This window comes from Tenrec ecaudatus, chromosome 3 (assembly GCF_050624435.1).
Source record: "Tenrec ecaudatus isolate mTenEca1 chromosome 3, mTenEca1.hap1, whole genome shotgun sequence".
NCBI lineage: Eukaryota > Metazoa > Chordata > Mammalia > Afrosoricida > Tenrecidae > Tenrec > Tenrec ecaudatus.
This window is the reverse complement of record NC_134532.1, coordinates 173392292-173680649: the sequence shown is the minus strand read 5'-3', so window position 1 is coordinate 173680649 and position 288358 is coordinate 173392292. Positions and strand designations below refer to the sequence as shown.

Genomic DNA, 288358 nt, shown 5'->3' with positions numbered 1-288358 from the left:
AGTTTATGTAACACATGTATTATCTCCATAACACATATGAATATCATTCTTGAGCTTGGGGAAAATGGACAATATTTTAGTACTGGGTTTGGGGCAGTGGTGGGATTCAAATAATTTAACAACTGGTCTGCTGCCCTCATGACCTTTGTAAGTATTAAAAAAAGAGAGAGAAATATACCAAAAGGTAGTTTATTATTTCATAGTTAAAACTAATATCAATGAAAGAAATACATAAACCTGATTATGTTATGAGTTTTAGAATATTAAGGAAAAATATTAAATAATACCTGACAAAAACAATAAAACTATTATTTAAGATATTTCCATATTGCTTCTTGATTAATGTATACCCTTGCATATTCATCCTTTTTATCTGAGCAGCATCAGCTGTGTGACTTACCCTTTATCCTTAAAGGGATAAAATCCTATTCCTTTAGAGTAATGTAAATATTCATTTCATGTAAATATCTGATATGCAGGGTGTATTTTCATTGTTACAAATTGAACATAATTAAAGCATAGCAATTAATCATAAAACAATATGTAATTATATATTGTGCAATATTTATTTCTAATTACAAATAAATGAAATTTTGTCTTGAAGCATGATGTAGCATGGGTAACAGTCTTCACACTGGGTACTCATAGGTGGGGGTATCTGCATGTGGGAGGACCCACTTGGAGATAGATAAAGGAGCAGTGTCTCAGTTCCTGAGACCATTGGAAATAAGTGTTTTCCCATGGCCTTAGGCGACCCCTATGAAAGGGTCATTCGACCCCAAAGGGGTCACAACCCACAGTTGAGAACCACTGTCCTAGTGGGTCACCAACATGGGCCAGTGTGTTGTGTGTGTGTGTGTGTGTGTGTGTTTCTCAGAATCCTCTTTATGAGCAGGCCACACCCACAAAGAGGTACTATGAGACTGGGAGCTGACAGGCTAGACTCCACCCCTGCACTTCTATGTCTTCAAGTTGACATGAAATTATATAACTACCACAGAAGCAGGCAACTTATCTCTCTGAATGTATTATGTTCATCTTTAAGAATACCTTTTCTGTTTCTGCTGAACTTACATCAATTGTATGAGACTAGTTTTAGCTCTAAGAACACTTCCAGGAATTGTACAATTCACACAGAATGTCTTGTGGGAATTTGGGGTGTAACAGAAAGCTGAAACAAATGACAGTTTGTCACCCTCTGGTTGTTTGGCACATTTTCTCGTAATGTTATCATTGTTTACCAGAGTAATAAACACAAGGGAATAAAAATATAGTATTCCATTAAAGGCATAATGAGTTTTATGCAATTAATAAATAAACATTACAAGCACAATGTATTTCTGCAAGGACTGATCTCTCCTAAGAACATGGCCCAAGTACATGATACAAAATCTCACCATCCTATGAGGGCAATGAAGCATCCCGGCTGTCAAGGTTTCAGGACAGGTCTGTTTGTTTGGGTCAGTCCGTCACCCTCTTCGCACTCTTTGCTAGTCTCATAATTCAAATGCACTGATTCTTTTTCAGTCTTCCTTACAACTTGCGTCAGGCGTGCCTTAGTCCTCAAAGGAACATCCTTGTTTTGCAACACTTCAAAGAGGTCTTGTGGAACAAACTTACCAACTGCCATGTCTCCTTTAAATTCTTGACTGGTGCTTCCATGAACATTGATTGTGCATCTAAGAAAGATGAAATCCTTCACAACCTTAGTCTTTCCTGTATTGGTCCAGTTGTGAGGATTTTAGTCTTCTTTACATGAAAATTTTTTAACATTGAATTTTAATCCATACTCAAGGCTGCCATCTTTGATCCTTATCAGCAAGAGCTTCAACTTCATGTTCAGCAAGCAAAATTGTGTCATCTGCATATCAAAGGTTGTTAAGAAGCTTTCCATTCCTGAAACCAAATTCTTCTTCATATAATCCAACTTTTCTGATGATTTGCTCATCATTCAGATTGAATAAATATGATAAGAGGATACAACCCTAACACACACCTCTCCTGATTTCAAACCATATAGTATTCCCTTGTTCTCTTGGCACAACTGCCCCTTGATCCATGTATAGGTTTCAATTACAAGAGAGCAAATACTTCTTAAAAATCGTTCAAATAACAACTTAATACCCCTCTTGATCCTTCATCCAAAAGCCATCTGATGCTTCTTCAGTCAGTAGTATAATGTAGTTGAAACCAAATGTATATCTTCTGTACATTTGAAATAACAAGAAACTGTTATTATAATTTTAAATAACAGGAAGTGGGGTGTGGGCTTATTTTTGTTAACCCAGAAACTAACTGCAGCTTCTGAAAGGAAGTCTAGGACATTTAACCATAAGAATAACCATAAAAAATTAAATAACTGCCTGGTTATCAAAAGATATAGTGTCTGGGGTCTTAAAGACTTGAAGGAAAACAAATGGTCATCTAGCTCAGAAACAACAAAGCCCACATGGAAGAAGCACACTAGCCTGTGTGATCATGAGGTATCGATGGGATCAGGTATCAGGCATCAAAGAACAAAAAAATCATATCACTGTCAATGAGAGGGAATGTAGAGTAGGGACCCAAAGCCCATGTGTAGGCAACTGGACATCCCCTGACAGAAGGTTCGAGAGGAGAGTACGAGGCAGTCAGGGTGCAGTGTAGCAATGATGAAACATACAATTTTCCTCTAGTTCCTAAATGCTTCCTACACACACAGACACACACACCTACTATAATGATCCCAATTCTACCTTACAAATCTTGCTAGACCAGAAGATGTACACTGGTACAGATAGGAACTGGAAACACAGGGAATCCAGGATGAATGATCCCTTCAGGACCAGAGGTGAGCATGGCGATACTAGGAGGGTTGAGGGAAAATGGAGTAGAAAGGGGGAACCAATCACAAGGATCTGCATGTGACCCCCCTCCCTGGGGGATGAACAACAGAAAAGTGGGTGATGGGAGACATTGGACAGTGTAAGACATGACAAAATAATAATAATTTATAAATTATCAAGTGTTCATGAGAGAGGTGGGTGCGGGAAGGGGGGGAATAAGGAGCTGATACCAAGGGCTCAAGTAGAAAGCGAATATTTTGAGAATGATGAGGGCAACAAATGTACAAATGTGCTTAACATACAATGGATGGATATATGGATTGTGATGATAGTTGTATGAGCTCCTAATAAAATGATTTTTAAAAGAAAAAAGAAATTAAATAACCATAAGTCGCCATAAGAAATTAAATAAATTTCATCTTTTAAAAAGGAAAATTGACATACTTATTTCTTTTAATAAATATCATTCTTTCTCCACTGGGGGATGAAACAAAATGAATACAGAATTCTGATTCATCTACAAGGGGGCTTCACAATGTTCATGGGTGTGGCAGTTACATAATCTCCTGTCAACTTGCAAGGGGGTGGAGTCTAGCCTGTCAATCAGGTCATAGCCAATGAGGCCTCCATGTGGGCATGGACTCCTCCTGAGGATTGTGAGAAATCCTGTATTCCTCCCTGGAAGCGGGAGACTCTCTCTGCTTCCTCTTCTTGCTGACAAGCCAGAAGAGGCCTGGGAATCGAGGAGCCATGTGAAGACCCATGCCAGCACTGAGATGCTTCCATTGCCACTGGATCCACAAGGCTTTCCACCCACTGACCTGTGATCTTTCTTCCTGCACTCAGTGTCATTGCATGTGCTGCATGAGTCTGGAGCAGAATTTAGACTGGTAACTAACGGACATATGGGATAATATCGGATTTATGTATTTGACTTGGACTGGGCTGTGATGTTTTCTTAAAGTACAATTGCTCTTTAATATAAAGGTCTCTCTTACACACATATGAGGGTCTCTGGATTTGTTTCTCTAGTCTACTGGACTAATGCAATGGGAAAATTCTCATTTCCAGGGACGTTTTTTTGAATTGCCTTGTATTTAGAATTTTAACACATGCAAGATCTCACAATATTAAAGTAAATTGGAACAGACAAATGGGAGACAGCAACACAGTAGAATTCCAATATTGATTCATGATCAAAATTTTAGAAACAGAACTCACAAAATTAAGTGTGAGAAGCAGGGTGGAATGGAGCAAATCTTTCCTTGTGGATTAAGAGTTTCAATTTCTTGCCAAAAACTTTAACTCTGAGCAAGATCCAAAGCACCTCAGGACACACAGGTGTCCCCAGCAACACCCCTCCCCCACCAACTCAGTGCTTTACTCCATAAAATATTTGTTCACCATCTATTAAGTTGAGAACCCAAGAGATGCACTAAGGATAGCAATGGACACACTTAGCAAAATAAAGCTCTGCAATCAGTTAAGCTCACCTGTTCTGCAGACAGTTAAGGGACAGGCTGTCGTCACTGGATATGCTTCATGCATGTCAGTATGACCCCCAGAAAACTCCCAATTGAGGTCTCTACTTATCCCTCCCAGAGCAAACATAACATTGTCTTTGAGAGAAATTGTAGTAAATTTAGTTTTCTTCATCTTATTTCATGACTTCTCAGAATTCCTTACTCAAGGGTGGTGAGAGTCACTATCAACTTGACCTTAGTGTAGGCCACTGGAAAACCAATTGACTGTAATGTAATAGATTCCTTGCCGTAGTGTGTCAAAAAAGCTTTTGTCTGTCAGTTTAAAGACCACCAGTGCTTGGGAATTCATCATTTTTTATTACAACTTGGATGCCTGAAAGCCCTTCCTTTCATTGAGTTAGAAATTAGTTCTCTAGTCTAGGACTTTTAACTACTGGCTCTATCCTTGTCCTTAGACACAAAAAAGTGAGGTTTCTTTTTTATGCCAGGATCCTAAAATGTTTGGGGATGCTCTCTCAGGATTTCACATTCCACGTTCTTATAACTATTCTTGACATGACCAGACTCAGACTCACCGTCCTGAAATCACCATCATGGTAGTTCTTCTCAGGCCCATTTCACATTGCGGTACTTCTACTCTTTATATAAATCTTAAGTTTTAGATTTTAAACTGAAGCTGCCCCCAATGTCTTTTAACTGAGATTATATGACTCCATTAAGCAAATAAAAATATTGAATTAATAAGACAATTCTCACTCACAGTCTAATCATTCTTTCTCTACTGGTTCTTGAATTCAATATTTTGACAGCAATGGAGAAGCGCAAGTTAATATATCTTAGCTGGTGGCTGTGACAAGTAAAGCTCGTTGGGACTACAGTGTTCTCTGAAAATATCATCAAAGTCACCGTAATATTGCAATTCATCTACTATGAATAAAAAATTTGATTTATGTATAAGTTCTCAGGAACTTATTCATTTGACAAAACAAAGTACAATTATAATATTGGTTTCTGGGGAAAGAGTATCAACTGAAAACACAACTCCAGGACAACCCCCATCCAGAATTAATTAACTGAAGAGAACTCAAAACAACACAGTAGTAGAGGAAGAACAAAGAAATAAAAAAAACCACAAAAAAGTACATAGCAAATGGCAGCACATATCAATCATTGTCTCACGATCACCTCAATTTAATAGATAATGTTCAAGGAATTTCAATGGAAATTCATGACCAGAGGAGAAGAGGAATATGTATGTCTTGGAGAAGGTGATTTCACATCTGTTGTTAGGTAAACTAGGGAGTCCTCTCTTGGGGAAAACACTTAATATTATTTGTATAGACCCCCTAAGTTGGAAAATCAACCCTGTATTCTGGGACTAATCATGCATTTTTGACCAAATGTCTTTTTTGCCTTGGCAATCCAGGCCTCATGCTATAGGCTACCTGGATTTTAGATTTTGGCTTTTCGGGGTACATTCTGTTGTTGTTACTAGGTGTCATCAAGTCATTTGCATCTCCTAAGGACAATATGTACAACAAACTGAAACACAGCCTGGATTTTCATAATGCTGACCATTCTTTTTATGATTGAACCCATCATTGCAGCCACCGTGTCAATCCACCTTGTCATGGTTCTTCCTCTGTTTTCACTGCTCATCTGCTTTACAAAGCATGATGTCCTTTTCCAGGGACTCGTCTCTCATAACATAGCCAAAGACCATATAAGACAAAGTTTCACCGCCTATGCTTTAAAAAGCAAAACAAAACAAAACACCCTGGCTGTACTTATTACGATACAGATCTGCTTATTCTTTTGGCAGTCTGTGGTACTTTCAATATTTGTCACCAGCACCATATTTGAAGTGCACCAATTCTTCTTTGGTCTTCCTTCCTCAATCTCCAATGTTCATATGCATAGAAGGTGATTGAGAATACCATGGTTTGAGTCAAGCACCTCTTAGTCCTCAAGGTAACATCTTTGCTTTTCAACACTTCAAAAAGATCTTGTGCGGCAGAATTACCCAGTACAGTTTCAATTTTTGATTTATTGACTGTTACTTCCATGAGGACTAACTGTGGATCCAAGAAAGATGAAATCCTTGACAACTTCAATCTTTTTTTCCATTTATTATGTTACCCATGGTCCAGTTGTGAGAAATTTGATCTTCTTTACATTGAGTTGCAATCCATACTGAAGGATACAATCCTTGATTTTTAGCATCAAGTGCTTCAAGTCCTCCTCACTTTCAGCAAACAAAATTGTCTTAACTACATACTACGGGTTGTTGATAAGCCTTCTTCCGATCTTGATATTGTGTTAGAAAAGGTGCATGTTAGAGCTGTACCTTTTCATAACACTTACTGAATCTCCATGCTGTGCAAATAATTGGAGCAGGTGGATTATATGAAACATCAGGACTGGAAGAAGACTCAATAGTTATCTGTGATATACATATGTCACAACCTGCTTGCTGAAAGCAAAGAGGAATTGAAGTATGTAGAGGTGAAGATCAACAGCTACAATCTTCTGTATGGGCTACACCTCAGTGTAAAAGAAAAACAAAGCCCCTCCCAACTGGTCTAGTAAACAATATCATGATAAAAATACATAAGGTTGAAGTTCTCAAGAATTTCATATTACTTAGATCCACAATCAATGCCCATAGAAGCAGCAGGCAAGAAATCAACTAATGCAGTGTATTGAGCAATTCTTATGTAACATATCACTTTAAAGTGTTAAAAAGCACACCTGATATGAATACCACTTGGTTATAATGTAATATTTATCATTGAATTATATTAGCTAGTATTTTATTGATAATGTTTGCATCTATGTTCATGAAGGATATTGTTCTATAATTTTATCCTCATTTTGTATAATGAAATGTGGAGCTTTCCATTCATTTTATCCTCTGAAATGAATAAAATTGGTGTCATCTCTTCATCACATGTTTGATGGAATTCACCAATGAAGCCATCAGAGCTTAGACTTTTTATTAGTTGAAAGTTTTTTTAATGGCCTCATCAATTTATTCAGTTGTGAAGGTTTGTTCAGATTTTCTACTGCAATCTCTATGGACTTAGCGAAGTAGTGCATTTCTAGAAAATTTCCCATTTCGAATTGTGTTCTATTATCCTTTTTTCTTTCGATTGTCTCTGGTGTGGCGTTACATCCATTTCCTTCCTTATTCATGTTTTTTGCATCTTCTGCTTCTTTCCCTTTGTTGAATTTTCAAGTAGTTTGTTGATCTTATTCATCTTTCCAAAGATTCTATTTTTTTTGTTTTGTTTCAACTTTTTCTGCTTTTACACCAGTTATAAGGATAGTTCGACAATATAAAAAAATCAGTATAACCCACCACATAAATAAAACTAAGGAAAATAGATAATCATATTGATTTATGAAAATGTGATTTTTTAACACTATTCCTATTACATATTATCCTGGAAATCTTAGCCAGATTGATAAGGCAAAAGAGAACAGGGAAATTGGAAGTGTCTGAATTAGTGAAAAGGTAAAACTCTTTGTTTTCACATATGATCCTATATGTAGAAAATATATGCATGAATGTGGTGGAACTTACAAAGGTCAAAGTTAGGAAGACTTCTTAGACATGATCAAACACCTTGGGAGAACGAGTCTCTGGGTATGGGGATGCAAGGTCATAGTCTTGGGGAACACCAAGGTTGATGGCATAACATTGTCCACAGAGACAATGCTCTACATCCTACTTTGGGGAGTATCAACTGGGAACTTAAAAGTTTGTGCATGGTCATCTAATATTCAACAATTGTTCTCTCGCTCTTCAAAGGGGAAAAAGTGATGAAAATAAACAAATATGGAAACATAAGTTCAATGAGCTAATGGGCCACAAGGACACCAACCAGAAGAATTGCACGGTACATGGCCACCTCTACCAACTGCTCCGAAAGAGATCACATTTGAAGTTCAGAATAGAGTCTAGGAAAAAGAGGAAACAAAACTCAAAATCATCAAAAACAGTAGGCAACTGGTCAGAAAATACTGGCAGAACCCCTGACACGCTTCAAGCCTGGAAGCTAACTTGTCCCGTAGTGCAATGTTCAGCCAGACAACGAACAGGTCTCTGAAGGGATGGTGAACACACATCTTGCAATAAACAACCATTTATGATCAAGAAGGCAGCACTTGCCCAAGGACCAGGTCAGAAGCACTAGGAGCGAAGGGGAAGTGAGGGTGAGAAACACAGGAAAGAGGTGGGATGAGTACTTTTTAGTTGAGAGGATTGTAAGGAATGAGACCAAGCAAAATGTCTGTGAATTGTTGAATGTAAAATTGATATCTTCTCTGTACACCTCCACTCCATTAACAATAGAAAGTGTTTTTTCTTTTCTTTATTTTTTTTAAGTGTCAAAGAATAAGGAAGTCATTTTGAGGACTAAGGTACACTTGACTCCAGCCACAGTCTTTTCGGTTGCTTCATGCTCATGTGAGAGCTAGATAAAGAATGATACTGGTGACAACTCAAAACCATACACAGGGAGGGACTCGGGGGACAAATAATAAATGTGAGAGGAGGAGGGTGTGGAGGATATCAAGTGAGTGCACTGATGTGTATACAACTCTTTTTAATATGACTGAACTATGGAATGTATGATAAGTGAAGTATATCTCCATAAAACTCGTGGGAAAACAAAACAAACAAACAAACACACTGCCATCAAGTCAATTCTGACTCATAGCAACCCTAGAGGGCAGAGTAGAAATTCCCCCCTGTGGGTTTTTGAAACTGTAAATCTTAACAGGATTTCTCCCACAGAGAAGCTGATGGTTTTGAACCCCTGACCTTGCAGTTAGCAGCCAAACACCACATCACAAGGGTTCTGATGTTGGAGAAAAATATTAAATATAGCATGGACTACAGAGAATAAGAATAAACAAAGAAGTAAAATAAGCCCTAAGAATAAACAAACCTGTCTTGGAAGAGGTACAGTCAGAAGGTTCTTTAAAAACCATACTGAAGTGAACTAGTTTGGAGTTGTTATCGGGAAGGACCTGTCCCTGGAGAAGGATAGCACACTTGCAAATAGCTGGTCAGCAACAAAGAAGAATATCTTGAAGGAGTTGGATTGACTCCAAGGCTGCAGTCATGAGCTCATGTCATAGCAATGGTTCTGAGAACAGCGCAGGGCTAGCGTGTGTGTTGTTCAGTTGTACAAAGAGTAGCTATGGGTTGGAACCCACTGGACATATCTAGAAACAGGAAGGCTAAGATTAAAAAAAAACTAAATAGGACTTAACTTGTTGGTGAGGATGTGAGGAAATTGGAAGTCATACCCATTGTTGGAGGGGATGCAAAACTGTACAGCTGTTATGGAAAACAGTGAGGCAGGTCCTCGAAAAATTTAAAGTAAACCCATAAGACCAGCAATTCCACTCTTGCAATAATAATAACAAAAAACTCCCAACTCGCTGCCATCAAGTCGTTTTCAAGACTGTAACCCTTTATGGGAATAGAAAGTGGCTGCTGGTTTCAAACTGCTGACCTTGCAGTTAGGTATATGATTAGGTATACCAACAAGACTTCAAAGCAGAGGCATACACAAAAAGACTTGCATATATCAATTTTCTTTACAGCACTATTCACAATAGCCCAAAGGAGGAAACAACATACATGCCCATCAACAGATGACTGGAAAACAAAAAATGGACAAAACAAAACAGACACCAAAAGAATACTACACAGTCTGTGGGAGAAGTGGAAACAGATTGTGAATGGCCACCCAAGGCCCATCAATCGTCTTTATTTGCCTGTACCCACAGAGGACATAGAGTCAGAAATAGGATGGGAGTCAGGAAAAACTTGTTTAGTTACTTTATTGGGGGCTCATACAGCTCTTATCACAATCCAGCCCGCCAGCCATTGTGTCAAGCAAATTTGTACATATGTTGCCATCATCATTTTCAAAATATTTTCTTTCTACTTGAGCCCTCAGTATCTTCTCATTTCCCCCTCCCTCATGAATGTTTGATAATTTCTAAATTATTTTTTCATATCTTACACTGACTGCTGTCTCCCTTCACCCACTTGTCTGCTGTCTGTCTCCCTGGAAGGGGGTTATATATAGATCATTGTTATTGGTTCCCCTTTTCTCCCCCCACCCACCCCACCATCCCTTTACCCTCCTGGTATCACTCTTTCCATTATTGGTCCTGGGGGGGTTATCTGTCCTGGATTTCCTGTGTTGGAACCTCTTATCTGTACCCGTGTACATGCTCTGGTTTAGTAGGATTTGTAAAGTAGAATTGGGGTCATGATAGTGGAGGGGGAGGTGTGTGGAAACGAAGCATAAAAGAACTAAAGTTGTATGTTTCATTGGTGCTATACTGCATCCTGAGAAAATTTTGTGGCAACTTCTGCCAAGGTCAATCACTTTCTTTGCCATGAGACTCCAAGAATAAGATGGTTTCATTTCTGAACATTTTAATCAAATAGTCTACAGAAGAATCTTGATCAAAGGGGAAAATTCAGAACAGAATTCTAAATGTTCATAGTCTCTAGATTCTCTAACACCAGGAAGGTTAGATTAAAGTCTGAAACAATTGGTCTTAAGTTAACCTTTGAATCTTCCCTCACCAAAAACAAAACAAACTCACTGCCCTCAAGTCAATTCCAACTCACAGTGCATCTTCCCTGAAGTCCTAAACTCAAACAGTAGTTTAGCTTAAGTAGTAAAGAATGTCTGCCTTGAGCATTATACTTGGCAAGATCTATCTATATGGGGAGTTTGTTTTTTTTTATGGGGAGTTTTATATGACGTGTAAGGGTTACAGTGAATTCTTTATCTCCAGGAAACACACACATTACCCTTTTAAAGGTGTTTATTTAAGGAAACTTATTTGACCCACATCACCACCCTCTGTGGATTAAATATAGTACATGACATGAAAACTGTCTTATAGTTCACAATTTGACATATAAGCATTAATCATCTAATTAGATAAAATATGTTTATTTTATTAGCCTATACATTAAGAATGTCTGCTAAGGGACTTAGTGACAAATCAATATTTCAAGGAAAATGTCAATGGCCAACATGTCAAGTCCTTGATACTTCACATCTTGGGCACACGGTTTCTCTGTCACATACTGGAAGAGAATGAAAGATATTAGAATAGTGGAATACAGAAAAGTCTACTCTTCTCTGGTTGCCTTTGAGCACAAAGCAAGGCTGGGTCTTCCAGGCTGAGCTAGCCCATGACAGCACTGATAAAGACGGGTTTTAAAGAGAGATCGCTACACATCAATAGAATATGCCTGCAATACTTACTTCCTCTGGCTACTTGCTGAGAGAATTTTTCAAAGATATTTTAAGCTATCTGTTATGGATTGAATTGTTGCTAGGTGCCCTTGAGTCTGTTCCATCCCATAGCAACCCTAGGCCCAAAAGAATGAAACACTGTCAAGTCCGGCGCCATCCTCACAATGTTCCTATGTTTGAGCCCATTGCTGCAGCCGTGGCGTCAGTCTATCTCATTGAGGGCCTTACTTTTTTTTTTCTTGCTGTCCTACTTTAACAAGCATGATGTCTAGGGTTTGGTATCTCATGACATCCTGTCCAAAGTACGGGAGAGAGTGTTGCCATCCTTGCCTCTCAGGAGCGCTCTGGCCGTCATTCTTGCAAGACAGATTTGTTTGTTCTTTTTAACAGTCGTGGTCCTTACAATATTCTTTGCCAACATGATATCCCTTAAGAGATATGTTGAAGGCCTGACCCCCAGTACCTGTAAATGTAACCTGGGGGGATAAGAGTGTTATAGATGCTGTCAGTTACACTAGCATGAGATCCTCCTGGAGCAAGGTCATCCTGATCCAATGTGAGCAGTGTCCTTATAAGAATGCAGAAGAGACACAGAAATACAGAAGCAAGATTGCTGTATGAGGCAGAGACTGGCATCACCACATCTGAGAAAGCCAAGCATGGCCATCACCAGAAGATAAGAGAGAATCATGAAACAGGGCCTCTCTCTGAGAGCCCTCCAAAGGAAATCCGCGGGGAATTCCTAGCCTCCAAAACTGTGAGACAATACACTTCAGTTCTTAGAAATCATCCCATTGGGTGTGCTTAATTATATTAACCCTAGGAAACTAATATGCAATAGCTTCTAACTTACATATCGCTAGACTGTCCAGATGGTTTATCCGTTAAATGTCTGTACACTGGAATATAGTTCACTGGATCCATGTAGACTATCCTTTAGTCGAATTAACCAATTTTACTGCGCATGATATACATACTTATTTACAGCCATCACAATCTAAGGTAGAAATGATGAAGGCTCAGATTTTCTGAGATCACAACTCAGATTAAAAACTATGCCATCTCAACAGGCAGCCATCTAGCTAAAAAACAACAAAGCCCATATGGAAAAAGCACACCAGCCTACCCCAACACAATCACTGAAGACATAGTGGGTGCATGAGCAAATGCAGTGAAGAAATCTGATGATGCCCAGCTGTCAAAAGATATAAAATCTGGGGTCCTACAGGCTGGAAGATAAACAAGGGACCATCTAACTGAGAAACAACAAAGCCCACATGGAAGAAGCACACCAGCCTGTCAGATCACGAGGCATTGAAGGTATCAGGTATCAAAGACAAAAAAAAATCATAGCATTGTGAATGAGGGGGAGTGTGGAGTGGGGACCCCGGGTCCATCTGTGGGTAATGGGACATCCCCTTGCAGAAGGGCTGCGAGGAGATGCAACCAGTCAGGGTGCAGTGTAGCAATGATGAAATATATAATTTTCCTCTAGTTCTTGAATGCTTCATCCCCTCCACTATCATGATCCCAATTCTACCTTACAAATTTGGCTGGACTGGAGGCTGTACACTGGTACAGATAGGAATTGGAAATACAGGGAATCCAGGACAGATGAACCCCTCAGGACCAGTGGTGAGAGTAGGGATACTGGGAGGGTGGAGGGAAAGTGAGGGAGAAAGGGGGAACAGATTACAGGGATCTACATATAACCACCTCCCTGGGCTTGACAGTGGAGAAATGGGTGAAGGGAGACATTGGACAGTGTAAGATATGATATTATAATAATTTATAAATTATCAAGGGAGGGGGAAAATGAGCTGATACCAAGGACTCAAGTAGAAAGCAAATGTTTTGAGAATGATGATGGCAACAGATGTACAAATGTGCTTGACACAATGGATGTATGGATGGATTGTGTTAAGAGTTGTATGAGCCCCTAATAAAATGATTTTTAAAAAACTATGCCATCTCTACATTCCATTATAATCTTTTAAAATGAGATTTCAAGGGTTATTCTGTAGCTGTTTTCCCCAATGATGCAATATTAGCAATTCTGCATTATCTGAGTAATCAGGGAAATTATTAGCGTAGATGATGCAAGACAATGAAAAACAAGAAAAATGTGTTTGATTTTAGAATAGTTTTCTCAACCCATCTTACCTTTCTGAATGTATTTTTTGTGTTAAACTTAGCTCGCAGGTCTTGTGCACATGCTCAATGAAGCAGAAAGTGCAATTATAAAATTAAGTGGGATAATAAAAAATAGAATAAGTCTCTAAAGAATACCTGCAAAATGACTATAAATTACTAGGAGAAAAAAAGATTTTAAAACTCTCATAGTGGAGGACTTCTTATAATGAACCAGAAGAGAAAAACAAAGTTTAACCAAAAAATGTTCTGAAACTATACACCTATGCTAGACTTTCACAGCTGATTTAACTGAGTGTAGAAATTGAATTATAATAAGATGAGCAAAACGAGTCTAGAGTCTCCTGGATGCTGAACGTGCTCTCTTTCATTGTCTTATTTAGTACATGCAGGAGCCTATGAAGAAATTAAAGCAAGTAGATGTATGTGAAACTATTTGAAAATGTGCAACACGTCAGAGACAGAAACAACCAGTATACAGTGGCCTTAAATATGTCACCTACGTTTCTTTAGATCCATATAAAATTCTACACTTTGCACAATCACGGAATACTTAGCTTATATTGATTAATAAATGCTTTTGTGACCCTAATTTCATTAGCACTAGTCCTCATGTTCAAATCATTGTTTTATAACTGTTGCTAACACTTTCTGAGGTCTTTGTAAGAACAAGCCATTGTTGCGAGCTTAACGCCATTTAATCCTCCATTAACTTGTTAAGGTACAAACAACTATTATTTCATTTTACGGAAGGAGAGACTGATACACGTGGACCTTTAGCATACTCTGTCTTGGAATGGTGACCCCCAGGATGATTTGCCCAAGTCCTGAACCCTGGAACTGATACATGTGATCTTAATTGAAAATAGATCTTTTCATGTGAAATTAAGGATTCTGAGATCATGAAATCAACCTAGATTATCCATTCACTGTCATCAATTCAGTTCCGACTCATAGTGACCGTTTTAGTGTTTGTGAGGCTGTACGTATTCATGGGAGCAGATAGCCTCATCTTTCTCTTGAGGACCAATGAGTGGGTTTGAACTGCAGTCCAGTGCTTGCCCAATGACCCAAAAGGTGGGCTTTCAATCAAATTAGTGTCCTTATATTATGAGACAGAACAGAAGACACAGGCAACCAGAGAAGAAGGCATGTACGCCTAACGCAGATATTGGAAAGATGTAGCCACGAGAAATGCCGGGAGCCACCAGTAGCAGGAATAGGACATAAATTGCCCCCTATAGCTACTGGGACTTCTAGCCTCCAGAAACTGAGAGAGAGAGAGAGAGAGAGAGAGAGAGAGAGAGAGAGAGAGAGAGAGAGAGAGAGAGAGAAAACAACTCCGACTTGACTGACCCTGTAGGCCAGATTAGACATGCTCCTGTGGGTGTCTCTATACCAGAGCAGTTGCTCTTATTTTTGTCCCACTGGACTGGTGACTTCAAACCACTGACCTTGCAGTTAGCAGCCCATACGTAACCCACAGCACTGCCAGGGTTACCTGGACCACCCTAAGAGCCCTACTGTTTTCCAGTCCATTCTGACTCACAACAACCCGGTGTCGGGTTTCCTTGGAGGCTGGAACCCTGTAGGGGAGCTTCCTCTTTCGAGTGGTTTTCAACTACTGACATTGTGATTAGCCACACAATGCCTCATCGACTAGGGCTTCTCTTAAGCTATGCAGTTCCTAGTCACTGTGATAGCAATTGTAGACATTATTAGAAGCGCGACACCATAGTGCCACACTTCTGGGTGCTTAAAGGAGGCTGTTGCTTCCATCTGCAGTGAACAGAATGTCTCCTTTTCTTCTCTGAAAACATCCTCTAGCATTCAAGTGTTTTCCTGACTGCTGTGTCACCTGATACTTCTTGACCTTGCTCTACAATTTAGATCCCGGTGTGTCTGTACTGGGAGCCCTGGGGGTACTGGTTATGCATTGGGTTTTCCACCGCAAGGTCATTTTAAAACCACCACATGCTCTGAGGGCTTTCTACGCCAATAAAGAGTTATAGTCTTGGAAATCCACGGGGTTGAAACTAACTCAATGGCAGTTAGTTTGCTTCTTCCACCTGAAAGCAGTGGCAATGAGGCAGTCTCCAGTGAAAATAATAAGTGCCCTATGTAAAGCATAAGGGGCCCTGGTGGTGTAGTGGTTCCTCGCTGCGCTCAGACCCGCATGGTTGGCAGTTCAAGCCCACCAGTGGCCTATAGGAGAAAGATTGGGCTTTCTACTCCTTTCAACAGTTATGGTCTCAGAAAAACATGAGGGCTGCTGCTATGAGTCAGCATTGACTCTACGGCAGAAATTTTTTAAAAATTATTTAAAGTCTATTTTACACACCAATGAAATCAGTACATATGACAGGTAACCTAAATGCAATTTATTCAGAACATAACTATTCCAGAAATTATTTGAATCCAGAAAATCATGAGTAGGTGTCCCTGGGCAGTACAGAGAAGCACTTGGCTGCTCACTAAAAGGTTAACACGGCAGTCCAGTCAGAGACCTCACAAGCAAGGCCTGGCCATCTCTGCTGGAAGGCAGCCCTTGGAAACCCTGCAGAGCACAGGGCGACTCTCACACACGTAGGTCACCAGGAGTCAATGGCAACTGGATGGCCAATGGTTTGGGGGAATTTGTTGTTGTTGCCTTTTTGCACATGTGAATATGTTTAAATATAGTCGTTAAAATGACTGAGAAAAAAGGGGTCTGGCTATCTCAGAGATCCCAAGACACAGCTTTCACGGATGACTCTTATTGAGAATCAGCTTTGATCCTACTTGACGTTGTACTGGATTGGCCGTATGTACTCTTATCCGTCTTGCCTGCTCTGGGTCCCAGGATGGACCAGGAAGGATTACTTCTATTGTGCTCCCTTGTCTGCTGGCTGTGGGCCATTCCGTTGAAGAGCGGCACTAAGAGGGTAAGAGGACTGTGAGAGCCGCCTGGTTATTTATTCCTTATCTCCCGGAGGGCAGCTGGGTTGACAGTAGGCGCAGGACCTGCTGGAAGACCCCCTCCAAAACTACAACTCTCTCCGGATGCCGTTCTCCCTCGGCCCCCTCAAGCCTTGAGTGGAATTGCGCCCCCTACTGTTGCTCCCTGGTGCCTCCATGGAGCTGATTGCTCTTAACCTCTCCCACGTCTCCCAAAATAGGCTCTTCTTGGAACGCTTCGCAATCAACCCTGTGAGTGTGCTGTCTTCTTCTGCCAGGTTCTTGCCAAGACAGCTATGGAGGAGGCCAGCTGACCACATCAATCTCACTCACTGAATCATGTTTTCCCACAAAATAAACCGCTCAGGGGTTTCCAAAAAATCTCCAATTTTTTTTAATAATCTCTAATTGAAAAGACTCGAGTAGCTGTGAAGGATGCGGGGTGTTTACCTCAGTTAGGAGCACAAGTAAAGAAAGATAATATAGCTGGGGCCGGTCTGTTCCTCTCCTGTCTGCTACCACTGACTCTTATCACTGACTGATTTGGGCTCCAAAATACCTGTCATCACCATCACCGAGGCACTCCGGGAACACAAGGCTGCAGCCAAAAAGCATGATATGTTGATAGCAACTGAGGCGGTGCAGGTAGGTGACAAACTTGAGGAACTTCTCCACTTCCGCGTTTCCAGTGGCTGGGAAGAAAGGTGTCAGTGCGGTGTGGTAGGGCAGCATCTGACACTGGCTGTGGGTGATATTCAAGCAGGCACCTGAGAAGCCAAGACAAGGACAATCAGGAGCATATACCTCTCTTAGTTATGGTTCAAGACACATTTACATGACAGTTTCATAAGAAAATTACTCTAAGTAATAATGTTTGTGCGTATACAGACCATCATTCACATATATACAGACATGTATGTGTACATGTGTGTATGTGTGTTATCATGAAAGCAAGCTACTGATATTTACAGAAAGGGAATTTGTGGCCTGGCCAAATGTGCGGGGAGAGAGGCACTCCCACACAAAGCTGGTGAGATGATAAATAGGCAGTAGCCTTTTGGAATTATAGCCAGTTCGGGTAAAATGTATCCAAAATATATGTGTATGTCTCTCTATGTATTCATCATGTGATTCCATGCCTAATAATTTATCCTAGAGAGATAATCATTATTATGAGTAGTGATTTATTTACAGGATTTTTTTCACCTGTGCATTGCTTATGATTTTCAAAAAGTATAAATCACTTAAATAAATTGATTTTTTAAAACCTTGTCACTTGATACCCCATAAGATGCAATATTGGGCCTGATCTGGTTTTCTATATTTTCTGTTGTCTGTTCATATTCGAATTTATCTCCGATATATTTTATCATTGGGGGTGACCCTCTTGAACTTTTGCTCTGTTTTTCTGTTTTTCAGTATATGAAACCCAGGACTGATGAACATACAGGGACAGCAAATAGAAGACAGTGTGGGTGGGGGTTGAGGTAAGGGGGAGCTGGTTGTCAAAAAGTTCACGAAGAAAGAGAATATTTTGAGACTGACTGTACAACACTGTAGCTATTGTACAATACTGCTCGATGTGACTTGAACGATGGAATAATATATTACCCATATCAACTCTTCTTAAAATGGTTTGAGAAAAATAACTAAATGAATAAATGATAACAAAACAATTAGCAGAATACTTAGCTCAGCTACTTTAGGGGAGGCTTGTAATTACGTGGAATGATGCCCACAATATAGAAAATTAAAAAATCACACTCACTTACTCACTACCGTTTAGTCTATTAAGACCTATGGAGATCCTACAGAACAGGAAAGAACTGCCCCTTGGGATTTCTGAGACTAATTCTTTACAAGAATAGAAAGCCTCATCTTTCTCCTGCAGATCAGCTGGTAGTTTTGAACTGCCAACATTTCAGTTAGTGTCCAGCGAATAGCCATGAGCCACTAGGGCTCCATAGCAAGTCACAAGGCAATTCATAGGCAATGATCCTGTTTTCACACACACACAGCTTGACAAACTTCCCTGCTCCTTCCGAGGTCTGCATTTTGGGATCAGCTTCGAGCGCCTGACTGCGCTTGCTTCCATGGCCAGCTCTGCTCTAGGACACCCCAGCATCCGCAGTCTTTCCTCCACACATTCCAGAGCTCGCGTGATTGGCGTGGGCTAAATCAAAAGGTGAGCTCCAATTTGGATGATTGGATTTAAGGTGACTGTTGTATTTCTCGATTCTCAGTCCTCTGTTTCCTTACTGTTTTACATAGAGATCTATTACGCTGCGAAAAGAAGATCTTAAATTTATATGGCTATTGTCATTGCTCCCAATTCACAGAAGCATCTTCAGGCTTTGGAAATACAGTGGATGCATGGGTGTGATTTTTGTTTTCTGTTTTGTTTTTAGGAAAAATAAATTTTCAAAAGAAAGAACTTCCACAAAAGTGGGTGCACCTCTTCTGATTAAATTGTAATGCCTAGTCAAAGAAATAAAGGGGAAACCTCTTCAAGCATAAGACTAATTATAAAATAATAATAATTTATAAATAAATTATCAAGGGTTCATAAGGGAGGGGGGAGCAGGGAGGGAGGGGGGAAAATGAGGAGCTGATACCAAGGACTCAAGTAGAAAGCAAATGTTTTGAGCATGATGATGGCAACAAATGTATAAATGTGCTGGACACAATGGATGTATGTATGAATTGTGATAGGAGTTGCAGAAGCCCCCAATAAATGACTAAAAAATTTTAAAAGTAAAGCTGTGTTTCTATTAACATGACAAAATGAACTTTTCAATCTGTAACCCAGAGTAAGAAGGTTGAAGAATCTTTATCCCCGGAGGATGTCTTAGCAGAAGGCTTTATTCTTGCAGCTAGTATCACTTTGATCTTTGCCTCTTGTGGTCTTTTCTATGTCTCTGCATACATAGACTTCCCAACCTAAGTTCTTCCCAGCTCCTCTGCAATCCCCCACGCCTGATAGGACGTCCAACACCAGAGGATCAAGTGGCACCCACTGTTCGTTCAAAGACCTGTGCTTCCTGGAAAGACACCCCAAACACAAACCCACTGCTCCCAAGTTGATCCCAACTCCAAGCAACCCTACGTGGGGTTTCCAAGACAGCAGATCTTTACTGGAGCAGACAGCTTCCTCTTTTTCCCATGGAGAAACTTGTGGGTTTAAACCAAAGCCCAATGCCTCCAATGCCCCCCGCCACAGTGCCGCCAGGCTCCTTATGGGAAGACTCAGCTCCCCGTTATGAAATAATATCTGCGAATCATCCAAAGATCCCTGAGCTCAGAAGGGCATGATCAAAAGACAGTTTTTTTTTTCCAAAGGCATTTTGAATTTTTCAAAATACAAAGTAGCAAATGGGGGGTGGCTATTAAGAAAAACATCTGAATAAAAACATGCAGAGAGATCACAAATAAACACATGTGTACACCCATTTGGCTGCTAACTGAAAGGTCAGTGGTTGGAACTCATTCAGCAGCTCCAAAGAAGAGGCCTGGCAAACTGCTTCTGTGGAGTGCAGCCCAGCAAGCCGGCCTACAGGGTGTTCGACTCTGTCCTAGGGGCTTTCCGCAAGTCTAACCCACTCAGTTCACCAGAGCAACATCCACACAGTCAGCTCATCACCGAGCTGGGGCTGGGAATGCAAAACTCTGAGAGACGAAATGGAATTCTTCCACAAACTTTGTAAACTTCATTTAAGCCACAAGCCAAGGATCCGGCTTATTAGAGCTGAAAGTAGATTTTTCTCTGTGAAAAATATGAATCATTTGCATGCAACAGAGTCTCAAGAAAACATGTATCAAGAGTCAGTCTTTACTGGGCACCAAAAGAAGGGACGAGATACCATATCGATTTCAAGCATAAGAAATCTCAAATTTCAGGGGGAAAAATTTTTAATTAAAAAACACCCTATCAAGGCTTGCTTAGCTATTCTGGGGAAATTCCAGACCTGACGAACCCTTTGCCTTAGAGTCGTTTCCACTTAGAGCCCTGCGAGGCTACCGGGCACCAAACCAACAAAACCCCACAGTCACGGAGTGGATTCCAACTCAAATGCCCTATATAATGTTTCCAAGGCAATTCATCTTTACCAGAAGACACAGATTCAACTTGCTTCCAGGGAGCAGCCTGTGGATTTGAACTGGCCACCCTGCAGTTAGCATTCCAATGCCTAACACTCAGCACTATGGGAGCTCTTTAGGCTGTGAGTGGGGGGATTATTGTGCTAAAGACAGTGCTTGAAAGACAATTCCCAAAAGCCCATGACAAAGGAGACTAAGAAGTACATAGTGGCATATCACAAGGTCTATATTAATATAAATGCATGGTATACCCGCACGCACTGACCATGCTTCCTAAGTACACTTCTCTTCCACTGTTTCCTTTCATGGTTATCATCAGCCTTGGGGTTCACACACTTAAGAGTAGACCAGGTGTAGGATCATGAAGAAAGCAGGAACTATGGAGAGCGCATTTGAAAACGCAAGGCAGACGGTAGCACTTGGATAGGCTACACTGTGCTCGTGGCAGTGCGTGCACACTGCACCCGAGAAAAGAAGAGCGCGCCCTCTTTAATCCTTAATGCCCTTGGGAAGAAAGCCTCTGCTCAGAAAACAATAGTCACCCGAAGCCTTAAAAATATGCATGGCTCGAAACATGGTATAAATATACATAATCATGTCTTGTATATTAATGCAGTGTTTTCCAAAGCATTGTCATATATCATAAAATTCAATATACCCCTCTTTTCTCATGTTAAGCTTTTGTGGCGGGTGTGTGCGAGTTGTCTAGTGCTGCTGTAACAGAGATATCACAATGAATGGCTTTAACAAACACATTTATTCTCTCTCAGTGTAGCATGCCACAAGTTTGAGTGTTAGAGTACAGGCTCTAGGGGCAGGCCTTTTCCGACGTGTTGGTTCTTCAGCCTGTTTCTTGCTTCCTTTGAGCTCTCCATGTGGCTCGGCATCAATCTTCCCCCTTCTCTGCTCTGCCCAGTCATGGAATTTCATGGATAGGTCAAAGGAGGTTGTCATACACACACAGCCAACACTAAGCCTGCCTCATTAGCATCACCAAGGCACCCATTCCTAAATGGAATTACGACACACACATCGAGGTTAGGATTCACAAGACCTGTTTGAGGGAGACATAAGAGTGGATGGATGGACAGGCAGGTAGATGAAAAGTAATTTGCAGAAGGACGCACAGTCAGTAACAGAATGAGGACTGATACTCAGGTCCTTAACCTCATTGGACAACAGCCTCGCACAATTCCACAGCACTCAACAGCACTTCAAAGGCCAGCAGGACTCAGAAGAGCAAAAAGTTAGTGTAGGGTGAATGACTGGGAAAGAGTCAATGAAGAAGATGACTCATCTTGACAGTGGAAATATAGATAAGGTCTGGGTTGATGGGTATCGGGGCTAGGGAAGAGTACTACTGGTAGAGAAAAACACACCCCAAAGGCCTAGTTATTGCATGATTCAACAAAAGACAGAAAAATAGACTCTGGGTAGCGTTAACTAAATTTAGCTGATAATTTGCTAATAGCCAACAAACATGTCAATAAATTATCGTTTAAGACCCTTGATTTCATAACTTTTTATATTCAAATAACTGGGTCCTATTATCCCTCCTGTCTCAACATGTGTGTTAAATAATATTTTCCCTAGGAATCTCATTGTCTTTGAAACATGAAATTCAAGTATTGTATTCTTGCACATTCTCACCAGGGGCGAGGGTTTTCATAAGCAAGTTACATGGTGTGCATCACGTGAAATCATTTCTCTGTGGGGAAGGGTTCTTTTGGAAATAGACTCATTTATTGTTGCTGCTCTATCTAACTCGGTTGTCATATGATGGAGAAAGGGGCCGGGGAGGTGGGGGAGGGACGTACTATTTTTGGTTTGGTTTTAGTTTTTTTCCTGAGAACTTACTGCTGAGTCTAATAGAAAATAGAAGGCAGGATTTATTAGGATGTGTGAAAAATACAATGGATGTTATTATGTTGTTGTTTCTATAGATATTATTATTTAATTGATGTGCTTTTTCTTATTTAGCCATAGATCTGAAAAAGAGCACGCTAAACTCTGGAAGTTCTGGTGAAGCAACACCTATTACATGCACCTTAATTCTACAAGCCCATTGCTAGTAAGACACTCACTTATTTAATAACAAATTTCCTGGTTGATTAATTGCAAGACAGGTTGTAATTTGAAACAAAATTAAAATATGAAAAACAAAAAACTGCTTTGAATCAAAGAGACAGGCTTTTCATTATTGTTTAGTGTTACCCAGAATAAATAGTGTTCTATATTGATCTCAGTCTTTCTATACTCATATCACATTGTCAATATTTCTAGAGACTAAAATTAAGGAAGGAAGATGAAGTGTCTTTTAAATAGTTTCCTCCTGGTCATTTGGAAATTATGATCAATTCTATTTAGTTATTTCTGGGATTAAACAATGTGGTTAAGAATACTTATATAATAATTTTAGTGCAAAACTCAGTATGTTTATTTTCTCCAATAAGGTCTCTCAGATTCACAGTAAAAAATGTAAAAGAAGAAAAATAAACACCTACATTCAGAATAATGCTTGCAAAAGGATCACAAGGAAGAGATGGGCCAGTCAGGGTGCAGTATAGCACCAATGAAACACACAACTTTCCTCTAGTTCTTTAATGCTTCCTTCCCACTTACTATCATGACCTCAGTTCTACCTTACAAATCTGGCTAGACCAGAAGATGCATACTGGCACAGGTAAGAGCTCAAAACACAGGGAATCCAGGACAGATAAACCCCTCAGGACTAAGAATGAAAATATAGATAGCAAGATGGTAAGGGAAAGGTGGGGGGAGGAAAGGGGAACCGATCACAGTGATCTACTTATAACCCTTTCTAGGAGGATGGACAACAGAAGGGCGGGTGAAGGGAGATAGTGGTCAGTGTAAGACATGGGGGAAATAAATGTATAAATTATCAAGGGTCCATGAAGGAGGGAGGGGGCGAAATGTAGAGCTGATACCAAGGGCTCAAGGAGAAAGAAAATGTTTTGAAAACGATGATGGCAACATACGTACAAATGTGACTGACACAATGGATGGATGTGTGGATTGTGATAAGAGCCCCCGATAAAATGATCAAAAAATAAATAACAAATGCTTAACTTCTCTAAATAAGTGTAAACTCCATCAAAGGAGTCCTGAGCAGCTCATATGAAAGTGAGAGTGGGCCTAGCTTATCTTCATGGTCATGGTTAAGAAAAGGAGAAAAAAGGAACTGATTCTGCTGAGCTCGCAGTTGAGGGGTTTCCACAACACTCACATTCACTACCGTCCTTGACTGGGAAACGGCTGGCACTCAAGCCGTGCGGTGTCGTAAACATCTGATATTGACTCGCATATCACTTAATTCCACAGCAAATTCTTTCGTGAAAATACAAATCCTTACAATCAAATAGAAAAACCACTTTTTACAGCAAATGAACCACATGGATAGTGTCACATCATAACTATGATGTTTGAGAGAAAGGAACGTCTCCAATTAAAAAAAATCTGCCTTTGAAATATTCCAACAAGAAACACCTGAGTGATTTTTCCCCTTCCGAGACACAGTCAGGCTTGTGGCCGAAGGGCTCCTGGTAAGGGGCTCCTGGGATCTGGAGGTAATGTGCGTTAAGAAAGGACCTGGGCTTATCCTGAAGTACCCACCGACTCCCTGCCACGCAATGCTTCTGCACGGGTCGTACTTCCAGATGAGGGAATTCTAGGGGACTGTTAGGAAGAATTCTGTGTCCACAGCCCTTTCCAGACATTCGGGGAGAAAGTTTATGGCAGGTTCATTCCTTACTATTTTCCTTGTTTATCCCCATCATCTGATGTGTCACTCATTTGGCTTCTGCTTCTCGGCCTGTATGGTTTCTCACCGCCTCCTCGGTTTTAATCCTAGCCCTTTGCCTCGCTCAGACGTGTTTGAACTCCCTCCCATTCCCCACTTTCATCTGCCACTTCTGCCCGCACTGTTTGCTGAGCAGCTGTGCCAGTCTCGGCATTGTTCTCAGCTCTTTCACAGATGTTGGCTCAGGAAGGCCTTCCCGGGAGTTAATAGCTCTTTCGCAGCTGACGAAACCAGGGTCAGCGACTCCCCCAAGGTTCACACAGCTCGGCAATGGTAAAGCAGAATGCCATGTCAATCACTGCGCCCCACATCCACGTATCCTGCCCTCAATAGCTGCCCCAGCATCTCTGTTAGAAAACTTCTCTGCGAACCGGCGCACAAGCAAATAGATCAGTGTTTGACACTGATATACAGAGTCCTAAGCCTGTTGTTGTAGTTGGGTGCCACCAAGTCAATTCCAACTCAGATCACCCCCATGGGACGGAGTATAGTTGTCCCATACGGTATCCTTGGCTGTAGTCTTTATGGACACAGAGAGCCAGGCCTTTGTCCCACTGTGCTATGTATGTGCCCTTGAACCCCCAACCTTTGGGTTAGCAATCAAGCTCTTAACTGTTAGCATCACCAGGAATCCTTGGAATAATACTAATGCTCAGCAAAAACCAGAATAGTCGCTATGTCTCTTTAAGGAGAAATGACTCACAGTAGGAGTCGCAGAGTGGCACGTGAGGGCCCAGAGGCACTTCTGAAGAAGCTTAGCAGGCTGCTTGCTAGATCACCGCCCTGGAAGCCCTGTGGAGCCAGTGCTCTCTGCACTCCCTGGACCACTGGGAGTTGGAATAAACTAACTCATCAGCAGCTCCGGTTTTGATACTCTTAACAACACACCCCCCTCGTTTGTTATGGAACAACATGGAGGCAGGAATGAGAGGGGCTGGAGGGCAGTAAGGCTGACTGTTAAGTGCGCCTGTGTCGGCTAGGACAGCAGTTGAAAGTAAAGACCGGGGGCCACTCTCCCAATATTACCAGAAAGCTTATCGTTTCTGTGCAATTGCTTCTAGCACCATTAAGAGCAGCAACAACAATTGTGAGAGTGTCAGTGCTGACTCACGGGTGTCAGAGTAGAAATGTGCTACAGGGTGTTTGACACGGCGACATTTCAGAAGCATGTCAGCAGGCCTTTCTTCTGCGGGAATTCAAACTACCAACCTTTTGGTTACTTGTTCTTGTTAGGGGTCGGTGAGCTGGTTCTAGCCTCACAATTGTTTGAGCCCATGGACGCAGCCACTGGGCCAGGCCATCTCATTGAGGACCTTCCTCTCTTTTGCCACCACTCCACGTTTCCAGGCATGATGTCTTTCCCCAGGGACTGGACTCTCCTGGCGACATGTCAAAGCATTCAAGATGAAGTCTCGCCATCCTTGCCTCCAAGGAGCACTCTGGCCTTCTTCCAGTGCAGATTGGTCTGTCCGTTTAGCAGTCCATGGTACTTTCGATATTCTTCTCCAGCATTATTCAAATGCATTGATTCCTCTTCAGTCTTCCTTATTTAAAAATAATCCGACTTTCACATGTGTATGAGTGATGGAAAATACCATCGATTGGGTCAGGTACATCTTAGTCCTCACAGTAACCTCCTTTCTTTTCAACACTTATAAGAGGTCTGTGCTGCCTCTCTACATAACGCAATGCTTTGCTTGATCTCTTGACTGCTGCTTCCACGAGTTAAAAAAAAAAGAGAGAGAGATTGAATTCCCTACAGGGCTCAAGCTTAGGAGAAATTCTGAGAATGGCATAGGACCAGGAAGTGTTTTGTTCTGTTGTACATAAGGTCAGTATGAGTGGACAGCAGACTGGGTGACACCTAACAATAACAACAACAACATAGACCACATGCTATGAGTCCCTTTCTTACATAGCTGCTCATTTAATCCATCACACAATGTGATAAAACAAAAGAGCAAAACACCAATCTCACAGCCATGGGGTGAATCATGACCCTTACTGACCCTATAGAACAAAGTTGGACTACTTTGGGTTTCCATGGCTGTAAATCTTCATGGGAGCAGAAGGCCTCCTCTTTCTCTGTTGGAGCCACTAACTGATGGCCTAGAACTGCTGACCCTGTGGTTACAGTCCAACACGCAACACACTCTGCCACCAGAAACAAAAGCTCTCTGTATTATCTTTTACAGACAACAAGATACACATGGTAGGGGAAAAGCAACACACTCATTGCCGTTGAGTCCGTTGTGACTCACAGTGATCCAGTAGGGCAAAGGAGAATATAACTCTTTGCTGGAGCAGAAAGCCTCATCTTTCTCCCACAGAGCTGCTGGTGGGTTCCAACTACCGACCACTGACTTTGTGGCTGGCGGCCCAACATGTATCCCGTGACGCCCCAGGGCTACTCAAGTATAAAAGTTAACGTGCGAGTGGGAATGGAAGGCCAGTCTCCCTGTCTCATCACCCACTTCCCTTCCCTGGTGTTAGGCTGTCCAACGCACCGTTCCGTTTAACACGATAAATGCACTTTCTTCCTTGTAAAATACTTTGAAGCACACCTTTGAAATCTAGCAATAGAGCTATTTTGCTAGAAAAGGTGAAGGAAAATGGCCTTTATCAAACAAAATAATGGCTGCGCTATTAAACATTGGTTTCGAATGACTAGGCTTAGAATGTCAAATGGCTGTTCCTGGCTGAACCACGGAGGCAATCCGGCTTGGGAGGTCTTCAGCAGAGTGGGGCCATGAAGGTCCTCTCACTTCTAGATAACTCACTGTGTTAGTCCAAGTTGACTGGAGAAACAAATCCAGGGACACTCATAAGTGGAAGAGAGAGCTTTATATCTAAGAGCAATTGTACATTGAGGAAACATGCCAGCTCGGTACAGATCAAGTCCCTCAGTCTGATATTAGTCCATATGTCCGATATTAGTCTGTAATTTCCTCTTTAGACTCATGGAGCACATGCAATGATCTGGAATGCAGGAAGATCCCAGGCCGGTGGGTGAAAAGTCTTGTGGATCCAGTGGCAGTGGAAACACTCCTGTGCTGGTGAGGGTCTCCATGTAGCTCCTCAACAGGAAGGTGAAGCAGAGTGTGGCCCTTCTCCAGGGGGAAAGAGGATATTCCCAGAATCTTCATGAGAAAGCCACGCCCACAAGGAGGCATCATCAGGCTGTTCCCTGATTGACAGGCTTGACTCCATCCCTTCACTCTTTTTTTTTTTCTCTTCACTCTTAATATCCTCAAGTTGACACAGGATAATGTAACTACCACACTCATACACAAAGAGACAGTTTCCGGAATCGTTTCTGGTAGAGACCATTTGAAAGGATAGCACATACTGAGAAAGGCCAGTGAGAGTTACAGTGAGGTAAGTGGGAACAGGAAGCTGAAGACGGCTTCCCTATAAAGAGTCCAGCTTCTTAACTCTGTTTTTCAAACCAAAACAAGTCAACTCTTTTATTTCTGGTCAGAGAAAACCAAGGAGACAAAAGTAGACTCTTTTCTTTAATGAGTCCACTGAGACTTTTGTAAAAGGTCTTTAAAGACATCTGTAGGTAAACTAACATCTTGATCATTTCTGGGGGGCGGAGGAGATTAAGTATCTAGTGTAATGCATGTAAAGTATCAGAAGTTTAGTCGAAATTAGTCACTCTTGCCAGGAGAAGCATGAGGTTTGTTTGGGCCTTAGTAGTTTCTATATGGAAAATATTCTAGATTTAACATTTTTGCGCAATTCTAAATCTCTTGGTGAAGTCTTTTGTCAAGCTTCAAGTTTTCACATCCTACGTATCTAGGTCCTCCTACACACACACACACACACACACACACACACAGTAGTTGGTTCCAAAACATTTGATCACTGTGAACTAGGTAGAGATACACCTGAGTCTGTCTTGTAAGAAAATTGAGGCAGGCACATTCAGTGTTTTGCTTTTGCTTCCAAATTTCACAATGCATCCATTTGTAAATACAGAAACAGCCCAAACTGACAGATGAGTGGTCGACATCTTGTTTGGTAGCATGTCAGCAAGAAGAGGAAGGCCGTCCACCAGATATACTGACACAGAGGCTACAGCAATGGGTTGAAAACAGTAGCAATTGTGAATATGGTGCAGGACTGGGCAGAGTTTTGTTCTGCTCTAAATAGCGTTGCGATTAGTTGGAATTGATTCGATAGCACCTAATAACAATTTATATCTAAATTCAAATGTTCACCTATCAGGTTTTCTATGTGTCCAATAAAGTAATAAAAAGTTATATTTCCCTTTACAGAAGGGTCACAAGGAAGACAAACCATTCAGGGCACAGTATAGCAATGTTGGAACATACAACTTTCTTCTAATTCTTTAATACTTCCTCCGCCACCACTATCATGACCTCAATTCTACCTTACAAATCTGACTAGACCAGAATATGCACACTGCTACAGTAAGAGCCACAGCACAAGGAATCCAGGACAGATAAACCCCTCGGGATCAATAATAACAGTAGTGATACCAAGAGGGTAAGGGACAGGTGGGGGGCTGAAAGGGAGAATCGATCACAGGATTGACATATAACCCCCTCCCAAGGGGATGAACAACAGAAAAGTGGGTGAAGGGAGACATCAGATGATGTAAGATATGAAAATAATAATTTATCAAGGGTTCATGAGGTAGGGAGGGTGAGGGATGGAGGGGGGAAATGAGGAACTGAAACCAAGGACTCAAGTAGAAAGAAAATGCTTTGAAAATGATGATGGCAACATATGTACAAATGTGCTTGACACAATGGATGGATGGATAAATTGTAATAAGAGCTGTAAGAAACCCCAATAAAAGTATTTCATAAAAATTTATATTAAACAAACAAGCACTAAGAGCTTTTAAAAATTATTTACCAATTAAGAAAACATTTATCAAATCACTACTTATTCAATAAAGACACTGGGCTTGGTACTGTGGAATTTTAAAGCAGGAATTAAAAATTAGACCACATTTTATTTAGTTAGCAAGATGTGCCTTGATACATATGAAAAACATTTGCTTTTTATTCCACCAATGGTGAAAAAAAAAGTCTGTAATGCTGGGACAAAAAGAAAGCACTTACTGGAACAATCATTGAGAGCGGGGTTTAGTGTAAAAGCATCCCTCAGCCTGTTCGTTTTTGAACTTAACTGCTCAAGGAAGGCACTGAGATTTCAGCGACTTTTTCAGCTTTGTGGTGTATTATTGGAAATTCAATTTTAGTTCTCATAACAAAGTCTGAGTACTTACGGAGCACCAGCTACAGCTGGCTATGGGCTAACACACTAAGAACTGGATTGCACCCCTCGTAAACATTGTAATTGCAAATGCTTATACAGATGCTATGATACCTGCTACTTAGTTCATCTCTAAAGTCTTGGGAATTGAAGCATGTCAAGACAGTCTTTTATATTATTAAATGAAGACAAATGGGTGCCTTTACAGATTTCTTAGGATTAAGCAACAAAAAGAAGTCAAATGGAGCTAAATCAGGACTACAAGGTAGATGCTGAATGGTTCCAAAAACTCTTGAAAAACTGCCTTATTTGATGAGAAGAGTGAGCATTGTGGTGAAGAAGGGCTCTCTGGGAAAGCTTTCCTGGGTATTTTTCCTTTAAAGCCGTGGCTCATTTTCTCAAAACACTCCCATAATAAGCAGATGTTATCATTTCTTAAAGTCTATAAGCGAAATGAAATCCTTTTCATAATAGTTATAAGAAAAAACTTGAATGATGGGAGTAATCAATGAAGAGGTTGTTTGTTTTTAATGTGAAAACACTTTCTTCATTTTTTACATAGTGGTCCTTTTGTGATTGACTAATTTAACTCAATATAATATAACCCCAAAAAACTATGGCCGTGACTTTTGGTCTTACCCAGGCTGCTTTTGCCTAAAATCTCTGAAGCATCTCTACTCCCGGCCTTTTCCTATTCAGATCTGTTGCTCAGTGGATGCTACTGAAGTAACTTGAAGAAAATATTCTGGTATAATAAAGCGAATGAAGGAGCACTTTGGAAACTAAAATGTGGGCATATACAGAGATGGCGAAGAAGCAGAATCAAAGTTAGCAAGATGGCCCCAGGTCATGGAGACTGCATGGTGGTCAAAGGGGAAGATAGAATGCTTTGGAAAGCATTACATATTCCATTGGACATATGTTTTATATAATACATGTATAAAACTTTGCACGCATTATAGATGATATATAGATAGATAGCAAATAGAAGAGCTGGATAGGTGAACTGATTTAACTTTATGCATACTATTTGGTAGCCTGGTTCTTCACTCAATAGCAGGTCTTGAACTTTTTTACACACCACAATGTGCTCTTTTTAACAACCGCACTCCCATCTCGCGTATGATAGGTTAAGATGTAGAGGAGCCAGTATATCTCGGGAAGCTAACGCTGAGGGAAATGTGATGAGGACTATGTTCCCTAACTTAGAGGAAGCCTGAAAGACTGGTATTGCACGGTAGGAAAGCATCCACTTTGGTAAGCTAGAGGTAAAGACCAAGTACATTTTCCGCTTTAAATATTCCCACAGATCCCCTCCCTTCACAGCTGTGCTGCCTTAAAGTGAGCGCATGGTTGGTTACATCTCCCGTAGAAGTAGAAATTTTCCTTTTGCTCCGCCCCCGCTGTGACACCCCCTCTCCACCTTCCCCCAATACAGGTATTAGGCCTCCTCACCTGTGAGCTCAGGAATCGTAATGTAGACACCACTCAGCTTGTGACACATGTAACAACCGAATATGCATGTCTTGAGGCTACCTAGAAATGTTCCAAGATAGTAAAGGTTCTCTCTCACTTCTCCCAGTTCCACGTGGACCATCAAGAGGAGTTGAAGTGAGCATGCTACCAGACAATGTGTCTGACTCCTTTAAAGTATTCTCGGTCCGGTTTTTCCTATCCTCTACGGATTTACTATAGTCTTGATTTATTATCACCGTGCATGTGTGCCTTCTGGCCCTTCATTCGTTGGAGGCTGGTTTCCTCTCACAAAGACTAGTTTAAAAGAGGGGGGAAATCCACAAGTGCTATGCATTATGGGAAAACAATAACATGACTTTAAGAAAAGAAGTACTAGAGGACAAAACATTGAAATACAAGATCAGTGGAGATGATAAACATTCATATAAGAATTGAACACTAAAATAGAAAAGCTAAGGATCGTCTTTATGATCGCACAGTATGACGCACATGCCAGAAGATGACGTGCTCAGAGAAGAGTGGCGTCTGACTCCAATGGAAAGTAAAGTCCTGAAAGATGGAAGGAAGAAACTCTTTCCTGAAATAAAAGAGTAAGTGAATCTGCTCGTGAAAAGACCAGAATACTGGAGTAGCGTAACATTTCCATTATGTTAAAATGACAGACATCAAAAACATACTGTCAGATGTTGAGTTTAATGAATGAATCCTTCGAGAATTTAAGCACGAATCGGGTGCTACGTGTGCTCATGGTTTCTGGGCTGTTGCTTCTTTCTTTCCAGTGGACAGAGACCACCATAACATTATTTTTAAAGGAGGAAAAAATACTGAGCCTACGCCCCAAATTAAGATGAGGTTTTAATTTTATTTGCTTTTATACTTGTTCTTCTTTTATGCTGAAATTCTTAGTTTCTAACAACATAAATATGAATACTTATTTCCTTTCTACTAAGATAAACAAAAAGTGGTTTCAAAAAAGCAACTCCAATATTATAACTAATAGGAAGTTTACTTATGAAGCATCACACTTTCTTTGTACTATTCTGATGCTTAGGATACATCCCATTGAGGATGGATGGACGGGTGTTCTCAAAACATCCTAGTCTACCTTCGATTGGGATAACTGTTTTACTGATGGTGGGCGTGCGAACTGAGGAGACCTGGTAGCGCAGCTGCTTAGTGCTCAGACGGTTAACGGTTTGATCTGGTTATAAATATATGCTCCAGGATAGGCCTTTAAACTGAGATCTAGTTTTAGAATTTTGCACAGCCTTTTGTGATTTTTAGGGAGAAATATGCACTTATTATAGCAGAAAAATGGTCTAAATTGTCATTTTAAAGACATTTAAATTGTCTTTTAAAGACATACATAGAATTTAAGTGGGTTATGTGTGACTATATGGATGCACGTGTTACAAAAAAAAAAAAAAGACAAATGGGCGTGTGACTTTCAGCCAATGTTCTCCCTGATCCTTCCCTCTCTGCTTCCCTCTCTGAACTGCTTAGAGGCCCTCCTATGGGCGGAGTGCAGGTAGGGCGACCGTGCATCCCAGTTTACCTGGGAGAGGACCAGCGTGCGCCTGTTGTCCTGGCATCACTGGCAGAACACTGCCTTATTCTCACTGTGGATTTGGATGATGCTTCCGTCACAGTAGGGATAGCACTGTTCCCTTCTCCAATGCTTATAATCTAGTGCTCCCACAAATAATTTTCAATCCGTTGGTTCTCCTGAAGCCCTGGTGGTGTTGTGGTTATGTGTTGGGTTGCTCACCATAAGGTCAGCAGTTTGAAATCACCAGCCCCCTCCATGGGAAAAAGACCGGGCTTTCAATCCCCAGAAAGAGTTACCATCTCTGAAACTCATGGAGGCAGTTCAATGCTGTTCTATAGGGTCCCTAAGAATCAGAATGGGCTCAGTGGCAGTGAGTTTGATTCTCATAGACCACCATGTCAGAACTGCCAGCTCATCAGACCATGAAATATTTCATGGGATGCTCTATTTGACTTCCTTAAGATCAACCTCCGGGAACTCTGGGGGTGCAGTGGGCGGCACCTGGACCTGCTCGCCACACGATCAACAGCTGGAACTCGACTGCTCATCAGAAGAAAGCTGAGGCTGTCTACCCCTGGAAAGGTTTAATGTCTCAGAACCCCAAAGGGGAAGTTCTGTCCTGTCCTATAGGGTCACTGTGAATTGGACGGACTTTCTGCAGAAATCAGTTAGAAGTTCTTTCCAAAGGTACTCCTGGGAACAGGGGGAGAAATCACATGGATTATGTTTTCTTCCTCCTCTTAACCTCTCCTGGAATCCCCCTTGTTCTCAAGTCGTAAATAATCACTTTGTGTCTTGAGGCTGTCACTGGACAGCTGGCTTCCTGACGGCATGATTTGCAAATGGCCCACTCTTAGAGCCCCACATAGCCAAAGACCAAGCCTTGGCACCCAATAAATAGGTACTGATTCACTTTAACACATGTACTGAATATTTGGTACAAATCAAGTAGGATAGGTTAAACTTAAATTGCATTTTAGTAACCATTATGAGCGTATTTCCGCAAGCATAGTTATGTTGAAGTAAAGTTTAAAATAAAACAAAAGATAGGGTTTTTGATGAACGTATGGTGCTTCACACATTCGTAGAACATTAGCATATTAACCTAGACTCAGAAATTGAGATGTCTCATAAAGCTGGGAAAAGGCCATCGGCGGCAGAGTGAGTTTACACAGCTTAAAATAATTATAAACAAGCCCTGCGTCTTATCAATTCCAACACCACATGTGAGGATTAGGCTAATGATGCAGAGCGGCAAAAGAGAAGAATCAATCATGTTCGCACTAACACGCAAGGAGTGGTTGGCACTGAATGTAAACTGGTGCATAGTTTGTGGTTTGGAAACTCAGTACCATACTCCTTTCAGCTACGAGTGACTGAAAAGGCATATTCTCCAAAGACCCACCTAACAGCAAACAGATTCCCACTGATGTGTTTCTTTGCTCTCAACACAAGATTGTACAAAACCCCCAAAGCCTGAGCCGGTCAGAAAATGGAATGATTCAGGCAAAAAGAAGACAGGGTGCCAATTTTCTTTCAGGACAAAAGAGCAAAGCAAATCACACAGTCCTTTGATTTTATCTGAGTCTTTGACATTTATGAACTTGTTTTTGTCTTTGAATTTGACCAGGACTGTTTTTGCAATACTGTTATCAGCATGCTACTGTTTTCAGGCGGGCGGGTATCTGTTGTGCGGGGGGGGGGGGGGGGGGTTGTTTTTTCTCTATGTGAAGTAAAGGGTTGTTGTCCTGGGCTGTTCTTCCTGAAGGGAAAACTGTGATCATGAATCTGGAGCGGAAACTGTGAGCCACAAGCCTTTTTCACAGAACTGCTCAACTCTGACTCTCAGTTATTTACTGCATTAACAGGCTGTAGGAGTACCCGTTTGAGGGCACAAATCACTTGGGGGTATTGTGGGGTTCAACTAGGAGAGGTGGCCACAAGGCAAGTCCAGAAACCTTCGAGGAGAGAAAGATGGGATTGTAGCCAAGAATGAAACAGGCATGGCTCTGCTATCCTTTTCAATAAGCCTGTGCCGCAGTTGATTGGCTTTGCTCTCTCTGGGAGGAACCGAATACTTCCCAAGGACGGAGTCCTCTAAGATGGGAGTGCAAGCGAGCGAGGGGGGAGGAGTACGGAAAGAAAAAGAGAAAAGTCCATTTCTGCATTCCAGGGTTCTTTCTCCCTAAGAACTGTACAAGACTTTACTAGAAGGCTAACAATCAGACAAGCATGCCCTGAGTATTTAAATGTTTTGTTTGATTTTGCTTAGCTATTGTTATCGGACCAAAGTCTATGTCTGAATCTCATAGTTCCTTAAGCTGGAAGAGTGTGATCTAATATACAGGAGAGACAACCAGATGGATGTAAACATTATTTAGGGCCTAACAGTGGTGCCTAGCAGGGGGTATAAAGAACAATCATGTCCAGGGGTTTCAACTGTGGTAAATTTTGGAGTACTAAGACCTACTCAGACAGCTTGTGAAGACCTCACTTCCTTACAGGTGCAACAAAAGAGCCTCTCATCTCAATGGCAGATGGCCTTAACTAGAGTCCAAAGACCCCAGTGTAGGCTGTCTGTGAACTCAGAGAGGAAAGAAGATGCACTGTTACGTCCCCTGGCCTCCAATTGAAATGTAGCACAAATGAAATATCAACATAGGCAACACCCTACAAAAATAAATAAATCTTGGATATTTTCATATCAATGTAAGAGCTGTTGCAGATATTTCTAAACTAGCCCCTACCATAGAAAATATAGTTGTTAGACTCACCATCAGCTCTTATCACTTAGCATGTTAACAAAGAAGCATAAACAAGAAAACTCACTCTGATCAAGTGGGTTCTGACTCATAGCAGCCCTCCAGGACAGCGTAGAAACGCCTCTCGCAGGTCCCACACTTTGCAGCTTTACAGAAACAGACTGCTTTCTCGCAGGGAGCAACGGGCGGTTTCTAACGACTGATCTTGCAGTGTGCAGCTCGCTCGGTGTGTCGCTCATTCCACTACCATGGATTTATATTCTTATAACTGCATCTCATTAAATTTATTTCCTTCAAAAGACTATGCAATTTATTTTAATAATCTCAAATGTCGTTCTGATAAGGAGTCCAAAGGAGCCTTTGTTGCAGAAATGAAAAAGTTAAGAAGCACTGCTGCAAAGGAGCGTGGCTTTTTCTCAGGTGTATGTGCAGGAAGCTAGACCTCAGGCTTCCCCCAGCATTCTGGAGGATTGTACAGGTTTCCTTGAAGGAAGAAAGTGTATACAGACACACATAAATTAAATTCCTTTATGCGCTTTGGCCTAACACAAACCATAAAACTAAACTTACATGCTATAAATTAAATAGAAACAAAATTACAAAACTAACACAATTTAAGCATATTTGTTCATTAATGAGCTTTGTTAATGAATTAATATGCATTTTTCCTGCCAAAACATCACGAATGCAATGTTGATGGCTTTAGAAAACATTTCTGTATTTAGGAGCCCTGGTGGTAGAGTGGTTATGCGTTGGGCCGTGATCCACATGGTTGGCAATTAGAAACCACTAGCAGCTCCATGGGCGAAAGACTAGGCTTTCTACTCCCATCAATGGTTACAGTCTCAGAAACCCCCAGGGGTCACTGTGCATCAGCATTGACTTGATCACAAGAGTTTGGTTTGGTTTTATACAACCAAGCAACGTAGGAGCGCCGACGTCACTACCACTTTCGTGTTTTGAACTACATTCTGCAAAAGTGATCTTTGTATAACATGCCAGAACATGCTTACTATGAATCTCTTTTCCTGACACCCAGCAATTACCTAAGCAGTACAACTTTTTAAAAACCCCTATCCTTCTCAACTTGATTCTGACCCACAATGCCACTATAGGGCAGAGTAGAATGGGTCTGTAGGGTCCCAAGGCTGTAAATGTGGAAACAGATTGTCTCGTCTTTCTCTCACAGAGAAGCTGGTGGCTTTGAATCAACCCCTTTTGGTTACTGGCTGAACACTTAACCACTGAGCCATTAGGATTCCATGCAGTGCAGCTTGCGAGAAACAACCACGCATAGAAGCTCAATGGAAACACCCAAAATGCCACAGTATTACTTTGCTATAAATAGGTTATTCAGTGTCCAGATTAGCTTTATATATTTTTAATAAGTATTTTTATTGGGGCTCATACAACTCTTATCACAATCCATACATACATCAATTGAGTAAAGCACCCTTATACATTCGTTGCCCTCGTCATTCTCAAAATTCGCCTTCCACTTGGGTTCCTGGAATCAGCTCAGTTTCCTTTTTTTCCCTCCCCCTCCCTCCCTGCTCCCCTCTTCCCCCTACACCCTTAATAGTTTATAAATAATTATTTTATCTTATCTTACACTGCCCGGCGTTTCCCCTCACCCACCTTCCCATTGCCCATCTCCCAGAGAGGAGGTTACACGTAGATCCCCAAGATCGGTTCTCCCTTTCTACACCCCCTTCCCTCCTGGTGTCGCCACTCTCACCGCTGGTCCTGAGGGGTTCATCCGTCCTAGCTTCCCTGTGTTTCCAGATCCCTACTGCACCGCTGTACCGCTTTATATTATTTTAATGATCAACAAAATGAAAGCACCCAATTTTTAAAATTCTTGTAGAGAACTCTTAAACTCTTCAAAAATTATCTGAGGTCACTCGGATCCCAAACGGAGAAACCCTATCCAAGAATATTGCCGAGAAGTGAATGGATAGAATTCCTAGACACCCCTGAACCGCTCACCAAGCACAGACATACACGCAGAGAGACTGCCTCTCCAAACATCACTGCAACCTGCAGGCAGGAATTGATATCAGTGGGTATACGGTGCTGACGGAAGCAGGCCTGACTTTTGAAATATATAGTGACGGCAGCCCAGGTTTAATTCTGAGTAGGATTAGAACATGCCAAGAAAAGGGAAGACTGTACTTTAGCCAATCTCAGATCCCGAGGACACTGCCTCTCACGAGTGCCCGCTTGGGCAGCGACCTGATGGGTGGTAATCCAAGGAAAACGTCAAGATCGCCTCTGAGCCTTTCAGCTGGGTCTTCTGTTTTTGTCTTGGCATGGAATTCGCGTATCATGTAATTCAGTTGTTCAGCAACAGTAAGAAGGGCTGCACAATCGTCACCGCAGTGGTTCCAGCTCATGGTCTTCTTCCTTGAACTCACTGCTGGGGCTGCCCAGCTCCTCCCACACCCCAACTTCCCCGGCCATGCCCCTAGGTCATTGTTATGATTATCATTTTATTAATAGATCATTTTATTGGGGGCTCTTGCAGCTCTTATAACAATCCATACATCAAGTGTTTCAGTCTCATTTGTAGATAGGTTGTCATTGTCATTTTCAAAACTTGTTCTTTTACTTGAGCCCTTGGTATCAGCTCCTCAGTTTCCCCTCCCTCCCACCCATAGGTTTTAATTATTAATCCACTTACTGTCTCTATAGATTTACCTATCTTGGATTTCATATATAGAAAAACATACTAAACAAAACCCAGAGACAAAGAACAACCAACAAAAATAGAACATAGAAAAGGGTCAATCAAAAACAAAAAAAGGAATTGCTAAAAGTGCGACTAAGTTTAAGATGGATCAAGAAGTAGATCAAGTGATAGGGTGTTACACTGAACCCACTGCATCCGCCACAAATGACGTTACACCGCTCTCTGCCTGACAGCGAGGCTCATCACAGCCCTAGACCATAGCCAGAGGGTGTTCACCAGTGGCTTACTCCAGGTGGGGGCACTGCAAACAGACTTAGAACTTCCACAGTCATCCATAGCCGTCTGCAAACTGGGTGTTCCAAATTTAAGCTCTGATACTGTTTCCTCCTCCAACACATCCTTTGATCTCTTGACTGCTGCTTCCATGAGCATTAATTGCAGATCCAAGCAAGAAAAACTCCCTGAAAACTTCTATGTTTTCCCCATTTTTCGTGATGTTGCCTATTGGTCCCATTGTGAGTATTTGGGTCTTCTTTGCATTGAGTCTTAATCCACCCTGAAGGCTGAAAGCCTTGATCTTCACCAGCAAGTGCTTCAAGTGCAACCAAGATTGTGTCACCTGCATCTTGCAGGTTAAGAAGCCTTCCTCCAATCCTGGTGCCACATTATTTTTCATATAATCCAAATGATTATTTGCTATGCATATATTTTGAATAAGTATGGTGAGTGGATACAACATTGTGATGCAAATGAGCATAGTGAAATGTTCTGGAATTCCCATTTTTCTCAACACTGTCCATAATTTGTTAAATACACACAATCAAATGTCATTACATAGAAAATAAAACATAAGTAAGCATCTTTCTGGTACTCTCTGGTTTCAATCAGGATCTATGTGGTACCAGCAATGATATCCCTTTTTCCACATCCTCATCAGAATCCAGTCTTAACCTCTGGGCAGATCCTTGTCAATGGACTGCTACAACCTTTATTGGATGGTTTTCAGTAAAATTTCCCTTGCAGGCGATATCAATGGTATTGTTCTATAATTTGAGCATTCTTTGGGGTCACTTTTCTTCGGAGCGGGTAGAAATGTGGATCTCTTCTAGTCAGTTTGCTGTCTTTCAAGTCCTGGCACAGACGAGTGAGTGCTTCCTGTGCTTCATCAGTTTGTTGAAACATTTGAGTTGATATTATATCAATTCCTGGAGGCCTGCTTTGGACTAGTAGCTTCAGTGCAGCTGTACTCCTTCCTTCAAACCACTGATAGGTCAGAGCTATGCCCCCAAAGCCCTCTACCCCCAGTCCTGGCCCCGACACTTTCCACTATGTTACACTGTGTTGTAGCACAGTGGCTGCACAATGGGCTCAAACATGGAACACCTGTGAGGGGGGCACAGCACCGAGCAGCATTTCATCCTGTTGTCTAGGGGGTTGCTATGGGTTAGAACTGACTCGATGGCACATAACAATAGTCCACCAAAACAGTGTTGTAAACCTACCTTGGCAAGTATAGATTGTGATCTTAAAAGCTCGTGAGCAGCCATCTAGGTTATTTCTCTCTGTCCAACAATAAAAAGAATCACAAAAATCTAAGACACATAGAAACAAAACATCAGTCGCCAAAATCCTGAGACTGGAAGCACTAGACGGTGCCACCATCACCACTACCAGCTGAGTGCAAAGGATCGAGTTAGACGGTTCTGGATTGAGTTAGAAGGTCCTGGACCGTTAGAAGGTCCTGGATAGAATGGGAGGAAATATGTAGAACAAAATTCAAAGTAATATGTGTGTGAGAGTGTGTGTGTGTGTGTGTGTGTGTGTGTGTGTGTGTGTGTGTGTGTGTGTCTTACAAGTCTGATAGGAACTGATAGAACCTTCAAACTTGGCCCTTAGACACTTCAGATTTGGAAATGAACTCACTCCGTGGGTTAATTTTCAGTTAAGCAATAGATATATAAAGGAAATGATCACACCAGGAGGCACCTAGAATAAGCAACCATTTGAGAAAGGGTAGCACCAAGTTCAGAAGTGTTAGGAAATGTAGAGGAACAGAAACAAGAAAAATAGGGAGATGGTGGGATATGTGACATTACATTGTGGGAAGGGTATTCAATGACACAAAACAGAATGTGTATGAATTGCTGAATGGAAAACTGATCTGCTCAGTAAATCTTCACCCTATTCATAAAATGTTAAATAAATCCAAATGTAAGACCTAAAACTATAAAACTCTTAGAAGAAAGCATAGCTATAAATCTCTGTGACCGTGGATTAGGCAAGTTTCTTAGACATGATCCTTCAAGAAGTCAAAATGACAAAAGAAACTGGACTATGTCAGAATTAAAAACGTATGTGCTTCAAAGTACACAAAAAGAAGAAAGTGAAAAGACAGTGCATAGAAGGTTAAAGCAATGAACGTATGAATAATTTATACCACTCAACAATAGTCAATAGCTCAAATTATAAAATTTGAACAAAGAATTTCAATAGGCCTATCTTCATAGAGGATATACAAATATTATATTATATAATTGTATATTATAATTATATTTTATATTATAGTATATATTATATAATGCATATTATATAATGCATATTATATAATTGTATATTATAACCCAAGATAATATACAAAACATTCTCGATATCATTACTCCAAAATTGGTAGATCCATAGAGACAGAAAGACTACTTGTACTCGGCAGACACTGGGGGCATAGGAAGGAGGGAATAAAAGCATTGATGAAAAGGCTCTAACATGCTGTACAGGTGACGTCTGTACAACGCTCTCCATCTCCCACAAACCCCTGGAGCGTGCACATGATAAAGGCTGATGTCATCATATGCAAATTATATCTCCATAAAACAGTTAGTTTGAAAGTGAGTGAAAGGGATAATACATTTGGGGTTGATCTAGAAGACCTTGGAGCTGATTATCCACCAGCACGATGAAAAAAGCAGGACATTTTAAGCTTGCAGTGCATTCTCCAACTAAAGTGGCTTTGTGTTACCTTAGTTCCTTGTCTGAATTTGGGGTCAGGCATGTGTCATACTATCATTAATCCCAAAAGCTTCTGGTTGGCCAGAGAGCTTCTCCCTTTCCTAAGCCCAACATATGTTTAAATATTTATAAATGCTTTAAGGAGAAAACCGTGAAACTGAAAATCCAGCTACAGGATGCAAGGGAGACAACTTCTTTGCTGCACTACAGAGTAAAATCTAACCGCAGCCCTTCGCCCTTCCACATTACAACCGGTTCTCAGAATGAAGCTACTAAAACTACACTCTTCGGAGAGGTCACCTGTAGGGTAGTTCCCATCCACAAAGCCCAGCTCGCCCCTGGGCCCTTCGAAGATCAGTCCATCATGTGCATAGGATAGTAGGGGAGGTATGGGGGGGGGGGGTGTTTACAAATTGCAGCATGTTATGCTTTGGTGTGAAAATAAAGACTGCCTCTGGGCGATGCCTTAGGGAAGGGCTGTTTTCTGGTCCCTTTGACCAAAAGTTCTCCACCTTGGTGTCCTACCCACGATTTCTGGGTGAGAATGAATGCCTGGCCACTGTCGTTTGGGACTAGTGGGGACTTACATCATCTTTACATGTGCCAAGAATTAAAGGTAACATATTAACTAAATTATTTTAAAGGGCAAAAGCAAATTCTCTTCAAGGTGTGAGCAAAAGAAGAGAAAAAGGGGGAAACAAGTAGTGGTCATGAAGTCAATACAAAGCCACCGTGATCCATTGTGCGTCAGAGTAGAACTGTGCTCTGAAAAGTTTTCTACAACTGACTTTCAGAACTAGATCGCCAAGCCTTACCTCTGAGGCATCTCTGAGTGAACTCAAACTACCCACTTTTCAGCTATCAGTCGATCTCATTAGCCATTTGTATCACCCAGAGACTAATAGGTCTAAATACAAGCATTAAAGGAATACCAAGTGACAGAGCTTGATTAGATATCACTCCCTGGAGTACATTTATTTGCCCATTGAGCAAACATTTTGCTGAGCAATCTCTAGATAGCAATAAATAGAATCTCTAGTCTCCAAGAGTTTAAAAATGTTTACTGTAATTGAAGTAATACAATTAAATGAGGAAGAATACTTAAAAGAGCACTGCTTCCAATATCTGATTCCCATTTCTGGCTCTAATAAATGCTAGGCAACTAGTATTGAACATGTCCATTTATCTAAGCCTCAATAGCAAGCCTTAACAAATGATATGCAATAGTACCTGTCCTACATACCTCCTCAGATATTCATGAGGATTGAAAAGAGGAAGTATTCAAGCCTGCCTTGAAAAGTGCCCAAAGCTCTGTAATTAGAGGCTGGCATGATTACTGAGATGTATGAAAAAGCTATCAAGTATCCTGTGATAAATCATTTTGGTCGACGTGGGCGGTTATTGGAGGTCTATGTAGTTAGACAGTAAAGGTCAATACAATGTCAAATATCAAATGATATGTATTGAATGGTTCCAGCCTGTCTCTATTTACCAAATATACTCGAGTATAAGCTGAGTTTTTCAGCACATATTTTTATGCTGAAACCCCCTCCTCAGTGTTTTATGGTAAAATCAGGTGCCTTGCCTTATACTTGAGTATATACGGTAATCATTCTAATTTCACCTGGGTTTCCTCTAACGTGTCAAATTACACTCATAATTGCAAATAAGGCTACAGCCACAGAAAGCGAAAATGAATCAAACAGACTCCCATCAAATTTCCAAACAGAGCAACATATGGTTCATGACTCTTTACTGTATACATTTGTCACTGTGGTGAATCTTAACAAATGACAGAACGTTTCCAAAGAGAGAGACACCCACTTAGGAAAAGAGAACAACAAGTGTTGTAATTGAAATCACATTAGCTCGGCCAAGTTTTTCTTCCAATTATTTTTGCACTCCTGATGGAAAACACTGCCCTTTCAAAGAATAAAGTACTTAAGATATGAACAAAATAGCAAACCACAATATTAAACCCAGGAGGAAAGTCAGTGTGAGTTGGCACCATCTTGGTTTGCAGTATTTCGGTCGGCAGCGAACATGAGTCTCTAGGCACCCCTGGCGAACACCGAGTGAGCACAAGAAAGAGGTTGTATCTGCAGGGGCTCCGTCACACAAAGACATCCAAGCACTCTGTCTGTTGACGTGGGGAAATAGAACACTCCTGCTTTGCGTCAAATGACTGACAACACATACTGTGATAGCTGAAAGTCAACTTAATCCTTCCTTTCCTGGCTCTCAGTAAAAATAAATACTCTGTCCTGGATCTGAGATGTAATTTCCCATCTGAGAAGTGATTTTCTTTTCTTTCTCCCCCACCCTACCCCCACCTCTATTGTGGATTTTCATGAACGGGAGGGACACAGAAGAAAATGATCATGAATGGATGGGCATTGCATACTTTTTTAGTCACATCTGCTTGCTTTAGGAAGCAGAAAGGAAAAACCCACACAATGCAGAGAGAGTTCTTTCCGGGGCTGTGCTCTCATCCTTTTTTATCAGCATTGATTAGATTGCAGTTTGTCCCATAAATCCACTCCCACCAAGCATTCTGGGAGTTTAGTAACTTTACTAAAGATCGGAGAGGTAATGAAGGATGAAGTCATATCCCAGGTCAAGTAATCTGCCTATATCACATTGACCCCACTTCTGTTAAATTGGACAGATCCTTCCACTTGTCTTCATGTTGAAGAGTTTCTGACATACAAGTTACGTCAAGATCTGATTACTTGCCAGTAACTAAGTACCCAAAATCCCAAACTCATTGCCATTGAGTCAATTCCGACTCATGGAGCCCCTATAGGACAGGGTAGAACTGCCTCTATGAGTTTCTGAGACTAACTCTTAATGGGAGTAGAAAGCCTCGTCTTTCTCCCTCGGAGTGGCTGTTGGATTTGAACTGCTGACCTTCTGGACCATAACCCAAAGTATACCCATTTAGCTACCACAGCTCCTCAGCAACTGAGTAAATAAAGAGAAATCTGTGAGAGCCCTAGCTCAACGAGACTGCCTGGTTTTCTCCAAAGTTTTCCACCTTCGGCAACGTGAAGTCACCACTTCTCTATTGCTGTTGTAGTGGAAACCATTTCTATTTTCCTTCTCTGGAAGGAAGGTTTCTGCCTTACGCAGGTTCTAGATTTTACTGTAAGATGCACTGCACAGAGAAAAATAAAAGACCAAGAAGAAGGAGGGAAAGGACTCAAGTTTCTAAATGTAAACAAAACAAACAAAAAATCAATGCTACTACAGTGGGACAAGCAGTTTAAACCTTCAGACCTCAGAAATGTTCCATAACACTGATGCACTTTCATTTATTTTCTTATTTCTGCTTCTGGAACTCTGAGCTGGAGACATGCCACGTGTAAGAATAAGGCACTCCACTATGATAGGATCGCTCGACGGTGTTTTTGCCCTGGTGAACAGTGAGTGATTGTGAATGAAAAGCATCAGTTGCCATACGGACAAGGCTGTCTGGTTCACAGACATGAAAGGCCATGCGCATTCATCACCTTCAGACTCACTTGTGCCTCTGTGCTTTTGGTCCCCTGGGAGAGAAGCATTTGTGGCCCCATCTGGATGTACAGTGCTCTTCTCCACGGAATGTTCAAGCCGAACATCAGACACTTGGACTTCACCATCAGTGACCAAAGGCTCACTCCCATTTGATTTCAAATAGGGATTTCTTAATGTTCCTGAAAGACCAAAAACAAACCCCCAAAAAAGGTTTTAAAATAAAAGTAGGACCAACACAAGCTTGAAGATCTGTAGATACTATTGATAAATGGCACCTCATACTAGGGAAGTGCTTATATACATCAAAGTGCTCATTTTTTAAGCTTTTAATATATACATATAAAGATAAAGGAACGTGTGGAGTTGCTTTGCCATGTCTCTTTCTATCAGGCAAAGGCAATGACAGAGACTCAATGTCACGTCCTCCTGTGGACATCCCCTAGGCTTGCTCTGCTCTTTTCCCAGCACTATATCAGCCTATGAGAAACGATGGCTCGCTCCAGACTTTGGGTTTGATATTGAGTCCCCAGTCGTAGTTTCCTAGTACCTAAGGTATGTAGGGGAAGTTCAGCTTAAACTGGTGACCTACCTGGGAATTACTGCAACTCAATAAAACATAATGAATCTCACAGTGTTTCTTTCCGCTTCTGTTTCCCTCGTCATGTTATGTTACTCAGCACTCATTCAACTCACACTCCATATATCTGCCACCAAAGGACATAAAAGTGGTGTTTAAAAAAACACAACTCACTGCCACTGAGTCAATATGGACTCATAGCTCCCTTCTAGACATGGTACGACTGCCACTCTCAGTTCCCGAGACCGTAACCCTTAACTGGAATAGAAAGCCCTGTTCGTTTCCCAGGCAGTGGCCAGTGGTTGGAACTGCTGACCTGGTGACTAGCAGCCCAACTCATAACCGCTACGTCACCAGGGCCCCATCGTGCTGCTTAATTTCATCCATAAATTTCTGTGTTTTGCGCTGAATTTCAGTATACACAACATATCAATAAAAACCACAGGGCTCTTACACTTACTATGACTTATATCATAGAAGCCAAAAGAGCAAAGCTAAGCGCAATGCAAACTAAATGCAGAAACTAAATTATCTCCACCTTTGACCAGAAACTATCAAATATCATTATAAGAACTAGTCATTACATTTAGATCTCCACCTGGTCACTTTCTCACGATACCCATGCACTGACAAGATGCAGGGCCGATCCTAAAATGACCGGGAGTTACCTGGCTTTCTCTTTTGGCATAAACTTTTGAAAACATTGAGGGAGATGATATATTTTTAACTCGGCCAAAACAGACAGCAGGCTGTGTTTCCAGCACATGGCCCTGTAGCTGAGCATATCATGGAAATAAATGAATGTGATATCGATCCATCTGTGGAAATACCCAAGGGAGATTTTTCCCCCTAAGGAAACTTGCAGTGAGCTCTCAAATAGGCTATCCATTTTCTAAACAGTCCCAGGGACCATTAAAAATAAAAGAAATATAAATAAAATGTTTAATATCAGTCTATGGAAAAAATTTCTCTGCATGTGCTTGACACTTGGAAAACACTAACTTCATATCAAAATAGAAAAGCAGCTGCTTCCTAGCTAACGAAGGTCAACACTTTCATGTGCCAGTGATTTCTAAATAAAACACTGGAGAGTCGAAGCTGAACTGTGGCCATGTGACGAAGGCAGCGCATTCCCCACACTCTGCGTATGAGTGGATGCCAAATGCCAACTAGTACAGTGTGGCACTTTGTGGAACTATTTTTGACTAATATAACAATGTAGAATGTATTCGAGATCAAAATAAACATGATTTTCTTGACCCCAAGAGGAAATATATTTGATTCATAAAGAAGACGGCACTAACCCACTGAATATAATTTTACTTTTATCCAGATATTTTAGTTAATCTCTTTTCTCCTATCTCTGAATGAAGAGATTCACCACATAACAGGGGCATTCCACGAACATAGATGTAAACGTTGCAAAGACCCATAAGGTTGATTTACACATTGGGCCTGAATTTCTGGCAGCTCCCTGACGGTGTGCTGCTACAGCTACTGGTGAGTGATCTTCAGCAAAATGCTCCTTGCATCTGCTGTTAATGATATTGAATGATAAGTTCTGCATTCTGTTAGGTCACCTTTCTTTGGAATGGGCACAAATATGGATCTCTTTGAGTTGATTGGGCAGGCAGCTGTCTTCCAATTTCCTGGCAGAGACAAGTGTTTCATCAGCTTGTTGAAACATTTTCATTAGTTATTGGAATAATTCTTGGAGCTCTTTGCTTTATCAATGCCATCAGTGCAACTTAGACTTTTCCGTCAGTACCATTTGGTTCTTGATCATACGCCATCTCTTGAAATTGTTGAACTAATTAGTTTTGATACTGTGACTCGGTGTGTCCCTTCAATCTTCACGACATGGTTCCTGCCTCACAGTAACACAAACTCACAGGGAAGTGGTAGGGTAAGTGATGTGACGCATGGCTCCTCATTGTTGTTGTTGTTTTGTTAGATAGTATCCAGTCAGAACAGAACAAAACCTTGCCCACTCCTGTAGCATCCTCACAAAGGTTCCTGTGCCTGAACCCATGGTTGCAGCCACTGTGTCAATTGACCTCCTTGAGGCCTTCCTCTTTTCTGTTGCCTCTCCACTTTACCAAGCATGATGTCCTGCTCCAGTGTCTGGTATCTCCCGATAACATGTTCAAAGTATGTAAGACAAAGCTTTGGCAGCCCATGGTACTTTAAATATACTTCTCCAGCACCATAATTCAAATGCATGGATTCTTCTTTAGTCTTCCGTATCTAATGTCCAACTTTCACATGCATATGAGGAAATTGAAATTATGATGGCTTGGTTCAGGCAAACCTTAGTACTCAAAGCAATATCCTTGTACTAAAAGTAACATCCTTGCTTTTCAGTACCTTGAAGAGGTCTTGTGTGGCAGATTTTCTTAATGTAACTTATCTTTTGATCTCTTGACAACTGCTTCCCTGAGCATTGTTTATGGATTCAAGCAAGACAAAATTCTTGACAACTTCAAACTTTTCTCCACTTACCATGATATTCCCTATTGAACCAAGGAGCCTGGTGGTGTAGTTATTACAAGTTGGGCTGCAATCCACGTGGTTGGCAGTTTGAAACCACCTGCAGCTCAACGGAAGAAAGAGTGGGCTTTCTACTTCTATAAACAGTTGCAGTCTCAGAAACCAAAAAGGGGTTGCTATGGGTCAGCATTGACTGGACACCAGTGAGTCTGTTATTTGACCTATTGGTCAAAATCCATTGTGAGGGTGTGGGTCTTCGTTACTTTGAGCCATATTCATCCTGAAGACGGCAATCCTTAATCTTCATCAGCAAGTGCTTGAGTCTTCCTCACTGTCAGCAAGCAAGGTGGTGCCATCTACACATCACAGGTTGTTAGTATGCCTTCCTCCAAGCCTGACGCCACATTCTCCTTCATATAAACCAGCTCCTTTGATAACTTGTTCAGCACACAGATTGTACAAGTACGGTGAGTGGATACAACCCTGATGCACACCTTCCTGGTTTTAAACCATGCGGGATCCCCTTGTTCTGTTCGTCCAACCGCCTTTTGATCCAGGTACAAGTGCCACATGAGCACAATGCAGTGTTCTGGGACTTTCCTTTTTCTCAGGGCTATCCATAGTTTATTATGATCCACACGGTCTAATGTATTTGCAGAGTCAATAAAACACCGTAAACATCTTTCTGGTATTCTCTGCAATGAGCCAAGATCCATCTGGCATCAGCAAAGACATCCCTTGTTCCACATTGTCCTTCTAGTGAATCATACCTGAACTTCAGGCAGTTCCCTGTAATGTACAGCTATAATCGTTATTGGATGATCTTACCAAAATTTTACTTGCGTGCAATATCAATGATATTGTTCTGTAGTTTGAGCATTCTGGTGGGACAACTTTCTTTGAAATGAGCATAAATATGGATCTCTTTCAGTCAATTGGCCAAATAACTGTCTTCCAAATTTCTCAGCATAAACAAGTGAGGGCTTCCAGTGCTTCATCCGGTTGTTGAAACATTTCAGCTGGTATTTCATCAATTCCTCATTATTAGATGACAGCAAAAAACTTCAGCCTTCAAAATGGATTATAACTCAACCTAAAGAGGACCAAAATCCTCACAATTGTACCAATACATAACATCAAGATCATGGAAGAAAAAGTTGAAGCTTCCAAGGATTTGGTCTTGCTTGGATCCACAATCAGTGTTCAGGGAAGCAGCAGACAAGGGATCCGAAGGTGTGTTGCATTAGGTCAATCTTCACAAGACCTCTTCAAGGTACTGAAAAGTGAAGATGTTACTCTGAGGACTAAGGTGTGCCTGACCCAAACCATGGCATTTTCTATTGCCCCAAATGCATGTGAAAGTTGGACATAGAAAGATTGAAGAAGAAGCGATGCACTGTATTGCGGTGCTGGAGAGGAATATTGAAAGTAACATGGACTGCTAACACTTGTCTTGGAAGAAGTAGTCCTATCTTAGAGGCAAGGGTGGAGAGACTTTTTCTTATATACTTTGGACATGATGTCAGGAGAGACTGGTCCCTGGAGAAGGACGTCAGATAAGGTAGGACAGAAGGGCAGCGAAGGAGAAGAAGGCCCTCAAGGAGACGGAATGACACAGTGGCTGGAACAGTGGACTCAGGCCTGGAAACAATTGTGAAGATGGTGCAGCAGTGGACAGTGACTTGTTCTTGTGTATCCGGTCACTGTGGGCTGGAACAGACTCACTGGCACCTAACGACAACAAAGAAGGCTGTCCCTTTCTCACGTTTGAATCATCCTTCATTTCTTCTTTTTTTCCCCCTAAAACTTGAATCCTTTCTTTACAGCTTAAATCTTTGGGACCATTTGGAAAGCTCAAACTATCTGGCCAGTTTAGAAACACAAAACGAAAGGATACCAGCTTCAGTTTGGGGGAGGGGAAAAGCGATTTGCTACTGCATTCTTCTCTAGCTAAATCTTTAGTCAGGAAATCCAGCTCTCTTATCTACAGAAATATTTTCACCATCTTGACTTCATGCATGAAAGAAACCAGAACGGACCAAATTGGAGACACATAATACATCTGTGTTTGTTAACATAAGGCTTGCACTATCTTTTCCTAATCAGTAATCCTCTCAGTATTAACTCTTTGCCTTTTGAAGCTAAAGCTCCTGTTATTTATACACAATTGGCAGCCAGCATCCCTTGGTAACACTCCTGCGCCTGGGAGTAAAGGCAAAACTTTGGAAGAGAATAGAGTTATAAACTCAAGCCAAGGAAAATACTCTTGAGAAGTAAGCAGAATGTAATGAGGCCATTAAGCAAAAATGTAAAATGCTTTTATTGTTCATTAAAATAATAATCTGCATGGTTTCAAAAAGGAAATGTCTCTTTGGGCCAATATTGCTTCAATATGTCTATATCAAATCATCTGCTGCAGAACCTACCAAAAATAATGTGTTTGAAGAAGCTGTGTTGGGGAATGCCATTTCAAAGGTTGCTTACATATAAGGCAAAGACCACGACAAGTAGTCTCACAAATTGGTCACCTCCCACTTCTCATTTATGATTCATAAAATAAACCCACTTGAAACACTGTTCAATAACATCCCTCCTTTGCTCAAAGCTCCTAAATACCAAGGAGTTTAAAAGCTTATTATAGACTTATACTAACATTAGATTCTGACAATGGGATGAAGTACTACTGAATGTGCACGAACCCTGGGCCCCAGTATAATGAGAATTAAACTTTGAAGTTTTTCACTTACTGGCAGGCCTGGGTTAGCATCTAACAGGTAGATAACAACCATAAACTCTGGACAAAATACAGCTACTGGAAAGCACTGGGAAGCGAAAAATAAACAAATCAGGAAGGCTCTTGAGAGGAATAAACTTGGAAGAAATGAACGGAGAGATGAGTCTCAGGGGAAGCACTAGCAGTGCAGTGACCAAATGCTCACCTTCCACCCGGAAGGCCAGGCCAGTGTACCTCAAGCACAGCCACCGCCCAGCTGCTCATGGAAGCATGTGTGCGCAGTGTGTTTCAGAAGAGCTTCCAGATTAGGAAGAACTAGGAAGAAAGGCCTAGATGTTTACTTCTGAAAGTCAGCCGAGGAAAACTCCGTGGATCATAAAATGGTCCAATCCACGACCAATCAGGGAGCTGGCAGTGGAGCAGACAGGGTTTGTTACATTGCACGTGTTATCATCAGGAGTCAGGGAATGACTCGGTGGCAGCTAGCAATAATCTGATAGAGTGGGTACCACAGTGCGCAGAAACTAAGGCTCCAGTGGAAAACCTTCATTGTTCAATGTGGATAGTCTCTGCTTTTGTTATTGAAAAGAGGCATTTGTTATGAGCAAGTCGCTGGTCTTGCAAAATTCTGTCATACCCTCTCCAACTTGCTTTTTATCACAAGGCCATATTTCCCAAGTGCTTCCCTTTTTGTTTCCACTTTCCAATCACCACCAGTAGTATCGATGTATGCCCGTGGTTTCGTTAATCAATTGAAGATGGAAGTTGTAGGGTGCTTTAGTTTCTTCATTACTGGCTATAGGGTGGTGAATAGATTTAAGAAATAGCCCTGCTAGCTGGTCTTCTTTGTAGGTAGAGAGGCATTACCTATCACGAGACAGCATTGTACTTCAATATAGATCTTGGAATGTCCTTTTTGACAATGAATGCGATGCCATTCCTCTGGCACTTGACATTCCCAGCACAGTAGATCATATGATTATTTTATCAGAATGCCCAATACCAGTTCACTTCAGCTCAATACTGCCCAGGGTATAGATCTTTATGCATTCCTTTTCATGCTTGATGATTTATAACTTTCTAGACTCCTCTTTTGTGTATTATAATTCAGTTATTAATGGATATTTGTGGCTTTTCTTCTCGTTTTGAGAACAAATTAAGTTCCTAAAAGCTTTACTCCATCCCCACCATTAAGATCAAATTTGGTCTTCTTTCACAGTCATATTTTGAGCGCCTTCAAATCTGAAGGTCTCCTCTTCTAGCAGAAAATTCCACTGCTCTCCATAGGAATGTTGGTGACTAACCCCCAGGTGGAGGCTGTCTGTTCTTTCTTGCTAGTCTGTCTGAATCTGAAAGTTCCACTGAAGCCTGTCCACCATAGGTCACCCTGCTGGATTTTAAGTACCCAGTGGCAAAGCTCACCGCGCCATAGCAACACTCAAGCTATCACAGTACAGCAAACACTCAGACAAATAATGGGATTTCTATCATTGTTCTCCCACTGGTCGATAAGTTTGTGAGTTAGCTAAAGTTTGTTGTGCCAACTTGGCTGAAAAACACATGTGCCAAAAACACATGGCTGTTAATTGAAGGGCGGAGAGATAAATGACTCCGTGAGCCTCGCCTTTTGAGTTCTCGGGTCTCTTGCTTTGTGATGGTTGAACCAGGGTGCAGTTGCCTTACCCAGTTCCCTGTTTCAGCTGGCAAGGCCCACTTCCTGTAAGACATCCCTGAGGAGAAGCCACATGGACCTACCCTGATGCAGCCCTGGGTGCTGGAGCAGCCGTGTGGAGACCCCTGCCAGCACTGAAATGCTGACATGCTCACTGACTTGGCTTTCCTTCTGCAGTTGGCATCATAGTGTGTGTTTTTTTACATGAAGGACAACATTGTGAATTGGTGTCGGACATATGGGTTAATGTTGGACTTGTGGGCTTGGGCAGCACTGGGCCGGGATGATTTCTTGATGCACATAACCTTTGTAAAATATTCTCTCTTATACATGAGTTTCTGTGGATTTGTTTCTCTAAAGTATCCAGACTAATGCAGTTTGCCATATGGTGATGGCCTGTGTATTGACAGGATGAGCTGGAAATTATGCCACAAGTATTCCTAATACCAGGAGGGTGACCTATGGTTCCAGTTGAGCTTCCAGACCTGCCTTAGAGTAGGAAGAAGCAATAGACGTGTTAGGCTGCTAACCTCCAGGTCAGCAGTTTGAATTCTTCAATAGTGTCGTGGGAGAAGGATGAAGATATCTGCTCCTGTACAGATTTACAGCCTCAGAATCGAAAGGGGCAGGTCTACTCTGTGCTAAATCATTATGAATCAGAATTGACGCAAAGGCAGTGAAAATGCTTACTTAGTTGGAATGTGTGTTTAAGTTCTCTTTTGTAAAATAAAAATCAAAGCAACTGTGTAAGCCATCTTTGAGCCTTCTGTTCAGAACCTGGGGTTCCACAGAATAGCATTTGAAAAATAGTGATTGAGATGCTGGCACCTGAGCACTTTAGTGTGGCTTGATAAGTCTTGCAACATGTGGGTGTGACATACCAGGCCAATTGAAGTTTCACCTCTGACAAACATTGAATTGGTTTCCAAAATCCATCCCCATCTTTTATTAGGTTACACATTTGCACTTGCTATTTTCTCTGCCAATGGGACCTCCATGGTATTGTCTTGAACCCTACATTTTTATTAACTATATTCCAAGGGTAAAAATGTTAATTTCTCTGTGCCTCTTCCTTTGACTGCTTCCAAAGATGCCTGTCTACACTGCTATCATCAGCATGCATTTCTTTGTGTGATCATTACCTCCTTCTCTCACCTGCAAGCACCAAAAAAGAACCAATTTAGCCATCTTAGAGCCTCAAGAACCTTCAAAATGCCTGCTCTAGTAATCACTCAATAATTTCTTAATATGTTCATTCATTAGTATTGATAATACTAATCAGTAAAGTAATTACAGAGACTGGGACTGCATGTTTTCAGCCAGTATACTCCTTAGAGGTAAGGAAGGTGAGACTGCCTCATTTGTTTGTACATGTTATTTATGGAGAGACCAGTTCCTGCAGGACATGCTTGGAAGGGCAGCAAAAATGAGGGAGGCACTCAACAGGATGGATTGAAATAGTAGCTGCAACAATGGCTTCAACAATTGGGAGGATGGTACACAATGCTCTGTTGTGCATGGGGTTGCAATGAGTCCGAATTGACTCAATGGCTCCTACCAACAACAGCAATAAGTCAACACATAACCCTCTCCTTCACTTAACACTTCAGGTTAAAGAGGTGGAAATCACTCCTACAAGTCATGCTAATTTTAATGTTAACCTCATTCTTGCTTCTTAAGGGCATTACCCACCAAGAAAGGAAAGTACGATGACCAGCAGGACAGTGAGAGCACAGATGCATGGAATCAGGACCAGCAGTAGAAAACGGAGATACTTAGCAATTGCCAGCTTCTGAGAGCATCCATCACTCATGTTATCATCACCAGCTCCCAGGACCTAATGTGAAAAAGGAAAATGAAACATGGCTTTAATATTACACAGCAACTCACTACGTGGCATGAAATTTTAGATTACAGTTAATCCAGTTAGAACAGTAGCATTCCTAAAAGATTTGACTGTGTGTATACATTAGGACATGAAATGAAGTTAGTCACCAAATCACACTAATAAATGAACAGATAGCCATTGCAGCTATAAGCAGAACAAATCAAATAGTCCATTTCTGAAATATTTCTCAAGAAGACATAAGTTTTCTTGAAAATTGGTATTCTTTTTAACATATTTACTAGTTGGATGTTATTCACAGGGTTTTTGTTTGTTTGTTTGTTTGTTTTTACTGTAGCAAGAACCCATCTTGGCCCAGAGCTGGAAGCAAAGATTACCTAGTACAGTGAAAGGATATTGATGAGGAGCTGAGGCAGGATATGATCTTAGACTCCATTCTCATTTGTCTCATTAGCCTTGAATCTTCATGAATCTAGATTGATTCAATTTTTTAGATTTATTCTACTAATAATTCATCAGGTTGACTTACACTGAACATGTATGCAATGACAAGTTAAACAGTGAGAGAGACACGGTCCAGATGATCAGTTAAAACACTAGTCAGCTCTTAAGACACCTCCCATTGCATGCAAGTCCATCCATTTGTTAGAGGATGGTGAGATGCAACAGTGCTGACTCACATAAAGTTCTTGTCTTTCCCTGCTTAGTTCAATCTCTTGCCATAAATGATGTCTGCAGATTCATGTATGCATTGACACCTGTAGAGCTGGAACTCAACAGGACAGCCTTGTTTTTTGGGTCTCAGCAGTTTTCTGCCTTTGACATGGTGCAGTCTTATCACTTTTAAATCACTCTCTGTGAAGCATCCTATCTCATAAACACCATGGAATAGTTTTGTGCTAAAGAACTGGGGGGGGGGGAATTAAACAATTTGTTATGGTTTGCATGTTTGGATTTTTTACAAAGTTTTAAAAATAGTTTTATTGTCGTATAATTCATATATCATTTAATAGTTCAATCATATTAAGAAGATTTTCTTTGTTGATATCAATATAAGATGCAACCTTATTTTGTGAAAAACCACTACAAATGTCATTTATTGGACCCTAAATATACATGACATTACCAGGCTCTGTAACTGTTTCATGTTATATAGTATTGTCACATAAGAAATTGAAGTCCCTAAAGAATCTTCTTATGTTTTTCCTTCACCATTGTGACTGATCACTTAAGAAATGAAATCACATTAAAGACATTGATACCCAGCCCAAGGAGAAAGCAATTGGACCTCAAAGGGACTTAGGGGGAGGAAAAGGCAGGAGAAGGGAGCAGTGAGCAAACAATACTATAGACAAGGGAACAACTAGGGAATTAAAAGGTCTCTCTAAATAAGAGAGGCGGGATAAACAATCTGGAGGAGCAAACAACGGGACTGACAGTTCCAGGGGACATGGGAGCAGGGGTGACAGGGGAACGGAAGTGAATGTTAACAAACCCAGGGACAAGGGAACACCAAGTAATCCAAAAGCGATGGTGAGGAGGGCGTAAGAGGCCTGGTAGGGCTTGATCAAGGGCAATGTAACCAAGAGGAATTACTGAAACCCAAATGAAGGCTGAGCATGAGAATGGTACAGGAGGAAAGTAAAAGGAAATAGAGGAAAGAGCCAGAAGACAAAGAGCATTTATAGAGGTCTAAACACAGCATGTGCATATTTAAAAATATCTATCTATGATGATGGGGAAATAGATCTATGTGCATATATTTATAGGTTTAGTATTAAGGTAACAGATGGACATTGGGCCTCCACTCAAGTACTCTTTCAATGCAATAACATTGTTCTATTAAACTGGCATCCCATGATGCTCACCTTCCCAACACGAATGCTGAAGACAAAATGAGTGCATAAGCAAATGTGGTGAAGAAAGCTGATGTTGCACGGCTATCAAAAGATATAGCATCTGGGGTCTTAAAAGCATGAAGATAAACAAGCGGCCAGCTATCTGAGAAGCAACAAAGCCCACATGGAAGAACACACCAGCCTGTGTGATCACGGTGCCAAAGGGATCAGTTATCAGGCATCAAAGAGCAAAAAAATCATATCATTGTGAATGAGGGGGAGTGCGGAGTGGAGACCCAAAGCCCATTTGTAGGCAACTGGACATCCACTTACAGAAGGGTGTAAGGGAAAGAGATGAGCCAGTCAGGGTGCAATATAGCACCAAAGAAACATACAACTTTCCTCTAGTTCTTTAATGCTTCTCCCCACCCACTATCATGATCCCAATTCTACCTTACATATCCAGCTAGACCACAGGAAGTACACTGGTACAGATAAGAGCTGGAAACACAGGGAATCCAGGACAGATAAACCACTCAGGACCAATAATGAGAGTAGCAATACCAGGAGGGGTAGGTGAAAGTGGGGGAGAAAGGGGTAAATGATCACAATGATCTACATATAACACCCTCCCTAGGGGATGGCCAACAGAAAAGTGAGTGAAGGGAGACATCGGACAGTGTAAGACATGAAAAAATAATAATTTATAAACTATCAAGGGTTCCTTAGGAAGAGGGGGCAGGGAGAGAGGGGGGAAATGTGGAGCTGATACCAAGGGCTCAAGTAGAAAGCAAATGTTTTGAGAATGATTATGGCAACAAATGTACAACTGTGCTTAACACAATGGATGGATGTATGGATTGTGAGGAGTTGTATGAGCCCCCAATAAAATGATTTTTTTTAAAGCAACAGGAGGATATAGAGAGACTGGATGGAAGTGTTGGAGCAACAGCAATCTAGCTGAGAGGAATTACTGAGAGGCAGAAGAAGGTTGAGTGTGATGGTGGGGCAGGAAGAAGGTAAAAGGAAACAGATGAAAGATCTAGGAAGCAAAGCTATGAATAGAGGTATAAACATAGGTGTGTACATATGCAAATATATTAATTCATAATAGAGGTGGTGGTAATTGGTTTATTGTGCCAACCTGGTCGATAAACACATGTGGGGTTGATTGAAAGGCAGAGGGATAAATGGCTCAGTGAGCCTCGCCTTTCTAGTTCTCGGGTCTCTTGCTTTCTGAATGTACGACCAGGGTGCAGCTGCCTTAGCCAGTTCCCTGCTTCAGCTGGCAAGGATCACTTCCTGCAAGACATCCCCTTCTGGCAAGAAGCCGCATGGACCTACCCTGATACAGCCCTGGGTGCTGGAGCAGCTGTGTGGAGAGCCCTGCCAGTGCTGAGATGCTCACATGCTCAGACTCGGCTTTCCTTCTGCACTCAGCGTCATAGTGTGTGTGTTGTGAGATGGAGGAGGACTTTGTGGATTGGTGTCAGACATAAGGGTTAATGTTGGACTTGTGGGTTTGGGCAGCACTGGGTTGGGATGTTTTCTTAATGTGCACTTAACCTTTGTATAAAACTCTCTCTTATGAATGAGTTTCTGTGGGTTTGTTTCTCTAAAGTACCCAGACTATCACAGAGGTAATGGCCTATGTACATATATTTATATGGCAATACACTGAGATAGTGGACAGACCTCTGTTCCTCTGGTCCAGTTCTCTCTCAGCACAAGAACACCTCTTCCTAACAACCTGGCATTCTGTGATGCTCACCCTCCCAGCACAATCACTGAAGACAAAATGGGTGCACAAGCAAATGTAGTGAAGAAAGCTGATGGTGCCCACCTATCAAAAGATATAGCATCTGGGATCTGAAAGGCTTGAAGTTAAACAAGTGACAATGTAGCAGCCTGTGCAATCATGAGGTGTTGACAGGTTAAGGTAACAGGAATCAGAAGGCCCAAAACAAATAAACAAACAAATTAAAAACATCTTGTTGAGAATGAGGTGGGTCAGAGGAGAGACCCAAAACCCACATGTAGACAATAGGACACCCCCTCACAGAAGGGTCACAAGGAAGGGATGAGTCAACCAGGGTGCAGTACAGCACCAATAAAACACACAGTATTCCCCCCAACTATCATGACCCAGTACTGCCTTTCATTGTGGGCTAGACCAGAGCACGTACACAGGTACAGATAAGAGCTCGTGACACATGAAATCCAGGTCACATAGACCTGTCAGGAATAGAAATGGAAACAGCAATACCAGGAGGTTAGGGGAAGGTGGGGGGATGAGGGGAGAATAGGGGAAAAGAAACTGTGGGGGAAGGAAGAAAGTGGCCAATGTAAAATATGAAAATAATAATAATTTATAAGTTTTCAAGGGGTCATGCGGGGAGTGGAGGGGAGAGAGCGAAAAGAGAAGAGCTGATACCAAGGGCTCAAATAGAAATAAATGTTTAGAAAGTAATGATGGCAACATATGTACAAATATGCTTGAAATAACTGATGTATAGATTGTTATAAGAGCTGTAAGAACCCCCAATAAAATGGTCTTTTAATAAAATAAATGAAGACATGATTCCCATCCAAATCTCAGATGCCTTCTTATGCATATCAATGTTGCTAACCACTTGTTAAAGCAATAATATCCTGTAGCTTACTTTAATATTTGGGAATAATATCATTCATCATCCTGAGGTTGTAGGAAAGTTGTTGTGCATGGTGGTTAAAATTAATATAAAATTGGACAGGGGCAATGACTGATATAAGTAGCATTGTGAAATGAATAAAAGAATCCTTCAATTTTGTTTTTCTTGCTATTATTGAGTCTATTTAAAATATCCTCTTCACTAGGAGCCAACATTAGTCTCAATGGAGAGAAACTAATAGCACAGCCCTTGCAAACAAGAGAAGGAAGAAAGGATGTCCTTTATCATCACGCCTATGTGATATGAGTGGGAATTTCTCAGTGACACCTAACAACCACAACGTATCACACTATGCTGGAAGTTTCTGCCAGAACTATAAGGAAAGAAAGGGAAATTAAAGGCACCCAAGTTGGCCAAGAAGAAACAGAACTTTCCCTATTGGAGAATGAATGATATGATAGTATACATAGAAAATCCCAAAGACTCAGCAAGAAAACTGTTGGAACGAATTAAAAATTCAACTAAGTGGTAGGGTACAAGATCAACATACAAAAATCAGTTGCATTCCTTTATATTAACAAAGAGAGTTCACAAAAGTAAATGAAAAAAAATATATCATTTACAATAGCCGCCCCAAAAATGAAATCATTAGAATAAATCTAAACAGAGAAACAAAAGAAAATTCATCCACTTATGCACAGCTGTTACTTGTTGGGATGCAATACAAAAAAGGCAACAGTTCAAAACCAGCAGCCATTCCATGGGAGAGAGGGGGCTTTCTACTCCCTTTAATAGGTATGTCTCAGAAACTGACAAGGCAGTTCTCTCCTGTCCTATAGGGTCACTATGAGTTGATAGTGACTTGATGCCAATGAGTTTGAGTATGGTCCTCGAGAGATGATAAAAATGGCATAACCTTTCCCTTTTAAAAATGAAAATATAAATACCATAGGACCCAGCGAGCCCTCTACTGAGCATAGATCCTAGAGAAATAAGGATATATATTTGCCATAAAACAAATATGATACATGCACATTTATGTCCCTCACAGCATGATTCAAATAGCAAGATGGGAATAAAGTAGCTGGCCATCTCTGGAAGAATAGATAAAAATCCTGTACAACACTAAGGAAAAACATGAATCTGTAAAACACCTTCTACCAAGGATGAACTTGAAGGATATTAAGGTGAGTTAAGTTAGTCAGTTACAAAAGGACATATATTATAAGAGATCACTATTGTAAAAAATGAAGAAAATACTTTCACATTAAAAAAAATCTTAGTTGATGACTCCCATCATCCAAGTTTTTCTTATAACGTTATTACGAAAAGGATTTCCTTTTGCTTGAAAGTAAACAAGCGGCCATCTAGCTCAGAAGCAACAAAGTCCAAGTGGAAGAAGCACACCAACCAGCCTGTGTGATCACGAGGTGTCGAAGAGATGAGATATCAGGCATCAAAGAACAAAAAAATCATATCATTGTAAATGGGGGTGCGGAGTAGGGACCCAAAGCCCATCTGTAGGCAACTGGACACCCCCTTACTGAAGGGTTGCGGGGAAGAGATGAGCCAGTCAGGGTGCAGGATAGCAACAATGAAACATACAAATTTTCTCTAGTTCCTAAATGCTTCCTCCCCCCACAGTATCATGATCCCAATTCTACCTTACAAATCTGGCTAGACCAGAGGATATACACTGATACAGATAGAAACTGGAAACACAGGGAATCCAGGACAGATGATCCCTCCGGGTCCAATGGTGTGAGTGAGATACTGGGAGGGTGAATGGAGGGTAGGGTAGAGAGAGGGAACTGATTACAAGGATCTCCATATAACCTCCTCCCTGGGGGACGGACAACAGAAAAGTGGGTGAAGGGAAACGTTGCACAGTGTAAGTTATGACAAAATAATAATTTCTAAATTATCCAGGGTTCATAAAGGGGGGGGCAGAGAGAGGATGGAAAATGAGGAGCTGATGCCATGGGCTCGGGTGGAGAGCAAATATTTTGAGAATAATGAGGGTAACGAATGTACCCATGTGCTTTATACAATTGATATATGTATGGATTGTGATAAGAGTTATATGAGCCCCCAATAAAATGATTTTTTTTGCCATCTTGTCTCCCCCCTCCCGCCTCTCTAAAATGATTTTTTAAAGGATTTCCTTTTACCTGGATCCACACTCAATACTAAGGTAAGTGACAAACAACAAATCCAATGATGTCTTGCATAAGCAACTCTGCTGCACAAAACCTCTTTAAACGTTGAGAGCAAAGTTGTCGTCTTGAGAAGTAAGACGCGCCTGGCCAGAGCTGTGACATTTTCAGTCCCTTCAGATCAGGGGAAACTTCATCAGTGAATACAGGAGTCCGAGCAAGCATCAATGAGGAGCTCATTGACGATATGGGTGCTCTAGCAAAGTGTACTGAAGAAGTCGGATGGTGCCAGGTTATCAGAAAAAATAACATCTGGATCTTAAAGACTTCTCTAAAAACAAACAGCATCTACATGAGGAGTCAACTAAATCCACATGGAAGAAGCACACAAACCTGTATGATACAAGGATTGTAAGTAATAAAACACAAACTCAGAGGAGAGAATGTTACCAGAACCTAAATTCTAAACACCTAGTTTGCAAAATGGTATGGATGATAGGGGAAGCCCCAATCCACTGCAGGCCCCTGCATGGATTGAGTCTCCAGTGAATTCCCCTGATCATAGACTAGGGATGTGAATAAGCCTTCATATCAGACAAAGAGCCTTCTGACGTGGGTTTTTGCCGCTGTAATTAAACTGTCGTGTAGCATCTTGTGATTGGTGTTGTTGTTAGGTGCCGTATAGTTGGTTCAAACTCAAAGTGACCCTACGTACAATAAAACAACACTGTTCTCTCCGGCACCACTCACAGTTGTTGTGATTTAGTCCATTGGTGCTTATCTTTTGCTAGTCTGTGATACTTTTGACTCATTTTAAATTTACTCTGCATTTTTCTGCTTTCTTTTCTATTGCATGTTTTCTTTATTTTGTTTGGTCATTTTTGCTTTGTTTTCTTTGTTTTGTACATTTTTATATACAGGGACGTCAGGGTGGGTGGATCTACGAAGACAGCCATTGGATTAATCTTACTTGGGGGAAGAGAAGGGCTGATGGGGAAATGGAGAGACCACAGCAGTGGGTACATGATGGAAGAACATGTAGCAAAGTTGATCGCGGCAATGTTGCACAGCCCTTCTTAATACCATTGAACTGTTGAATTGGATGATATGTTAATTATAGCTCAATAACATTTTTTAAGAAGAATGTTGATGCTTTTGCACATACATTGACTATACTGAGGAAACGGTTCTCTATTTGGGGAGGTAAAACAGGAAATCTTGAAGGAAAGAATGTCACAGAAGTGATGGAGCAGACTTTGAAAAGTGTGTATCGAAAGTACAGAGAGCTGGAGCAAAAACTGAGAACTGAAAATGAAGGAGAGAAGAAAAGGGCCAAGACAAAGGAAACACTATGCCCTGCTGGATTCCAGTGAAAACCAATGATGTTGTAGTTATCGCTTTCCTTCTTCCAAACATAACAACATTGTTGTTTGCTGGAAATAAATTTAAGGAGAAAAAAAAAAGTAAAAATCCAAACAATGGATGTTGGAGAACAGTAGAAGTGCGCGGTACACACTTATCCACAGCAGCGGTGCAAAAGGAAGCGGAAGACAGTCTTCGCGTCTGCATCTTGGGTGCCATGGATTTATCTTCATCTTGCACATCCGGGCTTCCTCCTGATTCCATCTGCATCTCACACTCCAGCTTTCAGAGAATATTTATGAGGCTGAAATAATAAATTCAGTGGGAAATACTTGCATTGTCCCTCTCTGATGTGTTTCTGCCTCGCACGGCTTCCTGCTTTTGTAGGTTTCACTGTAGCCCACTTAAAGGCTAAGACCTTTTTTAAAGATGTTTGAGATGTTACTAAAATTACTTTGTCAATATGAGCAACTCTCTGGTTCCCTAATAACCACTCAGTAACTATTTCCTAAATCTCTCTCCAGCCCTGAACTCCATTCCAATTATAACCTACAATCCCAAAGCCTGGTACTTAGCAGCACATCTGTTGCTATGTCCACTAATGACCTGAATCTCCTCCGCTGTCCTTACCTCCAAATCAGTCCTCCTTACTTCCTTACTGGTTTCACTACACGTTTCCAATAATTCAAATTCCTCACCTTTCCATCCTCCCTAGGACAGTCATTCATTACCAAGTTTTGTTAGCTCTATTTCTTCTTCTTCTTTTTAAAATAAAACCAACAATTTTATTGTGATTTAGTTAAAGATTTACAGAGAGGATCATAAGTTTTACATTCAACAATGTATACTCATGTTGCTTCAACTCATCCATTTCTCTCTTCCTAAAAATTGTATTGGGGGCTCTTTCAGCTCTTCTCACAATCCATACATATATGCATTATGTCAAACACATCTGTACGTATGTTGTCATTGTCCTTTTCAAAACATCGTCTTTGCACTTGAGTCCTTAGTGTCAGCTCTTTTTTTCCTCCTATGAACCCTTGATAATTTATAAATTATTCCTTTTTTTTTTTCATGTCTTACACCGACCACTGACTCTCTTCACCCACTTCTCTGTTTTCCATCCCCCTGGGAGGGAGGCCATACATCTATTATTGTGATCTGTTAACCCCATCCCCTTATCTTACCCTCCTAGTATCGCTATTCCCCTTATAGATCCTGAGAGATTTATCTGTCCAATTTATTTGTCCAATTGACTACTGATGGGCTTTGGGTCTCCACTCTTACCTCCCCTTCATTCACATCAATATGATTTTGTTTTGTTTTGTTTTGGGTCGTTGATGTGTTGGCTCTTTGTCTGTAAATGTCTGATCAAGGAAAAGAACAGAGGACTTCTGATATAGAGCCTTAATAATCAAAAAGCCGTTCTACTAGAATGGCCCTGTAATATAATGAGGACATCCTGACTGGTATTTCTTAATCATGTCCAATTTATGCAAAGACAATTTAGATAGTTTCTTCTGAATGGCGAGGCACATGAAAGAGGACACTTTGTGTTTTGGGTCCCCAACAACAGAATCGATGCCTGCTCATTAGCACATATTGCAAGCAGTGTTCACTACATAATAGAATGACAATTCTCCATGAGAGTCTATTTGAATAACATCTATTAGCTCATGAATGGCTTAATTTTATAATTTAATATCTTTCCTCAAGCCTGGCAACCTGCTTCTTAAGGCCCTGAAAGCCTTGCAGATCACAGCTCTAGTCCGCACCCAGGGCGTCGTCATTAGTTGGAAACATACCAAATATACTCGAATATAAGCCAACCCAAGTATAAGCTGAGGTACCTAATTATCACCTGGGAAACCAGAAAAACAGATTGACTTGAGTATAAGCTTAGGGTGGGAAATGCAGGATGTGAATTCACACAGAAACCAGAGGGGAGGACGGAGCGCGGCCACAGACACATCCTTACCAGTTCAGCTGCCCGCGTAAGTGAATCACTACTGTGCTTCTGCGAATTGGAGCCGTCCACATCATAGGACGGCTGTGATTAGTTAGATGTGAGTAAACAAACATTCAAAGCCCTGCAGTGTCAGCGGGACTTTGAATGAATAGGGAGGAATGGCAATCACCCGTGAGATGTTACACCTCGCTGGGGTACCACTGACCTGTGTATAAGCCGAATCCCACAAAAAATGTGTTGAAAAACTCGGCTTATACACGAGTATATACAGTAGGTCCCAAACTTACTTGGTCTACCTGCTTCTTTTCAGACAAAAATTTACTCAGCACATCTTTGTCAATTAGAAACACTTGTACTATAGTCCATAATCCAAGATGAAATGTAAGTATCACTTTTGCAACCCACCTGGATCATTCCAGAGTCACCTCCTCCTCTCCCAAAATACCCTCCACCCCCAACCCCGACCCATGGGGCAGTATCGTCCACTTTGGGAAACACTGTTTGAAATCAATTTGCTAGCACTTAAAATCAGTCTCTTCATTAACCTCTGTACCTGCTGCAAAATAGGAGGATGAGGTCACTCGGAGATAATTTACAACTTGATCTGATGCAATATATAAGATCAGATAAGCAATCGTGTGGATTGCAACACCAGAATTGATCTTTACGGCGTGTAATAATATTTTCTGGTAAAAACCAATTGTGAGACGGCTGGCCAGCAGAGATAGTGGCATAAACTTAACAATTAGCGATTGAAAGCCTACTACAGACAAAGTGGTTTCAAAAAGCTTGTGGGAAAGTTCCATTATATTTAAATTCCATTTCCCCACAAATGTTTTTGAGTCTCCCCTCCTATCAGTAATTATAATACATTACTAAAAACTCCCTATTGTTGAGTCCACTCCGACTCCTGGTAACCTTAGAAGTCGGGATAAAACTGTCCCTGGGTTTCTGGGAGTATAGCTTCATATGGGAGTATCGAGTGCTATTCTTAACAATGATTCCAGAAATCGCACAAAGTTCACAGCCTCATGGGAGAGATATGTATATAAGTGAGCTATGAGTATAATAAAAATGTTATTATAAAATCATAGAAACATGTATTAAACAAAATATCAAATGTGAAGCTATTGTTTCACGCCATGTCTTCCATCTAGGTCTGTATACTTCTGATGGCAGTATCCCCCCTTTCGAAGTCATCCCTGGAGAAATCTGCACGCTCCAATTTAGGCCCCATCAGAATGATCATGCTGGCATCCTCAAAGGGCTCGTGTGTGTTTTTTTCCCTTTTAAATGTTCTTTAAGTTTAGGGATCAAGAAGAAGTCTGAAGCAGCACAGACAGAGATGTATGGTAAATAGGTAACATTTGCCAATAAAATTCTCAGGGGACAATCCTTGTGACCTCGAGAAATGAACAGGTGCATTGTTGTGATGAAAACAAAATACCTCAGTACAAATTTTTTGGCCTTATTTTCTCTCCGATGCAGGGTTTTTCTGGGGTTTTTTTGTTTTGTTTTGTTTTTAAATGTGTAATACTATGATCATTCTATGTCCTTTGAGAAAATGTATCAATATTATCCTATGGGAATCCAAAACAAAAATAAGTTCCCCTTAACCTTCTAAGGTGACCCCTAGCCTTGAATGTAATTGGCCCAACAGATCTCTTTAGAAGCCATGTTTTTTATTGGACATTTTCTCTTAAATTACTCTAAGATTGAGGTAAGTGTCCTGCTGAATGAACTTGTCTGTAAGCACCCACTGATCACAGAAGCATGTTTAAGCTGTTCTGTCCGGAATACAGTCGTGCATATATGAACTAGAACCCTGGTAAGCAATCCCTTTGGACTGTGATAATCATTTTTCAAAGCCCTACAAGACTTAGTAGCTGAAGCGTCAAGGAACTCCAAAAACTAGGGCCCTTATTTCTCCTTGGGGAATCAGGTGAAACATTGTAAAGTGATTGGCCTTATGGGGTTGGTGATAATTTTGAAAGAAAAAATGGATATACCAGAGAGACTCCACAGAATCCAGGCCAGGAGAGGTGCTTAGAGGGAAATTCAACACTGCTGGAACACAGGAGAGGAGCGTCATAAAGGTAAGTAGGCACAGACCCATGGGGTTTTGAGGGGTTGAAAGCTGTTGGCTTACTTCAGTGGAAGCCGGCTGGGGCTTTACCCTGGCCCAGCCACTGTCTCTGCCAGAGCCGGGATCATTTGGAGCCTGTAGGGGGGCTTGGTCTCAACACAGCCACAGTTTGCCCCCACCTGCCTTGGAAGAAGAAAATGGGTCCATATGGCTCTCTTGAACGCGTAACTTCCTTCTTGGACTCCCAGCTTCGCATGATGATGGCTGCAAAGGCTACATTATTCTGGAGTTCTTGGAAATTCCTCTGAACCAAAGGCGACGCTGCGCGTTTACTTCAGAGTGAAGAATGGCAGACCAAAAGAACTGCTAAGGCTATCCCTAAATTTCTGCGGACTTCAAACAGACCCCTTTCCCCATGGGGACTCTCTGCCAGCATCTACCATCCACAACGTTAAGACCATCAGGAAAGCACAGACAGCGATCCGGCCTCAGTGAGTTCACACATCCTTCACCGCATGCCATTCTCATACTGCGTAAATCCTGTTGGTAAGAACTCCCTTCTTGTATCTTAAGAAGCATTGGTTTATACTTTATGTGGTGGTACAATCCCCAAAGCTAGGGTATTTTCTGGAGACAATTGGAATGTTGAATTTGGTTCCACTGGGAAGCTATCTCATCTACATGTTCATTTTATTAGACTTGACTCTATGCTTGCTGATTTCATTGTGTTTGCGACAGCCATCCCAGACACTTCGAAGGCTCACTGTCCGTTGGTCCTTCTCTCTGTCAACCCTCTCCCTTTGCTCATTTTTCGTGTATCTGCCTTATAGTCTTGGAACCAGCATCTGACTCAGACACATACTAATGTCTTGGCTCCCTTGATCCCTCTAGGTTTTCTTCTCTGGTAAAACCCACCCTAGCGGAAACCAACAATTTGTTCTCTCTGGATCTGCACCTGGGAAGTTAGGTATGACTGTACGAAATCATTAAAAGGACTACTTAAGTTCCTAATTTAATGGCTTCAAACGACCTCCTCCAACTCTTCTGCCTTCCCTTTCAGAAGAGGCCCTACCTCAATTCTCACCTCATGGAGGGAATGAACACCGCCATATGCCAATTCCCTTACGTATCTTACGTATCTAAATCTACAAATGTACCCATTTGTGCACCCAATCTGTCTTCCTCCCCACCTTTTACAACAGAGACACTGTCCCTCCATCTATGGAAGGTTCTTTTTAAATCATTTTAATAGGGGCTCATACAACTCCTATCACAATCCATACATACATCCATTGTGTCAAGCACATTTGTACATATGTTGCCATCATCATTCTCAAAACATTTGCTTTCTACTTGAGCCCTTAGTATCAGCTTCTCGTTTTCTCCCTCCCACCACCCCTCCCCCCATGAACCCTTGATAATTTATAAATTATTATTATTTGTCATATGAAGATTAATTCTTGTTACAGACTGCATCTTCTTCCTTCTCAGAAAGCTAACACAACACGCTCCTTTTTTTTTTCATTTATCCAGTATCTCTCTCCAACCCTCCATTTTCTTCTCTCTCTTAAGTATATTTTTGTCAAAAAAAAGTATATTTTTGTCAGCATGTTTACCATGTGGTATACATTCCATTGTGTCCCCAGAAAGCCATATTGAACTCTTAAACCCCAGTGTCGGTTAGTATAACTTTGTTTGAAAATAGGATCTTTGCTCTTGTTGATATGATTGAACTATTGAATTGTATGATATGTGGATGAATTGCCAGTAAAACTATTTAAAAACAGAAATAATAAGAACATTGAAGATGTGATCTGTGAAGTTAACATGAGGCCATAGCAGAGTAGGGTGGATTCTGATCCAATCTGAAGATTAGCCTTCTAAAAGAGAAGAGACACGGAAAACAGACTGCCTGATGGTGAGGGAGTTAGGCTATTTATTATAAGCCAAGGAATGCCTGGAGCCAGAAGAAGCCAGTAAAGAAAGGAATCTTCCCCAAGAGACTTAAGAGAGAATGTGGCCAGACTGACACCCTAAATTTGGATAACAAACTGTGAGGGGAAAAAAATTCTATTCTTATAAGCCACCCAGTTTGTGGTGTTTGTTTTGGCCTTTGGAAACTGTTGAGCCATGTTTCTTCCAGTCATTTTTCTCTCCACACTCAAGTCCACATTCCACTTCAGCCTTCTGCCCCATCCAGAAGGCTCTGAGGGTTGTTGATGTTTATTGCTGAATTGCCTCACTTGCTGCGAGTTGCTGTGGCCTTTGAAATTTGGCACCCACTTCTAACACGCAACGGCGGTGGGTTTGATATTTAGGGTTTCTCTATCACTCCATCAGAAGAGCTTTTGCTATGGCCGCCAATGACCCAACAGTGCATATTTTTCGATATAGCAATGAGAGGTCTTCATTTTAAGACCTCTCAGTAGAATTAAGTTCAAATGTTCAGTTTGGCACTCCCTCCTTCTTAAAACACTTTGGTCTTTTGACTTCTCTTTCTCCAACCTCTCTGATCATTCCTTCTCAGCCTTTGTTGATTTCTTTCTCTCATTCACTCTCTCCATGTAAGACCATCTACATTTACAACATCAATTTATAGCCTTACTTATAGCCTTATGTAGGCCCCTGACATCTACTCAGTGAATGTTATGAAAGTACCTCAAATTCATCTAAAACCCCTATAGGACAGGGTAGAACTGACCTGTGGGTTCCTGAGACTGTCATGCTCTACGGGAGTAGAAAGTCTGGTCTTTCTCCTGAGGAGTTGCTGGCGGTTTCTGAACTGCTGACCTTGAGGACTACAGCTCAACATGTAATCACTATGCCACCAGGGATCCACAGGTGAAGTCAAATCTAACAGGTGAAGCCAAACACATAGTCTTCACGCTCATAGCTGATGTGTTTCTAAGTGAGAAACTATCATGTGCCCAGCACTGTTGGGACACTTGTCATTTATCAATGCACAAAGCAAAAATATCCAAAGCCTCATAGATTCTTCCTATCTCACCTGGTTGACTGCCAGGTCTTTGTCTGGACTAATTTACCTAGATCACTCTTGCATCCACTAACCCAGTGGTTCTCAACCTTCCTAATGCCAAGACCCTTTAATATAGTCCCTCATGTTTTGGCGACCATAAAATTATTTTCCTTGCTACTTTATAACTGTAATTTTGCTACTGTTATGAATCAGGTGACCCCTGTGAAAAGATCATTTGACCCCCAAAGTGGTAGAGACCCACAGGTTGAGAACCACTGTACTAATCCATTCACTACACCATAATCAGAGTGAAAACGAGGCTGTGAATCATGGGAGGAGACAAAGACACAATAGGCAAAAAGATCCAAAAGGTGAGCTCATTCAGGACCTGAAAGCAGAGCTGAACATGAGATGCATGTATGTGGTAGATTCCTAGATATTTAAAGAGGACTTTGGACTTCCGGGGGGCTGCAATGGGCTTTTCAGCACATTTTACTGAGATTTCAAAGGTCAAGGAGATCACAGTTGATGTTTGCAGGGACCTTAATCTTTATCATGTTCTATCTTCTACAGCATTTCATTTTATCAACAAAGGGTCTATTTGGGAAGATATTCATAAAGCTGCAAACACTAGAAACTCCTTGCAACCAAGAAGACATATATTCATCAGTCTGCAAAGGGATGAATCATTTGTGAGAGCAGGGATGCTTTGTTTTTCCTGTTAGGTACTGTCTAGTCAATTCTGACTCATAGCAACCCGATGTGCAACAGAAGGAAACATGCCTGATCCTGTGACCTCTTCTCAATTGTTCTTATGTTTGAGCCCACCAACGCAGCCACTGGGTAAATCCACTTCTCCTCTTGGTAAAGTTGGTAGAACTTTACCAAGCTTGATGTCTTTCTCCAGGAACTTGTTTCTCCTGACAACAGGCCCAACATGCTTGAGACGAAATCTCTCCATCTTTGTGTCTATGGAATATTCTGGCTGTACTTCTTCCAAGACAGATTTGACGGCTCTTTTGGCATCTGTGGTACTTTCAATATTCTCCAGCACCATAATTCAAATGCATCCATTCTTCTTTGAGCTTCTTTATTCAATGTCCAACTTCCCTACATATGAGGTGATTGAAAATACCATGGACTGAGTTGGGCTCACCTTAGTTTTTGAAGTGACATCCTTGCTTGTCAACGCTTTAAAGAGGTCTGTGCGGCAGATTTACCCGATGTGATGCATCTTGACTGCTGCTTCCATAAGCACTGATTATGGATCTGAGCAAAGCAAAGTCCTTGGCAACTGCAATCTTGTCTCCATTTGCCAGTATGTTACCAGTGGTGAGGATTTTGGTTTTCTTTACATTGAATTGTAACCTATACCGAAGTCTACAATCCTTGATCTTCATCAGCATGTGCTTCATGCCCTCCTCCCTTTCAGTAAGCAAGGTTGTGCCATCTGCATATATCAGATTGCTAGTCAACTTTCCTTCCATCCTGATTCCACATTTTTCTTCTTATAAGCCATTTTCCCTGATGATTGGCTCAGAATAAAGATTGAACAAGTATGGTGAGAGGATACAACCCCGAGGCACACCTTTCCTGATTTTAAACCATGCGGCATCCCCTTGTTCTGTTCCCACCACTGCCATTTGATCTGTGTATAAATTCTGCGTGAGCACAATGTATTGTTCCAAGACTCCCATTCTTCTCAAGGTCATCCATAGTCTGTTATGATCCCTAGAGTTGAATGCCATAGCATGTTTTCTGTGGATTCGAGCTGGAGTTTCTCCAACCCACCCTCCCTTCTTTGGCCACTGAACCGAAACACTGTGACACACACCTCCCCCCCCCCTTAATAAGGAGGAAAACTCCCCAGTGCTGGATGCCTTCCTCTCTGTTCTCAATGAGCTGTGAAAGTGCACATAACATGAGTCAAATGTCAACTTGCTGCATGTGAGACCAATAATTTAGATACTTCTTAACCCAGGCATCTGTCCATTCTCCATAATATTAGCTCTCAGTCTGCCAATAAGCAAAAGGCCTCCTAAATCATCATCTGTGGATTATACCAAACCCAAATGGCTTTTGTTGTGATGTTTGTTTTTAATGTCCCAAGAACAGAAAGAACAGGCATCTGGTTTTCAGTAAGTCCTTTCATCCCATTTTCTGACATTTAATTAAAGCATTCAAAGTTCAAATAAGTCATGCACTCTCACAAAATGATATTACTCAGTTCACACCAGAACATATGGTTCTACAAGCCAACCCTACCCACAGTTTTTCCTTTGAAAACTGACATACTAATAACAGCATCCCATGACGCTCCCCCAAGTTTCCTATTCCTACATGCCAAAATGGAAGTTCAACACAGAAACACTGAGTGTTATTGTTAGCTGTTGTTGAATCTGCCTGACTTGCAGTGATCTAATGTACAACAGAATAAAACACTGTCTTCTCCCACACCATTTCCAGGATTGATTGCAAGGGACCATTACATTTGGCCAACACACATTTTGGTGCCTCAAAAGTTAGGCTTGTTTCTGGCTATATTAGGCTTGTTCAAAAAATGTCCCCAGATTTTCCCTATCAGCTCTAGTTCTTGAGATATAGAAACATATGCCACATCTCATTCTTCTCTCCCATCAACAAAAAAATACCAGGATATTTTAAGGTAGTGTTAGCTAGCCTGAGATAGAGGAAATGCAGGTTAGATTCATTTAAAGTAGTTTGTGTTGTATTAAATATTTAGATCAAGTTATAGGTCACCTGGTGTCCTTTGATCCAAAGATATATTTGAACAGTGAAAAGTATATGAAATTGGAATTTTCCCCAAGTATCACTTCACTGTTGTTGCTGGTGTTGTTAGGTGGCCTCCAGTTGGCTGCAACCTTATGCACAATCAAACAAAACTGCTCAGTCCTGCGCCATTCTCACCATGGTTCCTGTGCCTGAGCTCATGGATGCAGTCACTGTCCCAATCCGCCACCCCTCCACTTTACTGAACACGATGTCCTTCTCCAGGGGCCAGTCTCTCGTGATAATATGTCCTAAGAATTTAAGATGAAGTCTTGCCATCCTTATATCTAAGGAGCACTCTGGCCTTACTTCTTCCAACACAGATCAGTTTGTCCTTTTAACAGTCCATGACACTTTCAAGATTCTTCTCTAGCACCACAATTCAAATACATCCATTCTTCTACGATCTTCCTTATTCAATGCCCAACTAAATAACAGGCAGTTCCAATTAGTTCTCGTTAAAAGGGGCCAGAAATAAGAGTTCTTATGCAATAAGTAAAGAGCGCTGGTGACGTAGTAGGTGATATGCCTCACTGCCAACCCCAAGGTCAGCTCCTAGAGTCCATCAGCCACTCTGCAAGAGAAAGATGAGACGTTCTGCTCCCATAAGGACTGACAGCCTCAGAAACTCACAGGAGAAGTTCTGTTCTGAACTGTAGGGTCACAATGAGATAATCATATAGAGAATGAAATGTTCTGAAACCCAAAATGGGTCTACCAGAGTTGAAACTTTTAAAATTAAAATGTTCCAATCTTGTCACAAGATGCCACAACTTTTCCAGCTGTGCACAGCAACTCTTAAAATTTGGAATTTTTTCTTACAAAGAAGCTTGGAGTCAGTCTCACCCCTGAATCCCTTTATATGAATTATCCATTGACTCCTATATATTAAATTAAAATGTGTTCTGAAATGTTTAGTTCATATTTGGAAGGAAAAATAGGTCTTCAAAATATTTATGAAAATTTCTATAAAGTGTCACATTTTGGAAACTAAATTGTCCTCACGCCTTCCATATGTGTGTCATTTCAATTTTCTTTTTTATTTTCCACTCTTCAAAAGCTGCGTGCCAACTGCAGTATCCACCTTGTTGTCTCAGTACAGATCAGAGTGTCCTTTACCAAAAAGAAACACCCACTGCCCTCTAATAGAATCTAACTCAGCGTAATCCTACAGGGCAGAATACTTTCAATATTTCAAAAGCTGCAGAATGACTGGTGGATTCAAACCACTGTTCTTCTGATTGGCAGCTCAGTCAACTAGCCACCATGGGCCTTAGACAGCTTCCCTTGGAAGACCCATAATTCCTCATTCTTTTTCAAATATTTCTTACCTTTTCTGTCTTATCCTCTAATTTGTGGTTCTGAATTCTTCTCGTATTTAAAACTAGGATGATAAATTAATAAAACAATACAACTTATAGATGAAAATATAGTGGGATACCATATCTAAGAAACTAGGGATAATGTGGTCCAGTCAATGCAATTTTCTAAATCAGTGCCCCAAATAACCCCAGGATCAGGCCAAAAAGCCAAGACACCAATAAAACGTATTTTTTTTGGGGGGGGGGGAGTGGGGGTTGGGCTGTGTTATGATTTATAGGGTTTTCAAAGGCTGATTTCAGAAATAGCTCACCTGGCCAGTCTGCCTATTTCCTCTTAGTCTGGAAGCTCTGTTGAAGTCTGTTCTACACCATAGCAGTACATAAGCCTCCAGTGACTGATAACTGGTGGTTGAGACTGAGGCTTTTTATCCTGTACTTGAACAGAGGTCTCTTACATGGAAGATGAGAGTCATTGAACCACCAATGCCTGATAAAGACTCCATGCTGGCAAGGTATTTTTGTCAACTCTCTCAATGACATTAATCCGGTACCCAAACTTTGCCCCGCTTCGATGTTTCTGTTTTGAGGGTGGCATTGTCTAGCAGAAACCTGACCTATGAGAGAGAAGATTGGAATGTCTGAGAAGCAACTTTTAGAATATTGTCTCCACCACTGAACACTTGGGTGATCTTTTAAAGACACACCCCTCTCACCCACAGGTTCTAACCATATTTCTCTATTGGCAAACAAGTGTGTGTGTGTGTGGGGGGGGTGTTAGTAAATGTCTTACTCCAACCACAAATATTGGTGAAATCAAAGAAAAATGGACAACATTGTTTCTTGAACGTAAAGCACAATGTTTCTTTAAAGACCTGATTCCTCTCAAATGCACAGCCCAGAGTTGGCTTGTTTGGAGGAAAGTTAGAAGCTGTGTTCAAGTAAGGAGCTATCTTCAGAGGCAAGAAGGAGAATTTTTTTTTAGCTCTAAGGTAAACCCGTTTCTTTCAGAGCATTGTGGGAGGGTCACATTTCTGCAATACTTATGGAATATGATCTTGAAAAGAAACGACAGGCCCCTCCCATCCTGGGCAGCATCGATAAATGGGACCCTGCATCCTTTTTGGAGATGGTTCTGCCCTCAATCCCAAGAATGTCAATGTTATCATTTTGTGGCAGACACCAATCTGAACTAAAAGATGCCTCTTCCAGTAGGTAAACCAGCAGGACACTTTCTGCATATATCTTCGTCTTAAAGGTATATTTTTCAATAGAGGACATAGAGGGAAATGAAAGAGGGTTATTCATTCCTCAGGAAATTAAATATTTGAAATGTATTTGCAAGAATGTTTTGAATTTCAAATCCCAATTAAAAGGTACTACCTTTCTATAGCAAAACCCAGGAGTTTCTGTCCTCTTGCAAAATGAAGCCAAGCCTATTTTTCACCTAGCATTACAGAGGCTGTTGAATTTATTAGGATCTTTGATCCCATAACAATGAAATTGTTGTGACTTTTAAAAACTGAAACAGATAGGCAAAGTGAGTAGGGAATGAAAATATGGACTTTCTACAGCTGGAAATAATCAAGAAAAGTCTACAAGACAAAATGGGTTTTTGGCTCTACAACCACCCACTTCAGGCATTTCAATACAAAGTCAAACATAAGCAGATGTTTAGAACAGTTAACCTCCTGAACCTACCTGCAAAGAATTCCACAGCCAAAGGGGAGAAAAAGGACAAGCAAGAATTGTATGTGTGAAATGAAACTGTAATTGCTTTCTGAATAACTAGAGCAAAAGGATGCATTTCAAACTGGACATTCATCATACATTTTAGAATATTTCATGAATATTCCAGTTGGAAAATACAGAAAAAATTTGTTTGGGAGGCTTTAAAATCTCACTCGTTTTGGTTGATTCCACTCTGTGCCAGAAGTAGGATTACGTAGTAAGATGAGGAAGACGCAGTTCCTCCCCTCACAGAGTTAACCGCTGACCTCCAGGGACCTGGACAAATTCACAGATGACTATGATACTGCATGAGGGGACAGTAAGGTGGACCTGTCGCAAGGACTACATGCAAAGTCCAGTCACAGAGTGAGTTGGGACATAGTCAGTCCACAGAGTTGTGTTTTAAAGAAAACACAATGATTCCACCATCGATCTGTAAGTCAATTGTACTGCAGCGGTTTATTGTGATGCTGGAAGCGATGTCACTGGTGTTTGAAGTATCAGCAGAGCCACACATGGTGGCCAGGCTTCAGTGGAACCCCAAGTCTGACAGAGTAGGAAGGAAGTATTGGTGATTTATTTCTCAAAAGTAGCCTCTGGATTACAACAGAATTGAATTCGATAGAGTGCTGGCAGACGGGAACCACGGCTCCAGCCTGATGCGATCAAGAAGATGGTGAGAGATCTGGCAGCAATTCATTCTCCCGTGCACAGAGACACCATGAGTCACAGCCAAGCCCAAGGCAACTACCAACCGCAACAGCTATCGCTCCAAGATGAAACAGTCTTGATAGAACATGCAGTACAACATGTAGTACAGTGGAATTGCCTAAACATGACTCTTGTATCCATCTCTCTTTAATTCCCACCAAATGGCAGGGTGTTGTTGTAAGGTGCCATTGGGGTGGTTCTGATTCATGGTCACCTTGCGGACAACTGAAGGAAACAGGGCCCAGTCCAGGGCCATCCTCACAATCATTGCTATGTTTGAAGCCAGTGTCGCAGTCACTGTGTTATTCCACCGTGTTGAGGGTCTTTTTCACTGCCTCTCCACGTTGCCAATTATGTCCTTCTCCACAGACTGGTCTTACTTGAGACTATGTGTCACCATCCTTTCCTCCAAGGAGCAGTCTGGCTGGACTTCTTGCAGGACAGATCTGTTGGTTCTCTTGGCAGTTCATAGTGTTTGCAGAGCTGTTTGTTAACACCACAGCTCAAACGAACCGATTTTTCTTCGGTCTTCCTTATTCCATGTCCAACTTTTCCATGTATATGAGGCAATTGAAAATACTACAGTTTGAGTGAAGTATACTTTAGTCCTCAAAATGACATCTTTCTTGTCAACGCTTAAAGAGGGCTTGTACAGATTTACCTACTGCAATTCACCGTTTGATTTCTTGACTGCTGCTTCCATGAGCATTGATTGTGGATCCAAGCAAGATGAAATCCTTGACAAATTCATGATTTTCCTATTTATCATGATGTTACCAATAGGTCCAGTTGTGAGAATTCTGGTTTCTTTACATTGAGTTGTAATCCATATTGAAGGTTGTAATCCTAGATCTTCATCACCAAGTCTTTCAGGTCCCCTTCACTTTCAGTAAGCAAGTTTGTGTAATCTGCACATTGAAGGTTGTTAATAAACCTTCCTCCAGTCATGATGCCACATTCTTCTTTGTATAATCTAACTTCTCTGATTATTTGCTCAGCATACAAATTGAATAAGTATGGTGAGAGAATACATTCCTGACACATACCTTTCCTGAATCTAAATCATGCAATAGTCCCCTGTTCTGTTCCCAGAGCTTCCTATTGACCTACACACAGGTTCTGCTTGAGCACATGGAGTGTTCTGGAATTCCTATTCTTCCCATTGCTATCCATGGCTTTTTATGACCCACACAGTCAATAAAACTCAAGTAAACACCTTTCTGGTATCCTCTACTGGTATTGAAGATCCACCTGACATCAATAACGATATTCCTTGTTCCATGTGCTCTTCTGAATCTAGCCTGAACCTCTGGCAGCTCCCTCTCAATGTGTTGTTGCAACTGTTGTTGGATTACTTTCAGCAAAATTTTACTTGCCTGTGATATCATATTTTTCTATAATTTGTGCACTCTATGGGGCCACTTTTCCTTGTAATGGATACAAATATGGATTTCTTCCAGTCAGTTGGCCAAGTAACTGTCTTACAAATTTCTTGGCATAGACAAAGGAGTGCTTTCAGTGTTTCATCGTCTTATTAAAACATTTCAGTTGATATTTCATCTATTCCTAGAGTCTTTTTGGCTAATGCTTTCAATTCAGCTTGGACTTCTTTTCGTTTCATTCTTGATTCATGCAGCTTAGACTTCTTCCTTTAGTAACATTGGTTCTGCACCCCTTGAAATGGTTAAATGTGGACTAGGTGTGTCCGTCTGGGTAGAGTAGAAAAACAAATCCAGAAACACTCATATGTGTATAAGAAAGAGATTTTTATACAAAAGCAATGGGATATTGAGAAAACATCAAGGCCTAGTCCAGATCAAATCCATAAGTCTGATATTAGCCCATATGTCTGATACCAATCTATAAAATTCTCTTCAGACTCATGAAACACATGCAATGACCCTGAATGTGGGAAGATCACAGGCCACTGGTGGGAGTTCTTGTGGATCCGGTGGTATTGTAAGCATCTTGGCGCTGGCAGGGGTCTCCACCTGGCTCCTTCAGGGTAGCTTCATGTGACTTCTCATCAGAAATGTCTTGCAGGAAGTGAGTGAATGTCTCACCTCCAGTGACCTATTTATCTCCTTAGCACCTCCAAATGAGGTCATCAAACTGTGACCTGATTAACAGGCTAGATTCCAGCCCTTCACTCTTAATCCTCTCAAATTGACAACAGATTATGTAACTACCACACTAGGTATTGTTGGCACAGTGGCTGCACATTCTTTCCAACTTCTTTTGATGCTTTCTGCATCATTCAATATGTTGTCCAAAGAATCCTTCGATATTTCACCTCGAAGCTTGAATCTCTGCTTGAGTTCTTTCAGTTTAAGGTATGTTGCACATGTTCTTCTCTTTGGTTTTCTAACTCTAGAACTTTGTGCATTTCATTATAATCTTTGACTGCCTTCTAGAGTTGCCATTTGAAAGTTTCAGTTAAGCTCTTTGATTTAATCTCTTCTTCCATTTGCCCGAGCTCCTCTATGATTAAGAGCCAGTTTCAGAGTCTCTTCTGACATCCGCTTGGATCTTTTCTTTGTTTCCTGTCTTTTCAATGACATTGTTCTGTCTTCCTGAATGATGGTCTTGATGTCCTCCACAAATCATCAGGTCTTCTCTCATTAGTGTTCCAGGCAGCAAATCTGTTTTGAGACGTTCTTGAAATACAGGTAGGAAATAGTCAATGTCGTATTTTGGCTCTTGTGGATTTGTTTTCCTTTCATTCACCTTCAACCTGAGCTTACGTATGAGAAATGAATCATACATTTGACAGTCAGCCGCTGGCCTGGTTTTAGCTCCCAATATTGTGCTTCTCCAGCGTCTCTTCCCACAGATGATATCTGCGGCTTCAATCTGGAGAAGGGCATTCATGTTATTGAAAAGAGGCATTTATCTGGGCAAGTCATTGGTCTTGCAAAATTCTATCTTTTGATCTCCAGCTTCATTGCCACCACCAAGACCATATGTTCCAACTACTGTTCCTTCCTTTTTGTTTCCAAATTTTGCATTTCAATTGTCTATATTTATCAATGCATTCTGATTGCATGCTTGATCACTTTCCAAATGAAGACATTGGTATAATTCTTCAATTTCTTCATCACTAGCTTTGGTAGTTGATGCATAAATTTGAATAACAGTTGTACAAATTGGATTTCCTTGTATGCAGATAGACATTATACTATCATGGAGAGCATTATACTTTAAGACACATCTTGAAATGTCCTTTTTGATGATGAATGTAACGTCATTCCTCTTGATCGAGTCATTCCAGGCACAGAAAACCATATGATTTTCTGATTCAAAATGGGCAATACAAGTGCATTTCAGCTCAGCAATGCCTGGAATATTGATCTCTATGCATTCCATTCCATTTTTGACAACTTCCAATTTTCCTGGCGCCCTGGTGGAATAGTGGTTACATCATGGGCCACTATCACAAGGTCCACAGTTGGAAAGCAGCTTCTCCATAGAAGAAAGGGGAGGCTTTCTATTTATGTGAATAGTTAGTCTCAGAAACTCACAGGGGCAATTCCATCCTCTCCTATAGATTTGTAATGAGTCGGCATCAACTCGATGGACGCAAGTTAGTTTTTTGTTTGCTTGTTTCCCACCCCAAGTTTCCTAGATTCATACTGAGTACACTCTAACTTCCAATGACTAATTGATGTTTGTAGCTGTTTCTTCTCATATTGCGTCATGCCCATCAGCAAATGAAGTCCCTGCAGGCTTTGTTCCATTTGTGTCCTATGTTGACTTCGCTTTGACACACGGCTTGTCTTCAGTTGGATTTTGAGTGCCTTCCCACCTGAGGGGCCCATCTTCTGGCACTTTCTCTGTCAGCGTTCTGCCTATAATTATGGGGCTTTTAGTAACTGACAATGTTTTGATGCTATCCCTGGGGTTTACGTGGGCTACTTCCTCCAAAGTGGACAGATGATTCCTTCTTCATAGTCTGTTCTTCGTTTGGAAGCTCTGCTGAAACCTGATAACTAATCTCTTTGCATGACCTTGCTGTGATGTGAGATGCTTTCAGCAGCACACAAGCCACCACAGTGGGACAAAGTGACAGACAAGTGCTAGAATGCTGGGATGGGACCATAAATAAGGTGCAGAGGACTCTGGCTTGGAATGGATACATTTTACCATCCCTCTGGCTATAAGTGGGTCATCTCAGAAGCAAGAACAGAGAGATTTCCCAAGGACCATGCAGGGAGAAGAGCAACCAGCAGAATACATGTGAGATCCCAGCCTGATGTGGTGGCGGTGACCCACGCCCTACTGAAAGCAGAGGGGTTGTGCAAACTGCAGTGAGGCTGAGCAGCAGGTTGGCATCCTTGCTCATGAAGTCAGAGGACAGAGGGGCTCATCTGGCTGAGAGCTGGACGATACTTGGTTGCTGGCTGAAGAGATGCACTGTTGTATCCTTGAACTAATAATTATATCCTTGATGTTTCCCGATTCTGGATTCTGGTAACCTGTGGGTTTCCCTAATAAACCCCCGTGATCATGAATACTGTCTGTGAATTCCGTGTGGCCCGAGGAACAAATTATCACACAGCTAGAGAAGTACAGTGTCATGGGAGGAATGGCTGGCATCCGAATAAAGTAAAAGAAGGATGGAGGGTAGAGGCATGTCTGACTTCTGCCTTGTAGAAATGGGCATTGGGTTGGTGTGGAGTCAAATTTCCCTTTGCATAGCTGGAGGAGGTCAGATGTGACCCCCCTCACACACCGTTTCTATTTATTGAGGGAGGATGGAAGCCAAGAAGAAGCAACTTAATTGGCATTTTGAGAAGAACCATTTTTCACAGCTGAAGTTGCCTCATACATTTCAAGATGCCTGGCATTCCTGGTCCCCAGTTAATAAATGCTAACCATACCCCTCCCTTTCCAGGAGTCATGACCAATAAGCAAGTCCCCACATTATTTCCCAATGTCCCAACAAGCTTCCCTAGTTCAAAACCTCTTAGGCCAGACATCTGGCATCCATTAAGCACATACTGTGTGCGCCACTTTACATTCTGAACTCCAGGCACAATCCTAAGTGAGCAAACTCTTCCTGCTTCTATACAACCAACCTCATTGCGATAGGCTTGTGTCCAATCATAGCAGCCCTCGAGGCCAGAGTCAAACTGCTTCCCCGAGTTTTTAGGGCTGTATGTCCTTACAGAAGCAGACTGCCACATGTGTCTCCCGTGACATGACTGAGGGGTTGGAACCACTGATCTTTCCATTGACAGCCATGCTTTCACCCCTGTGCCACCATCCACACATGCCCCTGCTTTCCATAGGCCTTAGTAAAGTTACATCTTCAGATGGGCACTGAGGCTTTTTGTGCATGGAGGGATGATCCATTTTTCAAAGCAAACACGCCATCTTTTAATTGTGACCATCGCCGTGCTGGGCACGTCACTAAATAGAATTTTAATGGCAACATCAATCAAGGAGGTCATTTAAGAAAGAAGGCATAAATTGTTAAGTCCTTAAAGTCCTAGCCTCTGCTACATTGACCAAGAACCTTGAGAAAGAATAAGGAGTGGTATTGGGGGAGGGGTGTGAAAATACAGGGGAAGCGAGTCATTTCTTGGGCAGACAGGGCGTGAGGCCTCAGGCCTTGAAGAAGCTATAGCAAGTTAGGCCCATGTGGAAAGTCAGACTTCAGTCAGTCCAAACAGCCCGGACTGATTTTCCCACGGAGAGAAATTGTGTGTTTGGGGTCTTCTGAGGCCTGATAACAAGGCTGTAAATCAACGATTCTCAACCTTCCTAATGCCATGACCTTTCATACAGATCCTCATGTTGTGGTGACCCCCACCATAAAATTATTTTAATTGCTGCTTAATAATTGTCATTTTGCTACTGTGATTAATTGTAATATAAATATCTGATATGCAGGATGCATTTTCATTGTTACAAATTGAACATAATGAAAGCATAGTGATTCATTACAAAACAATATGTAATTATATATTGTGAAATACTGATTTCTAATGACAAATAAATGAGATTTTGTCTTGAAGCATGGCGTAGCTTGGGTAGGAGTCTTCATCCCGGATACTCATATATGGGCATATCTGCATGTGGGCGGACCCACCTGGAGACAGATAGAGGAGCGGTGTCTCGATTCCTAAGACCATCGGAAATACGTGTTTTCTGATGGTCTTAGGTGACCCCTGAGAACCACTGCTGTAAATCTTGATGGAAGTAGACAGTCAGACCTTTCTCCTGAAGAACAGGTGGTGGTTTCAAGTCTCGGACCTTCTGGCTAGCAGTTGAGCACTTTGGTTGTGGTGGCACCAGGGCTCCTGGTGATCATGGAAGAGAGTTAGCTCTTCAAACAAGGGCTTTAACTGGCCCACTCTGGCGTGATTCCCTGCCTAGAGTTTGCACTTCTACCCTGGATGAACCGAATCAGAGCCTACATTTGGACACAACCTCCAGGTGCTTTTTATAGATGCCTTATACATCATTGAATGTATGTGATACCATCTGATCTCATTGCAGAATCGCTGATGGGGTGCACTGAACTATGTGGTTGGGCATGCTTTGGTTGGACACTAGAATACAGAGGACAGTTTTCAACCTTGGGTTCAGCATGGCCTTGAGTGACTGTTCTGCTTTATTTCTGAGCCATCCAGTTGACAAAATCCAAACCCCACACCTGAGTGCCAGGGGCCCAAAAAAGAGGCAAGGGTATACTGGCCAAATAAAGATGGACTAATGATGCCCCTCCTCCAAAGGGATGAGCCCCCTTCTGTTGGACCACAGCTGCAGGCTTACAGGGTCCACAGGAGAACCAGTTGAGGATTTTCATGATTTCAGGGAATGCTGGCTGTCAATCCTCTCAGGGTTGGGGGAGTGTTATGAGGAAGAATTTTATACTCCTCCTTTCATGTCCCACACCCCCTGCTCTCTAGGGAAGGATTAGTGATGATCAGAAAATTAGAAAGCAAGAACCTGACTGGCATAGCTGGGCTCTGTCCAGGCCACAAGTGGGCTGAGAGGCAGCAGGGGTGGCACATGGAGAGCTGAGAAAACAGTAACATCGAGACACTGAGGGGATGGTTTCCCAGAGAAATGAGCAGGTCACGGCAAAAATTAAAGTACTGTGATCTGAAAGAAAGCTCTGGACAACTGGGGAGGAAATACTGCTAAAGCAAATGCAATGTATATGTAAGAATCTCAACTTAGAACCCTAGTTAATTGTAGAAACTTTGCAGAATAAGTGACGATCTTAACACGAAGAGATAGATATTCTTTCTGTGTAAAAGAGTAGGGAATGAAAATGATAAGTGGCACTGAAAATCTGAGTCCCCACCAAGTGAGAGAGGAGAAATGAGCTCATTTCTCCTGTGACAAACGCTGCGCAGGATTCTGGTCGAGAAGCGAAGAGGACAGGCACCCGGTGCGCTATCTGTGGACACTGCAAAGTCAGGGTTGAGCTTGTTTTCTCTTGTCAGATTCTCAACACCCTATCTCCAAATTTCAGGCCTTACTGACCACCTCTCTCCCTGTCCTTGACAACCATGAGACACCAAGTAAACCTAAGATGGACAGCCCCCTCTTGTTGAATGAGTTCTAAGTCTCATAAACCAATAGAGTGCCTTCAAGCACAGAATCCCCATTATGTTATGGGTGATACAGTAGGGTTTCCATTGAAACTGATTTTGAGACCCTGAAGTCAGGTACGAGTCTATCGGGACACTTCCTGGGTTTTTACAAGGAACAAAAGGGTTACCCCTCTCTCCTCTAACCTAACCTTCCCATTTCTTCCATCTCGTTCATGCCAGTTTAAATACATAGCAGCACTCACTAACACGAAAGAGGAAAATCCTTAGGAGCTAGAAAGGAAAGGGAAAGGAAAAGTCCAAGCGGGTAATGTGAGGGTTCTATGCGGTGATCCTGAGCGTGGAGGAAGGACAGAGAATTTGAATGTCGAGGGAAGAAGCTGAGAAAAGGCCTAGATTGGAAGTGGGATCTGAGATCCATATAACTCACGTGTGCTCTACTCTCAGAGAAGGTGGAACTCAAAAGCTCTACCCAATGGCCTCAGGAAAGCGTTAAGAGACTTAACTTTGTAAACGTGAAAACACAAAATGAAAATATCTATGAGAGACAAAATTTCCAAGCCCATAACATTTATACTAGGTTAAGGAATAGAGGTATGAAATTAATATTAAAACTAACCCCAAACTGGAAATTCCACTTGGAGCCTGTCAGAAGGTAACCAAATCCATCTGGAGGACATGAACACTTCACCAAAGAAGGCATTCAGGTGGCCAATTGAGATAGCAAAAATGTATTGTGGCCGATAAACACTGTGGGGTTAATTGAAGTGTGGAGAGATAAATGGCTCGGAGAGCCGTGCCTTTCTGGTCTCTTGCTCTTTGATGATCAGACCAGTGTGCGGCTGCCTTAGCTTGTTCTATACCTCCATTTGCAAGCTACACTACCTGTGGGACACCTAACCCATGGACTGTATCACTGTAGTTTGAGGTTCCTTCGAGACCTGCTTTGCCACACTACTGGAGTATATATACATCACTTGAGCTGGGGACTGGTGGACCCTGTCATCTGGCTGACTGCTGGTGACCTACCTTGCTGTTTGCTGCCTGTGGTCGGATAGCATTAATTGCTCTTCAGAGGACGACCCGGTGGCCCTCGAGATTTAAAGGACTGCCAGTGTCTCACAACTGTCCATTGGGAATGAGTTGCACTGAGCCATTTGTACTGCTTTATAGATTAATTAACTGTTTCCTACATTCTATATTTAGCTATCTATATGAATATACATAGATCACTAGTGTCCTGGTTTTGCTTCTCTAGAAAACCCTGTCTAACGTAACGGCATTGACTTGACGGCCGTGAGTATGGTTTTATGGATAATGACATCCCAAGAGAGGCTTGCAAAGCTGCTTCTGAAAAGTCACAGCTTTGAAAACCCGGTGGATCCCCATTCTCCCTGCAGACATCGCACGTCAGGATCAACTCAACGAGAACTGAAGATTTTTTAATGCATTTATAAATTAAATGCTGAAATTACAACATCGGCCATGATCAGATACCTTATTTTCCCAGCTTCCTTGCACAGATTAATTTTTTAGGTTTCTAATATGGTAGCAAATACTTTGAATGTTTAATATTTATGATCAGAAAAATCCAATCTTTTAAGAATTATATATTACCTTTATGAAATAGATATAGCTTTTAAGAATTATTTGTTATATTTCCTGAAATTCTGAGAAGTCAATTGTGTAAATAAAAGAAACCTTTTGAGAGTATAGATCCCATTGGTCTATCTACTGCGTTCTTCAATTTTGTTTTGACATCTTTTCACAGTATTCCCAAAGAAAAAAACATTTTAAAATGATGACAACATATTTTGAAAAGAGTAACATCTACCAATTCTCGTCGGTTCCTTTCCAGCTATAAAGCTGTCTTCACATTGAGACACAGCCAAACATATACATGATAAACAGTTTTGAACATACACAGTATTATGAATGTATCTAATTTTCTTTTGGAAAAGCAAACTTATGGATCCAAATTAAACCAGATGGCACTAATGGAAAAGATTTCCTGAAATATTTAATAGTTACCTAACCTTGATGTATTGGCTGTTATCCTTTCCAATGATAATGCAAATAAGAATTATGGTTATGAAACAAGTGATAATATATAGCCTTTGTTTTAAATTTAAAAGCTTAGAAAAAATTTTCCTGAAATTTGTCTTAAAAAAAATAATAATAACAACCCAGCCACTCATTGCCATCAAGTGAATTCTAACTCATAAAAATAAAAAATCTCTGCTTAAATAATGAAACTACATTTGTTTACCTTTATCTCTCTCTCTTTTAAGTTTGGAACTCAGCCTCCTGAGATACAACTACTGATCTCCCTTTGTCCGGAGATAAAAAGTGTGAAGGAAACCCAAGGCCTATAGAAACCAAGAGCCCAGGAATCGAAGCACAGGGAGTCTCGGTCTCCATGACGGAGACCAGAAGAACTAGAATCTAGTTACGAGAGGGTGTCTGGGTACCACTCTCACGTTGGAAGGTCCTGGATAGAGTGGGAGAAAGATGTGGAATAAAATTCGAAATCATTTTTCAAAAAGTCCAGGTTTCGTTGTCAGATGGAGACTGGTGGGCCCCTGAAGACTATGGACCACGGCCACCCTTTCGGCCTGGGACTGAAATCGACTCTATGGATCTGTTTTCAGCTAAATAAGGGGAACATTAAACACCGGGAGAGGGTGCCCTTCAGAATCATCAACCATTGGAGACCAAATGGGTAGCATGTGGTCAAAGTTCTGAAGGTGAGAAGGGTTGCGAAAGGCACAGGCAGCATCAGGAGAAACGATGTCAGTGGTGCTGAGTTGTGAGGACTGCAGTCAATGCCGTGGACCAAGAGGAGGGTATGGGATGCTGACTGGAAAACCGATTGGCTCTGTACACTTTTTACTCACTTCACCATTCCAGTTTCAGTTTGTTTTCTTAATTCTAAAATGTTATTTCTTTATCATTTGATATGAAATTGCCCACCCGCCCCTCTAGAATGCCAGTATTCCTTCCAAACTAAAAAATTCTCCAACGGAACCACAATAACATTTTTTTAAGATATAACTTTAAAAAATAACACTGCTGCCAAGTTGATCCAGAAAAGGACTAAGGAAACTAGGCCACGTCCCCGCGGCATTGCTGTTGGGCATCACTGTGCCCATTTCTGCCCCATGGGTTTCCCAGGCTGTATGCTTCACGGCGGTGAGTGACAGGTAAATTTAAAACAAGACACAACACCTTGCTGCTATAAGGAGGCAAACTGAAGTAGTCCTCAGACAGCGCAGGCCCCCAAGCATGACTAACGAGCTGGCAGGGTCCCTGGGCTTCAGTTTCTCACAGAGGGCAGTTTGAGACCGTGTCATTTCCATTTTAGACTCAATAAAGTTGGGAACTTCCATTTTATTGCTATCCAGAAGCAGCTAGACTAAAAATCACCGCAGGGCAGGTGTAGGACTGTAGTTTCCGAGCCCGGCAATTAAATAAAAAGACACAATGGCCTGGAGTAAAGGAAGGACCTAATCTCTAAACACGAGGTCTGTCCCTTCTAAGGAATAAAACTGAACCTAGCCAGGCAGCCATTCAGCTATTTTGGGCTTAAAAAGAGATTCCCACCCCCTCCCCAGGAATTGGTTTCCCCAAGTGGGCAGCTGGGTGCAGAGCTGTGAGGGGCCTCCCCAGGGCTGTTTTTAACATGGTATTTTCTGTTTGCAGATTTTCCACTGGGGCAGCCCCAGGTCTGGGGGACTCTCTCCCACTGGGAAACCTGAGAACTCAGCTGGCCTCTGGCAAATGAGGTATTTTTAGCTGAGACTTGGGGAGCTCAGGATTGTCATCTACTCTAGACCTCAGGGTGGGAGACACAAAACAGGGTCAAGCAAGGGGACCAGAGCTGATTCAGGTTCCCTAGCAACCAATGGCTGAGCTTACTGTTGGAGGAAGAGATGTATGTGTGTGTGTGTGTGTGTGTGTGAGGGGTGTAGGTCCTTCCCAACAGAATACTGCTACTTCTCCCAGGTGGTAAAGTCCAGGAGTCCAGTAGGCCAGGTATTCTGGGCGGCAGAGAGCCGACTATCTTCTAGCTGCTGCCTTAACATCCCCTGGGACTAGCTGGATATGCGAACTTGGGTTCCATTTCAAACCTATTAAATCAAACATCGTAGCAACCTGGGTAGCACTTACATGCAGGTTCCGGACCACATGCATTTGTTTCGGGTTTCCAGTGCAATATCAACCTTATGTGTAAATACTGTGGTCTCTTAAGGGAGAACGATGAGGCTCCCTGCTCTAAATGAGGATTTACAGCCTTGCAATCCCCACATAGGATCAATATGAGCCAGAACGGACTGGATGGGACTGGATGGATGGTCAATTAAAGGAGGCATGGAGCGCTGGGCGATGCATGTTGAGCTGCTAACCTGAAGCTCAGCGGTTCAAACCCACCAGCTGCTCTGAGGGAGAAAGATGAGGGTGTCTGCTCTCACGAAGTTGTGCAGGCTATCAATGCATCGGGAGCAGTTCCACTGTGTCCTCCAGGCTCCCGGGAGCCGGGGTGAACCCCGTGGCAGTGGGTTGGGTTTGGTGGTTGATGAGGCGTGCAGCGGCATTATGGGAATGTCTTGAGCCTTGTGAGGACCGACATGTGGCGCAGGGGCACAAAGCGAGCACACACCGCATGATGGGAAGACGACGCTAAGAGACTTGCTCGAGGCAGAATTTCCACAAACCCGTTAATTCGTCAAAGGAGCCTTTATCTGCGAATCTCAATAAAACAGGGTGTCAGCTCCTCCGGTGACTCGGATGCGAGCTAAAGTCTGAGGAACCCCAGGCCTAGTCTCACATCCACTCACACCTGCAGATAGAGGCAATCAGAATAAAATGTTGGCCCTATAAAAAGCACGTCAGGCAGTCAGGTGGTGCAATGTGACTGCTGACCCTAAGCAGCACAGTGCTGCGACCAAGAGGCGGTGAGCTGCCCTGGCCCACGGAGGCAGAGGCCCAGGGATCACAAGGCTGAGAGCATGAGGACCAAAGAGACAGTTGGGTGCTAGTGACTACATCCTTACTGTTTACTATCCTGACTCCTGGTAACGTTAACTTCCCTTAAAAAAATAATTCTATTTCCTGTGAGTTGTGTGTGTCCAATGAATTACAGAAAAGCAGAAAAATAAAGTCTTGTGGGAGGAACAGTTGGTGTCAGAACAGGTCAAAACAGATGAAGGACAGGGTCAGGTCTGACCGCTGCCTGTGGCACCCAGCATTGGGCAGATGTGGAGACGGATGCTCCTTCTCTTGGTTGGCCAGAGAGGTCAGATATATGCACCCACACCCCACCACCAGCCCATGTCTTTTACTCAGATGTATTTTTTGATAAGTCTGGAAGTCAGAAGTACGGAACCTTTTTTGCGGGGCTACCAGCTGAAGCATCTGAGAAGAGGATTCTTTCCTCAGTCTTCAAAGCACCTCCTTCCAGTCTCCGTCGCCCTCTCCCCTGGCTCGGAGCCTCCTGGTGCTCCTTAGCTGCCTTCACATGGGTCCCCGATGCCTGTTACAGGGCACAACTGCTCCATGGGCTTTTCCTGGCTCTGATGCTTAGGGGAGCCATTCATCAGGCCTTTCTTGCACTTAGTTGCCCGTGGGGTTGGGCAATCAAACTTTAGGTTAGTAACCAATTGCAAACCGCGCTTGCCACCCAGACTCCCTCGCCCTGCTGCCTCCCTTTTTAAAAAAGGGCACTGTAATGACAACAAGCCCCCCCAGAGAGTGCAGCGTACTGCCCCCCTCAAAATCTTCACTCTCATCGTGTCTGCAAAGACCCGATTGCCCTGTAAAGTACCGTTCAAGGGTCACGTGCATGGACATGGATGGAGGGCCATTTAGTCTGCCACCAGGAGACGGATGAGGCTTTCTACTCCCCCCCAAAGAGTTGCCGTCTTGGAAACCCAGAGGGGCAGTTGTGCCCTCTCCTATAGGTCACCAGGAGTCAGAATCCCATCCGATGGCAAAGTGTGGTCTGGAGTTCCTCTACTGCCTGCGCAGAGCCCTCTGCTGTCCGCGGAGAGAAGAGCTGCATTCAGTGGTTGAGCATGCGCAAAGTGATTCATTTGAGTTGAGATGTGCTGCAGGGGCACCAAATGTTGAAGAGCTTGTGAAAAAAGACAAAGTCAAACATCTCAGGTTTTTCTGTTCATTGACATGATCAACGGATGAAGGTTTGGAGCTATTGACCTAAATAAAAGATATGATTAAAGAGTGCTTTGCTCAATTGATGTATGTATGGATTGTGAGAAGAGTTGTATGAACCCCAATAAAAAGATTTATTAATTTAAAAAAGGATATGATTAAAATTAATCTTATGTTTCTCTTTTCTCTTCCACATGAAGCTACTAGAGCCTTGAAAATTGTGTATTGAACTGTGCCACCGCAGGCCAAAAACAAAACAGGGTGACTTTAATTTTGTCTTGTGGGTACCCATCAAGGAGTCTAAGTTTGGAAAGCAGCACATCTTACTTTGGCTCTCCTCAGGAGAGCAACCAACAAAGCAGAATTCAGATCTCCAGCCAAAAGGGTCATTGAATGGGGTACGTGCCCAACTCAACGCTCTCCCAGATAGTGGTAGCAAGAAGATACATTTATCGAGCAACTCGTTGCTCCTAAGAGCACCGTTTCCTCCGGTTCTCATCAGGACCCTGAGAGAGAGGTGTTGTTTCCCACTCCCCTGGGAGAGAACAGAGTGTGCAGGAGGTTAATTGGCCCGAGGATCACCAGGGCGAACAAGAGCTCTAAGTGATGAGCTCAGCTGGAACTCTGAATGTAGCTCTGTGTGCCTCTGCACCCAGAGTTCCCTGGGTGTTTTCTGTAGTGGCTGGACTGACTTGATCAGACTCATTCTGCCTTTTAAGTTCCTTTACATCCATCCTCTCTACATTCTATTCCAAATATCCACTGCCACCGAATTGATTCCAACTCATAGTGACCCTCTATAGAGTCTCTGAGACTGTAAATATCAATGGAAGCTGGGTAGCATCATCTTTCTCCTGCCGAGGACTGGCGGGTTTGAACCAGCAGCCATGAGTGTAACAGTCCATCGCTTGCTTACCCAGTAGCATCACCTCAACGCTGCGGAGTTGATGCTGGTTCATAGCGAATCTAAAGGGCAGAGTAGAACTGCTTTCTGTGTATTTCCGAGACTGGAACTCTTTGTGGGAATAGAAAGCCTCCTCTTTCTTGTCAAGAATGGCTGGTTTCAAACTGCCGACCTTTCAGTTAGCAGCCCAAGTCATAACCGACTGTGTCACTGGCATCCTAAGATTCCCCAAATTTCCTCTGCAGTTAAAAATTCTACGTCTTTGCTACCCTGAGCACATTTTATATTTACTTGCTTTTCCCCCCTTAACTTTGAAGAAGATATGCCCCACATAGTTATAGAAGAATGGGGCATTGGGATTGAAGGAAGATTCCTTAAACACTAGCAATAATGCTGGCGTCACGACTTTTCTTGGCAAAAATAAAGATGATTTGAAGCACTTGTTGATGAAAGTCAAAGATTATGAATGGTCTTTAGCATGGACTATGTCTGAATATGGAGGGGGAAAATGTTCACAATTTGACCAGTAAACATCACGACAAATGGAGAAAAGAAATGAAACTGCCAACCATTTCATTGACCAACAATCAACGCCCAATGAAGCACCAGTTAAGAAAACAAATCACACATTTTTCCACTGAGCATATAATCTGCAAAAGATCTTTTGAGTTTAAAAGAAAAACAAAAAAACACCTAAACTAAATGTCACTTTGATGAATAAGGTGCACCTGAGCCGAACCCTGGTCTTTTCGATTGAGTCCTATACGTATGAACAGTAGACAGAAGAATCGATGAATTTGACCTGTGCTGTTGACAAGAGTATGGAAAATACCATGGACAGCTATAAGAAAAAATAAATCTGTTTTTGAAGAAATAGAACCAGAATACTCCTCAGAAGTGAGGATGGTGAGGCCTTGGCTTGCTTACTGTATATACATCATCTGGAAAGACCAGATTGAAAAGGAGTATATTGATATTGTGTTTGGTAAAACAAAACAACACACACACACAAAAAAAAAAACTCACTGCCATAGAGCTGGTTCTTATTCCTAAAAACCCGATGGGACAGAACAGAACTTCTACAATGGGTTTCCAAAGCTGTAAATATTTAAGGGAGTTAGAAAGCCTCAGCTTTCTTCTGGAAGTGGTTGGTGATTTTGAACTGCTGACCTTGTGGTTAGTAGCCCAAGACATAATCATTCCCCAGACAGCCCACCTCAATTGCTGGAAAGGGAGGAGAGAGAGCAAAAGATAATGGTGCAATAGGCAATTCCATTTCTGCTGCAACATTAAAATTACAGCTTCTCAAACTCTACAGGTCCTTGAAGGGTGTCTAGCCCAACCACCTCATTTTACGCAAGAGGAAACCGGGTTTATAAAGGTTAACTGACTTCTGTAAAATTCCATAGCAACTGTCAGACAAAGACCAGAGCTACATATTTCCGATTTTGTGTGACTTGGACATGATTGCTTTCAAGGAAATATAAAGCCAAAAAATTCCACTCCACACTACAGGAGAATGGCATCTTGCTATTAGGGATTGGGCTCTGAAATAAACACCCAAAGGTGAAAATCACATACAGTCAAAATAATCCTGGAAAATTCCTTAAGAAGGTGCCACACTGGACACCAATATAGGTTTTGTCACTACACCCCACACAACCAGATAATCTAGAAGCAGAATGCAGTCAGTCATTAAGTACCAGATTAATTAATTGAATTGAAATTAAAGGTTATGTTCTACAAAAAAAAACCAATAGCACAGGATTGCATGCAGTGCTGCAAGATGGGCACACACAAAGACACCGTGATAGTCTGGAAATGACCGCTCTGTTAGTTCAGGTGACTGGAGAAACAAAGCCATAGACACTCATATGTGTATAAGAAAGAGCTTTATATAATAGAGCAATTGTATATTGAGAAAACACCCCAGTTATGTCCAGATCAAGTCCGTAAGTCCAATATTAGCCCATATATCTATACCAGTCTATAAATTCTTCTTCAGACTCATACAACACATGCAATGACAATGTGTTAGTCCGGGTAAACTAGGGAAACAAATTCACAGAAACTCAAATGTATAAGAGAGAGTTTATATAAAGGGTAAGTGTACAGTAAGAAAGCATCCCAACCCAGTGCTGTCTAAGCCCACAAGTCCAACATTAGCCCATATGTACGACACCAATCTACAAAGTCCTCCTCAATCTCACTAAACACACACAATGATGCCAACTGCAGGAGGAAAGCTGAATCAGTGACTGTGTAAGCATCTCAGTGCTGGCAGGGGTCTCCACACTGCTGCTCCAGCACCCAGGGCTGCATCATGTGGCTTCTCCTTGGAGATGTCTTGCAGGAAGTGAGCCTTACCAGCTGAAGCAGGGAACTGGTTAAAGCAGCTGAACCCTGGTCCGACCATCAGAAAACAACAGACCCGCGAACTAGAAAGGCGAGGCTCACTGAGCTATTTATCCCACACGTAAATCCCACATGTGTTTATCGGCCAGGTTGGCACAATTAACCTTAAATATTTCAGACAGTGAATGCATGAAGATCACAGGCCAGAGGTGGAAAGTCTTGTGAATCCAGTGGCAGTGGAAGCATCTCAGCTTTGGCAGGGATCTCTGCGTGGCTCCTCCAGCTCCAGGGATCTAGCTCCATCAGCATAGCTCCATGTGTCTTGTCAGCAGGAAGACAAAGCAGAGAGAAAGAGAGAGACTGGCCTCCAGTGAACTATTTATCTCCGTTGCACCTCCAAATGAGGTCATCAAGCTGTGACCTGATTGACAGGCTAGACTCCACCGCTTCACAAGTTGACAAGAGATTCTGTAACTGCCCCAACAGCAAATCCCTCCTCCCATGTAGGGCTTTCACTTCAGGGCACTGAATAGAATGGCAGGGTGACGGACTCATGCTATGTAAATGATCGCTTCTCTTCCTTGCACTCCTGATTGGCATTTACTCTGTTCTACTGTTTTCCATTGTACTTATCAATCCCTCAACCTGTCTGTCCCTTAGTCGTCCTGCTGTGGCTTGTCTGTTGGTGTGATGCCCTTGCTCCGTTTGTGGCGAGAGAAAGGATAAACTCTGAAACAGTGCTGGGGACTGGGACATGGTCCTCAATGGGCAGCAAACTAAGCAATCCCGTGTACTCCACACACGTGCAGAAAGCACACATTAGCAGAATGTGCACAGTCATTTCTGTCTGTAAGGACAGGAAACAGCACGGTCTCTACTTGCTCCAAAACAGAGTTAGCAGAGTCCCAGGAGGTAAAGAATAGCAGAACTGGATTGCCTACTAATACATCTGAGTCCGTTCTGATTCATGAGCATCCCTGCGGACATAGTAGATCTGCCCTTAGTGTTTCCAAGACTGTAATCTTCATGGAAGCGGATGGACAGATCTTTCTCCTGGGGAGCTTCTGGGAGGTGGGAACTGTTGGCCTTCTGCTAGCACGCCAGCCTGTAAGAACCGCGCCCCCGGGGCTCTTTGCTCTTGGTTTTAGCTGGTTTCAGAGACATCACTCTCTGGTCATTCACGGTGAGTAAGCACCATTTGTATGCCAGGTGCACTTGTGATGTGGTGCCATCCAGTTGGTTCCAACTCATATCAAGCCCAGGTACAACAGAGCGACACACCACTCAGTCCCGTGCCGTCCTCACAATTGTTCGCATGTCTGAGCCCATTGTTGCAGTCCCTGTGTCAGTCCATCTGGTTGATGCCCTTCCTCTTCTTTCTGGTCCCTCTACTTTGCCCAGCATGATGTTCTTCTCCAGGGACTGGTCTCTCCGGACAACTTATCCAAAGTACGTGGACAAAGTCTCTCCACCCTTGCCTCTGAGGAGCACTTGGCTGTACTTGTTACAAGACAGGTTTGTTTGTTCTTATGGTGTCGATTTTTCTTTGGTCTTCCTTATTCAATGTCCAACTTTCACATGCATTTAAAGCCACTGAAAATACCATGGCTTGGGTCAGGCCACCACAGTCCTCACGGTAATCTCCTTGCTTTTCAACACTCTACAGACGTCTTGTGCACCAGAGTTACCCAATGCAGTGTGTTGTTTGATCTCTTGACTGCTGTTTCCATGAGCTTTGATTGTGGTATACCAAATGCTATTCTAGAAACCAGCAAGAGCAATGGAAATTGACATCTTAAAGTGGGGGAGGGAGAGGGGTAGATAGAAAATAAACCAAATAAAGAGGTGTGGTATTGGAGTGTCAGATGATGAGCCGTCCAGGAGAAGGGCCAAGAGAGTGAGAGGGGGTGTCAGTTCTCAAACCAGAATGAATGGGACACTCTCGATTGGATCATGCTTTGTACATTGGAACAAGAGAACCGCCAGAACTCATCATGAAGGGAAAAGAACACAAAGGCAGAAATCCATCAAAGGGGAAGGAGAGAGTGTCCAAGGATTCTGTGATTAATACACACTGGCTGGCTGATGTATAAATGAATCTAATCATTACAAGTGCCTCAGCAACATAAAAGACCTCACAGAACAGAAGTTACTTAACTATTCAGAACAAACTTTTATGAAAAAAGAAGAAGTAAAGGCAGTGTGAATATGTGCTGGGCAGGGAAAATGACATAATCCTTAAAAACCAGCTGCCCTCTATTTATAGAGGTCTAAGTAAAGGCATGTACATATGTAAATATGTTTATATATGAGGATGTGAAAATAGACCTATGTGCATATATGTATAGGTTTATTATTAAGGTAGCAGATGGACTTGAACCTCCACTCAAGTACTCCCTCAATGCAAGAATACTTCGTTCTATTAAACTGGCATTTCATGATGCTCACCTTCCCAATACAATTGCTGAAGACAAAGCAGGTGAATGAGCAAATACGGTGAAAAAAGTTGTTGGTGCCTGGCTATCAAAAGATATGGCATCTGGGATCTTAAAGGCTTGAAGGTAAACAAGCGGCCATCGGCTGAGAAGCAGCAAAGCCCACATGTAAGAAGTGCACCAGCCTGTGAAATCACGAGGCATCGAAGGGATCAGGGATCAGGCATCATCAGAACAAAAGATGATATCATTGTGAATGAGGGTGTGTGTGGAGTGGAGACTCAAAGCCCATCTGTAGTCAACTGGACATCCACTTACGGAAGGGTCGCATGGAGGAGATGAGCCAGTCATGGCTCAGTGTAGCAACGATGAAACATACAACTTTCCTCTCATTCGAATTGCTTCCTCTCCCTCCCACCCCCACCCCTACTATCATGATCCCAATTCTATCTTACAAATGACCTCCTCCCTGGGGGACAGACAACAGAAAAGTGGGTGAAGGGAGACATTGGACAGTGTAAGATATGACAAAATAATAATTTATAAATTATTAAGGGTTCATGAGGGAGTGGGGAGCGGGGAGGGGGTTGAAAATGATGCCAGGGTCTTAAGTGGAGAGTAAATATTTTGAGAATGATGAGGGCAATGAATGTATGGATGTGCTTTACACAATTGATGTATGTATGGATTATGATAAAAGCTGTAAGAGCCCTCAATAAAATGATCTTTAAATAAAAAAAAAAAACAGCTGCCCTCAAACCGACTCTGAATCATGGCAATCCCATGAGAGTCAGGGTAGAACTGTGCTCCAAAGGCTGAATCTTTTTTCAGAAGTGCATCACAGAGACCTTTCTTGTGAGGCATCTGTTGATGGACTTGAACCTCTGACCTTTTAGAGAGCAACTGACAATGTTTATTTGTACCACCCAGGCTCTCACTTATCTTCCTCTCATGGCCAGCCAGTCAAAGCAAACTCTTAACACATCTACAGGGAGGGTAGACTTGCCCCCCGTGAATTTCTGAGACTGTAACTCTTTGCCGAAGTAGAAAGCACCGTTTTTCTCCTGGGGAGAGGCTGGTGGTTTCGAACTGCCGACCTTTTGGATTATAGGCCAACTTGTCACTACCACACCACCAGGGCTCCTTTTTTATCTTCCTGGAGAGAGTCAACATTTCTACTCTAAAACTGTCACTCAAGCAGAATGAACTTCGAGAACCATGCTGAGAGAACTGCCTGCCAAGAAGAAAACATTCCAACTACACTCAGCACCTGAAAGCTTGGTTGCTAATGAGACTGAATACAAGAGTTTTAAAATTTGATTTCATTTTGATTCAGGTACAATTTAAGCATAAGTAGTCAAATCCTGAGAGTGGCTACCCTAACACAGCTGTGCGATGGGACAGGTTACGCTACACTTGGTGGCCTTCATAGAATGCACGGCTACTGAGCATCACGAGCTCAGACGGTCACTCCCATTGACTCACGGTGCCATTGAAGGTGGTCAGGAGCATCAGCCCCTCTTCCTGAGCGAGAAGGCCGTGGCTCATCCACATTGTTTGGCAGACCTTAGACTTCGTATCTTACAAAGGTCCGAGTAGGACGTTTGGCTTTTGGTCTGACTCCAAGGCCCAAACATTTTCTGCCACGGCATCCCTTCTACAGCATCTTTCTCTCTTATGTTTTCTTCCTCTTCCACCTCTTCCACCAGTCTTAAAATAGACAAGTAAGTGCATGCAAGTATGTCTGGTTAGGTTTCTGAGGGGCAGGTAAACTGAGGGACAACACATTTGGTGTGGATGCAGTGTTCTACAAAGTCAGCATCCTTCAGTCAACCGGCCCCATTTCCCATGGTATCCTAAAAAGTGGAACATCAAGAACAGTGATGGGGTAAATAGGATACACGCATGCTTACTTATTGAAAACTTTACTAAAACAGAAGTGGCATATTAACTAAAGCTTGGACACACTCAGCAAATTTCAGTATGATAGTTTTCTTGGTCCCCTGGGACCCAAAATTCCCCAGCAGCAACGTGACAGAGCAACCCTCCGACTAAAGGCCTTTGTGTCCAAAGAGGCTGGGGCATGAGGGAAAGAGGGGAAAACGAGCAGTAACTCCTTTTTTCACAGGTTGTAGGAGGGGATTGCTAACTTGCTGCAGATTCTTGGTTGCTCAGCTGTCCCCTCGACCTGCAAACTGCCGCTCACAATGGAGGAGGTCAATTAAATGACTTGTAGGACAATAGGTTCAGCAACTGCTAAAATCCAGAGGATGCTATAGGCCCAAAGCATGGCCTTCTCAGGACTAAACTACAGCCAGCTTAGTGAAAGGGGGTGGCGGAGTGGTTACATGATAAGAAACTGTGTAATGAACATTCCTAGAGGGAGCTGGCATACCATCTGATGTAATTAATCTTATATCTTTTTTTAAGTGTCACTATACTTGGAAATTTATTTGATGAGAGCAATAAAACACTTTTGTGTTGAATTGATCGGCTTAGCCTACTGGAAGGTTAGCTGAGACTCTCATTGGTATTCCAAGTCTATCCTGCAAGGTCTTTCTGGGGAAAGCCTAAAAGAAACGTGCTTCATGGGCACAGCACAGAGAGGTTTTGAGATTTGTGTGAATCCCCACCCAAATACCTCTAAAAAGAGTTCATCTTGTTAGAATTACTGGTGTCCTGGGAAGCTTCTCTGGAAACGGACTGCTGGACACAGCATTCACACACGTCCATGCAGACTGATTGGTATACCATTCTCACACAGTAATACTGTGGGGCACTTAATCATAAGCCCTGGTGATGTGGCAGTTATGAGTTAGGCTGTAAACCACCAGGTCAGCAGTTCTAAACCACCAGTAGCTTCGCAGGAGAAAGGCAGGCTTTCTACTCCCATATTGAGTTCCAGTCTCAGAAATCCACAAGCAGTTCTGTTCTAAACCACCAGTAGCTTCGCAGGAGAAAGTCGAGACTTTCTACTCCCTTAACCTTAAAGATTTCCAGTCTCAGAACTCCCCAAGCAGTTCTACCCTGTCAGCTGTAGGGTCACTATGGGTTCGAATCCATTTGATGGCATGAGTGAGAGGTCATAAACTGAGGACGCCTGGTGGCATCGGGGTTACAAGTTAAGCTGCTAACCACCAGGTCAACTCCTAGAAACCACCGGCACCTCCTTGGGAGAAAGATGAGTCTCGGAAACCCACAGGGACAGTTGTGCTCTGTCCTATAGGGTCACTATGAGTCGGAATTGACCGAATGGCAGTGAGTTTGAGCTATTCGGTGCATCATGCACATACCAAAGCAGGGCATCTCCTCAATCCCGATTTATAGCCACTCTATAAGACACGGGGGAACTGCCCCTATGGAACTCATCACGGGAGAAGGAGGCCTCCATCTTTCCCTCAGAGAGCAGGCTGGTGGTTTCAAACTGCTGAACTTGAAGTTAGCCCGTGTGTAAGCACTTTGCCACCAGCGCTCCTAGACACCTAATCATTATAATGAATTAATCATGCTGGTGGATTTTGCATTTGGGCCGTAATAAGAATTGAATTTATAACCGTCAAAACAACCAATGCACTGTTTCTTCTTCTCTCAGAGGCATGCCAGCATCGAGGTGTGCTGTATCTTTAACTTCCAAGCCCTCCGCTAAAAATGTGTGCTCCTGGACAATTGTCAGTTCGAATTCCCGACTCACTCCCTTTCCGATTGCTTCTGAGTTCCCACGTCGATGTTGTTCCTATCGGTAAATTACTTTGGGGACAGAAAAAGACTACAAACTACAAATGTGCAGAGAGAAGACGGCAGAGTTTTGTATGGAGCTAGCCTTTGGAAGTGCGCTGTTATCAGAGGTTTCCCGCGTGGAGAAAGTTTTACTTTGCGAATTGCTGGGACCCCTCGGCCGGACGCCCCAGCGGGGCGCGACCCCCACGCGCTCTTACTGCCCCCGGCCGAGTCCCGGCCACAGCGAGACGCGCTAAGAGTGCCCACAGCGCCCCCATCGGCGCTGCGCGGGTGGTGGCCCGTGGGGCGCGCCCTGGGGCGCAGCCCGGGAACGCGGTGACGGCGGGGGCCGCGCTCAGCCCTCGCGGGTGGGGGTCTCGAGCCTGCGCCGCCGGAACCTCTGCGGCAGCCCGCGGGCTCAGACGCCAGTCTGCCGCGGGGAGAGAAGGACCGCGGCGAAGCCAACGTGGGCTCCGCGGGCCCCGAGCCCCAGGAGCCGTCCGGTGCGCCAAGGTCCTTCTCCTGGCGCTTCCAGCACTGGTTCCCGAACTCCCCCTTCCGGGCCCTGGATCGGAGCCCGCTCAGCCCCGAGCGGCTCGGAAGCCAGGGGTGCGGGGCCGGGGCCGTCCGGAGGGAAAGTTTGCGCGGGGGCCGCGGGACTTCCCAGCACAGGCCAGCGGATCGGTTCCCAGGCTGCCAGCGCTCAGAGCCCGCCAGCGTTGCTGGGGAAACACCGCCGGTCGCGGCGGGGACAGGGGCGCGCCTGGGAAAGGGGGCTTACGTCTGGGGCCGGCCGCGCAGCGGAGCCTTCCCTCCCGCGGCGGGGCGGCGGGGCCGCGGGCGCCCAGGGGAAGCCGCGGGTCCCAGGGGAGCTGCGTCCCGAGGCTCCACCTGCTCCCTCCCCGCGCGCCAGCGCCCGCATCCACCTGGAGCGCGAAGGGAGCGGAGCGAAGGAGGGCCTCCGCGGGAGAGTTGACAGTGTCCCTCGCAGGGCAAGCTGGGTCTCCGGGCCAATTGGACTCGAGCGCTGAAACAACCCCTGCCCATGCCCCCGGGAGGGTTGCTGACGCTGGGCAGCCGGGGCGAGGGACAATGCGCCCCGGGACTGGCTGCCGGGCGCTGCGCTTGGCGCTGAGCTAGCGTGCGCTCTCCGACGGCCAGGGAAGGCTGCGCACCCGAGCGGAGAAGGAGGCTGAGCTGGAGGGGTGGACCCCGAATTTGTCTGGACTAAGATGCCATCAGACCTATTTGCCCGCGGAGGGCAAACCCAGGATCTTACCGGGTCTGGAGCCCCGGAGGGAGGGTGGTGGCGCTCTTCCGGAGCGAGCTCCCGGGACTGCTTCGTGGAGAACATGCCTCGCTATTCCTCAGGCCACTCAGGTCTGGGTCACCTCTGCCCTGGCAGCGGCAATAGGGATGCACTGCTTCCCACTCCGTCAAGAAGCAAGTTGAACTTCAAGGGGCAGCGGCCTCACATTTTGTCTACTCGACAAATCCCACCCGCGGACCACCCCACCCCTCCACACACCCTCCCCCTCGGCTCCGGGTTCCACCCATAGTAACAGACCATCCATATCGCCACCTCTTCACACTCCAGGCAATGACTCTCCAAGGACAGATCGAAAGGCAAGCGCACAGCCGGCCTCCGGCTAAACAAACGTACACTTGGATACGGCGGTGCGGACTGGATGGGACCTGTACACGGGCGGCCAGGAGATGGAGCGGCTGGGAGCCAAGGAGTTACTTTTAGCCTCTCCTCTGTTCCGCTTATCACAACCAAGATCAGACCGGTTTCTTTTAGCGCCAGCGAGACCAAAGTGACTGCAGGTTCTGGCACTTACAGGCCAGGCTTGTATGAAAAACAAAAACAACACTATGTAACTGTAACAGTTCAAGGGTGAGCGCTATTGGTCTTAGGCAAATGGAAATGTGCTTTCTGCTTTATGTTTAGTGAAGAAACTGCTTTTTTTTTTTTTGGAAACGTGCTAGGATCTTTGCCCATTCTGGAAGGACCGCAGGGAGAACCTGGAGGCACTTTCCACCATCCATCCATCCACAGATTGAATTTAAGGGGGGACAAATCTCTGCCCTCTGTCATCCACTAACAGCCCTCTGCCTACGGCAGCATCAACCGGCCAATGGAGACACACCTACAAGGGTGGCATGCGCCGTTGGAAGCCCACGACATTTGTCCCCAAAATGTATATAATAGAGGCTTTTTCTTAGGACTTTTCACCTGCCTTCAATCAAAATCCTAATGGAACCTTCCATAATTACGCATGAGGTAATCAAATAAACACACCTCCAGGATTCTGGAGGAAGCCACACATAGTCAAACCCATTGCCATTCCACGAATCTCACTGCTGGGTGAGGAAGGGGAAATGGTACCCCTTCCTAAAAACAGAAGGAAAATGGGTGTTTAAAGTTGTTTCTGAAAGGAGATGTGTAAGAATACACACTAGAGTAGAATGGCTGAAAGACTGATTGTTATTTAACATTGGATTTCTCAAAACTCAATTAATTCACTGCCATCAACTCATAGGGAGCCTATTGGACCATGTCGAACTGTTCCTGTGGATTTGTGAGACTGTAACTATGGAGGGTGAAAGAAACCCAGTCTTTCCCAGCAGGGGCTGCCAGTGTTTCCATCTGCCTACCATGCTGCCCACAGCCCAACTTGTAATGACTACACCACCAGGGTTCCTTCTAGCTCTTTATAGGAGTCGAAACCCGAGCTTTCACCCTTGGATCAGCTCGTGGCTTTGAACTACTCACCTTGCAATTGGCAGCCCAATTCATAACACTACATCACTGCCTGAGCCCAAACCTCCAAACCAACGTGGTTTCCCACCCCTTCATCCCTACACAGGGTTTCCAAAGTTGACAGCCTTTAAGAGAGCAGATAGCTTCATCTTCCTCCCGAGACGGGGGTTTGTAAGCCAATGCTTACCTGACTTGCACAGCCAGGGCAACGTGCACAACCAAGCCCAGTATCTTAACAGTCAATGGAAAGTTAAGCTCTTAGTATGGAGCAGTTTTTATGCAAAGCCCTTTGCTTGCATTGATGCCACCATGTAGTCAGGTGGGCACGATCATCATCTTTATTCTCGAGATGCCATCAGTCTGAGGATACACAGCCAAGCAAGGCCTGAGTTTCTGGAAGGATTTCCTGAAGGTAGTGTTTTCGCAGGGCTGTGCTCGCTCCATTAAGATCCTGCCTCATCACACATCACCAGGGCAGGTACACTCGGCCCGTCATGAAGTACACAGGTTGCTCTGCCAGCTCTGCTTTGAGCAACTCCCATTGGCTTTCACACCAAGGTTCATTCAATCTCGAAAATGGGTTAGATTCCACTGCTAAGATTTCTTCTGTGGGCATTCTGAAGCCAAGTCAGGGCTCTCTCTCAGGGCCTTTTGCTTTCCCTTTCTGCCCTCTGGTGGAGGTGTTTCATGAGCTAGGAAAATTTAAGTCGCTAAATCAACTGGCTTGAGAGAATCAGAGTGTATCGTCCCCCTCAGCACTATACTCTGCTCCCTTGAGAAATACAGCAGGTTGCACTGATTTTATAAACTGCTTCCTTAAAGTTTCTCCTGGCAAGAAAATCCAACCAGTTCTACTTACTTGCTAACACACCAGAGGAAAATACCAGAGTTACTTCTTGGTGTGCCTTTTCACAGACTCCACACTACCACAGACTACCATATAGAATAACGGTATGTAAAAATGAGGCTAGGCATCTTTATTCTCCTGGTATCTAACATTTATAAGGAGTCATAAAAATATTAGAATTCTCACAATATATTCCATTGAATCTTAATGAGAGGACCCAGTGTTCTCCAACGCCCTGGGGCAACATTTGGATTGTTACACTTAAAATAAAACTTATCAAATTAATGGCAAACATCATCTAAACTGACTGCTGAGTCCATTGCAATCCTCTAGGGCATAGTAGAGCACTGCCCCATGCTTGCCCAGACATGACTCTTTATGGGAGTAGAAAACGCTTGCTTTCTCCATCAGAGAGGCTGGTGGTTTCAAACTGTTGGGTCTTATCATTAGCAGCCCCATGTGTAAACACTCTGCCACCAGGGCTCCAACCATGACCTAGTTTTGTAAAATACCTTCATTTTTCAAAAAGAAGCATTGGCTGGCTTTTTGAAATTTTTATTGTCTAGCATTTGAAGCATAGAGCCAACTAGGTAGTTTGAAAAACAAACCAAACACACTGCAAATACTGAAGAGCTCTCTGGGAAAATTGACTTAAAGGTAGCACATATGCTTCTAGAAAGGTAGAAAGTGTGGTCTTACAGATTAAATGTTGATCATAGATAACTTTACATATTGTGTATTACAAATTTAGTATGACGAATGAAGGCAATTTAAGAGCACAAAAACTGATCTTAGTTAGAGCAACTGCCAGTATCCCAGAGTAATGGCAATGACTGAGAGACCCCTTTGATTTGGAGGCTTTGGCTGGTGGTCCAATGATAAAATTCCATGTGGAGAGCTCCAAGATGAGTTACACATTACAGAGGGCGTACCTCTCCCCAAAATCAGAAAAGGCAATTTTTCCCACTAGGTGAGCATCCATTAACTCAATCTTGAGTTAGTGTACCTAGTGGCATCACCTGGGAAGGTTCTCTCTGGTCAATGAATTTTTTTGTAAAAGCAGTTTTGCTCAAAACTCATTTTTTTGTGACGGCTGATTTAAGAGAACAGAGTGTGGCTGTGAAATTTTGTCACCTGCTTGGAAAAAATGCTGTAAAACTGTTGTGATGTTGAACACAGCTTACAAGGCAGCACTATGGGAAAAACTCAAGTGAGATGTCAATTGATGACAATCCTTGTTCTGGATGTCCGTCAACTTCCTGGACAAAAAATGTTGACTTGTGGTGGGTACATTTGGAGTTCATTCCACCGTCAGGCTGTTAATCAAGATTTCTATTCAGAGGTTCTGAAGGTAGTATAACAGTGTGACAAAAAGGCCTCAGTTGTGGCAGACAGGGGACTGGTTTTGCCCTAATAACACACCTGCTCATGCAGCTATTGCAGTGCGCCAGCTTATGGCAAAAACCAGCATGCTTCTCGTTTTTGCCAAAACCTGGCGCACTGAGATGGCTGCCCCAAACTGGCACACCTGGTCTTGCTCTATGTGACTTCTTTTTGTTTCACAAATGAAGAGGGACAGGAAAGGACAGTGATTTGACAACATAGAAAAGGTGAAGAAAACAAGGGAGGTGCTGTCAGTGATCCAAACAGGTATGCTTTAAAAATACTTCCAATGGATTCACAGACTTGACAAATGCCTTCAGTGGAACGGAGAGTACTTTGTAGGTGCTAAGTTTGTTTTGTAAAAAAATTTAAATACATAAGCTTTGAAAAAAAATCCTGTTTTTTTAGGGGGGGTGTTGGGGGGAGGGGTGGGTACCCTTTCTTAAATGAAGTCTTGCCATTCTAGCTTTTAAGGAGCACTCTGGCCAAACTGCTTCCAAGGCAGACAGGTTTGTCCTTCAGCAGTCCATGGCGCTTTCCATTTTCTTCTCCAGCCCCACAATTCAATCTCTCTCCTGTCTCAGTCAATGTCCAACTTTCACATGCAGAAAGCCATGGAAAATATCACAGCCTGGGGCAACACACTAGGTGCTCAATAAAAACAATTGGCTATATTATTTTAGGCTATAAACTTTCGCTTTGTTTTTCATTGTGGCTTGGGTGAAAAATTTACAGAGCAAATAAGCTTCTCCTTCCACAATTTATACACCCTGTGTTTTCTGACCTTACTGTATCTGTCTCCTCAATAATGAAGCACTCTTTCTACTTCTCCCGGTCCCCCAATCCTTCTGACTTTTGGTCTCCTCTGGTAATTGTTCTCAAGGTATTACTGGTGATCCCAGACATGAAGGCCAGTTACGCAAACAGGATGTCCTTGTTTGTTGTAATCCCGCTCTCATAAACCTTAGGAGCCATTCTCCAGGGATTGATGTCCCAGAAAGATGTACAACAAACAAGGGCATCCTGTTTGCTTATTTGACCCAGATTCTGAAATACATGATAATGGCTTTCCAAGTAGGAAAATGGTCACTCATCTTCCTCAAGACTCAATTTAGCAAGAGCACAATAAGGCTCTGGCTCCCATGTCAAATATCTGATTTGGAGCTGAATACAATTAGGAAAAGTAGATATCTAAAATCAAAACAAAAAGCCCATTGAAAAAAGCAGTGATCCTCATGAGTTTGGACACCAGTTAATACTGGACGAACGTGCATGACATTAAAATAGAAGTTAAATCCAACGATATTGAGAAATTCTTTGTACTTGTTTAAAAACATAGTTCTACCACTTCCAACTATCAATAACTATGGTTCTGTGTCAGTTCTTAGTTACCTTCATTTATATTCAAAAACCTAACCTAAAATTTAAGGCTCTGGAATACATCAAATAATGATAGTGTCGATTACAAATGCGGTATGAAGGGAGCAGGGCTCCAGGCGAGCACCTCTGCCGCCTTGGGGACTGAGCAGCTCCCTGGAGCGATTGGTCCCACCCCACCGGGGGAGGGGCTGGGAGGAGCAAGGGACGGAGCCAGTGGGGGTGGGGTGGGGTGGGGTGGAGGGGGTGGAAAAAAAGAAAAAAAAAAACAAAAACAAATGCGGTATGAAATAATGTAATGAAATTAGACATAAACCTATTTAAAATTAAAATGACTTTTAATTCAAACTTATTTGGTTACTGATATTTTGTTGTCAGCTGCTTTTTGTGAGAATATGCCTGGCTGAACTCTGCTTCCCTCACAGGAGGGCGGCAAGGAGAAATAAAGTAACAGTCACAGTTATCTGTGTTCAGAATATCTTGTTCATAAATATCAGTTAACTTTTATTATTATTTTGAAAAGACACAAGTTGTACAAAACAGGCCAACTTCAGTTCAAAACTTCTTACACAAGAACTAGCCACATGAGGAATCCAGTCTAGCATTTATTAAAAACAACTATATTTTCCTCTGAGGAACATGTTAAATGAAAATTTGTATCAACAACTGATAAAAATTCCTTAGCAGTAACTTCTGGAATCTAATTACTTTACAGTTTATGAGGTCTTTTAAAGAATCACTTGTTTAAAAAAGTACAAAGTTACATGATCAAGAAAAGTACCTTTTAATAAGTACGTAAAACAGTGAGAAATATTCCTCTTTCTGTATGTATGGCTCAGTTTCGTTTTAATTGTACCAAAGGGTGGAAAAATTAAAGGTCTCTTGAAAATATTAAATAAAAGAACTTTGCTTATGTAATTCTACCCCTTACTAATCATTCTTTAAGTTGAAGTCATGCTTGTTATGGTAACCACTGTTTTTGTACTTTCCAGTATGCTAATGAAGATATTGCTTAACATTCTGCCCTTCTACCAGCAGCTGAAAGAGAATCCAGGCTGAATGTGAATTGTGTCATATTTTATAATATATACTTCATAACATTCTAAATTTAACAATCCAGCTAATCTAATCTGAGGTATAGTAGTACAAGTCCAACACATTTTAATCTGCACCGTGAGCAATGTACCACGCCAATACTACAACCACAACTCCACACAGTGGAAGGAGAGAGTATTTATATTTTTGCCACAGTGACAGTTCAACTGCTATTTCATCTCTCTTCCTGTTCTTCTTTCGACGGCCTTTCAGTCTGTTTTCAAAAGCCTCCAGTTCAGCCTAAAGCAAAACAGCATTATTTTAACTAAATTTAAAAATTTCAAATTTCATTTAAATAAAGCAATTTAGAAAAATTTAGTAGCACAATACAATTATGTTAATCTGACTTATAAAAATGTAGTCCACTGCTGATTGTATTAAATAAATCCAAAAGAAGAAAGTATAATGAGAATTTAAGCCCATAGGTCTGATTTGATTCTAAATTGAAACATCTCATTAAATCAAGTTTCCCTAAAATGTAGGCAATGGTCTTCGTTTTCATTAATTTACTGGGGGCTTACTATGTGAAGCTTTCATCAAGTGCTAAATGATGCCCAGTCAAAATAAAATTCCTATAGTTCTATCATTATTGGTGGAAATAAACATTAGTGGCTTATTAGGAAGAAATTCGGGTGAATACAAAGGAAAGACTTGCCAGATCTTGGGTCTTCTCTTATCAATTAATATTTTAAGACATTATAAAAATTCTTCAGGGGAGCTGTAAGTGCTTAAGCCAAGTGTTGGTGAAGAAAGCAGATAGTGCTTTAAACAAGGAGCCATCTAAAAGCCAGGGTCAGCTACCATTCTGACTTTGTGGTAAAGCACACTAACCTGTGTGATTCAAGGATCATAAAAAATAAAATCCAAAATCAGAGGAGGAATTGTATTAGAGCTTAAATTCTGAACACCCTACTTGTAGAAGGCTATGATGACAGTGAAAGCCCAAAATCCATCTGCAGAGTCCCCAGGGGGAATTAAGCATTTGCTCATTGACCAGGAATGTGAATCGTCTTGCCCTCAGAGCGCATCAGAACGTGAATTATTGTAGTTAAGTTTTAGTATCTTATCATTTGCTTTCCCTTTGGATGCACTTTTAACTTATTCTAGTTTTATTAATTTCTGCTCCTTTAAAGTTTTTCTGTTTTTTTCCTTTTTTTGGGGGGGGGGATGATTTTCTTTATATCAAATCTAGGATAGGTAAATCTACAGAGACAGTAACTAGATTTAATCTTTCTTGGGGTTATGGCGGGGGAGATTAGGAAGAATAGGGAACTAATAATGTGTAGAAACAGTGAGTAAAGACTGTCATCTCCTGCCTCTTCAAAGTTGAAGTTGATCTAGCACAAGTAAATACTTGGCTTTTGCACTTGATCTTAGCCAAAAGGCCGAGAAGCGATAATACTTGGCTTTTGTATATATGTCAATAACCAAACTCACAGACATTGAGACAATTCTGGCTCACAGCAACCCTACAGGACAGGAAACTCTTTACAGGAGTAGAAAACCCTTTCTCTCTCGAAGCATCTAGTGGTTTCAAACTGCTACCCTCGAGGTTAACAGCCCAATGTGTAATCACTATGCCACCAATGAACCAAGGCTGCCAATACATTTATGTTCTTTCAGTTCAAATTAGAGTTGACTAGCCTCTCGTGTACTACAATTGTACTTTGCTTGCACAAAAGCCAACAAAGATGGCTAAGAGATGCAAATCCAAATAGGCAGTTTAGTTACCTGCTGTCTTCGTTTTTCCTCTTCAAGAGCAGCTTTGGTTTCTGCTTCTTTTATCTGTTTAGATACATTTAAAAGTAAATTAACCTTGTAATCATCAAATTTCACACAATTGTTTTTAACATCTTCCCACCCCGGCTCCCCTACCTAACCATAACAACTTTGGGAAACATGAGAAAGCTATCCTGGGAAACGTTACCATGGCATCGTCATTTTGCAGGAAGAATATATGTAACCTATCAGGTTAGCCCTATGATACGTTAAGTGTGAGATGCCAATTCAGAAACTCAAAACCCAGTAAAATAAAGTTCTTCTTAAGACTAGACTTACTTTTCCTGAGCTATAAAACTAAGAATCTATAAACATTATTGAGAAGCACTGTTTTTGCAGAGTAGAGACTGATCATTTTCCTTTAATGTCCTTGCAGGGAGAGTTTGCCCCAAATCGAGAATTTATTCATTGGCTGGGTTGATGGAAGGAAACAGTGGGACTAAAGATAATCTGAACAGTATAGAAGTGCCCAAACTTACTTTTGTATTATGTTAACCTCAACTTTCCAGAAGACTTAGCTTTCATTGCAAAAGCCGAAAGATGACATTTCAAGCTATCTTTTCAGTTAAGTGCATAAAACAAACATTAATTCCCATGTAATGGAACTGCCATTAACACATGAAGAATAATATTTAACAAGGCATTACCTCAGAGGCTTTCCGCTTCATTTCCTTGCATGTTGCATCACATTCTATTGAAATCTGATTTTCACGTACTTTATTACACTGCAAATCCTACAAATAATCCAAATTTTAGAATCATCATCAAATAAATAAATAATCACTCCTTCAAAGTCCTTATATCCACTGCTATCAAGTCAATTCTGACTCATACCAACCTTACATAGGTCTTGGGAGACTGAAATCTTTATGGAAGTCAATTTATACCTCATCTTTCTCCCTCAGAGCAGCTGGTGGGTTTGAACTACCAGCCTTGTGATTCACAGCCCACTGCTTATTCCACAGTGCCACAACGGCTCCATAATTATATGCAAAAATTCCCAATATCATGCTGCTGCTGCTGTTAGGTACTGTCAACACTGCGTGGTCCGGTGTCATCCTCCTTAGCTTGTTCTTTTGTTTGGGCCCTTTGTTGTAGCCACTGTCTCCATCCCTCTTGTTAAAGCTCTTCCTCTTTTTTCAATGGCCCTCAAAGTTACAAGCACATGTCCTTTTCCAGCATCTGGACCCTCCTGACAACATGCCCAAAGTATATGCAACATATTATATCATGTGCAGTTATATAACATGTCTGTTAATGACAAAATTCATGAGGAAGAAGTCTTGCTGGCACAGTGGTTGTTAAGTGGCTAACCACAGGCCAGAGGTTCATGCCTACTAGCCACTTTGAGGAAGAACTCTGAAGCTTTCTCCTCCCATAAAGATTTACAGCCTCTTCGTGAGTCAGAATTGACTTGATGGCAGTTGGTTGGGTTGGGGTTATGAATTGGGCAACCCCTGTGAAAGGGTCGTTCGACCCCAAAGGAGTCACGACCCACAGGTTGAGAACCGCTGCTTTAAGGGAAAGTACTTGATGGTATTGCATGTAATTAATTAGAATGGCTTTCCCACCAGAGTTCTTAATTTTGTAACTAAAAATGGGAAAAACATAATCTTGTCCTCCAAAAACAGTCGGGGATGTGGTGGGGGGGGCCATGGGGCAAGAACATTAGAGGCAAAAAAACCCTAAGTATTGTGTATTTGCTGATATTATAACTACCAGCCTGAATATTTTCTCTCAGCCAAAAAGTACTTAAAGAGTATCACAGAATATGGCTGCAGCACCTAACAATAATACTCTTCTATTATCAATATTAATTGTGTCTTAAAAGTGTGTTGTAAGGCTATGTAAATGAGGTCTTTTGAAGACAACATTTTCAAAATATAGTACTGATGGCAAAGCTTCACATTAGCAACAACAAAGGTCAATCCCATGCCACATAATTTCTTAATCTATTTTATCACTCTTATTGGGTTTTATGTAAGACCACTGTGTAGGAGGAAGCTGTCTGCTCCCATAGAGAGCTGCACCCTTGGAAACACACCGGGGCAGTTCTGCTCTGTCCGACAGGGTCACAAGGAGTTGGAATTGACTCGAAGGAAGTGAATGAATTTGGTTTCGAGGTTTTTTATTGGGTTCTACTTTAAAGAACTAAAATCCATACAATACTGATTCTATACACAAAAGGACAAATGAACTTAATCCTAACATGAAGCAATTGTTCTTTTACTACTACACAAAACTAAATTGCCAAAGCTGGAATTTAAAATAAGCAAAGAAACAGATAAGCTAAATTTATATTGATAAAAAGATTGCAAGAAATAAGACTATAAAAATAAAAAGGTAAAGAATATTGTCAAGAACTACCAAAAGTTAAAAACAAAAAAAACTCATACTGAAAACTATTTCCAATAAATAACATGACATTTACCTTTTTGATTCTTTTGCATGGACATCTCAGCTTTACCTTCTGGTTACAATTAAAGGCACAGTCACCAGGATGGCACATCTCTTTGCATCTATGACCACAAGGAAGCTAAAACAAAACCCCAAAAGAGCATTTACAAATTTCCATATTAGCCATACTCTCCTCCTCCCCCAACAACTATCTCATGTCAGAGTACATACAACAGAGTCAATTAAGGCAACTTCTCTGTCAACTTAAAAAAAAATTACACATAAATTATTTTAATTACACAAAAATATTAAATACCCACCCTGTTCTAATCAGATTAAAAATGATACATTTTCAAGTACAAATTATTTGGAATTTGAATTTAGACAGATTCATTTTAACAAGGGAAAATTCAAGGTTTCAACAATTTAAAAAGCTAAATGTGAAATATAGTATTTTCTTGCAGCAAAGTAGAATTATAAAAACTAACTTATTGCTACAAATGGCGATTTTGATACAAAGTTCGATTTTCAACAGTTATTAAACAGAAATTCATAAAATGGTCAAAACTATAGTTAAAAGGAAACATTTTTTTAAAGTATCATGCTTTGATTTTTAGCTAATTAAGTCACTGTATTTAAGATTTCAATGTCACCTCTTCCTACCTCCTTCTAAACAGGTTTTAGTTATCTAATGCTTCTATAGCTGGGGGGGGGGGGGGGTCAGATGCTTACAGACATCCTCCTAGAAGAGAGTCAGTCACCAGACTATGGTAGGCCCTGCTCCCAGCTTTTAAGGACAATGGACAGGCCTGCAGTCATTGATTTGGTTTGTTTACACCCTATTGATATGGAAATCCTATGGAGATCCAGGGAACAGATCAAACCAGCTTGTGACATCCAAAGTTAAAGACTGTCATCCTGTATCTAGATCCGCCCATCTGGTCACATGCAAACCCCCAATCCCTCCTCTTCCTATTCCGTGTATCCCCTAGACCACCCCCTTCCATTACTGTATAACCTATCGTGCAACCCCTTCCTGTGACGTATGTCTTTACCTGTAATTAATGGGCTTGCACACCCCTCAAAGGTATATAGGCCTGGCCTAGCAATAGAGATCCCTCCCCCTCTCTCAGCTCTTCCCTTAACCTCCCATGCACTCCCCTTCTCCTGTCCTCGCTCCCCTGTTCCCTTTCCCCTTGTCCTCCTTCCCTTCCCCCTCTCTCCACGTCGACCACCAAGCGGGGTTGAGGTGGGAATGCTACCATGAAATGTGTCTGACTCCATTATTTCAATATCTTCTATTGCTCATGTTCTCAATGACTTTAATATATTTATATATCTCAACCGTACAATTGTGCCCATCGAACTTGTGATTAGTGGTGGGGGACCGGCAGCCCCTCCAACCACATATAGCAAAAAAAAAAAAAAAAAACCCAAACATTTTCTCAGTTTAGAAAACTGAAGCTGAATTCCAGGTGCCAGCTCAGGAGCAAACTCTGCTTCTGTGTTGGCTCTGGAGGAAGGTCTACTTTGGGCTTTGTGCTCCAAGGCAGTCTTCCGGTGACTGGGCTTCTATCTCTTATCCCACTCGTAGCTTGCTACTGGGTTCATTCTGGTTCAGTCACACACTGAGAAAGTGCACGCCCACCTTGGATATACTGAATCATCTAAAAATTATTTAAAGGATTTTAAAAGCCTTATTCACACATAAGCGCCTTCGGTATAAAGGGTCTTCAAAAAAGTTCGTGTCAAAATTCCATGAACTTTTCTTTCCATTTTTCTATGAATTGTATGAAGTCTTCTCATTTACATAAGAATTTCTGAGGATATCTAAGAATCATTTGGGAGTTTGGTTAAAATAGATTCTAACTCAGTATATCTGGGGTGGAAAGGCAAATTCTCACAAGGTGTCAAACTAGAATCAACCAGTTTGATACCATGTTTTAATGTCCTTTCTATCTCAAAGGACTCAAGATTCAACCCACATTAATCCTGTCTCATTAACACATGGAAGACAATTCACTCAAACTCACTGCCATTGAGTCAACTGCGACTCACAGCAACCCCACAGGGCAGACCAGAACTGCACCTGGGTTCCCCAGTCGCAGTCCTACAGGAGCAGTATGCCTCATCTTTCTCCTGCAGAGTGGCTGGTGGTTTTAAACTGTGTAGCCACTACCCCACCATGGCTCCCTAATGAAGAGCCTCTTCCCAAATGGGATCAAAAACAAAGGAAGAGACATTTCCAACACATATTTTGGGGGACATAGCATTCAATCCATGACAGTGCCCAGGGGCAAACTTGAAAATAGTACTACTGAACACCAGTAATTCAGAAAACAGTCCCTTTTTGAATACTCACCCAAATCAAATTAATTCTCACTCTCCCGACCACCAAGAACAAAAGAGTGACCCCACTTCTAGACTGGCCAACCACAGACCACCTTAGTTTCTTAAAGTATTGATATGATAAATCACTAGGTAGTTTTGCCTTTTCAATGTGAACAACTTCTTTTTCCATTACTTTTGGGCACATTTTACATTTACAATATTTAAAAAATTATTATCCAACTATTTCATGCATGAATGACGTAGGTCTGGCAGTAACAAAGGCTGAGGTAGGAGGTGAGAGCCACACTGGCTGTGATGGCCAGGGTTAGGTGTCAGCGGAGCCAGACTGTGACTCTCAGTGCTTTGGGCAGCTAGATAATGATGTAGTCATCCTCAATAGCGTGACCTGATGGGGTCATTCTTCACTTTTGAAGGTTTCCTCATTAACAAACTGTGTTGATAAGTGAGGGGTGGGTGTACAAACAGCAGCATCTATAAATATACAACTTGAATTCTTATGCTAAGTAAAGGTTCATGATCTGGATGGTATGAGCAACACAAGCTTAATAATAATCCTCTGTCATCTTTAAGACCACATGGATGTCTCCCATCCACCCTACATCTTAAAGGTGTGCACGTACGCGTGCATGCACACACACATGGAAATTTTTTTAACCTACTATAATTCACTAACTGCTTGCTTATATTTTACTGCTTATATTTTAAAGCAGTATCATATTTGAGGACCAAATAAGTATCTTTAAAACTCTTTTTCTTAGGCTTCTAAAAGGTGGTTCCTAGTTCTAATACCCCAATTTCAAAAACAGACGTGCATCACATTTTTACAGACATCAATCACATTTCCTCTCTCAACTCACTTCTTAGTGTGAAAACAAGCAAAGCAAACTCAGTTGCCAAAGAAGTAAGGAGGAAATCCACGAGGGCAGCAATGCCCGCGGAAGGCATATCAAGGGTCCTTTGCAGCTCACCTCTTTAGGGCACTGATTTTTGCAACAACTTAGGAGATTCTTCTCACTTACATCAGCTGTGGTGATTTTTCTGAAAACAGAAATAGGTTTGATGACAGTCACACAAAAGTTCACATTATGGCATACGCTTTCTCAAAATGTCACACAATTTCAAATTAGCCATAAATTTATTTTACTTAGTTTTTCCTAATGAAATATTTGCATCTCATATCTGTAAGTTATCTTCAAATTACTTAAATGTTGCATTAACTCACACCACCTGTACCTTCATCTTCTACCAACAAATCGAAATAAGAATATGCAACACACAAAACATCACCTGTGGCCCGAGTTCCCATTAATATTTCTGTAAGAGTCACTAACCACTGAATATCAAACTCCCCTCCCCCCTTGTCATGTCCGACTTTTCTCATCTTCGTTACCTTTCTTCTCTTTCCTTTAACTCTTGCTTTTCCTGTTTCCCTGAGCAGGATGTATTTGCCAGAAATATCCTGGAAGTCTATTCTCTTGTTAGGTGCCATTGGGCTGATTGACTGAGAGGCCCAATGGGACAGAGCAGAACTGTCCCACAGGGGTTTCTGGGTTGTAATCTTTATGGACACAGGTCGCCAGCTCTTTCTCAAGCAGCAAAGCTGCTAGGTAGGTTTGGATCATCAACTTTTTGGCCAACAATTCAGCATTTAACCTTTGTACTGCCAGTACTTTTTGTCAACAAAAACATCTTAAATGTGCATATTAAATTAGCTATAAATATACACTAAGATACTACTGTTGGAATTTTTTTTGCAAAAGTTCTCTCAGTGATACCACACGTTCTATGTTGACTCTATTAAAAACAGTTGACTATTTTTCATTCTCAGAGCGAACCACTACTCTGTGTGAGGAACAAATTAACTTTTCAAGGCTACATCTTCTATGCCTCACTTCTAGGGGATAAGAATACACAAAGCAGAAAACAACTAAAAGGAAAAGATGACGGTGTAATACAATGCTGAATTTTTATAAAAATTTCAAATGCTAAAAGTACCTTATTTTACTTTTTTGTTGAAAAATTATTATTTAAAAAGAACTGTTTTTTCCAATTTAACAGAGCATGAGCCAACCGTGTGAAAAAAACACTATTAGTGGACATTTTTCCATCTGTAGTTATACTAAAAGAATGCTGAAGTAAAGTCTTTTTCCAACTTTAACTAAAGAAGACTATAGTGTGAAAGTTCACTCTAGGCACTAAATAGAGCTCAGAAAGTTGAACAGTTAATTCTGTTAGAAACATGATTAAGTAGAAACATGAGATAATTTTTCTCCACAGAATTTCACAAGCAATAATTTACACATTTTTAAAAGAAAAAAGGGTCGGGTCCTAGTACGGTAAATGCTATTCCTGCAAAATTTATAATAAACAGTGACTTTACTTTCAAAATCTATCATTAAAAAATTACGTCCCAGTAACTATGAGCATGGCAAATTCTGATCTAGCAAAATTCTAGCATGAGTTATTTAATCAATCTTTTATAGTAATATTTTTCTAATAGTTAAAGCAATCCAAGGCAGTGAATGATTTAATGTAGCTCGTCTAGTCAGTCTCTGTAACCCCCACCAAAAAGACCTTCTCCTAAGGCAGCAGTTCTCAGCCTTCCTCATGCCACAACCCTTTCATTCAGTTCCTCAGGTGGTGGTGACTCCCCCAGCCATCAAATTATTTTTGTTGCTATTTCCTGTCACTTTGCTACTGTTATGAATTGAGTGACCCCTGCGAAAGGGTAATTCGACCTAATGGGTTTGGGTAAGAAAAGTTGGGGGAAGATACTGACAGGATTCAACTGTTAGTGCTTGCTAACAAGATTCATCGTGACTGCCATCCGGCTGTGTACACACTGTATAATGGGCCATCCAGGAAGCAGGAGTAGGGAATCTCACCACCAGCAAGAACTGGAGTGGAGCTTGTCCTCTGGACCATAAGATCCCTGCACAGTAGATAGCTGTGATGTCAGAAGAACAGCGGCAGCAGAACAGGAGCCACAGCGTGGAGCGGAAAGTGATGGATTCCCAGCCCCCGGGACAAGTAAAGCTGAGCACTTTGGGCTAGAGGTTGACTTGTAGAGTGGGGAACCTCTGGAACCTTAATTGGGGAGCTGAGTTCCATGTCCCCCAGAGTTGGAGCTGAATGCCCTAAGACTAAGCCGTGTAGAAGAACAGCCATGGCCTTTGCAATTTTGTAGCATGTCCTGACTGAACACTGTATCTGAATCATTTCTACCTGAATTTGAACCTGTGAGCTTATATAGCCACTGAAATGAATTATACAACCTAGATGAAAAGTAGAAAGTACTTCGAGAGAGATGCTAAGTAGAGAGGGATGGAGAGACAAAGAAGCAATAATATAACTTTTCCCTCAATATACCCTTATATAGAACCCACAAATGCAAAACCCTGGTTGACCTAAAGATGGTGTATTTAGGAGGTGAAAGTATTCAGGGGGCTTCAGAAACAGTTATATACACTTTGTCCTGGATTATGGGCTATAATACAAGGTTTCCATTGCCAAGAGAGCACTATGTACTTCTTTTTTTCTGCAAAGGGGCAGTAGGTCAAGTAAGTTGGGAACCGATATTCTAGAATCTAAGGAGAAAACTGGAAAACATTCCTTTGAAAGTATGCTGAAAAGGATCCTGAATTATAAAGAGATACTAATTGGAATCCTTTTAGTAAAACAAGAATAGCTTCAGACCACTTACCTACATTCCACATAAAGGACTGAGATCTTGCAGTGACATTTTACTCTAAGCATCTGCACACAAGGAGGGCATTCTCCAGGGTGACAGGGGAGGACGCATGGGTGAGGACAGCCCACTGGCCGTGGTTTAGAGCACCCTTCTTCACAATGAAAGCATTCCAGGCCAGCCTGATAAATTTCAAGGAAATAAATCAGTTGATTACTACGGCTAATATTTCCATATGTTAAAGTTTAAACTTAGAGAGCCACTATGCCTGTAACCTTCTAGTCTCTGAAATGCCGTGAATATAGCAGTGCATGCTCTCATCATCTTAACATCGCAATGAGAATACCAAAATATTGGACACAAGTTTGCAAAAATGTTATAGACACAGGTTTTCTCTATTAACCTCATTAATATAATTGCCTCATCTTTAAAAACTCATACATAAAATGTCCCTAATGAATATGTGAACTACTTCCTAAAGAATAGTCACTGGCAGAAAAATATAAAGAGCAAGATGCTATTATCAATCCAGTTACATACAGGAGGCAAAATCATCATACTAAAGAAATAGGTACACTCTTAGTATATAAAAAAAGTTATCAACACATTAACCTATTAAAATATCTTCCATCTTCTTGAAGAGAAATACAATTAAGAGAAAGGAAGCATGACTAGCAATTTAATTTCTTTAATAGCCCTCAATCTAACTAAAATTAAGCTACATTTAAAATTAAATGCATTTAATGTAATTAGTTGAAGCATGTCTGCTCCAGTAATTTCATACCCTAATCAGTATCAGAATTTACTAATGGAGGTTAGAGTTTAACTGCAGGATATTAAATATTCTCATGTCATAGATGAGATAATATAAGCCAAAGGGCTGCAGACATTGAAAACTAAGTTAATGGTTACATATTTTTTCCAACTGTTACAAATTTAATTGTGTCCCTGAAACATGTGCAGTAAATGCTAGCCTCTATACCTGTGGGTATAATGCCATTTGGAAATGGGTTTTGTTATTTAATGAGGCAGTATTAGGGTAGTGTGTGACTTAATTTCTTTTGAGATATACAAAAGAAATTAAACCAGTGATCAGGCAGAGATGAGGGAAGAATAATGTCAAATCATATATAAAACCCACCCAAAAGAAGCAGTTAGAGAGCGTCAAGAGCCTTCCTCAAGGGGCAGCACCTTGGATTTGGACGGCTAGCCCCCTGGGGGGTCCTGGTATTTTAGTGGGTTACAAGGTGGACTGCTAATGCGAGGTCAGCGAGTAGAACCCAGCAACTGCTCTGTGGGACAAAGAGGAGGCTTTCTACTCCCATAAAGACTTGTAACCTCAGAAACCCAAAGGGGAAGTTTTACTCTGTTCTACATGGTCATTATGAGTTGGAATCAACTCAATGGCAGTGAGTTTAAGCTTGAGTTTGAGTCTCCTAAAATTTGAGAATAAATTTGTCTGTCAAATCGGCCCATATGTAGTAATGTTAGTAATACCAGCACGAGAACACTAAGACACTCTCAGTCCTGAAGACAGCTGTTACAACCATTATAATAATAAAATGCTGTGCTGTCGTTTGAAATTTGCAAGTGTTTTAAATTATGAAGAAACTCTTCTATAACTTTACATTTTATTTCTAAAGGTATATCAACTTATTCCAGAAACACATATTTAACATTTGTGCACCAGGCAAGCTCTGGTGATGCAATGGTTAAGTACTTGGCTGCTAACTGCAAAGTTGATGGTACAGACCCTGTGGGACGAAAGCTGTGGCACTCTATTCCCATAGAGTGTTACAAACTCCGCAACCCTATGGGGGCAATTCTACCCCATCATGCAAGGTTGCTAAGAGTTGGAGTTGACTCCAGGCAATGGATTTGGTTTGGGATATACCAGGCATTGTTTAAGCACTAAGCATATACAAGACAAGACAGATCTCTGGCCTCATGGGACTTAACATGTAAGTGGGGAAGGTAAAGGACGTAACACGATGTCTTGATGTCTCCGTATATGCTATGAGGAAAGATCCAGCAGGAGCAGAGATAATGACAGTAAAATGAGAAGGCCTGTAAGGTAAACTCCTTACCTGAACAGAAGCTGATTTAAGCAAAGGAGAGAGTCCTAAATATGTAGAGTTCCACAGAGAAGGTTAATAAGAGCAAGGCCCTAAGGTGAGAACGAATATGGAATATTCAGAAATCACAAAAAAACAAAGCAGAAGTGAGCAAGGAAGAGGGTGATGAAGAGAAGAGATAGGGAAGGCATCCAGGAGCTAAGTGAAGTTACGGAGCTCCTTGTAGAACCTTACAGAGCAACGTAATACGGTCTTTGATTGCAGCCCAAAGATGATCAACAGCTCTGCAAGGGCTTTAAGGACAGTGATGACGTCTGTCTCATATTTCTAAAAAAGGTCAATCTGGTTTAGAGACTAAATAGATACAAGGACTGGTTAGGAAAATATTGCAGAAGCCTAGGAGGTGATGGTTTGGATGAAGATGCATGTCAATGATAGAAGCTAGGAGCAAAGATTGGATTCAAGATTGACTTTGAAAATTAAATTTCATAGGAACTGTTGTAGGGTGAGGAAAAGAACATCAGAATGAGATAAAATGAAGCTCAATGGTTTTAACTCATCATGCACACTTGTTAATATTATGATCCCCTGTAGAATGGATACCTACGGAAAACTACTTTATTGTTTAATATTAAATAAAATTTCACTAGCCATATATTTTTTCCCTTTTAAATCCTGAGATTTTTTGGGGCCCAAAAGACTTTAATGCAGCTGGTCCGTCACTAGCTCCACAAAAAAGCAGGTCAACATGGCTATAGACCAGCGCCACAGGGGGCGCCGGCCTAGCTCTACAGCATGTGCAGCTCAGTCCCTGCGCAGGGGTAGTTTCCTCGTGCAGTGCATCCACAGTGTACATGTCTCATTGAGCAGCAGAGATGACGAAGCTCCACACCAGACCAGCACCCTGTCCAGGGACAATGAGCATGTTCCACATTCTGCACGTTCTTAAATCAAACCTGGTTGTCAAGCAGTAACTGAAGCACGGTGCTGGCTGAGCACCTCGCCTTGAAGGACTCTGGGAAGACCCCAGTGGGTCAGAGCTGTACGTGCCCCCTTCCCTTCCTTGTCTAGCCCTCCGGTAACATTGTCGACGTGGTAAGGGGAAGAAGCGCCAAAGTACAGCGAATGGTGTAGAGCACAGTGGCAATGGGCCTGCTCGTCATGACCATGTTGTTGCAGTACTTGAACATCTTCAGTTTTTCTCAATGATCTTAGCAAGACAATCACCATGGAAACCGCTGTACCCAATGACTGGTTTGTCTGTTGGTCTGTGTGGCAGTTACATAATCCCCTGTCAACTTGAGCAAAGGGGTGGAGTTTAGCCTGTCAATTAGGTCAAAGCTTGTTGATCTCATTTCGGAGGGCAGAACGGAGATAAATACCTCACTGGAGCTCACCCTTTCTCCCTCCCCTTTTCTAACGTTTACACACTCATCGAAAGGTGGAGGAGACACATGGGAGACCCTTGGCAGCATTGAGATGCTTCCACAACTACTGGATCCACAAGACTTTCCACCCACAGGCCTGTGATCTTCCTGCATTTGCCATTGCTGCATGAGTCTAAACAGGAATTTTTGGACTAGTATTGGACTAGATATGGACTTGAACTGGACTGGGCTGAGATGTTTTCTCAATATAAAATTGCTCTTTTATATAAAGCTTTCTTGTACACATGAGTGTTATGAATTTGTTACTCTAGTCAACCTGGAATAACAGTTTGTAACACTTGGGTGTGAGTTGAGACTCCTTCACTCAACCAACTGTCAGAACAGCAACTGAAAAGTCTTCACCAATACAGTGTAGGGCGAAAGCCTGCTCCAAGGGCCCAAGAGCACAAAAGGCTCCACCTGCAGATGTTGACCAGGCACCCGGGAGCATAGCTGCAAAGGCCATCATTGAAAGCCATCATCTTTAGATTCTTGGCTGGTTGGTTCTCATATGCTTTTAGAACGCCTTTAATGAACGTCACAGACACTATACCTATCTTATCTGTGACTCGATCTTCTGTATTTTCCAACGTGGGGGGGGGGATATTTTAAAAATGTGAACACCCTCAACTCCTTAATAGTCAGGTTTGAAGCTAGCCGAGTGAATGGTCTAGACAAGGTATCTGAATGGAGAGACGTGGGGTAGTACTGCAAACTACTGTCTAAGGAAGGCAGCCAAAAAGATGAGGCCCTGGACAGGATGGATGGACAGTCGTGACTACAATGGGCTCAAGCCCAGGAAGGATTGTGAGGATGGCGCCGCAGGGCTGGGTGTTGTTTTGTTTTTGTGTCCATAGCGTTACTGTAAGTCAGAGCTGCATCATAGATAGCGCCTCACAACAGCATTTAAGAAGATACACGATTTCTGAATCTTTATCATAAAATAAAATCACATGTGTTAATGCAGTTGCAGTGTGTGACAAGCTCCATGTTAGGAAGAATTTTCTTATAAGTAATCAGAAAGATATGGCAAAATATACAAGCTGTTAAAATCGGCCTGTCTTAAAGTAAGGAAGAAGAATAGGTTTAGGTACAAAAGAAAAGAAGCAACAGCAAAATGGAAAAATACTTAAGGTAAAATTGGTTTCAAACATAGTATAAGTAAGATGAGACTAAAGACCTTACCTTATTTTTGCCTGTCTGGCCATCTATTTCAGTTACTTTATGGCATTCTTTCTTACACGTGTGATTCTGACAAGCTAATGTTCGTCCACAAACTCTCTTACAAGAGTAAGGTCCGACAGCATGGCATGGTAGTGGACTGATCTGAAATTAAATAGGGAAATCAGCATAAAACACACACGTTTTTAAAATGACTCTATCATTTCAGAATAAGCGACACAAGGGTCTAACAACCTTTCACAAATACAAAATAAAGTCAATTGTAGCAGTGAACTAAAATCTGCAAACCCAAAGCTATAATCAACAATAACGAAGGCGGTTTGGGCTCTCAGTACTGCCCATAACAATGAGAACCCCAAAACAAGCCCTGGGATGCTGCAGGGCTGCGTTAGTACAAGCTAGCGAGTGGCCGTAAGAGGCAAATGTTTTCTTCCTAAGTTGCCACGCGATAATACAGGTAAAGTGCTTGCCTACCTCGTAGCTAAGAATCAATGAAAACTGTCAGTGGTGATAAATATTGTTATGTACTTAATGCCATTTGTTGCTATCTCACACAAAAGTAGAACTTTTATCTTTAAAAAAACAAGAAGTCAAAAACTTTTCCAAAAAATGCATGCAAAGAGGTAAAACATTGAATTCTTGACAGAGAAACTCAAAATAAACCCACCAACACCAAGTCAATACTGACGTATAGCTGTTAAGGGTTTCCAAGGTTGGTAGTCTTATAGTAGCAGATAGCCGCCTCTCTCTTGTTCTCTCACTTCCTCTCTCGACCCCAACCCCCCCTCCCCCTAGCAGCTGGCAGAACTGCTGGCCTTGCAGTTAGCAGCTGAATGCTTGACACCACCAGCACCACAGCTCCTTGGTGAACGTATAGACGCAAGCTAATTTTCAAGTAAAAGTGGAGTGTGTTTTTAAAATTAGTACACTCTTGTGTTCTTTTAAGGAGCCGTGGTGACTTAGTAGTTGTGCGTTGGGTTGTTAACCATAAAGTTAACACTTCAAAACCATCAGCCAGCTCCACAGGAGAAAGAAGAGGCTTTCTACTCCTGTAAAACTGCAGCAGTAGTCCTATATAGCATCGCTATGAGTTAGAACTGAATGGCACATAGAAAATGCATGAAAATAAGTTTTATCTAATAGCTACTAATTGACTCACCTCATGTTTCCCAAGACATTCCCTGAAAATAAAAAAATAAATAAATGAAAACACTATACAAATTCTTCAAAGATAATTTTTTAAGAAGAAAAAACCCAACTATATTTTATTAATAAAACTCAAGCACTCCCTCAATGCAAGAACACTTTGTTCTAAAAACCTGGCATTTTGTGATGCTCTCCTTCCCAAAACGATCGCTGAAGTTAAAATGGGTGCATAAGCAAATGTGGTGAAGAAGGCTGATGGTGCCCTAGTATTAAAAGATATAGCAGATGGGGTTGTAAAGGCTTTAAGTTAAACAAGGAACAAAGCCCACTGGACAAAGCCTGTGTGATCACGAGATGTTGATGGGATCAGGTATCAGACATCAAAAGACCCAAACAAATATATCAATGCAAAGGATGGGGGTTGGAGTGGAACCCCAAAGCCCAACAGTAGACAACCGGACATGTCCTCACAGAATGGTCACAGTCATAACCGACTTCCTCTATCACACAACCATCACCCCCATTCTACCATACAAATCGGCTAAACCAGAGCATGTACACTGGCACAGATTAAGAGCTTTCAACACACAGAATCCAGGACAGATAAACCCCTCATGAACAGTAAATGCATAGCGATACCATGAGGATAGCGGGAAGGTGGGAGAAGAAGGAGAAAAGGGGGAACCAATCACAATGATCGAAGTGTAAGCCCGCCACCCAAAGAGGGATGAACAGAAACGTGGGCGAAGGGAGACAGTGGACAGTGAAAGAGATGAAAATAATAATTTATCAGGGGTCCATGAGGGTGGGAGTGGGGGAGTGAGGGGGAAAAAAGGAGCCAATACCAAGGGCTCAAGCAGAAAGAAAATGTCTTTAAAATAATGATGGTGGCAACATATGTACAAATGTGTTTGATACAATTGATGTATGGATTGTTACAAGAGCTGTAAAAGTCCCCAATAAAGTAATTTATTTTTTAAAAAGAATAAAAAAATAAACATCTATGTAGCACACTTTATTAAAAAAACATGTCACTTAAAAATAATACATGCAAACTCTCTGCCACTGGATTAGTTTAATCTTTCTTTCCTTAACTTGACCAAGCGAGCAACTTCACAGAAAACAGAGTTGGACTACAGTGCTACTGATGCAATGTACTTTGAAAGATAACACGATGAAACATGTGAGAGCTGGAACTGGGTGGGGACTGCACTGCTTTCTGGGTCTCAAAAGCTTTTCCACCTTTGACAGGGTGAAGGTGAACTGTAAGGTAGCAGAATTTTCAGGAAATGTCTGAACTCTCCTTATATTTAAATTTCCCTTCTCTGGCTTTCAAACAGGGAAAGACAGGTTATCCTTTCCATACACACAAATAAAAACTTTCAGTTGGGACAAAATACAATGAGAAACGAACTGAAATATTTAAATGTCCTAATTCATTATAAATTGAACAAACTGCTTTATAAGACACTTAGTTGCGGAGCGGGGTGGGGGGTGGGGGGCAGAGTGGGAGTGTTATAAAGCACCAGTGTTTCAAATCAAGGCTTTAGATACTCACTGTTGAGATACAGTCAATTCATATGGCCCTTCTAGCCATAATCTGTTATTAAGCTATTACAAGTTTGAGCTTACATGCCTATTATGATCTCATTCTGGAGGGAGATCTCTGTGCTGCTAATGGGCAGGGTTAAAATGAGGTTGTCTTCATCTTAGCAGTGGTATGAACCAGTCACCACCCTGTTTCCTTGGAGGCCTGCTGAAAGACAAACCCACAACTCCACAAAGTTACTCCTTTGTATGTTTAAGAGCCATCTCAAAAAACCAGGAAATCCCGGGCCATCTAAAGCATCACCAGCAGTGGAGCACCAGAGGCTTCAGCACAGAGACCATGGGGCAGAGCAGGCTGAGGCCAAGCAGAGGCCTCAACCAGAAGCCAAGGCAACAAAACTATGGAACAGAAGAGAAGAGCAGTGCTGAGACCATGAGACTGTGAAACAGCAGCAGATTAGCTTCCTGACCCAAAGACAAAGGCCTAGAGCTCAGAGGCTGCGGACCAGAGAGACTTGGCTGCTGGCTGAAGAGAGGTAGTGTGATAGATTAATGACTGTATCCTTATTGTTTCCTAATCCTGACTTGTAGAAACCTGTTGACTTCCCTAATGTTCTTGCTGTTGCTGTAGTTAGTTACTATGGTAGTTACATAATATTGTCAGCATGAGGATATTAAGAGTAAAGGGGTGGAGTCTAGCCTCCTCATGAGGATTCTGGGACCTTCCTCTCTCTCTCTCTCTCTCTCTCTCTCTCTCTGCCTTGGTCTTCCAAGTCAAGCCAGGCAGAGACTTGCTGAGCACTGTCAGAGCCTCCATCTCTTTGCTTCACTTCCTGCTAAAGAACCAAAGCTGGAGAAACCATGTGGAGACCCACACCAGCAGTGACATACTCACACTGCCCATGGATCCACAAGACTTTTCACCCACTGGCCCGTGATATTCCTGCATTTAGCATCATTATGAGTGGCTACGTGAGACTGAAGAGGAATTTATGAACTAGTATTGGATATATGGGCTAATATTAGACTTATTGATTTGATCTGAACTGGGCTGTTTTTGCAATATACAATTGCTCTTTAAGATCAAGCTCTCTCTTACACTTCAGTGTCTCTGGATTTCTCTAGTCAACCCAGTCTAAAACAGTTACCATGGAATCATAGCAAAGAATGAAACACTGCCCAGCCCTGCGCCATCTTCAAAATTGTTCTTAAGCTTGAGCCCATCATCACAGCTGCTGTGCCAATCCATCTGATTGGGGCCTTCCTCTTTGTCACTGCCGCTCTACTTTACCAAGTATGATGCCCTTCTCCAGGGACTGGTCTCTCCTGACAACACATCCAAAGTATCAAAATGAAGTCTTGCCATCCTGGCCTTTAAGAACACTCTAACTGTACTTCTTCCAAGACAGAATTGTCTTTTTAATTTTGAGTATTGTCTGTGACTTCTGTGTGGTTATTGCAACAAATGATGAAGCCCGGACGAAAAGTGGAATGCCTCGGCTAAGAATGGCGAGTATCAGCATACGCAGAGATGGATGGAGGCCCAGGGCTAACCTCTGCCTCGTGGGACAGGGGAGCCAGAGAAGGTCAGATATGGCCTCCTTTCACCTTTCTTACACTGCTCAAGCATTTCTTAATTTGTAAATAAGTCTCCTCCTCTCTCCCCAAAAGTCATTTTTCTGATTCCCCAACTGACTTAATCAGTGCTCCAATCAGCCTGACAGTCAACTGAAGAGTCTTCTTTTGGCAGCCCGATAATAGTCAATAGACCAAGAGCAGTGGTTCTCAAATTACTGCCCAACAGAGTCAGCATGCTGTCCTTGACCCTCTGGGTTTATTTCAGGAGATCTAGAACAGTTCTACTAAATGTACACTTCTAACAGGTTTCCAGGAGCTGTTGATACCTCCAGACTACTGTGCTACAGAATCAAATCTACTGGATGGAGCTCTCCATTGAGGCAGTCAAGAGGCACTAGGCTGAGTGTGGTCCTCTTTGGTTCTTGTCGATATTGCTATAAATGAGCAAATTCTTCAGCTGGATTTGGGGCTACACTGAGAACTCAGCTGAGTTAGCTGCAGGTAAGTCTAGGATGAGGCATAAAATGAAGAAAAGGGGTTGCAAAATAGAATGCTACCCAGTGATCCAGAATAACTTGAGAAAATAAGGAAAGGGAGAGAACACCATGCTTTCCTTTACATACTCAATATCTTTCCCTCGAGGCAGCACAGTTGTATTTGAGGGACACAGAAGACATAAAACAAAACACCCTATTTGGGCAGCAGAATATGTATGTTTGAATCTTAGGAGAAAGGGCTGGGCTAAATATTCAGATTTGAAAATTCACAGCAAGTAATAGGTAACCACAGTCAAGGAAGGAGATGGGAGCATTCGTGAAGGTTTGTAGAAGGAAAAGAAGCCCAAATAAAACCCCAGCCTTTAATCTGTGTGGAAATGGAGAGGCCGCAATGAGGTCCTTCAAGTCACAATCAGAAGTGAGATTCACAAAAGCGCAGCTCTTATCTTTTGAGCATTTAGAAGCACGTGTCAAGCACTATGCTAAGTAGCTTACAAGTATTTCCCATTTCAGCTTAAGCAGAACTCCATGAGGGCAGGGCTGCTATGGCTCCTACCGCAAAAAGAAGGAAAAGGAAATGGAGCAGACACAGCTTGCTCAGAGAAGCAGACAGATGATGTGAACCAAAAGTGTATCATCACACTTCTGTGTAATGAGCTGTTCCTGCACTGCTGTCCTCTTAAATAAGGACAAAGAACTGCGCAGTACTAGATTCAGCAGTAAGATCTTATCTGACCATCATAAACACAATTTCCACAGGGGAGTGGGTAAAAGCCAAAAATCTATATGGGAGGAAAAGGGCAGAAAATATTCAATTATAAACTTGCAATTATTGTGTGAAGAGTAAACAATCAAATTGCAGTACTTTAGGGAACAACCCATCTCAAACTGGCAGACACCAGTTAAAACAGGTTACACAGACTTACATAACAACGCACTACTCACAATAACTAAAAGGTGGAAACAACCTAAAGCCCCATCAACAATTGCATGAATAAGCAAAATGAAGCAGTGTGTACAATAAAATATGACTCAGTCAGTAGAGGACATGAAGAGATAAAGTCTTAATACATGCTACAATAGGAATGGAACTAGAAGCCATAATACGGAGGAAAATCCATCAACTACAAAATAACAAATAACTTATTACCTCATTTGCATAAAGACAATATGGAGAACAAAGTTACCAGGGGTGAAGGGGAAGAGAGAAAAAAGAATAGTGATGCTGTAAACCAGAAAACATTGAATTGGACAAAGCTGCAACGTACTTACAAGGACAACATAAAACATGACATGTTGAGTGACTTATGTACAACCAAGTATCACAATGGTGTTTGGTTTCTTGGCCTAGAGGTTTAAAGTCATGGTTTCATGGGACATCTCTTAATTGGCCTAATCATAACGTTTAGTGTCTCTGTTCTACCTCCTACTTCAATGCAGTGCCTGGGGTCTTAAAAGCATCCAAATAGATACCCTACCCAAAGTATAGCAATTGGTCCCTATTTGCCTGGACCAACAGAGGAAGTGTCTGAATAGAGGAGAAGTATATTGAATATGCCTTCATCAACAACTCTCTGTGCCTAGATATCATTACTGAACATTTTGATAAAAGATTCCATTGAAGAATCCTGATCAAAGGAGGAAGAATGCAATATTAAATTTCAGATTCTCATGCACTCTAGAGTGCCTGGAGCTATGAAGGCTAGGTAAACCCTTGAAACTACTGCCCCTGAAGACTGACGAAAAAGAAACAACAATTTGGTGTACCTAGTTAAAAAAATATCCCATTTGGAACCTTAGGTATAGACAATAACCCCTTTCCTAATTTTATACCAATTCCCAGCATTCTGTGCTTCCTCCCACCCAAGATGAGCCCCTTGCATTCCCTGGCTCATCTATGAAACATTTCACTTTTCAACATTTCCCTCAAACATTCTCTTCCAGCTTTGGCTTATCTAAACTTTGATTCTCCTCTGTCCTCAAGGAGCTTATCGACCAACATGAAGACCAGTCAGGAAAAACAAGCAAAAGATAAACTCCTGGAGGCACTGGCATCATAAGCACCAGTTGCTTTGGGAGCTACAAAGGGCATCAAACTACAGCTGGAAGAAAAGACTAAAAAATCCTAGGGGCGGGCTTTTCAGAAGTTGCAAATATACCATAAAGTCTGTAAACGCCGGAATCTGCATAAGGTGGAAACCTGTCAGAAGAAAAAGAGAAATTTTCTACTAAAACTAACAGCAGAAAAGTATAAGTCTGTAGCCTGTCAAAGACTGAACGCTTTCGAGACTTGGAAAAACGAGGCAGCCCCATCAAGTTCTGGTTCTCACAATATTTCACCACATTTGGAACAGAAAGAAGGAGAAGGCATAGAGATAAGTTGGCCCTACAGTAATGATAACTTGTACTAAGAGGGAAACCGGTGGTGAGATACACTTCAGATGACATTAAAAAAATAAGTACCTACAAGTGCTGATACTTACATAGGAATAGGGACTTGACACGGAGGACAAGGCAATGCAGTCGGTATAAACGTGGGCTCAGAAGGCTGTTCCCAGGGCACTGTGGGCTGGCACTACAACCAAAGTACACACCCATCTTACATCACATGGGTAAGTCACACTGGACATTATAAGAATTTACAGTTCCAAATACCCTCCATTCAAGCAGGCTGAGTTTTTCAAGTAAGCGAAGGGATTTAGAAAGTTTGTGGGGAAATTCTATTTTCTTTTAATTCCATTTTCAGTGCTTACTGAGTATTTTATTCCAATTTATTCTAACAAAGTATTTCCCTCTACGTATATTTTGAGATTAAAAACTGAAGCTCCGGTTTTTAAACTGTTGAAAAAAGGCAGCACAGCACCCTGTATTGCTTATAAGCTTATAAGCTAATGGGAGAATGAGAATGAGAACTGTAAATTCTAACCCCACTGTTGTTTCCCAAAGAGCTGGAAGGTGACTGGCACATAGTAAGGGTTCAACAAATCTTTAAAGAAACCAGGAGAGATTTATAACCTTACACTACAATGTACTGGGGGGGGAGGGGGAGAGAACGACCCACTGCCATCAAGTCAACACTGACTTACAAGAATTTAACAGTGGATTTCCAAGACTGTAAGTATTTACGGGAGTATAAAGCCTTCTTTCTCTTGAGGACGTACGAACTAACAGCCCTGCAGATCGCAGCCCAATTCATAACCTCAATGCCACCAAGGTTCCTCAATATATGAAGAGGGATTTTTTAAAAGATGGGCACATTCATCTCTAACGCAATTATAAAGAGCCTGTCACACTGTGGTTGCACACATTTGTTTGGTGGTTTCCTCTACACTGCGAGCTGCTTAGGAGGAAAGATCAAGCCTGTCATCCACCATAAATGCTGGGTCCTAGCACAGTGTTCAATAACCGTAAGTGCTTTAACTACTGCTTGTTGAGAAACTAAGTAAAATCAAGCAAATGTGACCCATGGGTTTTTAAAGCAACGTACTACCTCTTTAATAACATTGTTCCCTTACCCTGCCAGTTTGCTTTATTAATGCTTGATCATGACATGAAGCAGGACACAAGTGACCACATTTCTCCAAAACTTGTTGGCAAGGTTGACGGCACGGAGGACAAGAGCCAAAATGACAGCGATGTTTTTCTTGAGTTGTATGATGGCAAGTTGGTGGTCGACTAAATCATAAAGCACAATTTTTTTACATCATTTATTTAGCATTGAACAATTACATCTAAAGTGCAATAAATCTACCTTTGTAATCTGATTCCATATAGTAGAAGCATACTCTGAATATTAAGATTTTTAAACACTAAAGAGCAAAATGAAATTAAATTGCCAAAGATACTCAAAATCAACAGGAACTTTTAAATTTGGTAAGATTCACAGAAAGTTTTTGCAAAGTTTGTACTGACCTGCATAGCTCCTTGCATTTGGGTGGTCTTGTGGTCCGTTCTCGGCCACAGGGTACTGTCACCTTTGTCATCCCACAATTGCACTTGACATCCACAGTTTCTGGGCAAGGATAGCAACTACCTGGAGGGGTGGGAGGGGCAGTTTCCTTAATGACTCAAACTACCATCAATAGCCTACTAGATCATAAGCTTAGTACGTGCACAATGAAATATTCTTTAATGACAATGAAAAAAATCACAATATGAATAAATATCACATGCATAGCACAGAGTGAAAAAGCCAGACACAAAGAGTACCCACTATATGATTCCATCTATATAAAGCAATCAAAGAATAAGCTATATTATTAGAAGCTAGGATGATAAAGAATGGGGAAGGCCTCAGAAATGCTGGCAATATTCTTTCTTGATTAGGTTCTGGTTACATAGTTATGTTTGGTTCCCAAAAATGTATCAGGCCATAGACTTTTCAATACATACAATGTTTGTTCTATATTTTCTTCAACACTTGCTAAACCTTCTGCTCTAAATAAATTTAACACACAATTCTCATTAAAAACTCTGAAGCAGAAAAGAGTTAAGTATTTGAAAAATGTTTCAAAAGCATTTGAAAATTTTAATGACAATAAAATGTTGAGCTTATTTTCATGCACACTTTTAAGTTAGGTATACTACTTTTAGGATATCCTCCAATAATGTCTCATTAACGACACTCAGGATAAGTACAATCAACTTCCCAGCAGCTAACCACCACCACCCTAAACCAAACTGACAATAGAAAAGCTCAACTCAGTCATGATAAGAATATGAAGAGTTAACATTATAATTTTAGAAGGCTGCATTTGAGTTATCTAAACCTTTAGTATTTTGCAAACCTTTTCATTAAGTTAGACTGGCTTGTAATTTTCTACCATCACATGAGATAATGACTTAAGGTGTGTCGCCCCCTTTATTTACATGCTCTTAAGTAGTTTATGACAAGATTGAAAGCATATATTCCTTAAATGTTTTTTTGTTAGGACTCAGGTATAAAAGTCAACGAGTCTTGGTGGGAAAATTTTAAGCTACTCATCCAAGTTCCTGATAGCTAGCTAGAGAATAAATAGTAAGGCTTCCTAAAGGCCAAGTTTTCACTAAAGGCTGGTGTTTTCACAGTGGTGTCAAGGCTCGTAGATCTCTCCTTCCCCCAGCAATCCTTTGAGCACCATATCTTTGACCTCATCACCCACTACTTGTCCTCGTAAGCATTCACTTCTCTCACACTGGGCTCTTGGCTGTTCTTCCATGGTCTGGTCTCGGGGACTTTACAATCACTGCTTTCTTGTGTGGAACACTAACGACCCCACCCCACTTGCACAGTTAGATTCCTTATTTTCTTCAGAACTCCTTCACACATGATCTATAGAGCACCCACTTGTGAGATCACATTATGCAAAACACACCATTTCAATTTTACTTTCATTTTTGCTGTATGCCTCTCATACCTGATATCTGATATTATATCTTGATTATTTTGCTGTATTCTAGAAACAATTCCCAGGACAACATGGACTTTTGTCAATTTTGTCCACCCAGGTAATTATATGTACTTAAGATGAACTAAAGACTGACTTCAGAATTTTAGTAAAATTTAAATGGGTCAATAATGTAATATGACTAACAGAAAATGTGAGGCATGAAACCATTTTCCAATGAATAACTTGGTTTTTGGTCCTGGTAGAGTTGAATCACACTAGAAACCAATCAATGATGATTTGGGAGTCAGAAGCTACCTAAACCAAAGGGGGCATGATGGAATCCACCATGGACAGGTGGTGAGGCTAAATAGAGCCCCTGGAAGAGACTTAGTGAGGTTTCCTGACTGATGAATGCAAACATCTCCCAGAAGAGTAAGTCTACCCTTTGGGACATGGACTGTCTGCACTCACTGACCTCACCCTCTTTGTTTAAATTCTTTTTCCTTTCCCTAATAAATTAAAGATGGTCCTTTCCCTAGAAGTTTACAAGTCAAACCAAGAGATTATGGGAACTCAAAAACAAAGACAGGGCCAGTAGCGATTGACCTAGCCAATGATGAATGAGGATGAAACAGAAGAGGCTGCATGTGGTAGCTAGGATCTGGACTGACCAGGTAAGAGAAGCTGGGATTTCTATGGGAGGCAGTTGGTGTGTGGAGTGAAATTTGATAGACAGCACACATTTGGTGTCAAAAGTGGAAGAAGTCAGCCTCTCTGGACTGCTTTGAGACAATGGGCATAGTGAGCAGGATCAGGTAGAGAACCCTGGCAGTGCAGAATAAAAATAAATCCATTTAGAAACAGTGAGAGCATACCAAAAACACTAGTTCTAGCCCTCCTAATTTAAAGAAGAAGTCCACAGACAATGTCTACAGGGCAAACAGAATCTGACACTCTTTGTAATGGGAAGGCTATGAATTAAAAGAGAAATATCAACTTTGGGCTGAGCCTGCACCTTGCTATATAAACTTGGGTTAATAGTCTCATTTCCCATGTGCTCATTAATTAAATGAAATCATGGTAACTCCATGTACCCTGGAGGAACTTTTTTCTAATCAACTTCAATACATTTCAACTTATGAGTGTTCTGCCTATTTAAGGAGCAGAAAATGAAATGCTCCAAATAAGGGTAAAATTTAACTCATTTAAGTTTTCAGTATCTAGTAATAACTCCTGATACAATATTACAGTGTGGCCCTTTCTGGAGACCCTTTCTGGAAGTTGCAGGGTCAAAATAATTTTCATACTCGTATAGCACTAAGAGCTATTTTCTCACATGCACAGAGGAGTTTTCCACAGACTATATGACAATGCTACTACAGTATAAATGCAGGAGATATGGGAATCCAGCTACCTTCAATTAAGCTAAACATTAAAGACAGTTGCAAAAAATAATCTCTCTTCACTAATATCTATTTAATTTCAGGAAGTTTAGTTATTTTTTCATGAGAAAAAAGGTATTTTTCTTAAGACATAATAGGTTTTCTATGATTATAGTATTACATAAATTAATTAAAATATATCAATCCACTTTATCTTAATTCTAACATAGTAAATATTAATGGGTGTAACCCGCATTAATGAAAGTTCTTCGAGGGCCCCAAGAGTGTAAAGGTTGGGTCATCATATGAAAGTTTGAGATCCATTGCCTGAGGAGATAGCCAATCCCTTACTAGATTCAGTTTCCTATCAGAAAAAAAACCCACCCCAAATTATGAATAAAATGGAAAAGGACTGAATCGCTTATTTTAACAACTACGTGGGAAAGCTTTGGAGAGTGTAATTAACAACAGTGTTACAGAAAGAGCAAACTTTTCTGTGAATAAGATCTGTGTTCTTCTCTTGGCTCCATTACTTTACTAAATATATCGCTCAGTAGGTTACTGAGCACCATTCTCCTCTGCCCATAAGATAGAGATATTAGGCATAGCCTTACCTGCTCCTCAGAATTATGAGAAGGATCAAGTAAGGTAACAAACGTGAAAATACAAACACAGAATTAAACACTTTACCTCTATGGCAGACAGATGGACACTTATGGTTTCTACATCCTAAAGTCCGTCCACAGTTTTGATCACAAGGGAGACAATTTCCAGGGCAACACTGAAGAGAAAGAGCCAACAATCTGAATTTGAAAATTCATGCACAATGAGTATTATTACTAGTGAGTCACAAAGCTTAGAGCAAGTAAGAGATTCATTTTCAATAAACATATTCAAAAACATCAACCCTCTTCTAATACACAGATCTACCAGGTCAAGAACTTAGAAATTTAAATAGACAATGAACTAATTTAATGAAATAGATCTAAATTTGCTTGTCTTTTGGTTAATCATTCTATGACTTAAAACAGATAAATTATTTTCTATTTATTTATGCATACACACACATCTACAGCAATATTAACCAAATTCTACAGTCACCTTTGGGTAAATAGTAAGAGTGGCTAATTTTTCAATTTAATGAAACGAATACGCTATTTCAGTGTAGGCATTAATTTGGTAGCTATTTTCAAACCATGAAATCAGAGACTAAGGCAGTGGCTGAAACAGGCTACTTGCTTTGCATTTTGTCACTTTCCTGATTTTGTTTCTATCTGTGAGAAATATGACCACTTCCAATTTTTCACTTATGAACGGAAGGCAACTACTTAAAAGCCCATCAGGCCAACCAAACTCTGACTGCTCACGTATCCAAACTTTGGAAATATAGACTATAGTCATTTTCCTTGGGGTTATGGTCTATAGAAAGCCAAGTTTCACTATATAAAAAAAGCTCAGAACACAATTACTTCATGCCACAGTCCCTGGATGGTGCAAAAGGCTGCCAAGTACTGACTGGGTAACTAGCCGAAATGCTGACAGTTCAAACCCACCACGCCGAGGCTCTTGGAAAACAGGCCTGGTGATCTGCTTCCAGAAGGTCACCGCCTTCAAAGCCCCACAGAGTACAGTTCTATTCTGCACACATGGGGCGCCCTGATTCAAATTCAACTTGATAGTACCTAACAACACACAACAGCACTCACTGTGCCAGTGGCAAGCAGGAACAAACTACACAGACCATGATGCCAACAAGCCTTTATAAGCCAAGTCAGAACCCAATCAAAGACAGTGAGCTAGTACACAGGCCTTTCTGACCATGGTGGAATAACACGATTTACCCGCTTACCTTAACTAGAAAGCCAGGTAAACAAGTTTCAGATAATGAACAATAAAGGCAGTAGCACAGGAGAGCAACCCATAAGAGAAGGGAAGCAAACATGATGATTCTGATAAAAAGCTCAGGCTGAGAATCTGCAGCAGACAGGAATAAAACAAATAGTTCAGCAGTCACACCAAGTTATGGTGGCAAAACTCATAGTTCAGATAAGCCAGTCAATCTAGAAACTATGGAAAGAAGTTAGCTGAACAGAGAGAGCCTGGAGAAATCCAGAAGAGACCCTTAGAGGCTGGCTGAGTCCTGGCCTAAACGTACATTAGAAGGGGCTACCCCAAAGGCGAGAAAGAGCCAGCGGAGAAGGCAGAACCCTTTCGAACGGTTTATAATCTGCTAGGAATGCTCTGTGTTTCCTCTACCAAGAGTAGCAGGACCAACACAATACAAAGACACCAAGCAGAGTACTTAGAAGAGTTATTGTCCACCCACGGCTGCCGAGTAGATTCCTAATCTTAGGAATCCACAAACTGGAGATAGAAAAGTCTTTAAAAACAGCTGGAAAAAACAAAGCACAATATCTAAGAAGAACAGAAATAGCAGTCACAGGACACCCATTGCCAGGAAAAGTACAAGTTAAAAAATAGTAGAGATGGGAATAAAAACAATCTGATGCTAATAAAACTAGAATTCCAAAGTAACAGTAGAGAACAAGAGGAAGACAATTAATGAGATGGACTGACACAGTGGCTGCAACATCGGCCCAAACACAGGAAAGATTGTGAGGACGGCAGAAGATTGAACTGTGTTTCATTCTGTTGTACAGAGGGCCTCTATGAGTCAGAACTGACTTTACAACACCTAACAGCATCAACAGCATGGCAAAATATTTTTCACAAAGACTAAATAACAATCTTTTCAGACATAAGAAAGCCGAAAGAATTCATGACCAGTACAAGAAATATTAAAAGATGTCTTTCAAATATAAGGAAAAAAGAACCAGAGAAAAATCTGAATCAATACACAAGAAGAATGAAGAGGACCCAAACCCCATATATATGAGGGAGAATAAATATAACTTTTATGTATAAAAATCTCTTTAAAAGATAACTCCTTAAAGCAAAAATAACAACATATTTGGATTTATAAAACACATGACTCATACCAGAGGTCAAGAGAAGGTTAATAATACAGCACAGCTGTAATGGTCTTATACCACCTGGGAAACATATAATCCTTTGTCAATTTGAGGATTAAGAGTGTAGGGGTGGAGGCTAGCTTGTCAATCAGATCACCGCCAATAAGGCATCTCTGTGGGCATGGCCTTCTCCTGAGAATTCTGGGAAACCTGACACTTCTTCCTTGGAGGTGGGAGACACCTCTCTCTCTGCTGACTTCCCTGGGAGATATGGCAACTGACAAGACACATGGAACTACACTAATGCAACCAGACCTTGGAAGCTGGAGAAACCAGAGACCTCTGCCAGCGCTGAGATGCTTATGGCACTGGATGCAAAGACTTTCCTCCCTTTGTGATCGTTCTGCATTTGTCATCATTGCATGTGTTTCGTGAGTCTGAAGAGGACTTTATAGATTGGTGTCGGCAGTATGGGCTAATATCAGACTTATGACCGTGGACTGCACTAGGTTGGTATGTTTTCTTAATGTACAATTACCCTTTATATAAAACTCTCTCTTATATACATATGCATGTTTATGAATTTGTTTCTCGAGTCTACCCAGATTAACACATACTTTACAAAAACAATTACCCCACTTGTCTCTCCGTGAAAAAGGCAGTAATAAGAAAAAACACTAAGGTGATGAAATAGAATCATCAAAAAATATCTGATCAAAATATACAATAGTGGGATAAAAGAACAAAAGTCAGATGAATAAATAGAAAATAGCTAGATATTTGATTTAAATCCAAACACATGAAAAATAACATTCAATGAACATGCTCTTGACCCAAATTAAAAGACAAAGATTGTAAGTTGAATGAAAAAAAAAAAAGCAGTACCCAACTAGATATCACCTACAAGCAATTTACTTTAAAGACATACGTTAAAAGAATGGATATATATACACACCATGTTAACAATAACCAAAAGAAAAACTGTAATATTCCAGTGGACGTAAGAAAACGGGAATCTTATCAGAGACTTTAGAAGGATGTTTCATAAAAATGAAGGGAACCCAGTTAAGAACTATAAATCTGCGAACTCCATAAACGATTCCAACGTACTTTCTACCGAGCCAAGCTGCTACATGAAGATCCGAGCAGGAGAAATCCTCTATCTCCAAATGAAAGACCACTCTAAAACTATTCTAAAAAGTCCTCCAAGAAACCAGCAGAGAATACAAGGCAAAGGGCAAGAACAGACCTTTACTAAGAAAATTTGTTTAAATAAACATTAATATAGTAACCTACCAATACAAATTCTTAGTGTTAATATACCGTATTTATTTATTATTTTTGAGGTAAACAACAAATATGGACATTTTAGGAGCAAGTCAAAGTGCTTTCCATGGGCCACTAAAGGTGTTCAGGGAATTTTCCAATTAGTTATTTCCCTAGCTTGTTACACATACCTTCCTCCTGCACTGATGCTTCTGACAGTCCCGCAGCTTCACACACTTGGTTTCACACAGGTAAGGCTTATGGCACGGCATTCGTTTTGTGTGCTTTCCACAGCGACAATGCTTTTCCACTTCCTAACCAACCAAATAAATGACATGAAAATCAATTTGTAGCTAATTTGTAGCAAAGACTTTGCCAAAGCCATCACGAAGTTTTCAAAAATTTGAGTGCAAGTCAAAAAGCACTACTCCAAATCACAAAAAAACTTTATTAAATAAAAATATCATAATGTGTAGCTATTGTTCCTCAACAGAGCTTCCTTTTACTGTGACACACTTCTGAAGGTGCTGCTTTCCAGCTCTCTAAGTCTTCCTCTCACAGAATCCTGAGCACTTCAACTTGCACCACATCAAAACAATACGTTGAACAGCCTCCAGGAACTCACTCAAATCAGTTCTCGTGAGCTAAGTGTTGGACTGTTACCCCCAAGGTTGGTGGTTCAAAACCACCAGTTGCTCTATGGGAGAATAATGAGTTGCCTGCTCTCCAAAAGATTTACAATCTTGCAAACCCTAAATAGGGTTGCTATGAACAGGGATTAGCTCCACGGCAGTGGGTTTAGTTTTGGGGATTCAAGTTCTAGGTAAACAAAGAAATCCGAAGGAGCAGGGAAGATCAGGATGGTGGATAGGGAAAGGTTTCTAAATGATTTTCTCTCAGAGTACAGTTCTTGCCATCATTGAAGGGTGAGTAGGTACAGTCTCATGTTGGAAACAAAATTCCTTGGTGCAACTTTCCTGGCCTTTTATGCACCAATACAGTTTTCAATTTTCTTAACATTTCATAATAAGGCTCTGTGATGGTGCTGTATTCTTCAATATTACCCATTGGAAACCCCAAAAAACAGTCTCCCATAACCTTCACAGAAATTCCCACTGCTACATTTAGTATCTTACACTAAAAAGTAAAAAAGAAAAAAAGCATGCATTAAATTACTTAATCTAACTAGAACAATAAAATTTGCACATCAATAACATCCTGAACTCAACCAGAGATAGTACAAGAATCACTAATTTGGAAATACTTTCATCTCAATAGAGCAATTAGATTTTCTAGTAAGCTAATGCGTTTAAGTTAAGTCATAGCCCAAGTGACATATATAAGTTTACAATCTAAATTAAGTCTAGGCTTTGCTTTCTTTCATCTGTTAGGTCTAATTCATCAGTGTTCTAAAAGTTTTCCAGGTACCAACAACCTCAAATGTGACAATAGAAATGAAAATTTCAACTTACCAAGAAACAGCAGACAAAAGGTAATTTTTAGATTTGGCACTGGAAGACTACTGCTTCTTCATCATGAATATTAGATCAAACTTTCAGATACTACTCCTCACTTGTCAACTATCTTATTGTGATATTTCACTTTTACAAGAGTAAAAAAAGCTATCCAACTATTTAACACATTAGTCAGACAGCAGGCATGGAGTATTCCCTCCCACAAGGTGGGTCTCTGGGCTGCCTCCAGGGTATAGGATCAAGCTGGCCCATACCCTCTGCTCCCTTCTGCTGGCAGGGTGCCGCATCCAGTCTGCAGAGCAGGTCCAGCCAGCTGTGGCCACAACCCTGAGTGCAGATGGGCAGGAAGCCCTAAGCTAGTAGGTAGCTGTTCTGAGTTCCCAGTTTCTATGCGGTCTAGCCCCTACAGCACAAAATTGAATGGGGAGAAAAGAAAGCCATCGGAGATAGATACTGTCTTGGAGATGTGCTTGCAACGCCCATGACATTCCAAGGTGAGCATCATTGGGCATGGAGCCTGAGCCTCAGGCGGTTTCATGAGGGAAATCCTGACCCAGCATGGGAGGAAGGTGAAGTGGGGATGCCATGGCCCTTCCAGAAACTTAGCATAGCTTTATCCAGCTTTGTCTCCTCCCCTCCTAGTGATGAGCACATCACTAAGGGCTTCACAAGTTCCTTGAATAATTTCATTATCTTTTAATTCAGTTTTCCCATAAACTTTTTGAAGTCTTCTCACAAATTTTAACTGTATTTTTTATGGTCACTTTTAAAAAAAATGGATGATCTGAAACAAAAATAAATTCTCCATTGCTTCGTGTTGATTTTCACTTAACCTCACTTTAGAACCTAACTGCAGGGGCAGTGAATTATTTACTATGGCTCTTCTAACCAAAGTCTCTAACTCCTACCAACCAACTTTTCCCGACATGCAAGTATGTGGGAGAAGACACTAGGGTGTCAAACTACTGTGGATAGCATGAGCCCTCTGAGAAACAGGAGGCGGGATTTCATTACCAGCAAGAGCTAGGAGCGAAGTGTATCCTCTGGACCTGAGGTCCCTGCACTGTGAACCTCCTAGATGAGATGGCAAGAGGCGAGGCAACAGCAGAACCAGGAACCAGAGCCGGGAACAGCGATGGACTTCCCAACCCACAGAGAAAGTTAAGCTGAGTGCTTCTGTGCAGGAGACTGGCTTGCAGAGCGAGGTGCCTCTGGGCACGTAAGTGGGGAAATAAAGCTGAGTGCCTTCTGGCTGAGGTTTCGGGAGTGGGGTGCCTCTGGACATTTAAGGATGGGAGTTGGGTTTGTTGACCCCTGGGGACAGTGCTGAATGCCATCAGGTAGAGGCCTACAGCAGAGTGCTATGCCCCTTTGGGCATTTACTAGCAGACCTGAAGCCTTATAACGTGTCCTGGTAAACAACTACCCTGAGCATTTCTCACTGCACTACAACTTGTTTCCTTAACAAACCCAGTACCATGAATTTTGTCTGTGCGTTCAATTGCAACGGATATTAGAGCCCAAAGAAGTATGATAGAGAACATTAATTTAAAGACTACACTATGCTGATAAGTGAGAAGTGGGTGTAGAGATTATGAAATAGATGTTTTTAGAAGTAGGAAATAATAATCTTAGGACAATCTCATGTGATCTCATATGAAACATAGCTTTGAAAAATAACTTGGAAGCAATTACTAACTTGTCTACATGTTTCGCAAGGACCTCGATGACAGCGCTGAGAACATCTGTGTATTCCACACTCAAGTACTTTGTCACAACTGTCTCCACACGTTGGCACATCTTCTGTACACGGCAAAGAGAATTCTAAAAGCAGACACACACACAATATTAATAATACAATATGCCACATCCTAAAGAATGAAGCCCTTTCAGACTGGGTCTCCATCTATAGAATTGCTGGGTAAAATTTCACTAAAGGTAACTTCTAATAATTTTTTAAAAAGCACCTGCTTTTAAAATAGAATTGACATGACTAGTTACTATCCTCAAAACAATTTTGTGGGCGGCTTCAGAAATATTAAACCAAAGAAAGGTGTAAGACCATGAAAAACTCTACAAGGACATTGCAAAGTATTTAGATTTGCATATATGTGTTTATACATACACACACACACACACATACGTATTTACTTTTATCCACTTTGGGGGAGATAAATGGAGTCTCAAACTGTAATTCTATTACTCCTTTATCACAAAGCAGCCCAAAATAAATTAATCTAAGACACACCATCATATGCCTAACCCAAACCCCCCACCATGGAGTCAATTCCAACACACGGTGACCCTACAGGTCAGAGCAGAATCGCTCCACAGGACCACTGAGGCTGTGGATCTTTACGGAAGCAGACTGTCTCTCTTTTTTTTTTTTGGTCCCCAAGAATAGTTGGTAGATCTGATCCACCAACCTTGCAGTTAATTAGCAGCCCCACACCTTACCCACTAATTCCCAGGGCTCCACATATAATAATAATTAACAATAATGATGATCCCATAGCTTAGGATGTTTTCCTTCAATTACTACGAACTATGCATTAGGTGCTTCTACCATTTCAATCTTCTATCATCTAACTCTAATCCTCCGACAAAGGAGGCTGTATACTACTAGCTCCATCTAACTTGGGAGCGGGGCTGCAACAGAGATGCTTGGCTCCAACAGCCGAGTTCCTAACAGTGTTCTATACTGTCCTCATCAAAATGTACACAAATAGAACACTTCATTAATATTATTATTGAAACTATATGATGAATTTACAGACACATCTGCAGTTAACTGAGAAAATACGTGGGGCTTTACTGTTTTCTTTTTAATCTGTTCTAGTTAACAATCAAAACAGTCATATCCCATTCAAACTCAAATTCCCTGCTAAGTAGTCCATTCAAACTCATAGCGACATATTGGCCAGGGGCAGAACTGCTCCAGTGGGTTTCTGGGACATTAAACTCTGTGTGAGACTGGAAAGCTACCTCATTCTCTTAGAGCAGCTGGTTGGTTTGAACCGCTGACACTGGTCACATCAGTGTATAGCCCACTACACCACCATTCTAAGTAGTCATATCCCACTAAAGAGATTATTAAGTCTTACTTGATTTCTGACATGGACAGAACCTTTTCCCAGAGCGAGGGCATTCTCCACAAGCACCAACATGGCAAACCTGCTCACATGTATGATTACCACAGGGCAGTGTTTTTCCACACACCTAAAATAAAATGCAGTAAGCACTACTGAAGGATTTTTAAAATTGACCAGAAGGACTTCACAAGGGGCACGCCATTTTCAATCATGAGAAAACCCCAAAACTTATCAAGGTTTCACATACAGTATATACGTGGGGGTACCCCCCCCCAAAAAAAACTGGAAAGAACTCCACTGGACTGAGCCTTCATAGTGTGCATTTTTCCCACTAGCCGAGCATCTAACACATCAGTTCTCAACCTGTGCATCGTGACGCTTTTGGGGGGTTGAATGACCCTTTCACAGTGGTCGCCTGATTCATAACAGTAGCAAAATTAGTTATAAAGTAGCAACGAAAATAATTTCATGGTTGGAGTCACCACAGCATGAAAGGGTTCCAGCATTAGGAAGGCTGGGAACCACTGATCTAGCATCTCGCTCTTGGTGCACCCAGTGGTGTCACCTGGGAAGGTTCTCTTTGGTCAGTGTATTGTTTCGTGAAAGCAGTTTCCTTGAACCTCATTTTTTTTTAATTAAAAAAATCATTTTATTAGGGGCTCATACACCTCCTATCACAATCCATACATACATTAATTGTGTAAAGCACATTTGTACATTCGTTGCGCTCATCATTCTCAAAACATTTGCTCTCAACCCAAGCCCCTGGCATCAGGTCATTTTTCCCCTTCCCTCCCAAAGCCCCCCTCCCTCATGAACCCCTGATAATTGATAAATTATTTTGTCATGTCTTCCTGTCCGTCTCCCTTCCCCCACATTTGTTTTATGTTCCCCAGGGAGGAGGTCACATGTAGATCCTTGAAATAGGTTCCCCCTTTCCAACCCATCCTCCCTACCCCCTCCCAGCATCACCACTCACACCACTGGTCCTGAGGGGATCATCCGCCCTGGATTCCCTGTGTTTCCAGTTCCCATCTGTACCAGTGTACATCCTGCGGTCTAGTCAGGCTTGCAAGGTAGGATTCAGATGTCAATGTGTGTGTGTGTGGGGGGGAGTTGGGGGGTGAGGAAGCATTTAGGAACTAGAGGAAAGTTGTATTTTTCATCGTTGCTACATCACACCCACTGTCTTGTCTCCTCCCCAAGACCCTTCTGTAAGGGGATGTCCAGTGGCCTACAAATGGGCTTTGGGTCTCCACTCTGCACTCCCCCGCTCATTCACTATGTTAAGATTTTTTGTTCTGATGATGCCGGATACCTGATCCCTTCAATACGTCGTGATTGTACAGGCTGGTGTGCTTCTTCCATGTGGGCTTTGTTGCTTCTGAGCTAGATGGTCACTTGTTTACCTTCAAGCCTTTAAGACCCCAGACGCTATATCTTTTGATAGCCGGGTACCATCAGCTTTCTTCGCCTCATTTGCTTATGCACCCATTTGTCTTCAGCGGTCGTATCAGGGAGGTAAGCACAAAATGATATGATTTTTTTGTTCTTTGATGCCCAATAACTTATCCCTTCAGCACCTCATGGCCACACAGGCTAGTGTGCTTCTTCCATGGCTTTCTTGCTTCTGAGCCAAAGGGCCGCTTGTTTACCTTCAAGCCATTAAGACCCCAGACACTATCTCTTTTGATAGCCGGACACCATCAGCTTTCTTCAACACATTTAGTTGTTCACCCTCTTTGTCTTCAGCAGTTGTGTCGGGAAGGTGAGCATCAATAGAATGCCAATTTAATAAAAGAAAATGTTCTTGCATTAAGGGAGTACTTGAGTGGAGGTCCAGTGTCCCTCTGCTACCTTAATACTATCTTTATAAATATATGCACATAGATCTATTTCCCTATCCTCATGTATAAATATATTTGCATATGTACATGTCTTTATCTAGACCTCTATAAATGCCCTCTGCCTCCAAGCTCTTTCCTCTATTTCCCTTGACTTTCCTCTTGTCCCACTATCATGCTCAGTCCCCACCATGGTTTCAGCAATTCCTCTGTTACATTACCCTTGATCATGCCCAACCAGGCCTCCCATACCCTCCTCATCACCGATTTGGATCACTTGTTGTTCCCTTGTCCCTGGGTTTATTAACACCACTACCTTTCCCCCCACCTCCCCGTCTCCCATGTCCCCATGGAACTATCAGTTCCGTTGTTTTCTCCTCCAATTATTCATCCAGCCTATCTTATTTAGACAGACCTGTGGAGATAAAAACATGCACAGAAACAAGATGGAGCACAACCAAGCAACAATAGACAACAAACCAATGACAAAAACAAAACAAGAAAGAAAAGCTTGTAGTTAGTTCGATTGTTTGTTAGCCTTTAGGAGTGTTTTCCAGTCCAGTCTGTTGGGGTACCACGCCCTGGCCCCAAAGTCCTCCTTCAGCATTCCCTGGGGACCTCACCGCTCCTTTCCTTGCTGTTCTGTTGCACCCCTTTAATGTTTTGCCTAGGTGTGGTAGGATCCAATAAGGTGCAGAACCTCATTTTTTGTGATGGCCAATTTAAGAGTACAGTGTGCAGTTGTGAAATTTTGCTTCTTGCTCGAGAAAAATGTTGCAGGAACTCTTGTGACGTTGAACACAGCTTACAAGGACAGCACTATGGGAAAAACTCAAGTGAAGGGGTAGTTTTCTGATTTCAAAAAACAGTGAAATGTCGATTGAAGACAAACTTTGTTCTGGAAAATCTGTCAACTTCCTGAAGGGCAAAAATGTTGATTGTCAGCTCATTTGGAGTTCTTCCATCAGGTCAGACTGTTAATCAAGCTTTCTATTTAGAGGTTCTCAAAAGACTGCGCAACAGTGTGCGACAACAAAAGGCCTAATTTGTGGCAGACGGGGGACTGGTTTTGCCACCTCAACGACGCACCAGCTCACAAAGCCACCTCAGGGCACCAGTTTTTGGCAAACAACAGCATGGCTCTCTTGCGCCACACACCCGACCTGGCTCCATGCGACTTCTTTTTGTTTCTGCTGTTTCCGTAAATGAAGAGGGGCGTGAGATGACAGCAATTTGATGGCGTAAAGAGGTAGAGAAAAAAACGAGGGAAGTGCTGTCAGCCATCCGAACAGATGAGTTTGCAAAGATGTTTCCAAGAATGGAATCGCAGATTTGACAAATGTATTAAGTGTAATGGAGAGTACTTTGTAGGTGATAAGGTTGTTTTGTAAAAATATTTAAATACTTAGCTTTGAAAAAATATCCAGTTTTGGGGGGTACGCTCTCTCAAATCTTACATATTAGAAGTACTTTTCCCTATGCACTAGAGTATTTTTTCAATATAAGGGAAGAAGATGCACACAGCTTCACATGGTCATCCATCATAACTTTCCTAAAATCATGATATTTTGAGAATAAGCAGCCTATAAAAATCAATCAAAAAATCCCTCAATTGGATTAACTCAAGCAGGAGGTGGGGGTGTTATTTCCAAGGAGGGGAAAGAGAAGGCAGGAGAGACGGTGCACAACAGAGTAATTACACCACCAGCAGTTGTCCAGGATCTAGATGAGGCTGTGGCCTCCCAGAGATTACCATCTCAAAAGTCCTATGCAAGGTCACTGTGAGTCACAATGGCCTCCATGCAAGTGGGCATACTTCAGGGTACGCTTTCCATAACGTTTAATACGTGCCCCTCCAAATGTGCACATATACGTACTTGATCACAGTGCCACAGTGGACTCGCACAACTTCTTTCAGCAACTTGTTTGCCACACACACACTTCTGTCTACTAACTCTTGGACAAGGTGGACAATTTCCTAAAGCCAGAATGATAAATTAGTACCGAAACTTTATAAAAGCAACAGAGATGGCTTTGACTTTCCTGAGTGTCAAACTCTGAACAGGTATAACAGTTTTACCTGAATGACAAAGGTTTTCGCACGTATGTTGTCCACAAAGCAACTTGCGCCCACATTGCGAATGACAGGACCACTGCTTGGCACTGCACCTACGAGGGATGGGCTTTGCTTTCTTACAGTAACAAGTCGCTGTGACCATCTTCGGACAAGGAGGACAGGGGCCTAAGACCAATGCAGAGAGGGAAAAATGAGGAGTCAGAAGTTACAGTTTTCAATACTTACACCTGTCAGTAATTTCTAAAGCTTTCTTTACTGAGGCTTTCGAAAGCCATCTCTTTTCATAGTTTCTAGAGGTGAATTTTAAAAGTTCTGAATTCCACTTTCACAATATGTGGGGGGCCTCAATCTAAGAAGACATAATAAATACAACTGAAGATGCAATATGGAGCTCACCTGGGTGACAGAGGAGTAAACATTTATGGCCACAAGGAGGTTTAAACTCTCTCTCACATACTTGGCCACATGAATGAGGCACCAGCCATGGGTCTGAAGGTGGATCTTCTACTTTTCCACAATAGCAATAGTACCTGCTGGGTGTCTCAGATCGTTTGTATTCAAACCTACATTTTGGACTACAAAGAAGAATGAAATAGTGAAGTTTATTTCATCTTTAAAATCAACATAAAAGGTAGGAATATAAATATAGCTAAATTGTACGTAAACATACAATTCATTATATGCTAAGGCACACTCTGCTCCATATTTCTACAGGTGAATAAGCAAGATCTTACTAGAATTCACTTGCACTATCAAGAACAGCTCTGTCCAATGCAATTTCCTGAGATGCCGGAACTGCTCTACATCCACTGTCCAGCACACTAGCCATTAGTCACAAGTGAGCACAGGAAATCCTGCTAGTGCATGCAACTGAAAAGAAATCGATCGTTTAAATTTAACTTTCAAAAATGTAGCTAATTATGTAGCTCATTGCTACTGTACTAGCACATGACAAAAACACAACAATATCAGCATTGGTTTTCTACTAACTGCTTGGATTTCATTCTTGAATGAATCGTCCTGATTAAGCTCGGTTTTTAAAGTTTGATGTGTGGATTATGCATCAGTAAAACAGAAAGTCATAGGCAACACTGCAGCAAGAGCATGACTAAAATCCAGATTTGGGGGTGGAAGGGGAGGTTTGAGATCAATCCCTGAATTTCATTATTGTCGAGATCATAAATACGAAACAGAACGTGTGCCTAAATCAAAGAAAAGTTCAGAGTTTCGTATCCTCTGCTAAAGCGGAGATTTTTCACCCAGCCAAGCTGAAAATAAATCTCATCCCTCAGTTTTATCAAGCATTCACTTCTACATCATAAATTTGATTTCATTCTCAAAAAAAACCCCAAAAAAACCCAACCCTAGTCTTGACTACTGTCCAGACCAAGGAATTCTTAGTACACTACACTAGAACAAGAGCTCCAGGAGGTCATCACTTTACATTTTGTTTGTACCACTGTTAGCTGACCTGGAGTTGGCCCTAGCCTCCTGATATCCTATGCCATGAGGACCAGACCACTCATTCAAAGGGCTTTCTCTGGCTGATTTTCATTGTCCTGAGAGGGTGCTTCCATTCTAAATAAGCTTCACATAAATCTCAAAATAACCAAAGGGTACTCTTATAATTAAAAAGAAAAAACAATATATGCAGTCTCATCTGGAATCAATAATTACCATTTACGTTGAAAGAATGAATTTTTCCCTTACTAAATGAAAAATTTCTTCTGTTTCCTTTAATCTAGTGGGGTATGGAGGTTAATTTGAATAAGCTTAGATATGATGGCGGAAGGCAACTTGTAATATCTTAGAATTGCCTCTTAGAGCTAATGCTGAGTTGTTTCAGAAGCGTATGTGAGGTAAAGGCAAATGTGCAAATCCAGGAGTTTTATTTACAATGCTGGCATGACAATAATGAATGTAATCATGCTCACTTACCCATAAGCAATATCCCAGGTAAAAACATGTGTATAATTTTTTATTTCTAACAAACAACTGATTTAAATCAACATTTTTATCAACCTCAAGCTTCATTTTGATCATGATCAATTGAAGAGTTCTCAACCAGAACAATCATTTACTCCCTTTCTAAAAAATATGTGGAATATGGAATTGCAAAGTATGTGCAGTTGACTAAATATTGTGTTCCTTTAGCCTTAAGAGAAGACTATCAGTTCATTCCTCTCTTTACTACTACTTCCTACCCTCCTACGGCAAAACGCCCACTTAAAACAGAAGTGAAAAGAGCCAAAGCGAGAAGAATACACCAAAGGTTTAAGTGGTTCTGAAATATACTTAACAGGCTGTAATATCTGATCTAATCTGGTGACTATTAAACACTAAATATACAGCCATAAAAACAAATGAGAATTTTGACATTTTAAGCTGCCTCGGAGAAACATGGAGAAAAATCATTAAATAATATATCTAAAAACAGGTAAAACAAAAAGACAAAACCAGTTAGAATAGAAACAGCACTAACCTTAGGAGTCAGAAATCTTAATCTTCGAATTAGGGATCCACCATTTATGAAGTAGAAGTCTCGGAACCCACCACAAAGCTTTAGCTCTCGATATTCCCAGAGGTCACATGGGAATTACCTCGCTAGAGGACTGCTGAGAACAGTTTTTGTAAAGTAGCTCATCAAAGCTATTGCTGTCAAGTCAAATTCCAGCTCACAACAACTCTAGGGTTTGCTAGACGCTAACAGTTTGAGGAACACAGGAGCCCTGGTGCAGCTGTGGACTAGGCTAACCAAAAGGTCAGTGGTTCAAGCCCATCAGTTGTTCTGCAAAGAAAAGATGGGGCTGCCTGATCCCATAAAGATCTAGACGCTGAAATCCTATACAGAAAGTCACTAAGAGTCAGAATCCATTCTATGACAGCAGGTTAAATCTTTATAGAGGCAGACTGCTACATCTGTCTACCATGGAATGGCTGAAGCATTCAAACCATCAATTTTTTTGTTAGCTGCCCAGCACTTAACTAGTGCATTGCCATTTACTCGCAGGTGAAAAATGTCTGAAAAAGCTAACCCATACAATTTTACAGGAGTAGTGTTGCTGACAGTATAAGAGTAGTCTAACACAGATCCAGGTTTTGTAAGCCATGAATTGTAATATAGTCTGTGAGCCTTCATTAAGAAAAGGAATAAAAAATATAATATGAAGAGAAGTACAAAGCAAATTGTAATGCAGCAATACCGGGTCCCTGAAACTTAGAGCTCTGTTACCAGGACAGTAAATCAATCCCTTGGGGAAAATCTACCCCTATCCAAATTAATCAAATAAATGCAGATAAATTTGATACCCTTCACAATAGAAATTGCAGAGAATTAGCAGAATCAGAGAGGACTCTCAGTCCAATAGAAAAGAAGTAAAAGTTCTCTTTATGAAGCTGAGGAAAAAATAATATCTGATTTACTCATACAAGTGCGTGCATGTGTGTGGCGGGGGGTAACGGGGATGGGGTGGGGGAGAAGGCAGGGAATGGAAACATACCGCATACTATCACATCAAAATTAAATAAGGGGCAAACACGGACATAAAAATTGCCAATGAAACAACTATGCTCTACAGTTTTTATGTATTCTACAACTCAGTACTCCAATTAGATCAGAAAATATTACCATGGCCAGGGATAATCTCTCTTTCCAAAATCATCATCAGTCAGCGAAGATACAAGAAACTGGCTGTCCTTGGCCCACTTCTGGATACAAGGCATGTGAAATATGCAGAAACACCCTGAGCAGCTCCAGACCTAAGACGAAGGTGGGAGAAATTAACATGGACATAACGATTTTTCTTTACAATGATTTTACTTGTAATGAACATCACTTTATTTTCAAAGAGTTGCCTAAGGATTATAGAAAAATACTTCCAGTACAACAGATGCAAAGCTGCCTATAAATATGGACTTAAATGTACACAATACTTTATTGAAAATAAATGAATGACCCAGAGTTATTAAGCTACAAATAAACACTGTTTCCTAGGTGGGCTGCAAACGGCAAGGTCAGCAGTTCATAACCACTAGCTGGTCAGTACTCAGGAGATAACCAGGACTTTGTGCTTCCAGAAACTCAAGGGGCAGTTGCTAGGAGCTGACATTCACTCAATGAGAATGAGTTTAGTTTTTTTAAACACTCAGCACAGCCATCAAAAAAATTTTTTATATGCTTCATAATTTTAAAAGTCATACTCCATGAATTGATGTGTAACTAGTCTTTCTTTTGAAGTTATTTACCTTGTTTGTATTAACATGATTTTATAACTATATAATATAGAACACAGATTTATGTATCTTAATATATTTATTTAACTAAGTTCTTTTTAGTTATATGGTTATAAATAACATTTTGATGAAATTCTTAAACATAACTGTGTTCATCTCTATACAGCCCTTTGTTACAAGACCCTATTAGTCTAGCACAGGGATCCTCAAACTTTTTAAACAGGGGGCCAGTTCACTGTCCCTCAGACTCGTTGGAGGGACGCACTATAGTTTTAAAAAAAACTATGAACAAATTCCAATGCACACTGCACATATCTTATTTTGAAGTTAGCAGGGCAAAAACACCCACCAGGCCGGATAAATGTCCTTGGCAGGCCACATGTGGCCCGCAGGCCATAGTTTAAGGACCCCTGGAGCACTTACAGTGCTAAATTCTGAAACTTATATAAGCTAAACACTTGAAAATATACAAATATAATTTCATAAAGCAGTTCTCTTTATTTTAATAACATTTGAAATTGTTTGATAAAAATCACAGACATGCAGCTAGACAAGCATCGGGCTGTTAACTACAAGGTCCCAGTTCAAACCTACAAGCTCCTCAAAGGTAGAATGATGAGGTTGTATGCTCCCATCAAGATTTACAGCTTCAGAAACCTTACATAGGTTTTGGTTTGCAGTACGTTCGTTGCCTTAGTCAGATCGACTTGATGGCAGTGAGTTTGAGAAACAGTATTAAAAAACAAAGCCAATGCCTCAGTTTGGGCTCCCAGAGAAGAGAGCCTTCAACCACAGACTGCCAGAGGATGTGAGCTATCGTTGACTGTCTCTCTTAGCTACTTCCCCACAGTGCCTTAACACAGTAGGAACTCAATTAACCGTACGCCTGCTAGCCTCGACTTCCTTGATGGCAGGAACCTTACTTGTCTTTTTAATAGCCAAATGGGTTACACGCTGTGATCTGCAAGGTCAACAGTTCGAAATCACCAGTAGCTCCAAAGAAGAAAGACTGAGATTTCTACTCCCATAAAGCAGTTACAGTCTGGGAAGCCCACAGCAGTTTCACTATGAGCCAGCATTAACTTGCTGGCAGTGAGTGTGGGTTTTTGGTTATTTAAATTAATGACATGCAGGCATATCTTATTTTACTGGGGTTCCAGATACTGCATTTTTTACAAATTAAAGGCCTATGGCAACCCTGCCTTTGGTAAGTCAATCCAATAGAAAATGTGTTTCCGTGTCACACTTTGCAGTTCTGACAATACTTCATACTTTTTCATAACAGTATTGCACAGTTAATAGACTGCCAAAAACAGGTGTGGGGGAAATCCCACTGCAGCTCATCACATCCATAGACAGGGTCTCTGAGCAACAGTGGCATCTCCCACCCATATGGCCGAGACTACAGTTAGTACATGTATCACTTTTACGTGCACTGGGAAACTCAACCACTTTACTGCAATACTCTCTTGGTGTGGTGTCTGAAACCAAACCCGCAATAGCTCCTGGGCATGGCTGGGAAAACACAGTGAATCATGTGTTTTTGTAGAAATCTCTTAAATATTGATAATATTAAAAAAAAAAACCTGAAAAAGAACCTGATGCAAAGGGCTTAAGTGGAGAGCAAATGCTTTGAAAATGATTAGGGCAAAGAATGTATGGATGTTCTTTGTACAATTGATGTATGTACATGTATGGATTAGGATAAGAGTTGTATGAGCCCCCAATAAAATATAAAAACAAAAACAAAAAACAAAACCTGCTCTCTGACCATACGCAATTTAAAATGGATAACTGTTCCACACTTCATTAACAGTATTAAAAATACTGGATGGGTAACAGAAAAACTATTTACAATTGGAAGCCATATACCATATTCTAAGATCAAGTCTTTTCAAGCAAAGCAGTAAGATCGAGGCAAAACACTTAAGGCATGCAATAGAACGGCTGGGGGAGCAGCGCAAAGAAATCTCGAGGGCGTATGACCCCTCAGCCTCATCTGGAAAACACTCCTACAGGTCAACAAACAGACCTTGAACTACTAACATGCTTTTCCTTTCTTTCTCCCCTCCCACCCCTTTTTTCTTCTTCTAGATTTTGCATGTCATTAGCCTTTTTGTTTGTTAGTTTGTTGTTGTTGCTGCCGTCATTGCCTTGTTTTTATGTGCCACTGTGTTTGGTGCTATAGAGACCATCGGCAATTTTATGTGCATGTTATTATCTCTGCAGGTCGATATAGACAAGATAGGCTGGATAAACAATGTGGAGAAGAAAACAATGGACTAATGGTTCCAGGGACATGGGAGAGTGGGAGGTAGGGGAAGGGAAGTGGTGTTAAGCAACCCAGGGACAAGGGAACAATGAGTGATTTAAAACCAGTGACAAGGAGTGGGTGGGAGGACTGGTAGGGCTTGATCAAGGGCAATGTAACGGAGAGGGATTATTGAAACCCAAATGAAGGCTGAGCATGGTAGTGGGACAAGAGGACAGCAAAAGGAAATAGAGGAAAGAAGTAGGAGGCAAAGGACATACACAGAGGCCTAAATACAGGCATGTATATATGTAAATATATTTATGATGATGGGGGAAATAGATCTATGTGCATATATGTATAGGTTTAGTAGGAGGGTAGCAGATGGACATTGGGCCTCCACTCATATCTCCCTCATACAACAACACTTTCCTCAACTAAACAGTCATAACATGAGACCCACTCTCCCAATACCATCACTGAAGACAAATGAGTGCATAAGCAAATGTAAAGAAAGCTGATGGTGCCCAGCTATCAAAAGATATAGCGTCTGGGGTCTTAGAGGCTTAAAGGTAAACAAGCGGCCATCTAGCTCAGAAGCAACAAAGCTCACATGGAAAAAGCACACCAACCTGTGTGATCACAAAGGGTCGAAGGGCCAGGTATCAAGCACCAAAGAACAAAAAAATCATATCATCGTGAATGAGGGGGAGTGAGGGATGGGGACCCAATTCCCATCTGTAGACAACCAGACATCCCTTGCAGAGGGGTAATATGGAGGAGACAAGTCACTCAGGGTTCAGTGTAGCAACAACGAAACTCACAACTTTCCTCTAGTTCTAAAATGTTTCACCCCCCTCCCCCCACCACTATCATAATCCCAATTCTAACTTAAAAACTTGGTTAGACCAGAGGATGTACAGTGGTGCAGATAGGAATTGGAAACACAGGAAATCCAGGACAGATGAACCCCTCAGGACCAGTGATGAGAGTGGTGACACCGGGAGGGAGGGGGGAAGGGGGAGGCAGAAAGGGGAAACCGATTACAAGGATCTACATATAACCTCCCCACTGGGGGATGGACAACAAGAGTGAGTGAAGGGAGACATCAGGCAGTGTAATATATGATAAAATAATAATTTATAAATTATCAAGGATTCACGAGGGAGGGGGCAGCCAGGAAGGAGGGTGGGAAAAAGAGGAAAACTGAGCTGATTCCAAGGGCCCAAGCAGAAAGCAAATGTTTTGAGAATGATGAGGGCAACGGATGTGTAAGTGTGCTTTACACAATTGATGTATGTATGGATTGTAATAAGAGTTGCATGAGCCCCTAAGAAAATGATTAAAAATAAATAATTTTTAAAAGATATGGTTTCCTGCTGTGAATGCAAAACAAGATTTTCTCAGATACATTACTACAGACACATTGAAAACTTACTGCGTCATGTCTCTTCACGGAAGCAATACAAATCAAGCATGTCATAGCTCCGGTTTGAAAGGCATCATTTACATACTGTTTTGTTCGTTCTAATTCGCGGATATCCCCATCTTCAAATTTGAAAAGGAAAATCTCGTGTTAGGAAACATCTGAAAATAACACGAACTCAATGCATTATGAAAGCATTATCAATTGCATAAAATACATAGTTGTAAAACAAAGAAGTTAAAAAAAAAAGTAGCCTATCACCTGCAAAGTTCATGCAATAGAATAAAAACAATACAGCGGCCCTCCCTCAGAGTACTTGTTTTGACCGCTGCTACAGTCCTAACACGTGTCAGAAAGACGGTCAGATGTTTGTAAAGCAACAAGGGAGAGTACACCAACAAGCAATGCTTAAAAGAAATTGAAAGCCAAGCTAAGAAGTCTTTTAAAATGTGTATCAATATGTGTATGTGTCACATAGCACATTCTTCATAAAACCTCATTGTATGATGAACTTAACTGAGACTCAGGTTATTACAGTCTGTTAATCTTGTTTAATAAAATTACATTATTTCTGTATTAAAAAAGTAACCAACAGGACTTTCTTTTTTTTAATTACTAAACTTATTTTCTTGAGGTAATAGAGAGCGCCTATTTGCTAAGCATTAAGGAGTCCCGATGAATTGAACTGACTCAAGAACCTGTTAGTATCAGTATTTCATAAGAATTAAATGTACAATTATTGTCCTCATTTCACAGATAAAAAAGCTGAGGCACAGGCTTAAGTAACCAAGTACCTCAGCCTTCCCTCACACTACACTTCCTTTTATTGCTCAGAGCCCTGAGCAAATGGCATGCTCTTTCCTAGGAGCAAGAGGTATAGTAACAAGGGAAATCATTAACAAAAAGCAAATGTGAAGCTCCTTAACCACTCTACTATGCTGAGTGAAGCTCTGGTGGTGTACTGGTTACACACTGGGCTGCTAACCACAAGGTTGGCAGTTCAAATCCGCCAGCCATCCCACCGGAGAAAGATAAGGTAGTCTGCTGTCATCAAGATGTACAGCCTGATTTATGGAGGTCTAGACAAAGACATGTACATGCAAACATATGTATGAGGATGGGGAAAAAGATCTAATTGTCTACATTTATAGGTTTAATATTAAGGTGGCGGAAGGACCTTGGGCCTCTACTCAAGCACTCCCTCAATGCATGAATACTTTCGTTTATTACATTGGTACTCTATGATGCTCACTCTCCCGACACAACTGCTGAAGACAAAGTGGGTGAACAAGTAAATGTGGTGAAGAAAGCTGATGGTGCCCGGCTATCAAAAGAGATAGTGACTGGGGTCTTAAAGGCTTGAAGGTGAACAAGCGGCCATCTGGCTCAGAAGCAACAGAGTCCACATGGAAGAACACACCAGCCTGAGTGAGCGAGTGATCCCAAAGGGATCAGTTACCAGGCATCAAAGAACAAAAAATCATCATATCATTGGCCGCATACCTCCGTGATAGGATCGCTGAAGACAAATGGGTGCATAAGCAAATGTGGCGAAGAAAGCTGATGGTACCCGGCTATCAAAAGAGATAGTGTCTGGGGTCTTAAAGGCTTGAAGATAAACAAGCGGCCATCTAGCTCAAAAGCAAAAAAGCCCACATGGAAGAAGCACACCAGCCAGTGTGATCACGAGGTGCCAAAGGGACCAGGTATAAGGCATCATGCAAAAAAAAAAAAAAAAGAAGAATATGTGTGTGTGTGTATGTATGTGTGTATATATACATATACCATATTGAATGAAGGGGAAAGTGCAGAGTGGAGACCCAAGGCCCAAGGGTCGGCCACTGGAGATCCCCTTAGAGTGGTTTAGGTGAGGAGATGGGTCAGTCAGGGTGCGAGGTAGTACCGATGAAGAGCACAGCTTTCCCCCACATCCTGGATGCTTCCTCCCCCCAACTACCATGAGCCAAATTCTACCTTGCAGGGCTGGATAGGGCAGAGGTTGTACACTGGTACATATGAGGGCTGGAGGCACAGGGAATCCACGGTGGATGATACCTTCAGGACCAAGGGTGTGAGGGGCAATGCTGGGAGAGTATAGGGTGAGTGGGTTGGAAAGGGGGAACTGATTACAGGGATCCACATGTGACCTCCTCCCTGGGAGAGGGACGGCAGAGAAGGGGGGGAAGGGAGACTCCGGATAGAGCAAGATATGACAAAATAACGATGTATAAATTACAAAGGGCACATGATGGAGGGGGGAGCGGGGAGGGAGGGGAAAAAAAAAGAGGACCTGATGCAAAGGGCTTAAGTGGAGAGCAAATGCTTTGAGAATGATTGGGGCGGGAATGTATGGATGTGCTTTATACAATTGATGTATGTATATGTATGGATTGTGATAAGAGTTGTATGAGTCCCTAATAAAATGTAAAAAAATTAAAGGAAAAAAAAAAGAAAGAAAAGAAAATGATTAGGGCAAAGAATGTACAGATGTGCTTTATACAATTTATGTATGTATACGTATGGACTGTGATAAGAGTTGTATGAGCCCCTAATAAAACGTTAAAAAAAAAAAAAGATGTACAGCCTGTGAGCCCCTGACAAGCAGTTCTGCTGTCTTGATGGCAGTGGGGACAGTACACTGCAGAAAGAGGTTACTATAAAAAGACTCAAGAAATAACAGCAAAATGAAACATACCAACTACCCAAAAGTTTGCATGACTTCATAAGGGCAACCGTCTGAGTCAATTTAGTATAAAAGAAGTGAGCCTACTGCCTTTAGTACAATAAATATGACACAACAGACAGACTGTCTGATCTCCAGGAAATGCAGATTAGTATAAACAACCTTCAGTACAGAACTTACCAAGGCAATAAGCTGGTTCAAACTGTCAAAAAGAAAAATTAAACAGATAGGACACATGATTTGACAGCTTTTTATACTTTCTAAAATCACTTAGGTAGAACCAGAACTTACCAAAACATGCCCTCCCATTATAGAAATACAAGTGTAATTTAACTACAACAACACATGTGTACTCTGAAAACTATCAAGGTTTTATGAAATTATTAGACAACTGTTTTTCTTTAAATAAACATGAATATTGTATAAGTATCCTTAAGAACAGACTTAATAAACCTGTGTACTCATTTGCTACTCAACACAGCTGACTTTAAGAATTATATAAAATTTGCATTTAATTACTAGCTAAATCAGGTAAAATAGAATTTAAGGACCAAGTGGAATAAAAAAATTTAACAAGGTTAAGTCCGATTTATATGCATAAAATTTGCTTAAGAAACCTTTGAAAGCTGTCTGCAGGAGTAACGTATACTGCTCAGCAGGTTACAGTGGATGATAGCATGGTATATGAAGCCATGCGTTCTATTTATTCATTTTTAAAATACTCTTGTGAACTGGGTGTAGGTTTCCAGGGCAGATCAAGCTCATAATCAACAATTCACAAAATCTACAAAATGTATGTCACTTTATCCACTGCAACCCCGCAATCTGCCATCACTTATCCCACTTCCTCCCCTTGTTCCCTGTTCAGTTTCCTCCTCCTTCCCTAGCCCTTAGAACTCTACCCTGGGGTAAAGGCTGCCATTTGGCTCTTCAGAGGTCAAATGTTCTGCCACAGGGGTGACTTCAATAGACCTAGAGGTAAAGGCCATAGGCTTAGGGGCCCACCCCCACTAGTCTCGCTCCAAGCAGCCAGCCTATTCTTCTCATCATTTTGGGTGCTGCATTTTTCTTTCACTCTACCCAGGACCTTTCAGAGCAGGTGGTGATGAAGTGATGAATTTTAAAAAGATCACTTTAGCACCCAATGCAAAATGAGTATGCCAAACCTGGAAGCAGGACGTACCATTAAGAAGTAGAGTAGGTAAAAATTAACCTAAAGCAAGTTGCATAGTTTAGTTCAGTGTTCTCTCTCATCTGTAACATGGTAATAATTAATAGTTATCCACCTCAGTTACAATATGGTCTGAACTAAGGCAATTAACAATATGTGGGGGCGGGGGGGCCGGCACTGGAGAAGGGAAGTAGTTTGCAAATATTTAGGAAATAAAACTCAACAGGACTTATGACAATTAGATTATGTCAGTATGCAGAAGGAAAAGGTGATGTGTTTGATGAGATATAGGAGCACTGGTGATGTTGCGGTTAGGTTTTGGGCTGCGAACTTCAATGTCTGTCAGCGGTTCGAAACAACCAGCCCTGTGTGATAGAAAGATGGGGCTTCTAGTCCCAAAAAGAGGTACAGTCTGGAAAACACATGGTGGCAGTTCTACCCTGTCCTACAGAGTCACTATGAGTAAGCAGCGATTTAACAGCAGTGAGTCTGGTTTTGATTTTGATGCCTGACAGGGTTCAAGGGGGAATGGTGGTGAATACCAATATTCGTGCCATGAAACTGCCATCCATACTATAGCTCTCTAGCTTGGGTGGGTAACTGAGAAAACAATAGTACTACTAAATAATGGAGGGGAAAAAAGTGCTATCTTTCTACATAAACTAGATGTTGCCTATATGCCAGCAGTTAACACATTCAGCTGCTAACCCAAAGGTTGGGAATTCAATTCGAATTCAGAGGTGCCTCAAAACGTCCTGGAGATCAACTTTTGAAAGATCAGTCATTAGAAATCCTAGAGAGCACAGTTCTGACCCATGAGATTGCTATGAGAGGAAAGAACTCAACAGTACCTAAGTTAATTCCTCAGCAGATAAACTAAATGTCTTAGGAAACTACTCAACAGTGTGTACCTATCTGCATGCTCTCATCTGTCTTTTCAGGAAATTAATTCATCACTAAGGTCTGGGGAAGGGGATACATGATGGGGAGGACGGAACTACATGAAGTGCATTGTCTGAATTCTTGACTGACTCTTAGGCTCCTGAATTGCCTTTATTCCAACTCATGCTCAAACTCTGTTGTGCATTTAATCCTGCGGTATTAAGAGTTCTGAATCCTGACATCACTTGCCTTATAATTCTAAAAAAAAAAAATTACTAAGAAGCATTGAGCTGCCTCTGTCTCGTGGTCTTCTTGTTTTGGCCTCTGGCCCTTCTAGCCATAAACCCTGCTGTGATCCTATTGGAAATTCCAACCTCAAAAAAAAAAAATTCCAACGTCTATGCCCAGTGGCTAGGCGCTGTGGTGGTGAAGTGGTTAAGAACTGGTTGCTAACCACTGTCTGCTCTAAGAAAGACAGGGTGTTCTACTCTCATACACAGTTACAGTCTAAGAAACTCACAAGGGCAGTTCTGTCCTGTTCAGTGGAGCCACGGTGAGTTGGCACTGAATCGATGACAGTGAATTTGGTTTGCGGTTTGGTCTTAGTGGAGGAGGACAAGACCAGTGGGCACCAGAAACTGATGGGATAAATCAAAGGAGCCAGGTCAAGCCCACAGGCCGTGACAAAGAGACCATAAGACAGAACAGAGAAGCAGCATCAAGATTGTGAGGCTGAGCATATTCATTTTTCTTGGGTGGTCAATTACAGTATGCTAAATGTAGCATACTGTATTTTAAACAGTGATTTCTATTTGAACTAAGGTATGATAAAAGTATGGGGGGGGGGGGGGAACCTAGGAAACAATCTCAAAATAAGGACATTAAAAACCAAAATGGGTACCAAAGTGATCATTTTTAAATACCTAACCACCACCAACTTTCTAAAAAAGACCAGGACTGTACACTTCAGCCTAAGGAAAGTTTTATCTATATGAAAATTAAAATTATAAATAATGTGAAAGAAATAATGTCAACAAATCAGTGTGACTTCAGAACACATTTAGAGAGAAATGAAGGAGGCCTGAAAGGGGCATACAAAGTCCGCAAGTTCAAATGATCCCCCGCAGGACTACCTCAGGGGACTCGTCTCTCAGGGACTTGGCCGTGCACCTCACAGCGCTCTAATGGGGGGACTCAATGGGCAACTCCTGGGGTTGTGAAAAAGCCAAGTTTGCATGTGGTATCCATTACAGAAATATTAACGTTAAAAAATATGTAACTCAAATAAACTATGTACACATACCCAATAAAATACTCACTCTTCCAATGTAAATCTATTTAGTTGAGAAAAAGGCATGGTGGAGACATGTCGGGAATACATTTGACAGTTGTCAAGAATAAGGAAATGTAAAAGATGAGTACCTGTCTGAGTAGTGTATGTTATAAATGTATTAGCAACTATTTCCCCCCGTTTTCCTTCAAAGTCCTCATCTCCCTCATCTTCAGAGGAGCTGAAGTGTTCAACAAGCTTCTTGGCTGCGGCTTGATTAGCCTTTTTGATTTCCTCAAATTTTCGCTGAGACATTAACTCTGTTTAAAAGAGAGAGAAAAAAAGCTTTTAGTTTCTGTAAAACAATTTCTCAAAAAGACACAATATACTAATATATCATTTCTAAACATACAAAAAAGTTACTTTTAAAATGTTTGATTTCACTAAAATTCATGAGAAAAAGTATTTTCTGTACTTCTTGACACTAAGTAGAACACAACAAAAATGTTCACTTTTGCTAACTACCCTGATAAATGTGGCATATTGTTTGGAAGCATTGATTTTTATTTTAATTATTGTTCACAACCTTCCTAGCATTCAATCTCAAAATAAGGGCATTCATATAAATTAACATAGGATGTTTTTTATTTTATTTTAAAGTAGGATGTAGGGGGTGCTCCTGTGCTTATTCAAAGTACCCTGTCCTCTGTACTGCAGCCCCACCCAGCCCAGTGAGCAGAAAAGGTATTTATCGTATACCCATTGTTTACAATGGATAGCTTAAGCTCCAAGATTCTGTGCCTTGGATGAAATGTGGTCACAAAAAATTAGCATGCTAACACTAATACACTTTTAATGTTACCAATAACCTGCTTCTTACAATAACTTCATTCCAAAAAGAAATACATTTTAGAGTCAGTCTTCATCAGCTTTCTTTAGTACTGTTTGTTACATGGTTAAATCGCACTGTCTGTTACTTGGTTAAATAATAAGGCAAGAGATAATTAGATTGTTTCAAAGCACATATTCCCCAGGAGACTTTAAAGATCTTGAGAGCATAGACCATGGGTATCTTCGTCGAGTACTGTTAATAAATTCCTGCAGGCAGTGACCTGACTTAAGGAAGCAACCACAGTCTGCTAAATCGATCCTAATTAATAATTGCCCATAACTGAGAGGACTTTAAATTTGCTAATTTTACATCTCAAACTTATTAATTCTAAAATTTTACTAATTTAAAAGTCACTTCATTTTGAAATTGATGAGCCACTAGCAAGATGAAAGTTCCCTTTGGTGGAACACGCATTCTTAATGATGCTTTGTCTTTCATTCCACTCATGACAAGTCTTCCTCTGCTTGTTGCAGGCAGTTTGGTTAGGTTAACCAGTGTTACAAATAAAACTAGTGATATAGTGGGTTTTAAGTTGGGCTTCTAACCACAAATCCAGCAGTTCAAAATCACCAGCTGCTCCATGGGAGACAGAAGCTTTCTGCTCCTGTAAAGAAACCCACAGTGGCAGTTCTGCTACTCTGTCCTGTAAGGTTGCTATGAGTTTTAATTGGCTCAATGGCAGTGAGTCTGATCTTCTTGTTTTTTTAATACAGGTATATAGTAGCCACACCTATGAATCTTGGGGTATTAGACGAGAAAAAGAGCTCAAAAAATCAATCTGTAACAGGTGACAAGATTAATGTCATTAACCTATGGGAACTGCACTTCGGATACATTAGAAAAGGAGGAGGCACTGATTTGGGTGGATTTAAGGAAAACGTTAATAACCTGATAAATATATCTACCTAATATCAGCTCAAGGAGTGCTGACAGTGCAGTGGGTAAAGAGCTCCGCTGCCAACCAGGCCAGTGCTTTGAGCTCACTGGCGCTCTTTGGCAGAAAGATGTGGCAGTCAGTCGGAACTGATGGTTTGAAACTAAGGTGTAGCTCTAACTCTGTACCATAGGGTAACTCTTAGTAGGAAATTATTCCACAGCCACGGATAAACATAGCTCCAGGAAAGTTACATAAACATTGACATAACAACCTTCCTATATACAGACTTTGCATGCATTCAAATTATGGCAAGTTATGGGGCCCTAGTGGTTTAGAGCACTGGTTCTCAACCTTCCTAATGCCACCATAGGTTCCTCATGTTGTGGTGACACACACACACCCCAACCATCAAATTATTTTCATTGCTACTTTATAACTGCAATTTTGCTACTGTTATGAATTGGGCAACCCCTGTGAAAGAGGGTCATTCAACCCCAAAGGGGTCTCGAGAACCCCAAAGGTTGAGAACCGCTGGTTTAGTGGATTCCGCATTGGGCTGCTAACAGCATGGACAGGTCAAAGTCAACATTCCTTAGGAGAAAGATGAGGCTTCTACGCCATAAAGATTTACAGCCTTAGAAACCCACAGGGGAAGTCTACTCGTCCCTGTAAGGTCTATGAGTCAGAACTGAGATGGCAGTGAGACAGAGAACCACCCTTTACCACTCTTTGTTGGGGGGACAAGAGTGCACTGTGAACTACACACTACTCTGCAGGATGTACTTTGCTGATGCTCTCATTCTCATATGTTCATTCCCGGATGTTCAATTTTCCGAGGAACTGTTTCAAACACTGCCAGAGAGCAGGTTATGGCCTGGCATTCCAATGAAGTGCATTCCTATTGGAAGTTGCAATGAAGAGAGTATTGGGCAGTGTTCAATTGTAATGGCACTGAACTGAATTGTTTGTCCACAGATAGCCATTAAGACACTGACGTCATTGCTGCTGTACTGGTCCTGATTCCACTCTAGACCAGGCACAGACCGTGATGCCCTTACTCAGCATTTCATACCATAAGCAGCATCAGCTATTAATGTGAAATGAGGTCTTCAATTTACATCAGCAACAACTTTACAGCAGTCTTTGGAATGAAACCCAGCTAGCTGTAGACTGGGGACTGCCTGCCTATCTAGCATCTGCTACAGTGACTGTCAAATCTCAATTATCCAGGAAAGAAAGTTTGATTTCCTTCTAGCCACAGTATTCAAGAAAGTTTACCAAAACTGTTCATAGTTCTTAAAATTGTACTTTAGGTAGTGGGGGCATGGGGCACTAATCCACCCAAGGGGAGGGTATTGTTTATATCTCCACAGGGAAAGTGAGAGCAGACTTCAACCCAGTGCCGCAAGGTGTGAATGCAATATCCCAGCATGGAGTAGGGAACCAGTGGAGAGGTCTGGGAGGCTGGCCCCAACGCCATAAATTAAGTGGATTCCTGCCCCTTCCCCGTAAAGAATTTGTTCCAAAGGACGACATTGACTCTGCAGCTCCGAGAGATGGACATAACTGATCAGAGCACACGGGAGCAGATGAAGGGGCAGGAGGAGAGAGTGGAACACAGCCTGGCCCACCAGGCCATGAGGATGATGTTCCTGAATAGAGCAGCCAGTCCACAGAGAGAACATGGCTGGCCCCACTATGAGAAATGATGCCCCTCAGTGGCTAAGGGCGATACAGGGGACAGCACCGGAGACACAGTGTGGGAATCGCACCTGACCTGATCCCACCACACCGAGGCAAAGCACTGGGGGAGTGCAGCGGAACAGCAAGGGAATGGAGTGGCAAGGTCCCCAGGGAATGCTGAAAGTGGACTTTGGGGCCAGGGCATGGTGCCCCAACAGGCTGGACTGGAAAACGCTCCTAAGGGCCAGCAAACGATCCCTGAACTAACTACAAGCTTTTCTCTTGGGGAAAAAAAAAATTGTACCCTTTAACAACACCACCACCACCTCCATCACCTCCACCATCACCAGAGACTGCAAGCTAAGAGGATACCACCAACCAAGAGAAAACAGAAACAGCCCAAAGCTCAATGGCGCTCCCTCCAAAAATATATATTCATGTGGTTGTATAAATCTAAGCACAAAATAAAATGAATTCAGACATCATCCCCAAGGGGCAACACTCCATGAGTATGGGTAATTGAGAATAGGTGTGTTAGTGCAGGCAGCCTCAGCTAAAACATAGGATGAATGGGCACTGCCGCATCTTTCGGAAGAAGCCCCGATACCACCGTGAGAGGACATAAAATTTATGACTAGGATCCACAGACTAGAAGGTGCCACAGCCCAAAGCTTACAGGGCGGCAACGGGCGGGGGATGGGAAGGAGCATGACAGGGAATGTCCATGCCCAATCGAAATAGGATTTTTTTTCAAACTCAACCCAGCTGATTGCTGCCACGAACAACGGTGTTCCGCCATAAGGTGTTATTTAATAATATTTGAAATAAATAAACTTGTTAACCACAACTATGAGTTGTTTTCTTTTTAAGCAATTCCCATTATACAGGGTTGTGTTAACCTACCCAACACAGATCCCCGGGCACAATTGGCAACTTATTGATCCAGGTGGCCAAACAAAGTGGGAAACACGCGCACAGGGCAGAGAAATAACAAATAATCCGTTCAAACTAAGAGGAAAAGTGTGTGATGGGCATCTGCCTGAACGGTGTGTGAAGTGGGGAGCAAACATAAACTCCCCGCAGAGGCGGAAAGGAGGGAATGAGCGAAGGCGAGGGCAGGGGCGTCCGGACGCGCCGCTCGGGCGGCGGGCAGGAGCGGAGCTCACCACTGGCGACGGAAGTCTGCGGCGCCTCGGACCCCGCGGGGCTGTTCCGGGCCGGGCCTCCGGAGCCGAAGCCGGGGCGAGCGGCGCCCGCCGACTCCTTCTCTCGACCTCCCCCGGCGCCGCGGAGACGGACTCCATTTCCGGAGGAGGGGGCCGCGGTGGCCCGCCCTCGAGCTCGGCCTCGGCCACCGGCCACCTGGCGCCAGGAAGCTTCCATACCTGCAAAGGGGAAAGCAAACACAAGGCGGTGGGGGGTGGGTGGAAGGAGTGCGAACGTGGCGGATGGCGAAGGGGAGCTAAGAGCCCGCGAGAGAGAGCCTGGTCGGATGAGCAGGGAGAGAGGGAGGGGTCGCTCGCTGCGGGGCTGGGACAGCGTCGAGCAGGTCGCGGGCCTGCCCCTCCCGGAGGGCGAACCCCTGCCTTGGAGAACCCCTGAGGGAAAGGTTAAGAAGGAAAATGGACCGCAGGGCAATAAGCACTCAGCCTCGGGGAGCGAGAAGCCGGGAGAAAGAAAGCACCGCCTCAGCTTCAGAAGCCCGACGAGAGGGAAAGCAGCAAACTGACCCAGCGATTCCAGCCGGGAACCAACTGCAGTAGCGGAACCTCCAGCAAGCTACATCTCCTTACCGACACTGCCCGCCCCTAGCGACTACAATTCCCAGAAGCCCCCGCCCACGGCCCTGCGATGCGTGGCAGCGCTGGCCGCTTCCTAGGACGACGTGGCGCGAGAAGGCGTGTGCTCGGGAAGGCGGACTCCGGGCGCGTGCGCGGACCGTGCTGGACCATTAGGAACTACAACTCCCAGCGTGCTCTGGGGTGCGCCAACGCCAAGTCCCCGAAGGGCGCAAAGTTGGGAAGGTACAGCGCGGGCCAGCTGAAACTGGAGGTTGCAGCTGCTTCTCCGCGACTTCCGCAATCCTAGTTGGGTTTCTAGACTTTACCCAGGAAATCGAAATTGGCTGTCGGCCATCTTTAACCTTCCCTTCAGCTCTTTAAGTGCACGAGGATTCTCGCTGACAGAAAAAAAATCGCTGACAATGGAAACACTCCTGGTCAACGTCTAGGAAGATGGAGGGAAAGCTAGGGGAGCATTGCAGGAAAGTGTCTCAAATAGGAAACATACCCTTCTGAATTACTAATGGACATAGAAGATAAATCTAACCAAAGGTACTGTTGGGGCCGGAGCGGGTGCGGGTGGGGGCGGGGGTGTGGGTGGACGGGACAGGGAAACTGGAAAATAACTCAGCTGAATAACTGTAGTAAAATGTACAAATCCAAGGACTGCCGCGAGAGAAGTCTCTCCCACCGTGGGCATGCGTGGTGGGGAAGGAAAGACCCCCAAAGAAACCTTGTTACTGATTATAATAATACAAGTCACATCCACGGGTGCCATGCCATAGGAACGATTGTGAGGACGGAGCCGTCCTAGGGCTTAGACAGTGTTTGACTATGTTGTGCTTAAGGACGCTATGGGTCGGAACCGACTCCAAGGCACAGTACAACCACCACCACAAGCGCCATGGCGGTTTACCGTGCCTTAGACCATCGCCATGACACCTCCAGTCCGACCGATTAAGAGTCAAGGGTGGACCCGTACTGATCCCAACCGCAGGTCTCAATAAACAGACCCTTTCCTCCTCCTAGTTAACATATATTTCTAAAGGTGAAGTATCTCTGCATGGTACCACCCTGGGTCATCACTCCGTAGAGACCAAGCTGTTAACTCCTTCCGAACCTAAAGTTCGCTTTGAAGTAAATGCTTCCCTGAGCGAGACCCTTTGCCTGTGTTAATAGTTTCTACTGCAGTTGGGCCACTGATTCTGTGATTTCATCAGACGGCGTGGAGCACCAGGCCAAGGACCTCCAGAGAGGTTGAGTGCTATCCTAGTGCTATCCTTGATAGTGTAGTGGATTGCGGGGGTTGGGGTTGGGGGGAACTAACCCAAGGCTAGCAGTCTCGGAAACCTACAAGACCAGTTCTACCATTATTGAGTCACTATGAGTCAGAAATGACTCAATGCAGTAGTTACTTTTTTGTTGCTTTTTTTAAGTACTCTCTTGAACATCCACCAATTGTCTGTCAGTTTGTTGTACTGCGGTGGCTTGCTTTTGCATTCCTGGGATGCTGAAAGTGATGTCACTGGTATCTGAAACAGTAAGCAGGGTCACCCAAAGAAGATAGATTTCAGCAGAACTGCCAGACAAAGAACAAACTAGGAAGAAGGAATCAGCTGCCCACTCTGGAGTAAGGAGCCGCTGAAAACTTTATTCTTAGCTTCAAAACATATCAGATATTCTTGTTGGGTGATGTCTAGTCAGTTCTGACCCATAGAGACCCTATGTATATGCCATCCTCATAATTGTTCTTATGCTTGAGCCCATTGTTGGAGCTACTGTGTCATTCCATCTTGCCCATCTTCCTCTTTTTTGCTGCCCCTCTGGGGGATAAGTTGTTTGCTCGTAGGCAAACAGAACAGGGCTACCACTTTCTACAGTTTGTGACCCAAGCCATGGGAACTGATGAGCAATCTCTGCCTGAGATAGACACTTGCCTGCTGTTCCCTGACTAAAGCTACAAAAGGCACGGCGGGAGTCTGCAAACTTATTAGTTACTTCGTGTTCCCAGCCTCATCCTCCCCTCTCATTTGTGCATACCTGACTGATGTGTTCATGCATCTTTGTAACCCTTCAAGGAATTTTGAACTACCATTGTGTAACCTTGTCACGAGTTACAGTCTACATGCAGGAAAGGTATTTAAACTGTCTCTAAGAAAGGTTGAGGCCCTGGAGTGTCTGTGCTTCAGGAACCCCCATTCTCCAACTGCATCTATCTTTTATCTATAAATCTTCTCATTGCATACCCCTCTTTGATCCCATTAGTAACTTAAGATAAAATATTATCTTACACCTCTCTACCAAACAATGTCCTTCTCCAGGGATTAGTCTCTCCTGACAACATATCAAAAGTATCTGAAACAAAGTCTCACCCATCTTTTCTTCTACAATGTAGTTAGGTGCCATTGAGTCAGTTCTGACCCATAGCAACCCTACACACAACAGAACAAAACACTGCCTAGTCCTGGGCCACCCCTATAAGCGTTCTTGTACCTGAGCCCATTGTTGCAGCCATGGAGTTAATCCATCTTATTGAGGACCTTTCTCTTTTTTACTGCCCTTCCGCTTTACAAAGCATGGTGCCCTTCTCCATAGACTAGTCTCTCCTGACAATATGTCCAAAGTATGTAAGATGAAGTCTTTCCTTCCTTGCCACTAAGGAGCACTGTAGTGCTAATTACGGAAGACCTGATAAGCTGTGGGAAGACATCTTCCCAAAAGGGAAGAGCATGCTCAGTGCATGAAACCGAAAACAAAAACAAAAAAAACCCCGCAAGATAAAATAAGCCTCAAGTTGCAATCTTGAAAAATTCTATGGCAACATATTGAAAGATATTGGAAGCACCAAAAAAAGATAGAAAGAATACAGAGTCACCAAATCGAAAAGAACTGGTTGGCATTCAACCATTTTAAGAAGTAGCATATGAGCAAGAACCAGTGGTGCTGAAGGAAGAAGTCCAAGCTGTGATGGAGACATTAGTCAGAAAACAAGACTCCAGGAATTGGTGGAATACCCATTGAAGTATTTCAACAAGCAGATGAAGCATGGAAGCACTCACTAGTTTATGCCAGGAAATTTGGAAGACTGCTACTTGGTGATCCATAATTTTATTCATTCCAAAGAAAGATGATTGAGCTGAGTGCTCAAATTACTATAGAATAATGTAATTCATAGCACATGCTTACAGTATAGAACAATATCATTAATATCACATGCAAGTAAAATTTTGCTGAAGATCATCCAACAGGAAGACTGCTACTTGGTGATCCATAATTTTATTCCAAAGAAAAATGACCTAGCTGCATGCTCAAATTATTATAGGATAATGTAATTCATAGCACATGCTTACAGTATAGAACAATATCATTAATGTCACATGCAAGTAAAATTTTGCTGAAGATCATCCAACAAAGGCAACAATACAGCATTGAGAGGGAGCTGCTGAGGTTTAAGCCAGATTCAGAAGAAGATTAGAACAAGGGATATCATTAATGACAACAGCTGGATCTTGGCTAAAAGTAGAGAATACTATAAAGATGTTTAAATTTGTTCTAGTGACTGTGCTAAAGCATTCAACTGTGTGAACCATAACCAACTATAAATTGCCTTGAGAAGAATGAGACTCCCAGAACAGCACACCATTCTATTGCAGAACCTGTACATTGGTCAAGAGGCAAGAACCAGCCATTCTATGAACAGAGCAAGGTATTGCATGGTTTAAAATTAGGGAAGGTGTGTGTCAGGGTTGTGTCCTTTCCCTATACTTACTTGAACTGCATGCTGAGCATAACATTAGAGAAACTGGATTTTATGGTGAAGAATGTGGCATTCAGATGGGAGGAATGCTAATAGCCTGTGACATACAGATGACACACTTTTGCTTGCTAAAAGCAAGAGAACTTGAAACACTTGATCATGAAAATCAAGGATCACAGCCTCCAGTATGGATTGTAGCTCGACGCAAACAAAATCAGAATAATCTTAATTGGACCAGTAGATAGCATAAGAATGTTTCATGGATTCATGAGGTGGAAGTGTGGGGAGGGAGGAAAAAAATAGGAACTGATAACAGGCTCAAGTAGAAAGAAAATGTTTTGAAAATGATGTTGGCAACATAAGTACAAATGTGTTTGATACAGTTGATGTATGGATTGTTATAAGAGCTGTAAGAACCTCCAATAAACTGAAAAAAAATTTTTTTAAAGGAGAGACCAAAACCTAACCAAAGGAATTTCCCTGCTATTGTGGTGATGTTGACTCTTAACAATGCTATAGAGCAGAGCGGCACTGCCCCTGTGAGTTTCCTAGCGTGTAACTCGTTATGGAAGTAGAAAGCCCCGTGGTTCCACTGGTAGTTTCAAACGGCTGCCTTTGCAGTTAACAGTATCATGCATTGGTGTCAGGACAGCAGAAAAGAGAAAGACCTTCTGGACCATGGATTGATGCAGTGGCTACACTGATGGGCTCAAACATAACAACAGTGATGACCGTACAGGACCAGCTACTATCTCATTGTGTTGTAGTACATGGGGTCATCGTAAGTTGGAATGGACTCAACGGCACCTGACAACAACAACAGCACGCAAATCCTCCAAGATGTCTCTGAAGTGGTGAAGGCTGCAGAGACCAGATACCTCAGAGAATAATGAGGCAAGGAGACTTAGAGGAGTTGCACCTTCGTTTGCATTGTAGGACCAAGCGATAGGCAGGCTGGCTTCATGGCCCATGAAGGCAAAGGCCAATGCATCACGTGGCTGAGAGGCTGAGTACTGGAGAGAGATTTTGATGCTGGCTGAGGAGACCAATGACTGTCTTCACTGTTTGCTGATCCTGACTTGTGGTAACCTGTTAACTTCCCTGTCGCTGGGAGTATTGTCTGTGAGCTCTGTGTGGCCACTTCAAAGAATTCTTAAACCCAGCATAGATGCAGAGTGGCATCGGAACAAAGATTGGTGTCAAAATAGGTGAAAAAGGATAGAGTGTAGAGGTTTGCCTGACTCCTGTCTTGGGGCAATAGGGAAACCCGAGGAGGTTAGATATGGCCACCTCTCCTGCCATTTACAGCTGCACCGAACAGCAGCACAGAAAGAAGAAAGGAAAACATGCTAGAAGAAGCCTGAGATGGTTGTGAGCGTAAGACCAATGGACAGCGGTGATAAATTTCCTTAGGTCTCTTTGAAGTTAATTTGTCATTTCATCTGGTATGGCTCAGATGAGATCAGCAGTAGTGAGCCCAATCTATGCAGATCCTTTCCAGGCGTGTCATTGGTTTATTCTGATGTACTTATTTTTCCAGTGTTTGCATCAAAAAACTATGATGCTAGAAACAAATATGGACTGAGAGCACCTCAGACAGATAAATTTATCATTCATTTCCACAAATTACTGTTACACAATGGACCTTGTAATACATGCTTGTCTTTCATCTGTGGTCTAAATATAGGACTCATTATATCTCTGAATGTGTTGGGGGGAAATCCTCTAAATACTGGAGCAGAACATCCTACAAGTATAATTGACATTAAAATATCTCCTAGAAGGAAAATAGAATAAACTATCTGGAATCAGATTGACTCAAGAAGTAACAAACACCCCAAGTAAGCATTTTATTTCTACGATCAGCAGTGTGAGGAGTTACTGTCTTCGGGTTTTGTCTGAAGAGGCCTCCAGAATCTTGACTAATATGCACTCTTTCTCCCCTAATTGCATGATTTTCATCATCTCCTAAGGGCTAAAATGAACTATTTCCTCATTTAAGCAATTCTAGTTACTATTCTCTAGAGGATATTTTTTTAATTGCCAGTAGTGACCCATCAATTAATCATGGTATCAGTTCCATGACTTGTTACAATTATTTTTCAAATGACTAGAATAGACAAAATAAGAAATTCAAGAGTTTGTTGCATTTTATAAGGGTAAGTATTTTCTGAAAGATTTGTTTTTTTCCAGGTCACAATGCAAAACGTATTTTTTTGTGAATTGTAATCAGTGAAGTTTAGATAAAACTTTTCTGGAAATAGTGCCTATTGCACCTATTTCCTCAGAAATATATTTTTTCTTTTCTTTAAAGTTCTGCTGAATATTCACTTCCAAGAATCATTTGTTCCCCAGTGAGAATAGCCACCCTGTAGTTTTGTGTGTGTGTGTGTGTGTGTGTGTGTGTGTGTGTGTGTGTGTGTGTGTGTGAAAACTGCAATGAATACCTGGAAAAGTACAAACAGGACAGCAGATCCAGGGACTAATAGATCACTCTGTGTTGTCAGTTGCTGACAAGTGGGATCTGACTCATGTACAACAGAATGAAGTACTTCCCAGTTGTGTTAGGTTGAGTTCTCTAAAGAAGCCAAGGCAGTGACACTTATATGTCTTTGTATAAAGAGCTTTATATCACAAATAGTAAATCCAGTCTGGCTCGAGCCAGGCTTCTTCTGACTTGTTAAAGCTAATGAAAAGGAGGCAAGATGATGAAGCAGACACACCAGAGGGCGCAGGCTGAGGGTGCAGAGGTCATATAAACTCCAAACGGGCCACATGAACCGTTGCTGAGGCTCCTGGGGTGGGTAAACAGTGCAACAGATGAGGAACTGGATGCAACTGGTCCAGCATGGGCAGAAGGCAAAGTGCTGAAGAGAGTTCTCCATTCATTCTCTCTCTTACAAAAGGCCACATCCCAGTGGAAGTCTCATCAGGCTGCAGCCTGATAACTTAAGTTTGAGCTCTGCCCCTACTCGTACCCAGGAGTGTCTAGTTGACGCAATCCCTAACCGTCACAGACCACCCCATGTCAACTTGACAGTTGAACATAGCTCTTTAACTGCACACAATCACCAAACTAAGACAATAATAAAGTCATACTTAGTCCCTACCATGACACAACTAATTCACGCACAGCTGAAAATGCACTAACCCCATTTTCATCATATCAAAAACAAAACATATATATATATAGAGAGAGAGTTTGTTTTTGTAAAGGCCGTTTTATTGGGGGCTCTTACAGCTCTTATAATAATCCATACATCAATTGTATCACTATTACGCAAATTTGTGCATATGTTGCCATCATTTCTCAATATTTACTTTCTATTTGAACCCTTGTTAACAGCTCTTTTTTAAAAATCATTTTATTACAAGGATCCACATGTGACCTCTTCACTGGGAGAGGGACAGCAGAGAAGGGGGGAAGGGAGACTCCGGATAGGGCAAGATATGACAAAACAACGATGTATAAATTACCAAGGGCATATGAGGGAGGGGGGAATGGGGAGGGAGGAGGGGAAAAAAAAGAGGACCTGATGCAAGGGGCTTAAGTGGAGAGCAAATGCCTTGAGAATGATTGGGGCAGGGAATGTATGGATGTGCTTTATACAATTGATGTATGTATATGTATGGATTGTGGTAAGAGTTGTATGAGTCCCTAATAAAATGTAAAAGAAGAAAAGAGAAAAAAAAATCCTTTTATTGGACGCTCATACAACTCTTATCATAATCCATACATACATCCATTGTCTCAAGCACATATGTACATTTGTTGCCTTCATCAGTCTCAAAACATTTGCTTTCTACTTGAGCCCTTGGTATCAGCTCATTTTTCCCCTTCCCCACCCCCCTCCCTCATGAACCCTTGATAATTTATGAATTATTATTTTGTCATGTCTTACACTGTCCGGCGTCTCCCTTCACCCACTTTTCTGTTAGACAGGGAGAGGGTTATATGTAGATCCTTGTAATCGGTTCCCACTTTCTACCCCACCTTCCCTCTACCCTCCCGGTATCGCCACTCTCACCGCTGGTCCTGAGGCGTTAATCTGTCCTGGATTCCCTGTGTTTCCAGTTCCTATCTATACCAGTGTACATCCTCTGGTCTAGCCACATTTGTAAGGTAGAATTGGGATCATGATAGTGAAGGAGGAAGAAGCATTAAAAAACTAGAGGACAGTTGTATGTTTCATCGTTGCTATACTGAACCCTGACTGATTTGTCTCCTCCCCAACACCCTACCATAAGGGGATGTCCACTTCCCCACAGACATTTTATCTGTAACAAACCAAAAATATTTAATACATACATACACATAGGACTTACTCATAACAAATGTAGGCCTAGTTTCTGCAGTGGGTCACGTTGCTGTAGCTGGTATTTAAAACTAGCTTCTTCCACTATCCATTCTGTTTTACTTTTACTCACAATGAGTACCCCAGCTGGGCATGGTTCTTTGCCCAGTGAGGTGACCAGATGTTCATTCCTGTGACTGATCTATTAACAGTCATGTCAGAAGTAGGTGCTGTACTTTACCATCGCCTTTAACCCTAGAACTCCGTAGTACTAAGAGGCGACCTAAGGAATCTCCTGCAGTCTAGATAGATTCTTTTTCACTCCCATTGTGCAATACTTGTCTGTCAGTTTGTTGTGCTGTGGTGGTTTGTGTGTTTCTGTAATGTTAGAAGCTGTCGCACTGGTTTTCAAATGCCAGCAGGTCACCCTGCGTGAACAGGTTTCAGCAAGAGTGGGTACATGTTGGGCAGCGACCCTAATGATCAGAAGTTCAAAACCACCAGCAGCTCCACAGGCGAAAGACTGGGCTTTCTTCTCGGCTTTCTACTCCGCTAAGCAGTTACAGTCTTGGAAACCCACAGGGGGATCACTATGAGTCAGCATTGACTCGATGGCAGCAAATTTGTTTGTTTCCAGACTGAGAGACAGCTAAGAAGGACTCAGTTGCCCACTTGGGAGGAAGGAACTGCTGAAACCCTCATGCATAGATTTGAAACATTGTCAGATACTGAAAGACTAATGAATGGAAGAACATTGCCAGAGATGGTGTTGGAGCATGGGCCCCTTTGGTTGGAGAGCAGTCAAAGTATGACTAAGGAGGAGCTGCTTTCTCAGAGAAGTAGCGTCCAGCATAATGATGTGAATCTCTCCACTCAAAGTTTTATTGACTATGCAGTAGTATTCAACTGTGTGGGCCATAATAAACTGTGGATAACCTTGAGAAGAGTAGGAATTTCAGAACACTTCATCGTGCTCATGAGGAATTTGTACATGGATGAAGAGGCAGTTATGTGACCAGAACCAGGGCATACTGCATGGCTTAAAATCAGGGTTGTATCCTCTCACCCATCCTTATTCATTCTGTATACTGAGTAAATCATCAGAGAAGCTGGATAATATGAAATAGAAGGTGATGTCAGGATTGGAGGAAGGCTTATTCACCACCTGTGATACGCACATGACACAATCTTGCTTGCTAAAAGTGAGGAAGACTTGAAGCACTTGCTGATGAAGATCAATGATTGCAGCTTTCAGTGTGGATTAAGACTCGGTGTAAAGAAGACCCAAATTCTCACAACTGGACCAAAAGGTAGCATCATGATAAACTGAGAAAAGGATGAAGTCAGTTATTTTGTCTTGTTTAGCTCCACAATCAATTCTCATGGAAGCTGTAGTCAAGAGATCAAAAGACATGTTGCATTGTGTACATCTGCTTCACAAGACCTCTTTATTGGAGTATTGAACAGTAAAGATTTTACTTTGAGGACCAAGGTGCACCTGAACCAAGCCATGGTATTTTCAATTGCCTCAGATGCATGTGAAAATTGGAACTTGAATAAGGAAAACTGAAGAAGAATTGACATTTAAATTATGATACTGGCAAGAGTATTTAAAGTACCATGGACTGCTAAAAGGACAAACAAATCTGGCTTGGGAGAAGTATGGCTAGGGTGCTCCTTAGAGGCAAGGATGGCAAGACTTTGTCGTACATACTTTGTACATATGGTAAGGAGACATCAAACCCTGACAAGGGCATCATATTCGGTAACGTGGAAGGGTAGTGAAAGAGGAAGGCCCTCAATGAGATGGATCGCATCAATGGACGCAGGCATGGGAACAATTGTGAGGATGACACAGGACTGTGCAGTGTTGCATTCTATTACACATAGGGTCATTATGGGTTGGAACCCACTCAATGGCACCTAACAAAAACACCACCAATACCTGGGGCATTTTATATTTGATTGCATATAAATGTTTGCAATATGATTAACCTGCGATAGTAGGGTTGGGTTTTGTGTTAACTTGGCTAGACCAAAATTCTTAGTAGTTTGGCAGTTGAACCCTCCCCCATGATGTGATCTAACATAATGTAATCAATTACATGATAAGATCTGCTATGAACAGCAAAGTGGTTATGGGAGGACTAGGGTGGATTCTCTACTCCTTATTCAGGTTACATCCTTGATAATGTTTCCCTTGTGGTGTGGTCTACTTCAGACATGTAAGTATATATCCTGGAGAACTTCTTACTTCTCACTGGTCTGGATCCTGCATCTAGCTTGTTGACCTCTGGTTCTTCAGACTTGAGCCCACCATATTACCTGTCAATCCTAGGAGCCATCAGTGTCTGCATTTGCCCTGCTAACTTCAGATTCATCTGTTTCTGCATCCACCCTTTATGGTCTTCCTGCTTCATCTTTCTGCTTCCTGGCTTGTCTTCCTGCCTCCTCATTTACCTGTCCCGGCAGCTACATGAATCAGAAAAATCCTCCACATTAACATCTGGCCCACACAACTGATCCAGACTGGGCTTGCCTGCTTCTACCACAGTATGGGCTACTTTCTTGATTAAATTAATTCTTTTACATATATGTATATGCATATGTATATATTCATATCCAGCCTAACACAGTTAACCTACATTACATATTTTTGTATTTTTATGTGTTTATTTTGTATTTGTTTATACTGCAAAGAAGCACTTAACTTTCTGGTTTGCACAAGGACCAGGAAAACAGTCCCCCTACACAAGGTAAATGATACAGGTGACATTAGCTCAGGAGTATTAAACAAGAAATTCATGGGAGTTTAATATCAAACTCTAAATAGGGAATTTCTAAAACAGAAAAAATTGTCCATTATTTCAGTCAAGTAAAAGTTAACTCAGATTTTCATCACCCAGGAATCTTGTCTCTAATGAATTACCATTTCCCAGTTATTATAAATTACAAATATAAAAGATTACAATCAAGGTATGTTTTAGAGTACCATACATACTCAAGTATAAGCTGACCGTAATCTCAGCCGAGGCACCTAATTTTCACCACAAAAACTGCATTAAAAATGTGCCGGAAAACTCTGCTTACACACGAGTATATACGGTATTTTGTCAGTATAGTTCTTTGGTAATTTCACATAATTTGTTCTCTCTAGGCATTGTGAAATCATACCTGAATGAAGCAATGGAAGTATGTGTAAGGCACAGCTATGAATTACCAGTATTCATGGCAAATTAAGCCAGGAGCCCTGGTGGTGTCGTGGGTTACGAGTCAGGCTGCTAACCGCTTAGAGCCACTGTGGCAGAAAGACGCAAACGTTTGCTTCTGTGGAGAGTTGCAGTCTTAGAAATCTATAGGGTGGTTCTGCTCTGCCCTGTTGGGTCACTATCAGTACCCTAACTCCTCAGGATCATAAATCGGAATAGACTCCAGGGCAGTGAGATTGGTTTTGGTTAATTCAAATTAAGGAAATGAGTGACTTATGAAATTTTAAAAATGAATGAAAAAAATTGCGTTCCAATCCTAAAGATCTGGTGGCGATAGGCAATTTTTTTCTGTCTTAAATGGCCCGAGCAGTCGCACTGCTTCCCTCAGTATTTCTACTGAGATTAGCGATTAAGCCACTAAGGAGACCATGAAACACCATGGACTTTGGAGCCACCACAGTACCTGTGCTCCTCAAGATTATGAATCTTTGTGACAAATCCAGGAAACAGCTCCCCGCTCCCTAAAGACTAAACTTAAGTAGCTTCTTGGATCAAGTCCAACTGGCTGAAGCTCAGCCCAGATAAAACAAAAATGATCCTAATTGAAAAGAGAAGAATTTGGCTATCTGACAGGAAATCCAATATCAAATCTTTAAGGGACGTTGATTGTTAAGCTGGTGAGTAATTTTGTGGTAAATTGCTATTTTCAGAATCCCCAAAGGATGTAATCCTGAAAAATGAGTCCTTTCACCTCTGATTATTTAGGAAACCAAGACCTAGATATAAAATGCAATTCCAGTAGGTATTGTCTTGAATCTGTTCAATATCCACTTTCACTTGCTTAAAGTAAAAACTTTCAGAGAATAGGTATGTTTTCTCCAAGCAGAACCCCATAGAACACTGAACTTGGCTTCTGTAGAAAGCCATCAAGCAGAGTTTCAATGTGAATTAAAAGCTGAGCCAATAAACTAGCCATATGAATTTCTTTCCTTTCTCTCCTCCTTTCTTTTTGCTATTGAAAAGAAATTTATAGAGGACAATATACACACATTTATCTAACTTTCTCAGCCTTAGTATTTGGACTTATTTGCTTCAGGGTCTTTTAAATGATAGATGTCCCTGAGTAGTACAATTGGTTTGTGTTCAGCTACAACTCTGGCTCCGGCTCCGGTTCCTAATGTTGGCAGCTCAAACACTGGCTCCATGAAGGAGATGCTGGAGAACTGTTTCTGCAGTGGAACAGCCATGAAAATCCTGTGGAGCCGTTCTACTCTGTAGCACGTGGATGCACATGAGTGAGAATCGACTCACAGGCAACAGATTTTCTTTCTCTGGTTTGATTTAATGTTAAATAGGATAGCGCAGACAGTTGAAAGCCTTTGTTTTCCGCCCACTCTCCCTGTCTGGTATCTATTCGCGCACTCTGTCTTTTTAAGTGGTTTTAAAACTTTTACTTCATAGGCATTGTCTTGGACTAAATTGTGCCTTCCTTGAAATATGTGTAACTTGGCCATGACTCACAGAGGTTTGGCAATTGTGTAACATGCTCCCTCCTGGAACCAGTGTCCTTGTTTGCTGGACAGAAGTAGGCAAAGGGAAAAGAGGTACTGATAGCAGGCAGAAATCAGGCAGAAATTGTAACACAGAGGGTGGAGGTGGGTTTCAGTACATCTCCAGCACAAAGGAAAGTGAAGGGCAGATAAGATACATTTTCTCATCAGTGGAAGAGAAGAGACATAGTGAAAAGACTGGGAAAAGACAAGATGTTCATACTAGCCCCCACAATGGCTGAATAGATTCTTGGGTTTGGGGTCTGAGACAAGAGCACAGTATAAAGTCTGGGGTGCTCAGATGCTGTGATGCACATACCGGTCCATGTAAGAAGACCAGCCAGTAGCAGAAGAAAGCCAGCCTATGGTGGGAAGTCCACCGTTAGCAGAATATAAGGTCCTGCTTTAGTTTGCCAGGCCTTTTTAACTAGCTAAAGACTCATTGGAGTCTTTTCCAAAGTATCCCCTCTTCAGTAAACTCACCCGTCTGTTCAACCCTTTGCTCTGACTGGTCTGAATTTTGTCCCTCACCTAGAGTCTTTCTTGACGCAGGGCAGGAACTGAGAAGTAGAGAGGCTTAAGACACCCTCAACTCCTAAGATGTGAGGGAATGCAGTTCTGTCTGTTAAAGCTCCACTTGTCATATTTCTGGGATAGCGCTGATAACTAAGAGGATATTTAGTACCAGGAGGAGGGCACTTTTCTCTGCTTCCTAATCTGTTTAGCAACAAGCACAAGGGAACCTTTTTTTTTTAATCACTTTATTGGGGGGTTCCTAACAGCTCTTATAACATTCCATATATTGTGTCAAGCATATTTGTACATACGTTGCCATCATCATTTTCTAAACATTTACTTTCTGAGCTCTTGGTATCAGCAACTCTTCCTCCCCCTCCCCATGACCCCTTGATAAATTATAAATTATTATTGTTTTCATGTCTTACACCAACCGCTGTCTCCCTTTACCCACATTTCTATGGTTCATCCCCCAGCGCGGGGGAGGGGGGGTGTCGAGGAGGGGGATTAAGCATCAACATTGTGATATGAGGGAACCTATTTTTATGAGTTATTTTGAAGATGAAATGTGGTATGAAAGCACTTGGGACAAAGACTGACAACAAACCATGCTCTATGTAAATGTGATTAATTGAGTTGTGTTCCCCCCAAAAAATGTGGTGTTAATCCTTATCCTTATACCTTCTAATCATATTAAGGAATAGGTTTCTTGATTATGTTAATGAGGGTGTATTACTGTAGCTTGTGTCTTAAATCAATTCAGCTATAAAGAGCAAATTAAGCAATCTGCAAGCAAGCAGAGATAAGCCCCAAAACAACCCCACGGCTATCAAGTAGATGTCTGTGTATATTGATGCTCGGTACAATTTCTTAGCCTATAAAACTTTATAGTTGCATACAGCCTCTTTGTCCAATGATTAGTGGGTTTGAACCTTCAACCTTGCAGTTATCTACCACAGGGAAAGAAAAGGCCACGCCACATGAAGATCACAAAGTTGTCGAGGAACAAGCTTATGTGGTAGATTTTCAGTAGTGACTGCCTAAGAATTAAATGGATGGATGTTAGGGTAGACCTACTTCAGTGTTACCAGATAGTAACCTATTACGCCACAAAGTATGGGAAAAATAATTTTATGTGAGTTGTGGAGAGTGAGTGAGTGAGGGAGTTGTGGAGGGAGGGAGTGAACTATGGAGTGAGTGAGTTGTGGAGGGAGTCAGTGAGCTGTGGAGTGAGTTGTGGAGTGAGTGACTGAGTTGTCTAACCTCATCAATTTTAATATAATCTAAAATAAATTTATAAAAGGTGGAAGAGTGAACTCAATGGTTTGCAAGGTCTTTTAGCATTTTCAATATTCAGTGATCCCTTTCCCTACGATTTCTCGCTTTTCTTTCTATACCGTGTGATAAGCTAGTTCAGCAAATATCAAACTCTTTTCTTTTGAATTTATAAACTTAATGCTTAATATTTTACATTCTGAGCAGTCTATAAACTAAGCCATCCAATAATACAATTCAGGAATCGGAAAGAATAATACCTAAATTGATATTGTCCTATCAGGCTTACTGCCAACAGTGTTAAATCAGAGCAATAATTTTCAAACTTTTTAAAACAATGGCTAACTTTAAAATTTTTAACTGAGTTTCAATATAAGTGTGATTTGCCACATTATTATTGTCACCTCTAAAACTATACTGTGGCAAAAGTTGATTGTTAATTTTCTCGTAGTAAACGTCCTGAAATTAAGAAATATTCAAATGCTTCAGTTATTTGACATTTACATTCACATTTTTACTTCATCATGAGTTCATTTTCTTTTTCATGGTTTATCTTCTAAAATTTTGTAATCAATCATTTTATTGGGACCTCATACAGCTCTTTTCAAAATATATACATCCATTGTCTGAGCATATTTTTATATTTGTTGCCATCATCATTGCTATCAGCTCCTCATTTCCCACTCCCTTCCCCATTCTCCCTCCCTCATAAGACCTTGGTAATTTATAAATTATTATTTTTTAATGCTGTTATCTGTCCCCCAAAGAGGGGGTTATATGTAATTCATTGTGATCGGGTTTTCCCATTCTCCTCCCACCTCTCCCTTACCCTCCTGGTATTGCTACTCTCATTATTGGCCCTGGGGGGGGGGGCGTGTTATCTGCCTTGGATTCCCTATGTTTCCAGCTCCTATCTGTACCTGTGTACATGCTCTGGTCTAGCCGGATTTGTAAGGTAGTATTGGGGTCATGACAGTGAAGTGGGAGGAAGCATTAAAGAACTAGAAGAAAGTTGTATGTTTCATCAGTGCTATACTTCACCCTGACTAGCTCATTTCTTCCTTGTGACCCTTTTGTAAGGGGATATCCAATTGTCTACAGATGGGCTTTTGGTCTCCACTCTGTATTCCCCCTCATTCACATTGATATATTTTTTTTTGTTCTGGGTCTTTGATGCCTGCTCCCATCGACACCTCATGATCACACAGGCTGGTGTGCTCCTTCCGTGTGGACTTTGTTGCTTCTCCGTTAGATGGCTGCTTGTTTGTCTTCAAGCCTTTAAGACCCCAGACGCTATCTCTTTTGATAGCCAGGCACCATCAGCTTTCTGCACTACATTTGCTATGCACCCATTTTGTCTTCAGCAATCGTGTTGGGAAAGTGAGCATCATGGAATGCCAGATTATTAGAACAAAGTGTTCATTTTCTTATTGTTGCTTGTTAGCTGCCTTAGCATCAACTCCAGCTCATGCCATCCTGTGTACAATAGAATGGACTGTTGTCTGGCCAGCTTTTTGAGCATCATGCTGTCCATCTCACTGACAAGTCTCTTTCTCCCTGCTAGCCTTCTACTTCACCCAACACAATAGCCTTCCTAAGCAAGCAAGCTAGACAATGTTCTGTTGTGATCCAAAGGTTTTTAGTAGATCATTTCCAGAAGTCAGTCACCAGAACTTTCTTCCTAGTACATCTTAGTCTGGAAACTACATTGAAATCGGTTCACCAAGCTACATTTGAGATAGCCATTGACATTACTTCCAGCAACATGCAAACCACCACTGGGTAGCAACCTGACAGGCGTATGTGTTATTTTCATTTTAAACTGGTTATACACTCAACTCTTAAAATGGTCCGGGTTCATCTGACTGAAGCAAAACGGAGACACAGTGAGCTGCTGGAACCTCGTTAATTTTTGTTTGTCTGTATAGTTTGAATTGATCACACATTAGCATGCCTTTGTTTGATTCTATTTTGTTGTTTTAGAAGTCAAAGATTAAGGTAGCTCTTATTAAAATTATTTAAATAACAGGGAAATAAGTGAGGAGTGCATTAATAGTTGATATGAATTTTGTAATCTTAGTATGACTTGTTTTTCCTTAGCAGTAAAAATTGAAACAAATGAATAGCTTTTGATTTTAGGCTAGAGAACAGGGCTGCTTGTTAAAAAATAACTAGACTGAAATGGGTTGTTTTGAGTCCAGAAGAAAAAGCAAGATTAATTGTTAAATTATGCTGTCAAACCCAAAGCACAATGACCACTAGCGACCAGAGCAGAACACAGCACAAGGAATAGGACATGATGTTTACTAACCAATACCCCACAGTGGAGTTCCCTGATTATTAATGTTCCTTTCCCAGACCTCTCCTCCTTTTCCATTGTATAAAAATCCTCTCCTTCCTTTGGTACAGGAGGCCCTGAGAGGAGGCAGCCCACTGCCTCCATTGCAGGATCTATCGCACAAATAAACTTTCTCCTTGCCAAAGGTTGCATATTTGTAGCAGAGTATTTTGACTTAACTTCGGCAGCAGGCAGAGACATAGAATATGTGGTAATATTACCTCATCTAACTTCACGAATGAGGAGAAACAGGCTCAACATCAGTGTAAGGTTACTGAGATAAGCATCAGACACACCTCTTCTCTCCAACCTTTAAATCAATCTGACTGACACCAGCCACTCCTGCTACCACATGCTTTACATCTCTCTTGGATTCAAGTATTCACTGCAGCAGTCACACAGAACTTACAGACCATACACTTAGGGAGTTCATTTGGGAATGAATCAGTTATGACTCAGAATCAGATCAACAAACTACAGCTTGGGATCAGGATCAGGAAGCATGTAGGCAAAAGCCCCTCAGCTCCTCTGAGGTGTGCAAGGTTCTTCTCAATCACCTGAGGACCCTCTCCCAGCCTTACCTGGGTCAGGCCTGGTCACTTTCCAACTGCGTGGAGTGTTGCAAAGCATTTTAACTCTGCCACTAAGTACATAGAGGCACCCCCCCCCCACTCTCCCATTAAGCCTCAGCCTGCAGGTGCTTAGTTCTCTTGCTTCATGTGTTGTGGACTTTAGTTGCACCAAAGGTCCAAAGCACCGACTGCTGCTAGCAAGCCTCCTGTCCAGCGGTTCTGGACTATCTTGCTGCATTGGCTTGCACACTGAAAACCGAGTAACCCGTTGTGCCATCTCTTGCAAGTATCCTGGTGTGGCTGCTGCTGGCACTCTGCCATGCTTGCACGGATTTCCACCACCTCTAATGTTACGGCTCGCTCTCTGCATAGATCAAGGAGGTCCTCAGTGCAGAATCTTTGGGACCAAAGGTTGCACTCTACTCCTACGTCTCTGCTCATGGATTGGCTCTCTTTCAGGCCAAGTAGGGTAGAAAAACTAAGCCTTGCCCCTATTATGTCAACTAGACCCTTCCCGGATAAGAGTAAATGTGGAGCTTAACCTGTCAATTGCATTGGAGCCTGAGGACACCTCCATTGTGTCACAACCCTTTTTGTGTAAGAAAGACAGAATGAGAAGAGTTGAATTCTCTTTGGCCCTCCACCTTCTACTGAAGCTGGATCTTGCAACTGGTTTCTCAGTCCCCTGTTGGGTCCCCTGCCATCAGTGAATTACTAACAGTAGATTAATTTGGCTGACTTTGGACCTCTGTATGTACCAATTTGTGTCCCCTGCTTTCTCTGTCTCATTCTCCTGGTCTGGTTCCTTGATCTCCTGTTGTGTGGTCTGTCATGTTGTCTGCCAATCCCAGAGCTGTCAGCAGATTGTGGATTCATTCAGCCAACTTCAGACCTGCATCCACCAGCCTCTGCTCTCCACTGTCTCTGCTTTGTCATTTTGATTCCTGTTCATCAGATTCCACAAGTTGGGAGAAGTCTGACTTGAACTGGACTTGACTTACCTATTTCTGCAACTGTGTGAGCCATTTTTTAAAATAGAAATCTCTATATACAAACACATAACAGGATCAGTAGTTTGACTTCTGTAGAAAACCCAACATAACACAGTAGAAATGGACGTGATAGCAACTAACAACAGCAACATATTTTGCTGCACTAAAGCCTTTGGAAAAATCTATAGTACAAAAAAAAAATCCTTTCCAGAAATCACTGATTTTACTATCTATAATTTCTATGAACAAAAATGTACAACTTCAGGCTGCTTTGACTTTGAGGTTTCTTCTCCAAGATTATCATTGTGAGCCAAGCTTGCCACCTAATGGTGCCAAATTTATTCACATCAATTCATACATTTATTTTTTTAATATGAAAAGGTATTTTCAAAAATATATTTTGACATCCTATCTTACTATTATAATGTTATAGTAAAATTTGAAAAAACAGTAAACTCATCGGAAATGTTGACAAGATTAGGAGATGAGGTTTCCACTCCTGTCATTGTCCTGCAAGTCGAAATCCCAGAGTTTGCACTCTCTCATCTCCTTTCAAATGCTAGTATTAAATATATTCAGACTCCAGCTTACTTAAATGTAACCTAACCATTGCCGTTGAATCTTTATACCAAGCTAATTTAAGCTAAACATAACTGATTACCATTCGGTCAATTCCAACTCGTAGCAGCAGAATAGAACCATTCTGTAGGGTTTTCTGCAATCTTTATAGAAGTACTTCAACAGGCCTTGCTTCTGTAGGGTGGCTGTGTGGGAATTAAACCCTCACCCTTTATACTTCCTTATGTCTGAATCTGAGCCCTCACAGACAGCTCAGTTCCTATCAGAACCCTCCAGCCAGGAACAGTCTTGTGAAAGAAATTGACTATAAAATCTGTTATTGCAGTTCTTTGAAACGAGAGTCTTCCACTTGTCCAGTCTAATGCAGGCATCACCAGGACTCAGAGAACTTGGGATCAGGGACCACCAAATCAGAACCCTGGGCTTATCCCGGATCAGACTACTCCCTCCCTTGGATTTTGTGATTTAGCTATTTCTCCATGAGAGCCAACCCTTAATCATGCTTGCCTTTCATACCTGCTTAATGCAAGTAGCCAGCAAGTCTTTTTTAAAGTCTTTAAATCTTCCAGCGCTTTTATAACAGGAAGAAAGAGGGCTGAGCAGCTGGTAGATCCCAAGCCCTGACCTTTCAGATAGCAGTTGAGTACTTAACCTTTGCCACTTGGCTTCCTTTAGCTGAAAAAGGAGTAACAAGAGAGGGCAAGAAATACTTGTCGCAGGATGCACCCATTCTGAGACGTGACCTTTGCTGTGTAGCAAGGATATAATGTATAGTTCAATAAATGCTTCTTTTGTTTTGATGGTAGAGGAAATTTTACTTTTGACATATATTGATTAAGATTTGCATAAATACCTGAAAGACCCAAAAAAAAGCAAGAATCCATTTTTTGTTATATTACTAGACTGGCCTGGGGCATGCACCATCTTAACCCCTGCCAATCCACAGACCACAGGTAGAAATATCAATATCTTGAGTGTTGCAAAAAGATTTGGGCAGAAGGTGATTGACTCAACCTGTGACCTCTTAACCATCCTTCCCTAAAGTCCAAGCCCACAGCCCTTAATCAGAACTAGAGGAAGGCCTGAGTGTGGCCAAAAGCCCCAGCTGTGAGCAAACAAAGCTGGCTTCGGGCATAACTCATCCCTTTTTACCAGTTTTTGACCTGGGCAAGTCTTGTGCTTCTCAGGGTCTCCTCATTCTCCCCACCCACACTTGGGGATAATTCTAGCCCCTACCTCTAGGGACATCTGCAGATATGATAATACCTATAGAGTCCATGGGAGAGAGAATATCTGTAGACCCCGTGGGCGAGTGTCATATATTGCTAATGCACAAACTCAGAGGTGGAGGAATTTTCAGCAGAGGTGGGAAGCAGCATGGAGGACATCTCAGAGCAGGCTGGGTTCTTGTGGGAGCATCACTTTGGTGCTTGGCCTTATCTCCCAGCCTGTACCAGGAGTGTGTTGTACTTAAAGGGACATCAGTTCTCAAAGCCCTCTTACCTAAAACCCTCCAATAACTTCCATTATAATTAGTGCCTCATCGTGGACTAGGTGGTGGGCCCCATGCACAGTGGCTTCCAAGAATCCCCCCACCTGGTCCCCACATTCTGTGATCCTCTCTCCTGCGTGTGAACTGGACTCAGGGACTTGCTTCTAAAGTATACTGTCCTTGGTGTTAGGTGTCATCAAGGTCATTTCAATTCATAGTAACCCCACGTGTGGCCATGTCTCTTGGTTCTCTCTGTCATCTTTGTCTTGCTGGCTGACTGGCTGGCTGGCTCCTTCTCTCCCCGCGGGAAGCAGCCAGCCCTATGCAGAGGCCTACAAGACAAAAATCTGAAGGAAGGCCTTTATCAACACGGAGAGGAATGGAAGCACTTAATCAGCAGCTCATACAACTGTCCTACTCATAATACGGAAGTGAGTAGGGAATGGACTCTCCTCAGTCAAGATTGGGACAGAACCACTAGCTAAATTATGCTCACATTCTTGGGTCCACAAAAAGGGGGCGATCACTAAGATGCGCTGTTGTGAATCAGTTTGGTGGTGCAGTGTCCTGATGCAGGAAGTAACTTCTCTAGCCCCCCAGGCCCTGGGGCCTAGGCCTACATTTCTGCCTCTCATGCTTTCCCTCCACAGCTCACTCAGGCCACACTGATCACTTTCTAACCTCTTTGGATCAACTCATGTCTTCCGGTGAGGTCTGCACCAGCTGGGCCTTCTTGGCACGCGGTTCCCAAACCCATACAGGGCTGGTCCTTCCTGTAATTTCAATCCCACACAAATGTCACCTCAGTGAGGCCTTTCAGGCAGTAGCCCTTAGCCTTGCCTCACAAGATCTTGCTTGTTTTCTCTATAATATACCCTCTTCTGTCACATGATTTGTTTACATATTTTGGTCCCTTTTTTTAATAAACCATTTTGTTTGGTGCTCTTTCAGCTCTTATAACAATCCATACATCAGTTGTATCAAGCACATTTGTACATATGTTGCCATCATCATTTTCAAAACATTTTCTTTCTACTTGAGCCTTGGGTATCAGCTCCTTTTTTCCCTCCCTCCCACCCTTCCACTCTATTGAACCCTTGATAAATTATACATTTTTATTTTCGTATTTCACAGTGTCTGCTGTCTCCCTTCACCTACATTTCTGTTGTTCGTCCCCGGGGTGATGGGGGAGAGGTGTTATACATCAATCATTATAATTGGTTCCCCCATTCTCCCCCCCCCCCCCCCCGCTTTCCCCCTACACTCATGGTATCACTACTCCCATTATTGCTCCTGAGGGGTTTATCTGTCCTGAATTCCATGTGTCAAGAGTTCTTATCTATACCAGTGTACATGCTCCAGTCTAGCCAGATATGTAAGGTAGAAGTGGGGTTATGATGGGAGTGGAGCATTAAATAACAAGAGGAATGTTGTGTATTCCATCAGTGCTATACTGCACACTGGCTGGCTTGCCCCTTCTTTGTTACTCTTCTGTGAGGGGATGTCCAATTTTCTACAGATGGGCTTTGGGTCTCCTCTCTGACCCCCATCATTTGCACTGGTATATTTGTTTGTTTGGAGTCTTCTGATACCTGATCCTGTTGAAACCACATGATCACACAGGCTGGTGTGCTTCTTGCATGTGAGATTTGTTGCTTCCCTGCTGGATGGCTGCTTGTTATATTTCAGCCCTTTAAGACTCCAAACACTGTATCTTCTAATAGCTAGGCACCATTAGCTTTCTCCACCGCATTTGATTATACACCAATTTGACTTAAGCGATTGTGTAGGGAAGGTGAGCATCACTGAATGCCAGGTTATTAGAACAAAGTGTTCGTGCATTGAAGGAGGACATGAGTAGAGGCACAATGTCCATCTGCTATCTTAATACTTAACATATAAATATATGTAAATAGACCTATAGCCCTATCATTATGCATTAATATATTTATATATATGCCTATATTTATACCTATATAAATGTCTTTTGCCTCTTGATTCTTTGGTTGGTTTTTTTTACTTTCTTTCCCACTATCAAGTTCCACCTTGACTCGGCAATCTATACTTCCTCTCGGCTACATTGCACTTGATCAAACCCCACCAGGCATTCTATACCCTCATCGTCATCAATTTTAGATTTCTTGTTCCCTTGTCCCTGGATTTGTTGTAACCTCACCTCCCTTTTCCCCACTCACCCCCCCTCCTCCAGAACCGTCAATCCTGATGTTTTTTACTCGGAATTTCTTACCATGGCTATTTTATATAGATAGTCATGAGAAAAAAGAAGAGAGAAAAGGAGGGCAGCTATAAATAGTTCCATGTCTGTCTGCTGCCCCTTATGTATGTTTTTTGATCATCTGATGAGGTGCCAAGCCCTGCCCTCAGACTCTGAAGTCTTATTTTCAGGATTCCTTGGGGACTTTGTTTCTTTGCTCCCCTTGCTACTCTGTTGTGCTCCCTTGGTTGTTTTGCCGTGTGTGTGTGTGTGTGTGTGTGTGTGTGTGTGTGTGTGTGTGTGTTGGGGGGAGGGGGGATGGTGCTGTCCACTGCCTCACTGTGGCTCAGTGAGGGGATGTCCTGTCTCATGGTGAAGCTGACCCTTCGGTCCTCTTTGTGCCGTAAGTGCTCTGAGTAGGAGTATCATCCTCGGGCTTTGGTGGGCCAGGATGCAGTACAGTCTGTCACTCTCTTTCCCTCTTAGTATGCTCCGGCATGGTCTGGGCAGATCTTTGGTCCATTTTTGTTTTTTCTCCTGACTAAGCTCCAGAAGTCAGGGACTACATGGGTCATTTTTAACTCATGGCAGTGAGTTTTGAGTTACTTAGACCTAATGCAGATTGGCCCAGAGTGACAGACAAAACATATTTATCTTATTTACTTACTTTTTAACGTAGACTTCCATACTCTCCCACTACCATTTATTCACAAATGATAATGCTATTGATCTTTTAGTGCATTCTCTAAGCATCCACCTCCAGTGAAATATATCTAGGGCTAATGAAACAGAATTACAACTGTCAATTTCTAATTGACGTGCTTCATAATTTTCTATTAAAAAAAGAAAGTTCCTTCTTGAAAGTTCTTTCTAGTGAAACTCAGCTGCCAGTGATCTTGTAATTCTTCACTGGAAAGATTGTCTTAGTTTCCTATGAATCAGAATTGAATCATTGGCGGTGAGTTTGGTTTTTGAGAGTTTCCAGAGTTGCCAGAACAAAATACTCCAAGTTAAGTGCCTCTGGAGAACAGAAGTTGCTGTCCTCTAGTTCTGTGTGCATCGTCGTGTCATCGTTAGGTGCCATTGACCAGTTTTGATTCATAGGAACCTTACATACAAAGGAGGAAGGAATGGGTTGTGTACTTCAGAGGAATCAGCCACTGATAACCTTGTTGCTGTCGTTGTTAGACACCATTTGAGTTAGTTCTGGCCCATAATGACCTTATGCACAACAGAACACAACCCTGCCCAGTCCTGCACCATCCTCACAATTATCCCTATGTTTAAAACCATTGTTGCAGCCATTCTGTCACTCCATCTCCTTGAGGGCCTTGTGATAGCATCAGAACATTGGCAGACACCAAACAGGCATCAGTAGGGCTAAATTTGACTCTGTTCACTCATCCTTGTCCCTTTCCATTTCTGCTACCCCTGGGTGTTTTGGGCATCATTTTATGTTGTCATGGGGGCTGTTGTCATGGGGGCGGGAGGGTCCCCTTCCATGTGTGATTCCCTTTTATAAGACACTTCTTTGATTGGATTGTTTGTCTCTACTTTGGTATGCTGTCTTCACTCAAAACATGTGTAAAGAAAAGCATTTGCATAAACAAGGTCATGTTCACAAATCCAGGGCTGAAGACATCAACATATCTCTGGGGGAAACAAATCCAATCCGTCACACTCCACCATTTGGCCCTGCAAGACACATTTTCTTCTCATGTGAAAAAACACATTCAACTTCTCGCAGCAACATCAAAACATAGTCTATTCCAGTACCCACTCTAAGTCTAAAATCTCATCATCTAAATCAGTTTTGGGTAAGAATCTGGTTGTGGTCCATCCTGAGGCAAATTTTCCTCTGTATAAGTGAGCCTGTGTGCCCAGAATACAGCTTATCTACTTCTAAAGTACAGTGGTTAAACAGTCATGAAGTAGACATTCTCACTCCAAAAGGGATGAATTAGAGGAAAAGAAAGAGTTAAGGGTACCAAGCAAGTTATAAGAGACAGCATAGAAAATTTCATTTGATCTCAAGACTTGAAAATAATGGTTTGTTCTCCAGGCATATATTAGCATTTGTTTCACCATCTCAACTCTGAGCACTGACTCTGCCCTTGGATTTAGGGCAGAGTCCGCAAGGCATCAAATCAGACCCACTGGTATATAGCGTTTACCCCATCAGGCCTGGTTGATGGCCCTGTTTTCCCAACTCATAAAGATTGGCCTTGTGCGAGCCCCTTCTCCCAGTTTCTGTAGTTCTGGGCATTTATAGGCATTCCCCTGCTGTTTTTAGATATATCTACCTCCATTATCATATTATGTCTTTTTCCTGTATATGTGACTGTGTTAGACAGGGTTCTCTAGAGAGATAAAACCAGACTGCTGATAACTTTTTTTTCTCTTTTCTTCTTTTACATTTTATTAGGGACTCATACAACTCTTATCACAATCCATACATATACATACATCAATTGTATAAAGCACATCCATACATTCCCTGCCCCAATCATTCTCAAGGCATTTGCTCTCCACTTAAGCCCCTTGCATCAGGTCCTCTTTTTTTTCCCCCTCCCTCCCCATTCCCCCCTCCCTCATATGCCCTTGGTAATTTATACATCGTTATTTTGTCATATCTTGCCCTATCCGGAGTCTCCCTTCCCCCCTTCTCTGCTGTCCCTCTCCCAGGGAAGAGGTCACATGTGGATCCTTGTAATCAGTTCCCCCTTTCCAACCCACTCACCCTCCACTCTCCCAGCATCGTCCCTCACACCCTTGGTCCTGAAGGTATCATCCACCCTGGATTCCCTGTACCTCCAACCCTCATATGCACCAGTGTACAGCCTCTGTCCTATCCAGCCCTGCAAGGTAGAATTCGGATCATGGTAGTTGGGGGGAGGAAGCATCCAGGATCTGGGGGAAAGCTGTGTTCTTCATCGATACTACCTCACACCCTAATTAACCCATCTCCTCTCCTAAACCCCTCTATGAGGGGATCTCCATTGGCCGACACTTGGGCCTTGGGTCTCCACTCTGCACTTCCCCCTTCATTTGATATGATATATATATACATATATACACATACATATATACATATACACATACATACACACACTTATATCTTTTTTTTTTTTTTGCATGATGCCTTATACCTGGTCCCTTGAGCACCTCGTGATCGCACTGGCTGGTGTGCTTCTTCCATGTAGGCTTATTTGCTTCTGAGCTAGATGGCCGCTTGTTCACCTTCAAGCCTTTAAGACCCCAGACACTATCTCTTTTGATAGCCGGGCACCATCAGCTTTCTTCACCACATTTGCTTATGCACCCATTTGTCTTCAGCGATCCTATCATGGAGGTGTGCAGTCAATGATATGATTTTTTGTTCTTTGATGCCTGGTAACTGATCCCTTTGGGACCACTCGATCACACAGGCTGGTGTGTTCTTCCATGTGGACTTTGTTGCTTCTGAGCTAGATGGCCGCTTGTTTATCTTCAAGCCTTTAAGACCCCAGTCACTATCTCTTTTGATAGCCGGGCACCATCAGTTTTCTTCACCACATTTACTTGTTCACCCACTTTGGCTCCAGCCGTTGTGTCGGGAGAGTGAGCATCGTAGAGTTCCAATTTAATAAAAGAAGGTATTCATGCATTGAGGGAGTGTTTGAGTAGAGGCCCAAGGTCCTTCTGCCACCTTAATACTTGACCTATAAATATAGACACATAGATCTATTTCCCCATCCTCCTATCAGACTGCTGATAACTTTATATACATATATATATATAAAATATTTATAAAGATAGATATATAACACAAGAAATAAACTTAAATTATATTCAGATAGATAGATATATAATACAGGAAATGGGCAGTTAAATTATAAAGCAGTACAAATGACTCAGTGCAACTCACTCCCGTGAGAGAGTTGTGTGTCACTGGCAGTCCTTCAAGTCTTGAGGGCCGCCAGGTAGTCCTCTGTAGAGTGAGCTAGACTATCCCAGCACAGGCAGCAAACAGCAAGGCAGGTCACCAACAGTCAGTCCCCAGCTCCAGAGATGTAAATTCCAATTCTCTGGCTAGGCAGGTCTTAAAAGGACCTCAAATTACAGCAACACAGTTCACAGGTTAGGTGTCCCACAGGTAGTGTAGCTTGCAAATTGAGGCACAGAACAAGCAAGGCAGCCGCACACTGGTCCCATGATCAAAGAGCAAGAGACAAGAAAGGCGAGCCTCGCCAAGCCATTTATCTCTCTGCCCTTCAATTAATCCCACATGTGTTTATCGGCCAGGCTGGCACAATAAACTATCTCAGTGACCCTATTTCTATATTTGTCCTCAGGATTAATACCCAGCCTATTCAAGTATGAATTTATTGATTTAATTCATAAAACCTTAAATTTTTAAATTCTATTCTCCAAAAGTGATCACATTCACCAATTCAGGGGGTTAGGACTTCAGTATTATTTTCTGGGAACTAGAATTCAACTCTCAACAAAATCCTGGCCAATAGTATCCAACAGTATATATTAAAAACAACAACAACAAAACCATGATCAAGTGGTATTCATACCAGGTATTCAAAGATGGTTCCGCATTAGAAAAGCAATCAGTGGACTCCACTATATAAGCAAAGCAAAAGATAAGAACCACAGGATCACATCAATTGACAGAAAAAGCATTTGACAATATCCAACGCTCATTCCTGATTAAAAACAGTCAACACATGGGAATAAAAGAGAAATTTCTCAACATAATAAAGGCCTTATATTCAAAACCATAGTCAACATCTCATTCAGTGAGGAAAAATGCAAAACAATTGCAATTCCCAAACTTTGAACTATGCCTCAATTACATTGGATTGCTTAGAATCAATCACTTTAAAAGAAACGGTAAATTATTTTATCCCAGGTATTGCTTTGTTGTTGCTCGGTGCCATCAAGTAGATTGTGACTCACAGCAATACCCCATGTGCTATAGAATGGAACGCAGCCTGATCCTGCAGCCGTCTCACAATTGTTATGTCTGAGCCTCTGTTGCAGCCCCTGTGGCAATTCAGTTCAGTGAAGGGCTTCCTCTTTTTCAGTGACAATCTTAGCTAGCATGATGCCCTTCTCTGTAGTCTCTCATGATAATGACATGTCAAAATACATGAGATGAAGCATTGCCAGCCTCTTTCTGAGAAACTTTCTGACTGTACATCTTCCAAGGCAAATTTATTGGTTCTTCTGACAGTCCATGATTTATTCGGTATTCTTGATGGACATCACAATTCACATGTCTCACTTCTTCTATGGCCTTCTTATTCATTCTCCAGCTTTCACATTCCTGTAAGGAGTAGGCTTTGATATTCATCTATAAGTCCACCAAGTCTGTTTCAGAAACAAGGCTGTGCCATCTGAATGTCACAGGCTGTTTATGAGGCTTTCTCCAAATATTTTTGTCTGTGTTTCTTAGGTTATTTGATTGTTTGAATAAGTATGATGAAAAGATACAACTCTGGTAGGCATTCCCCACTCCCTCTCTCTCCCACCACCAATTTTCAACTTGCAATATTTCACTTTCTGTCTGAACTGTCTTTTGGTCTATGCACAGGCTCTGCATAAGCATTGTGATAGTTAGGGATTGTGTCAATTAGATCCTCTGGGTAAGGGTAGGACCAGAGCCCAGCCAATCAACGGGTCAGAGCCTGATGACACCTTGGAGGTGTGGCATTTTGTATGAGAGAGAGAGATGGAGTAGAGTAGAACTCTTTTGGTCCCTTCGCCTTCTACTGGAGCTAGATCTCTCATTTGACTTCTCAGTCTTCTGTCTTTTGGTCTATGCACAGGCCACAGTAAACGCCAGGAGCCATCAGTGGACTACCAGTGGTGTATTCATTTGGCTGCCTCTGGATTCATATTTCCTCTGCATCACCAGCGTTTATCCTGGTTATCTCTCCTTTGCCATCTTACTTACTTGAGTCGGGAGAAGGCTAACTTGAAATGGACTGCACCTACCTATTTCTACAACTCTGACATCCATATCTTGATATAAATCTATTTATATATACACCACATACAAGTATTACTGGTTTTGTTGCTCTAGAGACCGCCACTTGACACAAGCATTAGTAAGTGTTTTAGGATTACTAGTCTTCTAAATGTTAACCATTGTTTGTTATAATCCACACAGTCAAATGCTTCTGCATAGTTAAAACACAAGGAAGCATCTTTCGGTATTCTCTGGTTTCAGACAAGATCCAGCTGACATCAGCAATGATCTCCTTTGTTCCATGTTCCCTTGCATGTCTGGCAGCTCTCTGTAGATGCTGAAACTGTTTTTTAATTACCTTCATCAACATTTTGCTTATAAGTGATATTGACAACACTTTATCATGTCTGCCTTTCTTTAGAATGGACACAAATTTGGATCTCTTCTGGGGAGCTGGTCAGGTAGCTGTCTAACAAATGCACTTGAGTGGTATTAGACTATGCTGAGGCTCATCCCCTGGTTTTACATTTATATTTAAGGTGTTAAGTAAGATTAATAGCTAGGCAACCTACTGAGCCTTACCATTTATTTTTGCTTTGAATCTTATGTGTAATGTTAAGAAAGTCATGGCTATCAATTATCGGTATTTTTTGGCAGGCTAAAGGAAGTGACTTAGGACATTTGGCAATGAATACAAAAATTGCATTCTAATCCAAACGACCCACTATGATAGGCAAAGGTTTTTCTCTTGAATGCCCTGGACGTCAGTCTTTCTACTGAGATTTCTAAAGTGGACTCTGAGGGCTATTAGGAACACCAGGGACTTTAGAGCAACCCAGGAAACAGGTCCCCACACCTCAAAGATGTAATCCAAGTAGCTTCTTGGATCAAATCCAACTGGCTGAAGCTCAGCCCAGATAAAACAAAAATGAACCTATTTGAACAGAAGAGAATTTGGCTAGCTGACAAGAAATCCAATATCAACTCTTTTTAAGAGACAACATTGTCAGGCTGCTAAGCAATTTTGTGGTAAATTGCTATTTTCAGAATCCCATAGGCATGCATTGGTTGGGGTGGGGTGGAGGGAGCCTTCTATCACCTCTCAACTAGTCAGGAAACCAAGACACAGCCATGAAATGTAATTCCAGAAAGTATTGTCTTTAATTTAGTCAGTATGAAAATAGTAGACATGTCATCTCCAAGTAGATCCCCATAAAGTACACAACTTGGCTCCTGGAGAAAGCAACCAAGGACAACCTCGTAGTGGAATGAACACAAGCCTGTGGCCCAAAGGCCAGATTTTATGACTAAACTAGTTGTGTGAATTTATATACAAAACTTCTCCAACACTCTGGGTTATTCCTCTTACTTTTTTGCTCTTTTGAAATAGTTCAAATAGACCAAAATGTATGGGGCACAATGTGTACCTCCCTCTACATACCTACATTTGTGAACACTTAGCACGTGTGACCTGAGGTGGTTTTACATGGCATGTGCCCCTGATTGGTGCAGATAGTTTGGGCCCCCTGCTAATGTTGTAAAGATTGTATTGCAATACTAAAGGCCTATTAGTAATGGTAGCTAATTCCACTTCTCTCTCTTCGTAGGTGTAGGAGGAGCTCAGTGCAGGGACCCTGGGTCCAAAAGACATGCTCTACTCCTGCTCTCGATGAAGAGGCACCTAGAAAATTGCTTTTATGAAAATGGAAGCAATGGCAGCCCTGCGGAGCAGTTCTACTCTGTAACACAAGGATGCCACGAATTAGAAATAACTCTACAACCACATTTTTAAAATGATATACAATAGCACATGCACAGTTGTAATACTCTGTTTCTCAGATTTGCTCGTGATGCCCTCTCTACTCCTCCTCAAAAGTAACCTCTGTTAACTTTCAAATAACCTTTTGAACTTTAAACTGAAATGACCTGGGAACCATCCCATGTCATCACATCTGAAAGCTCCTGACATTGTCTATTTTTGTCCATAGGAAGCATAGGTGGTAAAACCAGTGCTTTGGGGAAATGAAGGTTTTCCCCCCTAATATTGGTGATTCCAAATAAAACATTTGTACTAAAACAGTGTAGCAAGATACGCTGCTCTTAGTTACCATCAAGTCAGTCCCAACTCCCTATGTGTATGGAATGGATATAGTGCAATGGATCACACTGATGAACTGCTGTATGTCCGGAATGTATTTTGTGGAACAGGATGTTGTGTGACTAGAAGGTATGTAGATACCATATTAAATAAAGGCAGACTCTAGGTTACGAACCAGTTCCATTCCTAAATTTGTCTTTGGGTTGAATTTGTCCATAACTCTGGACAGCTAGGTATGGTTTGTCTCTAATGTCAATCAGTCAGATATTTGTATTAGTATGTAGTGTACCTTTACACACACACACACTTAAAAAAAATACTGCCAGATACATGAAACCATCTTTAGCATAAGCATACCAGCTGCCTTAGAGTCAATTCTGGCTCACCGGGACTCTATGTGCCCCACAGGCTTATTCAAGGTTCTTTTTATTACAGAGGCTGAATGACATCTCTCTGCTGCATAGCAGCTGGTAGGTTTCAGTGGTCCCTACATGACATAAGAGAATAATAATAATGTTCTCATACATGGTGCAAAGAGCTGTATGTTTGTTTTTATGAACCATTATATGCACATTTTAATATAATAGATTGGTTTTACTACCTATAAATTCTATGGACAAAAATTAGAGAACATCAAGAGTTTTCCAATGTGTTGGTGCTGGCCCCTCCTGGAGCGGTCGGGCAGGCCACACTGGTGATGTACGTGGTTGAACCAGGAAGATGAATCCGTGGTGAAACTTGGGGTCTGAGTCCCCTATCTCTGAGCCTTCTACTTGCACCTTGCAGAGCATCACGTTTTTTTGGCAGCAGTTTGCAGGGAAGGATGGAGCAACACCAGCAAAGCCTGCAACGCTCGGTGCTTAGCCCTACACTGCCCTGCCGCCTTGCTCTGCCTCTGCCTCAAGATCCCCTGCACTCTCTACCACCCTGTGGACCAGCGGAGCCTGGGGAGAAACATCAGAATTGCAGAGAGCAAGAAAGTGAGACCACCCACTCTGTTATCTGAAGACTGTGTTAGCTCATTAGCAGCTTCAGAGATGATGGAAAAATCATGCAAGGGCACTCTCAGGGAGGTAAGTCTTTTTGAACTTTTTGAAAAGGTGGTGGACGGTATGAATTTAAATGAAGATCCAAAGGCACCCTTGCAGGAAAAAGACATCAGTGTCAAAAAAGAAATGGTGATTGCAATACATTAATAATGCTTTGAAGACAGGAAGCCTTAAGAGTAGCAACATGTCATACCTCAGGAATTTGTTCATGAACTGCAGACTGAGGCTGACCCCATGTCTGGAGTCTCTCTGTGTCCTGGACCAGTGACCCTTCAGTTTTCACGACAGAGATGGCATGCAGACCATTGGCTTTGGAGTCGGGAACCACAGAGGAGAAAAGTGGCCTCTAGATAAGCACTTGTCGTTTATCTGTAGATCCTACACACAGTCCTGAGAATTGACCTGATGGCTGAAGAGGAAGTAAAAATGCAGGCAAGTGCCCAGAACAAGCCTGGAGAAACGCCGGCATTTCTATGTGCTGTGCAAGGGAGGAGAGCAGAAAGGTGGACTGAGGAGTGACATGAGAGGAACAGGAGAACTGAAAAGGCCGGCTTCATAAGACATGAATAGAGGACGAGTTCCAAAAGGAGCATGTAAACCACATAGAAGACGGCCGAGGTGTGTGCACCACGGCTCAAGATGAGGATGGTTGACAACCTTGGAGGAAAGCCTATTGGGGCATCTTGACAACTGATGCCAGACAGAAAGAAGACGAGATCGATCATGCAATCAGTTTCCCCGTCTTCTCCCCACCTTCCCTTACCCTTCTAATATCACTATTCCTATTCCTGTTCCTAGGTTCCGTGTATCGTGAGCTCTTATCTCTTATCTGTGCCTGTGTACATGCTCCATCTAGTCCCAAGTGAGAGGCAGCACCGGGGTCATAATAGTGGGGGGGGGGGGGTGAGGAAGCCTCAAGGAACCAGGGGAATCTTGTGTGTTTCATCAGGGCTTTACTGCGCCCTGGTTGACTCATCCCTTCCCGTGACCCCCCTGTGGGAGGATGTCCCAGTGTCTACAGATGGACTTCAGGTCTCTGCTCTGACTCCCCTCATTCTCAACACTATGGTTTTTTGTTTGTTACGAGTCTTCTGCTGCCTGTTAACTGGCCCCAATGACACCTCATGATCGCAACAGCTGGTGTGCTTCCTCCGTGTGGACTTGTTGATTCTCTGCTAGATGGCCGCATGTTTAACATATGACCACACACACCCCCTCCAGGGGGGACAAACAAAAGAAACCGTGGGGGAAGGGAGACAGCAATCAGTGTAAGATAGGAAAATAATAATAATTTATCAAGGGATCACAAAGGTGAGTGGGGAGCTGATACCAAGGACTCAATAGAAAGTAAATGTCTAGAAAAGAATTATGGCAACATATATACAAATATGCTTAGTACAATGGATGTATGCACTCTTATAGGAGTGGTAAGAACCCCTAATAAAATTATTTTTAAATGTAAATAATTAATTAAAAAAGAGTCGAAGTTAGAGGGTGACCAAGTGCTTCTCCTGCTGGTGATGAAATCATTTGAGACCTTTCACTGTAAGTGAGGGGAGAGCAATGGGCAGTGCCTTGGTCATGGCAAGGAACCCTGGTGGCATAGTGGTTACGCGTTAGGCTGCACTCAGAAAGGTCAGCAGTTTGAAACCGCCAGGCAGTCCATAGGTAGGAGGAAGGAGGTGCTTTCTACTACAGTCTTGGAAACTCACAGGGGTCCTTCTCGCCTGTTCTATAGGGTCACTATGAGTCAGCACCGACTCCATGGCAGTGAGGTTTCATTTTGAGTGAGTTCGGTGGAGGGTTAGAATCAAGTGAGCAAGTGGTGAAGCAAATTAATGACAATTCAAAGGAGGAAACTACAATCATTTCCATGATTGTAAAAGAGGCAGTTCTGTGAAGGGAAGTATTATGAGTGATTACACAAATTTAGCAGTAAAATGTTGCAAAGAAATTAGATGGTGCCCAACTGTGAGATAAACTAACATCTTGGGTCTTAAAGGCTTGTTTCCAAACAAGCAGCCATCTAAGTGAGATGTCAACTAAGTCCGCATGGAAGAAGCACACCATCATCAGTCACTGAAGGATTGTGAATCATAGTATCAGAGCATAGATTGTAAGAATCCAGTTTGCAGAAGGCTATGCATGACAGTGGGAGCCCTAGATACGTTTGTGGGAACTACATATGAAATAAGTCTCGGAGAGCTCCCTCTATCCATAATGGAGAAATAGGAGGAAAGTGGGTACGAACCAGAAGACACTGGAAAGAGAAGTGTAGAAGATTAAAAGGATAAACCTGACTTGCATAGTTAAAACCTTGCACACTGGACCCGATATGGTTTTCAACACTTTCTGTATTTTTGTTTTCTTTTTTGTTTGTTCATATTAGGGTTTATCTCAGAGGTGTTATGACATTGGGTGTCACGCTCTTAAAGTTGTGTTTTGTGTTTTTCTGTTTTTTGGTATATGAAACCCAGGATTGATGAATCTATAGAGACAGCAAATATACTAAGGGCTTGGGGGAGGGGTTACACTGGGGCCGGGGATAAGATGAAAGGGAGATGGTGTCGAGGACTCCAGGAAGGAAAAGAATGGAAACTGATAGCTATAGCAATTATATAATACTGCTTTATGGGATTCAACTATGGAATATGACGTATGCATTAACTCCCAATTTATAATAAGTTTTAAAAAATAAAGGTAGCGGTGAACTGTGTAGAGCAAGGCCGTATAATAGATTTAATATTTAAGTTGATGGGACTAGTATTGGACAGTAATGGCAGGTATTTAGGTGGGAATAACTGATGGGAAGCCAGAAATATGACCATAATTTCTCTATCTTTGTCTTGACAAGTAGCCTAGATTTAACTTTAATAATTGAGGTAATGCCTTCTCAAGTTAATGATCCATTTGATTTTTTTTTAATTTTTGTAAACGCTTTATTAGGGGTTCATACAACTCTTATCACAATTCATACATACATCAATTGTGTGAAGCACGTCTGTACATCCATTGCCCTCATCATTTTCAAAGCATTTGCTCTCCACTTAAGCCCTTTGCATCAGGTCCTCTTTTTTTTCCTCTCCCTCCCCGCTCCCCTTCCCTCATGGGCTCTTCATAATTTATAAATTATTATTTTGTCATATCTTTCCCTGTCTGATGTCTCCCTTCACCCACTTTTCTGTTGTCCGTCCCCCAGGGAGGAGGCCACATGTAGATCCTTGTAATCGGTTCCCTCTTTCCAACCCACTCTCCCTCTACCTTCCAGTATTGCCACTCACACCCCTGGTCCTGAAAGTATCATCATTACCCTTGATCATGCCCTATCAGGCCTGGCACACCCACCTCACCACCAATTTGGATCACTTGTTCCCTTTTCCCTGAGTTTGTTAATGCCACTTCCTTACCCCCCACATCTCCCTATGCCATTGTCCCCAAGAACTGTGGGTCCCATTGTTTTTCCTCCAGATTGTTCATCAACCAATCTTATTTAGACAGACCTGTAGAGATAATAACATGCACAAAAACAAGACAGAGCAAAACCAAGCAACAATATACAACAAACCAATGACAAAGAACAAGACAAAACAACAAGAAACAAAAGCTTGTAGTTAGTTCAAGGATCATTTGTTGGCCTTTAGGAGTGTTTTCCAGTCCAGTCTGTTGGGGCACCACGCCCTGACCCCAAAGTCCACCTTCAGCGTTCCCTGGGGACCTTGCCGCACCATTCCCTTGCTGTTCTGCTGCACTCCCTGAAGGTGTGGCAGGATCAGGTCAGGCGCAATTCCCACACTGTCTCCGGTGCTGTCTCCCGCAGGACCATGGGTCAGTGAGGGATGTCATGTCTCATAGTGGGGCTGGGAATGTGGTCCTCTCTGTGGACTGGCTGCTCTAATTGAGGTCATCGTCCTCAAGGCCTGGTGGGCCAGGATGTGCTCTACTCTCCCCCTTCATCTGCTCCCATGTGCTCTGATCAGATATGTCCCTCTCCTGGATTGCAGACTCAATGCTGTCCTTTGAGAGAAATTCTTCTGGGGGGAGGGGCAGGCGTCCACTTAGTATTTGGTACTGAGGCAGCCCCCCAGACCTCTCCACTGGTTCCCTACTCCACAACAGAATGTTGCATTCACACCTTTGGGGCACTGGGTTGAAGTCTGGTCCCTCTTTCCCTGTTGATAATATATAAACAATACCCTCCCCTTGGGTGGGTTAGTGCCCCATGCCCCCCCTACTCATTTCTTCCTTATTTTCATCCTTTTTTTTCCTTTCCCGACCTCCTCCCCAGTTGTCTACCATGTGCATCCCTGGATTTGATCTGGTCCCTGCCATACTACACGGTCCGCACCCCAAGAATGTTAGTATACAGTAGCTTTTCCCCTATGCCCCTTTTGCATTACTTTTTTAATGCTTACCTTGGCGGCCTCACATTGTAGTTGTCCTTTTGTGCCTGACTTAATTCGCTTAGCATGATTTCCTCCAGTTCTTCCCATGCCACAATGTGCTGCATACGTTCATCACTGCTTTTTAGCAATGCGTAGTACTCTATTGTATGTCTATATCACAGTTTTTTAATCCAATCGTCAGTTCATGGACATTTGGGTTGCTTCCAACTCCTTGCAATTGTGAACTGTGCTGCAATGAACATTGGAGCACAGATGTCTGGCCTTGGTTTGTTTCTTGCCTCTTCTGGATATATGCCCAGAAGGGGGATTGTTAGGTTGTATGGTAACTCGATTTCCATCTGTTTTAGAATTCACCAGATCGATTTCCATAGTAGTCGTACATACTTACAAGTCCACCAGCAGTGGATGAGAGTTCCTGTCTCCCCACAGCCCCTACAACACTTGGTGCTTTCTGATTTTTTTGAATTGGTCTACCTTTGAGGGTGTCAGGTGGTACCTCATTGTTGTTTTAATTTGCCTTTCTCGTACGGCTAAAGATCGGGAACATTTTCTCATATGTTTGTTGGCCATTCGGATTTCTGCCCCTGTGAAACATCTGTTCAAGTCCTTTGCCCACCTCTCAAGTGGTTTTTTTTTGGAAGCTAGCAGAATATTATAGATTTTAGTAGTAAGGCCTTTGTGCAATGTGTCATTGCTAAAGATGTTTTCCCAGTCCAAGGACACTCTTGTTACTCTCTTGGTGAATTCTTTGGATGTACACAGGTGTCTTATCATCAGTATGTCCCACTTGTCAATTTGTGCCTACTCTGTGTTTGTGTCCTTCCATACATCTGATAGCCTATTTATTCCTTGTGCCAAAGTTCTCAAGTTGTCCCCAACTCCTTCATTGATGGCCCTAATAGTTTGTGGATTAACTTCAAGGTCTGTGATCCACCTTGAGTTTACTCTTGTGCGTGGAGTGAGATAAGGGTCTCGTTTCATTTTTCTTCAGGGAAATGCCGTTTTTTTTCCAGCACCACTTGTCAAAGAGGTCATCTGCTTCCCATTTGATATTTTGGGGGTCCTTATCAAATATCAGTTGTCTGTGAGCTGATGATTTTATTTCTGGGTTTTCAGTTCTTTGCCATTGGTCTCAGTATCTGTCATTGTACCAATACCATGCGGTTTTGACAATGTGGCTGTATAGTATGTGCTAAAGTCAGGAAAAGCAAGCCCTCCCACTGTGTCCTTCTTCTTGAGGAGTCCTCTGCTAATTCTGGGCTTCTTCCTTCACCATGTGAAGTTGGTAATCAGTTTTTCCATTTCCTTGAAGAAAAATGAGGGTAATAGTATCGGGATTGCATTAAACTTATATAGTGCCTTTGGCAGAACTGACATCTTGACTGTATTGAGTCTTCCAGTCCACGAGCATGGGATATTCTTCCATTTGTTGAGGTCGCTCTTGGTTTCTTGTAATAGTGTTCTGTATGTAGCTTTCCCTGTATAGATCTTTTGTTTTTTTAGTCAGTTATATCCCTAGATATTTCCATTTATATTTGGACAATGTAAATGGTACCAACATTTGATCTCCTCTTCTGTGGACTTATCCGATGTGTATAACAGTGTGATGGACTTCTGTTTGTTGATCATATATCCTGCCACTCTGCCAAACTCCTCTATTTTTTCCAGTACTCCCCTTGTGGAACTTTTGGGACTTTACATATATAAAATTATATCATCTGCAAATATCGATAGCTTCACCTCTTCCTTCCCCAGATGAATATCTTTGATGTCTCTTCTTTGCCTTGTGCTGTTAGCTAAAACCTCCAGCACAATATTAAATAAGAGTAGGGACAAGGGGCATCCTTGTCTGATCCCCTTTTTCAGTGGGATTGTGTTCATCTTTTCTCCATTGACTACTACGTTGGTTGTTGGTTTTCCATATATAGCTTGTATTGTCTTGAGGAACTTTCTTTACATTCTTATCTTCTCAAGTGTCTTAACAAGAATTGGTGTTGGATGTTGTCCAATGCTTTTTCTGCATCTATCAATATTATCATGTGGTTCTTACAGTTTTTCATGTTAATGTGATGAATAATACTAATGGTCTATTATATGTTGAACCATCCTTGCATCCCTGGTATGAGTCCCACTTGGTCATGGTGAATTATTTGTTTTATATACTTTTATATTCTGTTGCCTAGTATTTTGTTAATGATTTTTGTATCAATGTTCATTAGGGATATTGGTCTGTAGTTCTTGATTCTTGTGGGATACTTGCCCGGTTTTGGTATCAGAGTTATACTAGCCTCATAGAAGGAGTCCGGGAGTTTGCCATCTTTTTCTCTGTTCTGGAAGAGTTTGTGTAGGATTGGTATTAGTTCTTCCCTAAATGCTTGGTAGAATTTCCCAGTGAAGCCAACTGGTCCAGGGGATTTTTTGTTGGTAATCCCTTGATAACCTTTTCTATTTCTTCTATTGCTATGGGTCTGTTGAGATCCTTGGCGTCCACCGAGGATAGTCTAGGGAGGGATTGTTTTACCAAGAATTTGTCCATGTCTTCCAAATTGTTGAATTCATTGGAGTACAATCCTTCGTAGTACTGTGTAACTATCCTTTTTATTTCATTAGCGTCTGTTGTAATGTCGCCTGCTTTCATCCCTTATTCTTGCTATTGAAATTTATTCCCTCCTTTCTTTAGTTAGGTTTGCCAGTGGTCTATCGATTCTGTTTATCCTTTCAAAGAACCAACTTTGAACAGTATTAATTTTTTCCATAGTTTTCTTATTTTCCCTCTCCTGGATCTCAGCCCTGATTTTTATATATTTTTTTCTTTTGCTATTAGTAAGATTGTCCTGCTGACTCTGCTCTAGTTGTTGTAAATTTTGTGCCAGCATATCAATCATGAGTCTCTCTTCCTTTCTCAGGTGTGCATCTATTGCTATGAAACTTCCTCTGATGACTGCCTTTGCTGTGTCCCATAAGTTTTGGTATGTCATGTGCTCATTCTCGTTGGTTTCTAGAAATCCCTAATTTCATCTCTCATCTGAACCAGCATGCACTCCTTTTGCAGTAGAGAGTGATTCATCCTCCAATTGTTTGCTCTTGTTTTCTTTGTCTTCATTTTGTTGATTTCCATCCTTATGCAACAGTGGTCAGAGAGAGAGGTCTGTATTATTTCAATGTGCTTAAATTTATGTAGATTTGCCTTATGCCCCAGCATGTGGTCTGTCTTCAAATATGTGCCATGTGGACTTGAAAAGAATGTGAAATTTTTGTATTTGGATGTAAAGCTCTGTAAATATCTATCAGGTCAAATTGTATAAGTGTGGTTTTTAGCTCTCTAGCCTCCTTGTTGAGTTTCTTTCCCTGTGATCTATCTTTCTCAGAGAGTGGTGTGTTGAAGTCACTCACTAGAATTGTCGAGTCTTTGATTTCTTTTTTAATCTCTTGGAGTGTTTGGTTGACGGATTCAGCGTGTCTCTCATTTGGGGAATATATGTTTACAATGCTTAGTGGTTCTTCACCTACCATTCCCTTCAGCATTATATACTGTGTCCCTCCTTATCTCTTTTTATGCTTTGCACTTTGACGTCAATTTTATCTGAGATTAGGATTGCAACCCCTTGATTTTTTTGTATTCCTGTTTGCTTGGGGTAGGACCTTCTCTAGCCTTTGATTCTCAGCCTATTTTTGTCTGTAACCTTGAGATGTGTCTAGTGTAGGCAGCAGATTTATGGGTTATGTTTTCTAAGCCAGTCTACTAGTCTCAGTCTTTTAATGCCTGAGTTCAGGCCATTGATATTAGGGTTATTGTCTCCATCTGCAGACTCTGTAATGCCATCTTAAACTTTTTGTGTTGGGAGTTTTCCCACTTATCTTTCTCATTAGTGTGTTGTGCGTGTGTGTGTATCATTCTTGAGTGCTTTCCATCCTTAAGCCAATGGTATCTTGGGGTCTGTTTTCTCTTTGTTGCCCTCTGGGTCAGGTTGTTCCATGCGGCAGTCGCTTATTTATGCTTTATGAGTGTTGTTCTTCTGCTCATACTGTGTCAGGACTGAGTTTCTGCTAACGAATTCTTTGAGTTTTTTCTTGTCTGGGAATACTCCCCATCTATCTTGATTGATAATTTGCCTGGGTAGAGTATTCTTGGGTTTGCGTTGTTTTCCTTCAATTTTTGGAATATGTTACTCCACTCTCGCCTCTTCTTCATAGTTTCTGCTGATATAGGTCTGAGCATATTCTTATTTGGGAACCTTTATATGTGATTGCTTGTTTTTCCTAGCTGCTCTCATGATTTTATCCTTTTCCTCAAAGTTGGATAGTTTCACTATTAGGTGCCTTGATGACTTCTTGGGAGTCAATCTAGCTGGTGGTCTTTCAGCCTCCTGAATGCTTTCCTGGTTTTCATTCATTAAGCTGGGGAAATTTTCCTCCAAGAATTCTCTCACTATTGTTGCCGATGACTTCTTTGTTTTGTCTTCTTCCAGTAGGCCAATAATTCTAATGTTGTTCAGCTTCATAGCATCAGACATAGCGCTTAGGTTTCTTCAGCTCTTCAGATGATTTTTGTGTGTGTGTGTGTACACATTTAGTTTTATTGTAACAAAGCAACTTGTACACTTTTAACGTTTAAAACTGAGCATCTTTCCTTTCCAGTGAAACAAAAAGAAAATTTAAAAATAAACAGGAACAAAATTACAATAGAGAATGTCAATTCCAAAGATGATCCTACAGGTTCTGCTGATTCTCCCATCGAGTGGCAGGGCTCAAGTCATCATTAGGAGAGAATTTTATTTTAAAAGTGTCATCTTAAACTGCAAGGATGTCTGTTAAACATCACAATTAAACATGCCAAAGGAGAAGCCATGTTGTCAAAATGCCCACTTAACCCACCCAAACATCTCAAACCCACCCTTTGCTGGCCTTCTATAACCCCCTTTTTTTAAGTTTTTTTTCTTTTTTTAAACAAGAGAAGTAGACAGATACATGTTGGTAAATGCTAACTGTCCATATTCACATAGAGACACAGTGTAATCTCTGAACCCAATGTACAGAGGAAGGAGGAAAGAAGCTAGAGTTCTATGCCCTACTACACAGGGGCCTAGCACCCTCCAGCTGCCAGCAGGGCCAAGGGAGCAGAGGGTTTTGTTTTCCCACAGAGCACGGTGGTGTGTTGATTCCATAGTTTTTGAGACAGGAAGGGACAAAAATTAATTTGAACACAAGGGGGTAGAGATTCTTTTCCACTGTATTCTGCACAAGGCATTATTCCCCCCACCCCCAAATAAGTTGAGAACCATGGTGTAGAGAAAAGAGACCTCAAGAACAGGGTGACTGAGCACAAGAGGAAGAAAACAAAAACAAAACAAAAAAGACTGCAACTTGCTCCCAGGGACTGAAGAAAATTAAAAAGGTTGGAATCCATCAGTGTTCTGTTAGTCATCCTCTCCTTCATCCTCCTCTCCTTCCTCTCCCTCGTCATCATCTTCATCTTCTTCCCCTTCGTCTTTATCCCCTTCTTCATCAATATCTTCTAAACCTTCTTCTTCACCGTCGTCATCATCTTCTTCTCCTTCACCTTCCTCATCATCTATATCAGGAACCAAGTAGTACTGTAATGGATTTGGCCAAATATCATCTTTGATGACTTCTCCTAATTCATCTGCGCCTGCATCAGACTGGTCGGTAAACCAGGTAAAGACACTCTCAGGTTCGTCATGCTGCCTCTTCCTGCTAGCTTTGCTCTGTGTTTGACTAGAACGTTTCATCAAGTCCTTTCCAGATTTCCATTTGATTTCAGTTGATTTTGAAGATGGATCACCACTCTCATTCAGATGAAATTCTTTGGAGAGAACTTTATTTTCAAAGTAAGGATTTTCATCAAAATAAAAATCTATTCTGTAACCTGATTTAATATCTTCAAATTCTGTCACTTCAACTCTGGTCAAATAATGCAGAGCCTCTTCATCCTCTTCCCCAAGCAATGCAGACACTTGCGGATGGTTGACAAATGTTGTTACCCAAAAATTGGGGATTTTGGCGATCAATTCTGACCTCTTCTGAAAGAATGGTTGGCGGAGTTTGTTATATTTCTGTTCTACTTTCAAAATCTCCTCACTGGCTTGTTCATTAAGTCTGTCTATTTCATTTTGTACCTCATCAATATGTTCAATTGCTTCCTGCTGTTCTTTTTCTTCCTTCGGGGTGTGGGGGGGCCGGGGTCTCCTGCACCTTAGGTTTCTTCATTTGCGGCAGGCTCGAAGGCTGGCATTTAGGGGCCATGCTGCTTGCTGTCGGCCAGCGGAGCCCGAGGGACGCGCGAAAGAGCCGCTGGCCTCCGGGGGAAACCCTCTTCGGATGATCTTATCAGATTTTTGTTCCCGTTTGTTAAAGTCTGCTTGGCTGTCCTCCAAGTCACTGATGAGGTTCTCTGATTCTTCCAGTCCATTCTCAAGATCCATGTTTTGCTATTGGTTTTTGTTATCTCCTCCCTAAGCTTCTGTATTTCCCTTTGGTGTGTGGCCTTTATCTCCTCTATCATTTCATCCTTTTTCTTTATTGTTTACCTCATATCTTGTGTTACTCCAAGCAGCATTCTGAAAATTTCTTTCTGTGGCAGCTCAATGTCTGCTTCTATGTATGTCATTATGTTCAGGACATCTGCCATTGCCTTTTGTTTCTCTTGTTTTTTCGTTGAGGTCATTGGGGCAGGTGGCTGTTTGCGTTGCATTGTTTTAGAGGAGCCGGGTGCCATTTTCCAGGGAGTTGAAGAGCACTGGCTCTCTCTGGGAGACTTATAGGAATGGTTCTTCAAACTGCCTACAGCTAATTTTACTATGGGATTAACCTACCACTTTATCCTCCTGTGGCTTTCCTATCAGGGGCGTGTCCCAGAAGGCTGGTGGGTTGCCTGCTTTGGTGTTGGGGAGGTTGGACAGAGGTTCCTGTAACAGCTTGGAACGTTGATGAGTGTTGGCTGAGCTGCCTTATGCCCCCAAGTACACAGGCAGGAATTCCTTGGTGAGGCACAGTATCCCTTAAACAGAAAGCAGGGATCCCCCCTTCCCCTTGGGCTAGCTACACAGGGTGGAGCTTAATTTAGCTGGGTGTGGTACAGGCATAAATTCCGTAGGCCAAAGGGATGTTCTGGAGGTCAGCAGTGGAGTGTGAGAGAACAGGAAAGAGACAAAGAGGAGGGGGAAAAATTAAAAGTAAGACCATTTTGACTGTGTGGGAATATAGGGAAGAGATGGAAACAAAAGCAACTATGTAGCTGAGTCCCACTCCCTGCCCATGGAGTTGCAAGGGCAGCATAGCTATCCGCAGCTGAGCAGAGAGAGAGAGAGAAAGCCCCTGAGCAGTCCTCAAAGACCATTGGGGGGGGGGGGTAGGACAGAGAGCAGAGATGTAAACAAAAACAACAATGTAGCTGATCCCTACCCATGGAGCTGTGAGGTTTAAGGTTTAGTCCCTGCCCACACATGGTGGTGGCAAGCTGGCTGTGCTGGGAAAAATCCCCTGAGCTGCCTTGCAGGGCTGTGGGGGAACAGAGAGCAGAGATGTAAACAGAAGCAACAATGTAGCTGAACCTTGATTCCTGTGGGTGGAGCTGCAAGGATCCTGTCCCTGCCCTGAGGCAGGCGGGGAGGTGGGGGGGGGGGGGGGGGACTGTGGCTGTATTGAGACCAAGGCGGCAGAGACAGTGGCAGACAGTGGCGGGGCCAAGGTCAAAGTCCCAGCCGGCCTCCACTGAGGTAAGCCAAAAGCCCCCAGCCCCTTAAAACCCCATGGGTCTGTGCCTACTTATCTTTATGATGCTCCTCCTGTGTTCCAGCAGTGTTGAATTTCCCTCTAAGCAACTCTCCTGGGCTGGATTCTGCAGAGTCCCTCTGGTATATGTCACTCCGTCGCCATCTTCCAATTTTTTAATTTTTTTTTTAAGAAACAGATACATGTAACTTTGGAATTTAAGTTGCTGAAGTCAGTGTCAACAGAGCTAGATATGCTATAACCCAACTATAAAAATTAAGAAAAATAACATAAAACAAAATTTAAAAGTTCAGATCTTACAATCCTCTATCATTTTTGTCGAGGTAAAGGTAGATATAAAGTCAGTGAAAGGCCTACTGCCGTAGAGTGGATTCTGACGCATAATGACTACAGGACAGAATAAAGCTATCCTATTATATTTGGAAAGGGTGATCATCTTTATAAAAGCAGACCTCCATATCTTTGTCTGCTGAATGGATAGTGGATTCAAACTTAGCAGCTAAGTGTTTAACCACTGCACCACCAGGAATCCTGAAGTCTCCTAGTTGTCAATAATTATAAGAAAACTGGAAAATATGAACAAATGGAGAAAAGCTACAAAGAAACAGATGTTATTGTTGTTAGGTGCCTTCAGATTGGTTCCAACTCAGCAACCCTATGTACAACAGAATGAATTATTACCTGTTCCTGTGCCAGCCTCAAAATTAATTATATGTTTGAGGACCTTGTTGCAGCTACGGTGTCAATCTACCTTCTTGAGTTTTTTCCTTTTTCACTGACCTTTTACTTTACGGAGCATGATATCTTTTTCCAGGGACTGTTCTCTCCTGATAACAGGCCCAAAGTACATGAGACAAAGTCTTATCATCCTGAATTCTATGGGGCATTCTGCTTACACTTTTTCCAGGACATATTTAGCCCTTTTCCTGGCAGCCCATGGTATTTTCAATAGATCCATTTGATTTGCTATGAGGAAACTTACTTAATAACCTTTAAAATGTGTGAACAAAAGATTTACTTTTCTATAGTTTATATATTTTAGTCTATTAGTGCGTATGCATTGTGGTTAATGTTAGATGCCATTGAGGTGGTTCTGACCCATAGCGGCCCCATGCACACAGAGTGAAGCACCCTAATCCTGTCCTGTAGTCACAATTATTCCTCTGTGTGACCCCTTTGTTTCAGTTACAGTGGCAGTCCATCTCATTGAGGGCCTTCCTCTTTTCACTGCCCCTCTACCAAACGTGATACCCTTTTCCAAGGCCTGGTCTCTCCTGGCAACATGTCCAAAGTATGTAAGACAAAGTCTCTCCATCCTTGACTCTAAGGAACCTTCTGACCATACTTCTTCCAAGATGGCTATGTTTTTCCTGTTAGCAGTCCATGGTAATTTTAATATTCTTTGCTAGCACCACAATGTAAATGCAAGTAAACGTTCGCATGTGCTGTTTGAAATCTGTAGTTCTCTTACTGTCTTTGCATGTGAAGATCAAAACCTCATGTACCTTGTTTTTCATTACTGCTATTGTGGTTTTCTTCTCATTTTGTTTATAATAACCACTTTACTTGAATTATTTTTCTTTAGACAGTTTATGCCTTTCAATGTGTTATAATTAGAAGGTGACTAGGAGAAATGACTCTAAGTTTGTTACTCTGCTCACGAAATACTAGAAGTGGAAACAAATGACAGTTTGAAATTGATAATTTTATAAATTCCCTGGCAATATGCATATTAATGACTGTATTTTGAAGTTTGGTATATTTTACAACTAGAACATTATTTATTTTATAAACTCCTGGCCTGACTGCACAATTTAGTGTAAGTTTTGTGGGACTGGCTCCGGAATGAGATGTAGGTGTGTGTGTTTTGGCCAACAGGACAGGCTAATTGCTTCGTACGCCCCTTCACAACTCATCATTTCAAGTGTTTAGTCAACTTGCCAAGGTTGGGTGAAAATGAAAGCTTAAAGTAAGCTATAATTTTATCACCATTGTGACATATTACTCGGGCAGAAGAATTTAAATTGAATCTGGATATCATACATGATTGAATCTGACCTTCTATGTTTAAGGTTAAAAAAATAAAAAATACAACATCATGCATTGATTTTAATGTAGCCTGTCACTGATTACCATTGTAAGCCAGCATTGCCACCTAATGGTGCCAAACTTTATTACATCCTTTGAGATTATTATTGTACACTGGAAAATTTGGAATTTAAAACAAGTTATAGTATACTAAGGTTTCTGGAGAGGAGTGAACATTCATCAGACATATCAACAACATTGGGAGATGAGGTTTCTACTTCCCTCACTGTCCTGTAAGTTCAAGTCCCAGAATTCTCACTCTCAACTCCTCTTTACTGCAGATACTCAATATCTTCAGACACCAGGCCTAGATTTCTTCCATCTTCATACTAAGACCCTAAAAGCTTAATGCAGCCCATTGCCATTGAGTTGATTCCAACCCGTGGCAACGCTGTGAGTTGGAAAACTAACTGCTCCATAAGGTTTTCTTGACTGTAATCTTTATAGATTCTTCTGCAGAGTGACTGAGCAGGTAAAAGTTCTCAACCTTTAGATTAGCTGCTCTTTGAAAACTATTTGTATCATCGGAAGAGCTTTGCCTTGCTATATTCTGATGTTAATTCTGGACAGCCAATTAGAGTTCAAATATTAATTTTCATCATGTCGATTCAACTCATGATGACCTCATTAAAGGTCAGAGTAGAACTCTGTTCAGTAGCGTTTTATTTGGGTGATATTTGACAAGTAGACCACCAGGCAGGCCTTTTTTCCTGGGCAGCTTCTGCATGGACTTGGACCTCTAAACTCTTCATTAGTAGCCGACATGTGAGCCATTTGTACCACCCAAGGCTTCTAGAGTTTGGCCGCCAAAGCTGGCCCACTGCTGGCCTCTGGGTTGTGAGACGATGAGCTCCTGCTTGGGCACTGCTGTGCTGTGAGTTATTTAACTATGATCCTTCGACCCATAGCCTGAGTGTGACTCCCACCAATGGTTGGCTGCAACTAAAGGTGCAATGACATGAACGGTCTCTCAAAATGGGTGTCATGGCTAAGCCATAACTCCCACCATTGTGCAGTTGCCCTTCATTATATGTTCTTATGTATTAGCCCACACTTTGTGATGTGTTGTAATCCCTAGCCTCGAAACCTCTGGCTGTGATCCCATTTTGGAGTTGTCTATTATATTAATGAGGCAGGATTAGAGAGGGCTGTATCTTGAGTCACTGCCTTATTAAAGGGTATAACTCAAGTCACCACGCTTAGCATCCTTGTTCAAGTCAGCACTTTTCCCACTTTACTGAAGGCATGGCCTTATTAGAGTCACGCCTTTTATTTTACAAAGAGAGAGAAGCAGCTGAGCAAGGAAGACTTGGAGTGGAGCACATCTTTTGGACAAGGGATTTTTGCACTGTGAACCTCATAGACACAGGAGAGAGAGCAAGCTGTGGCACCAGAAGACAGCAAGTCACAGTGAGAAGCTGCAGCAGAGAAAAGGTGGCAGCTGAACCAGGAGACAGGCAGGAGATGTTGCATCTCAATCCATGGAGTCAGAAAAGGGACACCTTAGGCAGGAGGACTGCTAGCAGAGTGGTTGCCTTTGGGCACTTACCTGTGGATCTAAAAAGCTATGTAACAATTGCTCAAGCCAGGTAGTGGCTGGGTCAGCCTGAAGGGCCAAGAGTCTTTAAAGAGACTGAGAAGCTGTCCTAATTAAAAACTGTATCCTGAGCTGAATTGATAAACTGTCACTTTCCTAATAAACCAGATAACTGGAAGCATGGTATGAAATGTCTGTATGACCACTGAAAGAAATTCTTGAACCCACCAGAGAAACTGAGAGTGCTGTGGAAATGACGACTGGTGTCAGAGACCCTATCACACATGACCCTCACACTCATTACATTTTATACTTCCTCTATAGAGAAGAATTGCTTGCCAAATGATATTGAGTAAAATATAGAAAGGAAGCACCAGGACTGCAAAAAGATAGTATAGTCTCAATAGATATTATTTTAGTAAATTATACCCTTGACATACACTGATTGAGCCTTGCATAAATATCAGAAATGTCAAATTAACCAGAAGCAGTGTTAATTCATATCACCACAGGCAGAGAAAGCAATCTCATACCAATCTCCGTGATCTGTGTTAAGAAAGATTATATATATATATGCCTTCACAATTGTGATGGCTAGATTTTGTGTCAACTTGGATGGGCCCAGATTCTCAGTGGCTTGGCAGTTAACACCTAGTAAGCCCCATAGCCTGAGCTAACAATGTAATCATAGCCAATCTTTGCAGGAGGATTAGGGTGAGGTGCAGCACCCTTACTCAGATCACAGCCTTGACACAATGGATTAAAAGCAAGTTTCCTTGGTATAAGGCCTTCTTCCAAAAGCAGTAGATGCTGCGGAAACTCCTGTTTGTTATTTGTGGGGTCTGGATCCTGACTCTGGTTCACCAACCTCTAGTTCTTTGGAGTTGAGCCAAAAGTTTGTCATATTGCCTACCAGTTATAGAAATTGTCAGTTTGCCTGCCATCTGACCTGCTTTCCAAGATCCACTCACCTGTACGACCACAAGTATGATCTGCTAATCTTGGATTCATTCATTAGGAGTATTCCTGTCAATCTTGAATTCATCATCTCCCCGTAGAGGAGAGGTCTCCAGCTTAACATCTGATGCAGACTTCGGCCCTACCTAGATTATAACTGTTATAATCCATTTTCTTAATAGAAATTTCTTTAAATATACATTTACAATTTTTACTGGTTTTCCTTTTCTAGTGAACTCAGTTTAAGACAAGAACTAAGCATTTTATATACATCTCAAGAATATTCCATAACTAGACATATGTCACATAGTTTCTTTTTCCTGACTAAAGCCATGCTCATATGCACCATTTTCTGGTTCTCCAGAATAAGTGCTTTTCCACCTTTAATGTATATGACTCACCTGAGATCTTATTAAAATGTAGAATCTAATACCATAGGGCGGAAATGAACCTTAGATTTTGTATTTCTAGGAGCTCCCTGGTGACACTAGTGATGGGCCACAGAACTTTCAGGTCATTTATTCAACCACTACATTGTCCCTGTTATTCTTTCAGAAGTACGAAAGGGCTTTAAAAAGTTCATTGAAGAATTCCATTATCTCTCAATTCCATTTTTCTATGAACTTTGTAAAGCCCCCTCATATTATCTTTCTTTAGGCCTTAGAAGTCACAGCATTTAAAAAATTATACAAATGATTCTTGCCATATTTTACGATCTTCAATGTTACATATTCTGTTTATATATATTTACAAAGTGAAATCTTGATTTATCGTATTTTTATCAATGAAAAGTTCCTTTCTCCCACCTTTCCTAAATCCTACAGTCCAAAATGATTAATATCCTTAACATGACCCTGAAGCTCTACAAAATCCTACACTTCCATATTAAAATGATCAAATAAATAACATTCATTATAGTTTTAGAACTGATTTCACGTTGTTGAATTCTAATTCTTTTTTTTTCTTCTTTTTTTAACTTTTTTTTCACCATTTTATTAGGGGCTCGTACAACTCATCACAATCCACACATCCATTGTGTCAAGCACCTTTGTATATTTGTTGCCATCATCATTTGCAAAACATTTTCTTTCTACTTGAGCCCTTGGTATCAGGTCCTCATTTTTTCCCTTCTCTCCCCCATGAATCCTTGATAATTTATTATTATTTTGTCATGTCTTACACTGTCCGATGTCTCCGTTCACCCACTTTTCTGTTGTCCCCTAGGGAGGGCGTTATATGTAGATCATTGAGATCGGCTCCTCCTTTCTACCCCACCTTCCCATTCCCCTCCTGGTATCTCTATTCTCATTATTGGACCTGAGGGATTCCTCTGTCCTGGATTCCCTGTGTTCCAGCTCTGATCTGTACCAGTTTACATCCTCTGGTCCAGCCTGATTTGTAAGGTAGAATTGGGATCATGATAGTAAGGGGGGGGGGAGCATTAAAGAACTAGAGAAAGTTGTATGTTTTATCGGTGATTCTTTTTTTTTAATAGTATACCAACATGAAGTACATGGTAATTTCAAGATACTTAGAACTTAATTTACTCCTGACAGTACAAGTGCCTGAAAGTGAGGGATACTTGTTCACTTTAATGAAGATTATTACATAAATGGGAACATATATGGAAACATTCGGAATTTAGCAATGCTAGCCAGTTAATCAGTTTATACCTTTGCACATTATCCCTTATGAAAAATTTCAAGATATAGTAGTTCTTTACTCACAGTACCTCACATAGGAATGTGTGAGTTGTGTGTCTACATCAAAGCATATATTCCTTGTGGGAAAATCCTCCAGGTGAGACTCCTTCTTTGTCCTAGTACAATGTATTGTAATCACATGAGGAATGACCTTGTAAATAACTAATTTTTTAGTAGTGGGCATCATCTGTGGGTCCACTTTCCATTCCAGACTCTTCAATGGTTGAAAATTCTATATCAGTAATTGGTTTCAGAAATTTCTCAACCTTGGTTAGTCTCTGCTTCAGTTTCCCTTGCATAGACTCATACTCAGCCAGGATCCGGGCGAACCTTGTTTGCAGAAGGTCAACTGAACCCTCCATTCTGGTGACCTTCTCTTCGAAATCTTTGGGATCTCCCCCAGCATTTGCAATACTTAAATCCAACAGGCCATCTTTCATTAAGATTTGCTTCCCTTTCTCTTCTAGCATAGTCTTGGCATCTGGGTACTCAGTCAGCGCTTCCATGAGATCATCTTTTGAGAGACAAAAGAGATCTGAATATCCAATACTTTTAATATTGGCTGTTCTTCTATTTCCAGCTTTGCTGCCTTTAATGTTAAGAATGCTGATCTCACCAAAGTAGCTGCCATCACTCAGTACCACAAATTGAGTAATCCCATCATCTGCCACCACAGCAAGCTTGCCTTCCTTGATGATGTACATCTCCCGTCCAATATCTCCTTTCTTGCAAATGTAATCTCCAGGACTATAGACTTGAGGTTGTAATTTCAGGACCAACTCTACTAGGAGGCCAGCTTCACAGTCAGCAAAAATGCGCACCTTTTTCAGTGTGTCTAAGTGAACGTTGATGGCGATCTCTGCCCTCAGTTTATCAGGTAGATACTTCAAGACTTCCTTCTCATCCACTGTTTTTTTGTTGGTCCACAAATAGTCAAACCATTTGATAACTCTCTTTTCCATGTCTTTGCTTACATTTCGAAAATGCATATATTGCTTTATAGCATCAATTCTTGCTTGGAATTCTGCTCTAGCTGCATTCATGTTGGAAATCATAGAACCTATGTTACCAACAATGGTGGCAAAAATTAACACTCCAATGAGAAAATCAATCACCACAAAGATGTACTCAGAATCTCTCACAGGAGGTGGTGTTTCGCCAATGGTGGTCAAAGTCAGTGTAGACCAGTAGAGGCTGTATACATATTTTCTTGCCAAACGGCCAAACTCAGGGTCATTAACATCAGGATAGACCCATGTGTCACTTCCGAATCCAATTGCTTTGGAAATAGAGTAGTACACACAAGCATTCCAATGGATGATGATGACGATATACATAACAAGGTTAGAAATCCTGAAGATGTTAGGGTAGTTTGTTCTTGTTTCTGTTCTCTGGAAGAACTCAAACATACGAGAGATCCTTAGCAGTCTGTTTAATCTAATTTCGGGGTAGCTCCACCCCAGCTTAAAAAATAGCAGATCAGTTGGTACCATGGATAAGACATCAAGTTTAAATTGCAAATCAGATTTATATTTCTTTAGAAGTTTAGTCTCTTCCCTCACCAGCAGTCCTTGTTCCAAGTAACCTAAAAAGGGGAGAGGGGGTGGGGGAAGATTTGTTTAATGCTTCTCCTTTTAGGTCATTGTGATATTTCAAAAAAGCAATTCTCCATGAAATTTTTTGAACAAAGAAGCCTTTAACAGTATAATAAGTTATGAGTCCCAATCAACACATCACTGTGGGTGAAATTGTATTGCAGAAATAAAGTGAAACTTGAGCAGTTGTGTGCGATAGAGACTGAGTCCTAAAGCTCTGGTGGGAACCCACTTGCTGGTAGTGAGAAACGAACACGGTGACCCTGCAGGACAAAGTAGAACTGCCCTGTGGGGTTTCCAAAGCTATACTCTACAAATTGCCAGGCAGGAAGGTGGTCCAGAACCATGGACCTTTCGACAAATAGCGCTGCTAGCAGGACACTGGAAAGGAAGCATTGCTCCTGCTTGCTGGTATTTCGACAGTATCTGTCTTTTACATAATGATTCTCTTTTAGTTAGAGGGAAGGGTGAAAGCAACCATTCTTACCTCAACAAAGGACACCCTGGTGGCAGGGGTTGTCACCTGTTGGACTGCTGAGCACAGGCTCAGCAGGGTGAAACCACCAGCCACTCCGCGGGAGAAAGCTGAAGCTTTCCACTCTCATCAAATGTTACAGTCGCGGAAACCCACAGGGATAGTTTTACCCTGTTCTACAGGCTTCCTATAAGATGGAATTTACTTGATGGTAATGAGTGTGGGTTTGGGTTTAGCCTGATTAACAAGATTATTTCATTAGAAAGCTATCAGATGCTATACTTGATTAATAATGCCCAATTATTAACTACATCATTCATTTAGAAAATTTCTAGTTGTGACTACAGGGTGTAATGACCTGTTCCCCTTTCCTCCTCAAGGTATCTCCCTTTAGGTCTCAAAGACGCTTTTCCCAGAGAGCTGAGGGAATATATTGATAATCTCTAGTCCCCTTGCCTGGCATAAAGCCCGTGAACAGGATAATGGGAGAAAGCCCCCGATCCATATTCATAAGGTGGTCTAGTAACATTGTGCTAAGTGATTCTGGCCTAAGCCTCAGGGTGGGTATATTTTACTGTTGATTTCAACCGTGTCTTCTCCTTTAAAACCGATTTTGTGAGTTTATTTCAAAGAACACTTGATCCAGGAGATTTCCAATAGAAATCAAAACATTCACTTTTTAAATATGCAAAGCCAAATATGTTTTACCTGTTCTTGTTCGCACAAACATATCCATAGCATAGATTCCATCTGCCAAGTAGTCAAAAATGAACCAATATAATAGATAATCGGACTGAAGTTCATCAAAACATGCTCTGTAAAAGAAAAACTTATCTATGTAAACTGTGTCATTATTATCATGATGACAAATGTAGCATGCTAGAACTGAGAGGCTCTCTCACACCAACACCCAAGCAGGAGCCCTGCTGGTGCTGTGGGTTAGGCATTAGGTTGCTAACCACAAGGTCGGCCATTCAAACCCACCAATTGCTCCACAGCCAAAAGACAAGACTGTCAGCTTCCATAAAGATTTGCAAGCATCCCATAGTTCATTTAATCAACCATGGCCTTCCTGGCTCTTTCCCAAGGTGTGTGACTTAGTTTTCTCACACGTCTAAATTGCAAAATTCTTTATCTTACAAGTTTATATTGTGAAACCATAAATAAGAAAGCTCTCAAGCTGAAGTAAAAATGTTTTTGCTGAACCATATTGTTCACCAGAGTCCTATAGACTGTAGCCAAGATGTTTCAGGAAATAGCACTGGGTCTTAGATGGCTGAGATATGTACTCTGGGCAAGACAGAGACTCATGGAGTGAATTTGGGAGCCATGTCTTGCTTTCTGACAACCTAGATCCTTCACCCTTTTTTTTTATTACGGGCAACATTATTCTTTTTTTTTAATCGTTTTATTAGGAGGCCCATACAACTCTTATCACAATTCATACATATATCAATAGTGTAAAACACATTTGTACATTCATTGCCCTCATCATTCTCGAGCTATTTGCCCTCCACCTAAGCCCCTGGCATCAGCTCCTCATTTTCTCCCCTCGTTCCCAGCTCCCACTTCCCTCATGAACCCTTGATAATTTATAAATTATTACTTTGTCATATCTTGCCCTGTCCAATGTCTCACTTCACCCACTTTTCTGTTGTCCGTCCCCCAGGGAAGGGAGGTCACATGTAGATCCTTGTAATAGGTTCTCCCTTTCCAACACACCCTCCCTCTACCCTCCCAGTATCGCCACTCACCCCACTGGTCCTGAAGGGATCATCCGCCCTTGGATTCCCTGTGTTTCCAGTTCCTATCTGTACCAGTGTACATCCTCTGGTCTAGCCAGATTTGTAAGGTACAATTGGGATGATGATAGAGGGGGAGGAGAAAGCATTTAGGAACTAGAGGAAAGGTGTATGTTTCATCATTGCTACATCTCAATTTGACTGGCTCTTCTCCTCCCCGAGACCCTTCTGTAAGGGGATGTCTAGTGACCTACAAATGGGCTTTGGGTCTCCACTACACACTCCCCCCTCTCATTCACAATGATAGGATTTTTTGTTCTAATGATGCCTGATACCTGATCCCTTTGACACCTCGTGATTGCACAGGCTGGTGAGCTTCTTCCATGAGGGCTTTGTTTTTTCTGAGCTAGATGTCCGCTTGTTTACCTTCAGGCCTTTAATACCCCAGATGCTATATCTTTTGATAAGCCGGGCACCATCAGTTTTCTTCCCCATATTCTCTTAGGCACCCATTTGTCTTTAGCAATTGTATCATGGAGGTGAGCACACAATGATAAGATTTTTTTGTTCTTTGATGCCTGATAACTGATCCCTTTGGCACCTCGTGATCTCACAGGCTGGTGGGCTTCTTCCATGTGGGCTTTGTTTCTACTGAGCTAGATTACCACTTGTTTACCACCTTCAAGCCTTTAAGACCCCAGATGCTATATCTTTTGATAGCCAGGTACCATCAGCTTTCTTCACCACATTTGATTATTCACTCACTTTGTCTTCAGCGGTTGTGTCAGGAACGTGAGCATCATAGAATACCAGTTTAACAGAAGAAAGTATTCTTACATTGAGGGAGTACTTGAGTGGAGGCCCAATGTCCTTCTGCTACCTTAATACTAAACCTATAAATATATGCACATAGATCTATTTCCCTATCCTCATATAAATATATTTGCATATGTACATGCCTTTATTTAGACCTCTATAAATGCCCTTTGCCTCCTAGCTCCTTCCTCTATTTCCTTTGACTTCCCTCCTGTCCCACTATCATGCTCAGTCTTCATTTGGGTTTAAGTAACTCCTCTTGGTTACATTAGATCACCTCCCTACCAGGCCTCCTACACCCTCCTCACCACCGATTTGGATCACTTGTTGTTCCCTTGTCCTTGGGTTTGTTAACACCACTACCTTTCCCCCAACATCCCCCTCTCCCATGTCCCCCCAGAACTGTCAGTTCCATTGTTTTCACCTCCAGATTGTTCATCCAGCCTATCTTATTTAGACAGACCTGCGGAGATAATAACATGCACAAAAACAAGACAGCAAAACCAAGCAACAATATACAACAACAAACCAAGGACAGAAAAACACAAGAAATAAAAGCTTGTAGTTAGTTCAAGGACTGTTTGTTAGCCTTTAGGAGTGTTTTCTGGTCCAGTCTGTTGGGGCGCCAAGCCCTGGCCCCAAAGTCCCCTTTCAGAATTCCCTGGGGACCTCGCTGCTCCATTCCCTTGCTGTTCTGTTGCACCCCCTTAGTGTTTGCCCTCCGTGTGGCAGGATCAGATCAGGCGCAATTCCCACACTGTGTCTCCGGTGTTGCCCCCTGTAGGGCTATGGATCAGTGAGGAACATCATGTCTCATAGTGGGACCAGCCATGTGGTCCTTTCTGTGGATTGACTGCTCTAATAGGGAACATTGTCCTTAAGGCCTGGTGGGCCAGGATGAGCTCCACTCTCTCCTCCTTTCCCTTCATCTGCTCCTGTGTACTCCTATCAGATATGTCCCTCTCCCGGAGCTGCAGATTCAATGCCATCCTTTGAAATTCTTCTGGGGGAAGGGGAAGGTGTCCATGTAGTAGTTGGGATTACGGCCGACCCCTCAGACCTCTCTACTGGTTTCCTACTCCATGCTGGCAAACAACATTTTTCTTAAAGGCCGGGGGGGTGGGGGAATTCTCCCAAAGTTCTAATGAAAATTATCAAGTAACCAAAAGTTTCATCTCAGTAATGGAGATAAAAGTATGTTAGGAACTGAAGCAAATACTCCTGATTGCAGGAAAAGTTCATTGCGGATCATAGAACCTCTCCATTATCAATAGTGGGGGGAAAGGAAGGTATTCCGAAGAGTGCTAAATCACCTTGCTTAGTCAGTTAACCAGGAAAGTGGAAGTGAGGTAAAAATTCACAAAACCCAGATCGTTACATAATAGCAAAAACAAAACAAATGAAATTTAAAGAAATACTTAAAAACCTTGCAATAATCATCGTCCAGTTGTACATAACAGGCATCGCGATGCAAAACAACCAGTTGTAGTATACATTTCCTGCGGGATCGATGACCATGACTTCTTTCTTCTCCCTAGCAGCAAGTCGAAATAAAAGAGATTACCAAGACATGGGAACACTCTTGTTTCACATAATAGAGTTGTGCTGACGACTGAAAACCAATAAAAGAGGTAAGTTGGAGATGTTTGGTCCATAGTGAGAAGATAAAGCTTAGTATAAACACTACCCATAATCAACTGATTTGTAAATAAAAGCCAAAAACTAAACGTAATGCCATTGAGTCAAGTCTGACTCATAGCACCCCTGGGAACAGAGTAGAGCTGCCCCTGTGCGTTTCCAAGTGTGTAAAACCCTGTGGGGTCAGAAAGTCCTTCTTTCTTGCTCAGAGCAGCATTGCTAAGTTCCACTTGGCTTTGTTGCTGTGAGTAGGGGCTATCAGGTTGGTTCTGATTCACGGTGACTCTACTCCAGGGCCCTGCGGAGTCCTGAAGCATTCTCATAATCGTTACTGTCTTTTACTGTGTTGCAAAACCCATTGTTGCAGCAGCTACATCAATTCATCTTTTTGAGGATCTTCCTATTTTTCATCAGCTCTCTTCTTTACCAGATTCTACTTTCTCCAGGGAATGGTCCATCCTGATAACATGTCCAAAAAACATCTCACCACTATTTTCCTTAAGTAGCATTTTATCTGTACTTCTGCCAAAATAGACTTAGTCATTTTTTCTGGCAGTCTATGGTATATCCAGTATAATTTTCCAGCACTGTGGTTCAGTGATGGAGAGTTTTCTTTGGCTTCCTTATTCCTTGCCCAGCTTCTGCATGCATAGGAGGCCATGGAAAAGACCACAGGCTGGCATTGATTTCTTAGCTGTTGCTCCCATTGATGTTGTTTTTGGATCCCAGTAAGATGAAATCCTTGACAGCTTCAATATTTTCTCCATTTATCATAATGTTTATTGGCCCAGTTGTAAAGAATTTTTAAACTAATAAATTTATGTGTAAACAATACGGACAGTTGAAGTCTTCTATATCATCAGTAAGTACTTCACTTTCAACAAGCAAGGTTGTGTCATCTGGTTGTTCATGAAGCTTCCTCCAATCCCAGTGCTGGGTTCTTCTTAATAGCTTCTCAAGCAGCAATCAATCAATCAGCATACAGATTGATTATGTAGTACGTACAGACTGAACCCTAAAGCATATTTTTCCTGATTTTAAACCATACAATATCTTTTTTGTTCAAATGTCTTCCTCTTGATCTATACACAGGTACTGCAAACGCCCAGGTAAGTGTTCTGGAATTCCCATTTCACAGTGTTATCCATAAATTGTTTTGACTCACACAGATAAAATGCAGGTAGACATCTTTTAGTACTCTCTGCATTCAGTCTAGATCTATCTGACATCAGCAAGGATATCCCTCATTCCACATCCTCTTCTAAGTCTACCTGGAGTTCCTGGCAGTTCCCTGATAATAGACTGCTGCAACTGATTTTGAAGTATTTTCAACAAAGCCTTACTTGCATGTGATATTAATTATATTCAATAGTTTTTGCATTGTTAGACCACCTCTCTTTGAAATGAGCACAATTAAGGATCACTTCCAGTCAGTTGGCCAGGAGCTGTCTTCTAAATTTCTTGGCATAGTCAAGTGAGTGTTTCCAGAGTTGCATTTCCTTATTGCGACACCTCAGTTGGAATGAGTAATTCTTAGAGCTTGGTTTCTCAGCAATGCCTTCAGTGCAGGTTGGACTTCTTCCTCCAGTACCGTCACTTCTAGATCATATGCCGCCTACTGACATTGTTGAATGTCAGCTAGTTCTTTTTTGTGTAATGACTGTTCATTTCTTTCGTGTTCTCTGGATGCTTCCTGGGCCATGTAATATGTTGCCACAGAATCCTTGAATGAATATTTTCACTTGAGGTTTCAATTTTTACTTGGTTTTTTCAACTTGCAAAATGCTGAAAATGCTTTTTTAGTTTACTAGCTGTAGGTATTTACACATTTTATTATAATATGTTGTCTTGAACTGCCCTTTGAAATATTTTGTTCATCTGTTTTATGCTTACTTCTTCCATTTGCTTTAGCTACTCTGCGATATTCAATGTGACATGTTCTGCTGTCCCTTCTATTGGTGAACTGTTGCTTTCCTCGGGTAGGATGTCCTGGATGGCATCAGTCTTTAGTCATAGAGCTCAAGGCATCAAGCCTCTTGTGGAGCTGGCCTCTTGGTCCTGGTAGGATATACTCAAGTTTGTAATTTTTACGCTCATAGACTTGTTTAAAAATTTGGGGAGCCTCAACTTGAACATACATAAGAGGAGGTACCCCCCAAAAAAACTGGAATTGTGATTTCATGGTATGTACTTTCCCTGCTAGGAGAGCATTTAGCAACTCCCTTTTGCGTTTATGCACCCAGTGAGGTCGCCTGGGAAGATTCTCTCTGGTCACAGAGAATTATCTCATGAAAGCAGTTTCGTTTGAACCTGGTTCTTTGTGAAGGCTGATTTAAGAGAACTGCATGCAGCTGTGAAATTTTGTTTCCTGCTTGGGAAAAATGCCGCAGAAACTGTTGTGATGTTGAACAAAGCTTACAAGGACAGCACTATGGGAAAAACTCAAGTGGATGCGTGGTTTTCACATTTTTAAAAAAGCGAGATGTCAATAGATGACAAACCTCATTCTGGATGTCTGTCAACTTCCCAAATGAACAAAAATGTTGACTTCATAGTGCATTTGGCTTTAGTACTACCAGGTGAGACTATTAATCAAGCTTTCTGTTTAGAGGGTCTGAAAAGATAGCGGAACAGTGTACGACAAAAACGGCCTGTATTTCTGGCAGGCGGGTAACTGTTTTTGTCACTATGACAATGCACCTGCTTATGCGGCCATATCAGTGCTCCAGCTTTTGGCAAAAAACAGCAAAGCTCTCTTTCCCCATGCACTTTACTCTGACCTCGCTCCGTGTGACTTGTTTTTGTTTCTGCTAATTCAGAGGAACATGAAAGGAGAGCTATTTGATAACGTAGAAGAGGTAAAGAAAAAAAACGAGGGAGGTCCTGCCAGCCATCCAAACACATGAGTTTGAAAGTAGTTTCCAAGAATGGAATCACAGATTTGACAAAAATTAAGTGTAATGGAGAGTACTTTGAAGGTGATAAAATGTGTGTGTGTGTGTGTGTGTGTGTGTGTGTGTGTGTGTGTTTAATTTAAAGACATAGCTTTGGGAAAGAAAAAAATTCCAGTTTTTGGGTACCTCCTTTTATAAGCAATTGATGGTTTATTCCAATTAGTTCTTGGGTTTGTTCTGAAAGATTTTACGAGCATTCTCCATTACCTCCACCACAGACTTCTGTGTATTACATCTAGAAAGGGCCGTGTGCATAGTCATTTCTATTACCAAGGTGGTATTTTTCCAACTATTCTTGTTTCCAACTTTTGCATCCAATCACCAATAATTATTTATATATCTTCATTGCATGTTTATTCAATTTCAGACTACAGAAGTTGGTGAAAATCTTTCATTTTTTGGTCTTTGGTATAAGTGTTCAGCCCATCATATTTGAATCATAGAAATAGTATGTTTCTTGTAGTCATATAGATATTTTCCTGTCACTGACAGAATTATGCCACAGGACATATCTTGTAATAGTCTTTTTGAAGGAGAATGGTACTCCATTCCTTTTTTAAGTTTTTATTTTAGCGTAGTTGTTGTTAGATGTCAACTCATAGCAATCTTATGTACAACAGATTTTTTTTCAGTATTTTAATATTAAAATACAAAATGGTTCTGTGTCATCTTCACAATCACACCTATGTTTGAGCACACTGTGTCATAGTAGGCCATGTGATTGTCAAATTCAAATTGGCCAATAGTAGTTCTTTTGAGTTTTGTTATATTATAATGCTTAGCCTGCTAATCTGTCTGGGTTCCATTTTATTTTGATGACTTCCAATGTTCCTAGATTCATTTTTAATATATTTCATGTTCCCATTATTAAGAGATGTTTACAGCTGGTTCTTCCCACATGGCCTCACATCCAGTCAATTCTTACTCATGTTGTTGTTCTTATTGTTATTGGGTGCCATCAAGTGAGTTATGACTCATAGTGACCTTATGTACAACAGAACAAAACCTTGCGATTTCCTGCATCATCCTCAAAATTGTTATTATGAGCCCATTGTTCCAGCCACCATGTTCATCCATCTCTCTTACTGAGGATCTTCCTCATTTCCATTGTCCTTCCACTCTATCAAGTATGTCTTTTTCCAAGGTAAAATGTCCGAAGTACATTAGACCACCATCCTTGCGCCTAAGGAACATCCTGGATATACTTCTTCCAAAACAGACGTATTTGTTCTTCAGGCAATCTATTGGCACTTTCCGTTGTATTCACCAATATCACCATTCAAGTTTATCAATTCTTCCTAAGTCATCTTAATTCAGTGTCTAACTTTCCCATGCACAAGAGGCGATTAAAAAACCCTGACATGGGTAAAGCATGCTTTAATCCTTAAAGTTGCATCTTCTTTTAAACACTTTAAAGAGGTCCTATGTGCCAGGTTTTCCAATGCAATATGTCGTTTGATTTCTTGCCTATTGTTTCAAGCATTGATTGTGGACCCCAGCAAGATGAAATTTTTGTTAACTTCCATCTTCTCTCCATTTATCATGATGTTATGTGTTGGTCCAGTTGTGAGGATTTGGGTTTTCTTTACACTGAGTTGTATTCTATACTGAAGTGCTTCTTATTCATAACTACCCTGTGTTAAGATTCCACTGTGGTAAATCTTAATGAGAGCAAATATCCTCATCTTCCACCAAGGAGTAGCTTCTGGGTTTGAACTGCCCACCTTGTAACTAGAAATCCAACTCTTACTTTACCATGCCACACAAGCATCCAAAAGTAATACACTACTAGTGATTTTAGGGAACTGATTTGATATCTATTTATATATTCCATTTGATAGCCATTTATTTGCATTAATAAAAACCATCAATCACAAATTCAGCCCTAATTTCAAAGTCATTAAAATACTTACTCTTCTTTCTTATCTTTGCTTTTGTCCACTTTCTTTTCTTTCTCTTTCTTCTTTTTCTTCTCTGGTACCTTTTTATTTTCATTTTTACCATCTGATTTGCTAGAAAAGTGAGTTGTTAAATTAGTATTTAAAGTTTTTTTAATTAAAAAAACTCTTAACTACTGGTCTCTTCTTGGCTTGACTGAAGGCTGAGAATCAAAGACACATGGAAGCAATTAGTTGAAAGCACTGAAACGCCACATTAACCTCAGTGTCAATGACCCCAATACACACGGGAATAACACGAGTGAAGTACACACTTCAGAACAACCAACAATGCAAATCAAAAAGGAAGCCTTTACCCGTGAGCAAAGTTCAGAAGGAAAGAAGAGTTTGAGAAGTAAAAGCAACGAGAAGGAAACAGAAGCCAGATGTGTGATGTTATATTTTGACGCCCGCAGCCAATGACATGAAACAAAATGTATATAATTGTTGAATACAAAGCTGATTTACTCTGTAAATCTTTTTTTTTTTTTTAGAGTGAGTGCTTGAGTGAGTGAATGAAACTGAGTGAGTGAATGAGGCAGCCAATGAATGAGATAGTGAGGAAGGGAGTGAACAGTGAGTGTGAAACTGAGTGAGTGAGTGAGTGAGTCTACTCTGTAAATCTTAACCAAATTCACAATTTTTTAGTATTAATAAATACTGGGAAAAAATAATAGGAATCCATCCAAACTCTTACTTTTTCTTTTCTTTCTTCTTCTTTTTTTCTCTTGGCTCCCTAAAAAATAAATATTTCTGTTATTTAATCAAAATACAGTTTGCCCACCATTTAAAAATTTTAAGCAGTTTTATTGCCATATAATTCACATAGCATACGATTAAATATATTTAAGAATTGTGCAATTAACACCACAATCAATTTTAGAACATTTTCTTCTTTCTTGTACTCATTATTACTAGCTCCCCATTTCCCCCGAAGTCCCTCGCTACAACCCCAAGAAACTATTAATCTAGTTTCTGTCTCTATAGATTTACCTATCTTAGATTTCATATAAAGAAAAATATGCCATAAAAGCAGAACAAGCCCAAGAACAATAACAAAATAAAAGAAAGAAGAACCCCATTAAAAAAGAAAGCACAAAATACTAAAAACTAGAATAAATTTAAAATGGGTCAAAAGGGAGAACAAATGATAAGGTGTTAAATTTAACCTAATTACAGCTGCCCTGATCCACTTTCTAGTGCACTCTGATAGCAAAACTATTCATCAGTCACTCACTCTCAGTGCCCTTGAATTGATTCCAACTGATAGCAACCCTATAGAATGGGGTGGAACTGCCCTTGTGGGTTTCCAAGACTAAACTCTTTCTGGGAGTAGAAAGCATCTACTCTGGAGGAACGGCTAGTGATTTAGAAAGACAGACTTCGTGGTTAAACCACTCAATGCAAAACCACTACACCACCGAAGATTCATAGCTTTGGTCAATGGTCAGAGGGGATTCACTGGAGGCTGGTGACCTTGTGCTTATTTTCATGTGTTTGTTAGCCATCTCAGTATCATTTTTCATGACATGTCTTTTGCCCACTTTTTAATTGGACTATTTTTGTTCTTATTAAGATGTTGCTGAATTATGTAGATTTTAGTAATTAGTTGTCTATCGTGTCATTGTTAATGATTTTTACCCAGCCCAGGAGCTCTCTTTTTACTCTTGGTGAAGTCTTCTGACAGCATGAGTGTCTTATTTTTAGTTAGTCCCAGTCATGTAGTTTATCTTCTACTATGTATGCTTCGTTACTATATTTGTATGTATATGTGTATGTCCTGTAATAAGGCCCTTAATTTTGTCCCAGTTTTCTCACTGATGGTCCTTATGGCTTTGGATTTACATTTAGGTCTCTGATCCATCTTGAGTTTATTTTGGGGTATGGGACATGGGACAGGTTATGGGCCCTGGTTCATGCTTATGCAGGTAGAGATCCAATTTTGCCACCACCAGTGTTTGTCTCGTTCCCATTTAATGATTCTTGGGCCTCTGTCAAACATCAGTTTCATGTGAGTAGATGCATTTACTTCTGGGTTTTCTTGCCCTATTTGTAGATACTTTTCAACCTTTCATGCAAAGGCCTTTCTTAAGGCCGAGAATCCGGAAATTTACAATCCTAATGGAAATTTGTACTAAAAATAGATGCATATAATTAAACAAGTAAAAAAAAACCAGTCTTAGTGAATGTGGAAACTGAAGAAAATGGAGGTAAACAAATAAATCAAAGCAGGAAAATTTAAGAGATGATTCCTACAAAAGCGTATGCTTTCTAAGTGTAAGGTCGGCAAAAATCAAGCAGATTTTGAAAATGTAAGCTTCTTGATATCATTCATGTTTATCTTTTTAAAAACATGAAAAATATCAAGAGAAGCTTGGGTTTTTTTTGGTTATTAGGTACCCGTCGGTTTTGACAACACTATGTACAACAGAATGAAACACTGCCCGGTCTGCTGCCAACCTCACAGTAATTATGTCTGAAGTCGTTCTTGCAGCCACTATGCCAGTCCATCTCCCCAAGGGGCTTCCTCTTTCTCGCTGCCCTTCTACCAAGCTTGAGGGTTTCTCTAGGCACTGATTTCCCCTGATAATGTGTCTTAACAGTACACGAGACAAAGTCTCGCCATACTTTCCTTTAAGAAGCATTCTTTTTTTTTTTAGTTTTTAATTACTTTATTAGGAGCTCTTACAGATATCATAACATTCCATAGTTCAATCACACCAAGTGCTATTGTACAATTGCTATCACAATCAGTTTCAAAACATTTTCTTTGTTCTTGAACTTGAATCAGCTCCCCTTTGTCACCTCCCTCCCCCTTTCCTACTCCCCAGGAACCCTTATTATTATTTTTTTCCCCATCAAGTGGGATTTTACAGTCACCAGTGCTATCAGCTCCCTAGTCCACTCCCCTTTCCATACCCAATTTAACTCCAGTAACTCCTGTTACTGTTTCTGAAGGGTTATCTCATGTACCAAAATATCTTAAATAGACAAATAAAATATACAAATTGAACATGATTAATGAGGTAAAACAAATAGAAGCCATAATAGTAAGGGGAGAGAGTATTAAAGAACTAGAGGATAGCTATGTTGTTCATCAGTGCTAAACCACACCCTGGATTTTTCATCCCTTCCATGTGGCCCTTCTGAGAGGGCTGTCCAATTATCTTACAGATGGGTTTGGGGTCTCCACTTTATCCACACCCCTTCACATCAATTTGATTGCTTGTTTTTGAACTTCTGTTACCTCTTCCTGTGGACACCTCATCATCACAGGCTAGTGTGCTTCTTCCACGTGGACTTTGTTGCTTCCCTGTTAGATGGCCGCTTGTTTAGCTATATTTTTAATAGCTGGGCACCATCAGCTTTCTTCACCACATTTTCTTATGCACCCATTTTGTCTTCAGTGATTGTGTCAGAAAAATGGGTATCATATAATGCTGCATTGTTAGGACAAACTGTTCTTGGATTGAGGTAAGATTTAAGTAGAAGCCCAAAGTTCATCTGCGTCCATGTTGCATTTTGAATATATAGATATATACATGCATAAGCAAATACACATGTTTATTTATATGTATATATTTTTTCTATTTTCTTTCTTCCTACCCCACTGCTATGTTTACCTGTCATTCACCTCTCAGTAATTCCTCTCAGATACAATTTGATTGATTAACCACGACCAGAAAAGCTATACCCTCCTCGCCATCAATTTTAGAATACTTACTGTTCCCCTGTACCCATCATTGTTGGCTCCCCATTCACCTCCCTGCCTGTCTTGTATAGATAAACATCAAAATGAATTTATACGTCAACATACAGATAGTCACAACATTAACAGAGATCCTGACATAGTGCAGATGTATATCTCTCTGTTAAGTAGAGAAAAAGACCTGTTACAGTCCATCAGTCCAATTCCCCTTTATTCCAGAGCTGCATATCCCAGGTCTTGCCTATGTAACAACTCATCTACCCTTGTAGTCCTCAGCATTCATGTCCTAAAGGGGAGCATTCTAAACGTCCCCATTGCCATTTCTATAGTCAAGGATGGAGTGCTCTAGTGTTTCCCACCCCCCCCCCCCCGCCCAGCCCCCATACCAGTTTAGCCTTTAGACATTCAGTGTGTGACCCTTGTGAGTAATGCCCAACCAGTTCAGATGGGGTGGCAAGTGCGCCCCCTAATCAGAAGTCTGTGATTGGGAGATTTCATGGCTTTTTAATGAACTTCTTCCCAGACAGGTTTGCTCGTTCTTTTGGCAGTCCATGGTACCTTCAACAGTCTTCACCGACACCGTCATCCAGGTGCATCACTTCTTCTGTGGCCTTCCTTATTCTCCATCAAGATTGCTCATGCTCTGCAGGCAATTGAAAGTGCCATGGCATCCAGCGCATCTTAGTCCACAAAGTGACATCCTTGTTAGTCAATATTTTAAAAAGGTCTTGTGCAGCAAGTTTGTCCAGTGCAGGATATCTTTTGATTACTTGGCTTCTACTTCCAAAAGTGTGGATCCAAGCAAAATGAAATCTTTGACATCAATCTATTCTATTTATCATGATTTTGCTTTTATTTGCATTAATTGTAATCCACGCTGAAGGCTGCAATCCTTGTTCTTCGTTAGCAAGTGCTTCATGTCCTCTTCACTCTCAGCTAATTCAATAGTAGATCGTTCGTGAGGCTTCCTATACTTAGCCTTCTGCCATGTTCTTCTTTATCTAGTCCAGCTTCTAGGATTATTTGCTCAAGAGACAGATTGAATAAATAGAGTGAAAGAACACAACCCTGACCCACACCTTTCTTGATTTCAAACCACGCAGTATTCCTTTGTTCCGATTGAACAACTGCCGCTTGCTCCTTGTACAGATTCTGAATGAGCAAAATGAAGTACTCTGGACTTCCTATTCTTTTGAATGGTGTCCATATTTTTTATGATCCACACAGTTTAATGCCTTTATATAGTCAATAAAATAGAAGCAAATATTTTGGGGTATTTTCAGTTTTCAGCCAAGAACGATCTGACATCAACAATGATTTCCCTCGTGCCACATGGCCTCTTCTGAATCTGGCTTGAGTTTCTGATAGCTCCTTGTTGATCTATTGCTGAAGTTGTTGAATAATCTTCGGAAAAATTTTACTTGCAGATAAGATTAATTAGATTGTGTGCGATCATGTGGTGCCAAAAGGATCGTGGATAAGGCATCATCATCAAAAAAAAAATCTTACCATAGTGAATGAAGGGGGAAGTGCAGAGTGGAGACCCAAAGCCCATTTGTCGGCCACTGGAGTCCCCCTCACAGAGGGCCTAGGGGAGGAGATGAGTCAGTCAGGGTGCGATGTAGCACCGATGAAGAATACAGCTTCCCCCCCCAGATCCTGGAGGCTTCCTCCGTCCCAGCTACCATGATCCAAATTCTACCTTGCAAGTCTGGATAGGGCAGAGATTGTACACTGGTGCATATGGGAGCTGGAGGCACAGGGAATCCAGGGTGGTTGATACCTTCAGAACCAGGGGGTGAGGGGCGATACTGGGAGAGTAGAGGGTGAGTGGTTTGGAAAGGGGGAACTGATTACAAGGATCCACATGTGACCTCCTCCCTGGGGGATGGACAACAGAGAAGGGGGTGAAGGGAGACGCCGGGTAGGGCAAGATATGACAAAATAATCATCTATAAATTATCAAGGGCTCATGAGGGAGGGGGGAGCGGGGAGGAAGGGGGGGGGAAAGAGGACCTGATGCAAAGGGCTTAAGTAGAGAGCAAATACTTTGAAAATGATTAGAGCAAAGAATGTACAGATGTGCTTTGTACAATTGATGTATGTATATGTATGGATTGTGATAAGAGTTGTATGAGCCCCTAATAAAATGTTTTTTAAAAAGATTAATTAGATTGATTATTCAATAATTCCACACTGTTGGAATATGTGCATTTTTCTTTTGAATGCAGGCAAATATAGATGTCTTCCAGTTGGTTTGCTAGGTAGCTGTCTTCAGAATTTCCTAGCAGAGACGAGTGCGCACCTCCAGTGCTTCATCATCTGTTGGAACATGTCCATTGGTGTTCCATTAACTCCTGGTACAAGTTTTTTGCTAATGCCTTCAGTGCAGCTTGGACTTCTTCTTCAAATGGATCTTGATCATGTGATCATTTCTTGAAATGGTGGGATGTTAAGTGGCTCTTTTGGTACTGCAACTCTGCGTGTTCTTTCCATATTCTTTTCATGTTTCCCATATCTTTCAATATTTTGTCCTTGGACTTTTAATATCGCATGCTGAGACTTGAATTTTATCGTCAGTTCTTTCAGCTTGAGATATACTAAATTTTCTTAAGATGGAATCATTTTTAATGAGTTGTACTAAGCTCCTTAGTAATACAGTAGAATCCCAATTATTAGAATCAATAACTGGATTTTAAACTACCCTTTTCTAAAAGTCTATAGTTTCTTCTTGAGTGGAGATTATGTTATTAAAGACCTCTTTCTACAATTGGTTTTCTCTATTAATAGAAGAATGAATTCTAGAGTTAGACAACCCTGGGTCATTTTAAGCAGTCATTGTTAGCTTGGATATTTTGGGAAGGGTTTTGCTTCATACATAAATGAACAGGCGTCTCCCTACTGATATAATCAGAAGAGTGTTAAAGGGGAGTAGGTCCTAAGATAACAGCTGGTGAAACTAAGGGAAGAAGTTGAAGGCACAAGATTTTGAGGTATAATAGATAAATCTGGATAAGAATTTCCTGGCAGATGTGGAAGATTGCCTTTGGGAATAAATGGGTAACAAGATTGACAAGTGTGATGGGACTGAGCTTCTAAAGTAGTGATATGGAAACAGGGAAAGAACACAATGTTATGAGACATATTCCTATTATACAGAATTTAGTGCCCAGAAAAGATCCTCAGAGACAAAATGGCTCTTTCAAGGTGGGGAAAGTATTATTGAACTCAGAGAAATGGCGTGCTAAGGTGGGTATAATATATAAGGAATATAGTCCACGAGCTGATTATGGCCACTGCCAGGGCCCAGAGAGTACTGTATACAAAGGATACAGAAGGAATGAGCTGGTGAGAGGTCTCTGTAGGTCAAGTCTAACAGTGGAAGATGCTATTATATAACTAGATTCCTTGAGATAACTAGGGATGATAGAACCTGAATATAATAGTAGACATAGGGGTTGCAATTTGGGCTACTAACCTCAAGGTCAGCAGTTTAAAGCCACTAGCTTCTCCATGGAAGCAAGATGAGGCCTACTCCCATAAAGATTTATAGTCTCAGAAACCCACTGGGGTAGTTCTATTTTAGTTCTGTAGGGTCACTATGAGTTAAAATTATCTCAATGGCAGTGAGTTTGGTTTGGGTTTCTTGAATATAGTAGTGGTTAACCATTAGAATTCATGTGATCCCAATAATTTCAAAGGGAACATGGGTCTAAACTACAGAGAGCTATGAGAGCAAGTAGAATATTGTGTTCCTAAATAGACCAGTACTCACCCAGGACTTAGTGTGTAAAACTAAATCAGATCAGGAATGGCTAATCAGATAGTTGAGCACATTTTGCATTGATAAAAAGCCGCTGCCCCTTGAATAGTTTCTAGCCTTGAGACAGTTCTCAGACATGAAACCATTAGCTGAAGAAGTCAAACCCCCATAAAAAATTAATTTTTCTATGATGCCTGAAATGTATTCTTAGTAAGATTCCCCTCATCTTTTCCCTGAAAAATTTAGAGAAAATTTGCTTAGGTTGCTACACTCGAGTACTAAATTCACTACAGGGCCTTGGCTAGCACCATTACCCTAGGGTGCCACTATCCATTAGCTCAGAATTAAAAATATTAGAAATGCATCATTTATGTTTTTGTCACTCAAGCTAAGTAGAAAGGCAATTGCATGTTGTTATTTGGTGCCATAGAGTTCGTTCCAGCTCAGAGGGAACATGAACAAAACACACTGCCAAACCCTGCGCCATCCTCAACTGTAGTTACGTTTGAGTCTTCTGTTGCAATCACTGTATCGATCCATGTCATTGAGAGTCTTCCTCTTTTTCATATACCCTCTACTTTACCATGCATGATGTCTTTCTCCAGAGACGAGTTCTTTTTGATGACATCTCCAGAGTATGTCAGACAGAGTCTCTCCATCCTGCTTCTAATTAGCTGTGTTTCTTATTCATTGTCCTGCTTTCTCATATTTAAAACCATGATTTCGATCACATGCACCTTTGTACTCAAAGTGACATCTTTGCTCTTAAACACTTGTGCAGCAGATTTGCTCATTTATATACATCATTTGTTTTCTTAACTACTGCTTCCATGAGTGTGGATTGTGGAGCCAAGTAAAATGAAATCCTTGGTAATGTCAGCCTTTTCTTCATGTGTCATTGCCACCTGTCTACTTGTGAAGATGTTTGTTTTCTTTACATTAAGGTGTAATCCACACTCAAGTATGTGGTCTTTGATCTTTCCGTAAGTACTCTTAACTCTTCAAGCGCTCTTCAATTCCAGCAAGCAAGGGTGTATCTTCTACATATCACACGTTGTTCCTAAGCCGCCTTCTAATACCGATGCCATGTTCTTCCTCCTGTAGTCCAGAGTTCTGTATTATTTACTCAGGATACAGACTGAGTAAGTATGGTCAAAGTATACAACCTTGACACAACGCTGACACATATCTTTCCTGATGTTCAGCCATGAAGTAATCTCTTGTTCTGTTTGAACAACTGCCTTTTTGTCTATGTACAGGCTCCTAATGAGCACTATTAAGTGTTCTGGAATTTCCATTTTTTGAATTGTTACTCATTATTTATTATAACCCACACAGCAAAATAAAAAAATTTTTGAATAATCAATAAAATGTAAGTAAACATCTTCCTAGTATTCTCTGCTTTCAGTCAAGAGCCATCTGATGTCAGCAGCAGTGATAGCCCCTGATCCATATCTTTTTTCTGAATATGGCTTGAATTTATGGCAGTACCCTGCTGATACACTATAAGTGCAACCTGAGCACTACTGTGATAGTTAAGGTTTTGTGTCAGTTTCGCTTGGCCAGGATTCTCAATGATTTGGCAGTTAACACATAATAATCCTCAATGACCTGACCTAACATAATGTAATCACAGGCAATCAGTTGTAAGCCTCCATAATGGGATAAAATTAGGATAGAATTGAACATCCTTATTCAGATCATAGCCCTCGGGCAAACAATTGGAAAAAACTTCCTCTGGGTTGTGTCTTGTTTCCAATATATTTGGATACCATGGGAAAACTTGCTTGCTTTTTGCTGGGTCTTGATTCTGCATCTGACTCATCAACTTCGGTTTCTTTGGATTTGAGCTAATGGCCTGCCATATTGCCTGCCAATCTTAAGAATCATCTGGGGCCTCCCATATAAGCTGCAGAACTTGGATTCATATACCTCTATAGCCACCAGCCTGTCACTTTCCTGACACTCTTGTGTTCATCAGACCACACAAGTCCAAGATCCAGGAGATACTTCCAGCTTCATATCTGACCCATGGACTTGCCTAGACTTGGACTTGCTCATTTCTACAACTCTGAGTAGTTTTCTTGATATAAATATCTCTACATATCTGTATATCTAAGTATCACTAATTTTACTTCTCTAAAGAACCCAGCCTAATACAACTGTGTAATTAGCATGAGTAATAGCATTTTTGTTCAGCAATAATTCAACAAAAAAAACAGATTATCATTGTCATTATACTAGAATTTACCTAATAAATATTGGCTTTATAACAGATCCAGACTTTATAGCCAGTTTTTCTATAGAACAAAGCTTTAGTTTCTGTTGTCAGTATACTCACTGGTCCTTATTGCTGCTGTTGTTGACATTGAGAAGTGCAATGGCACCAGGCAGATAGTGTCCCCTGCGAAATTAAACAATACAGTGAAGTCAGCATAGTCACCATCTATACAATGTCTACAAAAAGCAGCCATCTTAAAGAACAAATTCTCTCCATTTGAACTCATTACTAAAGATTTCCTTGAATTTTTTGGAAAATAAAGAGCCTCCGTGAGACATGCATTGCCAAATATTAATGCAGTGGGCTAAAAGAAAAAAAATAAGGCAAAAGATGTGGCCATCAATTTGTCCCTGCCTCTTGGCACCTCATGGGCTTCAGAGTAAAACTGTTCCATAGGGTTTTCTTGACCACAGGAGAACCTCACCATGAGCCAAAGTGTTTAATAACTGCCCATTCATCAGTGTTCATATAGAAAATTAGCACCCTCTTTGACCTTAATTAAACAACTTTTGTGCTACTAACACCCAACCAAACACCTAACACATGTATCATCGGGGAAAATGGAAAGAGGCGATAAAGGCAGATGAAACAGTGGGAAGACTAGAACTGGTCAAAGGGAAGAAGACTAAAAAGGAAAAAAGGATGGAGGAGGCTCTGACAGAGGCTCTGACTCAGACCTTTAGAGCAGCTGCACACATGGCAGCAAAACCCCTAATAGATAAAAGATGGAACAACCCAAAAATATATCAACAGATAAATGGATAGACAAAATTTGAGACCTACGTACAATGATACATACATACAAAATTTGATAGAATATGTCCTCAGCCAGCAGAAAACAAAGTCGTCTAACATGCTAAAACAGGTTAGGTGCGTGGAGTTGGCTGCGACAGCAACTGTAGGCACAGAAAAAAAACACTGCATGGTCCTGCACCACCCTCACAATTATTCCTGTCGCTGGGCCTATTGCTGCAGCCGCTGTGTCAGCCCATCTCATTGAGTGCTTTCCTCTTTTTTTGCTGCCCCTAACAGGATGTCCTCCTCTACCGACTGGTTGACAACATGTCCAAAGTAGCTAATACGAAGCCTTGCCATCTGTGCCTCTAAGGAATATTCTGGTCTTATTTCTTCCAATACAGATAGGTTTGTCCTTTGAGCAGTCCATGATACTTTATTCTTTTCCAGAACCACAATTCAAATGCATAGATTCTTCTTCAGTGTCCAACTCTCACGTGGATTGGGGTGCAGTGGAGAATACCAGGGCTTGGGTCCGGTGCACAAAGTGACATCTTTGCTCTCCAATGCTTTAAAGAGGTCTTGTGCAGCAGATTTAAATAGTGCAATATGTCTTTTGATCTCTTGACTGCTTCTTCCATGAGTACTAATTGTGGATCCAAGCAAGACAAAATGCTTGACAACTTCAACCTTTTCTCCATTTATCATGATGTTAGCTACTGGCCCAACTGTGAGGATTGTGGTCTTCTTTATGAGTTGTAATCCACACTGTAGGCTACAATCCTTGCTCTTCATCAGCAAGTGCTTCAATTCCTCCTCACTTTCAGCAAACAAAGTTGTATCATCTGCGTATCTCAGGTTGTTCATACGCCTTCCGCCAATCCTGAAGCCGCACTCTTCTTCATATAAGCCAGCTCCTCTGATGATAAAGTCCAGTGAGGGGATACAACCCTGAGGCACACCTTTCCTGATTCTAAACCATGCATTGTGCCTTTGTTCTGTTGACACACTTGCCTCTTGATCCATGTGCAAGTTACAAATGAGCACAACGGAGTGTTCTGGAATTCCCCTTCTTCTCAAGGCTATTCACGGTTTATTTGGGTCGACACAGTCACATACTTCTGTGTAGTCTATGTAACACAAATAAACATCTTTCTAGTATTCTCTGCTTTGACCCAAGATCCATCTAATATCAGCAATGATAGACCTTGTTTCATGTCCTCTACTGAATCCGGCCTGAGCTTCTGGAAGTTCCCTGTCAATGTCCTGCTATAATCATTGATGGATGATCTTGAGCAAAATTTTACTTGCATGGGATACCAATGATATTATTCTACAGTTTACGCATGCTATTTGGTCACCTTTCCTTGTAATGGGCACAAATCTGGATCTCTTGGCCAAATAGCTGTTTTCCAAATTTCCTAGCATAGGTGAGTGAGTGCGTCCAGTGTTTCTTAAGCGAGATGAACATTTCAATGGGTATTCCATCATTTCCTGGAGCTGGTTTTTTACTAAGGCATTCAATGCCATTTGAATTTCTTCCTTCAGCACCACTGGTTCTTGCTCATGTTACCTTATGAAACGGTGGAATGTGGACTAGTTCTTTTTTGGTATAATGACTGTGTGCATCCTTTCCAACTTCTCTTAATGGTTCCTGCATCACTCAGTATTTGCCCATAGAATCTTTTAAAACTCCCATTGAAGCTTGAGTTTTTTCTTCAGTTCTTTCCATTCTAGAGGTGCTGAGCAGGTTCTTCCCTTTGGGTTTTCTAGTTCTGGGTCCTGGCACATTTCATTATAATGTTCTTGAGCTGCCACTTGAAAACTCAATTCAGATCTTTGACTTCATTACTTCTTCCATTTGCTTGATCTACTCTACGATTAAAAGCAAGTTCCAGCCTCCTCTGATATCCACTTAGACTTTTTCTTTCCTGTCTTTTTAATGACGTTTTGCTTTCTTCATGAATATCCTCCCACAGTTTATCAGGTCTTCTCCCCTTAGTGTTCAATAAGTAAAATATGTTCTTGAGATGTTCTTGAATTTCAGGTGGGATAGACTGAAGGTCATATTTTGACTCTTGTGAACCTGTTTTGATTTTCTTCAGCTTTATCCTGAACTTACATTTGAGCAATTGATGGTCTATTCCACAATCAGACCCAGGTCTGATTTTAGCTGCTGATATTGAACACATTGGAGATATTGTAGAACATTGTGTCTTTCCACAAATGTGGTCAGTTTGATTTCTGTGTATTCCTTCCAGGAAAGGCCATGTGTACATTCACCTTTTGTATGGTTGAAAAGGTATTTGCTATGAACAAGTCATTGTTTTTTCAAAATTCTATCATGCAAACTCCAGCTTCGTTTCTAACACTAAGTCCATGTTTCCAACTACTGTTCCTTCCTCTTCATTTCCAACTTTTGCATTCTACTCACTAATAACTATCAATGCATCTTGATTTCATGTTTGATCAATTTTTGACAGAAGTCACTGGTAGAATTCTTCAGTTTTTTCATTACTAGCTATTGTAGTTGGTACATCCATTTGAATAGTAGTTGTATTGACTGGATTTTCTTGAAAGAGGATAGACGTAATTCTGTCACATACAGCGCTCTATTTCGTGATCAATTTAGCAAGATCCTTTCTGACAATGAATGCCAAGCCATTCCTCTTGATTGTGGTACTCCCAGCATAGTAAATCATGTGATTTTCTGATTTAAAATGGCCAGTACCAGCCCATTTGTGTTGCAGGTATGCAATGATCCCTAGGATCTTGATCTTCGTGCATTCATTTCACTTTCGACCACTTCCAATATTCCTAAACTCATACTTTGTACATTCCAAGTTCCAATCATTAGAAATGTTTGCCACTGTTTTTCTTGACCTCGAGTCCTGCCTCATCAGTAAATGAAGCCCCCAAAAGTTTCACTCCAATAGTCTTTGCCCAACTCCCTTCACCGTGGTTGGCTCCCCTCCAAGAAATTAGCTCCTCCTCAGTCACAGTTCGAGTGTCCTTGGACTTGAGGGTCTCATCCTCCAGCAGTATCTCAGGCAATGTTCTTCATCTTTTGTTTAGGTTTTCAGTCAATGACAATGCTTCAAAGCTGTGCATAAGGTTTTTCAGCAGCCTCTTCCTTTCCAGTGGTAAAATGAGTCCTCCTTCTTTGTCTGTTCTTTGTCTGGAGCTCCACTGCAGGCATTTGAAATAGCGGTGACATAGCTTCTAGCATCACAGCCACACACAAGCCACCCCGGCATGACAGACGGGCTGGCAAGTGGTGGCGCCCACCACTAAAGCCTCGATGGAGCTGAAGGACTGTTGAGTGAAATGAGTACGTCACAAAAGGACAAGCACTGTGTGATTTCAAGTATTTAAAAAGGCCAGAGAAGGTGAATGCATCAAAACAAAAAGTTGGTCTTGGAAGAAAGAGATGATTGGTGATGAAATCATTGTAGATGAAGGATAGGGTCATACAAGCAATTACTGCCGTTGCTGTCAATACACTGTATGCCTGTAAAAAGTTGAATATATATATATATATCTATGTTAAGGTGACCAGATTTTAACATTGGTAAAGTGGGACACCAGTGATAAAACTCATATCCTGGTGAAATAGCCACATGGCAGCCGCAAACTGCATACCCTAGCTTGTCGTGCACTCTGTCCAAAAATCGGGACTTTGTTAAAATGCCGTGGGATGCGGGAAAAATTGTTAAAAATCGGGACGTCTGGTCACCTTAATATATGTAGATGTATTGACAACAATGTAAGAAGAAAAAAGGAAGAAAATGTATAACTAAAACCTCATGGCACATTCCTTGGTTTTAAGTCTTGGGATTCTGGTTTCATGTTAAATGGCCTAACAGTATGGTTAGAACTTGTGTTGACTGTGCGGTTCACTTTGTATTCAAGCCGCTATCTAATAGAGAAAACTGTTCTCTCTTCATGCAGACTGGAGAGCAGCAGACGCAGCATCGCTGGGGCCTGAGGACTTCCGCTGGGAGCCGTCACCAGGGGCTCTGCGGCTGCTCCTCCGCGCAGTGGCTTCCGATCCGGTCCGCCAGGCGCCGCTCCAGGTCTGCGGCTGCTGCCCCGCGCTGCGGCTCCCGCTCCAGTCCCTGCGGCGGGCGGGCGCGCGCGTGTGGCGTCGTGGGGGCGGGCCTCCGCTGCCGCTCACGGTTTCCGGTCCGGAGGCTGCCCGGAGGTAGGCGGTCACCACTCTCCACGCGCCCTCTTGGGCGCGGTGCGCGGGCGCTGGAGGGCCGCGTCCTGTGCCAGAGCGTCAGACCCGACCCCGCGCTGCCATGGTCCCTGTGCAGCTGGACAGCCGCCCGCTGGTGCTGCGGGGAGGCCCCGTGTCAGCCCCCGCACCCGCGCCTCCAGGAGTCCCCAAGGCCGCGGCCAGCCCTGGCTACCGGCTCAGCAGCCTCATCGAACTGTTGCTCCACCGGACCTACTCGGAGCTCCTGGTGTTAACAGACCTGCTGCCCAGGAAATCGGATGTCGAAAGGAAAATCGAAATAGTGCAGTTTGCCAGCCGAACACGCCAACTGTTCGTGCGACTCCTAGCTGTGGTAAAATGGGCTAGTCATGCTGGCAGAGTGGGAACGTGCGCGACGATTTCCAGTTTTTTGGATCGCCAAGCGATCCTGTTTGTGGACACAGCTGACCGCCTGGCGTCCTTAGCTCGAGATGCTCTGGTCCACGCGCGCCTGCCCAGCTATGCCATCCCCTGTGCCATCGACGTACTCACAACCGGCTCGTACCCGCGGCTGCCAGCCTGCATCAGGGAGAAAATTATTCCTCCCGATTCCATCACCAGCAGTGAGAAACAAACCGCGCTTCATCAGCTGAACCAGATTCTAAGACACCGGCTTGTCACCACGCATCTCCCTCCTCAGTTAGCAAATCTTACAGTGGCCAGTGGCCGAGTGAAGTTTCGAGTTGAAGGAGAATTCGAAGCCATCTTGACTGTGATGGGTGATGACCCCGATGTGCCATGGTGCCTTCTCAACCTGGACATTCTGGTTGAGGATAGGGACACTGGAGATGGCCGTGCTCTGGTTCATAGTATGCAAATCCACTTTATCCATCAGCTGGTGCAGTCCAGGCTCTTTGCTGATGAGAAACCTCTTCAGGACATGTACAACTGCCTGCATTCGTTCTGCTTAGCACTGCAGCTAGAGGTGCTACATTCTCAAACTTTGATGTTAATCCGAGAACGCTGGGGAGACCTTGTGCAAGTGGGAAGGTATACTGCTGGAAAGCACCTCTCTCTCTCCGTGTGGAATCAACAGATTCTGGGGAGAAAAACTGGAACCGCATCTGTTCACAAAGTAACAATTAAAATCGATGAGAATGATGTCTCTAAGCCTTTACAAATTTTTCATGACCCTCCCCTGCCAGCTTCTGATTCCAAATTAGTAGAAAGAGCAATGAAGATTGATCACTTATCTATAGAAAAACTCCTGATTGACAGCGTCCATGCAAGGGCTCATCAGAAACTCCTGGAACTAAAGGCCATTCTGAGGGGCTTCAATGGCAATGAAAACTCTTCCATAACGACTGTGCTTCCAGCCCTTGTAGTTCCCATCTTGGAGCCCTGCAATAGTTCGGAGTGTCTCCATGTTTTTGTTGATTTGCATTCTGGAATATTCCAATTGGTGCTTTATGGACTTGACCAGGCTACTCTGGATGCCATGGAGAAGTCTGTGAATGATGACATAAAACAGATCATCCCATGCATTCAACAACTGAAGTTTGTTCTTGGACAGCAGCGTTGCAAACAATCTATAAAACATCTGCCTGCCATCAGCAGTGAAAAGTTGCAACTTTCCAATTACTCGACCCATCCTATTGGCAAACTTTCTAAGAATAAGTTGTTTATTAAACTTACCCGGTTTCCACAATACTACATTGTTGTGGAGTTGCTGGAGGTTCCCGATAAACCCACTGAGCTTGCATATAAGTACTATTTCCTATCTGTGAACGGTACAGACTGTGAGGACACCCCTGTCGCCGCAGTCATGCTGCAGCAATTCAAGGAAAACATCCAGGACATGGGCGTGCATGCAAAAGCTGGGAAACAGCTGAGAAGTGGTGCCAAGCACAAGTTGTCTGGGGATCCATGTCCCATAGAACCCAAGAGGACCAAACGATCAGGAGAAATGTGTGCTTTCAATAAAGTTCTATCTCACTTGGTTGCTATGTGCGATAGGAACATGCCATTTGTAGGACTTCAGTTGGAGCTTTCCAGTTTGGAGATCCCACATCAAGGAGTGCAGATGGAAGGAGATGGCTTCACTCATGCAATCCACTTACTAAAAAGTCCTCCGTGTCAGGGGGTAAGTGAGGAAACCCAAAAGACTCTGGACCACTCACTTCTTGATTGCACTTTTCGATTACAAGGTAGAAGTAACCACACATGGGTGGTGGAGCTAGCGTTTGCAAATTGTCCACTTAATGGCACTTCAACCAGGGAGCAAAAGCCATCCAGGCATGTGTATCTGACCTACGAAAATCTGTTGTCTGGACCTGTCGGTGGTCGAAAAGTGGTTGAGATGTTCCTTAATGACTGGAATAGCATTGCACGATTACATGAGTGTGTGCTGGAATATGCACATTCTCTACCAGAGATACCTGCTCATCTAAATGTTTTCTCAGAAGTCCGTGTTTACAATTACCGAAAACTTGTCTTGTGTTATGGAACCACCAAGGGAAGCTCAATTAGTATCCAATGGAATTCCATACATCAGAAATTTCACATTTCATTAGGAACGATTGGCCCAAACTCAGGCTGCCGTAACTGCCACAGTACCATCCTCCATCAGCTTCAAGAAATGTTCAACAAAACACCAAACGTGACTCAGTTATTACAGGTACTGTTCGATACTCAGGCTCCATTGAATGCCATCAACAAGCTTCCCACCGTGCCCATGTTAGGCTTGACCCAGAGAACCAACACTGCCTATCCGTGCTTCTCTGTTCTGCCACAGTCGCCCACCCACATCCGCCTGGCCTTCAGGAACATGTATTGCATTGACATACACTGCCGGAGTCGAGGCGTTGTGGCAATTCGGGACGGTGCCTATAGTCTTTTGGATAATAGCAAATTAGTTGAAGGTTTTTATCCTGTGCCGGGATTAAAGACATTCCTGAATATGTTTGTTGACAGCTATCAGGATGCCCGAAGGAGGACTATAAATGAAGGTGATAATCCTCCTTCTATAGGAGGAGAAGTGATGGGTTCTTTAATATCCCAGCTCCAGCACCAGCCACCACCCCAACAACAGCCATTTCTGAAGCAACCAGGATCGTCAGGCATGTATCCTCTGACTTCCCCTCCTACAGCTTATCACAGCACAGCCAATCAGGTTCCCTCTCTGATGCACACACAGTCCCCAGGAAGCCTGCATGCTGCCAGCTCCCCCAGTGGGGATTTGAGAACCCCATCACCAGCATCGTTTATTCCAACTCCTCCCCCATCCTCTCGTGGAATCTCAGTAGGACCAGCGCCCAGCTTTGCTAGTCCACACGGAGCCCTTGACCCTAGTTCTCCGTACACCATGGTCTCACCAAGTGGACGAGCAGGGAATTGGCCATGGTCTCCTCAAGTGTCTGGCCCCTCCCCAGCCACATGCATACTTGGAATGTCACCAGGTAACCCATTGCTGCTTTCTCCAGTTCCAGAAGCTTCTCATTCCCCTCGAGCTGGCACGAGTTCCCAAACAATGCCAACAAACACGCCTCCACCCCGCAAACTCCCTCAGCGCCCCTGGGCAGCATCCATCTCGACCATCCTCACACACAGTGCCTTGAAAATTTTACTGCTGCCCTCTCCAACACCAGGCCTCATACCTGGTCTGGCCGGGAGTTACCTGTGTTCGCCACTTGAGAGATTCCTTGGATCGGTCATCATGAGGCGACACCTTCAAAGGATTATTCAGCAAGAAATGCTACAGCTGATAAATTCCAATGAGCCAGGTGTGATCATGTTTAAGACTGGCGCACTGAGATGCAGAGTAGCCCTCAGCCCCCAAACCAGCCAAACACTTCAGCTGAAAGTGATGCCTGACGATGCAGGACAGTGGATGCCGGATGAGCTTCAAGTTTTGGAGAAATTCTTTGAATCCAGAGTCGCAGGACCACCATTTAAAGCCAATACACTAATAGCCTTCACCAAGCTGTTAAGAGCACCTGCACACATCCTCAGAGACTGTGTGCACATAATGAAGCTAGAGCTATTCCCTGACCAGGCAGCACAGCTCAAGTGGAATGTTCAGTTTTGCCTGACGATCCCACCCAGCGCACCTCCCATAGCCCCTCCGGGGACTCCTGCTGTGGTGCTGAAGTCCAAAGTGCTGTTTTTCCTTCAGCTGACGCAGAAAACATCGGGCCCTCCCCAAGAGCCTGGTAGTGTTATTGTTCCCATCATCTACGACATGGCTTCAGGTACCACCCAGCAGGCAGACATCCCCAGTCAGCAGAACTCATCTTTTGTTGCTCGCGTGATGATCAGCAACATTCTGAAGAGGTTTGCAGAGATGAACCCCCCGCGACACGGCGAATGCACAATTTTTGCAGCTATTTGTGATTTAATGGCTAATCTTACACTGCCCCCTGGTAGGCACCCGTAGACACTATTGTTTTTAAAAACAGGAAGTCTGACAGATGAGACAAATAAATTAAATAAATAAATCCATCTGCACTCAGCCTTCAATTTCAAAAAGACAAAGGACTTTTTGACTTTTAAGAGCTAAAAATTAGGGAACTGATTACAAGGATCTACATGTGACCTCCTCCCTGGGGGACAGACAGCAACACTAAAAATTAGATAAGAATTCAGAAAGCAGTATGTCTGTGACTGGAGGAGAAAAGTGGGTTAAGGGAGAGACGTTGGACAGGTCAAGATATGACAAAATAATTTATAAATTATCAAGGGTTCATGAGGGATAGGGGACCGGGGAGGGAGGGGAAAGTGAGGACCTGATGCCAGGGGCTTAAGTGGAGAGAAAATGTTTTGAGAATAATGAGGACAATGAATGTATAAAAGTACTTTACACAATGGATGGATGTATGTATGGATTGTGATAAGAGTTGTATGAGCCCCTAATAAAACGATTAAATAAAAATGACAAGAGAAAAAAATATTCCACAGCAGAATAATGATCAAAGGCGGGGGTGGGGGATGCTAAACAGAATTTCGTATTTTTATGGACTGTAGACTTTCTGAAGCCACAGGCTTCACAAATCTTTGCAACTATTTCCCTTAAATCATATATATCTCTTTAAAATATAAAACTAAACTACCATCAAGTCAATTCTGACTTCTGACAATTAGACCCGAACAATAGTTTAGCCCTAACTAATAAAAACTTTCTGCTTTGAGAATTATGCTGTTTGAAAAGTCGTGAAAGTCACAACAGCAACACTAAAAATTAGATAAGAATTCAGGAAGCAGTATGTCTGTTACTGGAGGAGAACCAACTCAAAAGCAGGATGAGAATCATCGCGTAATTTAACAAAAAATAATCTATCACTGAACTGTACCGGAAGAAATGGTTGGATTAGTGTATTTTTGTTGTGTATATTCTGAAAACAACAAAATACTTAAAAAGAAAAACTGTGGGTGGAAAAGAAGTTAAAAATCTTTCCTGGCTGGTGGTGCACAACACTGCACCCCTGCCACATCGCAGAGGCTCCGGGATGTGAGGAACCCAGTACCCATTCCATATACTATGATTTCTTAGCTTTTCTATGTACACTCACTCTAGGGCTTTTCTTCCCTGAAAATAGGTTAGAAGGTAATAGAACCTTCTAGTTAACGCAGAACAATACCCCTTTCACACAGTCTCTTCAGGGTCCTGGGAAAAGGATCAGAAAGGCAGGGGCCGTAGGGCTGGGCAGTAGGTTTCTTATGAACAGATGGGACTCTTAGGGAATTTGATCAGTATACAAAAGAATGCTTCTGACTTGAATAATCATGAAACAGTAGCAGGAATAGCAAATCCTACCAAGGTCCTGCATAATGACTGGATAACAAACACATCTGCCAAGTTCACTCAGGACAGAAGAGAAGACCCCTCGTTTAAGTAATGGTTTGAAAGCAGATACTGAGGTAGGGGCATAGTGCTCACCTCTGTGAAGGCCCTCTCTTACTCTGTGAACTCGCTGTAAGGGCGCCTCCTGCAGGCAGGTTTTCACTTCCTGACTCTTCAAATGTAGAGGCACTCTCATCATCTTCGGAAAAGGAGCTATGGCCAACGTGGGTAGAGAGAAATTAGTCCAGTGTTGTAAACTGTCGTGTGTATAAAGGTTTCCCACTAGGCTGCGCATGACTCCCATCTCTTCTCCCTCTCACATCAATACACAGCAATTTTTAATGAATCAAATGAGGACTGTACAGAATATGTAAAGTTCTATGAAGATGATATGCACAATTCAGTCATGCATTTAATTTAGAAACTTCTTGTGGGATCCTTCACATTTCTGGTTTGATGCATCGTGGGTGATGATAGGTATTAAATATAAAGTGTGATATCTGTATTTAAAATTGTATTATACAATTATATGAGCTAGCATATAGTAATAATCCCACGAAAAAGAAATTCAATCACACAGAAACATTTTATTATAGGATAATCACTTTTAAAACATGTTTTTAACATTTCTTACTCTATATACTTTCTCACATTTATTTTTGGCAATGTTGCCCTTTAGATTTGAAGTCTCTTGGGAAAAGACCATATTAGTGATTGAGGAAATATTCAAAAAAGTGTTTAATAGGTTATAAAATTTCAAGTTACCTTGAAATTAAATGCAAGTAGATGAAAATCCTGTGACTGGAATAAAACTACATGAAAAAAATCCATGGATTTACCTGCAGGCTCCATTTTCCATCCTTCTTATTTCCATTTCAATATCTGGTAAAACCACATTGGGGATATTTACAAAGGAGAATTGTGTTTTCACTATACTTGTCTTCATTTTAATGTGGTATCTGAGAAAAAATAATTTTTATTAGTAGGAAGACTTTTTACATATTTGCATAAATAAGTCCAAATTTAATCTACCATTCTTCTAAGGCTGTACTAACAGAATCTTTCTTATAAAAACAAATCAGCTCTTCCAGCAAGGTGCCGAAATAGGCAGACAAGCTGCACAGACTACAACAAAATACGGGGGAAACCAAAGGAAGCATACAGATTGTGGTCCTGAGCTTCAGAGAAAAGGATGGAGAAGTGGGTCATATCTTTAACACGAAGCTGAACAAAAGTCCCAAGAGGGGAGACAATGGGTAGAATGCCAGCCTGACAGTAGCCCTGGGTAGAATGCCAGCCTGACAGCCCTGCCGCATTGAATTTTTGTAGCAGCAGTCAAGACAGTATCCTGACTCTCACAAATGCGCAATGGTCAGCAATAAGAAAGGTGTAACCCTTCCTTTATCCCTGTTCCCTTTTGGTGACCAGAAGTATGACCAGGCCCACCCTTATCCACCTAGCCAGTAGTTCCACCTGAGGCCACAGCGTGCACCACTCTCCAGTCGGAGGACACATGAATGCTGCCTCACCAGACCTGCTGAATGCACGGTGCCAGATCCTTGTCTGCCCCTGAAAGGGTGCAAACTCCTTCCATAACCAGCTGCCCTGTCCCCTGCTGCTCTCTGGCCCTGAAAGATTCCTTCCAGGAACAAGCACCCTGACATCAGCCACCATCTGAGGAGGAACAAACTATTTTCAGATCAGGTGCCCTGACTCCAGACAACATCTAACCAAACTCACTGCAATTGTGTCACTTCTGGCTCCGCAACCCTACATGGGGTTTTGCGGCAGTAAGTTTTGATGTGAACAAGTAGTCTCACCTTTCTCTTGAGGAGCAGCTGGTAAGTTTGAACTGCCGGCCTTGTGGTTAGTAGCTCCAGTGCTTACCCAACAAAGCCACCAGGATCCCTTTTGACAGAGGTCGGGTAGAACTCTACCCAGGACCTCAGGCCCCAGCTTCTTCCTATTGCACTCCCACCATCCCAGGCACACCAAACCTCCTGTGGCGCCGCTTACTGGCTGAGGGTCAGGGCCCACTCCTGGGCCACCTTATCACGAGAAAATAGGCAAGACCAGCCAATCCAGGAGCTGCTTATCTGGTAGAAAGTGCCATCCCGTCCTGGATGCCGTCTCCCACACGTTCTCCTTTCTTTAGGTTTATTGTGTTTGTCCTTTTCTTTCCCTTTTTAAATTCATCCTGTCTCTGCTTTTAATTTATCTTTTCACTCCTTTTTCCTTTTATATTGTTTCATTACTCTTCGTTTTGCTCTCTGCTAACTCACTAGTTTTTGTTTATTGCATTTATTTATTTTCCCCTTATTTTTATTTACCATTTTTTGCTCTGTAGGTATTAAATTCTTCTTTTCTTACTGCTGTTTGCTTGTTTTCTCCCCACTAGTTTTTCTTTTATTGTTTTCTTTTTGCTCTTACTTACTTTTTCCTTTTTGTTTCTCTTGACCTGCTCTATGAGAGGTAACCAGCATGTCCACAAGGCCAAGCCATAGCATACCCTGTAGCTTTATCAAATGAGGGCCACTCTGCTTTCCTACTACATGATAGTCAACAGATAGCAACCAGCAACACTAGCCAAACCCAAGCTCAACTGCACCCCACCCACATTCACATTCTCTTTCACACCACTGCAAGACCGGTGGTAAGGGCCTGAGAACACATCAACATTCATTCATCAATTAAATAGAAACAAATGGTGTCTTGGAGACAACAGTTTCAGTTCACACAAAGAAACCAGGGATGGTGGTTCCAACAAGCATTTAGGAACTAGAGAAAAGTTGTATTTTTCACCGATGCTACATCGCACCCTGCCTGGCTCGTCTCCTCCCGAGACCCATCTGCAAGGGGATCTCCAGTGGCCTACAAATGGACTTTGGGTTTCCACTCTGCACTCTCCCCCTCATTCACAATGATAGGATTTTTTTGTTCTGATGATGCCTTATACCTGATCCCTTCAACACCTCGTGATCGCACAGGCTGGTGTGCTACTTCCCTGAGGGCTTTGTTGCTTCTGAGCTAGATGGCTGCCAGTTTACCTTCAAGCCTTTCAGACCCCAGATGCTATACCTTTAGTAGGCGAGCACCATCAGCTTTCTTCACCAGGGTCTTTTTTGTTATGTGCTGACAGACACTACAAAGCATGATGTCCTTTTTCAGGTACTAGTCTCTCTCCTGATAGCAGTTTTGAAGAAGAACAAAGTAGGAGGCCTCACATTTTCTGACTTCAAAATACATTATATCAACACAGTAATCAAAACAACCTGACACATCATAAACCCATAGAACAAAGGAAGAGAATTAAAAACCCAAAAACAAATACAGTCATCTATGGTCAACTGATAATTTTAACAAGGGAGCTACATCCACTCGTCTGTTCAACAAATGATGGCAAACTGGATGTCCACATGCAGAAAAATTAAACAATATTCATACTTCACACAATACACAAAAACCAATAAAAATGGATTAAAGACCTAAATATTAAATCTAAAACCCATAAAGTCTGGCTGAAAACATAGAAACAAAATTTTAGAACTTTTTTTTTGGGGGGGGGGCGGGGGGATGATAGATCATCCACCAGAACAAATGCACAATCATCTGGGTGGTGGAGTGGGGGTGGGTAGAGAACCAGGACTTCTTAAAAGTTAAATGTTTATGTTCATCAAAAAATTTTTTATCAAAATATTCAACCTACACACTGGGAAAATATATTAGAGAATGATATAATTGATAAGGATTGTGATTGAGTTTGTTTCAACTTGACTGGGTCAGAAGTCTCAGAGGTTTCACAGTAAATGTATAGTAATCCCTATCATGTTATGTAACATAATTTAATTAATTCCATATCAGGCTCTATTGTAAGCAGCCAATAAGTTGTAAAACAATTAGAGTGTCCTACAACCCCCTTATGCAAGTTAAAGCCTTAATACAACTGAAAGGAAATTTCCTAATGGGTTTGGCCTAATTCCCATATATATCAACTCTGTGGAGAGGTTGGTTACTTCATGCTGGGTCTAGATTCCACATCTAGCTTATAGACCTGCAGTTTTTTGGACTTGAGCCAGCCACCACCATACTGCCTGCCAATCCAGGGAGCCATCAGTAATCTGCCATCTGACCCGCCAACCTTAGATGCACTGACTTTTGTATACACCAGTCTATGGTTTTCCTATTTTGCCTTCCTGCTTCCTCAGCCTCCAGCTGACCCACAAACTGGAGTTACCAATATTACAATTGTGTGAGTCATTTTCTTGATAGAATACTCTCTATACACACACACACACGAAAGCATCACTGGTTTTGCTTCCTTAGAGAACGCAACCTAACACATGGATATAATATCTACAGTATATAGAAAACTGCAACTTAACAATAAAATGAAAATTCAATCAAAACCTTATAAAAAGACATAGACACTTTACCAAAGAGGATATTTAAAGGACCAACAGTATATGAAAAGATGCTCCATATGTCATTAGGCTTTAGAAAATGCAAATGAGAACCATAATGAGTTGCCATTTTACTCCCACTAGGTTGGCTAAGATAAAAATAAAATAATAGGTGTTAGACTGGAGGTAAAGAATTTAGAATCCTCATTCATTGACTGCAGGAAGGCAAAATGATACAGACATTGCAAAAAAGATCTGACAGTTCCTCAACCAACAACAACAAAGTAGAGGTCGAGCAGCCATAGGACTAAGCAGTCCACTCCTAGTGTGTACCCGCGGGAGCTCGTAGAAGGGACACAAACAGACATGGACACCTAGGTTCGTGCAGCACTTTTTCAATAGCAAAAAGACACAAGCAACCTAAAAGCACGTCAAAGAAGAACAGGTAAGTAAAACGTGGTGCATGCCCACTAATGGAAGACTTCAGAAAAAAAAATGAACCCTGAAAACATCTTGGAACATTGATAAACCTGGAGACTTTATGTTGAATAAAATTAGCCAATTGCAAATAAAACTATGATTTTATCTTCTCACTTTGATGAAATGACACAAGCGTGTAAAAAGCGCAGGGTGGTGCTATAAAAATACCTCACGGGGCCAGGAGGGTCAGTAGGCCAACAAATATATGAGATATGTATTTGCACAAACATACAGTAATATCCTTTTTGTCTCCCCTAAGAGAAGTGGAATTTCAAAACACTATTGTGCTCATGCAGAACCTGTACAAATACCAAGAGGCAGTTGTTCCAACAGAACAGGGGAATACCGCATCATTTAAAACCAGCAAACGTGTGTCAGGGTTATAACCTTGCGCCATCTTCTTAAATGTGCACACTGAGCAAATAATCCAATAAACTACCATAGGAAGAAGAATGTGGCATCAGGATTGAAGGAAGACGTATTAACCTGTAATACGCAGATGACACAAGATGCATGCTGAAAGGAGAATTAGAACCACTTGCTGATAAACATCAAGGGTTGCAAGCCTTCAGTATGAATTGCCACCCAGTGTAAAGAAAACGCTTACATGGAACAGGTGGTTGAAGTTTGTGAGAGCCAAGAGGGGAAAGTGGGGGCTCATCTGCTATTCATAAATTGCAAGTTGGTCAAGGTGGAATTGCAGCGTTTACTAGCTTTAATACGTGGCACCACTTCTGATCCCACTGATCTACTCAACTTCAATCTTGGATTGTCATTTTTTATTCTTTCTCTCCTGAAATACTGATGCCCTACAATTCTTCCATAAGTTCCTACCATCTCTTGTTGCCTATGGAGACTGCCACATAACTGCACCATTCTCCTTATGTTCTCACTAAAGCCAAAAAACTGGGAGCATCCCCAATTAGTATCCGCAATGACTCTTCAGATCACAGTGCTTTGAATACGCTTCCATGTTTAATCCCTGCCTTGCTCTTTACTGTATGTATCTCAGGAACCCTACTTAGGGTCACTATGAGTTGTAATTTCCTCCACAACAGTTTTTTTTCTCTTTATTTGCATAAATCTACCCTCTGCCTTCTAATCCGTGGTTGCCTACAGGCATCAGGCTTTCACGGCAGGAAGTAATTGAAGCTACTACTGCTACCGAACATCTGTTCTTCATTGCTTGGTAGGTGTCTAGCCTTGCCTTTCCAGGAAGTTTTGCCTCAAGTCTCCCTCTGCCCCCCCTACCCCCACCCCCCAATGCAGAGGATCAGAGGCATCTCCTCTTGACAACCACAAATAGGGTGGTGCCTCTGGGTCTCCACTACTTCAGGCAGGGTGATCTCACACCTGCTCTACTGGCTGGTGGCTCTTCTCTCTTGATGGTCATGGGCTTCCTGTCTCTGCCTCTGAGATGGCTCACTCTTGTACTAAACAGAATAGCAAACCTGAAAATTCCCATGTTAGACTCCTCATGCCTTCGGTACATGCTTCCACCCAGTCCTTTGGTGGGAGTTACAAAAACTATTGCTAGGGAACCACACCAAGTAAGTCCACTTCACCACTGTCACATTCACAACTACAGTGAGTAGAACTTCAGTGTATCTTTTTAGTGGCCACAATTCAGTCCACTACACTTTGTAATCATAGTGTCATTCCAGAAGAATAAAGAACCCAAATTCAAAGATAGCTGCTGTTTTATCCATTAGTTCTATTCTTCTCTGTCACCGCAGCCACTAAGTTTCAGACTTTGTAAGAAATAAATCCAGAACTAACCTGTAATGATACTGATCTCTGCCAAGTTATATCATATACTTGTATATTCTTTGAATTTTATATAAGCACATACTAAGTTTAGAGTAAGAATACATTTCAAATTTTTCTTAGAAGAATATTTGGCAACTTAAATGCTCATGCACTGTTTATGGAAAAGCAGAGTGTGATTTGCAGTATGGTCTCATTTTATTTCAAATTCTGTCTATACACATAAGAAGGAGAGTAGTTTAGTGTTGAACCTGACTTCTTGCCACGATGTCGATCCTGATCCACAGCAACACTGTGGGACAAATTAGCCCTAATTTCAAATTTGCCTGCTTAATATTAGGAGTCCATATATACACATAAAATAACATCGGAGACTTTGAAGAGCATACAAATGCAAATTAATACAGTCAGACCTGTGAAAGCCAAAAACCATGGAAGGCAGAAACGTGCCAAAGAAGGAAAACTCAAATATTGTCCACTAAATAGAGTAGAAAATTTGTGACTGCACCCTACTAAAGGTAGATAACATTCTGAGACCCCAAATATAAGGCGGTCATGTTGAGTTCTTGGTCTCATAGGCTTCACTGTATTATTACCCAGTCCCCAAGTTCAGAGACAGACAACCAACACTTCCTTATGGAAACAAAATTGCTAAACTGATTAAAAATAATCATTTTTCTTTAATCTTTCCTCCAGGTTGCCACTTTAAGAAGGCAAATTGTTGAAGCTGTTGTTTGTAAAGAAAATAAGAGTTATCTTCATAGGATGTCGAAAAGCTGTAATTCTCCTAAAAAACAAAGACAGACAAAGCGTAATGCTCTTACAACCTATGTCCATAGTAACAGAGATTTGCCAAACTTTGTCAGTCATAAAGCCTATTATAATTTCACCATTCAGACGTATTGCCTGAGTTTCTAATCACTCCTTTGGCCTTAAACATTTACTTCCTTGTCTTTAGGGCTGTGTTTGCAAGTACATGGATAAGCCTGAAAGTATTCTGACTATGGTCCCTATGAACACATACACTAGATTGTCCAAACAAAACGTGTTTAAATATGTCTGTCATCAGTGGATAGCTGAAAACAATTTTTTTCAGTAGTACACTTGTCTCATAAGGAGGGAATTATATATATATGTGTGTGTGTGTGTGTGTGTGTATATATATATATATATATATATATATTGTGGTGCGGGGCAGGGGAATTTGAAGTCAGGGCTAATTTCAAATGTTGAACAAAATTCAGGTGGATATTTTCCCAAATTATTGAGGTTTGCAACAAGTTTATAGGAATACTGTTCACAAAAAATTACAATTTTTATAGATCAAATGTTGTAAGGAAGATCAGGAAGTACTCAAAGATATGGAAACCAACCACTGACAAGTGGAGAATCTGTGAACAAAGACCACGATATTACCATTGATCTGATAGCTACTGTCATTAGGATCTCACAAAATACCAGATTTTTAGTTTTAAACAAAGATCTTGCCTTGAGTGAGCTTTTGGTTGTGTAGATGTGTTAGTCTAGGGAGACTAGAAAAACAAATCCAGTGAGACTCATATATGTATAGAAAAGCTTTATATCAAACAGCAATTGTATATAGAGGAAACATCCCAGCCCAGTCCAGATTAAGTCCAGAGGTCCAATGTTAGCCCATATGTCCGAGACTAGTCCATAAATTCTTCTTTAGACTCACACGGCACATGCAATGATGCCAAATGCAGGAAGATCACAGGCTATGGTGGATCCAGTGGTGGTAGAAGCATCTCAGCCCTAGTGTGGATCTCCAGGTGGCTCCTCCAACTCCAGGGCTCTTGCTGTCATCAGCATGGCTTCATGTGGCTTGTCAACTGGAATGTGTCACTGAGTGTGTGTCCCACTTCCCAGGGAGGAAGAGAGGAAAACTCCCAGAATCCTCATGAGAAGGCCACACACACAAGGAGACATCAATTAGGCTGTGCCCTGATTGACAGGCTAGGCCCCACCCCTTCACTCAAGTTAACAGGAGAATATGTAACTGCCACAATGGGTGCCAAAAGAGTTGATCCTTCCACCTCGCCCTGCTAAACAGTCATTGCAGGATACCCACCTTCCCGACATGATCACTGAAGACAGACGTGGGTGTAAGCAAATGTGAAGAAAGCTGATGGTGCCCGGCTATCAAAAAGATATAGCGTCTGGGGTCTTAAAGGCTTGAAAGCAAACAAGTGGCCATCTAGCTCAGAAGCAACAAAACCCACAGAGAAGAAGCACACGGCCTAAGTGAATACAAGGTGTTGAATGGACCATGTAGCAGACACCAAGGAACAAAAACAATCATTGTGTGATCACCTTCCTCACATAATCGCTGAAGACGAAAGGGTGCATAAGCAAGTGTGGTGAAGAAGGCTGATGGTGTCCGGCTACTGAGAGATATAGCATCTGGGGACTTAAAGGCTTGAAAGCAAACAAGCGGCCATCTAGCCCAGAAGCAACCAAGCCCACAGGGAAGCAGCACACCAACATAGGTGATCATGAAGGGCAGAGGAGACCAGGTCTCCAACAACAAAGGTGGGGTGGTGGTGAGAATCACATCACCGTGAAAGAGGGGGAGTACATGATGGGGACCCAATGCCCATCTGTAGACAGCTGGACATCCCTTCCAGAGGGGTAGTGGGGAGGAGATGAGTCACTCAGGGTTCAGTGTAGCAACAATGAAACTAAAAACCTTCCTCTAGTTCCTGAATGCTTCCTCCCTTCCAAATTATCATGACCCCAATTCTACCTTGCGGACCTGGTTATACCAGAGGATGTACAGCAGCGCAGTAGGGATCTGGAAACACAGGGAATCTAGGACAGACGAACCCCTCAACACCAGCGGTGGGAGTGGCGACACCAGGAGGGAAGGGGGTGTAGAAAGGGAGAACCAATCTCGGAGATCTATGTGTAACCTCCTCTCTGGGAGATGGGCAATGGGGAGGCGGGTGAGGGGAGACACTGGGGAGTGTAAAATAAGATATAATAATTATTTATAAACTATCAAGGGACCAGGGGTGGGATCGGGGAGGGAGGGGGAGGGGGGAAAAAGGGAAACCAAACTGATTCCAGGAACCCAAGTGGAAGGTGAATTATGAGAATGTATAAGGGTGCTTTGCTCAATTGATGTATGTACAGATTGTGATAAGAGCCTTATGAGCCCCAATAAAAAGATTTTTTTTTAAGAATTAATCCTTATTTTAGTCTTTTAAGCAAGATAGAAGCTAATGAAGAAGACTTCGTGAAACACATCATAACAGGGGATATGTCTTGAATTTACCAATATGATCTTGAGAGCAAGGTCTGATCAAAACAGTGTCTTTCAAGATTTGCTCAGCAGTTCAGTTCAAGACAGAAGGTCAGATCAGAAAGTAATGGGAGCCATTTGATAAGACAGTCCTCTTGAGTTCTGGATCTCAGGGGCTTCGCTATAAGTTTTTTAAATCCTATATGGGTAATTTTGATAGATTTCCTCCAAAGATACTGGATAATGGGGGAAGGGGTGATTAATACGAAGAAGTTCATTATGGGGAAAGAATTCCATCACACCTAAAACCCCTTTGTAGGCCACTGGACATCCCCTTACAGAAGGGTCTTGGGGAGGAGACAGTCAGGGTGCAACATAGCAACGATCAAAAACACAACTTTCCTCTAGTTCCTAAATGCTTCCTTCCCCTCCCCCTTCCACTGTCATGATCCGAATCCTACCTTGCGAGTCTGACTAGACCAGAGGAGGTACACTGGTACAGATGAGAACGGGAAACACAGGGAAGCCAGGGCAGATGATTCTCTCAGGACCAGTGGTGTGAGTGGCGATACTGGGAGGGGAAAGGTAGGGTGGGCTGGAAAGGGGGAACCTATTTCAAGGACCTCATTTGACCTCCTCCCTGGGGGACATACAACAGAAAAGTGGAGGGAGGGAGACATGGGCAGAGCCAGATATGACAAAATAACAATTTATAAATTATCAGGGGTTCATGGGATGGGGGAGGGAGGGGAAAAATGAGGACCGGGGCAGGGGAGGGAGGGGAAAAAAAAAAAAGAGGACCTGATGCAAGGGGCTTAAGTGGAGAGCAAATGCCTTGAGAATGATTGGGGCAGGGAATGTATGGATGTGCTTTATACAATTGATGTATGTATATGTATGGATGGTGATAAGAGTTGTATGAGTCCCTAATAAAATGTAAAAAAAGAAAAGAGGAGAAAAAAATGATTAGGGCAAAGACTGTACAGATGTGCTTTATACAATTGATGTATGTATATGTATGAACTGTGATAAGAATTGTATGAGCCCCAATAAATTGTTAAAAAAAAATTAGGACCGGGGCTTGGGTGGAGAGCAAAAGTTTTGAGAATGATGAGGGCAACAAATGTACAAATGTGCTTTACACAACTGATGTATGTATGGATCGAGATGGGTGGTGTAAGAGTCCCTAATAAAAAGACTTTTTAAAAAAGAAATGGGGGAAAGTGGGATGATGCCATTATATTTTAATTCATTTTTTCTACACCTTAAAAAAATTCCCTCATATTATGCTTAACCTTAAATAATACATTGTTTAATGATATTTTTAAAATATTATATGCCATCTATGTAAAAAAAGAATGAAAATGTTTTTAAACCGACTGTGGTAGCAATTGTACAATACTGTTTTATGTGATTGATGGAATGTTATGATATATGTACGCGTTCCCAATAAAATATTTTTTTAAAGTAATTCCATCACAACGCATCTGCTCAATCTTGAGGGTAGCAACGACTGTCCTACATGAATTTCATTTGTAAAATCATACCTCATCTCACCCTACAGCCCTGATCTTGACCTTTCAGCCTTCTTTTTATCCCTAAAACAGAACACTTCAACGGGTGCCAATCTCTCTTTGGACATGACACAAGTCAAAGAATGCAGAATTGTTCAACCTTCATAAATTTCTCCTTGCCCAATAATCTCCAACTCCTCAGGGGCAAGGAACATGCTTTATTTCTCTTTATAGCCCATAGACAAAGGAAACACAAACTTTTTAAAAATAAAAATAATGGGGAATAAGCTCATAAGAAAAATCGATAGAACCAAGCACTTTGAACCATAATTATGTAACAATATTGTCGATCACAATGCATATTTTCCAAATTTAGAGTAAAAATTTTTAATATTCTTAGAGGTTTGCATCATATCCCCAGAGGAATACATTATTGATCAGGCTGGGTTCAGTAGAGACAAGAAACAAGGGATATCATTGCTTATGTCAGATGGATCTTGGCTGAAAGCAGAGCGTGGCAGTTATATAAATCTGTCAATGTGAACAAGGGGGTGGAGTCTAGCCTATCAATCAGGTCATAGCCAGTGATGCCTCTGTGTGGGCATGGCCTTCTCCTGAGGATTCTGGGAACTCCTGTCTTCCTCCCTGGAGGCGGGACACACACTCCATCTGCTTCACTCTATCTGCTTCACCTTTTGTTGACAAGCCACATGGAGCCACGCTAATGGCAGCCAGAGCCCTGGAGATGCATCCACCACCACTGGATCCACAAGACTTTCCACCTACTGGCCTGTGATCTTCCTGCATTCAGCATCATTGCATGAGTTGCCTGAGTATGAAGAGGAATTCATAGACTGGTGTTGGCCATATGGGCTAAAATTGGGCTTATGGACTTGATCTAGATTGGGCTGGTACGTTTTCTTGATGCATAATTACTTCTTGATAAAACGTTCTTTCTTACACACACATGTCTCTGGATTTGTTTCTCTAGTCAACCTCGACTAATACACAAAGAATACCAGAAAGATGTTTATTTGTGTTTCTTTGACTATGCAAGGGGATTTAACTGCATGGACCATAATAAATTGTGGATAATCTTGAGAAGAATGGGAATTCCAGAACACTTCATTGTGATCATTCATAACTTGCACATGGATCAAGAAGCAGTGTGTGAACAGAACAAGGGTATACTGTAGGGACTAGGTAAAGGTGTGCCTCAGGGTTGTATACCTTACTTGTTCGATCTATATGCTGAACAAATCATCAGAAAGCTGGATTATATGAAGAAGAGTGTGGCACCAAGATTGAGGAAGCCTATTAATCTGAGGCATGCAGATGACACAACCTTGAGGAGGAATTGAAGCACTTGCTGGTGAAGATCAAGGATTGTAGCCTTCAGTCTGGACTTCAATACAATGTAAAAGAAGAACCAAATCTCACATCATGACAAATGGAGAAAAGGTTGAAGTCGTCAAGGAGTTTGTCTTACTTGGATTGACAACCAGTGCTCATGGAAGCAACAGTCAGGAGATCAAAAAACGTACTGCATTAAGTTAATGTGCTGCACAAGATCTCTTTAACGGTTTGAAGAGTCAATATGGGACTTTGGGAACTAAGGTGGGCCTGTCCTAAGCCATGCTATTCTCCATGGCATGACACGCATGAGAAAGCTGGACCTTGAATAAAGTGTACCGAAGAAGAACAGATGCATTTGAATTGTGGTTCTGGAAAAGAATACTGAAATTACCATAGATTGCTAAAAGGACTAACTGTGTTAGAAGAAATAAGGCCAGAGTGCTCCTTAGAGGCATGGATGGCAAGACTTCATCTTACATACTTGAGGAGAGACCAGTCCCTGGAGAATGACATCGTGTTTGGTAAAGTGGAAGAGCAGTCAAAAAGAGGAAGGCCCTCAATAAAGACTGACACAGTGGCTACTTGAGGGGCTCAGGCATAGGAACAATTGTGATGATGCAGCAGGGCAGGGCTGTACAGTGTTTGTTCTGTTGTACATAAGGTCGCTATGGGTCAGAGCTGACTTAATGACACCTGACAACAACAAGAGCTGGGGTTTTTTAAAACTGTTTTTTACATCATTGTATTGAGGTCTCGTACAATTGTTATCACAATCTATACATACATCCATTGTGTCAAGCACATATGTACATTTGTTGCCATCATCATTCTCAAAACATTTGCCTTCCACTTGAGCCCTTGGTATCAGTTCCTCGTTTTCCTCCTCCTGCCCCACTCCCAAGAGCGATTCTTATAGCATTCTCTTTCACCTTTATTTTATCAACTATCTTTAAGAAAACTCTTTTGTTTTTTGTCATTGGCTTGTTGTTGTTGTTTTGTTGTATATTGTTGCTTGGTTGTGCTCTGTCTTGTTTTTGTGCATGTTATTCTCTCCACAGGTCTATCTAAATAAGATAGGCTGGATGAACAATCTGGAGGAGAAAACAATAGGGCCAACAGTTCCAGGGGGACATGGGAGAGGGAGAGGGGGGTGGGGGAAGGAAGTGGTGTTAACAAACCCAGGGACAAGGGAACAACAAGTGATCCAAATTGGTGGTGAGGAGGGTGTGGGAGGCCTGGTAGGGCATGATCAAGGGTAATGTAACAAAGAAGAATTGCTAAATCCTGGTGGGGACTGAGCATGATAGTGGGACAGGAGGAAAGTCAAGGGAAATAGAAGAGCTAGGAGGAGGCAAAGGGAATTTATAGAGGTCTAGATAAAGACATGTACATAAGCAAATATATTCATATATGAGGATGGGGAAATAGATCTATGTGCCTATATTTATAGGTTTAGTGTTAAGGTAACAGAAGGACATTGGGCCTCCACTCAAGTATTCCCTCAATGCAAGAATACTTTCTTCTATTAAATTGGCATTCTATGATGCTCACCTTCCCGACACAACCGCCAAATACAAATGAGTGCATAAGCAAATGTGGTGAAGAAAGCTGATGGTGCCAAGCTATCAAAAGACATAGCATCTGTGGTCTTAAAGACTTGAAGGTAAACAAGCGGCCATCTAGCTCAGAAGTAACAAAGCCCACATGGAAGAGCACACCAGCCTCTGCGATCATGAGGTATTGAAGGGATTAGGTATAAGGTATCATCAGAACAAAAAATCTTACAATAGTGAATGGGGGGATGGGGGGAGGAGTGCAGAGTGGAGACCCAAAGCCCATTTGTAGGCTACTGGAGATCCCCTTGCAGAGAGGTCTCGGGGAGGAGAAGAGCCAGACAGGGTGCCTTGTAGCAACAATGAAAAATACAACTTTCCTCTAGTTCCTAAATGCTTCCTCCCCACCCCACTATCATGATCCCAATTTTACCTTGCAAGTCTGGCTAGACCAGAGGATGGGCACTGGTACAGACAGGAATCAGAAACACAGGAAATCCAGGGCAGATGATCCCTTCAGGACCAGTGGTGTGAGTGGCGATACTGGGAGGGTAGAGGGAGAGTGGGTTGGAAAGGGTGAACCGATTACAAGGATCTACATGTGACCTCCTCCCTGGGAGACAGACAACAGAAAAGTGGGGGAATGGAGACCTCAGACAGGGCAAGATATGACAAAATAATAATTTATAAATTATGAAGGGTTCATGAGGGAGGGGAAAATGAGAACCTGATACAGGGGCTTAGTTGGAGAGCAAATGTTTTGAGAATGATGAGGGCAATGAATGTACAAATGTGCTTTACATAATTGATGTATGTATGGATGTGATAAGAGTTGTATGAGCACCTAATAAAATGATTTTAAAAAAGGAAAACTCACAATCTGCTTTTATAAAAGACCTCATTAGATTTATGAATTAGTTTTTAAAGAATCAACCTATTTTACTTTTTCATTGTACGTTATTTTATCTATTTATTGATGGCTTTTAAAACTCTTCTTTGTAATTTGCTTGAAACAATCTATGCACATTCCTGTTACATGTATTTCTAAGTATTTCCCTATTTCATTTATGCCTGTTTTTTATTGTGCTATCTAATGAGTAGACTATTGGAAAGATATTAATTTACATAGAAAGTTTGTAGCTTATCATCTTACTGAACTGATTTGTGAGTTTTCCTAGTTTTTCAATGGATCCATTTGAGTTTACTTGGTAGATAATCATATTATTCAGACCCAAACACCACCATGCAATGGATGACAACTCATAGCAACCCTACATATAGGTCCTCAGCCGGGAACCTTCTCCTGTAGGGAGGCTGGTGAGGTTGAGTTGCCAACCTTGTAGTTAGTCGTCCAGTGCTTAACACTCAGTGCCACCAGGGCTGCTTATCTCTTCGCTTATAAAATTCACTGTATTTCTCTGGTTTGTCTTATTGAATTGGGAGTTCTGTGGAGCAGTTTACTCTGTCATATAGGGCCACTCTGAGTCAGAGGCGCCATGACAGTACATAACAATTTACATGTAAATATTTACACCTTTCATCCAATCTTTTTGTTCTGGGCATACCTTAACTTACAAAAATAACCTCTATTTGAAGAAAGTGAGGTCGACAAAAGCAAGTCTGCTCTTGTCTTTACTTAAAGAGCTATTTGAGTTTACTTTTCCTAATTCTTCCTTCCTCTGTTCTACTTTCCCCCCACCTCCTTTCCTCTTTCTCTCACTGTCTCTGTCTCCCCCTACCTCCTTTCTCACTGTCTCTGTCTCTCTCCATCTCTCTGTTTCTCTCTCTCCCTCCCCACTAGCCTGAGTCTAACTATGACCTGAATGAGTAGGTGTTTATGTCTGTGAACTGAGAGAAAGAATGGGATGGAATTCATAAAAGTGCACATAAACAACAATAAGGTTGTAAAAAGGCAATGCAACATATATTTGATGGGAACATTTAAAAAGATATTTCTTTCAATGTTCCACTTTCTAATATAGAATGAAATCACGTATATGAACAGCATATAAATTCTGACAGAGTAAATATGAAAAGTTAAGTTTTTAAAGTTAGAAAAATGAAGTATACCAGGAATGGATAAGGATTTTTAAAAATCCAGTTTGAATACACATCCTCATCACGGCGAGCTAAAAGTAGGCAGGGCGACGTAAATGCTAGCGCATCAGGCACGAGCTGTGTGTGGCCTTGAATGAGCTACTTCACCTCCCCCGCTCATTGCCTCATGTCTACAAGGATGTGTGCAGGTTGCTATAACACACTGTAATAACATGCATCACACCAACACGTTTCCAGTGAGTTGGAACTCCTATTTTTAAGTATTACTTATTAATATACAAATGGAATGGAAGGTATTCTATGTTAAAATATGTTTGACTCACTGCCATTGGGTAAATTCCAACTCACAGGGATCCTACAGCATAGAGTAGAACTGTCCGTGTGGGTTTCCAAGGCCAGCACTCTATGGGAGTCTGCAGAGTGGCTGGTGTTTACGAACTGCTGACCTTTCGGTTAGCAGAGACTTGTAACCACTGCACCACCATGGCTCCTCCTAAATATATTTTAAATCATTTTATTGGGAGCTCGTACAACTCTTATCACAATTCATACATCCATCCATTGTGCCAAGCACATTTGTACATTTGTTGCCGTCATCATTCTCAAAACATTTGTTTTCTGCTTGAGCCCTTGGTATCAGTTCCTCATTTTTCCCCTTCCTTCCCACTCCCCTCCTCCTAAATATTTTTAAAGACAAAAATATTAGATATGGTTCTTCCCTGAGGGAAAAGATACCTGCTTAAATTTCTGGGGGGAGGTGGGTTGTGACTAGCCTTCGGGTTGCTAATACATTCAGACCTTCCCTAGAGAAAGAGAAGGCTATGAGTTGGACTCGATTTGATGGCTCTAGGTTTCATTTTAAGGGTCTTCTTGCTTTTTAAAGGGTTTATTTCACTTTCTGTTGTTGATAAAATACACAGTGGGACATACACCAACCCCTAAATGATTGTTTTTTACTTCTTAAACTGAAATTGTCCTTTGCCAAAAGCAGGTTGTATTAACCAGGCTTTAGCAGAGTTATAGTACCAGGTCTAGATTTGTTATTTTGAGCTAAAGTTATGGCTTTGCAGAGCACACAGTTATCTGTCAAAAACTCAAAGCATTTAGGAAAAATATGAGCTATCATCAGTTATATCTGGTGGGAAAATGTAACGTGGAAAATAAAGCAAAAGTTCATCCATTAATAAAGTAAACAGAAGTATAGGTATTTCTGAAATATGCATACATGCACACTTATCTATATACAATCATTATCTTACCTTTGGTAGTTTAAGTAATATATCTGTGTCTTCTGGATAAGGAAGTCAGTGGTAAATCCAAAACAAGCAAGGATACGCTGCAAATCTGGACATTATCAAAATCCAGGCAGGCCCTAATTTATTTCTTAAGTATTAAATATATGTTTTCCCTCCTCTCTTCTTTCAATATGCACAATGAATACTCTTTTATTCATTCCCAGAAGTAGAAAAATTACTAACAGTTCAGTCGGTGGCAATGACAGGAGGATTTCCTTTGGAGTCAGTATTAGATTTGCGGCTTTGGAGATGGATGAAAATACCAGCAACCAAATCACCGTTATCCTTCACTTGAGCCTGAGCTTATGAATATGCATGTGAGTTAAGGATATAAGAGGGCTTCCCAAAGCTGCACTTCTTAAGAAATGTGAGAATAACATTAACCAGAGGTTACCTGCTGCACTGCCTTACTTTGATGCTGTCAAACATAAAAGCTACACTGAGGAAAGGATTATCTAGGTTCTGTTTAAAATATGATTTCATGTACAAATATGGTACCAGCATATGAAAAACTCCTATGACATAAATGGGGTGTTGTCATTCAGTGATAGTTTTCCATTGTATATGTTGCATAAGAATACACATACTTGAAGTCTGTCCAGTCAACAAATGAAGTAGGAGGAGTTTGAGAATATCCCTGGTCGAGGTGTACAAAAGGCAAATGAGATATGGTATCTAACAAAAGTGCCTTCATTTAAACCCACCAGCTTCATACTGGTCTCAGTCTATTTCCAGCACTTTTTCTGGTCTTGATTAATGCCAGCACAGCTCAGCCAAAGGGCTGCCGCTGCCAGTAGAGCTAGAAAGCTCTCGAAAGATGAGATTCCTCAAGATGCCTGCTCAAGGAAACTAGGGGGAAACTAACCAGCCACTCCACGGGGAAAAGAGGAGGGAGGCTTCCTACTCCTGTACAGAGTTCCAGCCTCAGAAACTCACAGGGCCAGTTCTACCCTGTCCTGTCGGGTCAGTAGGAGTCAGTATCGACTTGATGGCAGTTGGGCTTTTGAAAAGTACTTTTGGAAAATTGGCTTTTGGGTTCCAGATTTATAGAAAAATATTGTTTGTTTCTAAGCATCAAATAAAACACACTTAATAAAATTGAAATAATTCAGAAAGGAAGAAGATAAAAATGCAACATATTCTTATCATCTTGGGATAAACAATATTAGCATTTTGATTTAAGCCCTATCAGTATCTACATGTGATTTCAAAACAAAATTATTCTGATTTTTTAATAGTATATCATGATCATTTTTATTACAAGGTGTTTAGCAGATGCATTATTTTGGAAGGTATTGCATGCTAATCTATTTTATTCCATTATTATCCCTTAATTTATTTGTTATTTTCTCTGACATTGAACAATTATCCTAGTCCAATAAAATTCACAATGAGCGTTCTTATTCTTAAATTTATATGTACATCTGCGATTATTTAGTGCTTTCTTAGAAATTGGATTACTAAAGTATATATGACTCTCAAATTGTATGCTAATTCAGAGTCATCATTTATCTATTTTGAATTAAATAAATGATTTTGTTAAACAAATGATAAAGTTAAATAAATCATTTATATTTTATAATCATCTTTTAATATATCACAGGTCATCTATTATTGTACCAAATATACATTTTGAAATATATATTTTTTAATTCCACTATTTCAACACACACCCTCTTTATATGCATGCTTCTGATAAATCATTCCTGTCATAAATGGCCCTGAAATTTATGTTGCTATTTAGCTTTTCCCTAAAGTGTTTTTGTCAGTCCTTTTATAGTATGCTCCTCTGTAAGTAGATCAACGTAATCTACTTAGGAAAATAAGCCCCCTTCCTTGAATAACCTGACAGGAACTTAAAACTATGTGTACACAATTATGCATTGCAACCATGTGGAAAGCTTGAAGTAGCAATCTACGTAAAAATCACAGGGATGAAGTAAATTAAGAAATGGATAAAGGGACAAATAAAACTTCTCAAGAGGAGTAGAGACTTTGTGTGTTTTTGTTGGTTTTTTTTTGAGACTTCTCATTCATAGTGCTAAACAGAATGTTCTAAATCCTAAAACAATCCTCTGGAGTAGCTACTTTAACTAATTTGTTTTATACAGGAGGAAAGGATGTGTCCAGGGTCACAATGACTCATATGGGGTCAGACAGACCTCAGAGGGGTCCACATCCAGGTAGGCTTGCTAAATTTAGCAAAGAAAAATATTCTATGAGACAAAGTTATACCGAGAAGTTCTTGGTTGGTGACAATGGACAGATCTGCTGCCCAGGCTCTCTTCGAGGTGTTAACAATCAGAGGCCACTTTGAGGACTCTCGGTTGAAGTGTGATCCTCAAAACAACTCTCCAACTTGGCTAAGCCATGAGCCCAGTACTGGGTGGCTGTCCTCCCTTTTGTGACCTGATGTGCTCACCCTTCATTTTGTAAACGAGAAAAGATGAAGGAGGCGTATATCATGAGTCATAGCCTTAAAGAGGATCTGACTCAAGTCCCACCCATGTTTAAGTACCACGCTTCTGCAGGACAAACCTTTTACCTTAAAAGAGATGCAAAAGGGAGCAGAGAGGAGAGGAAACTGACCATCACCAAGAAGAAGAAAAACCAGGATGGAGTGTGTCCTTTGAACCAAGGATCCTTACACTGAGCACGTCCTAGGTCCAAGGCAAGGTTGATGCTGAGGTATAAGGAGATCTCTGAGGAATGCCATGCCCACAAGTGTTGACAGAAAACAAGGATCTTCCTCTAGAGCCGACAGGGATGGAGCTCCTCCTTAGAGCTGGTCCCCTGAATTTGGACTTCTGGCTCCTACTCTGGGCAAGTATAAATAGGTTGTTAAAGTCACTGATTTGTGCAGCATTAGACAACAAAGGCAAAGACTATGGTATTCTGTGGTATGTTCAATGATCTCACATGCCCGTCAGAGATGGACAATGAATTAAAAAGGACCAAAGAAGAAGTGCTGACTTTGAATTATGGTGTGGGTGATGAATATTGAATATACCATGGACCGGCGTGGAAGGAACAAATCTAGTCCTGGAAGAAGAACAGCCAGAACGCTGTTCTTAGATGCTGAGAGTGGGGTTGACAAAACTCCATCCCACATACTTCCCTGGGCGCTGTGGGGAGTGCAGACCATACTGGGTGACACTGTCAAGAGGGGTGACGCCAGATTAACTGCCAGCCAACTGCATGCAATGTTTCAGCAGAAATTGATGAATATTTCTGACTATATCTCTGTAGTCACAGCAACAGAGCCTTTTTTTGTAAGCCCAGGTTACCTGCGTCCATGCAGCTACCCGGCGATGCTACTCTACTCTTTGAACTACCTAATGTGCTGTGTTCAGAGCTGATGTTCTTACCCAATTACAATGGCTCTGTGCATCCTGTGGTTGCATCTGCCTGTGCTGCAAACACGAGCGGTTAGTTTTTGTTGCTGATGGTGTCAAATTCTCTTGGTACAATATTGTGAAGTTAGCATTAATGAAACCATGCTGTTAATAACTTTTGAAAATGAAGTCGCGGTTAAAGGAAAAGGAGAAAAATCAAAACAATAATGTTGTAATACTGATGTTATAATTCAATGTGGAAGGATTTCTTACAAAACAATTAATTGGTAGCACTGATAGAATCTAAGCAACAGTACATTTAAGCAATTTACAAATAATATTTATCACATTATTCTATTATTAAAATTGATCATAAACACTAAGAAGAATTCTGTATGTGAATTTTCTTTCCCCCTAGTGAAGCCAGAGAGGGTGAGGCCTGGTGCTCACACATTTTCTTTAGCTGACCTCAGGAGGATTTACTGCAATAGCTCCAGACGCATGGGCGCATTGGGGCTTTGTAAGAGACTATATTCTCAGAAGGTAATTTTGTTGTTTTTTACCTGTAAGGGCTGAAAGGAAGCTAATAGATATTAAACTGCAGCTAGAGGGAGAAAAACTTCTGGAGCGGCCTGGTCCAAAAGCCAGGCTGGCTAAACAAGACGGCTGACACCAGGCCTGCTGGATATGAATGGAGTTGTTTAGGGTAGAGAAGAAAACACTGAACTTGGGCATTTTTTAAATGATAATGGGTTTAGTTGACTCTACTGTAAATACTGGTTTCTCCCAGTCAGTGTTGTGAAATATAAATAAATACATGATAGAAATAAATATTGTAGGCTACAATTATAGAAGGGAGAAAGACAGGGCTTTCTGTTCCCATAAGGAGTTACAGTCTCAGGTAGTCACGGGGGCAGTTCTACCCTGTCAGCATCAGCTTGACGGCATTGACTTTGGGTTTATAATTACAGAAAGTTTGTAAACCACCTTTAGCTTATGCTTGATTGGGTTTGCTAAAAATGGAATTACAGATTTGTCGGGGGGGGATACGCTATTTATTTTAAGCCGATGAACATCAGGACTTCTGCATTTGAAAAAATATGCACATCCTACCAGAGCTAATTTACCATTGAAGGAAAAACCCAAATCCCACTGCAAACCTATAAATCTTTACAGGACCTCAACTTTCCCCTGTGCAGCCGCTGGTGGGTTTGACCCATCATCCTTGCAGTCTGATACTTAGCCAATAGGACCACCACACTCACTGCCACGGAGTCGGTTCCATAGCTACCTCAGAATAGAACTGTCCCCATAGAGGTCGAAGACTTTAACTCCCTCCAGGAATAGAAACCTGCACCTTTCTCCCGTGAAGCAGCTGGGAGTATCGAACAGTTGACTTTGAAGTTGGTAGCCCCACTTGAAGGAAAAAATCTCTGTGTGTGTAGCCTGGGTTGAGGGTGGGGGGTGTCTATTTGTCTTTTTTGAATTATGAAAAATGTATTTATATTTGGATTCACGTTGACTGGAAAAGTCTATGCCCATCAGACACACAAAAGCCAAACTACTGCCACTGGGCCAGTGCTGACACAGAGCAAGCTTACAGACAGAGCTGAACTGCCTTTGTGAGGTTCTGAGGCCGTAGAGCCTTACAGGAGCTAAAGTCCTTGGGGTTTCCCCTTAGCGTGGCTGGTGACTTCAAGTTGCTTACCCTGTGATTGGCAGCCTAATTGTGCAACCCACTAATCTACCCGGGCTCACCATCACAATATATGTAGGTCTCAATTATTGCATGAGACAAACCCATAACAAAAAACATATTTGAAATAAGCATGGAGTCATCCCTTTTATTTGGCAAGCCTATACCCAGGACGCTCTGAACCCAGAGAAGTGTGCTGCCTTGGCACTCTGGAAGGCTGTCACTAGCTGCTGTCCAGTCCGCTCTCAGCTCATAGCACAAGAGCAGGGACTGCTGCCCCATCTGGCCTCACCCCATGATCTCCTGTGCATCATGCTGTCATCCTCCAAACGTGGCCATTGGCTGGTTTTTAGAAGTAGTTCACCAAGCCTTTCTTCCTAGTCCATCTTACTCTGGAAGTTCTGCTAAAACTGATTCGGTAGCAGCGTAACGACATGTGGGTAAGCCCACTAGCAGATGGGTGATAGTTGAGCATGAAGTACATTGGCCAGCGATCAAACCTGGGTCTTCCACGTGAATCATGAGACTTCTGCCACCTGACCAACAATGTCCGCATATGCAGAAGGGAAGAGCATACAGAAGACTAGGGCCAACCACCTGTTCCATAACAGGTCTAACAGCGAGCGCAAAGAACACCAGCTTCCTTGCTCACTAGCTTGGCCGTGGGCCTTCGGGACCTCAGCTCTACTTTCCAGGGGATCGACCTGATCTCACTCTGCAGACGTGTGAGGAGCAAATGCGACAGAGCCATGTGAAGAATGCATCGGACATAGTTCCGAGTACACAGCGGTCACTTGAGGAATGTCATAGTCATCTGAATTCCGCTGGGTTTTACAGTAAGTAGATGCACAGTGCCAACTCTCTCCACAGCATTACTCCTGGGGACAGTGTGAAGGGAAAGACTTCCAGGACACGTGTGTGTGCTCCTGGTGACCATGGGCAGAGACAAAGAGGCAGTCATCCGAACGGAGCAAAGGAAGACTGTGGGGCTTCAAGTCAGGAACGGTGAATGTCCATCAAGGTGGGATCCTTTCTCCGCACGGACTCAATCTGTGTACCGAGGACGTCATCTGAAAGGCGACTCTCCCACATCCTCGCTTCCGGGATGACGAAGAAAAGGTGTAACAATGGCCATGCCAAGAAAGGCCTCTGAGGCTTATTCACAACAGGAAGGCCGCCTGCTGGGTGCCCAAAGGCAAGGCCATTCAGAAGTTCGTATTAAGAAAGATACTGGGGGCCCCAGCTGTCAGAGGCATTTTCAAAGCAAGGGTCTTCCACACATACTTATTTATCAAGCTGTGCATGAAGGTCCATGACTGTGTGTGTTGCACCATTCACAGTTAGGTGGTTAGGAACCCGTCACATGAGCCCCAAAAGGACCAAACTCCCCCAGTGGCCTTCATTTGGGTTTCATTAATTCCTCTCAGTTACATTGCCCTTGATCAAGCCCTACCAGGCCTCTTACACCCTCCTCACCGTCGATTTTAGATCACTTGTTTTTATCTTCTCCCTGGGTTTGTTCATACCCACTTCCTTTCCCTTGCCTCCCCCTCTCCCATGTCCCCACAAAACTGTCAGTCCCATTGTTTTCTCCTCCAGATTGTTTATCAAGGTAGACATGCAAAAATAATAATATGCACAAAAACAAGACAGAGCAAAACAAAGCAATGAAAGAAAACAATAACAAAACCAACGACAAAAAAAGAAAAACCAATAAATAGTTCAAGGTTGGTTTGTTGATCTTCATGAGTGTTTTCTGGTCAAGTCTGATGGGACGCCATACTCTGGCCCCACAGTCTATTTTTGGTATTGCCTGGGGACTTCATTTCTCTACTGCCCTTAGCGTTTCAGCTGAGTGTGGTGGGGTCAAATGGGGCACAATTCCCACACTGTGCCTACAGTGTTGTCCTCTGTAGCGCTCTGGGTCAGTAAGGGATTTCTTGGTGGGGCCAGCCCTATGCATTGGCTGCTCTGAGCAAGAATATCATCCTCAGGACTTAGTGGGCCAGAATGTGCGCCACTCTCCCTCCCTCCCCCTTCATTTACTCCTGTGTGCTCTGATCAGACATGTCCCTCTCCCTGAGCTGTAGCTTCAGTGCTGTCCTCTGAAGTGATTTCTTCTTGGGGGAGGGAAAGCTGTCCACGTAGTTGGGATTGGGGCCAGCCTCTCAGACATCTGTATTGGTTCTCTACTGCAAACACTTTTTTTTAAGTGTTAAAAAGCAAACACCATATATAATCGTGTATAAGCCGAGTTTTTCAGCACAAAAAATGTGCTGAAGAACTGGGGGTTGGCTTATACACGGGTCAGTGGTACACCAGCGAGGTGTAACATCTCACTCCCCCCACCCCTCCAGGTAACAGGACGAGCGCCTGTTATCTCGCGGGTAATTACCGTTTCTCCGCTGTTCATTCAAAGCCCCGCTGACACTGCAGGGCTTTGAATGTTTGTTTACTCACATCTCACCAATCAGAGCCGTCCTATGACGTGGATGGCAGTGAAGACTGCCGCTTTGTATGAAAATGACAGCAGTGACGGTGATGATGGCGATCTCAGTGCGGACAGCGTCTATGATAACCTCACACCAGCTGAAGCTCTGCATTGGGATACGGATGATGATGAGGAATCCAGTTTTGAAGGATTTTAAGTGTTTACATTTTAGCTTGGTTGCTGATTAAGCTCAGGGAATAGTTCCCTTAAGGTATCATTGTTGATACCTTATTGTTTTTGTTGAACCTATTTTCCACTTACTGTGCTGGTATACCAATGTTAAATGACTTGTTGTCCTTTTACTTATGTTTTTTATTTAAAATAAATATTTAAATACATTACCCCACTGATGTCTCAATTTTTAGTAATTTTATTTTCATTTGTTTTGATTATTGAAACTTACCAATAGCTTGTGCATTTTCCACCCTAGGCTTATACTCGAGTCAGTCAGTTTTTCTGGTTTCCCAGGTAATAATTAGGTACCTCGGCTTATACTCGGGTCGGCTTCTATTCAAGTATATACGATATATCACTTTGACGAAGGTGTACCTGTCCTGTGCAACAGTTTCTTTCCACCACCTCATACGCGTGTGCGAGTTGGATAACTAAAAAGAAGACCCAGAGCCTAAAAGGTGAGCATGTGGTGTGCGAAGGAGATGGATGACAGTGGGAGGCTGAGATTCATTTGTGGAGCCACATAGGTAGTAAGCATCCAGAGAACTCGCCCTCTCTGAAACTGAGGGACGGGAGGAAAGTGAGTACTAAACATGTGCTTGGGAGAGGCGTATAGAAGATCAAAGGCTAACTCTGACGCCACAGTTAACCTCTGTCAGAGGATTCCCCCTTGATGCAGGCTGGGCCTGATCTGGTTTCCAAAATTTGCTGTGTTTTTGGTTTTTAATTTTTGTTTGGTTTTGTTTGTACATATTACGGTGTATATTAGAGGTGTTATATCATTGGGGTTCACCCTCTTGAAGTTGTGTTATATGTTTGCACATTTTTCAATTTAAGAAACCCAAGACTGATGAAGCTGCAGGGACAAGAAGTAGAAAACGGATCAAGGAGGAGGGGGTCACAGTGGAGGGTGGGATAATATGGAGATGATGTCAAGGAGTCCAGGTAGAAAAAAGAATCTTTGGAAATGGATTGTGGTAACAATTGTACAATTCTGCTGGATGTGGCTGAACTATGGAAGCATATGATATGTGTATTAAAGCCCAATTAACAAAAGAAGAAGAAGCAGACAGACGAAGAACTGGTGCATTTGAATTGTGATGTTGACAAAGAATACGGAATAGACAGTCAACTGCTAGAAGAATGAGCAGACTCATCTTAGAAGAAAGACAATAGAAATGTTCCTTAGGATTGAAGAGGGTGAGGCTTGGGCTCTTTTACTTTGAAAATGTCCTTAGAAAAGATCAATTGCTAGAAAACTCCATCACGGTTAGAAGTCCAGGATCAGAGAAAGCAATGGAAATCCTTGTTGTGATGGAGTGCCACAGTAACCTAACAATGGACTTACACATGCCAACAATGATCATGAAGACAACACAGGACCTGAAAACTTGGTATTTTCTTCTATTAGACCCAAGGATTCCTTCAAGCAGAACTGACGCCTTGGTAAATAAGATTTTGTATTCCCATAAATTTTCCTGGTGTATTTTCAAACACGAAACTGTACTTTCTGACTAAGAAATGTGTTACTTAGGTCCATCTCCCTTTACTCTTTCTTTCTTGTTATACTGAAGCTATAACTGCAATTAGCATACTTAAAAATGAAACAAGGGAGAAAATGGTGACCAGATAGGACTCATCCCTCTGGAGCTCCTGCTGCCAGACCAGAAAATTGGGAGGTAAGGCAAAGGAAACAGGGAAGTGGAGTCCTGAAATTAGATCTAGGGTACCAGGGTTTCTCCTGAATCCCTTTTTGTGTGGGATTTCCACTCACAAAGCAAACCAAAAACGCTTTAAAGTGCTCTAGCCTTGGCGAGCCCATAGGCGCCACCTGTGCCCTTACCGGGAATTGCGATTTCTGCAAGCAGACACCTGAGAGGGGACAGAATCCCAGACATGAGGGGAACCTCACTCTGGAGCTCTCTGCGTGGTTGGCTGCCTTGAGCCCACGGTCAGGGGAGTGGTGGTGGGTAGCCATAATTTAGAGTAAAATAAAGAATAATAGTATTACCTTAGGAAGATCATGGTGTGGGAGAAAATAGGTGGAAATTTGGGACTCCACGGAGCAAATGTAGTTCCAATTGGCCGAGAAGGGAATAACCGCCATAATAAACTGGATTTCCCCCTCTGGGGGCCAGCCTGACAGCCCCCAAATCGGAGCATATCACAAGCATAAAAAAGGGGGTAAAATATATATTATTGGTTTAAAACTCAAACCAAAGTCTGGTTGCTCAGCTCCAAGGAGCACATAGGCGGAGGCCCTTAATATAATTTAGCATAATAAGCAACCTAGCTAACGAATGCCAGAACTCAGCAACAGGGCCTGGTGGCTTTTAGCATAACAAAGACCCGCTGAGCAAGAGTCAGCTTTAAACAGCAAGGAGGTGCAGCCCAGTGACTGTGAGAGACAATTACATTTGAGTATACTCTAGCTGGCCAGGGAGATTAAAAAAAAAACAAAAACAATCCTCAGGCTCAACAGGCTTTCTTTTTAACTTTTCTGTCTCCTTTTTACCTCGTTCTTGGTCTCTCACATTCTACTGCTAACCTCCAGACCACTCTTCTTAGCCTAGGGCATTTACACCTGTGCCACACCCAGCTAGGTGAGCTCCACCTGTGTAGCTAGATAGGCTGGGAAAAGCCCTGCTGATTCCCACCAGGGGATACTCTGCTCAACTTCTTACTTGGCAATTCCTGACTGTGTGCCTGGGGGAATAAGGCAGTTAGGGGGGGGGGACACTCCTCAACACTCCAAGCTGCTGCAGGAGCCTCTGCCCAACCTCTGCAACACCAAAGCAGGCAACCCTTCTGGGTCACTCCCCTGAGAGGGAAGCCACAGGAGGATAAAGTGGTAGGTTAATTCCATAGTGAAATAAGCTATAGGGAGTTCGAAGAAGCACTCCTACAAGTCTCCCAGAGAGAGCCAGTGCTCTTCAACTCCCTGGAAAATGGCACCTGGCTCATCTAAATCAATGCAATGCAAACAACCATCAGCCCCAGCGACCTCAATGAGAAAACTGGAGAAACAAAAGGCAATGCCAGAAGATGTCCTGGACATAATGACATACATAGAGGAAGCAGACATTGAGCTGCCACAGAAAGAAATTTTCAGAATGCTACTCGGAGTCATAGAGGGTATGAGGGAAACAATACAGAAAAAGGATGAAATAATAGAAGAGGTAAAAGCCATAAATCAAAGAGAAATACAGGAGTTTAGGGAGGAGATAACAAAAACCAGTACCATTCTCATGGACCTTGAGAAGCGACTGGACGAATCAGAGAAACGTATCAGTGACTTGGAGGACAGCCAAGCAGACTTTAACAAACGGGAACAAAAATCTAATAAGATCATCCGAAGAGCTGAAGAAAACTTAAGAGCTATGTCTGATGCTATGAAGAGGAACAACATTAAAATTATTGGCTTACCAAAGGAAGGCACAACAAAGAAGTAATCTGCAACAATAGTGAGAGAATTCTTGGAGGAAAGCTTCCCCAGGTTAGTGAATAAAAACCAGGCAACCATTCAGGAGGCTGAAAGAATCCCAGCAAGACTGAATCCCAAGAAGAAGTCACCCAGGCGCATAATAGTTAAACTATCCAATTTTGAGGAAAAGGAGAAAATCATGAGAGCAGCTAGGAAAAACAAGCAATCACATATAAAGGTTCCCAAATAAGAATATGCTCAAACCTATCAGCAGAAACTATGAAGAAGAGGAGAGAGTGGAGTAACATATTCCATAAATTGAAGGAAAACAATGCAAACCCAAGAATACTCTACCCAGCCAAATTATCGATCAAGATAGATGGAGAAGTAAGAGTCTTCCCAGACAAGGAAAAACTCAAAGAATACATTAGAAGAAACCCAGCCCTACAAAAGATCCTTGCCGACCTAGTATGGGCAGAAGAACACTCACCAAGCATAAATAAGAGACCACCACATAGAACAACCTCACCCAGAGGGCAAAAAAGAGAAAACAGGCCTAAAGATAGCATTGACTTACATATAGAAAGACTTCAAAGGCTGCTGAGGTAAGCTTTAAAAAAAAGGGGGGGGCATAGGGAAAAAGCTATGGTATACAAATATTCCTGGGGTAAGGACCAGGTGGTGTGGTGGGGACCAGACCAAATACAGGGATACACACAGTAGACAACTGAAAAAGGTGGGGAAAAGAAAAAATAATAATAATAAAAAAGGAAAGGGTAGAACAGCACAGGGCACTAACCCACCCAAGGGGAGGGTATTGTTTGTGTCTCCACAGGGAAAGAGGGACCAGACTTCAATCCGAAGCTCCAAGATGTGAATGCAACATGCCGGCATGGAGTGGGGAACCCAATGGAGAGGTCTGGGGGGCCGGCCCAAGCCCCAACTACTAAGGGGACATCTTCCCTTTACCTCAGAAGAATTTATATCAAAGGATGGCACTGAATCTACACCTCTGGAAAGGGACATATCTGATCGGACCACACAGGAGCAGATGAAGGGGAGGAGGAGAGAGTGGAGCACATCATGGCCCACCAGGCCAGGAGGTCAATGTTCCCAATTAGAACAGCTAGTCGACAGAGAGGACCAGATGGCTGGCCCCACTATGAGACACGACATTCCTCACTGACCCATAGCCCTACAGGCGACAACACCGGAGACACTGTGAGGAAATTGCACCTGATCAGATCTACCACACCGAGGCAAAACATCAAGGGGTGCAACAGAACAGCAAGAGAATGGAGCGGCGACATCCCCAGGGAAAGCTGAAGGTGGACTTTGGGGCCAGGGCATGGTGCCCCAACAGACTGGACTGGAAAACACTCCTAAAGGCCAACAAACAATCCTTGAACTAACTACAAACTTTTCCTTCTTGTTGTATTTTGTTTTGTTTTTGTCATTGGTTTGTTGTTGTTTTGTTGTATATTGTTGCTTGGTTGTGCTCTGTCTTGTTTCTGTGCATGTTACTATCTCCTCAGGTCTGTCTAAATAAGATAGGCTGGATGAACATTCGGAGGAGAAAACAACGGGACCAATAGTTCTGTGAGGACATGGGAGACAGGGAGGTGTGGGGAAAGGTAGTGGTGTTAATAAACCCAGGGACAAGGGAACAACAAGTGATCCAAATTGGTGGTGAGAAGGGTGTGGGAGGCCTGGTAGGGCATGATCAAGGGTAATGTAACAGAGGAATTGCTGAAACCCTGGTGGGGACTGAGCATGATGGTGGGACAGGAGGGAAGTCAAAGGAATTAGAGGAAAGAGCTGGGAGGCAGAGGGCATTTATAGAGGCCTAGATAAAGACATGTACATAAGCAAATATATTTATACATGAGGATGGGGAAATAGATCTATGTGTATGTATTTATAAGGTTAGTATTAAGGTAGCAGAAGGACATTGGGCCTCCGCTGAAGTACTCCCTCAATGCAAGAATACTTTCTTCTATTAAATTTGCATTCTATGGTGCTCACATTCCCAATAGAACTGCTGAAGACAAAATAGGTGAACAACTAAATGTGGTGAAGAAAACTGGTGGTGCCCGGCTATCAAAAGAGATAGTGTCTGGGGTCTTAAAGGCTTGAAGGTGAACAAGCGGCCATCTAGCTCAGAAGCAAAAAAGCCCACATGGAAGAAGTACACCGGCCAGTGTGATCACGAGGTGCCAAGGGACCAGGTATAAGGCATCATGCAAAAAAAACAACAACGATATAAGTGTGTGTATGTATGTGTATATATATGTATATGTATGTATATATATATATATATATATATACCATATTAAATGAAGGGGGAAGTGCAGAGTGGAGACCCAAGGCCCAAGTGTCGGCCAATGGAGATCCCCTCATAGAGGCGTTTAGGAGAGGGGATGGGTTAATTAGGGTGCGAGGTAGTACTGATGAAGAACACAGCTTTCCCCCAGATCCTGGATGCTTCCTCCCCCCAACTACCATGATCCGAATTCTACCTTGCAGGGCTGGATAGGACAGAGGCTGTACACTGGTACATATGAGGGCTGGAGGTACAGGGAATCCAGGGTGGATGATACCTTCAGGACCAAGGGTGTGAGGGACGATGCTGGGAGAGTGGAGGGTGAGTGGGTTGGAAAGGGGGAACTGATTACAAGGATCCACATGTGACCTCTTCCCTGGGAGAGGGACAGCAGAGAAGGGGGGAAGGGAGACTCCGGATAGGGCCAAGGGTGTGAGGGACGATGCTGGGAGAGTGGAGGGTGAGTGGGTTGGAAAGGGGGAACTGATTACAAGGATCCACATGTGACCTCTTCCCTGGGAGAGGGACAGCAGAGAAGGGGGGAAGGGAGACTCCGGATAGGGCAAGATATGACAAAATAACGAGGTATAAATTACCAAGGGCACATGAGGGAGGGGGGAAAGGGGAGGGAGGAAAAAAAAAAGAGGACCTGATGCAAGGGGCTTAAGTGGAGAGCAAATGCCTTGAGAATGATTGGGGCAGGGAATGTATGGATGTGCTTTATACAATTGATGTATGTATATGTATGGATGGTGATAAGAGTTGTATGAGCCCCTAATAAATTGTTAAAATTAAAATTAAAAAAAAATAAAAGAGATAGCATTCTGGGGTCTTAAAGGCTTGAAGGTAAACAAGTGACTATCTGGCTCAGAAACAATAAAACCCACATGGAAGAAGCACACCAGCCTGTGTGACCACAAGGTGCTAAAAGGATCAGTTATCAGGCATCAAAGAACAAAAAAATCGCATCATTTTGTGCTCACCTCCTGATATGATCACTGAAGACAAATGGGTGCATATGCAAATGTGGCAAAGAAAGCTGATGGTGCCCGGCTATCAAAAGATATAGCATCTGGGGTCTTAAAGGCTTGAAGGTGAACAAGCACCCATCTAGCTCAGAAACAACAAAGCCCACATGGAAGAAGCACACTAGCCTGTGTGATCATAAGGTGTCAAGGGATCAGGTGTCAGGCATCATCAGAACAAAAATCTTACCATAGTGAATGAGTGGAGGAGTGCAGAGTGGAGACCCAAAGCCCGTTTGTAAGCCACTGGACATTCCCTTACAGAAGGGTCTTGGGGAGGAGACAAGACAGTCAGGGTGCAACGTAGCAACGATCAAAAATACAACTTTCCTCTCGATTCTAAATGCTTCCTTTCCCCCCTTCCCACTGTCATGATCCGAATCCTACCTTGCAAGCCTGACTAGACCAAAGGAGGTACACTGGTACAGATGGGAACTGGAAACAGGGAAGCCAGGGCGGATGATCCCCTCAGGATCACTGGTGTGAGTGGCAATACTGGGAGGGTATAGGGAGGGTGGGTTGGAAAGGGGGAACCTATTTTAAGGATCTGCATGCATCCTCCTCCCTGGGGGACATACAACAGAAAAGTGGGGCAAGGGAGACGTGGGACAGAGCAAGATATGATAAAATAATAATATATAACTTATCAGGGGTTCATGAGGGAGGGGGAAGGGAGGGAAAAAATGAGGAGCTGATGCCAGGGGCTTGGGTGGAGAGCAAATGTTTTGAGGATGATGAGGGCAACGAATGTACAAATGTACTTTACACAATTGATGTATGTATGGATTGTGATGGGAGGAGTATGAGTCCCTAATTTAAAAAAAATGAAACAAGATGTTCAAATCAAGACCTTGCTTCGATATCTAGCCCTGGGATTATCTTTTTCTTGTGATTTGTGGGCCATTTAATCTTTCTTGAATGGTTTTCATAAGTTAAGCAAATCAGGAGAAACAATGGCTCTAGGAAATTGTCCTTCCTCCTGCCAACTTCACTTTTGCTTATTAAACTTCATGGAACCTGTCATTATAAGCCAGCCCTTCCCCCAATGAGTCATATGCGCACACACACTCACGCATGCACACACACACTTTACAAATTCCAAATGACTCATGTATTTTCTCTCAAACTCACCTTTCTTTATTAGCACTCCCAACGTCCTCATAAACCTTTTCCCTTCTAAAAGCATCACTAATATTATTTGCTGAATATTGTTTGCTTCCTGGGACAATGCTTATTCATTGTTGAATCTTGAGAATGTTACTTAATCTTCCTGAGCCTCAATTTGCTTAGCTGAAAAACAGAAATATTATATCGATCTCATAAGGTTTTTATGAGAATGAATGGCACTCAAAACTCACACTATCAAGTAGATCTAACTTGTAGCCACCTTATAGGGCAGGATGGAACTTCCCTTGTCGATTTTTGAGACTATAACTCTGAGGGGGAGTAGAAAGCCTCAACTGTATCACAAAGCATGCTCATGGTTTTGAACTGTTGACTTTGGGATTAGCAGCCCAACTCATAATGAGTATGCCACCAGGACACTAGATTATAGCACATCACATATGGTTGGTATATCAAAGGACTCAATCAATATGCAATCAATATTTTTTTTCTCCTTCTCTAAGCTCTTCAAACATCGCCCTGGTGGCCCAGTGTTGAAGCTCTCAGCTGTTAACTAGAAGGTCAGCCATGGAAACCCACCAGCCCAGCCAAAAGAAAAAAGACGTGGCAGTCTGTATCCATTAAGATTTACAGCTTTGGAAATCTCTGGGGCAGGTCTATTCTGTTCTATCAGATCACTGTGAGTCGGATTCTTGAAGAACTTCCAAACTCAAACATTTGCAACATATTTCTGAGGCCTCAATCATGTCCAATATGATGTCATGGGAACTTTTAACGACCAGGTATATGTTGCTATTAGGCAAACTAAATATATGTAAAGGTACTTATTTATAGTAAAGGATCACTATTTATGGTCTGCTATATAATTTATTACATAATTCTAGCAAGATGTGACCAAATGAAATAATTTAAACAGTGATTTTTCCATTTTTAAAAAGGAACTAAATGATTTTATTTTAAAAGAAATATGTGTATATACATTATCAACGCTTGATGTTCATTCATAAAAGCATAGAATTAGTTCAAGTGTTTACTCACTCATTAAACACATAATTACTGAGCATCTACATTGAGGCGAGGACACTCTAGGTGTGCAAAGAGTGTGCATTCAATCACTAAGCAAATCGTTGGTGTTTATAACACACCCATAGGTGCTGGAGAAGCCAAGCTGGGTAGTCTGCTTCCAAAACATCAGACCCCTAAAAACCTGAAGATGCACAGGTCTATTAGACACATAAGACATTGCCATATGTTGTAACCAACTTGCTGGCAAACAATTTTTATTGTCCTTTGATTTCGTTTTTGACAATGTACAGTTCAGAGCATGTGTGTTGTGTGCCATCCAGTTGATGCTGACTCGTAGTCATTACACAGAGACTCAATAAAGCAGGGATTTCTAGGCTGTGATTTCTATATGGATGCTGTGTAGACAGAAGAGTAAACCAATCTGTCTTGGAGAATTCTCCTTAGAAGGCAAGATGGCTAGACCATCTCACATGCCTTGAACAAGCTATCAGGAGATGCACGTCATGCTGGGTAAAGCGAAAGAGAGGAAGGCCTTCAAGGAGAAGGATGGCAAAGTGGCTACAACAATGAGCTCAAACACAGCACTGCCCTTGAGGCTAGCACCTGACTGGGCAGTGCTTCATTCTGTCGCACACTGGGTCACGACGCGTGAGAGCCTTTTCCGTGACAGCCCACCACCACCATCTTCCTGGGAGCTGTTCACCAGGTCTTTTTCTCACGGTTTACAGGTGGGTTCAGACTGTTGACCTTTCCTTTCGCAGCCAAGAGCTCTCACCTCTTGGGCCCCAGCACCTTGTTTTGAACTTGCAGGAGCCTTTTCCTCCCAGACCACACAGAAGAAGGAGAGAAACAAGAGAAAATCGGGATGCAGTATGATCAGGCTGCACAGCCAGAAACTATGCATGGTAACACAATACACACAATGAATCTTAAGGAAAACTTTAGGAGGAAAAGAACTGAGTTGAAAGACATCAAAGAAGAGAAATGTCTTTTCTGAAATTTAAGATTAACAGCTCCCCCCACCTATTTATTTTGGTTTAAAATAATAAGAGAGCTTTGTTGTATTTTACTTGTCTCCCTCAAATGTGAATGGCTAGCCCTGGTGATGTAAGAGGTTACAAATTGAACTGCTAGCTACAGGTCAGCAGTTCAAAGCCACCAGCTGCACCAAGGAAGAAAGATGACTTTCTGGTCCTATCAATATTTACAGTCTCAGAAACCACCAGGGCAGTTCTACCCTCTCCTATGGGGTTGTAATGAAATAAAATCGACTTGATGGCAGTGAGCTTGGTTTGGTCTACCTATCACTGCATTTCCTTTCCGCAGACCTGCAGTAACCTTGACTGAAAGAACGAACCCACATTGCTTAATCTATTTAGGCTACATTAATCCGGTTCCCTCTCTTGCTTTGTCAGCTCCATCTAAATCTTTACAATCCTATTAAAACTATAACTATAGAGGCTCATTTGTGTGGCATTAACTCTTTTGTGTTTTTATTTTCAAGATGAAATGATCTGAGGAGTTCTGGCATTGACTCTAAATGATTAAATACTTGGAAGTCCATCTTCCAATACACTAAGACCTTTAGCCAGAGTAGTCAAACGATGTCTCCCCAGTTAGATTATTATAAACATCATAATTAAATAATATGGAATTAACTATCTCCCCCGTGGGACTTGCAAATTCCATGAGGGCAGAGTCTGTGTTTATATGCTTCCTTACTGTATCTCTAGAGTCTAGCTGAATGTCATGCACATTCACTCCACAAATACGTCAGTGCCAAGCTCTCTTCTTAGCACTGGCAATTCAACAGGCAACACAATTAGGTCCCTGCTGCCAGTGAGTGTAAATTGTAGTAGGGTGGAAAAAAGACTAAACAAGATTATTAAACATAGAAGTTAGGTGTTGATATGGGAAAGAAGGACGCAGGGTAGGGAGGTGGAGAGTGATGTGGGTAGTCAGCTGGGATGACGAGGTCAGGTCTCCTTCACAGAGACCTAAATATAGTGAGAGATAGAGTCAAGCCCACATCTGGAAGAAGAATGTACCAGACAAGCAAACACATGCGCAAAACCTACAGGTGAACAGTGCTAGGAGTGTTTATGGGACAAGAAGGCCAGATGGAGGACGGAAGGGGAGGAGTGACGGTCTGAGAGGACAAATCACAGAAAGTCTTACAGGCCAACGGGAAAGTCGGATACAAGTCATTGGCAAAGAGGAGGAAAGATGTCATTTGATTTGGATTAAAAGATGTTCCCAATGCCATGTGGAAAAGGGGCCGCAGGTTGGCGGGGCAAGGGAGCCCAGTTCAGAGACTATTACAGCCGTTCAGTGAGACATGCCTGGTTCAGACCACAATGATGGGAGTGGAGATGTTGAGGTCAGTTTCTAGATATATTTTTAGTATAAAACTAGTAAGTTTTACTGGTTAATTGGATGCAGAGTATGAGCGGGATCAGGAATGATTAGATTCCCTTCCCGATGCAACTAAAGAAAAGAAATTGTCTTTTAATGAGCTGGAAAGGAAGCCAAAAGAGCAGACAGGGGCAGGGTGGAGGAGTTCAGCTTGCAAAGTAAGGAGCTGTACTGCCAGTGCCTCAGAAATATGTTGTTGTTGTTGTTGTTGTTAGGTACTAGTAAGTTGGTTCCCACTCACTCACCCACTCACTCACCCACCCACTGCCATTAGTTGATGCCGACTCATAACAATCCACAGGACAGGGTGGAATCGCCCCAGCATGGTCCTGCACCTTCCTTACAATCGTCCCTTTGTGGCAGCCACGTCTCAATCCATCTCCTTGAAAGCCTTCCTCTTTTTCCGGGTTCCTCCACTTTACCACGCAAGAGTCCTTCTCCAGGGACTGGTCTCTCCTCACAATATATCCAAAGTATATAACATGAAATATTGCCATCCTCACCTCTAAGGAGCATTCTAGCCATACTTCTTCCGAGACAGACTGGTTAGTCTTGTCAGCAGTCCGTGGCACTTGCTGTGATTTTCTCCAGCACCACAATTCAAATGCATCCATTCTTCTACGGTCTTCCTATTCAATGGCCGGCGTTCACCTGCACATGCTGTCATGGAGAAGGCCATGGATGGGCTCAGGCGCATCTTAGTGCTTACAGAAACAGCTTTGCTCTTCAATACTCTAAAGACATCTTGTGAGGCAGATTTACCTAAAGCAACATGATTTTTGATCTCTTGACCACTGTTTGTATAAGCATTGATTGTGAATCCAAGCAAGACAAAGTCCTTTGCAACTTCAACCCGTTCTCCATTTATTTTTATTTATTTATTTATTTGCTGCAAAAGGAAGCTTTGTTGTTTCCATTTGGTCCCCAGCTGGGGGGAAGGGCTCCAGGGCAGTGGCGCTGCGGACGGGTTCAGGCAGAGGGGCTAAGGCCGGCCGTGGGGAGGCAGAGGGCCCCTGTCAGGTGGCTGGGCACCGCAGGTTCCTAGTATTTGAGAGTGAGCCTCCGGAAGAGATGCTCGCCCAGGCCGGCCTGGGGGCTGGCCAGCCTGCGGAGGTGGGTCAGGTGGTCGCCCATCTTCTTGAGGAGTTTCACCTCCTTGTCCAGGAAGTGGTTCTCCAGAAAGTCACAGAGATGAGGGTCGGTGTGAGTGGACCCCGCGCTATGCAGGTCCAGAAGAGCCTGGTTGAGTTTTTTCTCCAGGGCTAGGGCAGCTTCCCTGGCGTCCAGGGTTCGACCCCACTCATCTTGCGACGGCTTCTGCACATCCTGGAAGAGGGCGGGCCGCCGCGCTGGTTCTGCAGCTTCCAGAGACGCTCGGCCCCCTCGCGCTGCTCCTTCGCCAGCTCGCGGAAGAAGTGCCCCCCGCCTTCCAAGGCCACATCGTCGCGGTGGAAAAGCAGCCCAGAGAGAGGCAGGTGTCAGAGGCCCGCAGGTGCAGGTTGACCAGACGGTTGACGCCGGCCTCCGCGTCGGCGGAATAATCTGAGAGCTCATGATGCGTCGGTTTGGAGGTCACCACACGCCAAATAAAAGTGTCCGCTGGTCCCAAGAGGAGGGGCTGGCCGAGAAGATGGTCCCCAAGTTACTTCTGGAAAGAAACCTGTTGTGTGGCGAAGGGTTGGCGGCAAGGAGTCCCCGGATCTGTTCCGTTCAAACACTGTTGAAGCAAGACACAGATCCTCGGGACCATGGGGCAAGCTTCCCGTTCTCCATTTATTATGTTGATACCATAATGTCAACTCTTTATGAAAGTAGAACATTTCATCTTTCTCCTGAGGAGCAGCTGGTGGTTTTGAACTGCTGACCTTGCAGATCACAGTCCAATGCTTAGCCACGATGCTACCAGGCCTCCTTAGTGAGCCAAGCTAGAACAAAATGAAACACCTCCCTTTCCTATGCCGTCCTCACAACTGTTCTTATGTTTGAGCCCATTATTTCAGTCAATGTCTCAATGCACCTTGTCGAAGGCCTTCTCTTCTTCAATGACTATTACATGAGCGGGCTTCAAAAAGTTTGGAGTAAAATTTCATTATCTTTTCATTTCATTTTTTCCCCACAACTTTTTGAGGCCCACTCAAATTTGTGTGAAAGTTCCAAAATTGAGGCCCAGTAACTTGTATCTGAATGACCAGCCCAGATCTGAGACCCAACAACTCTATTTTATCTTTTGAACATCTCCTTTGTAGCCCTCAAACCCGTACATAGACTTACCTCCATGGCCAATGAAAGCCTTTCTCTATAATTAGTGCACAGTCATGGAAAGAATTTCCCCAAGGGAAGATCTTGACACACAACTCTTGTCTGAAGTTTCCCTCAGCAGCCCTCGGGATATGCTTCAACATCATGACCTTATGACCTCTTGAAAATGTTCAACAGCAAAGATGTCATTTTGAGGACTAACTTGCATCCGACAAAAGCCAAGGTACTTTCAATTGCTTCATATGCATGCAAAAGCTGAACTATGGATAAAGACTGAGAAAGAACTGCTGTTTTTAAAATATGATGTTGGCAAAGAATATGGAATTAGATCGTGGACTACCAGAAGAACAAACAAATCTGTCTTGGAGGAAGTATAGCCCTAACGTGCCGTTGGTGAGGCTTCATCTCCCTTACTGTGGCTCTGTTATCAGGAGCGACAGTCGCTGGAGAAAGACGGTCATTCTGGGTACAGTGAAGGGTCCATGAACATGAGGAAGGACGTCAACAGGATGATGAACAGAGTGACTGCCACATGAGCGCAAATGTCGCCATGCATGGGAGAGTTGCACAGAACCGGGCTGTTTCAGTCTGTTGTTAGAACCCACTTAGAAACACCTACGCACTGGGTTGCTAACGGAAAGGTCAGTAGTTCCAAACCACCCAGCTGCTCCCTGGGAGAAGGAGGAGGTTTTGATGTCCGGTAGAAAATCACAGTCTCAGAAACGCACAGGGCAGGTTCTACTCTGTTCTACAAGGTTCCTATGTGTTGGAATTGACTCGATGGTGGTGGGTTTGATTTTTTGGTTTAACAACAACTGCCTATGACCACCCTGTCCTGCTCATCTTAGACACATGTTTAAACTAACCAATTCAGGTAGCCCACATCGTTGTTTCTCATCAATCACCGAAAAGCCCCTATTTTGAGATGTTCTGCCTCGGCTTCTTTTTTCTTGCAATTTCCCACCCAAATGTTGGACTTTTATTTCTAGATTTTACCTCATAAACATGCCTCTGTTGCTCCACCATTGAGAGCATTCAGTTTTACTTTGCAGTTCAGAAGTGTGTCCAGTCTGAACTGCTTTGTACTTTCAATAATTCTCTCATTTTATTTTAAGCATCCGTATTCTTTCTCATTGAGATGCTGATTGAAATCAATCAATCAATCAATCAATGAAAGGCTTTCACATTTACTTGCACTTACTTTCACTGATTAGGGTTCAAACAAAAGAAATTCAGGCTACACAGCTTTGATAGTTTCCATATTCATAACAGCAGAACTGATCTCCTATGACCCTTTGAACCCCAAAGTTGTTAGGCAAAAGGTACGGGGTGGGGCGGACGGGGCTGGGGACACCTAACCTCCTCCTTCAGCTGCACAAAGGAGGGCAGGAACTTACCATCAGCATCAACCCAATTCCTAAGGAGGTTAAGGTCAGACATGTCTCCAACTTCCACCCTTCTTTACCAAACCTGATGCTAACAGTCCTTTCACAGTCCTCACTACTTCTTAACCAGGTTCAACAATTTATTGCAACGGCCACACAGAAATCACAGGCCGTGCTCATGATTACGGGCATATTAGGGAAGTTAGCAGGTTACAAGTCAGGACGACTCAAGACCGAGTTCTTCAGTCAGGACAGCCTCTTCTCTGCTGTGCTTCTCTCTGGTCCTGGACCTCTCAGCCACACAACCCCTTGACCTCTGCCTTGCTCAAGCAATGTTATAAAGCTCTTTTAGGGCTACTGATAAATGCCCTAAGGCAGCAGTTCTCAACCTGTGGGTCGTGACCCCCTTTGGGGGGGCGTGTCAGGCAACCCTTTTACAGGGGTTGCCCGATTCATAACAGTAGCAAAATGACAGTTATGAAGTAGCAACAAAAATCATTTTATGGTTGGGGGGGTCAGTACAACATGAGGAACTGTATGAAAGGGTCATGGCATTAGGAAGGTTGAGAACCGCTGCCCTAACGGCACACCACTTGCAATAAACCTCAGCATAAGGGCACTCAGCTCCATGGCTTAGCAAACCTAGCTGGCCAATTATGTGCCTGGAGACACCTCGTTCTTCCAGTAAGCCTCCACCTGAAGGCACTCAGCTTTACTTGCTGTGTGGACTAAAAAATTAACTGCTCCATTTTGTGCTCTGCATCTTGGTTCAGCTGCTACTAGTCCTCTGCCCCTCCTCTGTCACTTCTTTGGGGGTCACAGCTTTCTGTCCCTAGATTGAGGACATTCAAGGTACAGGAATTCCCCAGGTCCAAAGATCATGCCCCAATCCTTTTTAAATTATTTTAAAATCATTTTATTGAGGGCTCTTACAGCTCTTATAACAATGCATACATCTATTGGGTCAAGCACATTTGTACATATGCTGCCATCATCCTTTTCAAAACATTTTCTTTCTACTTGAGTCCTTGGTATCAGTTCCTCATTTTTTTTCTCCCTCCTCCACCCTCCCACCCTCATGAACTCTTGGTAAGTTATAAATTATTATTTTTATTTTCATATCTTACACCATTCGCTGTCTCCCTTCAAACACGTATCTGTTGTGCATCACCCGAGGGGGTGAACGGTGAATCACAAAGGGGGTGAAGCACAATACATCATTGTGATTGGCTCCCCCTTTCTCCCCCCATCTTTCCCCTACCCTCATGGTATGGCTAC

General features: G+C 42.0%; 2 protein-coding genes and 2 pseudogenes across 2 annotated transcripts; 1 reads left to right on the top strand and 3 right to left on the bottom strand.

Annotated features, from left to right (window-relative positions):
• Window positions 1–105778: 105778 nt before the first annotated feature.
• Window positions 105779–164766, bottom strand: NFXL1 (nuclear transcription factor, X-box binding like 1). The gene is made up of 23 exons (XM_075544372.1): window positions 164640–164766; window positions 164076–164294; window positions 159610–159777; window positions 153464–153573; window positions 149170–149300; window positions 145938–146116; window positions 145545–145706; window positions 145342–145442; window positions 141633–141747; window positions 140228–140352; window positions 137245–137367; window positions 133506–133596; window positions 129977–130097; window positions 129580–129739; window positions 128548–128639; window positions 122455–122476; window positions 121299–121439; window positions 116627–116793; window positions 113892–113961; window positions 110606–110710; window positions 108822–108908; window positions 108127–108180; window positions 105779–106635 (listed from the first exon to the last, which is right to left on the bottom strand). Exons 2-23 carry the CDS (start codon window positions 164290–164292, stop codon window positions 106462–106464), a joined length of 2715 nt encoding a protein of 904 aa, XP_075400487.1. The 5' UTR covers window positions 164293–164294; window positions 164640–164766; the 3' UTR covers window positions 105779–106461.
• An 11-nt stretch (window positions 164767–164777) lies between these two features.
• LOC142442907 (mediator of RNA polymerase II transcription subunit 14 pseudogene) lies at window positions 164778–247478 on the top strand (annotated as a pseudogene).
• On the bottom strand, window positions 206044–207259 carry LOC142442906 (protein SET-like; annotated as a pseudogene).
• CNGA1 (cyclic nucleotide gated channel subunit alpha 1) lies at window positions 215203–247663 on the bottom strand. Its single transcript, XM_075543584.1, has 8 exons — window positions 247557–247663; window positions 246814–246930; window positions 236003–236065; window positions 226887–226925; window positions 226166–226264; window positions 221087–221194; window positions 217811–217917; window positions 215203–216617 (listed from the first exon to the last, which is right to left on the bottom strand). Exons 1-8 carry the CDS (start codon window positions 247661–247663, stop codon window positions 215203–215205), a joined length of 2055 nt encoding a protein of 684 aa, XP_075399699.1.
• Window positions 247664–288358: the final 40695 nt, after the last annotated feature.

Coding starts and splice junctions, on each gene's coding strand:
- CNGA1 (XM_075543584.1), bottom strand. CDS start 247,663: ATGAAGACAAGTATAGTGAAAACACAATTCTCCTTTGTAAATATCCCC. Junction 226,926..236,002: donor AACAGCAGCAATAAGGACCA/GTGAGTATACTG, acceptor TTTATTTTTTAG/GGAGCCAAGAGAAAAAAAGA. Junction 217,918..221,086: donor TGGACGATGATTATTGCAAG/GTTTTTAAGTAT, acceptor TTTCTTTTACAG/AGCATGTTTTGATGAACTTC.
- NFXL1 (XM_075544372.1), bottom strand. CDS start 164,292: ATGGAAGCTTCCTGGCGCCAGGTGGCCGGTGGCCGAGGCCGAGCTCGA. Junction 116,794..121,298: donor GCCAGACAGGCAAAAATAAG/GTAAGGTCTTTA, acceptor GAAATTTATCAG/GCTGGCCTGGAATGCTTTCA. Junction 113,962..116,626: donor GTCCTTTATGTGGAATGTAG/GTAAGTGGTCTG, acceptor TTCTGTTTTCAG/AAAAATCACCACAGCTGATG.